Below are 288,358 nucleotides of genomic sequence, written 5' to 3' on the forward strand. Positions count from 1 at the left end.
CATTCATGCTGCAGATTTCAATAATGCTGTTTAGCCTCTGCATCCAAAGCTGGAGTTCTTGTATTTACACAAAATATCCGTGTCTGAGTATCTTCCTCCCCTCTTATGAACTGACACTGATTTTTCATTTGTCACTACTTTACTTGGGGTGGGGGAAATAGTGTAATGACTTCTGAGTTCAAAATAAGACATTCAATTAGATGGGGGAATGGGATTAATTATTTTATAAGCATTTAAAGCAGTGAAAACTTTGGGGTGGGGTAATTAGCCCTATTTTCAAAAAATGTTTGAAACTGAAAAAATTTGAATGCTAAATGTCATCACTTCAGAATTTAAAAATCCTGTATCCCTAGTTGGTTGAAAACCACAAAAATTCCCTTTGTGCTTCTGTGATATACTGTTCTCTGTCTAAAAGACCCACCTTCTGTAAGCTCCAAAAGGAGAGAGCAATGGAATCACTGCCCTAGGTGCCAGAACACGTGAACCCTTCTCTCCCAAGGTAAATCATACGATAAGAATACACAAGCCATTTAAACAAGCTTGCTGGGGCCACTTAGCTTTTAACACTACTAGAGTATTGCTAGTTAGCCAACTTGACCCCAGTCACTGTGGGGTTTTGGTTTTAATCGCCTTCAATTTTGTCTCAATCCAAGTCTTGCCAGTAAAGGAACCTTTGACAAGAAGTGACAAGCGTGTTTTCAGTTGTCTATACTGCCACTTATCTAGTTTAATGTTTGATTAGCCACCTTTTTTTTTCTTTTCTAATTAGGTCTGGATTCTCAAAGGTATTTACATGCCTGAATGAATTTCAATAGGAGTTAGGTGCTGAATACCTTTTGACTATCATGGCCCTTAGTGACTGTGTGCCCTTTTGGGGTTCTAGGTTTGTGTCTTATGCCAGCTTGAACTTGCTCATTTTATAAGTGAAAAGATTTTCCAACTGCTAGCCTGGCAATCCCATATCGGGGCTGTATGAGTCAAGATTTATCGTCTAATACATCACCACCCGCAAGAGGTTGTTCAGGTCACTGCATATAGTGCAGCCAATTGAGCCCATTGCTTTCAGTGGCATTATGCAATGTAACTGAGGTCAGACTCTGGGCCTGTAGTTGAAACTTGGTAAGCAATTCTAAAAGCATAAATGGGGCTAGAATCCAGCCACTTTTAGGGTTGTCGAGGGTGATCAGTGCCTTGCTAAGGTGGCCACACAGACATAAAAAGGGTGTGAGAGGAGGCATTTTAAAAGTCATGGCTGTTAAGGAAGGTGCCATTTTCACATAGCCACTTTTCAGAGCAGATAAATTTCTTTCTATTATGCTAGCCGCTCCAAACTTGCGTATTTTTTAGTGCTTTCTGTTTCTTACTGGTCTGGATGGTTTTATTGGTGAGTGTGAAAAGCAGCCATACTTCATATATAAGCAATAACTTACTATATAGCTTGCCTATAACTCATGGCTGATTGTACCAGGTATTGGTACTCTTTCCACTTTGTTTAAGATATGTGTCTTTTGCCATCTTGGGATTGCTGGTGTGCCAGGCAACTAGCTTCCTTAAAGGAAACATAGGGTAGCTCTACTAAAAACTAGTTCCTTTCAGCTGCTTCAATATTTTTTGTAAACTCTCCTCCCTTAAGTTCTAACAGCATGGTGGGTGTTAGGGGTTAGGTAAAGAGAGGCATTTTCCTATGAGCCAGCAAATGATCCTGGCAAGAGATTCTAACTCAGCTGGTGCCTGCAGTTTCCATGGCAATGCTACCTTTTCTTCCCAGAGCTGTGAACAGAAAGGCAGCCAACAGCTGAGGCGTTAAGACTTTCACAGCCATTTCTGCCAGGGGTCTGTAGGTATATTCTCTTCTACCTAGTACATGCAAGCTGTAGGATGGCTCTTATAGGCTGTTTTAAACTGTTTACAAACTTGGTCTTCGTCCTGTTTAATTGTAGAGTTTGGGCATTTCTATGCTACAGCTACTACAATGGCACAGCTGCAGCACAGTAGAATAGACACTTCCTACATGGAGGGAAGGGTTTTTTCTATGTGTAGATGCAGTTAATCCATTTCTTTAAGATGTGGTAGCTAGGTGGGGGAAAGAACTCGTCTGTCAACTTTCTCTACAGCAGGGGTTAGGTCTACATAACTATAAATTTTTCATAACCTAGAATAACATAGCTAGGTCAAGCTAATTTTTAAGGATCAGGCCTCAGTTGAAGTGACTGTCTGAGTTCTGTCTATGCTGTTCAATTTAGAATCATAGAATATTAGGGTTGGAAGGGACCTCAGAAGGTCATCTAGTCCAGGGGTCCCCAACCCCTGGGCCGCGGACCGGTACCGGTCCGTGGCCTATTAGGGGTCGGTTCGCGGCCTGGTTCCTAGCACATCAAGCGGCGTGTCTCCGGCGGGGCCCCACCCCCTCAGAGCTGTGTGGTGAGGGGGCGGGGCTGCAAGCTCTGGGCTGAGCTCAGCTGCCTCTGCTCAGCGTGGAGCTCCCAACCCCGCCCCCTCACCACGTGGCTCTGAGCGGGACAGAGCTCAGGCCCCGCCGGAGGCATGCTGCAGCTGTCGGGCGAGGTGCTGAGGCTCCGGGTGAGGAGGGAGCTGGGGGTAAGAGGCTGGGGCCAGGGGGGTTGGCTAAGGGGCAGGGAGTCCTGGGGACAGTCAGGACACAGAGAGGGGGCGGAGGTGGGGGGGGCAGTCAGGGGGCAGGGAATGGGGGGGTTGGATTGTGGGTGTTCCGGGGAGGGGGGGGGTCTGTCAGGACTCAGCCGGGGTGATAGGGGTTGGGACAGTCAGGGGACAGGGAGCAGGGTGGGGTCCCAGGGTGGTGGGGGTCTCTGGGGAGTGGTGGGGACAAGGAGCAGGATGGGTCAGGGATTCCGAGGGGGGCGGGCAGTCGGGGGGGCAGGAAGTGGGTGGGGGTCAGATAGGGGCAGGGCTCCCACTAATTCTGCATTATGGTCAGTTGTATAATTATTTCATTATACATTACAATAATAATAGAAATAAAAGTACAAAAATAAATGTAATGGACTTGAATCGTCCCAAAACCATCCCACAGGTCCGCGGAATTTTTTTTTTCTACGAAACCGGTCCCTGGTGCCAACAAGGTTGGGGACTGCTGATCTAGTCCAACCCACTGCTCAAAGCAGGACCAATCCCCAGAGATTTTTACGCCAGTTCCCTAAATGGCCCCCTCAAGGATTATGCTCACAACCCTGGGTTTAGCAGGCCGTGCTCAAACTACTGAGCTATCCCTCCCCCTGAATAAAACTGAGTAAACTTTATTCCATATAAGTATAAAGATTTGGTTTTACTACTTGTATGTTCTTTATTCAGACTTGCTCATGTGCAAAGTCAGAAGCAAGGAAAATTACTACTCTAGCCTTAATTCTAACCAATGATTTGGCTCTAGTCTATATACTGAGCTGATCCTGCATTCCCTGAAGTTCATGGAAATTTTTGTATCATCATTACTGGAAGTAGGTCCCACAGAGGGTTGAACAATTCAAGCTTTTACTGTTATCAGCTTTGGCTTAAGGTCACCCAGGCGTTACCACTGCTGTAGGATCACCCATTGACTAGAGTATTTTATATTTTAAATTCTGTTCCCCTTCCCAATCTTTTATGTTGCTCTTCTAAATAATGTAGGCTCCGCTAGTTAAGATCCTCAAAGGGCTCTAGGCCCCTTACCTGCATTCAGATCAGTGGGCTAGAATTGCTGCCTATGTGCTCTGGTGCCTTAGCCCTTACAACATGCTGAATGCAAACAGCAGGAAGGCACTGACCTAGGCTTTACGTGACAAACTACACAGGAATAATCAACCCTGCAGTGAACCGGAAGTGAAAACTGACGACAGCCAGACCTGCCCCCACGGCCGCTCTGCCCCCAGCCAGGGCCCTGTGCCCCCTACCCGGCCATTTCCCCTGGAAGGGACACCTGAGCAAAGTCCTCAGCTCGCTTCCGCCCTCCCCCAACCAGCTCTGGATTCACTTCACTTCACCCCAACCTCCGAGCCAGGGATCCCCTACTGGCCCTGGCAGTTGCGCTCTCAGGACATGCTCCGAGCTGGCGAGCGCTCGGCGGCGCTGGGCTGGGCCCATTGTCGACACCGACCCCCTAGTGCCCGTGGGCGGCGGCTCCCCGCGCTCCCAGCCAGCCGGGCCGAGCACCGGGCGCAGCACCCAGCACGGGACCGTTGCCAGGGCAGCCCCCAGGCGCGGCCTAGCGATTAACTGGACGCAGCGGGGAGGCCCCTGCCAGCCCCGCCCCCAGAAGCCAGTGTGGGTAGGGGTGGGGCGGGGCTCCCCGTCCTGAGACGGAGAGACGCGCCATCCGCGAGGGGCGGGGCTTTCTCTGGGGCGCCGTCTGGCGGTTCGCTCCTCTCTATGGTTCCTCTTCTAAGCTCTTCCGGGTCAGCTGGTAACCTTGGTAACTGACAACTTCCGATGAGCGGGACCTGAGCGTAGCGCGATGGCGGAGCCGAGACTCGGAGCCGAGCTGGTGAGGGGGGGCCCAGGGACCCTCAGGAACTCCCTTCCCTGCTGGGAGTCTGCTGCCGGGGCCCTCTTTCCTCTGCCCCGCCCACACGCGAGCTCCCTGGAGCGCGGCCGCGGCCCTGCACCCAGCTCCCCGCACAGCCGCGAAGTCCCTTAGCCTTGCTCCGGCAGCAGAGGCCTTGGTCCCCGGGGCGCTGCCGTGCACGGGGCTTTCGGCGCTCAGCGGGCGCGGGGCTGAAATACCAGGTCAAGCCTTCTCTGTGAGGAGGCTTCCTCCGCCCGCGGCGTTAGCCATCGTAGGGCCCCGCTCGGCCTGGCTGCGCCCGGAAATTAGACTCCGTACCAAATCGAAGTGTCTCGGTGCCCTTGTGGAGGAGCCAGCCCAAGGGGTGGGAGGCGCAAAATGAAGGACCCTTACAAGGGGGGATGGGGTGGATCTCTCTGACTGGGAATGCTGGGGAGTGGGGTCGATGGGGACAGGGGTGCAGATGCAACATTAGTACCTGTGTTGTAACAACAGGGCAGCTGCACCCGTACTAATGCTGTAAAAGCAGCAAAGAGCCTGTGGCACCTTATAGACTAACAGATGTATTGCAGCATGAGCTTTCGTGGGTGAATACCCACTTCATCGGATGCAGCATTTACAGATCCAGACTAACACGGCTACCCCTCTGATACAGTACTAATGCTGGTGTAAGCTCTGCTGGAGACACAGGGTGCTGGCATTCTCCCACCATCTTATCTAGATGATTTTCTAATCCAGTGCTGAAAATGGCCCAGATGCACTGTTGCTCTGATGGGGATGGTGACCTAAGCCTTGAGGTAAATGGGATACTGGGAGGAAAAACCAGGAGGAGGATGCAACAGAGGGGGCCTCCTGATTCATACTGAGAAAACAGGGCAATCAGCTAGTTACCTTAGGTACAAAAGGAGCACTTAAAGACGATAAAGTAATTGCAGAGAAATTAAATTAATTCTTTGCTTCAGTCTTCCCAGCTGAGGATGTTGGGGAGATTCCCAAACCTGAACCGTCCTTTGTAGGTGACAAATCTGAGGAATTGTCACAGATTGAAGTGTCATTTGAGGAGGTTTTGGAATTAATTGATAAACTTAACAGTAACAATAACCAGATGGCATTCACCCAAGAGTTCTGGAAGAACTCAAATGTGAAATTGTGGAACTATTAACTATGGTTTGTAACATGTCCTTTTAAATTGGCTTCTGTATCCAAAGACTGGAAGATAGCTAATGTAACACCAACATTTAAAAAGGGCCCTAGAGGTGATCCCGGCAATTACAGACCAGTAGGTCTAACGTCGGTACCGGGCAAATTAGTTGAAACAATAGTAAAGAATAAAATTGTGAGACACATAGAAGAGCATAACTTGTTGGGCAAAAGTCAACATGGTTTCTGTAAAGGCAAATCATGTCTTGCTAATCTATTAGAGTTCTTTGAAGGGGTCAACAAACATGTGGACAAGGGGGATCCAGTGGGCATAGTGTACCCGCGGCATTACCCGAGTGGGGCCCTACGATGGCTAACGCCGCGGATACACTATGCCCACTGGATCCCCCTTGTCCACATGTTTTTCAGAAAGCCTTTGACAGGGTCCCTCACCAAAGGCTCTTATGTAAATTAAGTTATCATGGGATAAGAGAGAAGATCCTTTTATGGGTTGAGAACTGGTTAAAAGACAGGGAACAAAGGGGTAGGAATAAATGGTAAATTTTCAGAATGGAGAGGGGTAACTAGTGGTGTTCCCCAAGGGTCAGTCCTAGGACCAATCCTATTCAATTTATTTATAAATGATCTGGAGAAAGGGGTAAACAGTGACGTGCCAAAGTTTGCAGATGATACTAAACTGCTCAAGATAGTTAAGACTAAAGCAAACTGTGAAGAACTTCAAAAAGATCTCACAAAACTAAGTGATTGGGCAACAAAATGGCAAATGAAATTTAATGTGGATAAATGTAAAGTAATGCACATTGCAAAAAAATCACCCCAACTATACATATAATATGATAGGGCCTAATTTAGCTACAACTAATCAGGAAAGAGATCTTGGAGTCATCCAAGCAGTGTGCAGCAGCAGTCAAAAAAGCAAACAGGATGTTAGGGATCATTAAAAAAGGGCTAGAGAATAAGACGGAGAATATCTTATTGCCCTTATAAATCCATGGTATGCCTACATCTTGAATACTGCATACGGATATGGTCTCCTCATCTCAAAAAAGATATACTGGCATTAGAAAAGGTTCAGAGAAGGGAAACTAAAATGATTAGGGGTTTGGAACGGGTCCCATGTGAAGAGAGATTAAAGAGGCTAAGACTTTTCAGGTTGGAAAAGAGGAGACTAAGGGGGGATATGATAGAGGTATATAAAATCATGAGTGGTGTGGAGAAAGTGAATAAGGAAAAGTTATTTACTTGTTCCCATAATATAAGAGTTAGGGCCACCAAATGAAATTAATGGGCAGCAGGTTTAAAACAAATAAAAGGAAGTTCTTCTTCACACAGCACAGAGTCAACCTGTGGAACTCCTTGCCTGAGGAGGTTGTGAAGGCTAGGACTATAACAGATAAATTATAAATTATAACATATTTTATAAATATCTGTTATAAATTATAACAGATAAACTAGATAAATTCATGGATGTTAAATCCATTGATGGCTATTAGCCAGGATGGTAAAGAATGGTGTCCCTAGCCTCTGTTTGTCAGAGGGTGGAGATGGATGGCAGGAGAGAGATCACTTGATCATTACCTGTTAGGTTCACTCCCTCTGGGGCACCTGGCATTGGTCACTGTCGGTAGACAGCATACTGGACTGGATGGACCTTTGGTCTGACCCAGTATGGCCATTCTTATGTGCATGAACACAAAAAACATGGGAAACAAGCAGGAAGAATTGGAAGTTTTGGCGCTGCTAAAGAACTATGATGTGATTGGAATAACAGATTTGGTGGGTTAGCTCACATGACTGGAGCACTGTCAACTATGGGTATAAACTGTTCAGGAAAGACAGGCAGGGGAGGAAAGGTGAAGGAGCTGCACTGTATGTAAGAGAGTGGTATGATTGCTCAGAGCTCCAGCATGAAACTGGAGAAAAGCTGTTGAGAGTCTTTGGAAGTTTAGATGTTTAGAAGCGAGAGCAATAAGGGTGATGTCGTAGTGGGCATGTGCTATAGACCAAAAGACCAAGAGGATGAGGTAGACGAGGCTTTCTTGGGACAATTAACTGAAGTTTCCAGAACACAGGCCCTGGTTCTCATGGGGGACTTCAGTCACCCTGACATCTCCTGGGAGAGCAATACAGCAGTGCACAGACAATCCAGGAAGTTTTTGGAGAGTGTTGGGGACACTCCTCTTGACCTGCTGCTTACAAACAGGGAAGAATTGGTAGGGGCAGTAGAAGTGGGTGGCAACCTGGGCAGCAGTGACCATGAGATGGTTGAGTTCAGGATCCTGACAAAGGGAAGAAAGGAGAGTAGCAAAATATGGACCCTGGACTTCAGAAAAGCAGACTTTGACTCCCTTAGGGAACTGATGGGCGGGATCCCCGGGAGGCTAATATGAGGGGGAAAGCAGTGCAGGAGAGCTGGCTGTATTTTAAAGAAGCCTTATTGAGGGCGCAGGAACAAACCATCCTGATGTGCAGAAAGAATAGCAAATATGGCAGGTGACCAGCTTGTCTGAACAGTAAAATCTTTGGTGAGCTTAAACACAAAAAGGAAGCTTACAAGAAGTGGAAACTTGGACAGATGACTAGGGAGGAGTATAAAAATATTGCTTGAGCATGCAGGGGTGTAATCAGGAAGGGCAAAACACAACTGGAGTTGCAGTTAGCAAGAGATGTGAAGGGTAACAAGAAGGGTTTCTACAGGTATGTTAGTAACAAGAAAATGGACACAAATCAGACGTCAGTAATGGTAACATACAAAAGCCAGTAGGAGAACACTTCAGTCTCCCTGAACACTCAATAACAGATTTAAAAATAGCCATACTTGAACAAAAAAACTTTACAAAAAAAAAAAAGACTTTAAAGAGAAACTGCTGAGCTACTATTAATTTGCAAACTTAACACCATCAATTTGGGTTTGAATAGGGACGGGGAGTGGCTGGCTGACTACAAAAGCAATTTTTCCTGTCTTGGTATTGACACCTCGTCTTCAATTATTGGAAGTGGACTATATCCACCCTAACTAAATTGGCCTTCAGCATTGGTTCCCCAGTTGTAAGGTAACTCCCTTCTCTTCACGTGCCAATATATATTTTTGCCTGTATCTGTAATTTTCACTCCATGCATCTGAAGAACTGGGTTTTTACCCATGAAAGCTTATGCCCAAATAAATCTGTTAGTCTTTAAGGTGCCACTGGACTCCTCGTTGTTTTTATTAATGATCTGGATGATGGGATAGATTGTATCCTCAGGAAGTTCACGGATGACTCTAAGCTGGGGGGAGAGGTAGATACACTGGAGGGTAGGGATGGGGTCCAGAGTGACCTAGACAAATTGGAGGATTGGGCCAAAAGAAATGTGATGAGGTTCAGCAAGGATAAGTGCAGAGTCCTGTGCTTAGGACGGAAAAATCCCATGCATCGCTACAGGCTGGGGACCGACTGGCTAAGCAGCAGTTCTGCAGAAAAGGACCTGGGGATTACAGTGGATGAGAAGCTGGATATGAGTCAGCACTGTGCCCTTGTTGCCAAGAAGGCTAATGGCATATTGGACTGCATTAGTAGGAATGTTGCCAGCAGATAGAGGGAAGTGATTATTCCCCTCTATTCGGCGCTGGTGAGGCCACATCTGGAGTATTGTGTCCAGTTTTTGGGACCCCCATTACAGAAAGGATGTGGAGAAATTGGAGACAGTCCAGCGAAGGGCAACGAAAATTATCAGGGGGCTGGGGTACATGACTTACGAGGAGAGGCTGAGGGAATTGGGCTTGTTTAGTCTGCAGAAGAGAAGAGTGGGGGGATTTGATAGCAGCCTTCAAATACCTGAAGGGGGGGTTCCAAAGAGGATGGATCTAGGCTGTTCTCAGTGGTGGCAGATGACAGAACAAGGGAGCAATGGTCTCAAGTTGCAGTGGGGGAGCCCTAGGTTGGATATTAGAAAACACTATTTCACTAGGAGGGTGGGGGGCACATAACAATCTTCAAATATGTAAAAGGTTGTTTGAAAGAGGACCGTGATCAGATGTTCTCTATGTCCACCGTGGGTAGGACAAGAAGTAATCGGCTTAGTTTGCAGCAAGTGAGATTTAGGTTAGGTATTAGGAAAAACTTTCTAGCTATAAGCAGAGGTAAGCACTGGAACAGGTCATGTAGGGAGGTTGTGGAATCCCTGTCACTGGAGGTTTTCAATAATAGGTTAGACAAACACCTGTCAGCGATGATCTAGGATTACTTGGTCCTGCCTCAGATCAAGGGGCTCTGGACTAGATGACTTCTTGAGATCCTTTCCAGCCCTATATATTTGTGAAGTCAGTTAACAATTCTGTTAATGATGAGTGATTTAGAACAGAATCCAGCTTGCTCACTCAGGGCTCTTCCAGGCTATTATAAATAAAATGTAGTCACTAAAATGAGCAGATTCTGAATACCCCTGGGGGATATTGGTTGAGTAAGGTGTTGATCAATAGAGTAGTACTTTGCTGTAGCAGTGGGTTTGTAAGGAGTGCATCCATCCCTACTTCCTTTCAGAGGTGGAGTGAACCATTGATGTTAAATGTTATAGACATTTTGGTACCCACAGCTGCAGAGTTTGACTAGTAACTGGGCTCTCAGTGAATTCATCCCAAGATTGATTTTCAGATGAAAATCAATTTAATGTTGAGTCTTTAATCATTTAATTGCTGTGTTTCAGCTTGGCATGACACACCTGGTAAAAGGATTATGCTCTCAGAGCCAGTGTGTGACCTATTTTTATTTAAATCACTTGAGCGTGTCGTTAAGAATTTTTCAGTTTGGCATTACAGTCTGAAACTACTAACACTTTGATCTATGAAAAGTACAATGCTTATTACAAAGCAGCATCAAAACTTAAATGTGCCACTTCACTGCTTGTGCTAGATCTGTTGTCCCACATGTTATTTATTGTCCCCCAAATTTTCTTATCTTTGTGCTACTTTCGTGGACAGTAATATTTACAATGTAATAGACATTCAATCTTACTCTAGGTTTCAACAGGGGCAAGGATATTCTCCTTCATCTGGAGAGTTTTCCTTTGCCTTGACACCCAGCAGGTAGTCTTAACTCCGTCACCCTCTACTGTCAGTACAATCAGCTTATGTTTTAATTTTTGGAGACCTGAAAGAGATTTATGAACTGATTACAACAGAAATTTAATCACCATAATTAGTTTCCTCACTGAATCTAAGACTTTCCCGAAGGTAGAATCTGTCAGCTATGCTCTAGAGAGGTGGAGAAGGTCTTTTAATAGCACCTGACAAGCAGGCTTCATCATGGGAGCTCTGAGGTTTTATCATCTCACCGGGGACACGGAGCTTCAGGAATATTGCTTGTTCTCCACTGAGTTGCTTCCAGTGTAAAAGAGAAGAATGGCCATACTCCAGTCTAAATGGATTCAGCACTTCCAACAAGTATGCTGAAGTCTAGAGATTTAGCAATCTTGGATGAAATTGGATAACATTGTGTGGTATGGCTAATTCTGTGCTGTGACATTATCTGGGGTGTAGTAACATGAAACATAAAAGTGAGATTTAGACATTTTAAGCCTAGACTCCCCAAACCAGTAGAAAATGTACTGTAGGGAATTATCTTGTACAGGGCCCTGGGAAGTGGCAGGACATGGCACAGTAGTAACTTCCTTCACCCACCTTTGTGAGTCTATAAGAAAATGCCTAATAGGAAAGACTGGTGTTTGGATTTTTTTGCATTACTGAAAGTCTGAACTGTGGAAGTGAAAGGAGTTGCTAGTCAATTTAGAGAGAGAGAGGGAGTTTTTCTACTTTTTATATCCATACTTCTGTTTAACTCTTTTCTGAGTGTATGATTAACAATTTGTAGACCTGCCATCCCAAGACAGATGTGATCATATAAAATTTTCACAGCTAGGCACTGGGATGCCAAAGGGAGATTTACAAAAGAGCTGCCCACAATCTCCAGTGTTGTAAGTGGCTAAAATTTGTCCTAGATTAAGGCCTGGTCTACATTTACAAGTTAGGTTGACATAGCTACGGTTAACAGGAGTGTGAAAAATTCACTCCTCTGAGCATCATAGTTAAATGAACCTGACCCCTGCCTGGTGTAGACATGGCTAGGTCAATGGAAGAATTCTGCCATCAACCTAGCTACTGCCAGTTGCTGTGTAAGAAGCATTCCACTGCAGGGAGAGCAGCTCAGACACTACCAGAGAAGGAAGGCCAGCTCACATGAGTGGGGGTGAGGGGGCGGAGACAGGGATGTAGGGGGGGCCCCCATATCCTGGAATACTTATACCAAGGGAGAATGTGGGGCTGACAGGCATCTCTGCATCTATTCTCCCCAAGTCTCCCTTCCCAGTGTCCCTCCTCTGAACCTCCCTATCCCTCTCACCTCCCATCCAGGGGTGAGCTGGAACCGGTTTGCACCGGTTCGCGCGAACCCGTTGTTAAATTTAGAAGCGGTTTTAGAACCGCTTGTTAACTAGCTTCCCTGCGAGGGAAGCTTTGATGGGCTCTGCCTGGGAAGCCTGTAATTCCTCCTCCCGGCCGCCGGGGGGCGCTGCGCTGTGCTGCGAGAGCCATGTGAGCTGCCTCCTGGCCCTGTTGCTGCTCCTGCTCTTTGGACCCTGGCCCTGGGACTCCTGCTGCTGCCTGGTGAGTCCCTGGCTGCGTCCTGCTGCTCCCAGCCCCGCCCCCCGTGTGAGTATCTGCGCCCCTCCCCCGCCTTCCCTGCCGCAGCCACCCCCCTGCCAGCCCCTTCCCTGCCTGCAGCCACCCCCAGCCAGCCTCTGCCCCCAGACACCCCCTGCCAGCCCCTCCCCCAGCCCCTCCCCCGCCTTCCTGCCACAGCCACCCCTGCCCGCACCGCCACCCCAGCCAGCCCCTGCCCCAGCCAGCCCCTGCCCCCAGCCAGCCCCTGCCAGCCCCTGCTGCCCCAGCCAGCCCCTGCTGCCCCAGCCAGCCCCTGCCGCCCCTGCCCGCAGCTGCCCCTGCCCCCAGCCAGCCCCTGCCCCTGCCCCCAGCCAGCCCCTGCCCCAGCTACCCCAGCTACCCCCTGCCCGCAGCCCCCTGCCCGCAGCCCCCAGCCTGCCCCTGCCCCCAGTCACCCCCAGCCAGCCCCTGCCCGCAGCCAGCCCTTGCCACAGCCAGCCTCTGCCTGCAGCCCCTGCCACAGCCACCCCCTGCCTGCAGCCAGCCTCTGCCCACAGCTGCCCGCAGCCACCCCCTGCCCACAGCCACCCGCAGCCCGCCCGTCTGCATCACCTGCCCACAGCCAGCCCGTGTCACTCCCTGCCTCCAGCTAGCCCTGCCCCATGCCCCTATCTGCAGCCAGCCCCACATCCACTGGTGCCCTGCAGTTCCCAGGGCAGTAACCCTGCACACCTGCTTTAATGAGGGGGGAGGGTAGGGAGCAGCTGGGACCCAAACATGTGCACACCCTAGAGTGACCAGACAGCAAGTGTGAAAAATCGGGACGGGGGTGAGGGGTAATAGGAGCCTATATAAGAAAAAGACCCAAAAATTGAGACTGTCCCTGATCACCACCCACACATGTGAAACGGAGCTCATTTCTAGTTCAGCCCCATCTTTTTAAAAAAGAACTTTAGGTAGGGTTAAAATACATCTGTATTTTCCTGGACATGTCAGGCTTTTCGGTTCTTAATCACCTGCTGGGAAAATATGGACGTATGGTAACCCTATTGGTACAAAAAATACATGCTGTTGCACATCCCTTAAATCAGAACTTTTTATAGGGAACCCGTTGTTAAGATTTTGGCAGCTCATCACTGCTCCCATCCCTATTTATTGATCCCTCTCCCCATGATGCAGCCCCAAACCCCTCTCACTCCTCTTCCCCCTAAAATGCCCTTCATTGGAAACAAGCATTTGTGCATCTAATTTTATTTTACAAGAATACTTTATTACGTTTCCCACCCATTCCCCCCCCCCAAAAAAAAAAAAACCTCCAAACACTGATGCACAGATTTTAAGCAATATGCCCTGAGACCATGTCCAGATTTCTGCCCAAGATTGGGCTCAAACTGACACTGGCTGTGTGGGTTAGAGTTAAAAAACTACTGCTTATCTCTTGACCTATCCAGGTGGTGTGAAATTTTGAAGGCTACACATTCGGTTAATTCTTCTGTCCATGTCTGCACAGTGTAATCTATTACAGTGGTTTTCAAACTTTTCTGGCAACCCAGTTGAAGAAAATTGATGCTCGTCACCCTACGGAGCTGGGGATGAGGCGTTTAGGGTGTGGGAGGGGCTCAGAGCTGGGGCAGAGGGTTGAGATGAGGGCTGCGGGGTGGGGCCGGGAATAAGGGGTTCAGGGTGTGGGAGGGGGCTCTGGGATGGGACTAGAAATGAGGGGCTTGGGGTGCAGGAAGGGGCTCTGGTTTTGGGGGGGCTCAGGGCAGGGACAGGAGATTGGGGCACGGGCTTACCTCGGGTGGCTCCCGGTTAGACGTGCAGTTGGGGTGCCAAGCCAGGCTTCCTGCCTGTCCTGGCACCGCGGACCGTGCTGTGCCCCAGAAGTGGCCAGCAGCAGGTCCAGCTCCTAGGCGGAGGCATGCGAATGGCTCCGGGCAGCTCTTGCCCTGGTGCTCGGGGCAGGGGCAGGACACGGAGCCTTGTAGCCGCCCCCAGCCTAGGAGCTGGACCTGCTGCTGGCCCCTTCTGGGGCGCAGCATGATGTCAGAACAGGTAAGAACTAGCCTGCCTTAGCCGGGCAGCACCGCCAATGGGATTTTTAATAGCCCGGTCCGCGGTGCTGACCAGAACCTCTGTGACCCAGTGCCTTACATTCCACGACCCAGTACTGGGTCACGACCCGCCGTTTGAAAACCACTGATCTATTATGCACATGAGCCTTAGAACTGTGTGTTATGCACCAAACTGTAGAAGCAAATTCTTCTTCAAATAATGTTTTAATTTGATTTCTGCCAAAAGGCCGGTGGGTGCCAGGCATTGTATTGGGGGAAGGGTGTGTGATCTCAGCCCTGGTTTAATTCCTATGGCAGCTGTTCTAGGGCTGTTCAAAAAACCTTGCCAGAATGAAGAAGAGGTCAGTGTAGCTGGAAAACTTGTCTCTCTCACCAACAGATGATGGTCCAATAAAAGTTATTACCTCCCCCACCTTGTCACTTTAACATCCTGGGACCAACATGGCTACAACAACACTTCAAATGGTCAGAATGTGTCAACTTTAAGAAAAGCAGGTTTTTTCCAGGGGCTATATCTTGAGAACCGCTTGATCAAATGGTTCTAAAATTCATTCACTGACAGAACCCTGAGACCCTATGAGACACACACAATTTCACAGCAATTAAAGTAACCAGGCAGATTTTAGAGCACTTAGAGTCGAGCTTTAAACAGAAAGCTGGTCTTAACATTAACTGTTGGTGATGCATGAGATGGAATAGAATCTAGCTCAGTTATATTGGCTTGCAGGAGTAAAAAAGCAATCAAACTTAACTTTGATTATTAAAAATGGCAGATCTGATCCTAGATGCACACAGGAAGTAGATCTGCTCAGTGTTTTGAGTGTAGAAACCTACTTTGAGTCAGTTTTGTGTCTAAAGGATGTTTCCCGTTTGTCAATGCCTGCCTTAACTTCCTAAGTGTCTGCCTTAGCTCCATGGTGAGAGTCAGATCTTAAGAACAGCAAAAGGATTTTTGTGATCTTTATATGAATAATTCTCTCCTCTTCGCTGACAACAAATATCTGTCAGGTCTGCTACAAGCAGCACTCTTCTGCTTGAGATTTTGACGTGTTTGGAATCAAACGTCGGTGTCTTGTGTGCATTTCTCTGAAGCATTTACCGTTTGGCACAGTCAGAGGCAGAAGTCTGGGCTAGGTGTTCCTTTAATCTGCTCCAGTGCATTACTATGATCCTAGTGTATATTCTCTCAATGGAGAAAAGATCTCATCTTCACTAATGCTCAGCAATTTCACAATTAGCTTTGCATCAAAAGCAGTGGGAGTGGATGTCTCTAAATGGCCAGGGATGCTAAGAATGTATCCTCCATCTGGCAGCATAGGCGCAGACTTCCCCTCTTTCCCCTGGGAGCTTGACACCTTCTCTGCTCCCACCTCCACTCCACCCCTTCCATGAGGCCCTGTCCCCTTCCCTGCCCCCATTCCAACCCCTTCCCCAAAGTCCGCACCCCAACTCCGCCCCCTCCCTGCCAATATTTCAACTCTTTCCCCAAATCCCTGGCCCGGCCCCACCTCCTTCCCTGATTATGCCATGTTCCCACTCCTCCTGCCCTCCCGAAGCATGCTAAGCGCTGCCAAACAGCTGTTTGGCAGTGGCTGGGTGGGAAGCGCTGGGAGGTAGGTGAAGGAGCAGGGATGTGGCGTGCTCAGGGGAGGAGAAGGAGGTGAGGTGGAGGGTGAAGGGAGTTTGGCTGCCGGTTGGTGCAGAGCACTAACTAATTTTTCCCTGTGGGTGCTCCAGCCCCAGAGCACCCACAGAGTCGGCGCCTATGTTTGCCAGTGCCAAGAATAGAAAAGGGGTTAATAGATCTCCCCACCATATCACAGCAGGGTAGTTTCCATAGCTTACATTTCCTCATCAAGAAAAGGTGGTATGCTAGGGTACAAGAATTAGACCACCCTATTCCAGCACCAGACCCTACCAGTGATGTCTTCAGAACAGCACAGAGAGCCTTTTGAAACACCCTGTTAATCAAATGCCTCTCACAGTTAATATTAGGTTTCAGAGTAGCAGCCATGTTAGTCTGTATCCGCAAAAAAAACAGGAGTACTTGTGGCACCTTAAAGACTAACAAATTTATTTAAGCATGAGCTTTCGTGAGCTACAGCTCACTTCCATTCTATGCATCCGAAGAAGTGAGCTGTAGCTCACGAAAGCTCATGCTTAAATAAATTCCTTAGTGTTTAAGGTGCCACAAGTACTCTAGTTAATATTAGGACTCCTTTCCTTAGGGCCAAATCCTGCAAACCCTTGCTCATGTGAGTAGTTCCAGCGAGTCCCATGGGACTACTCATTACTACACTACTGCAGAGAATCTTCCATTCTCCTTCCCTGAACCACTTCAGACCCACAGTGCTGTAATTAGCTGTGTAGGCAGTTAGTGTTCTTGTGTAATGGACTTCTGCCGTTCCCTCTGATTTTTAAGGAGCTTTTTATATGGTTGCATTTTCAATAAGCAAAATATGCCCATGTTACTCTCACTTCCCAAACCCTAATAAATGTAGGCGTACTAACTATATTGATGTTAGCTAGCAATAAAAACACTTGTACTTATTAAGATCAGAGATTTTTCTTAATCTACACAAATAGCAAATATCTGGATTGAGCTTCCAACAAAAATGACTAGCATCTGGCTGATACAGTAGATTCTGTTTAGCAGAGATACTGCTATTTTTGCTTTGTGCTTTGACATTTGCCAGCTGTCCTTTTGGGGGGGTTTTGTGGGGGAATTCCTTGAAGAAGCCTTGTCATTTTAACACTGTCCTTTTCTATCATTTCAGGCTTCACCATTCCCAATAGCTACAGAACCTCAGAAACTCCGCCCAAGAAAAGGTTTGTTTAAGGATGTGCTTACAATAGTATTACTTAGGTAGGAGAACATAAAAAGATTGCTCTATAATGCGTAAACCTGTCTGAGAAGCACACGTGTCCACTACTAAACTTACTCCCACTTGTGATCCAATCTGTATATGAATCATTTGTTTCCAGAGGTGAAAAGCGAGTATACTCGTTTACTGCACAATGTGGTTTTTAATCACTTCTGTGTATGGCAGTGGTGGCCAAACTTACCAACCCTCTGAAGTTTAAGAGCTGGGGTGTGCCTGCCAGTTGCTTGGGGCTTCAGCCTTGTGGCAGGGTGATGGGGCTAGGGGTTTCTGCAGGGAGGGGGATCTTGAGGCTTCAGCCCCGTGGGAGGCACCTGTCTGGGCTCAGGGCTTCAGCCCTGCTCCTGCTGAAGCCCTGAGCCCCAGCAGGCATTCCACGTGTGCTTGAAGCCCTGAGACCCCCCATCCCTGCTGGGCAGAAGGCAGAGGTGACACAAGGGGTCACATGGCCCCCCAGATTTTTGCCAGGATTTTCTGGCCACACTTGGTCACACAGTGCCACTGGGCTCCCTCCCTGCACAGCAGCTGCTGGAGCTAGCAAGTTGGAAGCTGCGATCATGGGGAGAGGCAGCGGCAAACAGCTGGGAGTTGCAGGGAGAACTGCTGAGGGTAAGAGAGGGGTGTCCCTGGGGGGGGGGGGGGCAAACCTTTAAATTGTGCCCCCGCCCAGCAGGCACCAGTTGTCTCTGGCAGAAGTCCAAGCACCACCACCCTGCAGCAGGGCAGAAGCCCTGAGCATGCACAGCCCCTTCACCCCCCCCCCCTCCCCAGTCTGGTAGACGGAAAATGGGGGTGGGGGGCACTGCAAGCCGCACTTTAACTGTAAAAGAGCCCCAGTTTGGCCACCCCGGTGTATGTTTTATTAGATATATACTTACTGGGCTGTTCTGCAATTTGGTTTTCATTTTCCTCTTGATTAATGTGGGTTTGATCATTATCTATTCTGTAAATTCCTGGATTCTTTAAAGTGATGCTTTACCCTAAAGATGCCATTGTGGAACTCCAGATTCATTAAGCTTAATGATTTTTATATAAAATTTCCTTGGTTTGGAGGTAAAATGTTTGTTTTTGTAACTGCCTTCCTCAAACTCGCTGTGGTATTTAAGTGGGTTTGCACAGATTTAAAAGAAGGCCTAATTTGGCCTGCAGAACCTCTTATTGGTGATGCTATATGAAATGGGAGGGAAAATGCAGCTTGACTCTCAGATCCCTGAGGGTTTGTGGTGCTGCCAGATAGATTATTATTATTTTACTTGCAAACTGAGCAAATTTGGTCTGGAAATGCCCTTAATCACTTTTTAGGGCGTATCACTCATTTAAGACAATTCAGGGAGCACTCAGCTTTGCTTCCAACACAGCTATTGATGTTTGGCATACGTTCTACCTCCCTGTCTGTGGGAAGTCCAGGCTGTAGTTCTAAATGCCCTGTGATGCAGAGAGCCTTAGTGCTAACTGTCATCCTCTCCCTGGACTCTCTATTTAAAGGGTGTAGATACAATGTGAGTACTAAATGGGCACTTATTTGCCATCTTAATGACAGCAGGATAATGTGTCATAACCTCTGGCTTCTAAAGGCAAAGCTCTTCATTTGTTATATTGGAATTCTGCCATGGCTGAGCTCAGGAGTTCAGAGAAGCCATTTTGTTTCTCCTGAGAGGGAGGTCAAACTAAATGAAAGAAGGCTGTTGAGTCCTGTCAGCTGAATTCTAGCAGTGGAACAGGATATGAGGCCATATCCCAAAGCTGCTACAGTGTGGTTACAGAACCCAGATCTTAAGGTTGCTGACCTGTGCATTGAGTCCAAGCCTCTGTACAGCAGATACCAGTTTTCACATAGAGCTGAGAGGGAGAGACTGTTATAGCTGCAGGGTCTCTGTCAAAGTAGTTTAGCCCCAAAATGTCTTTCCCCTGACTTTCCCCTCACCCCTGTTCTGGGGTGAAAATGATGGCTGTATCATCCTGAAATGACTGACCCATGTCTTCCTAGATAGGCTGATCCTCCCACTTGCTGTGTGCTATGTTCCTTTCCTAGTCCTTCATATCCATCCTTTTCTGTGAAGCCTCCTACTCTGATCTCCTCTCCCGTGATGCTCCCACGCCTGAGTTGTTTTGCAATGTCTTGTTGTGTGCATTATGTAATATTTGTATGAATTACATGGGGGTGGGGACATTGTCTTTCTGTTTCTAGAGCACGGTGTACACTTACAGTGCTCTAAAAATAGCAACTGTAGAGGGCCACAGATTTGAAGTGAAGTTTCATAGAATGTCAGGGTTGGAAGGGACCTCAGGAGTTCATCTAGTCAAACCCGCTGCTCAAAGCAGGACCAATCCCCAGACAGATTTTTGCCCCAGATCTCTAAATGGCCCCCTCAAGGATTGAACTCTCAACCCTGCGTTTAGCAGGCCAATGCTCAAACCACTGAGCTATCCCCCCCTTGAACTTTTGCTTCAAGGCCCTTTCCTCTAGTGCTATGATATATTAATCCATTCCTTCATAATTTATAAATTTAACAATCCAAAAAAAAATGTTGCCATCAACCTAACACACCAGTGGAAGTGGGTTGTGGTTGAAGATGGCATGCATTAGCTTAGTTTTTAGCTTAGTTGTTAAATTGAGAGTCAGGTGTCTTGCATCTGTTTGTGTGAATTTATATTAATCATTTGAGGAAACATGAGCTCCAGCAGTTAAGACTTCCTTGATGGGACCACCATTATGGCAGGTGGGATTTTTCTTCTGTGTAACCCCCTGACCATGTGCTATTGAATAATATTTTAGGAAAACCTCTCAAATCTTGAAAAGTCTCCACACTAATTCTATGAACTTTTTTGTTGTTGCTATATTAGAAGACTACTCTCTGTGTTAAACTGAGACCCTATCTCTCAGTCCCAGAAGACCCAACATCATTCAGTCTGCTATATGAACTTAAAGTGGATTTGGAAATGAGCTTTTTAATAATTAAGGGATTTTCTGAAAGCTTAGTGAAAATTCAAATGAGGGATGTCCTTGGAGCAGTGATAGTCAAAGAGACATAGGGGTGACCGTAGGCAGATACTCAGATAGGACTTTACAATAAATTGTTTGGGCAGCAGGTAGGTGGATAGTCGATGTGGTTCTGGTCAGAACACATCTGAAACCAGGGTGGATTTGATTTAAATCAAATTGATTTAAATCATGATTTAAATCACTAGTCAGGAAGACTCGATTTAATCATGGATTTCTACATAAAAGTGCATTCTTGTTGGTTGTTATAACCTTAATACATATTCTTCACAACTCAGAGATAGATATAGGTTTCATTTTTAGAAGGTACACACTATACATTTTAAAGTGATTTATTCTGAAAACATTTCAGATTAGTTTTACAGCTATATCAGAAAATGAATTGTTGTTTGGTTATTTAATTTACCAAAGGTAATTGAAGCAAATATTTATGAAGTCATTGGTAGGTGAACTATCTCCAATGCAACAGGTTAATCATTAATATTTGAGGATTTTCTTGCCATGCTGTATTAGGAAGAGAACATCAACAGACAGACATTTAAATTGTTTTATTTAACTAAAACAACAACGCTATGTATTCTGGATTTTTTTCTTCATCAGCAAACGTATAATATTTTAACAAAACAAGCATATGAATTTTTGAATTTAGTTAAACATTCAAGTTTTTTAAAATCAGGTTTGTTTTTGTTAAAATTGTTTGTTTTTAACTAAAATAGTTAAATGAAATATTAAAAAAAAAATTTAAATTGACTATGCCAGCAGGTCAACATGAGAAACTTAAATCATGGCTTCTGTAGCTAACTCAGTCATCGTCACCTTCATTTTCCTGTTTGTTCATAATCTGGAAAAGCAAGCTTTCCTGCTTTTTCAGGTCCCAAACGATTTCTCAATTTGGAATGAATTAGTCCAAAGGAAGAAAATATTCTTTCTACACCGACAGAAGAAGCTACTGCTGTTAAAAGTGAGATTATCACTTCAACAGTCTCTGAATCCAAGCACTTAAGTGATTTCCACCAGTTCACTGGTGTGACTTTCTTTAAAACATCATCAGCAAACATAGATTTCTGGAATGGTTCACCCTTAGCTCTGAAATTTATTATAGTTGGTATTATGGAGGGATGATTGCTGGATGTCCACATCATAGCCAACTCCTCTTCTTCAGTAGTTAAGGTTTGGCCCTGGTACCAAGTATTGAGAATATTTGGAAGAAAATGAGCTGGAGATAGTGCTTGTCCCATTTGTTTGTTTGTTTTTTAATGCTTGTAATTTAACTCTGTCATTGCATATTTCTCTTTTTAAGATCTCACTCAGTTCCTTCCATATTTCAACAGTGTCATGAATAAAACAGCTATTTTCCTGCATTTTGTTCAAGACTGCAGAAAGAGGCATCAGGGCACTCAGCATGTGTTCAACATTTCTCTTAAACCCAATGTTGAGAACTTTGGCTGTAACAGTGCCATCTATTTTTTCGTGATTTTGTTCACAAACTGTCATCAGATTAGGCCAGATTTTGATATAGTGCTCATAACAGTCCACTACTGAGTTCTATCTCACGTCTTGTGGGAGAGTTAGCTTGGTTCCTCCCACTTTTTTCAGAGCAGCTGCTGCAAAGTGGTTCTTACGGAAGTATTTTTAAATTTCAACATTAGCCTTTATTTCTGGAACACTGAAGTCTTTGGCTAGGAGGTGCATCAAATGAGCACTGCAACTGTATGTTATTGGCTTGGGACTCTCTTCTAAATAATTTCTTCTCATCTTGGATACATTTGCAGCATTGTCTGTGACCAAGCTGCGTACTAGACATTTGATTTTTTTTTCACAGTTTGTTATAGCTTTTTCTACTGCTACTTCTTGTAAGTATTCTGCTGTGTGTGCATTGCCTGATGTATCAATTGTTTCTGTAAGGAAGACATTCCCTTCTTCTGTTGTCGCACAAGCACATACAACAGGATCATTGTGGACATTGCTCCACCCATCAAGACTCAGGTTAATAATTTAATCCTCTAGACCTTTTGCACACTGCTCAATTTCTCTTTCATACATTTTATCCAGCAATTTGCCTGCGACATCTGCTCTGTTGGGTGGACTGTATCCTGGTCTTAATGACTGAACCATGTTAATGAAGTGTGGGTTCTCAGTCATAAGGAAAGGAGAGTTTGTTGCATAAACAAGCCGGGAAATTTTTTCATCAATTACCTCTTTTTGTAATCTGCTGGTTCTTATCACAAACATATCTATGGTTGTTTCTGGGTGATGGAGATTTTTTTCTTTTTGCTACAGGTGATATACTGTGGCTATGTGACATACATGATGTGACTGAAACACTATAATTGGCAGATAACTCTGAAACTATAGAAAATTATGGTGATCTTGAAGGTGGATAGTCTTCAGAATCCTTTATGTTGAGGATGGAGTCTCCTAAACAAAATAAGCCAATGCAGTTATTTAATTATTATTACCATATTGCTCATTTAGTGTTACTCATTGCATTCACTGACACTCAGTACTACTTTAAAGGTGAAATTGTAAAAGGAAGATCTGCCTATTTCAGCTATTTATTTTTTATCACAACTGTATCTAAAATGATAGTACCATAGAGTAACAACTATATTTTTTGCTCAAACATGAGAAGTCAAGAATAGTCCAGAAGGAAGACAGGCAGTCCTTAAGAAAGAAGTATAAAATAAAAAAGTTTACCAACATGAAGATCCTGCATGTTCAGACATGTTCCTTTCATCATCTTCAACGCAGCTTCCTCCTGAGAAGAAACACGTCTCATGATGTTTCATTCAGGCAACCAGGCCTTGCATTTCTTTGTTGCACTGTTTGCATTTTGTACGCATACCTGTCTTACCCACAGGTAGAGGAACTTCATTAAAATATTTCCAAACTGGGTCCTTTTCACGTCCTGCTGCCATTATAGGTTTCCCCCTCTAGTGAGAGAATGGTATGGGAGATCTCAAATCAATGAAGGCTACACTCAGAAAGACCTCAAGACTTCTGAAATATGCTGTTCAAACAGTTTCATTTTTGTTTCTACTGCCTGTCCCTCACTTCTCACATTTATCTCCAGACTTCTTCTTCTTGTCCAGATCTATTCCGCCCCCAACAATCTTCTATTCATTGAACTTTTTGAAACTTTGCACTTTTAGAGAGAGGTAAAGGGATTGACTTCGTGTACACAAATTTGCAGAGGGACAATAGGGTTGAGATCTGTTATTTCTCACCTCTATATATTATTTATTTATTTAAAATATTTTTGCTGTTAACAAGCATGTTATCTCTGCAGACACTAATCCACAGTTTGAGAACTGTAAAACTAAGCGTCTCTGATGGTATCTTCTAGACTGATCACTGAGTCGCATTGGGTAGATAGAACGATTAACCTAAATAATCTATACAGAAGCCCTTGGAACCCCATAAAACTGGGTCCCTAATCCATGAATTATTGGAACTAATTTACAAAACTTTTCTTAAACATTACATGAATATATTGTCTCATACTATAGAATTAGAATTTATAATCCCTATTCCATGATGAGATACATTATAGCTCAAAGATATCTTAATAGGTTTTTCCTCAAAAACCATTTTATTAATTTTTTTTATTTAAATCGGATTTTTTTTTGATTTCTTTTTTTAAATCATTGATTATTATCCACCCTGCCTGAAACATTGTGTTCAGTTCTGGGCACCACATTGTTAGGAAGAACTTGAGAAATGAGAGGAAATTTACTTTTGTTGCTCATCTCTGATTGGAGGGCTGGATTAATGGATTTGGTAGGAAAGACTCGAGACCAACATACGTGTAGCTTGGCTAAGTGACAACTAACAAGGAACAGGAACATTCTCCTTTCGTTTGGTTCTCCTTTCCACACAAATGTAACTCTGTCTTCAGCAGTTATGCAGAATGGATGCTGCAGGGAGAGGAGAATCAGGCCTGTGCCTCTTTTTTTCATCATGGCAGTGACCCTTGCGCTAAAGGTGGGCATCCTCTCTGCAATACCTGGCATGGCTCAGGTAGTGTTTGAGGGGAAAGCTTTGGAAGGCTCCATGTTTGCCAGATACTGTTTGCCTGCATTGCTTTTAGTGTGGTGAGCAAAAGCTTATTTGATCAGCCTGTTTGTTAATCTCTGGAAAATGAGGGCAAGAGCAAGATTTGTAATGGGAAGTGACATAACTGTGTGTGTGTGTGTGTGTGTGTGTGTGTGTGTGTGTGATGGTAAGGATGGAAAGGGAGAGTGGCATATGGTGTGTACTTTTACAGAGAGGAGTTGGGGGAGGGGGAGCAGAGCAATATTCCTTTTCAGTGATTCATTCTAGTACTTTACTAGAGTCTCTTGATGAGGCTCCTGCATTAACCAAGAAGCCTATTCTAATTCAGCTGAAGAGTTGATGATTTAAATTAGGGGACTAAAGACATCTGCATAAGCTTTGCTCTATAAAGAGGTGTGTTTGCGCTTGTTTTAAAGGAGCACTGTCAAGATACTGAAGCCTGAAAAGGTAACATTATCTTGTGTCAGTTTCCCTTGTTTTAGATTTTAAAATACAATCAAATCAACATCAGTACAAGCAGAGCTACAAATTGATGGAGACCAGTTAGTTGATTAATTGCAGACCCAGCCCTGCAAGCTGCTCTAGCTGAGTGAACTTCTGTGCCCACATGGGGCCTCCCTGACTTCAGTAGGGCTCAGGTATCCACCTGCACACAGATGCTTGCAGGATCAGGGCCTGGAATTTCAGCTGTTGTTCAGCACTTGTTATACTGGTGCCCTGATTTTGGTTTAGCACCTCTGGGCTTTACAGTAGTACAGTGCGCATCGGAAAGTTTTCTCTCGGTTGGCCAGATATGGTAATCACGTAACTAGATTTATCACGTGGTGGTAGCTGAGATGTTGCATCCTGGGCACATCACCTCAGTGAACGTGAATTCTTTTGTATTATGGGGAAAGGATTTTGCAAGCATGAGGAGTGACCTTACTTTCTACTCTGTTGCCCTAAGCTAGCCCTCCTGTAGTAGGTATTTTCATTCAAGTCATCTAGTCCAGCCCCCTGCACTGAAGTAAGACTGAGGGCTTGTCTATACTTATGGCTAAATCTGCACTCCTGTGATTGGTGCAGTGATGTCAATTTAGCGGGTCTGGTGAAGACACCCTAAGTTGATGGCAGAGCACTCTCCTGTCGACATCTGTACTCCACCTCCCTGAGAGGCAGAAGATAAGTCATCAGGAGAGCATCTCCCGTTGACAGATCAACTTACACTGGTGTCTACACCGCACTAAGTCAGGGGTTCTCAAACTGAGGGTCAAGACCCCTTAGGGGGTCATGAGGTTATTACATAGGGGGTCGCGAGCTGTCAACCTCCACCCCAAACCCCACTTTGCCCTCCAGCATTTATAATGGTGTTAAATATATAAAAAGTGATTTTAATTCATAAGGCAGGTCGCACTCAGAGGCTTGCTGTGTGAAAGGGGTCACCAGTAAAAAAGTTTGAGAGCCACTGATCTAAGTTACTTACGGCTTTAGTGTAGACCAACCCTAAGTATTAGTGTTTGTCAAATCTGTTCTTAAAAACCTTAAGTGACAGAGATTCCACAACCTCCCTAGGTAATTTGTTCTAGTGCTTAACTACCCTTATAATCAGGAAGTTTTTCTTAATGTCTAACCTAAATCTCCCTTGCTGGAATTTAATCCCATTACTTGTCCTGTCCTCAGTGGTAAGGAGAACAATTTATCACCCTCCTCTTTATAACAACCTTTTACATACTTCAAAACTGTTGTCATGCTCCTCTTGCTCTTCTCTTCTCCAGACTAAACACACCTGATTTTTTTTCAATCTTTCCTTTTATGTCATGTTTGCTAGACCTTTAATCATTTTTGTTGCTCTCCTCTGAATTTTCTCCAATTTGTAGACATCTGTCCCTCCCAGTCCTTCCCCCCGCCCCCCCACTTAAGGCTGCTGCTCCTCAGGTATGATGCGGTTTCAGGGAAAGGCACTGTAGGAAACGCTGCACTTTTTTTAACGAGGCACTAGTATCTGAGCAGAACTTGGCTGAGCAAATCTGCTTCTCCAAAAGAGCAGAGGCTGGGAGTGGGTTTCAGAGCACAATCCCCTCTCCTCTGCCTGCACAGTAATGATTGCTGGCTGCATCCATTTGGGACTAAAGATCCACAAAGGAAGAACTGAAATAATGTCTTCTCTGAGTAGACTTTTATATACCAATATATGCAATCTGACTATCAATGCCTTCTAAAAGCAATATTGCCTGATGGGCAGAGCACTCAACTTTGACTCAGGAAACCTGGGTTCTAGTTCCATCTGTGCCACTGTCTTGCTATGGCACCTTTGGCGAGTCCTTTCCCTTCTGTGCCTCAGTTTCCCCCATCTGTAAAAAGGGGATCTCCCCCTTTTAGATCTACTTATGAAAAGTTCAACATAAGAGCTAAGTAATATTATTTATTATGCTGAGTTGAGATCCTATGATTGCTTTTGTTTGTGCTGGGTAGAAGACTGTTATTAAACTTCCGTTCCTGACTGTGGATCATATTTGTGAAACAATTTAAAAGCTGGTTATAAACTAGCTATTTCTACACACAGTGTGCAAGTGACCTGGTCCTAGATCAGTGGTTTTCAAACATTTTTTCTGGCGACCCTGTTGAAGAAAATGGTTGATGCCCACGACACAACGAAGCTGGGGATGAGGCGTTTGGGGTGTGGGAGGGGCTCTGGGCTGAGGCAGAGGGTTAGGGTGCAAGGGTGAGGGCTGCAGCCAGGAATGAGGGGTTCAGGATGTGGGAGGGGGCTCTGGGATGGGGCGGGGGTTGGGATGCGGGAGGGGGTCAGGGTTCTGGCCTGGGGGTGCTGGATCTGGGGTGGGGCTGGGGATGAGGGGTTTGGTGTGCAGGAAGGGGCTCTGGGTTTGGGGCGGGGCTGAGGGCTAGGACAGGGGATTGGGGCGCAGGCTGACCTTGAGTGGCTCCCACTCAGCGGCGGTGCTAAGGCAGGCTTCCTGCCTGTCCTGCCACTGCAGACCATGCTGCGCCTTGGAAGCAGCCAACAGCATGTTCGGCTCCTAGACAGAGGTGCGCAAGTGGCTGTGCACTGCGCTTGCCTGCAGCCACTGCTTCCCTACCCCCGCTCCCATTGGCCAGGGAGTGCGGAGCTGGTGCTTGGGGCGGGGGCATTGCATGGAACCCCGTGGCCCCCTGCCTAGGAATCTGTTGCTGGCTGCTTCCAGGCACAGCACGATGTTGGAACAGGTAGGGACTAGCCTGCCTTAGGCAGGCAGCACCACCGATGGGACTTTTAACAGCCCAGTCAGCGGTGCTGGCCAGAGCCGCCGTGACCCAGTGCCTTATGTTCCACAACCCAGTACTGGGTTGCGACAGGCAGTTTGAAAACCACTGTCCTAGATAAGGCTCCACAGAATACTGTTACTACAGATCTTTAGAATCCCGAGACTTCCTCCTGGTGTTTTTGCAATGGCTTCCTCATTTTGATGCAAAGTTGAAAGTTTGCTCCTGTCTTTGCAAACTTGTGCTACAAGACAGGAGCAGTAAGGAACTTGGAACCAACATCTTCCAACCTGCTTTTAGGTTCCTTTCACAAAAGATTTACCCTGTGCTGAAAGAATTGTGGTTTGAATTATCTGCCTGTCAAGGCTAACCTGTCACGTGGTTCTTCAATAGCTGAAGACTTGAAGGTTGAGATTAAAGGGTATCCCTTTTACAGACAGTTCAATCTAAAAAGGAAATGATGAGATCATTCTGTGAGTGTATAAATAAATGGTCTGGAGCAGGTTGCCGGGTTGGGAGGTGTGATGCAGGAATCAGGTTAGAAATCTCTAAATCTCACCTTAAAGAGACTGGTGGGAAGTGAACACCAGAGAACAGTGTTCTGTGGCAACCATTATTCAGGAACTGACATGTTAGTAGTTAAAACCATTCATTATTTTGTCCTTTATTCCCCATGGGGAGAGTTGCTCTGAAAATCAGTTCCCTTTGTTGCCACATCAAGATCTATAACTCTGTGTTATTTATTTTTCCCAAGCAAATGGTGATAGAATAAAGGGAGCTCTGCTCCTCGAATCAGGATGGAGTTAATATCAGCCTGCTGAGAGGGGATTTTAATCTCCCTACTGCATTTTAAATTAATCAGATATTTTCTGAAATGCTTTACTAGTTTTGAATTGAAATTGACTGTCTCCCATTTTTCCAATTTCCTTTCCTCAAGCACTCCAATCAAATCATTTTACAGTAACCGATAATACTATATAGGAGAAGGCACTTTTCCCAGTGTGTATTGTTGGTTTTACGGAACATAACTCCAATTTATTTCCTTTTGTCATGGAAAAAGGTTATTTAGAAAATGAAGTTTGGCCTCTCCTGTTAGTCTAGTCACGGCTGATAGGTTTGTGGACTAACTTTAAATACATTTTGAATCATACAACAATGTTTGACCCAGGCTTTGGCTCATATATATCAATAGCATTTTACAGTAGGGTAGAAAAGCTTTAAACGGGAACCTGAATATGTTTCTGAATGCAGTAGATAGAGTATACGTCCAGTAACGTTAGTGAATATTGAGCATACACTTCTGTTGGATTACGAAGAAGCAGGTTGTTGGATAGATACCCTCCTTAGAATCATAGAATATCAAGGTTGGAAGGGACCTCAGGAGGTCATCTAGTCCAACCCTTGCTCAAAGCAGGAACAATTCCCAACTAAATCATCCCAGTCAGGGCTTTGTCAAGCCTGACCTTAAAAACCTCTAAGGAAGGAGACCACCTCCCTGGGTAACCCCTTCCAGTGCTTCACCACCCTCCTAATGAAAAAGTTTTTCCTAATATCCAACCTAAACCTCCCCCACTGCAACTTGAGACCATTACTCCTTGTTCTGTCATCTGATACCACTGAGAACAGTCTAGATCCATCCTCTTTGGAACCCCCTTTCAGGTAGTTAAAAGCAGCTATCAAATCCCCCCTCATTCTTTTCTTCTGCAGACTAAACAATCCCAGTTCCCTCAGCCTCTCCTCATAAGTCATGTGCTCCAGCCCCCTAATAATTTGTGTTGCCCTCCGCTGGACTCTTTCCAATTTTTCCACATCCTTCTTGTAGTGTGGGGCCCAAAACTGGACACACTACTCCAGATGAGGCTTCACCAATGTCGAATAGAGGGGAATGATCATGTCCCTCGATCTGCTGGCAATGCCCCTACTTATACAGCCCAAAATGCCACTTATATAGCCCAGAATGCTGTATTTTGGGCTGTGCTTACTCAAAATGGACTCCTGTAGATCATTTTCTAAGTGACGATCTTCTCTTATGAATTTCAAGGAAGCATTGGATATAAAAGCTGAAAGTGTTCCCCCAATTCTTAGCCCTTCTGTTATTTTATGGAAGTGTTGTCTAGTGGTTAGAACAGGGGATTTGGTTCTGTTCCTAATTCTGCTTCTGATTTACTGTATCCTTGGGCAAATCACTTCACCTCTCATTTTCCCCATCTACAGAACAGGTCTAATATTTAGTTACCACACAAAAATGAAGTAGGGTTGCACTAATGCTAGCAAAGCACTTTGATACTGTAGATTAAGGATGCTATATAATGTTCTAAGTATTATAATCTAGAACTAAGTCTTGTATAATTGCTGCTAAAAGAGTAGCATATGGTGTGCAGGGTGGAGGCAAGTTGCATGGACATAGCAACGTTGGGGAGTTTCAATCTGATACGATGCAATAAAATCTATCTAGCTCGGCATTTATACCATGCTCATCACAGCAGGGAATCACAATTTAGGCCTCTCTCAACATCCCTTTTTCACAAGGACTCCAATAAAAAAAAATCCAGCACTCAAAAATGTAGAGAGAGAAATAACTATATTAACGCTTTAGATTCAGGAAATTGGTAACTCCTGGATTTTACTTAGCATCCTTAACTAACATTACGATGTTTCCAAACACCACAGGTAGGGACCTGGACATTCACTAAGTCCCCAGTTCAGCAAAACACTAAGCATAGGCTAAACTTTGCTGAATGGCTTTGCTCTGAATTGGGGCCTTATTTTATTTATATGCCTTGGGTATTGGTTTGTTTCTTTAGAATAAATGGTGTCTGGATCTTTCAGGTCCTGCAAATCATTATCATTAGATAAATTTTGCTTCTGTTCTATACAGCTTACATGGCAGCTAATCAAAACACCTCATTGGGTCACTAGTGCTGGAACTGAAGTTCTTTCTGTCTTAATGTATTCTCCATCACTGAGACGAAGCAAGTTACTGCACTATGTTTAAAACAAGCGATGAAACAGGTTTATCAGAGATAAACACACTAGGATCCAGTGTCCTACGTGTAAGTAATAACACCGAATAGTAGGAACTAGCTGTTGCGGATAAATTTAATGGGGATATAGGAAGCATGTAATGTAAAAATGTCTTAAAACTGTAGTTTAAATCTACTTGTACACTAATTGGTACTATAACTGTCCCTATGTATAGCTTAAAACTGTTACTTATTCAGCATGCAGAGATATGATTCACATGTGGATGACCTCTATAAAGTTTTCGCAGCTAATTCTAACATGTCAAAATATAGTTTGCTTTTTAGACTCGGGTGTTGAAATCTTCTCAAGCAATTTATGTTGTTTTTGTCCAGCTAAATTGCCTGTGTCAGCATTTAACACACAGCAATATTGATAGTCCATTATTTTTTGGACAGGCATAGAGCTGGTCTTTGAAGGGGAGGAAATAGTTAGTGATTAAAAATGTATATTTTTAGAAACGATACTTGCAGATTTGACCAGCAACGGCACATGCCCCACCTTCTCTAGTATTGCTCCTTCATGATAGCTAGGGAAGTACGCTTACAGATAAGTAATGCAACTCAAAATACACACTTTGTCTCACAGCTTTTAGTTAATAAAATAGCTTTAGCTTTTGCAGAAATTGACAAGTCTGAAGTTTATGATCTGTCCCTGGGATGCATCTGACTTTCTCTCCAGGTACTCCCCATGCTGGCAGATCAACAGATGGGAATCTCTTCTGCTCCTGAAAACATGCTAAAGGATCAAACACACTGAATATCACTAATGGTTTAGTACCCTGATAAGTTGACTTTGTGCATTGTAGAGCTGGTCATTTCTGAACTCCTAATACTTTCAAATTAATACAAATCCGTTCTTTGAGTCAAATTCAAAGGTGCCTTTGAAGTTCTAAGAGCGAAACTCTGCCTGAAAAATCCAGATTAAAACCACCACCCTGAATTAAATTAATTAATGCTTTTAAAGTGTGCTAAATAGAAAAGAACTTAGAAGAAATATCAGAAAGAAATGCCACTGCAAAACACAGTATCTTGGTCTAAGGAATAGGGGAACTCAGGAGACCTGGGTTCTATTTCTGGTTCTGCCACTGGCCTGCTGGGTAACGTTGGACAAGTCACATTACTGCTTGGTGCCTCAGTTTCCCAGTCAGTAAAATGGGGATAATGATACTGACCTTTTGAAATGCACTTTGATATCTGGTGATGAAAAGTGCTCTATAAGAGCTCACTAATTATCATTATCCAAATTATTATCCAACTTTTTGTGAGGTACAAACTGAAATAAGATTTTGGCCCATCTGGACCTAATAATCCTGGAGGGGGAAATAATTTAAAATATAAGTAAATGCTTCATGTATAATATATATGAAATATGCTTTTAACCTTCTTACTGAAATTGTGCACTTTGATTCCACATCTGGTGTAAATGTTACAGTGTGGAATAGAGATTTAAATTAGTTTTTTTCCCCTGGTAGAATATTTCTTATCTAGAGTATTTTCATTGCATTTTCCTGACTACAGTAAATCTGTAGGTTTTATCATAGATTTAAATGCAGAAGAAGTCATGGTTATAACATAAATCACTCAAAAGTCAAGGAATGTCAAAATGAAGGTTCAATGTGCCAGTACACCTCTGCGTTCTTGTGCGAGTACGTTAAAATCTGTAATTACATGATCAAGCACTATCTCTCAAATAATACAACAAAAATTTTTTTTTCTGCTGAGGTTGGTGTTGCCTAGTGATTTCAGCACAGGACTGGAAATCAGGAAGTTCAGAGTTGTAATCCCGACTGCAGCTGTTGGCAACTCACTTAGCCACTCTGCTTCAGTTTCCCAACTTGTAAAAATGAAGATCTGTATCTACATCGCAGGTCTGTTATGAGGTATATTTAGGTAATGATTGAGGCTTCCCACTTTTACAACTTTAGATAAACATTGAATCTCAGATAACATTTTATCATATAATCAAAGAGTGTAAGGTAGTATATAAGCAGCAGGTGGCAGAGTTAAGGATGGTTTCCTGGCTTTTAATTGTGTGCAACTTTGCTATTGCTGAATTCATAAAAGGTTTTATTCATTTATGCAATTTCCTAGGTTGTTTTGTTTTATTTGTTTTTTGTTTCAGAAATGAGAAAAGTGAGGGGGCACAAAGAGGGAGCCTTAGTTTCCCAGGCTTTCAAGCTCCTTGAAAAATCCTTAATCCCAACCAAATTCCTTTGTGTAATTTACAAACCCTACCAGCTTTACATCTACTTTTATGTGCGCCATTTAAAAGTAAATAGGGGCGGCTCCAGGCCCCAGCACGACAAGCGCGTGCTTGGGGCGCAATGCCGCGGGGGGCGCTCTGCTGGTCACCGGGAGGGCGGCAGGCGGCTCCGGTGGACCTCCCGCAGGCGTGCCTGCGGAGGGTCCGCTGGTCCCGCAGCTTCGGTGGAGCATCCGCAGGCGTGCCTGTGGGAGGTCCACCGGAGCCGCGGGACCAGCGGACCCTCTGCAGGCACGTCTGTGGGAGGTCCACCGGAGCCGCGGGACCGGCGACCGGCAAAGCGCCCCCCGCGGCGTGCCGCCGTGCTTGGGGCGGCGAAATCGCTAGAGCCATCCCTGAAAGTAAACAATATTTCCCAATCTGCATTCTCAAGCCTGCATTTTCAAACATTCACAACTTTATTTTAATTACATACAAAGCTAAACAAAAAGCCCTATGTTGAGAGAACATTAACTTTGCAAACTCAGAAGTTAGGAAATGCCAGTATTAAGATTGCACAGCAACTGTAGTTCACTACTCTTGTACATATGCATTATGCTAGAGTCTTCAATGACATGCACATATTCAGTTTTTTGGCCATGTCCCCAACCTCTATCAGTGCACAGAAACGAGAGTGCTCGCTGACTGGGTAATTATTCAATATTTTATCCTCAGTGTATGGCCTAAGCCTTATTTACCTTATACTATCCAAATCCTGTGTTGATTTCAAAATTATTAATTTCCTCATGGGCTTTTCTATGGAGCTCATCACTGAGGTGTCTGAGAGCTTTACAAACATTAAATAATTTATCTGCACAACACCGCTGTTAGGTAGAGTGGTGTTATCTTCAGTTTACAAAGGGGTTCTGTGGTACAGAGAGATGAAGGGCAAAATTGTCAAGTGTCCTCTAATTTGGATGCTCAATTTAAGATGCCTACGGTCTTATTTTTCAGAGAACTTAGTATTTTTATAGCGCTTTATATGTTCACAGCAGAGCTCTCTTGCCCAGCAGCACATAACACTTCTGGAGCAGAGTCACGGATAGTATCCTCTTCTCTAGGGTAGCACTGGACTGTCTTAAAAGAAACCACCCTTTCTCTTCCTGCAGTTTCCTGCATCATTCCATGTATGCCTTCCAATTTCTGCAACCGATGAGGCAGGGTCCTGTAAACAGCTTTATTCACTGCACAGTCCTGATTCATTTGCCTGAACCCCATCTATCTTGTACACTGAATGGGGCAGATGTCCTGTGGAGGGGAGGGTGTGTGTGTGTGGGGAGGGGGGAGTATGTAATCATGCAATTAAAGACTGTATCATAATGCATACACACAAGAGGGAGGAAAAAAGTTTGCATAGGCAAAAGTTCAGCCTGAGACAGACATGTGACATGGAATATTTAAGCTGGAATGCTTCAAGTTCGGCAGAGTGATAAACAACTGAAAACTGGGTTTTATAATGGAAAGTGTTAGACACCTTAAACTATAGGCATTGCTGCCAGACCTGACTGTTACACATTCTTTTTTTTACATTTAGAAAAGCAAGTATTTTCTGGGGATTGTTAACTGGGGATTGTTTACTGGGGATTGTTAACATATCAGGTGTGAAGTTTCAAAGAAGTCATTACTGAATTACCATACCTCTTCCTTCTCAGTATTTTCTTCAATACTTCTTTTATCATAACTGGAAAATGGCTTAAACTCGGTCCACCACACAAAAAAGACCTTTCAGCAGAGACCAGGCACAGAAGAATTCAGGCCAAAGGATGCATCTTTCCGAAAGGGAACAGAGAACTAGACTGGAAACTTCTGCAACAGTGATCAAATCCAGTACGATGAATAACAAGCCAGTTATGCACGTTACAATAGTAATATCTATTCAGGGTTATAAGTGTTTCTTTTAAGAGGGAGATATTCCCCTTCATGGGCTCTGGGGTTTACATGGTAATCATCTATTGATATTAATGTCCAAAACTGCACCACTTAGATCTTAATGCTGATCTCATTGCACAGCCTATGCTGCTTCCATTATCGCACAAAGCTGCTCTTTTCACAGTAAGTGTCTCACTGTAAGGTGATAGTGAAGACTGCCAGCTTTGAACAGGCAAGGTGTCTCCCCTTGCTGGTGGGGTTCCAAATGATGATGTTAATTTCAAACCACTCTTCAAGGAGGATTTTATGGCTAATGAGTTTTGGAATCAGTATTGCAAAAATAATCCTGAAAAGGAACATGTGGCTTCTTGGGAGAGTGCTTAGCTGTCCAGTTCCATCTCCCTACCTGTGATTTACAGACCATGCAGATTTTATTCCCTACAGATTTGTCCTCTTTTTTCACTTTCCCATTTTCTTTGTCAAAAAATACTACGCTTTTTCTCACATTGTCTCCCATAATCAATGGGTCATCAAACATGCTAACTGTTGACTCAAGTTCCCTTCTCCACCTCCATCCTGGATCCTCTCCAATCTGCCTATCACTCTTTCTACTCTGTTGAAACTGCTCTCACCTAAATTTCTTATAACTTCTTCCTGGCCACATCACAGGGCCTCTTCTCTATCCTCGTTCTTGACCTCTCTGCTGCTTCAGCACTACTGATCATACCTTCCTTCTTGCTAGCTTGTTCTGCTTTGACTTCTGTGCTGCTTTCCTTTCCTGGTTCTCCCCCTGCATAGCTACACCTTTAGTGCCTTTATAGTATAGGCGCTGTTCTCCTCTTCCACTTTCCATAGGGAGGACACAGGTCTGTCATTGGCCCCCTTTCTTCTCCTTCTTTGGGAAATCGCATCTCACAACTCCAGCTACCATCTTTATGCCAATGACTCAGAAAGCTCCCCTTCACTCTTCACCTATCTCACTCTAGCCAGACCTGAATATCGTCTTATTTCTCCGACATCTCCTCGTGAATGTCACATCAACAACTTAAACTAAACATGGTGTGATGTTGCACTCCATATGTTTTATGGAAATATGCTAATGAGTGTGAATATAATGTAATTGGAATATGCTTTATGCAAAAGGTCTCTTGTAAGGTATCATTACAAAGCTTATAATCCACTGAGTGTGTTCATCCTATTTGTATGAATGTATCATTCTTGTATCCGAAACTAGGAATATGAAGTATAACTCTGGAGGTCCTGTTGTAATTATGCAAAGTATGGGCTATTAATGGTGGTTTGGAAGCTTGATGGCTCCCATTGACTAGGACAATTGGTTGTAAATGGTCCGTTTACTTGCAAATCTTCCTGGATGCCTGCAGGCCGGCCTGTGGGTAATGAAGAATGAGGTCTCACAGGACATGTGACCATGTCACATAATACTGGAATCCATCTTAAACCTGGTGCTTTTCCCTTGAGGTGGGGCAGGGACCCAGAGAGACAAAAGAGTCCCGCCTTGTGCCAAAGCTATAAAAGGGAGTGGAACAGAACAAAGGGAGCTGCAGTCATGAGAAAACCTCTAGTTTCCACCTAAAATGTCTGTTAACAAGGACTGTACCAGGGGAAAGGATTTGGGCCCAGACTAGGAAGGAGTCTAGTCTGTGAAAGAAGCTTATTGGAACATCTCTGAGGGTGAGATTTTACCTGTATTCAGTTTCTTAATGTATTAGGCTTAGACTTGTGTGTGTTTGCTTTATTTTGCTTGGTGACTTACTTTGTTCTGTCTGTTATCACTTGAAATCACTTAAATCCTACTTTTTATACTTAATAAAATCACTTTTGTTTATTAATTAACCCAGTGTAAGTGATTAATACCTGGAGGAGCAAACAGCTGTGCATATCTCTCTATCAGTGTTATAGAGGGCAGACAATTTATGAGTTTACTCTGTATGAAGCTTATACAGGGTAAACTCATACATTATCCTCCCTCAATAACACTGATAGAGAAATATGCACAGCTGTTTGCTCCCCTGGGTATTAAATGGATTTATTTTGGGTTAGGATCCCATTGGGAACTGGGTGTCTGGGTGCTGGAGATAGGTGACCTGCTGAGCAGTTTTTGGTTAAAGTCTGAAGCTTTGGGGGTGTGGCCCAGACATGGGTCTGTGTTGCAGCAGGCTAGCATGTCTGGCTCAACAAGGCAGGGTTCTGGAGTCCCAAGCTGGCAGGGAAAACTGTCTCAGAGGTAAATTCAACACATCAGGTGACAGTCCCAAGGAGGTCCCTGTGACTGAACTTGTCACACATGGCCATACTGAACTCCTTATTTTTTCCTCCAAATCTCTCCCCATTCCTCTTTCTCTAACACTACTGACGACAACACCACCATCCTCCTGTCACTGAATCCCACAACCTGAAAGCCATGTTTGACTGCTCCCTCCCTCACATCCAGACTGTGTCTAAATCCTGCCATTTTTGCTTCACAGCATCTCTAATAGCTGACTTTTCCCCTCTGTTCAGACAGTCAAAGTTTTCTTCTAAGCCCTATTAAACCTTCCACATGGATAACTGCAGCCTCCTCCTCTCCGGTCTCCCTAACACCCAGTTAGCCCCCACTTCATTCCATTCAAAACACAGCTGCCAAGATCATCCTCCTTGCTCAGTGCTCTGGCAATGTCAACCGACTCTTAAACTATCTTTTCTAACTTCACCACCACCACATCAAGCTTCTTGTTCTTACTGTCAGTACCCAGTGTAACTGCACCCCTTCTTGCTTACCTGACTGTCTGTCTTTTTTTTTTTTTGGTATCTCTATTCAGACCTCCACTTTGCCAGTGATGCTGACCTTGTTGCCCCATTCATCCATTTCTCCCATAGCCACCTTCTGTCTCTTGTACTCTACCCCCATGCATGGAATACTCTGAGTTAATGCACCAGGCCACTTACTCTCTGATCATTCAAAATCCTCCTCAAGACCCTTTTCTGCTGGGAACCCTACAATAAATGAGCCAGCTAATAATTGATGTGTTGGAGGGCAATTGGGGTAATTTATGCAAGTAAATCCAAAAATAATGATGCGACCATTGCAGAGGTGTTAACAGACCATTCTACCTTGAATGGTCCTTTACAGTATGTGCCAACTACGTATGCTACACAATCTGTTCCACCTTGCATTTTGCTGTAATACTGCAAGATCCTTTCCCAGACCTAAAGAAGAGCTCTGTGTAGCTCAAAAGTCTGTGTCTCGCCAACAAAAGTTGATCCAATAAAAGTTATAATAATATATTATATAACAAAAGTCTGCCTTGTCTCTCTAATATCCTGGGACCAACATGGCTACAAATACACAGCATCCAACCACCTCCTGTCCATTCTACATGCATATTTCATCTCCTTCCCTCCACCTTTGTCCAGTTATTTTGTCTTTAAGAGCCTAAGCTCTTTGGGATAGGTACTGTGTCTTTTTATGTCTCAGAAAACACGTAGCATAGTATAGGTACTATCACAGTCTAAGGCTATGGCTACACTAGAGTGTATGGCTTCACCGCTGTAAACTCTCTGTGTAGCTGCTCTCTTATAAAGTTCTCCAGCCCCCATGAGCAGTGGTAGCTGTGTCAGTGGAAAAAGTTCTCCCACTGACTTAACACTGTTCACACTGGTGCTTAAATCGGCAGGGCTGGCTCCAGACCCCAGCGCGCCAAGCGCGCTCTTGGGGCGGCATGCCGTGGGGGGTGCTCCACCGGAGCCGCGGGACCAACGGACCCTCTGCAGGCACGTCTGCGGGAGGTCCACCAGAGCCGCGGGACCGGCGACCCCCAGAGCGCCCCCCGCGGCATGCCGCTGTGCTTGGGGCGGTGAAATTGCTAGAGCCGCCCCTGTAAATCGGCATAAATTATGTTACTCAAGGGGTGGTTAGTTCAGACCCCTGAACAACATAACTTATGTCGACTTAAACTGTAGTGTAGCCATAGCCTAAGGAAATAATTAATAAAAAAGACATAAGTAAGATATACTCTGATGCTTAGTTACATTAAAAGTACCATCACCTTGTGTTTATTCTTAATGAAGTAAATGGAAACTGAGTACTCAGCAGTGACCCCTCTTCTCTGTCCAATTTAGGAGCACCATTGACCAAAAGGGAAGCCCAACGGGAGCTCCACCCATTTCTTGGCTAGCAAGATGGTGAGCATGAGACAGGATCTGAGGATAGAATGCTTTAAATAGGAGGAGAAGTTTTCAAGGCTGAGCTCAGGATTTAGAGGACCCTCAAGAATGGTGGGAGCTAACTGTCATGGTAAAGATAGTTCTCCTTCCAGATTAACTTGACATTTAAAAAGAAAATACCAATGTTTGTTTTAGATTCTTACCGGTAAGACTCAAGTTCTTGTTTCTGTGTTAAGAATGCAGCTCCCTGCACTGCAGTTTTTGTTGTTGATCTTATTGGTTCATGCAGGGAAACACAGAATTATGAGCTCAGGTTCTGGCAGGAAAGTAAAAGAGCAAATAATTTTCAGATTTTTTATTTTAAGATGCATGTGTTTGTAATTTAGTTTTACCCATGTTAATGTTTTTGGATCTGAAACAGTATTTTGTATTGTAATAAACAGGGAAGTGCATGTGTGCCACTGCCTTTTGTTGAATGATATCAGAACTTGTCCAGCCCTATGCTGCTAACATCTAGTGGAGATTCTTCAGTAACTCCAGTGGTTCTATTTTCACTGAGTTTTAATGTTGTGAATTTCCAAATGGCTGTGGCAACTATGAAGGCCTAGGTAGCCAAAGGTTACAGGAGAGTCTCATCTTATGCGGGGATTCCGTTCTGCGGTTAGCGTGTAAAGCGAAAACTGCATATAGTCAAAATTACATTGAGTTGAATGGTGGGAGGAAACGCCTGCACTACAGGCATATTATTAAAATTATTTTTCTCTTTTCTTTTAGTTTTTGCCAACCGCGTAAAGCTGAAATCGCGCATGTTAAATGTGCATAAGATGCGACAGACCTGTATTTATTTTCAGATACTCCCTATTCACCTTTAATGGGTGAAATTTAAGCGGTATTTATTGCCAAAATGTTCCTTTTAAAATAATGAATGGAGCTATTTGCAAATTACAAATAACATTTTTACTTGGAGTAAATCAGAGTTGTAATTGTCTTAAATGAGACACAGACTATTTAATTTTGGGCTAATATCTTGTTAGTTATGCAAAGTAGCCTAACAATAGAAATTCTGCAAATTTGCATTTTCCCCTTTAGCTTACTGAAGGAGTCTGAAGATACAATTTTACAGTAACAGAAAGCTCTTGTATTTAACTTTGGCTCATTTTCCACTAGGGGGAGATGTAGAGTCAGGAATGTTTGCTTTTTGTTTAAAACTGTTTTTTATTATTATTTTTTAGTTTCATTCCAGTTTTCTGTGTAAAGTGAAGCTATTAATATATGATAGTGAGATCACAGCTCTGAATTATGGCTTTCTTACCAGCATCAAAATTGTATATGACAAATTTTATTAACCCCAGCTGACTGTAAATGACTAAACACCATACAGGTTTATTGTTTGATTTAAAGCTGCTTTGGCTTCAGTTTGCAAAATAGAAAGAAGGGGAAAGTGAACAAAGAGAGGATGGCTACAGCTCGAGGAGCAGAAAGGTTTAAAAGAGATTTCTCGTCTTTTCATGTGTATGCATTTGTATATGCATTGTGTGTGTAATTTTATATGCGAATATACTCAGTGTGTGGTGTGCAATATCTAAAATTTCCTGTTTAGTGTTTTTATATTTTGAGGTATTTTTCTGATAGCATTAATAAGTTTCTGAAGACAGTGTGCCCTTGATTATGGTGTCCTCAACCCCCAAAGATGGGTCTGTGTATATCATGGGCTGTGTTTCTGTATTGGTTTTCTTTTAAAGCTTTTACTATATTGTTATAGTCTGAATATAAACCTTTGGGAGAGAAGCAGAATCTGTGTTAAATCCATCTGCTTACCTGCCCAGCAAGGGATTCCCAAAACATTCACCACGTGCAAAACAGTAGTTTGTTTCTAAATCTAAAAATCTCAGTATTAGAATTCAAAAATGTTTTCTATCCACCATCTGTACTTTACTGATGAGAAAGCAATCCACTGGATGTTTTGAGGAGTTCATTGTATCTCTTTGATTTTGTGCCTTATTATTTTGTTATGTTAAAGTTCTTTAAAAGATCCTTGTTACCATTATTACCACTACTATTTTAAAATTGTATTTTAATTCACTGTGCTGGCAGATTTGGAAGCTGAAGCAAGAAGGAGAAATGCACAGATGTTTGCAACCCTCTTTCCCGTCAGTATTTAAATAAATATGACAATGAAAGCAAGGGGCTTGAATCTGGAATGTTACCACAGTCCTGCCCAGTAGCTAATTGTCCGCAAACTACATGACAACTCTGAAAAAAATGTAAGCTCCAGTTGTCTTGCTCCAGTAGATTAAGAAATTACAATCATTGCTATAAAGTGTTGGAGCATCTCTCGAATTTCAGAATACTTATGGAATTACTGCCACATTCCAAACTTAGTTTTAAAATAATATTAATGTTTTAAATGAAAATGTATAGGATTTCTTTCCCCACCGTGTTTGATCCCTGGAGGGGGTATCTGTCTAAATAGAAACTTGCTTCTTTTAAATTGGTCAATATGACACAAACACTGGATTATGGCATCCCTTTTTTATTAGTGACATGTAATATGTCAACATCACCACTGCATGAGTTCCTCCCCCCCCCTTTGTGGACAGTGTCAACAAAGACACCACAAGCTTAATGGGCCACAATGACTGAACTCCTGTGCCATCCCTGAGCTGGTCCATCCACCCAACTCTGGTGATGGTCAGATCAAGGTACAGCACTTACCTTTTTGACAGAGCCTTCCCATACCATCAATGCTCCAATTCATTTAAAAATCCCTACACAAAATCTGCCCCAAAGGAGCAGAGAGAGAAAACCACCTCTTTGTTCAGGTTTTTGTTGTCATTAATTTTGTGCAGCACTTGGCTACCATGGTGACAAGTGCTATATAAAAGCCTCAGATAACTCTGTCTAAGGTCAGCTTGGATTCTTGTTCACAAGTGGCGTTAATTGTAACCCCCTGCAATAAAGTCTGGACCAAATAGATCGTGGAGACTGAATTCTCCTTTCTCTGCACATATTCGCTGCAGAACTGGTTTGAGACATATTGATGCAAGGCAGTGTGTGAAAAGCTTTCACTGCCACTGTCCATTGTGTAAATCCCCAATAGCTACACTGAGGTCTTCAGGCTCAAGAAATGTCAGGCCAGCACCTTCCACCAGCACTAATTTTTGCCAACTTTGATTTTTAATTTTTGCCCCTTAGGGTAATTTGACTTCTGTTATTACTTTGATATCTCAGCATACCCTCCATGGACTCCTGTTGATATCACAATGTTCTCTCCATGCACATGCCCATACACTGGCATGAGTTCATTGTAAAGTCAGTTGGCAGCTAGGATTTTAAAATAATTAAAAAAAAAAAACTCTGACAAAAGAACTATTCAGTACATTCAGGGTGCAATCTTGGTCCCACTGAAGTGGCAAAACTCCCATTGACTTCAATTGACAAATCCATCCTTATTATAATCCCATTAATTTAAAAAAAACATAGTTACAAGAGGGATAGACTTGGTCAATTATGTCAATTTCTCTTAATTTTAAAAACACCTAAAAGCCCAAGCTCCTAGGGATTGATTGCATGGTACATTTTAAAATGTAGCCTTTTTAGTTAGGTTTCAGAGTAGCAGCCGTGTTAGTCTGTATCCGCAAAAAAAACAGGAGTACTTGTGGCACCTTAAAGACTAACAAATTTATTTTAGCATGAGCTTTCGTGAGCTAAAGAATCCGAAGAAGTGAGCTTTAGCTCACGAAAGCTCATGCTAAAATAAATTTGTTAGTCTTTAAGGTGCCACAAGTACTCCTGTTTTTTTTGCAGATACAGACTAACACGGCTGCTACTCTGAAACCTGTCATTATGCAAGGCACTGCATTTAGCCGTATGGAGTGGAAATCCATCAACTTCATGAAAAAACTTGTACAGATACAGACTGACTTGCATCCGAAGAAGTGAGCTTTAGCTCATGAAAGCTCATGCTAAAATAAATTTGTTAGTCTTTAAGGTGCCACAAGTACTCCTGTCCTTTTTAGTTAGAACTTGGCAAAAAAGCAATTGAATCCATTTCCAAATTCAGTGTTTCCTATTCTCTCTAATAGTACAACTGATCCATCTTTTTCAATTATTTTTTCTCTTGCTAAAAAAAATATTTGGTACCCAATGTTAGCTCATCTGGATTTGTCCAAGGTCTCTAATGGAGTTGCCAAGTTTCATTCCACTACAGAAATGCTATTAGAGACCGTACAGTAAGTAATGTACAGAGGGCTTTAATTTCAAGGCAGAATCACACGCACAAACCCACCCTTAAATGAGAGGATTCAAAAAATTAATGGAGAGGTTTTATTTCTGAATTCCTTATGCTGATTGGCCTAGTTTATTGCAATAAGTAGTTAAATCAGCAGCTGAGAGAAACTCAGGTACAGTCCCCTGTTGATGATGGCTGGAAGTGAGTGTGCAAAGACTGCTGCTTATTATAAGTAAATTGGATAGCTTCACTGTTATCTTGTCCTCCTTCTCATTTATTTTCAAAGGCTGTGCTTCTTCATATGTCTAGATTGTAAGCTTTAGGGAAAGGATGATCTTTTTATTATGTGTGTACCATGCCCAGCACAATCGAGTTCTGATTAGGACCTCTGGGTACTACTGCATACAAATAATGCATTAATAAGAAATCCTGATTCTGAAATGAAGTTCTTCTCCTCTGTTTGTACCGTCTCTCTCTCTCTCCCCAGTGTCCATGTTCTGGGATTTTTTGAGATTTTGGGTTTTGGTCCCCATCTTTTAACGTGTCCTCTGTGTGGTGGTTCTCTCTTCCTCTTTACCCCATCTCCTTGTGACTCGTTTGCTTGCCTCTTGTCATGATTGGTGGCCTTCCTCCCAGTTTCACCTCAATCCACTAAAGCTTGGCTTTCAAAGCTCATTTGGGGGGAAGGTGAAATGGAGCAGGGCTCAAAGTATCTGAAATATACAGAGGTGCTAGGAGAGATGAGCATACTGAATGGGGCATGACTCTGCCCCAGTTCAGTTCTTCATCCAGTGAGTCCAGTAGCTGAGAGCCTGAGTGCAGGAAGCATCTGTGAATCTCTTCTCCACCCCAAGAGGAATGTCTGGCCATCCATTGATCAAAGCTCTGAGCTGGAACAATGCTAAGGTCCCCCCACTCGGCTGGCACAACTGAGAAAATCTGGGAGCAAGTGAAAAGTCAATTTGAAGGCCTGTGTACTCTAGCCATGTTCACAGTTTAAAGGCAGGTTTTTTTGGCACCTGGCATCCTCTTCTTCTACAGAATGATGTTGCTTGCTTATATATACACACCTGCCCCTGGAAATTTCCACTGCTTGCATCCGAAGAAGTGGGTATTCACCCACGAAAGCTCATGCTGCAAAACATCTGTTAGTCTATAAGATGCCACAGGATTCTTTGCTGCTTCTACAGAACCAGACTAACACGGCTACCCCTCTGATACTACAGAATGATTGCCTCTCTTGGAATCATTTCTCCTGATATCTCATTCCCTGTATTTCGAGCCTTTCAAGATATTTCTAACACTCCAGTGGCTTCGTAAGCCTTTAATTAAAATTGAAGAGTGCTGTTTAATGGCTTGTATATACATATGCTGCAATTACACAATATGAAGAATCACAAATAAATTAATTTCATGTGGATGTTTTCACAGAAGGTATGAATTCTGAGTTTCAGTCCTTGGAGAAAAATCTCTAATAGGGCAAGCAAAATGAAGAGAGATGACAGTGCTGCAGAGACGCACAGTCCTGGATATCTTATACTGTTCTGTCTGTGTCTTCCATTACAATTAGTTCCTTAAAGGGTCACTGTCAGAAAAATCACATAGGTGGAAGTGGGCTGTGCAATCAGTCACTGGCCACCAGAAAAACAGTGAGTCTGGGCGGATTCTCCTTTGGATTCCATCAAACCACATCGGAGAATCTCGCATCTGCGTTGACTGAGGTATTTAAGCATAAGTTGAGGCCAAAATTGCTGCCTGATTCGCTGAATGAGACTTGTATTTGTAATCTCATAAGAGAGAAGCCCAGAAGATTAGGGTGAAAGTCACAGAGCAGTCTCCCTCCTTAACACAGAGGTAAAAATTCAGGCCAACTCTGACCTGGGTCTTGGACAAACTGCTTCACAGAGAACAGTCTGTTTTATGTCTGGCTGGAATGGTGTAGAACCCGTGTGAGCAGCTTGATAAATGTACTCCGCTGAACCTGGCAAGGGCCCAGCCACATTCAATAGTCTCTCTCAGTGCTGAGAAGACCATGAGATCAAGTCAAGTGAGAGTATATGTTTCAGTCTCTAATTAGGATGGGATTCCAGATACGTAGTATGCCATGTAGAGGTCTCCAATGTGCTGCTATAATAAATAGTTCCTGATCTTTTTTCAAATTCATTAGAGGGTTGAGGCATGGTGCCCTCATTCATCTCTTCTCTTTGACCTCTCACTGCAACCCCCATGGGTTGGTCTGGTCAAACCCTGCTATTTAGGCTATTACAAAGTCTCTGTATGTGTAGATGACACACTGCTGTTGCTTGGCAGCCCAGCTCACTCTAGTTCAGATGTTCTGTGGGTAATCATCAATATAGAAAATGCCTGGCTATTGAACCAGTAGTCCTTGAGGCAGAGAAAAAAACAATTGCTGTATGCCTTTTCTTTGTAGTTAGGGACACTGAAACAGCTAGGATTCATATCCTTTCCTCTTGTATCTGTAAATTATCTCCCTTCCCTTCAGAAATTGCACACTGACCCCTGGCAATGGAAAGATCTCTATTAGCTGTGAAAATGAATATAGTCAAGATGGTTACTCTTCCTTGTTTTATCTATCGTACTACCATACTCTTTATCAAAATATCTTTTTTGAGAAGATTAGCTCTCTTATCTGTTTGGAAAGGTGAGAAACCTAACTTAAAGTGGTCTGTCTTTTGTGGCCTTGGAGAGATGGGAGGACTAAAACGCTCTAATTTTAAACTACATTACTAGGCTTTCTTGCTCAGTGCAGTACAACACTGGCAAAGTATATTACAGTTTTGACTATGGCTATTACAGTTTTGACTATTGATGATCCATATCAGGCTAATATGTATTGGGATTTAGAACTGGGTAGTGGCCAATTTACTACACCTTTTGTGATTTACAATATCTTAGTTTATAACCTTGCCAACAATGTCCTATAAGGAGAAGGTTTTGTTGGACTATTGCAGCGTAAGTAACTTACACATGAAGGACATTATAGAACTGTAGGCATCCTACATAACTGAAGAGGATTGCAAAGTGACAGCTCTACCCTGCCAGACCTCCTGATGAATCAACAGCTTTGACCAAATCAAGAACTATTTAAGCAACAACTTGTAGTGACCCAAAGGAGGAAAAAAAAGGAAACACTTCAAAACTTAGGCTCATCTAATCTGGGACCACAAATGCTAAAATGCCTTAAACATAATTAAGGATATGATTTAACACGGAGGTCACGGAAATAATAAATTCCATGACTTTACCGGATCTCCGTGACTTCTTTGGCTTCAGCTGGCAGTGGCTGTGCGCCCGCATGGCTGTGACCAGGGCTGGAGCTGGGGCTGTGCATAGCTGCGCTGGAGCCAGGGCTGTGTGCCCATGGCTGGGGCTGGAACTGGGGCTGTGCTCCCCTGCAGCTGGGGCTTGGGCTGTCAGTTCCCCCATGCCCCATGACAGGACTTGGGCTTTCAGTTCCCCCCCTCCCACCATGGGGCTCCAGCTGTCATTCTCCCCCTTCATCTCCAGCCCTCCCCCCGTTTATTTTTAGTAAAAGTTACAGACAGGTCATGGGCTCCCATGAATTGTTGTTTATTCCCCACAACTTGTTCGTGACTTTTACTAAAAATAACAGTGACAAAATCTTAATCTTAAACATAATTATAGGGTCATTGCCTAGTGCCACAACAGGGTAGAGTTAAGGTTGTTTGGGTGCCCCACTGTGCATTTCCACACCTTAACATATTTTGATTTCTTTTAAGTCTAACTCTGAATTTCCTGGGCTTAAAATTCTAGTTTTTTGCAGTAATTAAATCATCCCTGTAGTGTGTGTTATCATAGAATATCAGGGTTGGAAGGGACCTCAAGAGGTCATCTAGTCCAACCCCCTACCCAGACAGATTTTTACTCAAGTTATTGATGTGTGCTGTTCTTAACTGTACTGCCATTTTAACATAAATTTGTCTAGAAATGTAGTGTGAAAAGCAAATTGGCTTTTAAAATTTTTTTCCATTTCAGTTATTCAAAGTGGTGTTTGTAGCACAGCTGGAGAAACTTGTCAGCTAAAATTGGTGGGAAGAGGGGAGAGATTGTGTTTTTTCAGTTGTTTTTAACCTGCATTCTTTAAGTACTCTCTGCTTCTCACATGTTGTAGCAGTGAGCTGTGAGAGACCGCCACAGTGATAGTATAGAATGCATGTTTCCTATTCTCTGCAAATCATAAAGTTAAAAGTAAATTAGTAAATTACATTAGTAAAGTTAAAAGTTTCTAAAAGATGATAATACTTGGATCTCTTGCCATGACTCCCTCTGGATTTCTGAAATCTGCTGGATTTCCTCTTTCTCCTAGCTGATCTTGACCTGTGCTGAAAGCTGGTAGCAGTTGCTATGGAAATTTAAAGTGGTATTCCTATCTGTCTGTGCTGTCATTATGAAAGCGAAGTGCACACCTCTATTTGACAGTTGTATAGATGGGTCTGCATTCCACGAGGTAGGGACAGGGAGGAATGTGTTCTAGTGCTCCATCATCCTTTCTGCTGCTGCAACAATCTTTGCCTTGCTTTGCTGCTACTCGTCTGTCATTATATTGACTTGCAAACATTTAGCTTTTTTGCCAGTTGCTATGGTTACTTCTGGGCTGCCAGCATCTGCACTGCAGAAATGAGAAACAAATAATATATTTCAAGTCTTAAAGAAATGCACAGGAATGGGTTAAACTTTTAAACCCAACATGAGCATTACCAGCCAAGCAATACCCATTTGTGACTTGCCATGACTGCTGCAGGCTCCTTACAATTGATGTACTAGAGCATATTTCTCTTTCTTCTTCACTACATCAAAGAGATTTTTCATCAGTGGCTTCACCATATCCCACAAAGGTGTGACATTTTGTAATCTTGCACAGTTTCAAAGAACTGAATTTGACTTCTTTAAATTATTAACAGCTTCCTTAGTATGTCCATTCCCCAAGCTCTTTCTGTCTGTGGAAGCCCAAAACCGAACAAACCATTGTTGGCATTAGACCAGCGTTTCTCAAACTGGGGTCCACGAGGGTATTCGAAGTGGGCCCCACTGATCAACTCCTCCCCCCTTCCCTCCTTCATCTCCTCCCCCTCCCTCCCAGCACCTCCTGCAGGCCGGGGAACAGCTGGGGGAAGTGGTGCAATGGGGGCAGGGCCTGGAGCTGAGCAGAGTTTGGGGGTCTGTGAAAATTTTTTGAATCAAAGTGGGGGTCCTTGGATTGCTAAAGTTTGAGAACCTTTGCATTAGACTACAATGTATGCAAAGGCAAGGTGTTGGTATTGTTTGCTCCAGCAAGCTGCACTGGAAGGAGCAGATGTTTCACGTCTTATGAAGTGCTATTGTTCGGATTTTCAGTGAAAGAGGCTTATTTAGGCTATTTATTGAACAGTATGTTCTATCTATCCGTTTGGAACTCCTTTTGCTTTCTAACGCTGAAGGGCAGACTTCCGGCTTTGAGTCAAGAGACTAATAGTGCTCCCTGGTGCAGTTCTAGTTTAGGTTGTCTTGCATGTGGAGACTTTCCTTACCAAAGAGAAATTTTTCTGGCCTGATGTGTGTAGGGTGACCAGATAAGTGTGAAAAATTGGGACCCCTTTTTTTTTTTTTTTTGAGAGGGGGGAGGAGGGAGCATAGTTGCGTGTATAAGACACAGCCTCTAAAATCAGGATGGTCCCATTAATATTGGGGCATCTGGTTACCCTACATGTGTGAGTGTTTTCTGCTGGATTATTTCTCAATGTTGTGTGTGTTCTGCTAATGTTTTCCACACAGTGCCAGAGCTGCCAATCTTGGAGAGAAGGAACTGGCTGATACACCTGCACTACATCCGCAAAGATTATGATGCATGTAAGGTAAGAGCTGGTCAGTGGGAAATGGTTTACTTGTTTCATTGTTTAGTTCCTAAGCCAGATCTGTATTTTCTATAGGAAGTCTTAGTTGTAGTAAATGCGTTTGGCTAGGGTCTCAGCTGGTGTTAATATGTGTCGCTCTATTGACATCAATGGAGCTACAACAATGTATAGTACTTTATAGTATAGTACTTTATAGTAATTTATAGTATAGTATCTAGACCTCTGGTTAGCATTTCTAGGTATAAAACCTAAGGGGTATTTGCCGAATTAGTCGTCTTAGGTAGAGAGTAGTATGGGTCCCAACTACATTCTTTCCTGAATTGACAGAGAGAAAATATAGGTAAAGCAAATGTGAAAACTACTTTGTTTGTCTATATTTTGCCTTGTTTACAAATCTGTACAGTTTTAAGTTCTTCTTCAAGTGCTTGCATAGGTGCATTCACAGTAAGTATGGGCACGCCTTATGCACCAGTGCCAGAGAGTTTTCCCTAGCAGTAACCATAGGGATGGCCCCATCCCTGGCCAAACTCCTTCTTACCGTTAGTGGTCAAGTAATTGGTGCTCTTTGTGAACTACTACTTGATCTAACTAGTGTTTCTCAAAAGTCTTTGGACTTCTTTTCTTTTCTTCCTTTATAATTTTAAGTTTATTTCATTTGATCTGGCACTACTTTTGGGATTTTTCCAGATGGCGGGTCCCTGGGATTCAAACCTCGCCTAGAATTCAAGAAGTTTACCCCTGTTAATGACCCTCACTCCTACTGCCTCAAGTATTTGGGTGATGGCCACATCAGAGATGGGTGCTTTATCTTTCATGGCTTAAAGACTAGAATAAGACACTAAAGCCACCTTGTTCATCTAAAGGAAGCTCTTTGAAGTGCTCTCCTGGTCATATCAGCTGAAAGAGGTCTCAGAAGATCCCCATCTCTGGGTCCGTCCTTTTCAAGGCCTAGAGAATCAGAGTTCTAGCCTCAAAAGTCCAAGCAGAAGTCTGTATTCAGCTTCTTGATGTCTAGGGTGCAGGACTCTTCCACAGATGGTCAGTCAGGTACCAAAGGTAGAGGGTGCCCTGTGCCTTGCTACTCCCTGGTACTGGGTCACTCAGAGTGCCTTCTCAGGGACCATCAAGTCAGGATACTTTGGTGACAGAACAGTCTTCCCTGATCACTACAGATCAGAAGCTCATGTTGGTATCAACTATGATGGAGGCTTACATCACAGCTAGAGACTTACTATGCCTGTTGGTGCTGCCATTGCCTTTGCTTCAGAGCAAAGACCTTGTGCAGTACCAATGCAGCCTTCTAGAATAGATCATCGTACCATGTCATTCATCCATAGCACTGTCTGCCCCGGTCTTGATTCTGCCCCCTAGTGTGGGACTGGCTCTGGATTCCGTACACCACATATTATCAGCCGCCAGGAAGCCATCCATGCTGCCACTGGTACCATGTTCCTGACATAGGTCCTGATTAAGATTGCCAAAGACCCCTCCAGGCACCACGCCACCCTGTTCTCCAAGTCATCATCAAACTCTGAAGTCAACTCTCAGGTGTCCTGGTACCCAAAGTCTAAAGCTTACTCTGGTAATTGCTATCATTATTGTGGCTTTGAGAAGAGATTGTCCAAAAATTGGGACGCTTGGGCCAGACAAGCCTGGGGCCTGGTATTGTACCAGGGCGTGTGTGTGGCCTTAATAGTTGCCTTGGGGGAAAACACCTCTTCATCACCTAGCGAGGTTCTGGTATGGGAGGCATCATCCCCAGTACTGGATGACTAAAGTATGTCAGGAGTTACTCAGGAGGATGGCAGCCTCTCTGGAACTTGTAGAGGAGAATACACACAAACTCATTGACATTCTCCATCTTTCTGCGGCAGGGAAAGTAGCCCTGCCTATGAACAATGCCATCATGCAGCCAGCTGAAACAATATGGCAGACCTCTTCCTCCATTCCTCTGGTGGCCAAATGAATGGATCAGAAATACCAGGCTCCATCCCTGGAGTTTGAATATTTCTATCTACATCCTAGCTGTGGCCACAGTGAATGAGAGAAGTTGTCAGGGCCAGGCTAAGACTACCTCCAGGACAAAAAAGACTAAAAAAGCTTGATCTCTTTGGCAGAAAAATTATTCTATGCCAAATCTACAACTCTGGATTGCCAACTATCATTTTGGTTGTGCTATGATTTGTCCAACTGGGAAGCCATATCCCACTTTGTCACCAAGCTGCCTGAAGATTCAAGGGTGCAGTTTGAATTGGTCATGGTCAGGATTTTTTATTCCCAACACTTTCTCATTCTCAAAGCCAAAGGCAGTCTCATATCAGCCCTAAATCTTTGGAACCTGAACAGGTATGTCAAGAAGACGTTCTGGATGGTTTCCCTGGCCATGATTATCGTTTCTCTAGGTCCAGGAGACTGGTATGCTACCCTTATAGTATACCTTTTTCAACATCTGCCAGGGCATTTCTGCCTCTCTCCAGGTTTCATACTCTGCAGGTCCTATGTATGTTCCTCAAGGAGCATTCCCGGACCACTGTAAAGGATTGCCTCAGGATTCTAGGTCATGAGGCGGCATGTATATACGTCACCCCGCACACCAGACTTCAGACCGCTGCAAGCATGGCTCAGCTCGGTCTATCATCCTCAGATTCACCACTTGAGACAAGCTGGTTTGTGTTTCAGACACCATGTTATCTTCTCTGAACTGGTGGCTGAGCCAACCCAACATGTGCAAAGGAGTTCCCTTCGCTCCCATCAATGACTATGGTAACAGACACCTTAGCCATGGGGTGGGGAGCACATCTGTGATAAATGAAGCGAGGGGATAGCTCCCTTTTATGGACACGCAGCCAGCCAATTAACTACAAAATCCCTGTTAATCCCTGAGTCAGAATCCCTGTAAAGGGTTAAAAAAGCCCATAGGTAAAAGAAAGGGAGTGGGCACCTGTCCAAAAGAGCCAATGGGAGGGCTAGAACTTTTAAAATTGGGGAAAAAATTTCCCTTTGTCTGTCTGTGGTTGTCCTGGAGAGGAGAGACAGAGCAGCATTGCTGTAAAACGCTTTAAGCCAGGTATGGAAAGCCATCAGATCATACCTAAAAACTCCTCATTTGAAACCCCAGATATGTAAGTAGATCAAGAAATGTCTAGGAAGACGCAATTAGGTTTCTCTCTTTTATTTCTTTATGGCTTGTGGACTCCTCTGTGGTAACCCCAGGTGCTTTTGTTTTGCTTGTAACCTTTAAGCTGGACCTCAAGAAAACCATTTTTGATGCTTAATTATTATATTCTTTTTAAATCTAGCAAGAGCCTAAGTTCCAGATGTATTTTTTTTTCTTTTTGTTGTTAATAAAATTTACCTTTTTTAAGAACAGGATTGGGTTTTTGTGTCCTAAGAGGTTTGTGCGTATGTTGTTTAACTAGCTGGTGGCAACAGCTGGTTTCTTTTTCTTTCTCAGCTCTTCCCTGAAGAGGGTGTATGAAAGGGCTTGAGGGTACCTCACAGGAAGGAATTCCAAAGTGAGCCTTCCTGGATTCTCAAAGGGGTTCTGCATTTGGGCAGTGGCCGCATCTACCCATCCAAAGTCAGAGAGAAGCTGTAACCCTGGGAGTTTAATACAAGCCTGGAGTGGCCAGCATTAATTGTGCCAGAGTGGGGAATTAGGCTTGACAGCATCCAAGCCCCATCCAGGCCCAGGGGTTGTGGACTGCCCACTAAGCCAGGCTCCATATAAATGTTTTAGAGTTGCAAGTGATACTTTATGCATGTTAATAGTTCCAGTCTCACATCCAAGGCAAGACTGTCCAGATTCTCACCGATAACACCACAGTAATGTTTTATGAGAACAAGCAAGGTTGCGCCAGATCCAACAGCCTTTGCCAAGAGGCAGTCAAGTTATGGAACTTGTTTATTTGGAACTCAGTCACTGTCAAGGCAAAGCACCTACTACGGGTTCAAAATCGCCTGGTGCATTGTCTGTGCAGATCCTTCAATTTGGACCACAAACGTCTCTCAACACAAATGTTCTGGTTTGGGTGTTTCACGTAGGGGGCTTTCTGTCTGTGGGACTATTTATGACTCGGTCAAACAGGAGGTGTTCCCATTTCTCTTTCAAGGCAAGTCACAGACGTGAGTCAGTATTGAAACCTTTCCTGTTTCCAAGGGACGAGGACCTCCTCTATGTGTTCTCACTAGTGCTCCGATTCCCAGGGTCTTCATCAAACTCAAGCAAGATTACAGCAGAATGATCCTTATTTCTCTAGCTTGTCCAAGACAGGCTTGGTATTCAGACCGCCACAAACTGTCCTCTCAGGAACCCTTACCGTTGCCAGTGACCAGAGACCTCCTAATGCAGAACCATGCATCCATGCTGCACCTGAATCCTCTAGTACTGCACCTCACAGCATGGTTCATCAGTGGTTGAGGAAGTGAATTGGTCAGTGGCTGTCCAGAATGTTCTTCTGAATAGCAGAAAACCTTCCCCCAGAGCTGCCTACCTAAGTGGAAATATTTCTCCATTTGGGGAGCCTCCCATAATGTGTGTCCAACTCAGGCCAGCATTCAGACAATCCGACACCGTTTTTTGCAAATTAGAGTTCAGTCTAGCATTCAGCTCTGTTAGGGTACATCTGGTGGCCATTTCAGCTTTCCATCCTCTGATAAATGGCAAGACTGTCTTAACTCATCCCATCACTACCAGATTCTTGAATGTTCTGAAGAGATTATTCCCACCGGTCTGAAAACCAATACCTTCCTGGGATTTGAATTTGGTGTTGTCTGCACTTATGGAACCTCTCCAAGTCTTTTTTGCACCTGTCAGCAAAGGTATCATTTTTAGTGGCCATCACTTCTGTCAGGAGGTAGGTGAACTGAATGAATTGGTCACTGATTTACCATATACTGTTTCTACAAGGTCCATCTTAGATCACACCCTCAGTTCCTCTCCAAGGTGATCTATGAATTCCACATGAACCAATTTATGTACCTGCCAGTTTTCTTTCCAAAGCTGCATGCGCACAGGGTGAAAGAAGGCTCACCACTCTCAATGTATGTCGCTTGTTGGCTTTTTACCTGCATAGGAAAAGCCCTTTCAGGCCTCTTCCCAGCTATTTGTGCCATACACAGAACATATGAGGTGCCATCCAGTCACAACTCAGAGACTTTCCAAATGGATCACCAGCTGCATCGCGATGGCTTATGCTGCTAAAGGAGTAATGCTTCCTGATAGACTCACAGCGCACTCAACTAGAGCACATGCAACCTCAGCAGCATTTCTGGCACATGTCCCAATCGTGGACATCAGTACAGCCACAACATGGTCCTCAGATCATGCTTTCACCAGACATTATGCGCTCTCTGCCGCTTCAAGGTAAGATGCAAATGTAGCAAGATGGTCCTACAATCTCTCCTCCAATGAGGCTCTGAGCTCTACCTCATGAGGTGTACCATGCATCTACAGTGTAATTGACATATGCAAGCACTGGAATAAGAAAGTTACTTACTTTCTGGTAACTGTTCTTCAAAATGTGTTGCTTATGTCCATTACATGACCCCTCTCCTTCCCTGATGCATCAGAGTCTACTAACTGGTTCCAGTGTGAAGGAGCTGAAGGTGGAGCAACTCTGCCCTTTATATCTTGCTCATAACACAAAGAGCTAGATAGTCAGCAGGGCCACCCCTACATGTACCACTAAGGAAGACTCTCTGGCACCGGTGCACAAGGCATATACACACCTGTAGTGTAACTGACATGCAACACATCTTGAAGAACAGTTACTCTTAACTGTGGGGTTTTTTTCCCCAGTTGATTCTCCTTACTGCCTTTTAAAATGAAACGTTGAGAACAAAGTCAGAAGGATTGGTCAGGGCTACGGCCTATGAAAGGATATCCCTTTCTCTCTTGCTCATGAATGTGCTCATGTGCACACACTTGTGGGTACACGATCACAAAGCAGACTCCAGAAAGAAGTATATGAAGGTCTAGCATCTTAAAGAATGAGGGAATGAGTGGATCAGCCCCTCCCATTGTCACGGCCCCGGTGATCTAGTCCACTGCAGAGCATGAGGTTTAAATAGTGTTTGGGTTATTCCTTAAAAATCCATTATTGTGCAGATGTTTATTGAATGAACAGTTGCCCTGTCAAGGCTTAGCTAAGAAGTGAGTCTGATCTGTAAACTCTGATGGCAACAGTCATTTCTTTATCAGCTCTCGGAGAGAGGCATCCTCCTTTGCATTAGTTCTTGATTTTCATAACTTTGACCTGAATTCTGCCTGACTTTTTGCCCCGACTTCTGTCTATTAAAGAGTTTTTTAAATCCCCATATTTACCAATGATGCGAAGCATCAATGCAGAATGACTTGGTCTGCCACCCACACCTTCCAGAAATGAAAGGGTTAACTTGATTAGTACTTTTACACTTCCACTCCCTCCAATTTTGTTTTGGTGTTTCTGAGGGTTTTTTGGTAAATTTTACTGCTTGTTGAAATAAGAGACTGATAGTACTGGCTGTGAAATTCTGATGCCTTGGAAGCCGGCCAGATGCAAGACAAACTTCTGTACGCAGCCCTAGGCTGCGACACCCTCTGCTATTCCTATACAGTCAGTAGCATAGGCATTGGTGCCAGACTGTGTTCACTAGTTTTGTGATGCAGATACACACTTACCCGAGAGTAAACAGAGATTGTCAAAGACTTCACTTTGAAATCCAGTTCTTCATTGTGTGCATCTTCATAGATTATTTTTCAGCTTCAAATCCAGTTTCTTCCCCCTTCATCCATTTTTAAAATCCCCTCCATTTTCTGTTACACACAAGGAAGGAATAATTAAAATAACCACATGTTTTTAATTAATTAAATTCACCCTGTTTGGTCTTCTACCAAGATTCCTAAATTTTGTCAGCAAGTTAAGGAAAATTGGGGAGGAAAAACTGGGATTATAGTTCATTGTCTTTGGCACAAGCACTTTTGCTACGTGATTTTTCAGGGCTTAAAGAATTAATCAAATGTCTCTAAAAGAGAGCTATTTGTTGCCCTCTCTTGCTCTAAGAGACTGATACCGTGTGGATGGAAAAATGTGCTTCCCATAATCAATAAGAGGGTGTCACCCAGGGCTTTCTGAACCCAAAGCAGTGATAACTTAACTGTTTCTCTTCAGGAATAAATCCATGGGACACAGCTCCTCCATCTGATAAATGATTGGTACAAATGAGTGCTTTTACCTAAAACTACTGTTTTATTAGCTTTCAAGCGCATATACACTCTCATGCTGTAGCAGTAGGTTTTAGAGCATTCCAAAACTTTATAGTTACCCAGAGTTTGAGATGGTTTTGAGTAATCAACAGTCAGGTTTCTAGGGGCCCTCCTTCTGTCCAGCTGCTGGGGAGTTTAGGTGTCAGCTCCTTGCCCAAAGAACAGCTCCCTCGGGCTGTTCCGAGGTGTTTACTTTTACTTTTTTTATAGCTAACTTTTACAAATCACATAACTTATAGTAACCCCTAGTGGGTTACCAGTTTTTCTAGTTTTAGCAAATTGCTTATTATTTTTATTAATAAAAAAATCCTAATATTTCTAGCCAAAATAAACTTGTATATTAGAGGCACCCAAATACAAGATCACTATTCGTTTACCTTTTTTTATTTTATGGTTTAACGTTTTCCCCTCCTCCCATTTTAATTAGCAAAACTGCAAACGTGCAGCTATTTGTCCTTGTCTCTTAGCTAGGAATAATTTGTAGGACTCTGTGTGGTGTTTGGTTTTCAGCTAGCAGTGGCTGGACACGCAAAATGGCTGGCTACAATTATATTAAGTTCTGGTGTTACAATGAGGTATTTAGAAATGCGTGAGAGATCTTCTTATGAACATCTAATACTAATCTAATCTGTAAATGCAAAATTGCAGATTTGTGGGAGGAGTCTGTTAGCTAAAAGATCAGCAGATACAAATCCAAGCGGAAGGGCAGCCTGGGGTTTCTTTTCTCTTGTATTGTCTTGCTCTCTCACCCCGGGTTTTCTTTCGCGTTGGATCTTAGCATATGCATCTTCCATCCACACATGCTAAAGTGAGTGTGTCCTCATTTTCGACCTCACAAAACATGTCACAGTGATAAGGTTTCACTGTAATAACCTCCCCACTCACACTCCCTCAGACTCCTTATAAGCTAGATTTTAGGTCAATTTCCCCCCTTATTTTCAGTCCCTTCGTTCAGCTCCTTGCTTGAGGTGGGGGTTGCTGGTGCTGATAACATTGCTGGCAGGAGTATCAGAGCAGCACCAACTTACTGCTAGAGTGGAAAGAGATAAAGTCCCCTTTCCACCTCTCCCACTCCAATCTGCTCTACTCCTAAGGAGCCAGTTTGTGGATGAGGGAGAAACCTCAGAGCCCTTCTTCTGTGAAAGATCAGTGCAATCAATTCTTAGGCCTGGTCTACACTAGGAGCTTATGTTGAATTTAGCAGCGTTAATTCGAATTAACCCTGCACCCGTCCACACAACGAAGCTATTTAGTTCGACATAGAGGTCTGTTTAGTTCGAGTTCTGTACTCCTCCCCAACGAGGGGAGTAGCGCTAAATTTGACATGGCCATGTCGAATTAGGCTAGGTGTGGATGGAATTCGACGCTAATAGCTCCGGGAGCTATCCCACAGTGCACCACTCTGTTGACGCTCTGGACAGCAGTCCGAGCTCGGATGCTCTGACCAGCCACACAGGAAAAGCCCCGGGAAAATTTTAATTCCTTTTCCTGTCTGGCCAGTTTGAATCTCATTTCCTGCTTGGACATCGTGGCGAGCTCAGCAGCACTGGCAGCGATGCAGAGCTCTCCAGCAGAGGAGTCCATGCAATCTCAGAATAGAAAGAGGGCCCCAGCATGGACTGACCGGGAAGTCTTGGATCTGATCGCTGTGTGGGGCGATGAGTCTGTGCTTTCGGAGCTGCGCTCCAAAAAACAGAATGCAAAGACCTACAAGAAGGTCTCCAAAGCCATGGCAGACAGAGGATACAGCCGGGATACAACGCAGTGCCGCGTGAAAATCAAGGACCTGAGACAAGGCTACCAAAAAATCAAAGCGGCAAACGGACGCTCCGGATCCCAGCCCCAGACATGCCGCTTCTACGAGGGACTGCATGCCATTCTCGGTGGGTCTGCCACCACTGCCCCACCAGTGTGCGTGGACTCTGACGATGGGATAGTGTCGACTGCCGGTTCCTCTGCGATGTTCGCGGACGGGGAAGATGAGGAAGAAGATGAGGAGGACGAGGCAGTCGACAGCGCTTACAACACTGATTTCCCCGACAGCCAGGATCTCTTCATCACCCTCACGGAGATCCCCTACCAACCCTCCCCGGCCGTTAACCCGGACCCTGAATCAGGGGAAGGATCAGTTGGTAAGTGCTTTAAACATGTAAACATTTATTTTTAATGGAACAGGAATCTGAACTATGTGAAAAGAAGGTCAATATATATGGGGATAGAACAGAAATCCTCTTGGGAGATCTCCATGAAGCTCTCCTGGAGGTAATCGAAAAGCCTCCGCAGGAGGTTCCTGGGGAGAGCTGCCTTATTGGGTGCTCCGTGGTAGGACACTTTTCCGCGCCAGGCTATCATCAGGTACTCTGGGAGCATTGCCTCTATGAGCATGGCAGCATAGGCCCCTGGTTTGTGCTGGCTTTCACGCAGCATGCGCTCTCTATCTCTGTCAGTGATCCTCCTCAGGGTGATCTTGCTCGGCGACTCCTGCATTGAATTAGGGGAATTAGGGTAATGTTAGTATTGGGAATGCTTCACTGTTCCTTTGCATAACAATAAGCGTCGGTTTACAGCCACGTGGTGGAGGCTGCAGAGGGGCAGCATACAGGGATCTTTCCCGGGGACAGCCGCGAGGGGGTGGAACAGGGGCAGAGTTCATGCTTTCCGGATTGCCTGCAGCAGGAGGGCACTGCTATACATTAAGTTTTAAGCAGCCAAAAGTCTACGGCTTACCATGCCTGCCTGCTCCACAGATTCTGCTGTCCTGCCCCGCTTGTCTGATCTCCAGTGCAAGACCCCAGGCAATGAATGCGAAGGCCGAAAATTCGAACTTGTCCTGAGTGCGCATGAGATAGGTGCTGTGCATGGTCTTGTTCACAGAGACAGACTAGACTATGTTCATTGTTCGCAAAAATGTATCTTTGTAAGGAATTCACTCCCTTTTTCCCATCACACAGCTGCGACTGTCTCCCGACCTGCCCCAGCATCCCCCTCACAGAGGCTGGCGCAGATTAGGCGGCGAAAGAAAAGGACACGGGACGAGATGTTCTCAGAACTTATGGGCTGCTCCCGAGCCGAGGTGGCCCAGTAGACCCAGTGGAGGGAGAACATGTCGCAGTACCAGCACTCACACAGTGAACAGGAGGACAGGTGGCGGCAGGAACACCAGCAGGCGACTCAAACGCTGCTTGGACTAATGAGGGAGCAAACAGACATGCTCCGGTGCCTTGTGGATGTTCTGCAGGACCGCAGGCAGGAGGACAGAGCCCCCCTGCAGTGTATCTGCAACCACCCTCCCCCGCCACAAAGTCCCATACCCCCCTCACCCAAAGTAACAAGAAGGAGGGGCGCCAGGGGCCGTGAAAACTGTCACTCCACCCCTGCAGAGTGCTCAATTACCAAAAAGCTCTCATTACCTAAATTTTGAGAAGTCCTTCCCTTCCTGACTCACCCAAGCCACAATCCCAGTTTCATCCCCTAACTGTCTAGTTGATTATTAAAAATACTTTGCTGTTAATTACTGTTTCCGTCATGTTCTTGTACAGAAGACTGTGTTTGAAGGGGGGAGGAAGGGGGTTGGTAATTGCATAGGACAGTCACCTTTACCAGGGTACAGACACGGGGGCAGGATCACCAGCAGGTCACACACACAGTGCAGTCAGTAGGCACCCTGGTCGGTCTGGGAGGTGGTTTTCATGTTCTGTGTGGGTGGGGGGTACGTGACTTTGTGGCAGGGGAGGGCGGTTACAGATCTTACGCTGCGGTCCTTGTCCTGGACCACAGAGCCACGCAGCAGGGCAATCTGTAACCGTCCTCCCCCGCCACAAGGTCACATAGCCCCCGCACACAGAGTCCTGAAAAGGAGGGATGGCAGGCTCCGTTGAAACAACCAGTCCGGCACTGCAGACCGCTCTAGGAGCAGGAGCTTGTCATTCCTCGAGTTTAGAAGCGGTCTTTACATCACTACACACCCTACCCAGCACAGTCTGCGTCCCAGTTTCAACCCTTTAACGCGAAGTCATTAATAGAGAAAACGTTGTTAATTAACAATGTTCCATGTATTTTATTTTTAAACGTGTGTTGGAAGGGGGGAAACGGGGTGAACGGGGTATGTAACTGCAGAGGATAGTCAACAGTAACTGGGTAAAGAAACAGGGGCAGGTTCAGCTTCTCTGTAAAGAAACTGAACAGTCACAGGTCACGCTGCTCACTGAGGAACCTAGCTTTCAAAGCCTCCCGGATGCACAGCGCTTCCCGCTGGGCTCTTCTAATCGCACGGCTGTCTGGCTGAGCGTAATCAGCAGCCAGGCGATTTGCCTCAACCTCCCATCCCGCCATAAAGGTCTCCCCCTTGCTCTCACAGAGATTGTGGAGCACACAGCAAGCTGCAATAACAATGGGGATATTGGTTTCGCTGAGATCCGAGCAAGTCAGTAAGCTTCTCCATCTCCCCTTGAGATGTCCAAAAGCACACTCCACCACCATTCTGCACTTGCTCAGCCGGTAGTTGAAGAGTTCCTTGTCACTGTCCAAGGCGCCTGTATAGGGCTTCATAAGCCAGGGCATTAGCGGGTAGGCTGGGTCCCCGAGGATCACTATAGGCATCTGCACATCCCCAACAGTTATTTTGTGGTCTGGGAAGAAACTACCTTCCTGCAGGCGTCTAAACAGACCAGAGTTCCTGAAAACACGCGCGTCATGAACCTTGCCCGGCCACCCGACGTTGATGTTGGTAAAGCGTCCCCTATGGTCCACCAGTGCTTGCAGCACCATTGAAAAGTAGCCCTTTCTGTTAATATACTGGCTGGCCTGGTGGTCCGGTCCCAGGATAGGGATGTGAGTTCCATCTATAGCCCCACCGCAGTTTAGGAATCCCATTGCGGCGAAGCCATCTATGATGACCTGGACATTTCCCAGGGTCACTACCTTTGAGAGCAGTAGCTCAACGATTGTGTGGGCTACTTGCATCACAGCAACCCCCACGGTACATTTGCCCACGCCAAAGTGGTTCGCTACTGACCGGTAGCTGTCTGGCGTTGCAAGTTTCCAGAGGGCTATGGCCACTTGCTTCTGCACAGTCAGGGCTGCTTGCATCTGGGTGTCCTTGCGCTTCAGGGCAGTGGACAGCAACTCTCAGCGTTCAAGGAAAGTGCCCTTACGCATGCAAAAGTTTCGCAGCCACTGTGATTCATCCGAGACCTGCAGCACTATGCGGTCCCACCAGTCCGTGCTTGTTTCCCGGGCCCAGAATCACCGTTCCAGAGCATGAACATGACCCATTGCCACCATGATGTCCACGGCGCGGGGTCCCGTGCTTTGTGAGAGGTCTGTGCCACTCTCACACTTCATGTCCTCACCGCGCTGCCGGAGCCTCCTCGCCCGATTTCTCAGCATCTGACTGTGGAAGAGGTGGACGATAAGGTGCGAGGAGTTGACAACGGCCATAAGTGCAGCGATGATCGCAGCGGGCTCCATGCTCGCAGTGCTGTGGCGTCCGCACTGTCACTGACCAGAAAATGCGCGAACAGATTGCCCGCCGGCGCTTTCAGGGAGGGAGGGCGGGAGTGACGGTTGAATGATGACAGTTACCCAAAACCACCCTCGACACATTTTTTCCCCCAGCAGGCATTGGCGGCTCGCCCCAGAATTCCAATGGGCAGTGGGGACTGCGGGAACTGTGGGAGAGCTGCCCACAGTGCACCGCTTCCAATGTCGATGCTTGCCCCGTTAGTGTGGACTCACAAAGTCGAATTACTGTCCTTAGTGTGGATACACATGTTCGACTTTGTAAGGTCGATTCCACAAATTCGAGTTAAGTTAAATCGAACTACTCTGGTAGTGTAGACATACCCTTAGTCATACTCCTTTATCCTCTCAAAGGTCTAATCTGGTTTTTGAAACGTTTTCATTCTGTTACATGACCAGAGTATAGTAGAATGAAATCTTCAGATCCGCTGGCACTATGGAGTATCTCCAGCCTGATCCCAGATCGTCAGACACATGAACATAGCCAGTAAGAGTTTGACACTTTTATCAGTTCCTTCCTCCCCTTACTCCAAGAAGTATCACTTGTTCATTCTGCTTTTGTTGATTCAGTTGCAGCTGCTCCAATTTTATTCATTTCTTCACAAAGCGCCTCGAGTGGAGGCCTCTGTTAGCAGGGGATGTTTTTATAGATTCCATGTGGGATTTTCTCTGGGGAATATCTAATTATCTTTGGCAATAGAAATGAAGGGAGCAATAGTAAAAGTGCCACAGTTCTCCCAGTGCAGTCCCCCCACATAGACGGTAAAGGGGTTCTACTGAAACTTTCCCTGATAGAAAGCTTCTGTCTTGGATTTTTTCTCCCCATTCTTCTGTTGTATGGTTACCATCTTTATCGTGAACAACCTTCCCTCACACCCAGAAGGGTGATCAAAAATATTCCTTTAAAAAAAATCACACATCCATGCGCGCTGGCTACAGTTTCTCAGGTCCAGTCCTGTTGCTGCAAAAGTGCTGTGTGATGGAAATAAACATTCTTTGAAAGCTGAGCTCTGCAAATTACAAGTATTGAGAATTTAGGTATGGTTCTTGATAACACCATTGTTAAAATTTTGAAAGTCTAAAACATTAATAGAACTGGAGTTTATCCCCAGGAATTTGCTACAGCTGATGGGTGAAGTGGAAACATTTATTTCAGAAGTCATTTTACAGGGCAGCTCAGAGCACAAACTCTGATTGATGAATATTATTGTTGTTATATTGCATGCAGAAGTTACCTAGTGTCACCTTTGCCAGATCCATAAGTGGAAGGAAATCAGCAAGAGCAGCGCAGTAAGGCACTGTATGGTGTTTGTTTTCAAATTCAGTTTGTTAAATTCAGGGTAAATTAAAGATTGAAGATATTGTGCCTTTGTGTTATGAGCACTGGTATAGTTAATCACAGTACGTAGAAAACATGCTTTCCAACTAGATTGGGGTGGATATTTAGCCAGCCTGAAATAAACATCACCTTAAATATACAGTTTCTCTTTACTGAAATACTGATATCTGAAGGATTTTTATAGGGTTTTTTGTAAACTACTATATTATTGGATTGCCTATTTCTTTAATATAAGGGAATAATGTTCAGCTGTCCAACAGATGCTCTGGTGACAAGGAATTCTGTTTGATATAATTTTCACTTCATTGTTTCAGATTGCTATCAAAGAGCAACTCCACGAGACTCAGGGAATGTGTGAATATGCAGTCTATGTTCAAGGTATGCCAGATGAAGACTATGAAAATAATCTGTCATCCTGAGTTACTTCTGGTTTGAAATGCAATTCCCTGTTTTAAAAAACCAACAACCCACAAATATAAATACCATATGGGAACTCTAGCAGGACTTAATGAAAATGTGTTTGAGTGAATAGACATGCAATAACTTCTGAAATGTTTCTACTTGCCTGGTTTAATTTTGAAAGCCAGGGTTATCACTTTAATGAACAGATGAGGATTGGTGGTTCTTGTGAGTACATGGGTTTTTCTTGGTGACCTGATATCTTCAGATCTTCCTGGAACTGCTGATGCTTGGCTCTGGTTATAATTGGCCCTCTACATTTGACTGTGTCATGTGAAATGTGTTTTTTGTTAAAGCCATGTTCTCTAAGGTAACTGTTTGGTTATGGTTTCCTTTAAGGATGCATTAATGTTCAGTATGCAGTGGCTGCTGTGTTTGCTTACACAGAACATAATCAGTGCCAATTCATTGCCTTGGAATGTTATGAGAATGAAAAGCATTATCTCAAACCACCCTCGATTCTTTAGAGTACCACAATCTGTTCTAGAGATGAAATGAAAGAGATTTATTTTGTAAAGGAACATGGCCCTGAAGGCTGAAGTTCCCTGTGTCATGTTGGCAGAATGCAGGCGGGGGGATGATCTGAAGGTCATCAGTGGGCATCAGTGCCGCAGTTTAAATTGCAGTACACTGGAGCATTTCAGGGGCTAAGAGAATTTCAGACTTTCTGTTACTGAAGACTTAGGGCTCCCTCCCCTCTAAAGTGGTTTTCAGCCTCGAAGCAAACACAGTCCTGTGTGCACCCTAGCTCAGTCAGCACTGGCACCTCAGCCCGCTCAAATGAGATATGTTGCTGTAATAGAGGGAGCAACTGAATGGAAACTGTTACAGTTCATCTGTCCTCCCTGTACAGTCGAGGCCTGCCAGTGATGCAGCTTGTCTTCCCTACAGGGTAATGGACTAATTTGTCTTGTGTGTGTTGCTTTGCAGCCTTGATACTTCGTTTAGAAGGGAAGATTCAAGAATCCCTAGAACTTTTTCAGACATGTTCCATTCTAAATCCTCAGAGTGCTGACAACCTCAAACAAGTGGCACGATCATTGTGAGTGTAATTTTATTCTTACACTTTGAATTGTCTCACAGTACATGGGAAGCTTTGTTTTTGTTCCAGATGCAAAGCTAATACCATTTAGATCCCAAGTATGTTTCCTCACCATTGGCACTTGGATTGGTTTCCATAGACAAGAACTCCCTATTAAATTAGGATCTCTAGCACAGTGTATCTGTCTAGTTGTAATCATTGATGCTCTTTCATGACTTTTTTCTTCGTTGTATTTTTAATGCTTGGGGAAAAGTAATACTGATGATTAGATCAAGAGCTGTTAATGCAGGTATGTACTGTGCAGGTTTGTACCACCAAGCCCTGCCTGTGTGCATGTGATTGTGTTGGGCACCTGTCTCTTTGGGAGTTAGGCGCCTTTCTCCCTGAGTCAAGGGAGTATTGCAGAGGCAGTGCATTCATGCCAATGAAGAGAGCACTCACTTCTCTCATCAGTGATGTCTCCATGGCTAGTTGGCAGCCGGTTTCAAGTGGAGTGCCCCAAGGGTTGGTCCTGGGGCCGGTTTTGTTCAATATCTTCATCAATGATCTGGAGGATGGCGTGGACTGCACTCTCAGCAAGTTTGCAGATGACACTAAACTGGGAAGAGTGGTTGATACGCTGGAGGGTAGGGATAGGATACAGAGGGACTTAGACAAATTAGAGGACTGGGCCAAAAGAAACCTGATGAGGTTCAACAAGGACTTGCTTGCTAGAGATCACCATTGACTCACTAGAAAGAGATCGTCTTCCTACACTTAGGATGGAAGAATCCCATTCACTGTTACAGACTAGGGACCGAATGGCTAGGAAGCAGTTCTGCAGAAAAGGACCTAGGGGTTACAGTGGACGAGAAGCTGGATATGAGTCAACAGTGTGCCCTTGTTGCCAAGAAGGCTAATGGCATTTTGGGCTGTATAAGTAGGGGCATTGCCAGCAGATCGAGGGATGTGATCATTCTCCTCTATTAGACATTGGTGAGGCCTCTTCTGGAGTACTGTGTCCAGTTTTGGGCCCCACACTACAAGAAGGATGTAGATAAATTGGAAAGAGTCCAGCGGAGGGCAACAAAAATGATTAGGGGGCTGGAGCACATGACTTATGAGGAGAGTCTGAGGGAACTGGGATTGTTTAGTCTGCAGAAGAGAAGAATGAGGGGGGATTTGATAGCTGCTTTCAGCTACCTGAAAGGGAGTTCCAAAGAGGATGGATCTAGATGTTCTCAGTGGTACCTGATGACAGAACAAGGAGTAATGGGTCTCAAGTTGCAGTGGGGAAGGTTTAGGTTGGATATTAGGAAAAACTTTTTCACTCAGAGAGTGGTGAAGCACTGGAATGGGTTACCTAGAGAGGTGGTGGAATCTCCTTCCTTAGAGGTTTTTCAGGTCAGGCTTGACAAAGCTCTGGCTGGGATAATTTAGTTGGGAACTGGTCCTGCTTTGAGCAGGGGGTTGGACTAGATGACTTCCTGAGGTCCCTTCCAACCCTGATATTCTATGATCCTCTGGCTTGCTAGAGATCACCATTGGCTCACTAGAAAGAGATCCTCTTCCTACTTAGATTGTAGATCTCTTAGGACAGAGATATGTCATTGGTAGACTGCAAAGCAGTATGCAGACCTTTGGGGTATGTAAATAATATCATTCTCCTTGGCTGGTAGGTTGGTGACTGCACAGTGTGGCCTCATGCTTAAAGGGCAGAGAAAAGTAAAAATTGAAATTCTTTCACAGGTTTCTGTTGGGGAAACACAAAGCAGCTATTGAAGTATACAATGAAGCAGCTAAACTCAACCAGAAGGATTGGGTAAGTACAGAGCCTTTTGCCCATATGTAGCTCATTATAATCTTTCTTGGGGCACAGTCAAACATAGACCCATGCAACATGTTAGTATTCTGCAGGAAATCAGCCTTCCTGTCAAACCCTGCATAGTCATGTACAGTACACACTGAGCTAGATTACTTCAAGGGTGGATATGGAAAGCACCTGTCCAGCCCAGAAACCCTCCAGTACCACTGACATAGAATCATAGAATATCAGGGTTGGAAGGGACCTCAGGAGGTCATCTAGTCCAATCCCCTGCTCAAAGCAGGACCAATCCCCAGGCAGATTTTTGCCCCCGATTCCTAAATGGCCCCTTCATGGGTTGAACTGACAACCCTGGGTTTAGCAGGCCAGTGCTCAAACCACTGAGCTATCCCTCCCTATCCTGGGTAATTGGGTAACTTGTTCCACTGGTACTCAAAGTAGTCCAAACCGCCCCCAAATAACCAGTGGGCTGCACTGAGTATTGTCTGTCTTTGCAAAATTCAGGTCCACTGTTACAGGACTAGTAATAAATAAAACCCTCCCAAGTAGGAGAAGAGCTGAAAGAAGAGATCTGCAAAGAGCAATGAGTGTAAAGTGAGCTGGCGGGAGATGAGGAAAGAGACAGATCCTTGAGAACAGCCTCCGAGGGAAGTGCTGTGTTTCTGCACATGAGCTGTCATGCTGCAAGCCATTGATCATATGCATGCATAAAACAAAGTGTATTGGGCCTGATTCCCAGAGGCTCAAGCACCTGCAGCTCCCATTGACTTTATCTGTGCCTTTAGGTGCTCAGCACTTCTATAAATTAGGCCCAATATGTGTGGGTATTTGGTACCACTTTCTCTTCTTCCACCCACTCTGTGCTGAACAGCGAGTACAACTTTTTCCTGGAGCTGTGCAAATGATGGATGTTTCAGGACGCTGGCAATTCTGAAAAATCTAAAAATAGTTTCAGGTCAAACCAAAATGAAAGTGGGTTTTTTAAATTTTTGATAAATCAAAGAGTGTTTTAAAAAAAGAAAATGAATAATTTTAGGTTGAACAAGATGTTTCATTTTGACAAAATAGCAATGTTTCAGCATAAACAAAACATTTGGACCTATTTTAAACCTTTTGGATTGTTTTAAAATAAAAATAAAGAAAATTTCTATATGCAAGTTGTTTCCAACTGAAAAATCAAAACGTTTTGATTTTTTTTTTAATTTTTGTTTGTTTTTTTCCCCCCACCAAAACAATTTGGCAAAACCAACAGTAATTTGGGAAACATTTAGGGGTCTTTGAATCTGCATTTTTACCTGGAAAATGTTTTGGCCAAAAATTGTCACCCAGCTCTGCTTTTATCAAATGGATTGGCTTTCAAACCTGTTCTTTCCTAAGGATAGTTTTGCACTGCAGTTGGGAGATGTGATTGCAGCATGTGTAGACACAGCCCAGCTGTCTTTGATCTAGCTTGCTCGAGTAACAATAGCAGTGACGCCATGGCAGTAGGGACAGCATCTGCATCCTAGGCAGGTGGCACAAGCCCATGCTGCTGCAGCTTCACTGCTGTTGTTCCTCGAGCTAGCTTTGATCTAGCTAAATTAAAGCTAGTTTGAGTATGTCTCCAAGTGCTGCAAATATACCTCCTGATTGCAGTGTAGACCTACCCTAAGAAAACAAACTATCTGTGGCATGTGCTGGGCATGGCTTTAAACCTATAGTTTACTACCCCATCTGGCAGCATCAACAGGTATCTCAATAACACGCTCAGTGCTGGAGTCAGAGTTGATACTTTCACTTTCCTTGTATGGAAGCACCCTACCAACTCAACCCAGCCTTGAGCTGCGCTTTGTGTCTTTACCGTTCTTCACAACTGGAAGGGTTGTGCATAGGAGAGGGCCGTTCTGTTGTGATAGGAGGGTAAAATATTCCACAGATTAGCAGGGAGAATGCAGAGATCTACCTAGGGAATGTAGAGAATTTCTACACTGGTAAAGTGGGGTACGTTTTTAGCAGAAGAAGAAGGGAAACTTATGGGGGTGCTCTGCTGCTTGGCATTGCTCCTCACATCCCCCAGAATGGGAAAAGACAGGATGTAGCTTGTCTGTTAACAAATTCTTAGCCGTGAACTGGATTGGTGTAAATGTGCCACCAGCATAGTTAGGATGCTGAAAGGATCCCAGCCTCTTTGGTACGGACCTGTATTTTGGTCAGTTAGGCCCACTTTCAAATTGTGTTTATCATAGACTAGGGATGTTTTGAGAGGGTCTCTTGGTATAATAGAGGTCACATGTGATGGATTCATATCTCCCCACTGGGAATCCAGTGCAGTCTCAGCCAAGTATAGATCCCTTTGCACAGGCCTTCCCTCTTTTGTCCTCACTGCTCTCTTGCTGTCACCTCCCCTGGGATGTACTCTTCTTTATGCTGAGAGTCAAGACATATAGATTATCAAAATAGCTGAAGTGTAGCAAGTTCTTTGAACTACAAAGTCCATGGAGGTTCCCATCCAAACCAATAACCGTTACTAGTCTTTTTCTGATTATCCAATGTCAAGTTCACCCTTATGCAGCTTTTTCCTTTATACGTAGGAGATCTGCCACAACCTGGGCGTGTGCTACATGTACCTGAAACATTTCAACAAGGTAACTCGAGTGCTTGTCTTGTCCAAACAACATCACTGAGAGCCTGTCTACATGGTGTGGCAATGCGCACCAGATGGGTGTGAATTCTAATGCGTACCAACGTGTTGTGCACTAGCTAGTCCGTGTAGACGCTGCTGGTGTGCACTAAAACTTCTCACATTAGGGAAGTTTTAGTGTGCACCAGCAGGGTCTACACAGGCCAGATAGTGTGCAACAGAATTCACATGCTGTAGAATTCACACTCCTCTGGTGCGCATTACCCCACCATATAGACAAGCCTTAAGACATCACTAGAGACCTGATTCTCTTTTCAGTAGTTCTACTAATAAAGGGATCACGTACAGTCAGGCTGGTTTCTTAGCTGTTTCAAATGTTTGATCTGTTGTGATAATGGGGTCTACAAATTTACCCTAATTGTGAGTTCAACTATAAAAAGTGAGTGAAAGTAAAATGTTGATGGAAACAAAATAAATGTTGATGGGAAAAGGTACAAAATGGAGAGACAAATCTAAATTAGTGCAAACAAAACGACCTGTTGACATACCTCAAGGATTGTTGAGATCATGCCTAGTAAACAAGAGAAGTGTGGGACTGGAAATCCGTGAACCAAAATAGGTTTGTTGGAAATTAGGCCTAATTGGTGGACAAAATAATGATGGGATAATCTGCCCATCACTTGACTTTTGGGGTTCTCAAAAAGACTTTGAGAGATGAAAATAAGCAGAGGGGCTACCACAACGCTGATTGACAGGCAGGAAAGGAGCAAGCTTCACTATCATGGCTGCCATCCCCACCATCTCCGGGGACCCCAGACTTTCTTCATCCTAATACTGAGAAATGGCCTGACCAGACCGAGCCAGAAAGAGGGACCCGGATGACACTGCCACTTCCATTGGCTTGGCTAAATCTCGAACGCTAACTGGGATGTGAGACTTCATCTGCCCCACACCCTTTCTTGCGTGTTCTTTTCCTGACCCACCTTATTTCTTCTCTTTCCTATCTTTCTCTTGCTTTATGTCTAATAAGAGTATGGCTCAGCTGACCAAAATGGAATATTTTGCAAAACTGCTCTAAATCTGTGACCACAAAGAGGCAGGTAAAAGCAATGCCCTAAATAGCCTGATGCTGGTGCAAGTTTGCCAACTCTCTCAGTGGCTGATAAGACTGTGTGCTGGGCCTGTGTTTTTCCAGCAGAGAGGTTGTAAGTGAGAATCAACACCAGAGACAGAAATTGCATTTCCTATCTTTGATGTTCTTTTCTTTCCCCTTCTATGTGTGTGTCTTGTTTTGCCTTCTAGGAAACAGGATCAGACTTTAATGACAGCTCCATCCCATCTCAATTAACTTGTCTTTTCCCCCAAAGGACAGTTATTACCTTCTTTAATACCATCTAGGAGACTTTCAAACAAAGGAGAGTTTTCTTCTAAAGACTCTCTACAGCTAAAGGGAAAAGGAACAAGAGATGTTAAAATGAAAGCCTCACTTAATTCTTTTCATTTCTAATGCTTTAGGTGTTTTTCCCTCCTTCTTATATCTGTACTGAAAGGTTACAAAGAATTTTTAATGGTGTGTTTACCGTGGCACTAAGCAGGCTGAGGTCTCTGTATATCAAACCCAAACCTTGTTTAAAACTGTTTAATGTTGCACAGTTAGGGTATGGGTACGTCTACACTACCCGCCGGATCGGCGGGTAGTGATCGATCTATCGGGGATTGATTTATCGCGTCTAGTGTAGATGTGATAAAATCAATCCTTGATTGCTCTGCCATCGACTCCGGAACTCCACCATGGCGAGAGGCGGAAGCGGAGTCGACGGAGGAGTGGCAGCGGTCGTCTTGCCGCTGTCCTCACGGCCATGTAAATCGACCTAAGATACGCCAACTTCAGCTACGCTATTCGCGTAGCTGAAGTTGCGTATCTTAGGTTGACACCCCACCCCCCACAGTGTAGACCTAGCCTATGTCTACACTGTGAAATTAGGTTGAATTTATAGAAGTCAATTTTTTAGAAATTGATTTTATACAGTCGATTGTGTAAGTCCCCACTTAAGACCATTAAGACCATTAACTCGGCGGAGTGCGTCCACATTACCGAGGCTGGCATCGACTTCCGGAGCATTGCACTGTGGTAGCTATCCCACAGTTTCTGCAGTCTCCCCACCCATTGGAATTGTGGGTTGAGATCCCAATGCCTGATGAGTCAAAAACATTGTCGCGGATGGTTCTGGGTACATGTGGTCAGGCACCCTCCCGCCCCCACCCCGGTGAAAGCAATGGCAAACAATCATTTCTCACCTTTTTTCCTGGGTTACCCGTGCAGACGCAATACCACGGCAAGCATGGAGCCCGCTCAGCTCACCGTCACTGTACATCTCCTGGGTGCTGGCAGACGTGGTACTGCATTGCTACACAGCAGCAGCTCATTGCCTTTTGGCAGCAAACGGTGCATTACGATTGGTAGCCATCGTCGTCGTACTCCTGGGTGCTCTTTTAGCCAACCTCGGTGAGGTCAGTCGGGGCATCTGGGTAGACATGGGTGCTCCTGGCAGACCTCAGTGAGGTCTGTCAGGGGTGCCTGGACATAAATGGGAGTGACTCCAGGTAATTCTCTTTTTAAGTTTCGTCTCCTGGAGATTCAGTCCTGCCTGCAGTCGTACTGCACCGTCTTCTGACAACCAGCCAGGAGCCAGCGATGGCTAGCAATCGTACTGCACCGTCCTCTGGCAAGCAGCCAGGAGACGACGATGGCTAGCAATTGTAGTGCACCATCTTCTGGCGAACAGTCAGGAGACAACGATGCCTAGCAGTCATACTGCAACGTCTGCTGCCAGCCTAAGATGTATGAGAGAGATGGAGTGGATCAAAACAAGAAAGAGACCAGATTTGTTGTGTATTCATTTGCTCCCCCCTTCCCTCACTCCCTCCGTGAAATCAACGGCTGACAGTTGTTTCGGTGAGGTCTGTCAGGAGCACCTTGAAAAGTTTAATGGAGATTCAGTCCTGCCTGGAATAGTGGGGGGGGATAGCTCAGTGGTTTGAGCATTGGCCTGCTAAACCCAGGGTTTTGAGTTCAATCCTCAAGGGGGCCATTCTGTGTGACAGTTGTGTGTGTTTTTCCTTGATGCAAACCCATCCCCTTTGTTGATTTTAATTCCCTGTAAGCCAGCCCTGTAAGCCATGTCATCAGTCGCCCCTCCCTCAGCACTGCTGTGAGTCCCTGTTATAGCCTCTGTCCTTCATGCCCTTGGAGATTTTTTTCAAATGTTTGGGCATTTCGTCTTTTGAAACGGAGTTCTGATAGCATGGATTCACCTCCCCATACAATGATCAGATCCCATTCCTCCAGATCAGTCCATGCTGGAGCTCTTTTGCGATTCTGGGACTCCATCATGGTCACCTCTGCTGATGAGATCTGCACTCACCTGCAGATTGCCACGCTGGCCAAACAGGAAATGAGATTCAAAAGTTGGCGGGCCTTTTCCTGTCTACCTGGCCAGTGCATCTGAGTTGAGAGCGCTGTCCAGAGCGGTCACAATGGAGCACTCTGGAATAGCTCCCGGAGGCCAATACCATTGAATTACAACCACACTACCCCAAATTCAAGTCAAGGAAAGTGTGGGCCCCTTGCTGAATGAGGGAGGGAACCTAGTGACAGAGGATGTGGAGAAAGCTAGTGTACTCAATGCTTTTTTTGCCTCTGTCTTCACAGACAAGGTCAGCTCCCAGACAGCTGCACTCTGCAGCATGGTATGGGGAGGAGGTGACTAGCTCTCTGTGGAGAAAGAAGTAGTTCGGGACTATTTAGAAAAGCTGGATGAGCACAAGTCCATGGGGCCGGATGCACTGCATCCGAGGGTGCTAAAGGAGTTGGCCGATGAGATTGCAGAGCCATTGGCCATTATCTTTGAAAAATCATGGCGATCAGGGGAGGTCCCGGATGACTGGAAAAAAGCTAATGTAGTGCCCATCTTTAAAAAAGGGAAGAAGGAAGATCCAGGGAACTACAGGCCAGTCAGTCTCACCTCAGTCCCTGGAAAAATCATGGAACAGGTCCTCAAGGAATCAATTCTGAACCACTTAAAGGAAGGGAAAGTGATCAGGAACAGTCAGCATGGATTCACCAAGGGCAAGTCATGCCTGACTAACCTAATTGCCTTCTATGAGGAGATAACCGGCTCTGTGGGGAAAGCAGTGGATGTGCTATTTCTGGACTTTAGCAAAGCTTTTGATACAGTCTCCCACAGTATTCTTGCCAGCAAGTTAAAGAAGTCTGGGCTGGATGAATGGACGGTAAGGTGGATAGAAAACTGGCTAGATGGTCGGGCTCAATGGCTAGTGATCAATGGTTCAATGTCTAGTTGGCAGCCAGTATCAAGTGGAGTGCCCCAAGGATCGGTGCTGGGGCCGGTTTTGTTCAATATCTTCATTAACAATCTGGAGGATGGTGTGGACTGCACCCTTAGCAAGTTTGCAGATGACACTAAACTGGGAGGAGTGGTTGATACGCTGGAGGGTAGGGATAGGATACAGAGGGACCTAGACAAACTAGAGGATTGGGCCAAAAGAAATCTGATGAGGTTCAACAAGGACAAGTGCAGAGTCCTGCATTTAGGACGGAAGAATCCCATGCACTGATATAGACTAGGGACCGAATGGCTGGGCAGCAGTTCTGCAGAAAAGGACCTAGGGGTTACAGTGGACGAAAAGCTGAATATGAGTCAACAGTGTGCCCTTGTTGCCAAGAAGGCTAATGGCATTTCGGGTTGTATCAGTAGGGGCATTTCCAGCAGATCGAGGGATGTGATCATTCCCCTCTACTCAGCACTGGTGAGGCCTCATTTGGAGTACTGTGTCCAGTTTTGGGCCCCACACCACAAGAAGGATGTGGATAAATTGGAGAGAGTCCAGCGGAGGGCAACAAAAATGATTAGGGGGCTGGAGCACATGACTTACGAGGAGAGGCTGAGGGAACTGAGATTGTTTAGCCTGCAGAAGAGAAGAATGAGGGGGGATTTGATAGCTGCTCTCAACTACCTGAAAGGGGGTTCCAAAGAGGATGGATCTAGACTGTTCTCAGTGGTAGAAGATGACAGAACAAGGAGTAATGGTTTTAAGTTGCAGAGGGGGAGGTTTAGGTTGGACATTAGGAAAAACTTTTTCACTAGTAGGGTGGTGAAGCACTGGAATGGGTTACCTAGGGAGGTGGTGGAATCTCCTTCCTTAGAGGTTTTTAAGGTCAGGCTTGACAAAGCCCTGGCTGGGATGATTTAGTTGGGAATTGGTCCTGCTTTGAGCAGGGGGTTAGACTAGATGACCGCCTGAGGTCCCTTCCAACCCTGAGATTCTATGATTCTATGAAATTCGACCCAGCAAGGTCGATTTCAGCACTAATCCCCTCATCAGGGGAGGAGTACAGAAATCGATTTAAAGAACCCTTTAAGTTGAAAAAAACGGCTTCATCATATGGACGGGTGCAGGGTTATATCAATGTAACACTGCTAAATTCGACCTAAACTCGTAGTGTAGACCAGGGCTTAGAGTATATTTACACTGCAGTTAAACACTCACAGCTGGCCCAGGCTGCGGAGCTGTAAAATTGCAGTGTGGACATTTAGTCTTGGGCTGAAGCCTGAGCTCTGGGACCCTGCGAGTGGGGAGGATGTTTAATTGCAGTGTAGACATACTCTGAAGGTCATGTTAACACTTTTGATTCTTTGGGCCTGTTTATTCCATCTACATTAATACAACAGAGCTCTCTGTTTATAAACTCACAAGCGCAGCTACATCAATAAAATTCTGGCATTCAACCCTTTACAAATCAGCCACTAATGAGTCCCTAACTAACAGATGTATCCCCCTGGCAATGTGCAGAGTGAAGTGAGGTTCGGAGATGGCCGAAAGGGGATGGTGGAAGCCTCCCAGACCCTGTCTAAACTAGACTTCTTGGTCATGCTGTAACTCAAGATTGACACTTCACTCAAGTTAAGCAACAGGACTATAACTGCCAATGTGGACAGTTCCTAAATGTTCCTAACTTCCTAAATGTTTGTGGTTCCTAACTTCCTAAATGTTTGTGGTTCACTCTAGGCTAAGCCATAGAATAAACTTAATTTCCTGTTTAAAAGCAACGTGGGGTGTTTATATTTGCCATTGCAGTTGTGGGAATTAATTTGAGTAAACTGGCAACCAGTGAACTTGGGTTACAAAGCGACCAAGAACTGTAGTCTAGACAGGGTCCGATGGGCCTTGTCTGAACTAGGATTTTCCAGAGAGTATTTCCATTTTTCAAACAAGTCTTCTAGCCATTCTGAGATGACCCCTAGAGTTTGCCTGTCTAGCTGGATAACAAACCACACTCTGACATGAGGGGATGCGCCTCCTGTCTTGGAGCCTTTTACAAAGATGTAGATGAGTTTCTAGCCTCTTCGAGGTGGTTATAACCTGTGGGATGTACCTTCCTGAAGGTGGGAAAGGTGTAAGGCCCAAATCCTGGTCCCAGCATACGGTCCAAGCAGCTGGGCTTAGTGGTGGGAAGGCTGAGGAAGGGCTCTGGGGCTGAGGGCAGGATTTGGAGATTCCATGTTGGAGGTACCAAGGGGTCTTGTACACTGCAGAGCAGCTGGGCTCGAGGGGCTCACCTCTTTTCCCTGCCTCCATGGCATGGGCTTGCTAGTGGTGTGGAAGCTACTCATACAGGAAGCCTGGAGCAGAAGTCATAGAGCAGCCCCATTGCTATGGAGTGGATGGATGGGGGTGGATGCATTGGCAGTGCTTCTGGTGCTTAGCAACTAATAAAAGAACACCTAGGAAATTTGAAATTGGACTCTCAATCCCCTTGCACTCCCTCCAAACATGTCATTTCATGCTATTCACCTAGATGTCACTGCATGGCTTCACCTGATGAGAACTGAGCTGCTGGTGTTGATTTTGTGAGGTGTCCATTTTAGATGGAAAACACAGCATTTCAAGGGAACGAATGGTTCCCAATTTGATCTTCCCACTCCCCGCCTCTAAAAATGTAAAAATTCCCTTACCAATCAATCCCTGGCAGAGATCAAATATTGTCTGCTGCCTCAGATGGGAGCTGTATTCATCTTAAAATCCGTATTGAATTACACAGTCTAAGTGCACCATCAAGCAGGGTGGTGGACTCATTGTATCTGTTACAGTCAGTTGTAGTTATGTCAGTTTAAAACTGCTTCTATTAAGAATACTGCAATCCTTGTGTTGAGCTCGTACTTACAGCCCTGCACAGATACAAAATTTGTATCTGCATCCGATCCTCAATCTGCAAACATGGTCCGCGGATATCCGCATCCACACGTGTGCAAGGCTCTACTCATACTCCTTCCCCTATCATTGCAAAGCAACAGCGAGATGTTTAGAAGGTAGGTCCATATCTGGGACCTGCCATCTGTGATGATGTCCCTTCATTTATTTGGCTTATGGGGAAAATATATGTATATGAGACACCTTTTTCTTTCAAAAGTAATCTCAAATTTGGGACCTGTTATGCTATAAAGTGTCCCATTAGTCTGACAGCCTTCCCTCTGGGGAGCGCATACTTCTTACATAACATCACATGGACCTATAAAATATAATGAAGCCCATGGAGACTGCTGGCTGTTTAACATTTGCTGGTAATGAATATCCGGTACTGCATAAATCCTTTTCTGTCTTTTACCTTGTCAGCATCTCTTCTTTTAACGTGCCATGTGCTAGAAAGCTGCAAACTTTTATTGCCCTCCTACTGGCTCAGCTTGGGAGGAAGAGGAAGATGTTATAATAACAAGAGTTTGGAAGTGTTCCCCATTGGAGAGGATTTACATGTGCCTGGCTAGAGCTGATGAATTCTTTCTGCATTTACATGGCAATCCTGGCTCATTGCTTGCATGAGCATTTTGCAGAAAAGTGAACTGTAAATGCATATGTTAAGGTAACAAACTTAGCAGCCCCCAAGGGATCTCGGATACTGTACAGGAACAAACAGGCATCTGTATCTCTCTTGGCAGATCAATATGTTTTGCTTTGGCTTGAAGTGCTCAGCTTTGAAGTGCTCTCCCTAAAAACTCCTGACTCCTGTTGCAGAGCTTTATTAAACAACCACCTCATAGGCTGGGCTTTTATAATAAAATTCTTCAAGCTTGGCTGGAACCTTTGATCTCTTTTCTCTCCATGTAGTAACACGAGGGTTGGTGCTCACAGCTGACAGCTTTTGGGTCATTGCTTCACTGTGAACTCTGCAACCACATTGATTTTACTCTCTCTCTCTCTTCTGTGTGTGGTTTTGTGTGTAGGCAAAAGACCAGCTGAATGATGCCTTGCAGCTCAACAGGCATGATCTGACATACATGATGCTGGGAAAAATTCACCTGCTGCAAGGGGAGACCGACAAAGCCATCGAAGTCTATAAGAAAGCAGTGGAGTAAGAATTTCATCTCCCACCTCTTAGGAGAATTTTGATTGGTGAATTCAGGAATGTGTCTTATTTTTTAAAATGACAGTGCTCCTGGGCAGATCTGGAGTTTCTCAGCTTTGTACCATCGCTGATCTTGGCTGCAGTAGTCTTACTCCAGCTGACAATGTGTCAGGGACCTCTTTGAAGCCCTTGCCAAGAGAAGAGTGGAAGACACATGAATGGAGGTGCTGGCAGCAAATGTATACAGAATCCACTTCTCAAATCCCATGATTCATGTGCTAAAGCCTGAAACACAGAGCTGAATGATTGCTGCTCACAACTGTCCCCACTTTACTGTTGTCAAGAGCAGTGAGCAATCAACAGCCATTTTGAACTTACTGGATTGTTATATACTTCACTGGGTGAATTTTTGGTGCATGAAAGTGAGGGTCTAAAAGTGAGGCTTGAGCCAGGCTGGTGCTGTGAGTTTTCCAGCCCAGTCCCTCAATCCTGATCTGCATTGTCCCACACCAGCTAAATTAGCAGTGGTTTTGCATAGAGGACAAATATCCAGGAAAGACTACTGGCAATTATTGCTGCTCATTGGAACTGTGCACACAGCTAGTCTGAGCTAAAGCATCCTATTAGTTTTGTTACCCCATCCTCTCCTGTTTCTCATCCCCCTGTCAGTGGTGGTGTAATTTATTATTTGTATTATCATAACCAAACAGAGAACACAAAGACCTTACAACCGAAGTATGCCTCGCCTATTGGAGATTCCAAACTCTGTCCTTGCTTTATCCTTGTACAGCACTTTGCACAATGAGATTTCAACCTGGTTGAGACCTATAGGTGTTAGCACAATGCACCTTCCAAACTGGGGTTTGGAACTTAACTCTCTGTATAAGCAGCTAGTTCATTAGTATGTGGTGTCCCCAACCTGCTCTTTCTTTCTCTGCTGCTCATTATTCATTATATTTAGTATTTGCTTGAAAGGCCTTGAAAATGGGGAGGCTTTTTAAAGAGCCTACAAAACTGTACAGATGAGGGCTTGGGAATCACAAACTGCAACTGAAAACACGTGACACGTTCATTGTAAGTGTCCATTTTGGGTGAGTCAGTGTTGTTCTCAGTTCAGCTGAATGGGATAGTGTATGTTACCCATCAACCACAAAGCTATCGCCTGCATTCTGCCTTGGGAAAGGTGATCTGTCTCCAGCTCTGACACTGACTCACTGAGAGATCTTAAACAAGTAATTTAATCTCCTGCACTTCAGTTTACCCACGTAAAATACTACCTACTTCCCAGAGGGGCATGAGGAGTGATTCATTTTTGTAAAACATTTTGAGGTGTTCAGATATAACATGTGCCCTAAACACCATGTGGAGGTGGTGAGGGTGATATTATTAGTTGGTTTTATTAGCAGTAGTAAGAGGGATCTTTCTTACATTGAGTGGAGTCTCAGGGATTCCATACTTCACCTTGTATTAGCACTGCCAAGACGTTGTAAAACTTTGGGTTTTGTATTTCAGGTTTTCTCCAGAAAACACAGAGCTGCTTACGACCCTGGGTTTACTCTATTTGCAGGTACTAAACACTGTTGCTACTATGTGGACCTAATTATATTTTAAATGGCCTGGCAGTTGCATCTGGAGTAAATTTCTATTCATCTCCATGTGAGTTTGACGTATTTCTCAAAAGGCCACATCAGACAAGATGTAGCTTGCTCCTCTGTCTCTTCTTTTCTCATTTGGCTCCTGAAGGGGAGTAACTTGATTTCCTGGTTCTGAGCCAGGAATTCTGTTTGGCTACTGCCCTAATTGTAGGAGTACTTGTGGCACCTTAAAGACTAACAAATTTATTTTAGCATGAGCTTTCGTGAGCTACAGCTCACTTCTTCGGATGCATAGAATGGAACACACAGACGGGATATTTATACATACAGAGAACATGAAAAGGTGGAAGTATGCATACCAACAGGCAGAGTCTAATCAATTGAGATGAGCTATCATTAGCAGGAGGAAAAAAACTTTTTGAAGTGATAATTAAGATGGCCCATAGAAGGAGTGAGGAGAACTTAACATAGGGAAATAGATTCAATTGGTGTAATGACCCAACCATTCCCAGTCTTTGTTTAAGCCACAGTTAATAGTATCTAGTTTGCATATTAAATCAAGTTCAGCAGTTTCTCTTTGGAGTCTGTTTTTGAAGTTTTTTTGTTGCAAAATTGCCACCTTCAAGTCTGTCACTGAGTGGTTAGAGAGGTTGAAGTGTTCTCCCACTGGTTTTTGAATGTTATGATTCCTGATGTCAGATTTGTGTCCATTTATTCTTTTGCGTAGAGATTGTCCGGTTTGGCCAATGTACCTGGCAGAGGGGCATTGCTGGCACATGATGGCATATATCACGTTGGTAGATGTGCAGGTGTACGAGCCCTTGATGGCGTGTCTGATGTGATTAGGTCCTATGATGGTGTCACTTGAATGGATATGTGGACAGAGCTGGCATCGGGCTTTGTTGCAAGGATAGGTTCCTGGGTTAGTGTTTATGTTGTATGGTGTGCGGTTGCTGGTGAGTATTTGCTTCAGGTTGGGAGGCTGTCTATAAGCGAGGACTGGCCTGTCTCCCAAGATCTGTGAGAGTGAGGGATCATCTTTAAGGATAGGTTGTAAATCTTTGATGATGCGCTGGAGAGGTTTTAGTTGGGGGCTGTAGGTGATGGCTAGTGGTGTTCTGTTATTTTCTTTTTTAGGCCTGTCCTGTAGTAGGTGGCTTCTGGGTACTCTTCTGGCTCTGTCAATCTGTTTTTTCACTTCAGCAGGTGGGTATTGTAGGTTTAAGAATGCTTGATAGAGATCTTGTAGGTGTTTATCTCTGTCTGAGGGATTGGAGCAAATACGGTTGTATCGTAGAGCTTGGCTGTAGACAATGGATCGTGTGGTGTGTCCGGGATGGAAGCTGGAGGCATGTAAGTAAATATAGCGGTCAGTGGGTTTCCGGTATAGGGTGGTATTTATGTGACCATTGTTTATTAGCACAGTAGTGTCTAGGAAATGGACCGCTTGTTTGGATTGGTCTAGGCTGAGGTTGATGGTGGGATGGAAATTGTTAAAATCTCGGTGGAATTCCTCGAGGGCTTCTTTTCCATGAGTCCAGATGATGAAGATGTCATCAATGTAGCGCAAGTAGAGTAGGGGCGTTAGGGAACGAGAGTTAAGGAAGCGTTGTTCTAAGTCAGCCATAAAGATGTTGGCATACTGAGGGGCCATGCGGGTACCCATAGCAGTGCCACTGACTTGAAGATATATATTGTCCCCAAATGTGAAATAGTTGTGGGTGAGGACAAAATCACAAAGTTCAGCCACCAGATTAGCCGTGATATTATCAGGGATACTGTTCCTGATGGCTTGTAGTCCATCTTTGTGTGGAATGTTAGTGTAGAGGGCTTCCACATCCATAGTGGCCAGAATGGTGTTTTCTGGAAGATCACTGATGGATTGTAGTTTCCTCAGGAAGTCAGTGGTGTCTCGAAGATAGTGTTAAGTTCTCCTCACACCTTCTATGGGCCATCTTAATTATCACTTCAAAAAGTTTTTTTCCTCCTGCTAACGATAGCTCATCTCAATTGATTAGACTCTGCCTGTTGGTATGCATACTTCCACCTTTTCATGTTCTCTGTATGTATAAATATCCCGTCTGTGTGTTCCATTCTATGCATCTGAAGAAGTGAGCTGCAGCTCACAAAAGCTCATGCTAAAATAAATTTGTTAGTCTTTAAGGTGCCACAAGTACTCCTGGTTTTTTTTGCGGATACAGACTAACACGGCTGCTACTCTGAAACCTGCCCTAATTGTGTTACTCATTCTCCCAAGTACAATAAAACTTGACTAGTCATTACCTTGTTTCTGGGGATGGAGCTTAGCGAGTTATTCTCCTAGAAGAGCAGCCATGAAATTGTTTAACTCTAATGCACCTTGGAGAAAATTGGAATTGATTTAAATAACACGAGCACGTTTATCACTGGGGACTTGGGTCATGAGCAAAAGATCATCTGTCTCCCAAACTACCTCCTCACTGCAGTATTTGGTACAGCTGTCATCCTTTGCTCAAGGGGGCTGCAGGCCAAGATTGAAGGACATCAGTAAAGCTGTGGAGGGAGCAGGAGAGGCAGAGCAAAGTATGGTGCTTGGGCAGAGTAGCATGGGCAGAAACTTGCACAACTGTCCACACTGTGACTTCCCTTGTTTGTGGTGTGTCACATCCCTGGACTCCAAAATTCACTCCAAATACCTTGCCAGTCTTGATTGTCTCCATGAGTCACAGCAAGGTTAGATAACTTCTGTCAATAGGCACGGGGCAGTTCTGGGGGAGGAGGAAGGTAATGGAGTTTGAATAATGGGTTGAATTGATATCTTAATTATACCAGTGTAATTCCTTATCATCTCCATTGAATCCAGTGGGACTTAAGCATGTGATCAGGGTTAGCCTGACTACTGTATGGGCCTGTAATGCTGCTGAGCACTCAATTCCCATTGACTTCAGTAGTTGAGGGCAGTCTAAGCAGATAGACTTTGGGACATTTCTTACTTGGGGAAGGGCGCTGTGGAAAGCACGGGGAGGGAGGAAAAGTGGTCAGGGAATCTGTGCTGTGGCTTATGGTGCTCAGTCCCTGCTCCTTTGTAGAAAAAAAACTCTCCAATTCGTTCTTATTCCCCAACACAACTATATAGAAATCTATGTTCTGGGCTAGACACTCTGCATCAGGTTGAGTTGTGTTCCCTCTGTTATCAGAGGAATCCATTTTGTTCCAGCTGGTTGTGGATTGTGAAGTAAGAGCACTGCACACGTGAGAGTGTAACTGCAACAGAATAAAGCTAACTCTTCTGAATCCCTTACTTTAAGTGATAACCAAAAACACTGTTTGTTATCTCCACGTTTAACCCTTCTGAGCCTGCATTTCTGACACTCCTTTGTCTTTTCCCAGCTTGGGGTTTATCAGAAGGCATTTGAACATCTTGGAAATGCACTTACATATGATCCCACCAATTATAAGGTACCATAAAGAATATATACAAGCCAATTTAGTGATGGCATTAGGCCATTCTTGTGTAAAATATCCCCAGTACCAGAGCATGGGCTGAAAAGGGGGCCATGCTCCCGAAAAGCTTGTTCCAAAACACATATCTGTGACCTCCATCTGATGAGGATAGAGGGTGTTATCTATGGGGCCTATTTGCTTTTAATGGAAAGTTTCATACATTTTCCATAGAAGAATTTTAAACAAATGGAAATTGCTTTTCTCTAACCTATTACTTCAAACTGTTGCAATTCATCACGAGAGCTGTGCACCACGTTCCTGGGAATTCACTGTACCTCTGCAACTTTCTGGAGCAGAACACAGACACAAGTGAATAAGGATGGTGTAGTGGAACATCATTCCTTTGCTAGTCTGCAAAGATCATAATTCTCACATGGTCTCTCTCTCTCTCAGCTATAGTGGTGGGTAACTTTGGTCTAGCTAGTTGAGGATGGGATCTGAATAATGGGGATAATGTAAATCATTTTGAGATCTATGGATGGCAAAGCAATGAATAAATACAAACCAAGTATTATTATTATGAAGACTACATTACTTTTCCAGACTTTACGCCAGCTCACTGTGAAGTGTTACAAATAATTTATTGGACAAATGTAGTTTAGTTTAAACTAAGTTAATTTTGGTGCAGTATCTTTGATTTTCTTTTTAATCACATATGTTCAGTAGTTTGCTGTCACCCTCATCCAGTAGTGTGAACTGTCCAAGGTTTGATGTACATGCCTTGGAGTTAAGGAATGTTTTCATCTCCCCTTAAGTTGCCCTGGGAAGGTTTCTGTTCCAGTTTGTCATATAAAAGAAACAATTAGTATCTGGACCTTTTCAGAGCCCAGACTTCTGGAAGCTGTTATTGTGAATCACTGGAAGAGTATTAGCTAGTCAGGATGCAGAGTTTATTAGCCACATTGAACAGGAAAGAGAATGTGGGAAGCGTGGGACCCTTCCCAATGCCTTGCCCTCTCCTAGCCAGGATGTAGATTTCCCAGTTGTTCTCAATTCTCTAGCAGAGAGTTCCCCAAAGAGAATCTTCACTCAAACCATTGGCCTTGTTTTTAGTTTAATAACTTTGTAACATTTTCTCCTCACCGTGTTTGGGGAAGCTCAGTGTCTCAACCACTCACTGTCGAGCTCTTTTGAAGGCTATCTTGGCAGCTGGCAGTATGATGCAGACTCACGGTGATTTTGATGTAGCCCTCACCAAGTACAGGGTAATAGCCTACACCATGCCTGAAAGCCCCCCATTATGGAACAACATTGGAATGTGCTTCTTCGGCAAGAAAAAATACGTGGCAGTAAGTGCCTGGTTCCCTTCCATTTCTAACTATATTTAATTTGATTTGTGTAAGAACAAATATAAAACAAGGATCCTCCCTCTGTGGTGGAGACTGGAGAAAGTCTTGACCACTCAGGGCATGTTACTAGCAGTGTTGTTCCTCTTTGCAGGCTATTAGTTGCTTGAAGCGAGCCAACTACTTAGCTCCTTTTGACTGGAAGATTCTGTACAATTTGGGGCTAGTCCACCTGACAATGCAGCAGTATGCATCTGCTTTCCACTTTCTCAGCGCCGCTGTCAACTTCCAGCCCCGGATGGGAGAGCTCTACATGCTCCTGGCAGGTAAATGACCCTTCCCTTCTGCCCTCTCCCCTTACTCCTACCCCACAGAGCTGTATGAATATCGTCTTTGGGAAATACTGGATTTTAAGGTGGGAAAGCAAGAGGTGATGCAAGTTGTTATCTGAGACTGGATAACTCAGCACTCTGGTATTCAAAAGTTTTTCATCACCAGGTCATGGGCTGGTTTGAAATCAGATCAGCAGTGACCAAAAGTCAATGCCTTGTCGCTCGCCGAAATACAGTTTTTGCTATAGACTAGTGTGTAGTCCCCCCAAACCACCATGACTGGTCCCAGCTTTTGTGGGAGGACCATTGTGGGGTGATGCAGAGAAGCTTGCACTGGTGCTGCTCTTGCAATGACTTCTGTGCTTAGAGCACTGGGGTTTCTGTGGTATCCTCAGTCTGGCACTCCTCACCAGCACTAAATCCAAGGTTAGAAAAACTAGAAACCAGGCATTGCAAGTCCACTGGTAAGGGGATTGTGTACATTCAAGAGGGGGATTCACCTTGTTCTGTCTACTCTGGCAGAGGCGCTGGGAGATTAAACAACCTGGGTAACCTCAGAGGTGGATTTACAGTAAAACACAGGGTGCCCTGGCATGGGCCCCCCAACAACAGAGGGCCCAAGGGTCGAGCAGCTGCGGGGGCAAAAGCTTGGTCCTGCTGGCTCCTGGGCTCCTGCTGCAGGTTCCGCACCCACCAGCAGCCAGGCTCTCCCGTCCCCCGCCTCCTCCCCTGAGCGTGCCGCTTCCCCCACCACCAAACAGCTGTTTGCCAGCGCTCAGGTTGCTCTGGGAGGGAGGAGGAAGAGCGGGGCCGCAGCGCACTCAGGGGAGGAGTTGGGGGCAGGGTCTTGGGGAAGGGGATGGAATCGGGGCAGGGCGGAGCAAAGGTGTGGCCCCCGCATTCACCCTACACATACCCCCCCAACCCCCTGCTGTTAGCTGCTTGGGGTAAGGGGCTGGAAGCATCCCCACAACCCCAGCCCCCTGCCCTGACTCCTGCACCCCCTACCCCAGCACCCTGCCCTCCCTGACTCCTGCATCGCCACACATACCCAGCCCCCCATGACCTGACTCCTGCACCCCCCTACATCCCCACCCTGAGCACCAAACGGGAGCTCCTGCACCTCCCCCCCACATTCCCACCTGCACCCCTTTGCACCAAATGGGAGCTGCCCCAGGTAAGCGCTCCACACCCTAACCTCTTGCCCCAGCTCTGAGCCCCCTCCTGCATCCTAATTCCCTCCCAGACCCTGCACCCCAGCCCTGACTCCTGCACCCCTCTCACACACACCCAGCCCCCCCACATCCCGTGCCCTGACTCTTGCACCCCCACATTCCCACTGAGCACCAAACAGGAGCTCCTGCACCCTCCCCGCCACATTCCCACCTGCACCCCTCGCACCAAATGGGAGCTGCCCCAGGTAAACGCTCCACACCCCAACCCCGAGCTCCCTCCTGCATCCTAACTCCTGGCCAGACCTGAGCCCCCTCCTGCACTCCAGCCCGCTCCTGCACCCTCAACTTTGACTCCTGCACCACCCTCACACACTCCCTGCCCTCCCTGACTCCTGCAGCCCCCTGCCCACCCTGACTCCTGCACACACCCCCACCTGCACCCCTCACACCAAACGGGACCTGCCCCAGGTAAGCGCTCCTGTCATAGGTTTATTCCCCACTTTGAACTTTAGTGTTCACAAGAATGGGGACCTGCATGGACTCCTCTAAACTAAAATCCTAGTTTAGATCTGGTTCTTGCTGCCACCAGTCAAGTTTTAAGTGTCTGACACACTCCCTGTTCCCCCAAAACTTTCCCTGGGGAACACAGATTCAAACTTGAATCTCAACACAAAGGGAAACAACCAATTTCCCCTCTCCTAGTGCTTAGGAGAGATACCTGGATTCAAATTCCTTGAATCAAGACAAAGAGGAATTCACTTTTCCCCCCTCCCCTTCCCCTGAAAATCCAAACAAGGGAAGAAATCAATCAAGTTCTAAAAAGAAAAGATTTTATTAAAAGAAAGAAGGAAAGTACATTATCTCTGTAATACCAGGATGGAAAAATTTACAGGGTCTAACTTATAAAAACTGGAGAAACTTCCCCTCCCTCCTCAGAATAATCAAAGTAACAGCAAACAGAAATAAAGATATTCCTTCAGCAAACACACAATTGCAAATGTAGAAATCAAATTATAAGACTAGTCCACCTTTCTAATACTCACTAGACTGAATAGAAGAAAATACTTCAGGAAACTTGGAGAACTTGAAGAATATGTCTGGCCTCTCTTAGATCCAAAGAGAGAACGGCAATCCAAACAAAGGACACAGACAAAGCCTTCCCTCCACAGAGATTTGAAATTATCCTGTCCCTTGATTGGTCCTCTGGTCAGGTGTTCATCAGGTTACTGAGCTTGTTAACCCTTTACAGGTAAAAGAGACTTTAACCCTTAACTATCTGTTTATGACAGCTCCACACCCCAACTCCCTGCCCCAGCCCTGTGCCCCCTCCCGCACCCTAACTCGTGGTCAGACCATGTACCCCAATGGGTTTTTTTTACATTTTTTAAAAATAAAACACTCTTATCCAAAGTGCTTTATAATAGTTAGCTAACGGTACAAACAGTATTTGGAAAAATCATTAGGTGGTCCGCCGAGACCCTCAGTGATTTTCAAGCCGTCTGTGGAAAAATAAGTTAGACTACAAGAACAATCAAGGTACCTCACTTTATTTTCATTTACTTGCTATTACTTATAGGAGGAGGATGAAGAAAAAAAGAATGAAAAACAGGGGCGGGGAGAGATAAGAGAGAATGTTCTTTTTCTTGGCTGGGTCTCAAAAATGAAGCTGAGCACAGGGCCCCACTAATTCTAAATCTGCCACTGGGTAACCTGTATAGAAGCCCTGACTTTGAGCAGGTTGCGTAATTGCAGGATGCCTAAAATCCAGACAGATAGTTAATGTCTCTCTTCTTTCTGGGACTGGGACTCAACTTCTGGTCTCATGCACTTTAAGATCAGAAGGAACCATCATGATCATCTAGTCTGACTTCCTGCACATTGCAGGCCACAGAACCTCACACCCCTCCCCCACACACACTCCTGAAATAGACCCATAACCTCTGGCTGAGTTACTGAAGTCCTCAAATAATAGTTTAAAGACTTCAGGTTACAGAGAATTCACCATTTTCTTTCCATTTACTTACTTTACTGCAGTTGGCTGGGTGTGGAGGTGTTCATAGTGGTATTGGTTTCTGCATATAAGCAAGGCATGCTGTGGAGTGGGCATAGCTAACTACAGAAATCTTGATTGACAGGTTTAATAGGAATGTTTGTCCCATGCTTTCAGCTAGCTAAACAGTTTAAAATCAGTTCCTGTGGAGGTGCCATTGCTGTTCCTGATTCTGATGCAGGGGCTCCAAGAGCAGCGGAATAAAGCATTGACATTCAGAACTATCCTTTGCAAATAGGCTCTATGCCTGGGAAAGCAGAAAAATCCATTTCTGAGGAGTGCATTGGAGGCTTTGCATTGCTAGTGAGCTTATTTGTGTTCCTGTGTTTCTTTGAACAGTGGCTCTGACAAACCTCGAAGATGTTGAGAATGCTAAACGATCCTATGAGCAAGCTGTAGCGCTGGACCAGTAAGTCTTAATCCTAATGGTCGTTTGGGCAAGCAGCTTCTCTCCCCCCCACGGTTCATCTGTTTCCCTTTTTGTCCCTCAGGTCTCTTTCGATCGTAAGTTCTTCAGGGCAGGGGCCAGCTCTCATTAGGTCTACGTACAGCACCTACTGCAATGGAGCCCTGATCTTGGTTGGGGCCTCTAGGCATTATGTTAATACTGATAATAGGGCTATAAGGAGAGCCATTATTAATAGTAAACATTTAATCTGTAATGGCCACAAGGTGAACCACACAGCATCAGTCTTTTAGTCTCCTCTCTCAAGAGCTGGATGGCAGTGGTGAAGGTAGTTTTCCTCTGTGGAGCCTTAGAAATTATAGAAGTCCCAAAGCCTATAAAAAGAACAGAGTTTTAAACATGTTTGATATTTTAGTGCACTTGTGCGCTGCAAAGTGACTGTGGAAACGGCCCCTCACTCAGCACATAACATTACTCCTGTTAGCCCTACACAGCACTGGGAGAGACAGCTGGAGTCTCTTCCCAATCATGCATCAGCAGAATTGTTAACTGTGGTCAAATCATGTGGACAAATCCTGCCCTCAGTTTCCACTACAACCATGCAATCTCATTGAAGAAATGGGGCCTGCATAATGTTACTTGTGAAGAGGTGTAGGGAGGAAAATCTCAGGCTGACCTAGGGAACCCGATGAGAATTTGCAAGGCTGTTTGAAAGCTCATAAACTGAGCACATTTAGACGTGAGTTATTGAGAGACAAGATACACAGTTCCCCACTGTGCTCTTTTTACTGAGTTGCTTTTCAGAGTCGAACTGCACCTTTGCCAATAACATGGCATAGGTAACTTGGGAACACTACACAATATACCTACAATAAGGGAGCACGCTGCATATCTGAAACAAGCATTCAAACCAAATTCACTGCCCACCAAGTCCTTTATCTTTCTTCCAGCTTTCAGAATCTAAGCCCCTCTGTGTTTTGTCAGGGGATCAGATGAGTTAAGGAGCACATTCTGGCTGCTTGGTAGTGTGTTTTTTTGTGGGTAGATCAAAGAATTCAGCTTTACAAACGCTGCCTAACTACCTGGCACTCTCATGATGCCGCAGCCATGTAGAATTAGCAGAAAAACAAAACCGCATAAAAGCTGAAATTAAAGCCAACGGCCATTAATTGCTGGGAGACAAACTCAAGCTGTTTAAGCCTTGGTTCTCTGTGTTTTGTTCAGTTGACATCCCTTGTACTCTCTCCAGTTATCCCATTCCCACGGATATTCTCTTCTGGCATATCTCACGCCGTTTGTCTGGGGAGATGACTACAGTTTCTGTTTCCATCTCCATAAATAATTTTTATAGCAGCAGCAGCAGCATGATATTTGCCCTGGGTGCCAGACTGAGGTCTGGAAAGAAAAGGAGCTTGTGAGTGTCTTTATAAAAGATATCTCCTCTTTCTGGCAGTGGCTAATATACAGGTCTCCTTTCTCCCATTGCTTCCTTAAATAATGATTGTCTTACCTGTCCACTTCCTTCTCTGCTCTTTGGGGACAGCTCATCTAAATCAGCTCTCGCCTACTCCCACCCCAGTGTTTTTTGCTTAAAGGTTGTTCTCCATGGTGTATCTGTTTCCTGGGCTCTGACAGAGGCAGTGAGGTTTTTAGATGTGGGATCAGTTCTTAAGAAATAGCTTCTGTGTTGACAGAAATTAATAAGCTAGGGCTTTAAACGCAATCAGATCACTTTTTTAACAGTTTCCTTGGTTACGGCATTGTTGCATTGCTTACTCGTGACCCACAGTCATGGCCTAAATTTCTGCTGAGCTGCGCAGCTGCCCATTATACGACATGCTGGCGCTCAGGGCTGCGGCAGGGAGAGATGCCTCTCCTCAAGCCCCAGACCTGCTGTGGAGCCCCTCCCCCTTCTCTGACCCAGCCAAGCCCCAGACCTGCCGCGGCCGGGGGACATATGCCCCGACCCAGCCCAGCCCCAGACCTGCCGCGCCAGGGGGGAAGGCGTCCCGGCCGGGGGACAGGCGCTCCAGCCTGGCCCCGGACCTGCCACGGCCGGGGGAGAGGTGCCCCTCCCCCAGTCCTGACCCGGCCTGGATCTGCCTCTCCTCCCGAGCCCAGGTGCTGCTGCGGGGAGACAGAGCCGGGGTGACGAGTCCTCCCTCTCCACTGTAGCCCCGGGGAGCCCTAGTGCACCCCAAACCCCTCATCCCCAGCCCCACCCCAGAGCCCATGCTCTCAGCCCCACACCTCTGCCCCAGCGCTGAGCCCCTCATCCCCGGCCCCACCCCAGAGCCCACAACCCCAGCCAGAGCCCTCACACACCCCAACCCATACCCTGCACTCCAACCCTCTGCCCCCACCCTGAGCCCCCTCCCACACTCTGAACCCCTTGGCCCCATCCCACCACATGAATTTTGTTATGTGCACCAATAGGAAGGTGATGTGTCACATAACAAAATTTATTCTGCACATGGGTTGGAAAAATTAGAGGGAACACTGGTCATGGTCTGCATACAGTCTGATTTGCTGCTTATCAATGTCTGCAAAGCTTCAGTCTTCAGCACTCGAACCTTTCACAAAGAGCATGGCCTCTGTCTTGTAGGAGAGAGTAAAGGTGCTGGTCTCCTTGGCCAGCACCAACAGCCTCTTTTCACACCGGGACTGGGTGTCAGCCCCCTCATGCAACTTTATTGATGAACGTTCAGAAGCACTGCCCACTTGCTCTGCATGTGTTGCAATAGATGCAGATGCTTCATCCTTGCTCTTACATGCAAGGTCATCCTCCCTGGGGGAGAAGTACAACTATAAATTGTGCCTTTAATCCACTCACTTATTAGTCTCCCTCCCCTTGGAAAGTGATTCTGATTCTATAGAGGGCCTGGCCAAACACAGCCCATGGCCCTCTACCTCTCAGCCTGCAAGTCAGAATGAACTGCAAGCATCAGGCCACTTGGATCAAGACAGAGCATTGCCTGCTGGGACCTGTTGTCTCAGTGGATCACCTGTTTGTATCCACGAGGAGGCAGACACACTTTGCTCTGTTGTCTACAAAGATTGTGCCGAGTTCAGACTCCTAGTGAGTTGTCAATGCAGGCAAAATGTGGGACTCTCGGTTAGAATGTAAGCCATGTTAGCTATTCAAGGAAGAAAGGGGACCTGGCCACTGATGTCCATAAACCAACAGAGAGCAGAGGGAGTCAACTGTTTCGCTCGTTTAGCTTGCCCACACAACTGGCGCTGTCAGAGCACTGCAGGGACTGCCAGAGGGAAAGCTACTGCGTGGGGTTACTGTGCGTTAACTAAGATCCTGGAAGTTTTGGAGAATGAGAATTCTGGGAGCCAAACTGCGTTTCTGAAATACACTCAGCATTGCATCCCGAGTGGTAGGACCGCACCGCACAGCACTCTGACATCGGGCAATGCCACAGTGACGGTGCCTCTTTGTGCACACGCATTAAGACAGTCCTCAGTTACAGGACCACCAACTGTTTCTCTTAGACTGTATACACATAAAGGAGCAAAGTTAATCTTTGACACATTTTTAACATTGTCCTTGTATGGAACTTCTTACAGACTTTTTGGGTGGAAGGGAAGGAAGATGGGGGAAAAAAGGATGTGAGAGCTTTGTTCAGCATCCTGAGGCTCTGCTGGCTTGTCAAACACTGTCAGTGGCATGTGTCAGTTCCAGAACCTGGAACCGTGTGGCCTCATGCCACCAGCTTGTCTTGTCCCACAGTTGTGAGGAGAGAGCCCTTCTGCAAATCTTCAGAGCAGCGGAAGCCTTATATGAATCAGAGCAGGGCTCTCCCAGCACAGTGTAAAGACCCCCTGAACCACTGTGCACTTTAAGATTTGCGGGTGCTCAGATGAGGGGTCCATAGGATGCTTCCTACCTCCTCCTGTTGACAAGCAGCCTGACTTCGCAGCTGCCAATTCACCCAGCTCCCCCAGGGGCAGGGGATGGGAGACAAGGAGGAAATTTGTACAAAGGTGTCGCACAGTGCAGCTCAAAGTACCACTTACAGGCACTTACTCCAACTGCAGATCTGCTAAGGAATGCAACAGTGGGGCTCCCCTCCAGTGGTCCTTGGACAGTCCTTGGGTACAAAGATACTTGGCCACCCAGGTTTAGCTTGGAGACAGAGACTTTAGCAAGAGGCTAAGCAGTCGGAGGAGCCATTAACATTGAAACCAGGTTTGCGTGGAATACTTCACTCCCTCAGTGCACAAAGTTCACTGAGCACAAATTTCCTCACCAAACGGAGTGCCTGCTGCCATTTTGGAGCAAGTTGTATACAACTGTGCACACAAACCCAGTTTGTGTTCATGGCTTCCCTGTCAGCCAGGCTTCCCCAGCTGCCTCCATAGCTACACACCTGCCAAGAAGCAGAGAAGCTCATCCTGCCCCGGTGTTCTCTAGGAGCTCTGCAGCAAACCCGCACTTAGCCAGAACACACTCATGCACACCGTCTCATTGGGGCCATTCCTGCACCCCACTGTAAGTGACAGCCCCAACCGTTTTGCCTGTAGAGCTGGTCCCAAATGTTGCACAGTTTTTTTGTGGGTGAGGAAAGTGTATTATTTTTCCTACTTCAGAATTGCTGAACCAAATGTGCTCGGTCTTTCAAAAACAACTTGCTTTCCAGCAGAGATCAAGCATGGAACATGTCAGCCTGAAAGGTTAGGAGCAGCAGAAACCAGTGGCTTCAACTAGAAACAGCTGAACAACTGGCTCATCCATTGCACTGCGGGTGTGCTGACCCCTGCGATTTCCCCAAATGCGGGAAACTCGACTGCATAATTTGTGGTAGTGGGGGACTGCGTTCACACTCAAAAAAACTTAACGGTAACACTAGAGCAATCTCACTGCATTGCTCTGAGCACTTGCTTCCCAGGAAGGTTGCCATGGTTACATGCGGAGCACCTGGAGGCTGTTTGGTTTAGTAGTCTGTGTAGCGTGGGATCTCCAGCTTTGCCGGATGTAGCCAGCTCAGCACAGTGCTAGTATCAGGATAGGTTCTCACCTGAGATTTAAGAATGTTACTCTTGGCAGTGTATGTTACTGATCCTGTGGTATATCTGCTCCAGGTGCAATCCCCTGGTCAATCTGAATTACGCTGTGCTGCTCTACAACCAGGGGGATAAGAAGGGAGCACTATGCCAATACCACGAGATGGAGAAGAAAGTCAATGCCCTGAAGGAGAACAGCACTCTCGACTTTGATCCTGAGGTACGTTAATAAGAACAGCCAGCTGGAAGCAAATAGCTGGTGATCCTGTTCTGTAAGAGGACTTGTCCGCATGGTGGGGTATGGGGATGGGGGGATTTCTGGAGTGCACTGATGTGTGGTCTTAGTAGACCCTGCTGGGGCACACTGAAGGGTCCCTAAAGGTTCTGAAGTGCACCCTAGCTGGGTCAGAACCATTAGGGAACCTTCACTGTGCCTCAGGAGGGTCTGCATGGCCCAATTAATGTGAATCTTTCAGTGCTCTTTGGAAACCACGCCTCTGTACAGCATGTTAACCCACCACATAAACAAGCCCTGAGTGGTATCCAGTGAGCAGGAAGGTCTCTCTGCCTTTTGGGACCAGAGTCAAGTTAATAGAGAATGGGTCAGTTATCTAGACACACCTAGCTGGACCAGGTGCCCAGTGAAAGCTACTTGCTTCATCTCTGTTATTAAAATAGGCTTTTCAATCTGTGAACAAAAAGTCAGGATTCTTTCGGAAGCAAGTGGATTGTCAGAGCTGTGCTTCTCTACAGCACTGTGGCTGCGCTAGCCAGTTACGTGTAACTCTGTGCAGTGTATTGTGATACTGGAATCTGAGCTCGTAGCTCTTGGTAAGAAACAAAATGCAGTGTCTCCTTCCATCTCCCATCCTCTGAGTGCGTGAGATTTGGGGAAGAAGTCAGTGACCTCATCTGAAACCTTCACAATCAGCTCCTCCTCACCTAGGTTTCTCAGGGCTGAGTGTCAAGCTGTAGTGTATTGCACAGCCTGCCTTTCTTGAAAAAGAATGCACTTTCAGCGAGGTGCACCACTTCCGCCGCCTATGACCAGTGAGTTGCCATTTCCTGATGGGAAACCCTTACACTGTGTGCCACGTTCCCTCCAAGCTGGTCACAGCCCTTGCTGTAAGCCCAGCTCTAGAGTGAAGCTGCTGCTAAAACCCACAGTTGGAAGCTGAGGCATAGTGGTCCCCGCTTGAACAGGTGCTGCTGCCCTGGCTCCTGCCGAAAGTGTTCCTGATGGTGATTTTCTTTCTTTCTTTCTTTCTGTTGCATGAGCAGATGGTGGATGTGGCTCAGAAGGTGGGAGCTGCCCTGCAGGCGGGGGAGAGTCTGGTCTGGACTAAACCCGTCAAAGATTCCAAATCAAAGCAGCGAGCCGCTACTTCTAGCAAACCCTCTAGCACTCAGCAACCTCTGGGCTCTAACCAAGCCCTGGGTCAGGCCATGTCTTCAGCAGCTGGGTATGGGAAGACTATGCAGCTTTCTACAGGTAGGTCTCTTTTGCATCTCTGTATGGCATGAGAGGAGAGGGTGTTGGGATTAGAGGAAGTATTCACTGCCAAGTGGGCATATCTGTCCCACTCCCTGTACCCTGGGATATGGAGTATATTTAGCAAGACACTTACATGTCTCACATGTAGGCACAAGAACTTGGCATGTGACAAGCCCAACTCCATGAGTTAAGTGTGTGTGGAACAAAAGTGTTCTCCCTGTGGAGTATGAGCATTGCGTTATAGCGTAGTGCTCCTATGAGGTTGCTGAAATCGAACAGTTTCTCTTCCTGTCCCAGCCATGCTGGTGAGTGTGTTACCATGAAATCAGTTTCCTCCCTTGGCTCTGGGATGGAGGTGATGTCAACAGTGGAATCCCTTGTCTTCATTCATTAGAAAACAAATGGCTGAGATTGGAGGAGGCAGGCTCCTGGTAGAGGGGAGAAGATGGAGGGGGGCCATCCTCTCATTCACAAAACAAACACTGGGCTGTTCCAGGTAACTCAAGCAGCAGCCAGACCCCTCCCTTTTAGTGAGTTCCATCCTACTGCAGATAGAAAATGGAATAAAATCATCATCAGTCAATGGGCAATAGCGAGACAGACTACTCCTTGTTGAGCAGGGGGTTGGACTAGATGACCTCCTGAGGTCCCTTCCAACCCTGAGATTCTATGAAGCTGTTGGGGCGCGTTGTGTTAATGTGGATGGAACAGATGGTCCTGTAACAGAATACACTCACCTCTCACAAGCACCCCTGGTCGAGTGTGTGTGCACCTGCAGTGTCCTCAATTTCCTCTGCTCACAGTGCCCCCTGTTGGCCACTGCACTTCTCAGGCAAGTCTTTGGTGACTCAGCCCTCTGGCCAAGTCACACTCTGTCCATGTGTGCAACAAACAAACCCCTCCCGGGGTACACAATCCAAAATGTTCCCAGTGTCCTGCAGCCCTCCCTGGGTGCAGTCTTCTAAAACAGTCCAGCAGGGCCCATCGTGGTACGCTCAGTTGGTGTGTCGTCCTCTGCAGCCCTGCCTGGGCTCAGTCTTTAACCAGTCCAGCAGGGCCCATCACAGTATCCTTGCTTGGTCCGGCTAGGTTGCAAGGCTCCTACTCTGGAACTAAGCAGTGCCCCAAGGGCTTCTTCCCTGGGGACTCTTTGCCCGTACTTGAGTCCTCAGTGACCCCAGCTTCCTCCTGAGCCACCCACCCACCAGTTTGCTGACCACAGCTCCCTGCTGAGTCAGTCCCAGTGCAGCCCGCTTCCATGGGGTGCCCCAGTTCTAATTCCCTCCCTTCCCAGTCCCCCACACTGCTCTGGGTCCCAACCCAGGGAACCTTTTAAGTATAGCAGCTTCATGCTGCGTCTCTTTAGTAATTAATGCTCTATATTTCCCTGGCCCACTTTCCCATGGCCCATCTTAGTTGAGTCCCAGCAACCAGCTCCTTCTTCTCCCCCTAGGGTGACCAGATGTCCCGATTTTATAGAGCCAGTCCCATTTTTTGGGTCTTTTTCTTATATAGGCTCCAATTACCCCCCCACCCCCGTCCCGATTTTTTCACGTTTGCTGTCTGGTCACCCTGTCTCCCCCAGTCCCTGTCAGCGGACTGATCTATCCAGCCCACTGCCATTCCAGGCAGCTTGGAGGACCTTTCTATTGCTCTTTTCTGGGGGCAGGCCCACAAAGCCTCCAACAGGGGGCCTCAGGGCCCAGTCCGCCTGTCACAGGTCCCAAAAAGTCAAAGGTGTGAACTTGACTCTGAAACTAACATGAAACAGCGTTAAACATGGTTCAGTGTTTAACACACAGAGACCTCAGCCTGCCCAGTACCATGGCAAACACACCATTGAATGCCTTTGTAACCTTTCAGTAAAGATACAGAAAAAGAAGGAAAAACAGTTATAGCCTTTGAAATGTAAAGCATTAAACAAGGCTTTCATTTTAACAACAGCCCTTTCCCTTTAGCTGGAGAGCATTTTTAGAAGAGTTATTAACATGGTAATAACTGTCCTTTGGAGAGAAAAGAGAAGTTAGTTGAGCTGGGCTGGAGCTGCTGTTGTTGTTAAAGTCTGACCCCATTTCCTAAGAAGACAAAATAGGACAAAGTCCGACAAAAGGGGAGAGAAAAGAGCAGCACAGATAAAAATGCAGCTTCTGTCTCTAGTGTTGACTTTCACTTGCAAACTCACTGCTGGAAAAACACAGGCCCAGCACATGGTCCCGTCAGCCACTCTGATACCTGGCAAACTTGTACCAGCCTCGGGCTCTTCAGGGTATTGCTCTTCATTTCCTCTCTGGGCATAGGCTCACAGCAGTATTGCAGAATATGCAGTCTTGGCCAGCTAGGCCAAACTCTTGTTTGACAGAAGGGAAAAGGAGAGGGATAGGAAAGAGAAGAAATAACATGAAGAAGGAAGAGAACACACAAGAGGTGACATGTAACATTTAGGGGTGGAGGGGGATGTGACCACTCCATGCATTGCCTCTGGCCTTTCCTACTCCCCCCATGCCTCCCACACTCACTCTAATCCAGCACCACTTTGCCCTCACTCCCCTTACAGCTCCTTCCCCACTTACTGTAGAAATGGTGCTTGTTAAGAACAGAAGATGCAGAGCTGGAAATTAATGAATGTGTCGGATACTAGGCCTAACTGATGGACACAATAATGTGGGGCTGGGCTGGGGTATTCCACCCACCACTCCCTTTCTGAGTCCTTAAAAGAAGTATTTTGTGGGAGAAGTATGAAGGAACAAAAAGAAGCAGGGAAGAACAATCAGAGGCTACTGGAGGAAGCTCCATCATGGGACCCCAGGCCTTCTTCATCCTGCTCCTGAGAGGTGTCCAGACGAGGCCAGAGAGAGGGACCCAGACAATATCACCACCTCTGCCAGCTCCAGCTGAATCCCAGCCACCACCAAGGATGAGAGGACTTTACCAACAGTAGTAATAACAAGAGCTTCAGCTCACCTCAACTAACTTCTGCTCTGTTCCCGAAAAGGACAGTTGTTGCCATCTGTGATACCATCAAAGAGACTGTCAAACCAAGCCTTGTTTAACACGGGTCAGTGTTGGACAGTGACTGGGCTGTGTTAATGCCTTTAGCCCACATAATCCATCCAAATTCATACAACATGCCTAGGTCACTGCACAGGCACGGCCTTTTGCTTTAACAATTAGATGCTGTTTCCTGTGGCATAAAGAGGAGTGTATGGGACTCTGGCTGTAACCCTGTGTTGTCTCATCAGGTGCTGGAGCATCGGCTCCCCTTGCAAAGCCCCCGTCGATGCCTCTGGAACCTGAACCGGGCTCAGAAACAGGCCCCGAAGAGACCACACCCCTTACAGAGCCCCAAGAACGGAGAAAAGAGAAGCGCAAAAGCAGGCCGACCACAGAATAGAACAGCAGCACTGGATGGGCTGGGCAGGCGTGAGGCCTGCTGGGCTGTTGGGAGCAAAATCTTCACTGCTACCCCTTAACTCAAGCAGTGAGGAAGGCAGCTGCCCCCAGCATGGCCTGCAGTGACTTCACCATACTGTGAGCTTAGGCAAAATGCAGCTGGATGCTGATACAGTGACATTAGCACCTGGCCTCATCCTTGTCTCAGTGATTCTTTGCTCCATGGCACCCAGAAGAGGTTCTGATAAGCTGCCCACTAGTGCTGCTGTAGGACTGCATGAGGTAACTGAGGTGCAATCTCCTTCCTTGAGGGCGGGGCTGCTGTAGCATTGGACATAGGTGCTGAATCACTGAGATGGGCTGAGTCAGCAGGATGGTTTAGCAAGGGCCAACTACAGTGACTGCACAGCTTTTAAAGCAGTAGCTTGGACCAGCTCTCTAGTTAGAGCCCAGAGACCATCATGTCCCTTTAGCAAGTGAGCCTTTTCGCTGGCTCAGAGGAAGCTCTACCAGCCCCCTGTAGTAAGGTCAGTGGAAGAACTGGAGGAGGGGAGAAGCTAGAAAAATTAACAGGAGAAGTGAGTGGAAGCCAAATCAGTCCAAGGAGTGAAACAACCCTGAACGCAGGCCTGGAGGAGGGGCACCAGTTCAGGCTATGCTCATTGATGATAACGTGAGAGGCTACTCTGCATTGCTCAGAGGGAGACGTGTGCAACCTGCATGCCTGTTTACCAAAGCCCAGCCTCTGTCGGGGTTGTCCAAAAACCTGGGGAAAGCATTTCCAGCCCCCTTTCCTCAGGCAGCTAGCTCACATTGGGAGAGGAGCTCCCTCCCTCAGAGCTGTTCGCAGTGCTGTCAGTCCTGCAAGGTAGAGGTGACAGGGACTGGGAGGGAGCAAACTTCTCTGTAATAGACTCACCCTTCAGCCAGTAGCAAATGAAAGGAGATTGGACTTTCATCCACAGTGTAAGTCTCTTGCTGGCAGAGCAGAGTTACGGCAGGCAGGGGGCACTTTGATAACCCACTAACACGCTGCCTCAGTTTGGTGGGAGTTTTAAAGAGCGTGGAGTAATATACCTTCAATGTCCAGCTCTCCTGTTTGTTCTGGTGGTGACAGGCTGGAACCAATTCCATTCCCACAGTCACTAAGTGACAAGGGATGGGCTGACAGAGCCAAACAGAATTGGAAAGAGTGGCTGCTTTCATTTCTGCCTTTTCCAGCATCCCTGGGGAACTTACACCTGTAGAGAGTTCTCTTCCTGAAACGTGGACTCACGGCCTCAGGAAAGCTGGGAGGTAGCAGGCACGAGGCTGTGTTGGAACTGAGAATTAGCCTGTTTCCTTAGGGTTACTTACCTTCTGATCCCCTTCCTCCCTCCTGTTGACACTAACTGGGTCTAATTTTATTAAAGCCATTGAGGTTGGACAACCTGGGTAGTGACCGTCTCTACAGTTCCATCAATTCCAACCCTTTCCAGACTCAACTGCAGCCTACAAGGGAAAACTGGCACCTTGTTTGTTTTTTAAACTTCAGTCCATTCAGCCCCACATGTGCTGGGAGGGGAAGATTATTACCACTAAAGAAATGGTGGTAACCCAAAGCACCTGTGCACTGGGGCTGTCTTGTTCTCCAGAAGTGATGGAGAGGAGGGGACCATATTAAGGGCTTCTCAAATACAGCCCTTTGTGGTAATCACTAGTGCTCAAGAAAGTAGCATAGTTAGCCTGAGCCAGGGCTGTTGCTGGGACAACCTGACTGAGAAAGATGATTTGGCAACGACAATGTGCTCCTTCCCCACACGGGTAAGAGCAGAGTCTAGGCTTTGCATTTCATAACTTGCTGCTAATTATACCAGTTCAGTCATTTAAAGTTTCCTTTTGCTAAGATAGTTCTCACCTTTTGAACAACGTAGCTATTGTCAACTTTACCCCAGCCTGGCAGGGGAGATTTTTTTTCAGCAGCTGCCGCTAGGCTAAGCACCTCACACCTGAATGGAGCCATCTGAGGCTGTTTTCCTTCTGAGTTAAGAGACTAGTTAAACTAAAGGTTAGGCCAGTTTCTCTGCCCTTCACCCACTAACAGTTTGTATCTCCTAGCTGCCCTGCCCTCAGTTCCACAGAACACTCCAGCCAAAAAAAGCTGTGTTTTCAACATAAAACAGAACCACTGCCATCTACATAAAATGTCAGGATCGTGTAGCCCTTGTCCGTCTTGCCCCACAGTGATTGCGATCAGTCTAATCACAGCTCAAGCCCCTAACACACCTTAGGCCACTGAATTAATAACTTGTGCAAGGAACCCTTGATAGGAACCTACAGTGTGTTTCACAGGTTTTCTGTACCTACAGCTTCCACTGCTGTCAGTGTATCAGGTGCTCAGACCTCTGAAAGGCCTAGCCTAGGCATCATTTACAAGTCCTATTCTAGCTGTATTATGGGATAACGACCTTCAAATTGCATCAGTGTTATTTTGCATAATCAACAGTAACTAATCAGAGTGTACAAGAGAGGGCAATTAAGGTTACCGGATCCTTAGTTTAGTCACCAAATGCCTGGTGCAACATGGGCCAGGTTCTGGGAATAACCACAGCCCCCTGTTGTACATTCCAATTAGCTACTATTGTGCAAAATGACACTAATGCAATTTTAAGGTTATTAAAGCGCAGTCAGGAAACAAAGTTAATGTATTTTGGGGGTTTAACTGACATGGCTGATGAGATCTTGTCTATTAAACACACTAAATGACCAGCAACCGTTCACAATTTTTGGTTTGTAACCAAAGTGCCCTGTTTAAACTAGGTTTGACTTCTTCACAACCCATTTAACCGGTGTTGCAGTTATTTTGTATTACAGCAGCTGCTAGAGGCATCCCTGTGGATCAAGGCCCCCCGGGGCTAGGTGCTATACAAAACAGAGTTCTTTCCCTGGAGAGCTTACAATTTAAGTATACAAGACAAACGGTAGGTGAAATGGGAAGCAACTTACTAGAATGATCAATTATGATTTAGGTATCATGTTAGGTGCAGTTTTATATTGAAATAGTCATGCTGAATGTTACTGTCATTTCCATGGGGTGCATGTGAGAGGATTGATTTTTACTGGAAGAGCACAAAGCTGGGCAAGGACTGCTCTTCACTTCTAAAGTATGGAGAGAATTTTTTTTTTTTAATAAACACAATTTGCTTCAGCATCAGCAGCCCCCCTTCAAACCTCTCTGTGCAGTTTCTTCAGCATTTAGGTGCAACACAGTTAAAAGTGGGCAGAGGAAGACTTATAAGCAAAACAAAGTTGCTTTAATCCCTCTTGTTTAGGTACTGCTTTGTACCTTACATTAAAACCCCTTTCAGACTAGGGAGGGGACAGCCACTTGTTTTTGTACATAAAATAGGTGACCAGACCATGGAATGGTGACTGCCTATACCCATGGGAAGGTGATCCACTGAAACAGGAAGACTGAGGCTTCTCCCCCTGCCCCAAATACTAGTCTCCATGGAGTGAACTGTTGGTTGAACTGTTAATCTTACTCTGAACAGTGGCTGTGGAAGCAGAGGAAGGAAAGGGGTGGGGAAAGGACTGTGAGGGCTGTTTCTAGCAGGTTATGAAATACATTTGCTACACTTAATTGATTCAAGCAGCAGCTGTCCTACTGACAATTTCACAATGTGGTGTGGCTCATGAGCCACAAACCTTGATCTTCAGAACAGAGGAGATACTTGATGAGCTACAACCTACTTGCCCTGTCCCCAGAAGAGTGTAGCCCCTTTTTTAGGCTCCTGGATGCTAAGATCATCTGATACTTTTACAACAGGGATTTCATGTTTACAGAGTACACACATGGATGGTATATTGAGAGGTGTTTTAAATAACCTTTGGAGAGAGGATCAAACAGAGCATTCGCCTTCTGTGGACTCAGAATGTGGGACCTTTTCACTCATCTTAAGTCTAGAGAGCAACGAGGGAATTTAAATTTGGGGAGCATTTTTAAATGTGTAAATATAGACTGTAGCTGATGAGGATAAATGGAACTGGAGCTCAGCATGTGGTTTTGCCTACCATGGATTCACAGTAGTACTCTCTACATTTGACCTGGTTGATGGAGAGTGAGGAAGACTGGTAATGAAAGAAAGGTGTGTAGGGATTTTTCAGTGGAATTTCTGCTGTTTTCGTTCCCCTTTCCCTTAAACAAGCGGCTGGCCTAAAACATAATATTGAAGTGACAGTTTTCCATCAATAGGTATGTAAGAGGGAAACACCAGCAGGTCAGAAAGAGCTGAGAGTTTGATTTCTAGAGCCATGGGTGCCCCGGCTTCTTTTGAGCACATCCACACCAGACCTGCTTACACTGTCCCATCTAGCTTCCGAGTAGGCAAAAGACAGGCATGCTAAGCCACCTCACAAGAACACATGCTAGAATAAGTGGAGCCCTGCAAATTTATATCCACTGATGAGGATATCCATGGACCATGTTTGCGGATACAAATTTTGTGTCCACATCGGCCTCTAGTAATAGGCTCTAAGGGAAGGGACATGCAGCAAAGGCTGTCATTTCAGCCCAGAGTAGCCTAGAATTGAGTCTCACACATGCTGTTCCAAGCTAGGAAGATGGGTTTGCACTTAGAGCCCTTTCTATGAAGACGGACAACGTGGTAAGCTGATTGGAAAAAAAGCTTTACTAAAATAGTGTGACAAACTCTCTACAGAAATGCACTACAAAAATCAAAGCAGAGCATATAAAAAGTACTTCACATCCCAGAATGTTTACAATAGAAAAGATTAATTTTACCTCAAGGAAGATTCCCCCATGCGTTCTCCCCTCCCCCAAGTCAAACTGCACAGAAACAATTTCCTGTGGCAGTGCTTCACAGATATTGTACAGTGGAAAAAAGGTAGGCTCAGACACTAGTTCAGGGATCGGCAACCTTTGGCGGGCCGGGACGTTTTGTTTACTTGCAGCGTCCACAGGTTCAGCTGATCACAGCTCCCACCGGCTGCAGTTTGCCATTCCAGGCCAATGGGGGCTGCAGGAGTGGGCGGCCAGCACATCCCTCGGCCCACGCCGCTTCCCGCAGCCCCCATTGGCCTGGAAGGTGAACTGCGGCCAGTGAGAGCTGTGATCAGCCGAACCTGCGGACACTGCAGGTAAACGAACTGTCCCGGTCTGCCACTGGATTTCCCTGATGAGCTGCATGCCAAAGCTTGCCGATCCCTGCACTAGTTTGTTTTGTCAAACAGCAGCTTTCCTGAGATGTTCTTAAGGAAGCTTTTTGGCTCTTGCATTTTAACAAGATCATTCACCCCTAGGTGCCATGGCTTGTTCTTCAGATACCATTCCTGATGCAGGATGACACCAGATTACGTTTTTAAAATCACAGCTGGTTTCATATATGCCTTTCCCATTGCTGGTTCTGAAATAGCTGATGCTGTATACAATGGCCAACCTGTGTGTGTTCCTTTTTCTCAGGGAAACCCAACAGACAGAAGTCTGACATCCCACAATTCCCTGAGATTTCAGTCTGGTCAAGGGTTATATCCCACTTGAGCTATTATGCAAGAAACTTCATTAGAACATAAAACTGAGTGACTGGGCAACAAAATGGCAGATGAAATTCAGTGTTGAGAAATGGAAAGTAAAACACAATCCCAATTATACATATAAAATGATGGGGTCTAAATTAGCTGTTACCACTCAAGAAAGATCTTGGAGTCATTGTAGATCATTCTCTGAAAACATCCATTCAATGTGCAGCAACAGTCAAAAAGGCGAACAGAATGTTGGGAATCATTAAGAACGGGATAGATAATAAGAGAAAATATTATATTGCCTCTATATAAATCTTGAATACTGTGTGCAGATGTGGTTGCCCCAACTCAAAAAAGATGTATTGGAATTGGAAAAGGTTCAGAAAAGGGCAACAAAAATTATTAGGGGTAGGGAATGGCTTCCATATGAGGAGAGATTAGTAAGACTGGGATTTTTCAGCTTGGAAAAGAGATGACTAAAGGGGGATATGTGAGAAGTCTATAAAATCATGATAGGTGTGGAGAAAGTAAATAAGGAAGTGTTATTTGCTCCTCATAACACAAGAACTAGGGGTCACCAAATGAAATTAATAGGCAGCAGGTTTTAAACAAAAGGAAGCATTTTTTTGCATAACACACAGTCAAACTGTGGAACTCCTTGCCAGAGGATGTTGTGAACAACAGGGTTAAAAAAAGAAAGATAAATTCATGGCGAATAGGTCCATCAATGGCTATTTGCCAGGATGGGCCTGGCTGCAACACCATGCTTTGAGCGTCCCTAGCCTCAGTTCACCAGAAGCTGGGAGTGGACAACAGGGAATGGATCACTCAATAATTGCCTGTTCTGTTCATTCCCTTTGAAGCACCTGGCACTGGCCACTGTCAGAAGACACATTACTGGGCTAGATGGACTTTTGGTCTGACCCAGGATGGCCATTCTTATGTAGTTTGATTACATTTTGAGAACATTCCTGTTATAAACCCAATGTAGACAGCACCAGGTCCACATATGCATTTAGGCTTGGAAAGATTAGTCTTTACATGTCAGTAATCCGTGATCTCACTGTACACACACAAACCCATGAAAAAGTAATTCCAGCTATGATGATCAAAATGTAGATAGCCCAAGTAAAACCAATGCTGCTTGAGAATTACTTAGAGTTCCACCTTAATGTGTACAAAACGTATTGTATTGCTTGCATTAGTGCTATTTAGGTAACTAACTTTTTGAATCTTAATATTAATAATTTTGTCATTAAATTATTACTGACCCCCAATAATTTCCCACAACCATGAACATTTAAATTAATAATCTAAAAAAAGCTTTAGAATCAGTATCTAACTATAAAAAAATCAAATTCAGCCAAGCCCCTCTGTGTGTGTATATTCTATTAAGAAAAGAGAGAAGGCAGCAAGAAGTGACTACATGGTACGTGACTAAAGTGAAATCCCTGCAAGTTGCGTGGGCCCTTTTTAAAGACACCATAATAGAGGCCCAACTTCAATGTATACCCCAAATTAAGAAAAACAGTAAAAGAACTAAAAAAGAGCCACCGTGGCTTAACAACCATGTAAAAGAAGCAGTGAGAGATAAAGACTTCCTTTAAAAAGTGGAAGTCAAATCCTAGTGAGGCAAATAGAATGAGCACAAACACTGCCAACTTAAGTGCAAGAGTGTAATAAGAAAAGCCAAAGAGGAGTTTGAAGAACGGCTAGCCAAAAACTCCAAAGGTAATAACAAAATGTTTTTTAAGTACATCAGAAGCAGGAAGCCTGCTAAACAACCAGTGGGGCCCCTTGACGATGAAAATACAAAAGGAGCGCTTAAAGATGATAAAGTCATTGCGGAGAAACTGAATGGATTCTTTGCTTCAGTCTTCACGGCTGAGGATGTTAGGGAGATTCCCAAACCTGAGCTGGCTTTTGTAGGTGACAAATCTGAGGAACTGTCACAAATTGAAGTGTCACTAGAAGAGGTTTTGGAATTAATTGATAAACTCAACATTAACAAGTCACCGGGACCAGATGGCATTCACCCAAGAGTTCTGAAAGAACTCAAATGTGAAGTTGCGGAACTATTAACTAAGGTTTGTAACCTGTCCTTTAAATCGGCTTCGGTACCCAATGACTGGAAGTTAGCTAATGTAACGCCAATATTTAAAAAGGGCTCTAGGGGTGATCCTGGCAATTACAGACCGGTAAGTCTAACGTTGGTACCAGGCAAATTAGTTGAAACAATAGTAAAGAATAAAATTGTCAGACACATAGAAAAACAAACTCTTGAGCAATAGACAACATGGTTTCTGTAAAGGGAAATCGTGTCTTACTAATCTATTAGAATTCTTTGAAGGGGTCAACAAACATGTGGACAAGGGGGATCCGGTGGACATAGTGTACTTAGATTTCCAGAAAGCCTTTGACAAGGTCCCTCACCAAAGGCTCTTACGTAAATTAAGCTGTCCTGGGATAAAAGGAAAGGTCCTTTCATGGATTGAGAACTGGTTAAAGGACAGGGAACAAAGGGTAGGAATTAATGGTAAATTCTCAGAATGGAGAGGGGTAACTAGTGGTGTTCCCCAAGGGTCAGTCCTGGGACCAATCCTATTCAATTTATTCATAAATGATCTGGAGAAAGGGGTAAACAGTGAGGTGGCAAAGTTTGCAGATGATACTAAACTACTCAAGATAGTTAAGACCAAAGCAGATTGTGAAGAACTTCAAAAAGATCTCACAAAACTAAGTGATTGGGCAACAAAATGGCAAATGAAATTTAATGTGGATAAATGTAAAGTAATGCACATTGGAAAAAATAACCCCAACTATACATACAACATGATGGGGGCTAATTTAGCTACAACGAGTCAGGAAAAAGATCTTGGAGTTATCGTGGATAGTTCTCTGAAGATGTCCACGCAGTGTGCAGAGGCGGTCAAAAAAGCAAACAGGATGTTAGGAATCATTAAAAAGGGGATAGAGAATAAGACTGAGAATATATTATTGCCCTTATATAAATCCATGGTACGCCCACATCTCGAATACTGTGTACAGATGTGGTCTCCTCACCTCAAAAAAGATATTCTAGCACTAGAAAAGGTTCAGAAAAGAGCAACTAAAATGATTAGGGGTTTAGAGAGGGTCCCATATGAGGAAAGAGGCTAGGACTCTTCAGTTTGGAAAAGAGAAGACTAAGGGGGGATATGATAGAGGTATATAGAATCGTGGGTGATGTTGAGAAAGTGGATAAGGAAAAGTTATTTACTTATTCCCATGATACAAGAACTGGGGGTCACCGGGTGGAATTGATGGGCAGCAGGTTTAGAACAAATAAGGGGAAGTTCTTCTTCACGCAGCGCACAGTCAACTTGTGGAACTCCTTGCCTGAGGAGGTTGTGAAGGCTAGGACTATAACAATGTTTAAAAGGGGACTGGATAAATTCATGGTGGCTAAGTCCATAAATGGCTATTAGCCAGGATGGGTAAGAATGGTGTCCCTAGCCTCTGTTCGTCAGAGGATGGAGATGGATGGCAGGAGAGAGATCACTTGATCATTGCCTGTTAGGTTCACTCCCTCAGGGGCACCTGGCATTGGCCACTGTTGGTAGACAGATACTGGACTAGATGGACCTTTGGTCTGACCCAGTACGGCCTTTCTTATGTTCTTAAGTGATCCAACTCCATTCATATATCCAGTTTAGACTTCCCAACCTCACTCAGAGCTGGAAGGGGGCTTGTCTCATCTATTTAGTAATCTCTCTGCTGTATTCTCACATCTGTCATTCAAATACAGTACTTTGTTGTAGCCTCTGCTTTAGATGGCTGGTGAAAGACAAAGGGTTGTAAACAGTAAGTCTCATCCAGTGCAAAGGAAAATAAAGGCAGTGGACTGCTTTGAGAAGCGTCCGTTCCTCTGGCTTGCTCAGCCATTTCTTCTTGCTGATAACTGCTTGGTGCAGTATCCAGGCTGAGTACAGCTGCTGCATGGGTGCTTTTCAGTAGACTATGTTCTAACAGCACTGTATTATATTAGCTAGTGAGTAGATACCTAGATTCTAAAAACACAAGCACCACCACTACTGCCCTCCTCCAATAGCTTGGTTTTGGGCCAGAAGTACTTGACAGCGCCACTTTAAAATAATTTGCTCTATGCATGTATACCAGCACCTATGCCAGATATCTCAAGATTAATGCAAAAAACCAATGGGATATCTACAAATGAATAGTGTTCTTTTCCCAGCTAAGCAATAAGCTCTGAGAAAAAAATATGCAGAAATTGGTACAGATTACTAATGTAATCAGACTGGGTTATGCTATGCTTTTGCCATTCTCTCAAGAGTCTGTTCCCAATTGCCACTTCACCATATTTCAGAAAATGATTGGAAAACTGTGTGGCACATAATTACTCAGTTGTTCCTGAAAGTTCAACACATAATTAAAACATGTAACTCAAGGCAGAGCACAGCCATTACCAATGGATTTCACAGTCTAACATAGGACATGCCTTTTATTTTGCCTATAATCCCTTGTATTTGTGTTGCAAAAGCCAGAAGCAGCAGCCTATACCTTAAAATTCTTAAAATAACTTTCTTCAGAGAGAGAGAGAGAGAAAGAAAAAGACAAACCCACACGCTGCAGGTTGCACCACATCAAGTTTCTGCAGATACACAGAACTGGCATCTCCACAACTGCAACTGAATGAAATCAGCAGACTAGGATCCATCAGCTGATGCAGTCTCTACTGAGAGGTGCTTAAAGCCCAGGTAAATGATAGGACAGTTTCAGGACCTGCTTTCCCTCCCCGCATCCCCACCCCTTCCTTTTAAAAGACAGGCCTACCAAGTGAAGAGTGGACCTAGCCAGCTTTCCCACATTGCACAGGGAAAGAGCTGAGACACAGGAAGAAAAGTAAGTAGTTTAGTGACACTTCTGGGCATCTTCATGTGGCAAGAAAACAGCCCTGGAATTTAAATGGCTAGAATCAGCTCTGTCCTTGAAGGGCAGGGATCATGGCACCAAGGACACTGTGAAGCAACTTCAAGGGCTATCTACCCTGCACTGATCCACAAGGTATTTTTGCCAGACTTTAAACAATTTAAAGCGAGGTTTAAATGATGGATTGTTTTGATCAAATTCAGGAAAGGATAAGGGTAAATATTGCAGCTGTATAGCTAAGCAAGTTCTGTGCTGGATACTGATAGAAATGAACATATATGAAATGCAGCTGCCCTTAACCAGCAACTAAATGCCACAGGCCTGCTGGCTTAGTGCTATGCTGGTGAGCTCAAGTATTGTGTCAGCAGCCGTTGGAATGTAAGACACTGCCTAGCCTACAGAACAGCTGGGAAGTCCTGCTCAGGAGCCTAACGCTAATCAAGGTTTGGATCACCTACCTATGTGGGTTTCATAGCATGATTCATAGCAATATAGAGAAGAGAGAGAAATGCAGGTGAGAACAGTTTCAAAGTTATTTTTATAGCATATTTGGTACTCATGCTACTCTAGCCTTCCCTTCACAAAAGTGAAACAAGTACTGGATTTTTTTTTCAGCCCATTTGGCTAACCAATTCATTCACATGCCCACAGTTGGGGGGATTATTTTTTTTAATGCTCAGAGAAAACCAGCTTTTAACTCTGATTCATTTTCCAGCTCCGAACTTCAAAGCAATGAGAGAACTTTGATGAGTATAATTTAGAGCTGGCAACAATGACATTGCAGCTCGGATAACTGAAACAACAGCGCTTGGAATAGCTAGAGTAATTTTTCCACTTCTATTACTCAACAAAAGCAGTTCAAAATACCAAGCAGTGGTGATGAGCTGGCACTACTGCTATCAGATATAGGAAGGAGACCCTCAGACATACAGTGTCCTACAAGTGTATGAGAAATGTTCTGGGTGAAACTCATGTTTTGAGTATTCCATTGTTTGGCCTGGAAAAGCACATTTGAGTTAAGTGGAGCTAGTTTGGGGCACAGAAAGCATGGAGTGAAGAACTGCAGGATGCTGCCTTCCAGTTTCAGCTGGTTATTGTGTGGGCTCTTTCAACAGGTAGCCAGGAAGATAGTGGCAACATTTATCAACCATTACATAGACATGCCAGTCATACCGAGTTTTCAATCAACACTGAAGTAGAGTTGTATTTTGCTTCTGTGCAAGCGTAGGCTTACAGTTTCAGCTAATTCTCAAAGGGAAGCAGGCAACACAGAAAGCCTTAGTACAATGCTCTTGAGACAAGTGGTACCAAGAGAAAAATGATACTCTAAACAATGTTTAATTTTAAAAAAAGCTAAGCTAAATATATGCTACAAGGCAATTTTCTTGTGGTGCTGACAGTAAGATGTGCATGCTCTGTTTCTGTGATGTACGAGGTTGCCTAAAGCAGTGGAATTATATGCACGTAGGCAATTCATAATAAATAAACTGTGCTACACACACCAAACATACTTCCAATCTCAACTGGAAGTCTTCTTCCTAGCATTTCTCATTAGTACCTGGAGAGGATTTCTAGCATGTGAAGGACAGGTCAGTTCAGCTACCTTAAAACCAGTAATGACTTACCTATCCAGAGACCACCCAAAAGAACAAAACCCCTCCAAATCAAAGATATGCAGGTCCAAGAAAATTATGCAACAGCACTAGCATAAAAATAAATCAAGTCGTCTTCAGCAATAGCCTATCCATAAACTGGAGGATGAGGCTGGCATGAGCATACACCACAAAGGAAAGAATGGTGAGCCTCACTAGCTGAAACACAGGGCGATTTCTGTGCACATTTAGATTTGAGGCTCATTTTAAGGTAAACAAGCACCTAAGCTATCTCCCAAAGGACAGGTCTTCAGTATCTTACTCTGCCCTACCCAGAAATTAAAAAGGAGCTTGCAGGTGATACCCAGCTGCACAGATACCCCAAACAATTTACAGAGCTTCCACTGAAGCTCTGTGCATATAGGGAATATGTACAGTACGTATCACATTTCAGCACTGTTTACTCTGGCTCCCTCCTACGCTTGGGGTGCTGAGGTTGAGAGGTAATTTTGTCAATAAGTGATATGATCACAATACTGAGCAAGTGGAAGGGTTGCTCTTGCCATGTAGCAATATGCTGCTAGGAGATAATGCAAGAGCCTTTTATTTTTGCTTTATCAGAAGCAAGATGGGGCTGAGGACTGCTGTGTACTCCCTGGGATTCATAAGCATGAAATTCTGTCTGGCTGCCTTGCTTTCAAGCACTATAGACACAACTGGCTTAAATTAACAATCAGCAACTCTGTTCCAAACAGGGATTTTGGTATCAGTTTCCCTCCTCCCGACATGCTTAAGACAAAGACAAAAAGCCAGTCTCTGAATTAAAATCCTACAACTTTACATTAACATGAGAAACACTCTCAAGTCACTGCCAAGTGGCTGGAATGTATTCTTTGGCTCTTCTCAGGTAATATCCAGAGACTGTTTAGTATCCCAAATTCCACCCCTCACCATACTGTCTGAAATCCCCTTGAGAACACCACATTTCCTCAGACACTATATTCTTGGAGAAAAAGGTGTCTCGTTTCCATAGGCTACTGAGGGTATAGTTCTGAATATAGGAGTCCTTCAGCTGAAATAGCATCTCCAAGTCCCACGGTCCGGATGGGATCTTTACACACCAAAACAGGGGTGAAATGGAATGAGATTCCCTCTCTGTGCCATTGTGCCACTGGATCACCTGGATTTAAAGAGATTTTGGAGGGTGCCTCCGTATGGGAGGTCACAAACTCCAAGGGAGCTTTAAGAAAGACTCTGTCAGTATCAATGGTTTCAGTTGCACAAGCCTGTGTCCCTGCCACTCTGGCTCCAGCAGCCACAGCTGCTATCTGGTTGCCCCAATACCCATCCACTGTAGCCAGAATGTGATAGGCCAGTGTGTGGAAGTGGATGCGGGTAAGATCAGATGCCTTGTCCATGGTCCTTCCATGCTTCTTCAGGATCCAGAAAAGGATGTCACTGACAATGCCCACATCTGGAACTCCATTCCAGGAACCAAGGGAGGCATGAGGACCAGAGGCTGACTGGGTGAGGAACAGCAGCTCCTGTTCATTTAGCCCAACAGAGTTCACCAGGGGGAAGACCTGCTAACAGAAACAGAGTGAATGACAGTTTTTCTTCAGACTTAGAGGTAGAATCAGATTTCCCAGCTTCCTAATTTTAAAAATATTATATTGTCACAGTACATTCTTAGATATTGTGCATAACGGAGTGGGGGTGGGGGACTCCTAGCCCTTAGTGCCACAGATTGCGTGCACATGGGGAGGAAATAAATTTGGTTTCTTGGGAAGGTTGAAGCATATTGCTCTGCACAAGCACCCTATCCAACTGATTTATACTAAGGCAATAGAAGAAGCCAGGCATTCTACTTTCCAACTGAATACATGTGGAGAAAAAGAAGGGGAAAGGTTCCAGTGACAACCGAGGCTGCGGAGGGGACAGAAATCATGTCCAAACTGGGCTGAGTTAGCTTTGCCTTTATCTAAGAGGAGCAAAATCAGAATACAACTAAAAAACATCCACCCAAGACTCTACTCACTTCTACTACATGAATACAAAAAAAATCTAATTCACTCCTCTTAATACAGCTGTGCAGCAGTTTGGAAGAGATGGATCAATCTGCCAAGGCCCAAATGTGGGACACAACCTCTGACAAAGATCCAAAATAAGGGACACAAAATTATTATTCATGCAAGAAACGTAACATGCTGTGGAATTCGTTCGTTCAGCACAGAACTTTCTGTAGCCTCCATTTTGTCATTTTATTTCCAATGAAAGTAACAGAATACGAAATCCATATGAAACATAGGTAGGTTTGGCAGAATTCAGTTTTTTCCCTATAATTTTGACAGATGTTTATTTTTAAGCTTTTTTAGATATTTATCTCTTTAAATGTTCACAATTGTTCAAAATTATGGGTTTTAAACATTTATTTTTACCTTCAGTGATTTAAATTTTCACAATTGTAGAAAATTATGGGGAGGGAGGGGGGCTCAGACATTTATTTAATGACAGCAGATGTTGAGATTCAAAAAAGTTAAAGCTTTATAACCATTAAAACACAAATTGTCAACATCGCCTGTCCAAATATACAAAGTAAACAGCCTTAAATCAAACTAATAATTTCTCAAGCAGCATTTTTCTTACTTTGCCTGTCTGTAAATTTTGATGATCATTGATGGAAGTATGTTGGCTTGTGCATGCATAGTCAAATTTATGTTTATTGACATTTAAAAATAAAAATCTAATCCTTCCAGGCCAAAACATATGCAACTTGGGGACTAAAAGGAGTGACATCCCTTTAAATGAGGGAGCATTGAGTGGTATGTATGCAAAAACATCTGAAAGAAGCTTCAGAAGCCTAAGTATTTTTTTTTAAAACCAACTCCAGTTCAAATCATGGTTCTATCAGAAAGCTATAGGGCTGCTAAATCTGAAACAACTGTCTGAGATTACTCAGGTCAAATCATCTGAATCTACAGAGAGTTCTTGGGTCCATTTGAATGATAACGGCTTGGGTCATTTCCCTACTGCAGTTGCAAAGGAGGTTGATGACTGTGTGCAACAAGGCAGTAGAATCCAAGGGTATGGCTACACTGGCGATTTGCAGCGCTGGAAAGCCTCCACCAGCGCTGCAATTAGTAAGTGGCCACACCTGCAGGGCACTTCCAGCGCTGCAACTCCCTGGCTGCAGCGCTGGCCGTACACCTCACTCAGCATGGGGAATAAGGATTCCAGCGCTGGTGCTGCAGCGCTGGTCATCAAGTGTGGCCACACACCAGCGCTGTGATTGGCCTCCAGGGTATAAGGTGTATCCCAGAATGCTTTTATAAATTACTCTCTTTGTTTTGTTATGCAGCCTCTCTTTGTTTTGTTGTGAACGAGCTCCGGAGCTCCGAACAAACAGAGCTCCTGTTTGCTGTGATCATCTGTACCTGGCTGTGAACGATCAAATGAGAGGCAGGGGAAACAGCGTTGGATGCAGGGTTCGCAAACATTTTGTGATTTTTCCAATCTCTCTCTTCCCCGCTCCCTGTCACAGAGTCCGTGTTGGAGGCAGGCTGTTTGCAATTAAGAGTTAAGACTAAGGGGTCAGAAACATGTTCTGATTTTTCAATGCAGGAAGCTAAACACACAGTGTTGGCTCCAAAAATCCCCTCTCTCTTTCCCCCCGCTCCCTGTCACACTAGACCCCACTCCACCCCCCTCTTTTGAAAAGCACGTTGTGGCCACTTGAATGCTGGGATAGCTGCCCATAATGCATCACTCCCAACAGCGCTGCAAATGCTGCAAATGTGGCCACACACCAGCGCTGGTAGCTGTGAGTGTGGCCACACACCAGCGCTGGCCCTGCACAGCTGGATGACCAGCGCTGCAAACCGTAAGTGTAGCCATACCCCAAGTGTTTGCCTACAGTAAATCATGCAACTTCAGCTGCTGAGTACATTCATTTTTGCACACATCACCTAACGCTGACCTCAGATCATTTAGGAAAACAGAGTGTTGATTGGCTGAGAACATCGGTTGATATCCTCTCAGTAGGATATTCCATTAAGGCATTTCCAAGACAGATATTCCCTTTATACTAAAGAAAACACTGTCTACTACCAATTATGAAAACATAGATCGTTACACTTCTCATGTTAATACACTGTTGAGTGGGTGTGGGAACCTCAGCAGAGCAGTGACCTCAGCCGGAATACAATGGCTCTGCAGACTTTATACCTAAGATACTCATTGCTCTCAGAAGAGGCAACCCCCATCCTAAATTTCCATTTACGATCACCCACCAGTCAGTCTGTGTGCTGCACCAGTGATGGATACTGACAGAGTGAAGTGGGCATGTCCTGTCATTTTGGTTACCTGATTCATAATCTTGCTCATGAGATCCTGGTCAGTCATACTGGCCAATTCCAGGTGTATGGGGATATCAGTGGGGATATCAGAGATGGAAGTCACAGCCTGCAGAAGGGAAGGGAAGGCAAGACATCTTTAAGAAACAGAATGAATAAAAGCTTTTGGGCTCAGATATAGGCACTCTAGCCTGCTCATGTCTGGATGCAGTCAGATTTCTATTTCTAAATGATCTAGCTGGCAAAAGGACTATGTTGCTCAGAAGAAGAAATAGGAGCAGCCTCTAGCTTTCTCATGCTCAGAGCACAACAGCATCAGACCATAATCTAGATCAAATCCTGCAGTCGTCTAACTGCCCAATGCAGAAGACTTTCCAGACATGAAGCAGCCCCAAATGCTCGTTCCTGAAGCACGAGAACACATTGAATCAGGAGGCAGTCAGCTGTAAGATAAACGAAGAGCAACTTCCACACAAGAGAGGCTCAGTGCAGCTTCTGCTTCAAGCAGGAAAGAATCCCTTTTGGATTACCTGACACAGCTACTGCCTACTGAATACAGGGGTCTCAGTTGCAGCTTTGACTATGCTAACATGGGATGAAACACAGTGCATTCAGACACTGGATGAGGCTCCAATAACTAGATAAATCCACCACAGTCTAGCCACCAGTGTGGCAGCTTCTTCTATGAAGACTCCACTGGCTCCAACAAACAGTAATGTCAATGTTAGAGGATCTCAACCAACCCATAAGACTAGATCTCATGATGTTAGCTGTACAGTTTCAGAGTACAAGCCTTTGGCCCACAATAGGAGGAAGGCAAATCGAGCAAAGACATCCTATAACTGCATGCTGAATTCTCAGAAGTCAACACCCTGTGCTACAGTGTTTACTGAGGCTGGAATTAAGGAGATAGTACAGTGCTCAGGTTCTTACCTCCAGAAGTCTCTTCTCACGCACTTCCCTGCTCTGCCCTTCCATCATGTGAAGCCCTGAGAGCACTACAAGGTCTGGCTGAAACTCATCCAGGCTGGACACAAACACCTCCAGCATGTTCATGGCTCCATTTGATAGGTCATGGGAGAAGATAAAGCGGTTGGCATTGGGAGCTCTCAACTGTCCCCATTCTTCACCTAGGAAGAAATCCCCCAATCAACAGTAAAACAATTAAGCCAAATAACTAGAGGATAGTTTCTGGATCCTCGCTGGAATCCCAGCATCAATCATAGCTGTCATGGCTCCCTAGAGGCCTAGCTAGGCAGAGTTTGACCACCTGATCAATACTTGACACTTCAGCTGTGTGTCATATTTAAGCCTGAATATATACAAAATGGTTCCACCCATCCCCACTGGGTGCCTCTGGACACCGAGGTAAAGGGAAAAAAATAGGTAAATTTGTGTTAGAGTCTAACAGGGACACAGATTATAAAAACCACAGTCTAATTGGTCAGCTGTTCACTAACTCCCAGCTGTCTACAGATATAACCTCAACACTGGAGTACACAAAAAAATCCATACACCAGCTATGATAAATGGGTTGTGGCGGGGTGGGGCTGGGGGGGACAGCCTGAAGGGGATGGGGAATGTAGGGATAGAGCCGGGTGGAAGGACAAAAAGCATTACTTGTATTGCTACCTGCAATTTGAAGGGAGGAAAGATCACAAGACTAAAAGTTGCCCAAGCATTTATGAGGTAATCAGGGAGAGAACCTCCAGACCTGAGAGCCAGTGAGTGAGTTTGTTTGCTCAGATCTTACAGACTGATGGAGGATGAAATCAGTGTCTGGTTAGGATGTTTTCATGCCGACATCTAGCCAACAACACTGGATTTAACTCAAGTTGCCCATCAGAAAAATGTTATAAAGAGCTTCACAATGCAGTATGTTAAGGTCTATGGAGGACACAACATCCATAGCTCAACTGGTTCACACAAGGGAACTATAAAGCAGTGCATTTCACACCAAAGCAGCATCTAGGGAAGACAAAGGTGCCCATCATCCACATGGAATGTGTACTTCATACATGCTTCCTGGAACAGAGGAAGAACAAGATCTACACAAAGCAAGCAGCGTGTTTTCCATTGGCTATGAGACAGACATGTCAACTGTGGTTAGCTGGCCCATATCGAGAGTTCTAGAGGAAGAAAACTGAGGAAGAAAGCTCTCAGTTCATACAAACAGGATGCAATAAAAAGGGAAGTACTAGAGAGTTTAATTAGCATAGGCTTTTGTAAGTGTTGGGGTCATTCTGGAGCCTGCTGCTATGATAGAGTAAACTGTTTAACCACACATGCATTTCAGATACCTATGAAAGTCCTGCTCAGTTTCTGTTTGGAAAAGACAGCTTTCACTCGTTGTCCTGTTCATTGCCACTATGCAAAAGAAAGCCAAGTAGTCTTAGCCCTTGGGTTACAGGTAGCCACATGCAGAAAGAGTTCAGACTATATGGTTCCCTCTTTTTGAACTCAGGGAAGGCTGTCAGTCTATTTTAATGTTAACATAGAAGTCCAGGTGTTTTGTAAATATACCCATAGACATTGCTTAGGATACACACTTCTAATCAAACCTTCTAAGCTAATACTGTTTTAGGGCAATGGTGAGACTATTTACATTCCTCAGCTTACAGCACACAGAGATACATAGCTCTGAGTGAAATCTGATAGGACAGCAATATTACAGCATTGGAGCAGGATACAGCATTTATAGGGACCACAGTTCAAAGGAAAAGAGAATTTCAAAATAGTTTAAGATGATTGTTCACCTAGCAGGCTACTGCAGCTCACAGAACAGATGGAGCTACCAGATTAGCTCCGACACTGACAGCTGCTAATACTGATAACTTACACAGTCCTTAAGTTTACTGACATGCAGAAAGCTTAAAAATACATTATAAAACCAGAAACACCTTCGAGCTTTGAATAAGGTATCTATCACCTTGACACTTCACCAACACAGTACATAGGTTTGGGTTTTTTAAATCTCTGACAGTTTGGGAAAAACCAGGACAATTGTCTCACCTGTAAATTGGTGCCCTACAACAGACTTCTGCTAAGTCAGATCTACTACTGGGAAGCCGAAGCCACTTCAACTTGAGAGGCATGTTTATGCCGTATATTTTTCATTACAGCTAAATCTAACAGGCTATGGTACACCATCAGTTCCTGACAATATTTCCAAAGCTAAAGACAATCTAAAAGACAAGTAAAGAAGCTCTGGATTGGTGATCTCCTCTCTCAGAAGACCCATTCACATAGCTAGATGTCCAGTTCTATGCAAGTGGCCACCACCTACCAATACAGACCTACTACTGGGACATACAAAGAGCTAGAAAGGGAGGAAAACATAATGAGAACAGGCAAATTTAATAACTAGGTGCAGTCAAGGATTCTTGGCATAGCCCCTTCATCCAGAAAGATACTAAAATAATTTACAGACTACAGTGGGATCACCGATCACTGATGCAAAAACATTGGGAATGGAACATGGCAGCTATTCTTTATCAGCGAAAATACACAACAGGTTTTAGGAAGGAAAGTGAAGAATAGCTTCTTCAACTGAAACCATAGGTGGAAGTTTAAGAGGCAAGATGTAATTCTCCCAGTTTAGGATCTGATCAGCATATTTATCAGATGATACAGAGACCACAAAGGGTCAATAGTTTGGTTTTACACTGCATTCCGAAGATGGCACTCTCTAGGAACACAGTGCCCAAGTCATGACTCTGGGGCATCTGGTTCAGGGGCACAGTGCCACTTAGTGAATCGTCAATGCCCCTTATTGCCATGGCCAGGTTTTCCTCAGAGGTCTCCCAAATGACTAAATACAATCCTCTAATTTATGGGGGATCACCATGCAACGGGAAAGGTACTGTTACTGCAGTGGTTTTCATGCTCTATGTGAACTATTTAATAAGGAAACCATCTTAGGGATTGTCTCTTCTGAACAATTCCACACATCCTTATAGCAGATGTAGAACCTGACTGTATGAAAAGATAAAATTAAGACAGTATGAAAAGATAAGATGACTCGCCTGCTTTGATGCAATGAATATGGCTGGTTGGTTCCATTCCCACCATTTCCTCTCTCAATGTACAGTAGGACTTTTAGTATGGGACCATTTTTCCTTGCCTTCTCTACTCTAGCTCATTTTACAGTTTGGGTCTCTCCTCTTGTCACCACCACTCCAATTCTGGAATCTGTATATCTGGGGTTGAATTTACACCAGAAAGAAATCCCAAAGATTAATGAAATAGCTACACGGAGTTTTGGCAGGGTTTTTTTTTAAGTTGTTGATGGGTCAAACAAACCTCTGGAAATCCTTGATTAGGGCTGCAGTGGAAAATATTTGGCAATGAACTAGACCTAATCAGTCTTTTACCCCTTTAAATGTCCAATGTACTGCAATATTCAAAGTACCTGCTTGATACTCCAAGATGAGGTGGAATTCATCAGTTTCCTGCATAGATTCTGGTGGGACAATTACATTATCATCAAGTAGTTCATGGAGTGTAGGACCAACTGGACCACAAAGAAGGATCTAGAAACAAAACACAATCTAAACAAGGATGCAGTGGCATGTCCTCTATGAGCAAAATCTGTAAGCATCTTCTCTGTACTCGTGTTAAGTAGCACTCTTCATATTTTTCTGAAGGTAACAAAGTCACTCTGACTGCTCCCAGATTGACTCACCTGTTTGCTTAGCAGTAATGGTGGGGGGCAGGAGGGGCATGTATGCAGACAGTGCACAATACTTTCTCAAGGCTTGTTTTTTAATTTTTTATTTATTTTTTTAAAGATTTGAATCATGGCTACCAGTTTAATTAAAGTGAGGGGCTGATGATCAACTGCTGTACAAGTTTTTCAAGACTATTCCAATAATGCACATCTGTTCCTACTCGCAGCACCCTTCATATTCCAATACAGTTTAAGAAAGAGGGTGGGGGAGGGGCACTCTTCAAAGACTGCTAAACTGTGCAATAACTGTAACATGAAAAAATGCCTATTAGAAATATCTTCTAAAATTGAAGTGTTTCTTTAGATGAGACTTGAAACCATGGTGAATTGCTAGTACATTCACCCAGTGACTTGATTTGCTTATCAATATAGCTAAATTTCTATATGAAACAAACAATATTGCCTAGAATGAATATCTGTATTTTGTATTGTATGGAAACCCCAACTTCAGGCATCACAGGATTAAAACAGGAAGTGTAGCAGTTGCTCCACAGTACCATACTGAGAGCCATCAAATACACCCATGGGTGAATTTGTTTCAAAACAAACAAACAATCTGGCTACCACTAACTGCACCATAAAGAGTTCTCGAATTTCACAGACCTATCCTACAGGACAGCAGAAATTAAAGGAGGACCAAGACCACCCAATCATGCATATTTGGTCTATTAAAGACCATGTCAATACATAATCAGTGGTGATAGAAAGACTAACTCATGGGATACAGCAAAAAGAATATTATTAAGACAAAATATAGTGGATATAGAGAACCTTACAAACCAGATACATTTCCTCTTTGTGTAGCGTAACAAGCAGTTGTGCTGGGTCAGACTCAGCTTCCACTAAGGAACATAATCTAGTGGTGTGATCTCCAGAATATACATACGAGTGGTTTGGAGCCTGATTACAAACAATTAAATAAAACCAAGTTTTTGAGACACTTACCTTCAGGTTTGGATTTGTTGCAAGTTTCTGACCGATTAGGGCAGCATTTCCTCCCACATAGAGCTGTAAGAGATAAAGCATATGTGTGTAATATTAATAGTTTTATAGATGGAGTTCTACATATCTGCAATAACTTTGTCGGAACAAATGAAATTAACAATGTGCTTTGCTGGGACTGCGTCAGAATAATTCCATAGTTCTCTGTCCAAGACTGTTTCCTCCAATTTAACAATTTTTGTCCCAGGATGTTGTTATTTAGCCAATATTAGCCTTCTGACAGCCCACTCAATCATACATTTCAATTTGTTCACCTCCTAAGCTTTCCCAAATGCTGTCCATTTAATTTGTTATTTTTATGGGGGGAGGTTATGTTTTATCCTTATTAGTGAGCTGTGCAAACAATCATTTTATGATATAAAAAAGATTTATCAAGCTCACAAATGAGAGAGAATCTGACACACATAATAAGCCAAGCTGATGCCAGAATTCCAAGTAATTGAAAAATAAAGCAAGATTTACTGAGCTATTGTGATTAACTGTTTCTGTTGATACCATTTTGCTAGATATGGAGCTCCTTCAGGTAAATTCATTGCCACTGGCATCACAAGACAAAAGTTGTGAAATTCATAATCCAGTCACTGTGAACATGTACAAGACCAAACCCACAAAGCAGCTAAACCACAATATGAACTTGTTTTAGATCACAGAATGATAGAATATTAGGGTTGGAAGAGATCTCAGAAGGTCATCTAGTCCAACTCCCTGCTCAAAGCAGGTCCAACACCAACTAAATCATCCCAGGCAGGGCTTTGTCAAGCCGGGCCTCAAAAACCCCTAAGGAAGGAGATTCCACCACCTCCCTAGGTAAACCATTCCAGTGCTTCACCACCCTCCTAGTGAAAAAGTGTTCCCTAATATCCAACCTAGACCTCCCCCACTGCAGTTTGAGACCATTGCTTCTTGTTCTGTCATCTGCCACCACTGAGAACAGCTGAACTTCATCCTCTTTGGAACCCCCCTTCAGATAGTTGAAGGCTGCTATCAAATCCCCCTTCACTCTTCTCTTCTGCAGACTAAGTTGATCTTCAACTCCTCCCCACCTTGCAGTGTAGAAATCAGGGAATTGTTCAAAAGCTATAGGAATTATGAGAACTAGTTTTAAGAGAAAAATAGGTGGAAAGCCAGAGACCAGAGGAAAATGAGATAAAGAAGACTGGAATGTCTAGAGGGTCACTTGAAAGTCCAGTGAACCCAACAACTCACACAAAAGCCACAACTCAACTCCCTCCACACAAATGGGCCCTATGGAGACATAAACAGCTTGGCTTCTGCTTGGACTCCATCTGAACATTCCCCGAGCATGCTACCTGTGCTCGATAGGCCCTATATACAGAGAACAAAGCCTGTAAAGCTTCTTGAGATGAGCAAATCCAAAATGGTACTCTGGATTTCATAGCTCAGCTAGACCCAAACAATATGGACTACCCATGGTATCACAACAGTGTTCAAACAATGGTTGGGAAAGACTGGAGAATGTAATCCTTTTGACAGGGATAAATGACTGGAGTTAACAATTTAAAGGAGTGACAGAAATGAAAAACAGAAGGGAAAGAGGGAGTGATGACAAAGGAAAACTCCAGTTACAAATCAAACCCTGGGCATGAAGGTCAAGGTGCAAAACATGCAACAGAAAGACAAAATTGCAAAAAAGTCAGAAGACCATGGAAACGTAGAGTAAGAAGTCAGCTACAGAGGAATTCAAAGCTGTCCCTGGCTCAGAAGAGCATTTGGAAAACTCTACATAAATAATCTGCAGAAATTATCTACCTTAACACGAAGTGCCAAATGGACACATGGCAAAAAACTCCAGAAGGCCCAATGTACATAGAGCAGATGAACCAACTAGGAGACGGGTGTTTTAGAAAAATTGCCTATTCTCTTTAGCTCTCTCTAATGCAAGAGAGTTGTGCATTTCCAAGCCTTATATCGTGCAGCTTCTGAAATTTATGGAAATGTTTTCAGTTCTTTATTCTTGGATCCACCCCCTCACCACCTGCACCATTTAAAAAAGTTAGAGCCTTCTTTGTTGGTATCAGCCCTGCCCCTCTGTCATAAAACAGACATTTCATTTGTTGCCTACGTTATATTCAACAGCATTCTCGTAAATGCCATTTAAACTATCAGAGCCAAAGTATATGCTATGCAGATTTTGGCAGGTTGGGATGTGCAGAAGGAAGAGACAATTCAACATTCTGCGATTTAGGATCCTACCAGATAGGCGGAGTTAGAGGAAAATTACAGTTTCAAAGAAAGAATCTGTCATTAGCAGAGTGTTTAGATTCTTAGCAGCTTCATATAAAGTGATCAAGTTTTTCTAAAGTTAATACAGTAAAGCAGCAGTGTAAATTTTTATTTCCAGAATCTCTTGCAAGATCATTCTGAAGTATGAAAAGGGACATGAAAGCTGCTATACAGTTTATCCATGTACAAAGGATAAGCCTTTTCAGTCTAGCCCTAAAATAGAGAACACACCTGTGCCCCAGGGTACTCTGAGGCTGCTCGTGCAATGTGATCGAAGGTCTCCGCATCACTGAAGAAGCGCTCAGCAGCTGCCCCCTTCTGCATGAAATGAATGAAGGCTTCTTTCAGGTCCTTTCTGGAATTCAAGATAGCATGATCTTTCCCATCCCCAGGATCAAGACCAAGTGCCTGCAACAGCTTCACACCGGAGACGATTACATCTACACAGGCATTGACTCTGGAGAAAGAGGACAGAAAGGAAAAGTGAGCTGGGAACAGAGAAAGAGAGACTTGGAGGGACGTCGAAAAGTTTTGGGAGAAAGTTGCTGTGTTTTGGCTTATTGAAATTGTTAGCACTCCGATTCCAGAGAATTTTACAAGCAGCTTCAAGAAATGCATCAAGCATTGCTTTAACTGACAAATGCTTTTGATCCATTTTTATTCAACTAAAAGACTGTGGACTAGGGAGAGATTTCCAACTTTTATTCAATCCTCACACAGGCATGAAACACAAATTTGCACAATAGCAGTGCTTATTACCTGCCAGGGTGGATAAAAATCAATGATTTTTTTTAATCGGATTTTTTTTTATTTAAAATCGGATTTTTTTGATAAAATCCTTTTGGAAGAAAAACCTTATCTAAAGATAAGTTTAATTAAGATATCTTTGAGCTATAATGTATCTTATCATGGAATAGGGATTATAAATTCTAATTCTATAGTATGAGATAATATATTCATGTAATGTTTAAGAAAAGATTTGTAAATGAGTTCCAGTAGTTCATGGATTAGGGACAGATTATTTAGGTTAATCTATCTACCCAATTTGACTCAGTGCTCAGTCTAAAAGATACCATCAGAGATGCTTAGCTTTGCAGTTCTCAAACTGTGGATTTGTGTCTCCAGAGGTAACATGCTTGTTAACAGCAAAAATATTTTTAAAATAAATAAATAATATATAGAGGTGAGAAATAACAGATCTCAACCCTATTGTCCCTCTGCAAATTTGTGTACACAGGGTCAATTCCTTACCTCTCTCTAAAAGTACAAAGTTTCAAAAAGTTCAATGAATAGAAGATTGTTGGAGGCGGAATAGATCTGGACAAGGAGAAGAAGTCTGGAGATAAATGTGAGAAGGGAGGGACATTTGCTTGTTTTGTTAAAATATTATATGTTTGCTGTTGAAGAAAAAAATCCAGAATACTTAACATTGTTGTAGTTAAATAAAACAATTTAAATGTCTGTCTGGTGATGTTCTCCTCCTAATACAGCATGGCAAGAAAATCCTCCAAATATTAATAATTAACCTGTTGAACTGGAGATAGTTCACCTCCCAGTGACTTCATAAATATCTGCTTCAATTACCTTTGGTAAATGAAATAACCAAACAATCATTCATTTTCTGATATAGCTGTAAAACTAATCTGAAAAGTTTTCAAAATAAATCACTGCTTAAAAATGTATACTGTGTACCTTCCAAAAATGAAACCTACATCTATCTCTGAGTTGTGAAGAATATGTACTCAGGTTATAACAACCAACAAGAATGCACTTTTATGTAGAAAACCATAATTAAATCGAGTCTTCCTGACTAGTGATTTAAATCATGATTTAAATCAATTTGGTTTAAATCAAATCCCCCTGCTAATGGATGCGGGGTGGGAAAAGAAACAAGACTGGACTGGAACTGGGTTCTGCCTGATAAAGACTTACCCTCATTATCACATTCCGGTGTAGAATAAAGGAATGTTTCTTATTTCTCAGTAGTTTTGAGGACACTGGTCTTCCATTCTGACCCAAGTTTTACCATTTTATATTTGTTCACCGTTCCAACCCCCAGAGAAGTCAGTCAGCTCTCTGCTACAAGTGAGAAAATCTATTTGGGACATGAAGATCCTAATGGTGCATAGGGATGGACAAGCATACGTATGCAAAATGTCTGACATATAAGCATGGAGCAGGCACTTGTTTATAGCCCCAGAGAATTCTGCCGTTCTAAAAGGCACTCTGATACCGAAGTGATGATAATGCAAGAGCCTGAACAGAATCAGTAACGGTGCTTATACTTGTAATACATCTGTAAGGGGGACTAGATGGCTCAGGAGATCAGCAGTGACACTCAGAGCCTTTCAACTACAGGCCACTGATTCAAACCCACATCAGCTCAGTAGCCGGTGTGGCTTTAACCCAGTTCCCCATTACTTCCGCCCTCTTCCCCCAAACACACAAAATTTGCAACCTTGTAGTCAATCTCCAGAGAGGCTAAGGAGATGGGCCCACTAAGTCATGATTCATTTACAGAAGACAGCATGGGGAAGCTTGCATTGATACTGTTCATACTGCACCTGTTCGGTGAATATACAGGACTTCACACAAGCAAGGAAAAAGGGAGAAGAGACAGAGACTCCATGAAGTCCAGCAGGGATTTTGTTATTGCTGCTAATTTTACACTGAAGGCGTTCTGATACGATGGTGATGAGCAGCAGTATAAAGCCCTAACATAGCTAGCTGGAATACATGCAGCACCTTTCACTAGCACTGAAATTCACACACCTAACTGAAGAGAAAATTCGTTAAAGCATATTTATGGTTTGGAAAATTCCTCTGCCAATATTACATGTATGTTTAAGTGCAAGAGGTTTCAAACGTTTGTCAATAAACTTAATATAATAAGGAACTGGTTTTTGTTTTACTTTTGAGGTTTAAACACGTGTGCAATTTAAAGATGCTAATAACAAAACTGAAAGTTTTTCTCAGCTCAAACTGTCTGACCGCCACAGTTAAGCCAGTGTCAAAGAACACTAGTGAATATTGCTAGTAGTTGGATCCATTTGTAAGGAGCTAGGAGAGCATCCTCAGCTGGAAGATTTGAAGATCATTTGTACAACACACAGATAATACCATTCCAAGCTCCTGGAGGTACCGTATCTTCCTCTCTCCTTGAATGAAACAGGAGCCAGTATTATAATATTTAGCTATTTGCAAGAAGTTTTTGGGACAAATTCAGAGTTGGATGTAAGGAAGCCTAAACTGCTGTAGCATCTTCCAGCCCTTCACCATATAAATTACATCAACAGATTCCATGAGATTCACACCAACTTACCAATGTGTAATTTACAGCCCCTTACATATAACCTCTGGATTTGACCCAATGAGTCCAAGTTAGTGTAACCTACGTGCCAAGAGGCCAGAAGAGGGAGGTATAACAGGAAAATCATCTAACACAGGGGAGGGCAAACTTTTTGGCCTGAGGGCCGCATTGGGTTTCATAAATTGTATGGAGGGCTGGTTAGGGGAGGGGGTTGTGGCCCTCCCTCCCAGGACTCCTGACCCATCCAACCCCCCCATTCCCTCCACACACACCCGCTGCCTGTCCCCTGACTTCCCCCAGACCCCCACCGCCACCCCATCCAACCCCTCCTCTCATTCCTGACGCCCCCCCAAGACCCCTGCCCCATCCAACCACCCCTTCTCCCTGTCCCCTGACTGCCCCCGAAACCCCTGCCCCTGACTGCCCCCCTCCTTCCTGACTGCCCCCCCGGGACCTCTGCCCTCATTCAACCCCGTTACCCCCCGACCCCATCCACACCACCACCCCAAACTCCCCTGCCCTCTATACAACCTCCCCTGCCCCCTGGACCCTTACCACGCTGCCTGGAGCACCAGTGTCTGGCGGCGCTACAGCCGCGCCGCCCAGCTGTAGCCAGGCCACGCCACCACCGTACAGCACAGAGACCGGGTCAGGCTGGGCTCTGCAGCTGTGCTGACCCAGGAGTTCACAGCTCCGCCACCCAGAGCATTGCGCCGGCAGCGGAGCAAGTGAGCTGAGATGGTGGGGGAACAGCAGGGATGGGGCGGAGGGTGGCCTCCTGGGCCAGGAGCTCGGGGGCCAGGCAGGATGGTCCCGCAGGCCGGCTGTGGCCCGCAGGCCATAGTTTTCCCACCTCTGATCTAACAGGAGGAGAATGTAAGACTCACCTCTGAATTGGGCCCTTTTGTTGCTACAGAAAGATGTTGAGCAGGCAAAAATGTTTCCTTTCCAAATACATCCCACATTTAGAACATGGATAGATAGGGCTAGTGACAATGGTATTCATATTTCAGTGTCTTGCCTAAATTTGAAGGGAATGGAAACCAGTCTGAGGTCTGGTCTATACTAGAAAATTAGTTAAGCATAACTATGACTCTCAGGGGTGTGAAAAATCCCCGCCTTGAGCGGTGTCGCTAAGGGCATGTCTTTACTAAGCGCTGCCGTGGCAGCGCTTTAACATGGCTGTGTAGTTGCAGCACCAGCGGTGGGAGAGAGCTCTCTCAGCACTGTAAAAAACTGACCACCACAAGGGGAGTAGCTACCAGCACTGGCGCACTGTGTATACTGGCACTTTACAGCACTGAAACTTGCAGCACTTGGGGGTGGTTTTTTTCACACCCCTGAGTGAGAAAGTTGCAGCGCTGTTAAGTGCCAATGTAAACAAGGCCTAAGCCCTGTGTAGAGAGCACTAGGTCAACAGAAGAATTCCCTCCCATTGGCATAGAAAGTGTCAACACTGAAGCACTACAGCAGTGCAGCTGTGCTGTTGTAGCATTTTAAGTGTAGACAACCATAAGATTAGTAGTTACAAATCTGTCACTCTTGGTGAGCCAGTGCTTGGTACCACCAAAGATTAATACCCAAATTCAAGGATTGTTGCCGCTCTGGGATTTGTTTTTCATTGTTTTCTATAGGGTGGGGAAGGTGACAGAGAGAAATCCATATGCACCTGTCACACATTTCAAGGGTATGGATGGGGTGAAAGGGAACTGGAGAAGTACCATTAAACTGATTATTAACTGAAAGTCATGCAAATACAATCTCCACCCTAAAATTAAACAATTTGCTTCCCATTCCCCAAGGTCTCTCTCTTGAACTTTTGGTTCCATTGACTCTTCTACCAGCCCTGCAACCTTAGGTTTCTTTTTGTTTCACTCTTTCCCATTTGTTTGAGGTTCTCCTGCCCCCATTGCCCAACTTCATCTCAAAGACCTGGAAAAATACAGGAAACAAAAAACTACACACAACACAGTGCCCACTTCTCCAGGCCAGGATGCAGCTGCCAGCATGATCCATGTTATACCTTTGGCTGGCCAAGATGGGTTGTTGGGCTGAGGGAACACACTCTCTTCTCCTAGGATGGTTCCAGCCCTTGAGAAGAGCCTTGCATAGATCACTGGTGTATTTTAAGGAATGCTTATGTGAACATTTTTATTCATTGTGTTTGGGGTCAGCATTTCTCAGATACCAAGAAAGGATACAATTACTGGGGCAAGTCAAGCAATTACTATACTATCATCTCTCTGAACACAGCTTTCAGTCACATCACTTCCCCATACCAGGAATTCCAGCCATCCACACAGCTAGTGCAGCACATCCAGTTTACACTATGTTCTTACATGGCCCTAATTACCTGAGCTCCTACACTTGCACTTTCAGTCAAGAATGAGAAGGATAAAAGTGGTAAGCAGACTCACTAAGCACTGCTCCATGTCGGTGACCTCTCTTGCCTGATTTGCACTGCCCACAAGTGAATGCAGCAAGACACAAACTAAAGGATACTAAAGGCCTGGCGAGTTCTCAGAGTATGAGCTGCAATACTTCGTGAAATATCAGAAACTCCTCTGTATCCTGCAATGAGCTTATAGACTATAGAAGCAACAATCCACACACACAATAGGAGGAGAATGAAGAAACAGTAAGATCAACCAACATTTCTACCTCAAAGCCACCATAGCAAAGGTCAGCAGCCCGGTGTTTTAATATACCATTAACAATGCAATGATGACATGAACCAGTTACAATGTTTGAAGTGAGAGCTGCTCCTATAATAATCTTCCAGCTATCTTCCTTCTGCCTCCCACCCCATTTCTCTACCACACCTTCCATGCAGTTAATGTACTGCCTTAACGTTAATGTCAACTATTTGACTATTTTTTAGGAAAAATCTGCATCCGTTGTGAAAAGTTTCACTCTGATACAATTTCAAATGACCAAGACATACCCTGCCCAACTGTTTTAACACCAACCACAAAATAATAATTTAGGGTTGAAAAGAAATTACTTCACACCTGAGGATTAGTCAACTAGCTACGGTATAATTGTGCTGTCATGCCCTGAAATGTAAAGGAAGTAGAATCAAGTATTGATTTAGTTGCACCTTCATCAGTCAGTCCGGTGGGGCATACCAATCCCACCTATTGATTTCTGGAAGGAATGAATGCGAGCCTGTGGGCTCAATCAGCCTCATCACCCTGCTGCTACACCTGCAGTAGGTATCAAGCCTGGAGGGAGGAGTTAAAAGAGCTGAACAACCCAGCTCACCTGGGGGCTGATGAGAAGGAGAGCAGGTTGCTGGCTCTCAGTGATAGAAAGCTGGTAACAATCATGGAGATGAGTTGGACTGCTAGTGTAGAGCCTCCTGGAAGGTAGGCAGGCTGGCCAGCCAGCAACAGGGAGCCCAAGACAGTTGGAAAGGAAAGTGAGTCTGCCAAAGAGTTCTCTGTACGGGGGTGTCTGTAGGTAGCAGCAAGGGCCCTATGGAGCCAGGGACTGCCCTTCCAGGGGAGTAAAAACTCTCCTGCAGCAGAACCACCTAGGTGGAATAAGTACTAAGAAGCTCTGCAGTGAGCTTGTGGAAGAAGCTTAGAATGGAGCTGATACACTGGGAGCCCTGGAAAAGGCTCTGACAAAGGCCCAAGATAGGAAGTGACCCAGGGAGGCAGCAAAGGATCTATGTTGTCAGGCTTGGACTGCTTATTTAAGGGTCCCTAGACTGGAATCTGGGGAGTGGGAGGACCTGGGATCTTCTATCGGCCCTCTGAGGAAGGTGGAGCAGAAAAACACTAACAAGGGGTACGGACTACTAAAACTCTGTTTTGTATATGGGGTATGAACTAGTAAGTCCACAGATAGATTTAAAAGGCCCAAAACAAGGTGATTGGACTACCATTTGCTGGAATACTGGTTTACCCCAGAAGAGGTGGGACTATATATGACCAGGCCAAAGGGCTGAGTCACATGACAGCCACTTTGGCCACTAGTGGTTAGCTTCTTCAACAGGGGGTGCCCAAGGAGGAGAGTATGCTATGCCATACCCAACCACAAGGGGGTTCACTGTCTGGTGAGTCACATGCATACAGTCAGCTTTTAACCCGATATTTAAACTAGGGCTGTTGATTAATAGCAGTTAACTCATGTGATTAATTCAAAAAGTAATCATGATTCACTGCAGTTTTAACTGTACTGTTAAACAACAGAATACCAATTGAAATGTATTAAATATTTTTGGATTTTCTAGGTTTTCAAATATACTGACTTCAATTACAACACAGAATACAGTGTACACTGCTCACAATATTTTTATTACAAATATTTGCACTGTAAAAATAAGTTTTCAATTCCCCTCATAAGTACTGTAGTGCAATCTCTTTATTGTGAAAGTGCAACTTACAAATGTAGAAATTTGTTACATAACTGCACTCAAAAACAAAACTATACAAAACTTTAGAGCCTACAAGTCCACTCAGTCCCACTTCTCATTCAGCCAATTGCTCAAACAAGTTTGTTTACATTTATGGGTGATAAGGCTACCCAATTCATTTACAATGTCACGAGAAAGTGAGAACAGGCCTTTGCATGTGACTTTTGTAGCTGGCATTGCTATGTATTTATATGCCAGATATGCTAGACATTCATATGCCCCTTCATGCTTCAGCCACCATTCCAGAGGACATGCTTCCATGCTGATGATGCTCATTTAATTAAATTTGTGACTGAACTCCCTGGGGGAGAATTGTATGTATGTCTCTGGCTTTTTTACCTGCATTCTGCCATATATTTCATGTTATAATTGTCTCAGATGATGACTCAGCATATGTTCATTTTAAGAACACTTTAGCTGCAGATTTAACAAAATGCAAAGAAGGTGAGACTTCTAAATATAGCTACAGCACTGGACCCAAGATTTAAGAATCTGAAGTGCCTTCCAAAATCTGAGAGGGATGAGGTGTAGAGCATGCTTTCAGAAGTCATAAAAGAACAACACACTGACACGGAAACTACAGAACCCAAACCACCAAAATGAAAATCAACCTTCTGTTGGTGGCATCTGACTCAGATGATGGAAAATAAACATGCGTTGGTCTGCACTGCTTTGGATTGTTATTGAGCAGAACCCTTCATCAGTATGGACACATGTCCTCTAGAATAGTGGTTGAAGTATGAAGGGACACATGAATCTTGAGAGCATCTGGCATGTAAATATCTTGCCATGCTGGCTACAACAGTGCCATGAGAATGCCTGTTCTCAATTCCAGGTAACATTGTGAACAAGAAGCGGGCCACATTATCTCTAAAGTTTTATATTTTATTTTTGATTGCAGTTTTTTTGTACATAATTCTACATTTGTAAGTTCAACTTTCACGATAGAGATTGCACTACAATACTTGTATTAAGTGAATTGAAAAATACTATTGTTTACAGTGCAAATATTTGTAATAAAAATAAATATAACATGAGCACTGTACACTTTGTATTGTTATAATTGAAATCAATATAGTTAAATGTAGAAAACATCCAAATATTTAAATAAATGGTATTCTATTATTAACAGCCCAATTAATCAAGACTGGGGCTGTCACGTGATTAAAAAATAATTTAAACATAACTTAATACCTCTACGCTTGTATTATACCCTTGCTTTTCTTTATTAGCGGGGAGTCTTCTTGCATCTTCATCCATTTCCTTTTGCTTTCTCCCTCCATCCCTTATTTTCCTTGTTCCTGCTCTACATCAAGTTCTCTACCTCCAGCTCTGAATTTCTTTCCTTTCCACTCCCACAAAATCCCCCTCAGTGCTTTACCTTGTCATCCTATTCCCCACATGCTCCTTACTCTCTGCTCTCACCAATTACCTCCAGGGAATGAGCCAATAGCTCCCCAACCAGCCATTCAGCCCACTAATATGTCCAAGTTTTGTACTCACTTTCAGCGAGAAGGGTTTTCAACCCCAATAAATATGATCTTATCTAATAGTCTCTCAGTGACTTCTATAACCCTTTTACAGGAAAGTAAACTGATGGCTCATCTATGAACACTATATCCAAGATAGACTCTCAAATAGGATCAAAAATAGAAAAGCCATGAAGCTTTCTGCACAAGTGGTCTCTAAATGAAGAAAGACACTAGTCTGTACAGTCTTAGCCTCCCACACAGCTCTGCCAACACACCTGACCAAGGCTACGTCTTCACTACCCGCCGTATCGACGGGTAGCAATCGATTTCTCGGGGATCAATATATCACGTCTCATCTAGACGCCATATATCGATCCCCGAATGAGCTCCTGTCAACTCCGGAACTCCACCAACCCGAACGGCGGTAGCGAAGTCGACATGGGGAGCCGCGGACGTCGATCCCACGCCGTGAGGATGGTAAGTAATTCGGTCTAAGATACTTTGACTTCAGCTACGTTATTCACGTAGCTGAAGTTGCGTATCTTAGATCGATTCCCCCCGTAGTGTAGACCAGCCCCAAGAGTTACAGCTTCCTTGTCTATTCCCTCTCAGACCTCTTGTGCAGAGATTAATACTGATGTCAATTTGTGAGATCAGGATGAAATCAAATAACTTCCACTTCAGACAAATAAATTAAATACAGCTCTCCAAAAAGCCCTGCATAATCAGGAGAACCCTGATTATAAATGCAATACACTATGACTTTCACATTTCCTTTTAACACAGTGCTCACCAGGGATGGGCACTGCTTCCCAATGTCACTTCTAGCTTTATTTCCTACTTTTACCATGCATTTTGAGAGAACCCCTTAACAGCTCTGTATTCCTACAGCGCTGCGGGAAGCGGTGATAGAGAAATACGCCCAACACGTTGACAAAGCACAAACCAGGACAAGACACAGCAGGCCTGGGTTTGTCTCACAGCGGCTGCCTGGTCTCTGGGCTGGCTGCCCCCGAGAGTCCAGCCAAAGGTCTCTGCCCCGATAGGCAAAGCCCGCCCTGCACCCCGGCTTCTTGCAAGAGCGTCTCTGCCTCGGCGCTAGGCCTGATCGCTGCCCTGCCGCCAAGAGCACTCGGTGCGTGATGACTCCGGCAGGGCCCAGCCCCAGGGACCGGAGCCCAGCTCAGGACTCCGCCCGGGAAGGGACTCACCCCAGGACCCCGCGCCGCCCCGCGTGACTCACCCCACGGCCACTCTGCTCCACGGCCGGGCGGGCCGGGTGATAAGCGCCTCCCAGGCCGCCGCCATACTGCTCTCGGCCGGCTCGGCCCACAGGCGGCCGGCCAGGTAGCGCAGCGCCGCGCCGGGCAGCTCGGGCTCCCGCACGAAGAGGTAGCCCGCGGCCAGGGCCAGCAGGGCCACGCACATCGACCGCGGCCACATGGCGCGGCCCCGAGCCCGGCCCGCCCGCCCGCCGAGAGCCGGGGGCTCTAGCTGTCCGGCTCGGGGCAGGCGGGTCTGGCCCCAGCCCAGCTGCCCGCGCTCTCCTCAGGGGTCTCCTGCCTTCTCGTTCAGGCGACTCTGCCTGGGACCCGCCACGTCCTAGGAGCAGGAATCAATTGACGGTCAGCGGCGCCTCCCTACGCTATCTCCGTAACGCCCCTCCGGCACGCGCCCCGACCTGCCTTAAACAGGTTGAGGAATAGCGACCAGCTCTATAGGAACAGCGCAACCCGTCCCACCGGTATCTGCGTAACTTCCGACTTATACTAGACGGGCTCCGGCTGCGCAGCCGCGCACCCAGAATACGGCAGTGGCCGCGGAGTACGGCAACCAGCATGCATGTACCAACAGGGGAATAGGGAGAGGGGGAACAAGAATGTACCACGGGGGGGAAGGGAGTATAAGACCACATCCTTTGGAGATGAGGGACAGTCCAGGAGGTGCACGTAGATCAGGCCTCTCGTAGCAGCCTGTCTCTGTGCCCCTAGGGCTGGATAAGGGGCAGGTGACCGCCAGGAGTGCCAGGCTCAGGTTGCTGTGCCAGCCAGTCAATGAGATATAAGAGTGAAGCAAAGTGAGACGACTCAAGCCCAGCTTGAGTATTGTGAACCTTGCGTATTTGTGTAATTGTGAAAGTGTACTTGTGTTTTAAGATTTGAAGAGTATATGTACTGACTAATAAAGGACATATTTAATGAGATGCCAGAGATATCTACTGAACCACTATTTACGCTGTGCTTCAATTTGGGAGGACAAAGGTGAGAAAAGCAACCTTTTGAACTGAAGGACTAAGGTTAATATTCTAAGGCTGTCACTTACTGTAACACTAATACTGATCCACCCAACATTGGTGCAAAGTTCAGTTTCCTGATGTTAGCACATTTCAGTTATTCTTAAAATTAAAAAGTTTCTATAAGCTTAGAGAAAAAATTGTATTTACTTATATGTGGCATGACTAAATACAGGTTTACAGATCCTAGCGTGTAAATTTATCTTATATGACAGGGATAAATCACACATGCAAATCATGCATCAAAGTCATGAAATGGGATACAAATGCAATAAAAAATAAGGTACTCAAAAGTTTAACAAATGGTGAGGGTGTCCCGAAGACACTCCTTGCCTAGGGTGCCATTTGGTCAGAGGCAAACACCCACAAGATCTTTATCAAGCATTCTTAAAACTACTATTCCCACCTGGGGAAGTGAGGAAACACTTTTTAAAGTGCTTGTACAAATAAGCCCTGCTTTGGGTCCCATATGAGGAGAGATTAAAGAGGCTAGGACTTTTCAGCTTGGAAAAGATGAGACTAAGGGGGGATATGACAGAGGTATATAAAATCATGAGTGATGTGAAGAAAGTGAATAAGAAAAAGTTATTTACTTGTTCCCGTAATATAAGAACTAGAGGCCACCAAATGAAATTAATGGGCAACAGGTTTAAAATGAAGGAAGTTCTTCACACAGCACACAGTCAACTTGTGGAACTCCTTGCCCGAGGAGGTTGTGAAGGCTAGGACTATAACAGGTGTTTAAAAGAGAACTGGATAAATTCATGGAGGTTAAGTCCATTAATGGCTATTAGCCAGGATGGGTAAAGAATGGTGTCCATAGCCTCTGTTTGTCAGAGGGTGGTGATGGACGGCAGAACAGAGATCACTTGATCATTACCTGTTAGGTTCACTCCCTCTGGGGCACCTGGCATTGGCCACTGTTGATAGACAGGATACTGGGCTGGATGGTCCTTTGGTCTGACCCAGTACGGCCATTCTTATGTTCTTAGATTGACAGAGCGAGACGGGTACCCAGAAGTCACCTACTACAGGACAGGTCCAACAAAGAAAATAACAGAACACCACTGTCCATCACATACAGCCCCCAGCTAAAACCTCTCCAGCACATCATCAACAATCTACAACCTAGCCTGGAAAACGATCCCGCACTCTCACAGACCTTGGGAGGCAGACCAGTCCTCACTTACAGACAACACCCCCAACCTGAAGCAGATACGAGCAACTACACACCACAGAAACACTAACCCAGGAACCAAGCCCTGTAACAAATGTTGTTGCCTACTCTGTCCCCATATCTACTCTAGTGACCATCAGAGGACCCAACCACATCAGCCACACCATCAGGGACTCATTCATCTGCACATCTATTAATGTGATATATGCAATGCCCCTCTGCCATGTACATTGGCCAAACCGGACAGTCTCTACGTAAAAGAATAAATGGACACCAGGAATGGTAACATACAAAAGCTAGTAGGAGAACACTTCAATCTCCCTGGACATTCTATAACAGATTTAAAAGTAGCCATACTTGAACAAAAAAACGTCAAAAACAGACTTCAAAGAGAAACTGCAGAACTAAAATTAATTTGCAACTTTAACACCATTATTTGGGCTTGAATAGAGACTGGGAATGGCTGGTTCACTACAAAAGCAACTTTCCCTCTCCTTGTATTGACACCTTCTCATCAATTATTGGGAGTGGACTACATCCACCCTGATTGAATTGGCTCTGTCAACACTGGTAAAGTAACTCCCTTCTCTTCATGTGCCAGTATAATGATGCCTGCATCTGTAATTTTCACTCCATGCATCCGAAGAAGTGGGTTTTTTACCCATGAAAGCTTATGCCCAAATAAATCTGTTAGTCTTTAAGGTGCCACTGGACTCCTCATTGTTTTTGTGGATACAGACTAACACGGCTACCCCCGATATTTGGTCTAGAGCCAGTCTTGTGTGTCCTTGTGTAATGTCTCATGGGCATCAGGCCACAATGCCTCAAACCAGATTGAGCCCTTTCCCCTCCCCACCCCCCCAAACCACTCATCCCCGGGATAACCAACCCCACACCTGCAAAGATCATGAGTCTGACCCCCAAAAGTCATGAGACTGGCTTAAAAATTAGATTTAAGAATAATTTGTGTGTTTTTACCGAGAAGTGGCTGTTGTAACAAAGGGCAAAATTCACAAGTCATGTCAGAAATTATGGGAAAAGTAAAAAAACATGGAATAGCTTGATACTTGTGATGACAAATTGCAAGTGGGTGACTGTCAGTGGCTGGGTAAAAGCAGCAAAGAGTCCTGAGGCACCTTATAGACTAACAGATGTTTTGGAGCATGAGCTTTCGTGGCTGGGTAGTGTGTGGAAGAGAGGAAGTTATACCTAGGCTTGGAAAGACTCGTTTTTTACTGGTAAATGTAGGTGAAACCCTTCTGCCAATCAGTGTTCACAGCAACAAAGGCTGGGTTCAGTATCTAGCGGTTCCTTTTCAACAATACAACACAAAACAAGCTTGAGCCTCCACCCAGTGACCTGGGACAATTACGCACCACCCTCTGGGTGCCTCTCAGAGGCAATACTTCACCTCTCGCAAGCACAGAGGCTGAGTGTAGCAAAAAAAATATATAATAATACAAGGAGGGAAGTAACCCAGCTTTAATTTGTGGAAACACCGCAACCAGGGCTCATAAACATAAACCATGAGCAAAGGACCCACCCCTCAGGAAGTCCAGCAACCCAAAAGTCACTTTAATGTTCCCATCCCTTCTCTGCACCCCACTCACAGTTGTTGTCCTTGGACAGTGCAGACCCAGAGTTCAGAGGTGCATCTGCAAAGTTCACCTCCCATCTGGGTGGAGGGAGGGGTAAGGAGGCACCTTACTCGCTCCGTTGCTTGGGTACTCACTTGCTGCCGCCCCTCACTGTGGGGCACTGCTCTGTAGGGTGACCAGGTGTCCAGTTTTCAACTGGAAGACCTAGTCGAAAAGGGATCCTGGTGGCTCCAGTCTGCACCGCTGACCAGGCTATTGACTGGTTGGTGGCATTGCACAGCAGGGCTGGCAGCCTCCCTGCTAGCCTATGCACACCACAGCTCTTAGGAAGCAACCGGCATGTCCCCTCCTCCAGCTCCTACACGTAGAGGCAGCCAGGGGGCTCCGCATGCTGCCTCTGCCCCCGCAGCTCCCATTGTCCAGGAACCACGGCCAATGGGAGGTGTGGGAGTGGCATCTGCAGATGGGGCAGTGTGCAGAGACGCCTGGCCGTGCCTTCATGTAGGAGCCGGAGGGGGGACATGCCAGCTGCTTCCGAGAGCTGCTTGAGGTAAGCACTGCCCGGAGCCTGCACTCCTGATCCCCTCCCGGGCCCCGTCCCTGGCCCTCTGAACCCCTCAATCCCAGCCTGGAGCACTCTCCTTCACCCCAATCGCTCATTCCCAGCCCCACCCTGGAGCCCGCACCCCCATGCCCCAACCCCCTCCCTCTGTCCCAGCCCTGATACCCGTCCCACACTCTGAACCCCTCAGCCTCCAGCCCAGAGCCCCCTCCTGCACCCCAAACCCCTCATCCCCAGCCTCACCCCAGAGCCCACACCTCCTCTAGCATCCCAACCCACTGCCTCAGCCTGGAGCCTCCTCTTACACTCTGAACTCATTTCTGGCCCCACCCCAGAGCCCACACCCCCAGCTGGAGCCTTCACCCTCTCCCACACCCCAGCCCCCTGAGCCAGCCAGGTGAAAATGAGCAAGTGAGTGAGGGTGGGGAGGCAAGCAACAGAGGGAAGGGGGACGGAGTGAGCAGGGGGTGGGGCCTCAGAGAGGAGGCAGTGCATGGGCAGGACCTCAGAGGAGGGGCAGGGTGAAGCAGGGAAGGGGGCAGCACAAGGGTGTTCAGTTTTGTGCAAGTAGAAAGTTGGCAACCCTACTGCCCTGGCCCTCTCCACTAGCCACTCTATTCACCAATTGCTACACCCTCCACCCGCCACACTGCTGGCCACTTGCTGCACCTCTCTGCCAACCACCCTGCTAACTGCTTACCAAGTTGTCTTCAGGGCCCACCACTCAACACAGCTCTCAGTGATTTCAGCTCTTAGTGCAGGAGCCTCACTGCTAGTACACACTGGACAATCTCTTGTATCAGAGACACTGTCCCAAAGAGATTTAATACTTAGACCTAAGGATCAGTGATTTTAGCTCTGTAGTATGTAACAAAACTCTAAATTAGCTCTATTATGAGACAGCACATAAAGAAAAGGTTAAATGCTGTATGCAGCCTTTAGAAAACAACCATACCACCAAACACAAATACCTGTTTCTACTCACTGGGCTTTGGAACTCATATGCCCTGCCTAGCGAATGCCATTTAGTTGTGAGTGAGTCCCTCAATTGGGAAATGCCAAGTACAGTTCTGCTGCCCTTGATTCACACAACAAGGATAACAACCCATATAACCAGGAGACACCAGCTCAAAGTGACCATTTGGACAAGCAAGCCCATCATGCTGAGTGCCTAGGCAGGATGGGTGTGCCCATGCAAACGAGATCAGCTCCTGAGGTCCTCTTCCACTAGATGTCATCCACTAGCTCATCACTAGATGTCAGGGGAGAGCTCATTCAGACTGTGCTTACATAGGTAAACACCAATTTCACTGTATACACACAAACCAATGAAAATATATTTCCATTGATAATCAAAATTTATAGATAGGCAAAGTAAGAAAAATGCTGCTTGGGATCTTAGAGTTGTATTTATGGATATTTCCTTTGTATGTTTTGACATGATGCTAACAATTTGTATTTTAACAGTTATGAAGCTTTAAATTTTTTGAATCTTGTCTATTGTCATTAAGTAATTATATGAACCCCTCATAATTTCCCACAATTGTGAAAATTTAAATCAATAAAAATCCTTAAAACCCTTAATTTTACATGCCTCTTCTATGGCAGTAGCACATCTCCCCTCCCTCTCTCCTTCTTCTGCCCACGCATGACAATGTCAGCAAGATTGGGGATGGAAGACATGGAGGGAAACTTGAGAGTACAAGTTATTATAATTTACTAGTTGCTGAAAGCCTGTGTAATTCATTATGGGTGTAATTTGTAAAGTCATCTGTGTACAAAAGCTGAAAATGGGGGCTCTTGTTTTCCATATGCTGTGTTGTCGTGAGCAGTGTTGCTGTTTGCACACATTCCCCATAGTTTGTGCATGAAGCTGGCCCTGGTTGGCGGCACAACCACTGCACAACTGTTACTCCCACCTTCTGTGATCAGTGGTCACATTCCAAGTGCCACAAACCCTTTGGATTCCAGCATTCCCACAGATGATTGAACCCTGGTCCTGTTCTAAACAAAAAAAGCCCTCAGCCATGCTTGTAGCTGTTTCCTTTGCTTCACACTGACTCAAGTTTGTCTCGTTGCAGCATCTGGTCTTCAGCACCAATCAGTTGCTGGTATGCATGTTCCCTCAGTGATAAGTGTACATTGTGTGGAGGCATCAGCATCAAAAGAGTTCATATAAGATGGAGAGGGTCCTCTGATTCAACCAGTTGTATCCTGCTATATGAGTATAACAGAAATACCTGCTAAAACCATTCAGTGCAATCAGGTTTCAACCTGGGGGAGCATGTTTATTTATAGCCCTGCCATAGAACATCATAATTAGACATGCCCATAAGACAGTTGCAACTCATTACATTGGTACAGTTCTGGGATTCCATTGTTAGCACTGTTTCACCTGAGACTTGGGTTACAGGCAGATTCATAGAATCATAGAATATCAGGGTTAGAAGGAACCTCAGGAGGTCATCTAGTCCAACCCCCTGCTCAAAGCAGGACCAAAACCAACTAAATTATCCCACCCAAAGCTTTGTCAAGCGGGGCCTTAAAAACCTCTAAAGGATGGAGATTCCACCAGCTCCCTAGGTAACCTGTTTGAGCATTTCACCACCCTCCTAGTGAAACAGTGTTTCCTAATATCCAATCTAGACCTCCCCCACTGCAACTTGAGACCACTGCTCCTTGTTCTGTCATCTGTCACTACTGAGAACAGCCTAGCTCCATCGTCTTTGGAACCACCCTTCAGGTAATTGAAGGCTGCTATTAAATCCCCCTTCACTCTTCTTTTCTCCAGACTAAATAACCCCAGTTCCCTCAGCCTCTCCTCATAAGTCATGTGCCCCAGCCCCCTAATCATTTTCATTTTTGAATGATTTGTTTACGAATCATTGCCTACATTATGACATTAGATAGGTAGGTAGCCACAATCCCAATTTGGGGAGATTATTTTTTAAATCTGATGCTGCTGAAATTTGCTGGATTGTCAGCCCTGGAAACTAAAGTCTTCTCTTTCCCCACAGAACAAGTACCACACAGGCAACTTTCCAACCATGTTCTGCAGGAACCACCTCTAGGGACAACTGGAGTTCAGTCACTATGGCCCATTCCATCACTGGACTCTAATGATACTACCAGTTAGAGATAACTGAACAACTACTTTTATGATATTGACTCCTGCCTGCAAAAATACAAAACAAAAACAAAACTACAACACACTTGCCCCTGCAAAGCCTTTTCACTTAAGGACCCAAAGAGGCATCAATTGGTAATTACTTCTAGCCAGAACAGAGCTGAGATTGATTCAAACTGCCAAATGAGAGGTGAAACAGTCAGTTTAGAAGTGAAAGTCTGTCCCTTATTTCCAATCCCCTGAGCCATCTGGCTTCCCATGTATTTTTGTATTGGGTGGGGGTGTATAAATGGGGGTTGGATTAATAAAGAGCTGTGGCTCAGGCCCAAGAAGAGATAAAATGTTAATAAAAACCTTGTTTACTTCTACAAACATTACAAAGTTGGGGTTCAACATTGTGTGACATGTTAGCAATAGCTTACCCCTATTGTAAGAACCACCATTAATAACTTTTTCTTAAACATGCAGAAAGAAGGGGGTAGGGGGAGAGTTAATGCACATGAAACTTAAAAAGTTAAATAAAAACTCAATTTCAACAATTTCCCCTAGTCTCTTCTGTGTAGTTATTCTTTTATAATGAAAACCCTTTCACTGACAGTTTTTGATGGTATTAACTGTTCTCATTGGGGGAGGAAATAAAAGAGTGGAAGCCAGTTTAGATGGTCTTGAGTTATTGAAGGCAGCTGAGCTTGTTCCAACAAGCTCACACAAAATGGGAGAAAAGATTATAGTAGGGACAGACAACAGATGCATTTTCCTCTTTGCTTGCACACTAGCTGTGGGAAATTACAGGCACAGCACATGGTTCTTAGCCACTCAGAACTGGCACACTTTTACCAGTGTTGAGCGTTTAAAGGCCTGTCTTTGAGCTTGCCTTTCTGATCACAGGCTCGCAGAAGGTTTGCAAAAGGTGGCCAAGTAAGTACCGGGTACAGCTAAGGGAACGAGCCGCTTTGGAGATGTTTGCAATTCCCTGATCCCGAAACTGTCCATGGTATAGGAAACCTCAGCTCTTCAGTCCTAGTCTGCTTAGTACTGAAGTGGTACAAAGAGTGCTGCGGGGAGAGGTGAGCCCTGATCTCATTTCCACCTTTCATTCCCCATTTTGTACCCTACATTCCTCTCATTTTACTGCTTCTTTTGTTTTATGCACACTTGGCTTTATGCCTTTTATCATGCTGGTCCCATACACCTGAAGCTACATCCCACTTGTCTACCTAACACCCGTTCTGCTCCATCAAACCAATCCTTTCACACCTATTTCCTACCTTCTCCTCTTCTCCAGTAACCTTTCTACAGCCTTCCCTTTGAGTCCATGCCTTGTTTAATTTGGGTTGTAAATGCTTTGGGGCAGGGACCATGTCTTGGTTCCTGTTTATGAAATGCTGTGTGAATTTCTGGCACTTTTTATGTGATGTTTCATAATAGCCAGTGGCTATGGAGTAGAATTTGTCTGTTAGCCAGTGGTATCTGTCTTAGATAATAGAATATGTCACAGGAGTAGGAGCTTTTGGGTAGGATGCTAACAAACATTCAGAAAGAAACAGTTTGCGTGGAACTGTGCAGAAGAACAGGTAAACACCGATTAAAACAGGAGCTTTGTGTGTTCTCAGAAACTGGGCAAGGTTCCCCACCTTCGCTCTGCCAATGTACCTCAATCCTGAAGTGCAGCACCCCCTGCTAGTCTGCTCCATAAGACACACAGTGCTGCTAATGCGTCTCACTCTTGATCTGCAGTACTCCCTGCTATTCCAATCCTACCAACTGTACTAAATTGTGCCAAGTTGTTTGGTTTTGGCCTCAAAACTCATTTTCACTTGTCTCCTAACAAGACACCGAGTGACTTTCATCCAAGCACTGTCAGTAACAGAGAAAAGGAAGAACATGTGAACACCCAGCCTCCTGCTAAATTCTCTAATTATATAGTGATGTGTTAATAACAAACACTTTCAAGTCTTGGCAATTGCCAAATGCATGTCAGCACTGTAGTCTATCAAAAGTAGGATCACACAGGAAAGGTGTGTCTGGTTTTAAATCACTTCATTAAGTAGCTTAACAGTCTGGACCCAGAATTTAAATTCCAAATAGACATCTGATGTAAAGCCCTGAAATGTCAATTGTTTAAATGTTCTACAGAATCTGGGATCATCATGTTAGATGCATGTGCTTTTGCAGAAGTGAACAACTCTGAGCAACACTCCCTCACTCCCTTTAACTTTAAATGCTGCTGGTTTTAGAAGACGAATCATTTAAAATAGGGGCGTCATTTCAGAAAAATTCTTGGGTGGGGGGGCAATGTTGTGCTGGCATATAGAATATCATATGGGATTATATTATATCCTGCAAAGTCTGGGGTAGGGAAGGCAGGGAGGCTAGTAAATATCAGAAGTAGAAGATATCACAGAGCACATGGACCTATGAAAAGTCTGAGGGGAGGCATCTGCCCCATAGCAAATGCTGCTGCTAATTTAAGTCCTGTTCTTTTAAGAACTCTGCAGTGCTGGTGTGATGGCTGTCAGCATAGCTGAAATGCAAGGACTGAACGGGGGACCTTTAGAGCTGAAATCATGAGCAGCTATAGCTTAGCTAAAGGGCTGCCCTCTGTAGGTGGGGCTGTAACAGACTCACATCCTCTGTGGATCAGGCAGTGAAGGGAACACAACAAACGCTGCAGCTGAAGCAAGCATGAATTCGAGATGACGATGAAAAACCCTTAGCAATCAGAATTAATGCCAGTGACAGGACCTTACTTTATGGAGCAAAGGGTTAAGATCAACAAAGCTAAAAGAATTCAAAGTCTCATCAGAAGAGGGAGGTAAGGAAATTGTAACCGTAATCTCAAGAAAGGTGTGGAGAAGTTTGAGAATCAAGGTAAATTGGCTCCATCTCCAGTCCTGTCATGTTTGGCCAGGGCCAGCTCTCATAGGCGGCAGGTTATATACATCTGCGGTGCCCGGGCTCCAGGAATATTCAGGGCTGGGTGCCCTGCTCCAGCAATATTTGGAGCTGGGTCTCTCCCCCGGCCCTGCCTGGATCGGGCCCTGGCCCCCGCCTGCCACCCCTCCCCCTGCGTCTCCCCCTGCACCGTGCCGCGTCCCTGCCTGACAGAAATCAGCGTGAGCCTCTCCCCTGCCTGCTTCCGCTGTCAGAGATCGGCTCCCAGCAGAACGGCTGTCTGCTGCCCGAGGGTCCTAGTGCCTGCCCTCCATTAATGGCAAGGCAGGCTGCCCTTACCCTGCCCTTCCGCCCTAGCCCTGAGCCTCCCCAACGCCCCAAACCCTCATCCCCAGCCAGAGCCCTCATCCCCCCGCACCCTGATCCTCATCCCCAGCAAGAGCCCTCATCCTCCTGCACCCTAATCCTCAGCCCCAGACAGAGCCCTCATCCCCCCGCACTCTAATCCTCTGCCTCAGCCCTGAGTCCTCATTCCCCTGCGCCCTAATCCTCTGCCTCAGCCCTGAGCCCTCATCCTCCCGCGCCCTAATCCTCAACCCCAGCCAGAGCCCTCATCCCCCCGCACCCTAATCCTCAGCCCCAGCCAGAGCCCTCATCCCCCCACACCCTAATCCTCTGCCTCAGCCCTGAGCCCTCATCCCCCTGCACCCTGATCCTCATCCCCAGCCAGAGCCCTCATCCCCCCGCACCCTGATCCTCATCTCCAGCCAGAGCCCTCATCCCCCGCACCCTAATCCTCATCCCCAGCCAGAGCCCACATCCCCCCGCACCCTAATCCTCATCCCTAGCTAGAGCCCTCATCCCCCCGCACCCTAATCCTCAGCCCCAACCCTGAGCCCCCCCACATCATGAATCCCTCATCCTCAGCCCCATAGCCCTCACCCCACACCCCAGTCCTCTGCCCTGAGCCCCCTCCTGCATCATGAACCCCTCATCCTCAGCCCCACAGCCCTCACCCCTGCACTCCCTCCTATCCCCAAACTCCCTCCCAGAGGGTGCACCCCCCCTTCCCACACACCCCTTCCCACCTCCAAACTCCCTCCCAGAGCCTGCACCCCTCACCCCTTCCTGTGCCCCCACCCCCAGCCCAGAGCCTGCACCCAAACTCCGTCCCAAAGCCTGCACCCCTCACCCCTGCCTGCACACCCACCCCCTGCCCCAGCCCAGAGCCTGCACCCAGCACTCAAACTCCACCCCAAAGCCTGCACCCTGCACCCCTCCTGCACCCTAATCCCCAGCCCAGGATCTGCACCCCAGACCTCCCCCCACCAAGCCCCCTCCCAGAGCCTTAGGCAGGTGGGGCGGAGTTTGGGGGGCGGAGTTGGGGGGCGGGTTCTGGGCACCACCAAAATTTCTACAAACTTGCCACCCATGCCGGCTCTACCATTTTTGCCGCCCCAAGCAAAAAAAAAAGCCACTCGGACTGCTGCCGCCTGAACTGCCGAAGCAAAAAAAGAAAAAAAAAAACCTCCCAGACTGTGCCACCCCAAGAATGGACAGAATGCTGCCCCTTAGCATGTGCCGCCCCAGGCATGTGCTTCCGCTGCTGGTGCCTGGAGTCGGCCCTGTATTTGGCTCCAAACTAGTGCAGCCCCCATCAGATGGACTAGATGAAGGACGCTGCTTCCCTTTCAAGCCATCTGAAAAAAAAAAATCCATGGAAAAGATTAGTAAGGCCCAGAGCCTCAAAGGCAATCAGACACCTAACTCCCTGTGACTCCAATGGGAGTTCTCCCTCCAAGGACTTGCCCCTGCCATTCACTCCTTGCGCGCCCCCATCGCTCGCTAGATTGTCTCCACCTCCCTCTCCCCTCCCCACCTGGGCTCCCCCTGCTCCAGGGCTGCGATGGGAGCTGCTGCAGCCTGACAAGGAGCCTGCCTGCAGGTAGGAGGTGGCCCCATCTGAGCAAGGTCTGGCGCAGGTTGATGACCCAGTGCCTACTCCTGCCCTGCGGTAACTGGACTTTTGGTGTCCAGTCAGTACATCTGACTGGATACTTCCTCTTCCCCTTTTCAACCTGAATTTCCTGTCAAAAACTAGGTACCTGGCAACCCTAAATGGCACCTGGACAGAGAAGCCAAAAAATGGGCTGTCCAGGTAATACCCGGACAGGTGGCAACCCTAAGTTAGACACCTAAATATCTTTGGAGATCTTGACCCAGAGTCTACAACCAACATGCTCAGGGGAAAATAAGTAGAAGGGAAAGAACAGAACAGGACAAGAAACAAGGTAAAGACTCATTAGAAAGAAGGGAGGGGGAGGGAACTGTAATTTATGACAGAACATCAGCCCCAATTAAGGCGGAAGAGGGTGGAATAAGCATTGGGGGGAAGGGTATGTGTGTGGGAGCCCAATCAGAATTTTGCTAAGAAGAGAACCCAGGTTACCTGCCCAGCTGACCCAAATTTGAATGGTGTTGTAAATCCATGCACCAGGCCCCAAGGCCACTTGTTCAAATTTGTCATCCCAGCAGGGAAGGGGCTCTGCTGTTATTCCACCCAGCTCCAGTTAGGACCCCTCCCCCCAACACACACACATTGTGTCCCTACGAATATGGAAAAGCTGGAGTGGGGGATGGCCTGAGGATCTGCTGCTCTTCAGGTCTTTCCACTTGCAGAGGGGAAGCTGCATAAGGGCATGCTGAATTTACTCTGTCACTGCGCTTGTGTAGCCTTAATGCCCCTCTCGCTGCACAACTGTTCAGTGTCTGGCTTGAACATCCAAACTGGATACTAGCCTTAGGACTGGGGTGGGCAATTCTGGCCTCCTGTCCTAGGCCCATTCCAGGGGCATACGGGAGTTGTCATGGGTAGGGAGAGAATTGCCCTGCTGGAGGAGAAACATAGGGCTACTGACATGAGCCCCATGCTGCTCTGCTCCTCACAGATCCCGCAACAGAGGGCATTCCTGGGATGTGCCCTTGCCCTGCAAGGAGCCCCACTGCCACCTTTGCCTCCTTCTCTGCGCCTCTGAGGCAACCGAGCACAGAAACTGTGCCAGGGACTGAAACAACAGCAACTGGAAACAGTAACAACCAGGTCCCAGGGCCTGCTTCCAGCACACAGACAGGAGCTTCTGACTGACATAATTTGACTTTTGCAATATTTTTTGTCAGGCACCTTTCAACACACTCACTGAAAAATAAAATAGGATTTTGCCATGAGCCTATGCAGTGTTCAGCTGACAGATGGCTGTTTCAGAAACTTCACTGGGGAGATCCCCAAAACTATTGGTATATTCCATAGTCCATATTTCAAACTACTCAAAGACATCATGGTTAATATATATTAACTGACGCTATTCACAGAAACTGGTGTGTAACAAAGATTTCTTCCTAATGTCTATTTACTACAGGTTGAATAGATTCATCTTTCGGTAGTACAGCTGTCTCTGGCATTTGTCACCTAGATGAGCAACAGCATGTAGTGGCAGAGAATTTGGTAGTAGTATAAGGGGAATCAATGGCAGTAATTGTGGCTGCATGTGAAAACAGATCTTAATATGTCAGTGAAAGGCGTCTCCAGACAGATGACTGCTTTCTCACACAAGTAACCTGCAAAGAACTAGATAACTGCATTTCTCCTTGAGAAGAATAGAGAGTGATACTGAAGAAAAAATATCAGAGAACTCCAAAACAGAGAGGAAGAAACCAAAAGTAATCAGGCCATGGAGGAACTGAAAAATAAAGTACAGGGAAAATACCTTCCTTAGTCTCAGAGAGCAAAATTAACCCCAGTGTAAAGGACTAGCACAAAACCTGATATATCACTGAAGCCCCTCTTAAGCACTATTTTGAATACTTCAGTGATACATAGGCTTTATGCAGGTTCTCTGAACAGGGATGAATTTGAGTCTGCTTTTGTTATTTCAAAATACCGGTAAAGATTTCCACACACTTAATATTTTCCATTGCCTTTCCTTTGCTGAGGGCATGAGAAGGTGGTGTCCTGTACACAACTCAAGGATCATGCATATTCCACACTACCTGAAGCAGCGGCACAGATTGAAAAAGCGCCCAGTAGCTGTCATCCAGACTAAAGTGGGTGAACCCATTCAGAGCCAAATGCTGCCAAAAAGGTATTAACCTGTGGAAGGCAGCCACACAATTAAATCCTCTGACCAAAAATGAGAAACACCAGAAGACGAACACTATGAGCAGTAGGAAGAGAGAACAGGAGGAATAGCTGCAAAAATACAAAGACTGACTCCAGACTGTACAAGGAGTAAGATGTGCAACACTGCTAGGCAGCATGTACTCCAAGTCTGAAAAACATGGATGATAATTCACCCTAAATCAGCCCTCCCATTAACAGTGTAGCCTGTAGTTTGGAGGGCTTTGTTCCAGAAATGACAAGAGACAAAAGAAGGCTATTATTATCCTTGGCATCCCTGGGGTTCTGAGGAAATTTTGTTGCTTTCCTCTCCATTAAGAGATAATGCCCCAGTAAAGAGCTTGAGCTAAGAGACTACATGGAAGCAAACCTCCACTTCAAGTGGGAAGCCAGACCATGGGAAATACTATGGAAGGTTAATAACCATGAAGCACTTAAATGCCTGTAGAACACTGGAAAACAGGCAAAGACAACCTAAGAGCTCTGGAGATGAGTGAAACACGAGCTGAAAAGCTCCACCAGGACACCAGCGACTTCCTAATGATGGAAGTGGCTAGCAGGTGTCAAAGAATATGAAAGAATATACAAAAGGTGCCAAAATAAGAGCCACATCTATTGCACCATCCTGTAAGCTCAGAGCTAAGAGACATAAAGCTGCGATGTGTGAGCTGGCTGGGGTAACTGCGTCAATGAGGCTTTGCAAGTGCACTAAAGAATTCCAACCAGCCTGCCTATTGATGCACCCATACCAACCCTATATGTTAGACCAATGGTTCCCAAACTTGTTCTGCTGCTTGTGCAGGGAAAGCCCCTGGTGGGCCGGGCTGGTTTGTTTACCTGCCACATCTGCAGGTTCGGCCGATCACGGCTCCCAGTGGCCGTGGTTCGCTGCTCCAGGCCAATGGGAGCTGCTGGAAGCGGCGGCCAGTACGTCCCTCGGCCCGCGCCACTTCCAGCAGCTCCCATTGGCCTGGAGCAGCAAACTGAGCCACTGGGAGCTGCAATTGGCCGAATCTGCAGATTACTATGGTAACAGCGATACCTCCAGTAACCAGGCCCAGCTTGGCTGTATCCAAAATTATCAATTTGCTTTTCTCAAGGCAAGTGTTGTGACAATAGTCAGTTTCCCCTTAACCATTAGAAGAGGTCAGTCAAGGGCTGATGGCCCACCTTGGACAGTAATCTTCCCTTCGAGGCAATCTAACCTCTCCTTTTACAGCTACATGGACAAACATCCCAAGAAGGGGGGCATCTGGGCCCAACACATAACTTCCCCAGGAGATCTATGTCACATGCATCTTACAAACTCAGAGGGAGCGCAGGTGACGTTGCAGAGGTCTATGTCCTTATGCAAAATCTTCAGGCTAAGGCATTACACGCTCTGCTGTTACAGTGACCCTCATGTCACATCTAATATTGTTTCGCTGTTTCGTTCACAGGACAGAGGACTCACCCGGTGAAGATGACAAAGACAAAGACAAAAAGACAAACTGGACTTATGAGAAGACAGTAGACAGTGTCTATGTTAGAACATGAATGCACTGATTATGATGGAATGTGTGACTGTGGCTGAAGTATGTGAGGTTCAGGGATCATTCTGGGATCAGGGGATCCCCAGACTTCCTGTCTCTGAAGCTAAGTTGCTTCAAGGTACAGTTCTCAATATCACAAAGTGAGCCACATAACTGAGTTATACGATGGGTTGCTCTTCTGAGTCTTTACTGTTTTAGTTAACATTATTTGATACAGAGTGGCAGCTAAAGGTCCTGACAAGATCAGGAACACATTGTGTTAGGTGCTATACAAACAGTCCCTGTTCTGAAGAGCTTACAGTCAAAATAGACAAGATGGATAATGAGTAGGAGGGGAAACAGAAGCCTGGAGAGGTGATGAGATTTGCCCAAGGCCACATGGCAAGTCAGCAAAGGGGTGGGAATAGACCCCAAGTTTCCTCCTTCCCAGTCCAGTGTCTTAACCAATGGATCACACTGCTTTTCATAATGGTGCTCTACATAGGTGCAGGGTCCACTTGACAGATCCAATTGCAAAATCAGCACCTTGGAGTTTCCAGGACCTGTGTTTTTTCTTGAAGAGCCTGGGGAGGATGTGAATTCCAGTAAAAGCAGCAAAGAGTCCTGTGGCACCTTACAGACTAACAGAAGTTTTGGAGCATGAGCTTTCGTGGGTGAATACCCACTTCTTCGGATGCTCATGCTCCAAAACTTCTGTTAGTCTACAAGGTGCCACAGGACTCTTTGCTGCTTTTACAGATCCAGACTAACACGGCTACCCCTCTGATACTGAATTCCAGTGTATCATTCCCTGCAATCTCGCATGTGAGTAAAACCTTTATTTTTAAATGTATTTTTATTTGATTTTAGGTATAGGGAAGAAATAATAGTAATAAAACCAATAATACAATAATATTAATACTAATACCTAGCTCATATATAACTTTGTTTTAATCCAAAAATCTCAGAGCACTTTACAAAGGAGTTCAGTATCATTATCCCCATTTTTATAGAATAATAGTAATGTAGGCCCAGAAAGGACCTTGAGAGGGCATCAAGTCTAGCCCCTGGGCTTAGGCAGGACCAAGAAAACCTAGACCATCCCTGACAGGTGTTTGTCTAACCTGTTCTTTAATACCTCCAGTGATGGGATTCCACAAACCCCTGAGAAAGATGGAGAAACTGAGGCACAGGAAGACGAAGTGACTTGCCACAGGTCACCCAGCAGGCCAGTGGCAGAGCTAGGAATAGAACCCAGGTCTCCTGAGTCTCAGTCTTGTGCTCTACCCACTAGGCATGTGCCATAAAAAGAAAGCATAGCACAGCAAGGGAAAAAAAGAACAGAAATCATGATACTGTATGTAGCCACCAAGCCATGACAGTACTTGTTATCAAATTTAGACCCACAAGATTAAACAGAAATTTCAACATCATGGGCCTATTTTATAATAGAACCCTAGGAACACAATACAACAGGGCCTGAAAATTGGATCACAATATCCTGATAAGGATCAGAAGGGTAGCCGTGTTAGTCTGGATCTGTAAAAGCAGCAAAGAGTCCTGTGGCACCTTATAGACTAACAGACGTTTTGGAGCATGAGCTTTCGTGGGTGAATACCCACTTCGTCGGATGCACGTAGTGGAAATTTCCAGGGGCAGGTATATATATATCTGTATAGTCATTAGGTATCCTGATAGTCATTTTCATTGGTGTGGAAGTTATGGATGATTTAAAAGTTACAAAGCCTAGATTAACAATAAAGAAAGAGAGCACACAACAATGCGGCAACAATTCAGAATGGGTAGTGTGATGGGGTGTATACCCCACACTAGCAGAGAAACAGTTAACTGGAGCCAGGAGCAATTAGTGCACCCAGTTGCATCTGGAGGGTGGGACAGGCCCAATTTAGAATAAGGCCCATGTGGGGAGGACCTGGGTGACTGAGTCCCAGGTGCGTGTGTGGGGGACTAATAAAGGACTTCAGGGCAGAAGAAAAGAGGCAGGAGTTCAAGGGGGATAATAGGTCTTGGGATCTTCTCCTGAGAAGGGAGCTCTGACAAAGGGGCCAGGAGAGAGAGACAGAGACACACACACACACACACACACAGAGCCTGGGGACAGGCAGACAAGAAGCTGGACCCTGGAGATAAAGCTCTGGGAAGTGTTGCTCTGTGCAAGATCAGGGAAGAATGCTACAGAGCCAGGGAAGGGGCTAGGGCCCGGATCCACAAAGGTGAGTAGGCATTTCAATGCTGAGCATCACAACACCTGACTCCGAGGCCCCTAGAAAATCACTGGAATGCACAAACCCTAAGTTAGGTGCTTCGGCTTCCTGTACAGTGCCTGGGGAGAGACAGGCACCTGAGAGCAGGATCCAGAAAAGCCAGTATGCTCGGTGGGGAGTCCCCTTAAACAGCCACTGATGCTGCTGAGAGCAGTGTGTGCTAAGCTCAGCGAAGGAAGCAGGGGCCTGGGGCGGCCAATAGAAGGGGGCGGCACTCTGTCCATTATTGGGGCGGCACATTGAGGTCTTCAGTGGCACTTCAGCAGTGGGCCCTTCACTCCGTCTCTTCCTCTTTGGCGGCACTTCGACAGCAGCTCAATCCGGCTTTTCTTTTCTTTTCTTTTTTTTTCCTTCACCGCTTGGGGCGGCAAAAGAGCTGGAGAGAGGTGCTGAAATCCAGGCTGCACCTATCTCTGCTTGCGATCCACAGCCAGGAGCCTCTCTCCAGGAATCACAGGGCCTAGACACCTGGCAAGAACGGCTTAGGCTTCTGCCTAACCTCACACAAAACAAGCCGCGAGGGAGGCAGAGGTCTCCTTTGTGACCTTTAGCCCAGTGATTAGGGCACTCTCCTGGAGAGGGCCCTGTTCAAATCCCTTCTCATCAGGCCAAGGGGGAACTGAACTGGGGGGAACTGAACCCACATTCTGGGTGAACACCCTAATCGCTAAACTAAAGGTTATAAGGGAGGCCTTGGCACCAGCTCCAGCTCTTTTATGTGACATTAGGTGGACTCAAGAATGGATCATGCTGGGGATCAGGCCAGGATAGGTGTCCTGAGGCAGCCAGGCATGTGACCCTCGCAGAGGCGGGATCTGAGGCACAGCAGAAACTGTTACGCAGGTTGGCGTATGTTTTCACAATGAATGAATGAGTTTGTGTGCCTCAGTTTTTGGGTCCAACCTGAGGCACTTTAAAGGGAGCTGTATCTCAGAACACACATACTCAGCCTTTTCTGAGCAGCAGGCCCCTTTGAGGCACCTCAGGCTGGGCTCTCCAAAACGGAGGCACCGAGAATCACTCTTCACAACTGAAACTTTAGGCGGGGGAGTCCTAACTATTTGCAACATAAACTGACCTCTTCTGAGGTAACAATTTTCAGAAGATCAAGGGGAAGCATTTCCATAATTCAGGGTACAGGAACCAAATGCTCTGGAAAGCCCAGAATTTGGACACTTTGAGCCCTCCCTTAGCTTTCCATAGTTGCTAGTGAAGAACTTTTTTTACTGGAAATATTGCCAGTTTAGAGTCCCAGAGTCTTTTATGATCTTAATCTCAGTCTTAACCTGGCTCAGTCACTGCTCAGGACCGGTAAGGCAAGCCCTAAAAGAGTAATAGATTGATATATTTTACGGCTAGAAGAGAGCATAGTGACCACCTAGTCTGACCTGGAGCCCCTTCCCCAGTGATTCCTGCATCCACCCATAACTTCTGTTTGAGCTAGAGTGTGTCTTTTAGAAAGACAGCCAATCTCGATTTAAAGACTTCATGTGATGAAGAATCCACCACATGCCTCGTTAAGGTGTCCCAATGGTAAACTGCTCTCACACTGTTAAAAGTTTGCCCTGTATTTCTGGTCTGAATTTGTCTAGTTTCAACTTCCAACCATTGGATTTTTTATACCTTTTTCTGCTAGATTAAAGAGCTGTTTACTATCAGAAATCTCTTTCTCATGCAGATTGTGATCAAATCACCTCTCAACCTCCTCTTGGATAAGCTAAATAGACTGAATTTTTTTAGTCTCTCACTATAAGGTAAGTTTTTCCAGACCTCAAATTGCATGTGTAGTTCTTTTCTGAAACTTTTCAATATGTCAACAATTGGACAAGTCCCACATGGATTCCATCCTTCCTTCTACAGAAGACATCGATTAATATAAAATATCCAATTTAACCTCTAGGGCAGTGATCAGTTCTTTGAGGGACTGGCCTTCCTCCTTTCCTGCACCTCCTAAGGAATACAATGGTGCCAGTGCCCTCCACCCCAGGAGTTAATGGACTGGAGTAGTTAGCCCAGCCCTTCAGGGTTGGCCTTACTTTCCCCATTTCCTTTGTGATCTCTTACTGGTAGGACAGAGAGGAGATCTGACACCCTCAGAAGAAACATGTTGAAATGGTTTTTCCACAGGGAATTGGGGAAAATGGTGGTCCCCAGTGCTGGAATCGCTCTGCTGCACAGCTGCAGCTGTTGGTGCCAGGCTCTGGCCTCCAGTGAAGCCTTGGGTAACACCATTTATGCTTCTCTGAATTGCTGCAACTGTTCATAGAAAGAGAGGGGACAGGACATGTTGCGGGAAATGAGGCCTGAGATTGAGAGGAGGGATTCAGCTGCCTGCAGGAGTTGAAAGGCCACTGGATTTGGCCCAGAGTTTTGGGATATAGTGCTTGGGAGTCACCTGCTACCTTTTCCCTTCAATGGGAGCTGCAGGAGCTCAGCGCCTGTGAAAGAAACTAAGGCCTGGTCTACACTAGGCGTTTAAATTGGTTTTAGGAGCGTAAAACCGATTTAACGCCAAAACCGTCCACACTAGGAGGCACCTTATATCGATTTTAATGGCTCTTTAAACCGGTTTCTGTACTCCTCCCTAACGAGAGGAGTAACGCTAGTATCGGTATTAACATATCGGATTAGGGTTAGTGTGGACGCTGATCGATGGTATTGGCCTCCGGGAGCTATCCCACAGTGCACCAGTGACCGCTCTGGACCGCAATCTGAACTCGGATGCAGTGGTCAGGTAAACAGGAAAAGCCCCGCGAACTTTTGAATATTTCCTGTTTGCCCAGCGTGGAGCTCCGATCAGCACGGGTGGTGATGCAGTCCGAAATCAAAATAAAAAAAGAGCTCCCGCATGGACCATGCAGATGTGATCGCTGTAAGGGCAGGCAAATCCGTTCTATCAGCGCTCCGTTACAGAAGATGAAATTCAGAATCCTTTTTTAAAAATCTCCAGACAGACGCCATAGCAGGGACTCAGCGCACTGCAGCGTGACAAGCGTAACGGAAAGCCAAAGAATCAAATGGATGCTCATGGACTGGAGGACTGAAGCTATCCCACAGTTCCTGCAGCGTCCGAAAAGTATTTGCATTCTTGGCTGAGCTCCAAATGCTTCTAGGGTCAAACACAGTGTCCGCGGGTCAGGGCATAGCTTGGCACTCTACTCACCCACCCCACCCACCCCAGAAGCGAAAGGTAAAACAATCCTCTGACTCTTTTACATGTCACCCTATCTTTACTGAATGCTGCAGATAGACGCGATAGTGCAGCACTCAACACCAACATCCTTGCTCCCCCCCCCCCCCGCCATGGGTGGCTGATGGTACAATATGATGGAAATCCATCCTCATCATCAGCCTCAGCTGATGGTACAATAAGCTGGAAATCCATCCTCATCATCAGCCTATTGGCCCTAATTTTTTCTGGTGGATGGATGGTGCAATATGGCTGGTAACCATCCTCATCATAGCAACAGGGGGCTGAGCTCCATCAGCCCCACCCTTCATGTGTAAAGAAAAGATTCAGTTGCCCCTGGACTAGCAGTGGGATGCTGGGCTTCTCTCCTACACACTGCTTAATGTCCTGTCTGGACTATCATAGCAGCTGGAGGCTGCCTTCCACTCATTTCTCACTAACAAGTCAGTGTGTCTTATTCCTGCATTCTTTATTAATTCATCACACAAGTGGGGGGACAATGCTACGGTAGCCAAGAAAGGCTGGGGGAAGAACGGAATCAACAGGTGGGGTTGTTACAGGAGCACCCCCTGTGAATAGCATACAGATCATAATTTCTGCAGGATCTGACACAGAGCAGCTGTGCTCTCTGGTTCTATGATACGGTGGTTCTCTAGTACACTTGCCTATATTAGGCAGCACTGATTCTATTTTTAGATACCAAAAAGGAGGGATTGACTCAGGGAGTCATTCCCAATTTTTGCGCCCCTGGCTGATCGGCCAGGGGCACTTATGACAGCAGCTAATGGTACAAAACGATGGAAGGTGCAATATGGCTAGTAACCAATCTTGGCTTTTGCGCCCCTGGCTGATTGGCCAGGGGCACTAGCAGCAAATGGTACAAAAGGACTGGTAGCCATGATCATCCTCAGTTCCAATTTATGGAAGGGTTTGGATGGTGCAATATGGCTAGTAACCATCTCTGCTGTCATGCAAAAGCAAAAGCATGCTTCTGTGTAGCGCTGCTGAATCGCCTCTGTGAGCGGCATCTAGTACACATACGGTGAGAGTCACAAACGGCAAAACAAGCTCCATGATTGCCATGCTATGGCATCTGCCAGGGCAATCCAGGGGAAAAAGGCACAAAATGCTTGTCTGCCGTTGCTTTCCCAGACGAAGGAGTGACTGACGACATTTACCCAGAACCACCCGCGACAATGATTTTTGCCCCATCAGGCACTGGGATCTCAACCCGGAAGTTCCAAGGGGCGGGGGAGGCTGCGGGAACTATGGGATAGCTAGGGAATAGCTACCCACAGTGCAACGCTCCAGAAATCGACGCTAGCCACGGACCATGGACGCACACCACCGATTTAATGTGCTTAGTATGGCCGCGCTCCACCCGATTTTATAAATTCTGTTTTACAAAACCAGTTTATGCAAATTCGGAATAATCCCGTAGTGTAGACGTACCCTAAGCCACAGTCCGTGGAGCGAAGGAAATCTGACTTGTGATGGGCGGGGGGAATAAGGAGGGATGGAAATTGCAGATCTGGCAGATGAGGGAATTCTCATAAAGTCACAAACGAGCAGAAAAGGCAGCACTGTGTGTGTGCACACAAGCGCACGCTGGTTGTGGATCTTGTATGTAGTTGTGCCCTGAGGGCTGCAGAAGCTGGAGTGTGGCCAGAATGCACTAGAGGGCGCTGTGCGCTTTCCATTCTGTTTCCTCCCTGCTTCACAGCATGGCAAATCCTATTTTTTCTGCCAGTTTTATTGCAATAGCACATATTCCATGGATTAGGGACAATATGTTGGATAAAACAGATAATAACAGGCAGAAAATAGGAGTGGAAGATTCACCTTGAAGCCCAGTGATTCCAGAATTTAGCGGGAAAAAATAAAATGCTAGAAACCTTAGATCTGTCCAGCCCAAAGGGAAGAGTGGGCAGAAAAACAATGTGGTTTCAAACCATGATTGTTAGTGAATTTTGTTATAATTCCATCAGCTAGTTATCTAGACACTGCCAGCCACAGTCACAGTCTGAATGGGAGAGAGGTCTAATGCCTCTGAAGTTTGTGTTCTCCTCCCATTTCTGTGGAAACATCTTTTGGATCTTTAGGGGTTTGGATGCATCATAAACCACCTTGGGGAAAGTGGCCCTGCAGCTCTTCTGGGGCACTGCCTAGCTCCCCCATCCAGGAAGGGATCCCGGGGAAAACACATGTCTCCAGAGTGCATTTTGGCATCATGACAGTTGCGAGGTGCCCGTCTGGCCCCGAAGCAATGCCTAATTTATTAGTTTTAAAAATAATAAAGAGATGAGATTTGTGATACCTCTTCCTACCCTGGTTTAATCCTCCCATTCCCCCATCTTTCCCAGGGCCTGGGCCCATCCCACTGTGAACACACTGTACACCACAGGGTAACATTTTTAATTTCCTGGGGGGAGCACATCTCATGCCAACTGACAGGCTTTTTTGTTCTGCATCAGGCCTTTTATTAACCCCCTGCTAGATCGTGCGCTCTCTCTGCCTACCTACACCCGCTGCGTTAGTGATGAGAGTGTTTGTAACAGCAGGCCTGCCTTTGGAGATTATGGAGTCCTGCGGGCAGTGAGCAGTGGGTTTGCTGGCCTGTGTACACACAGATTGCTAGCTGGAGCTTTGGCTCCATCTGCCCTCTCTGCTGGGAAAGGGGCGGGGGGGCGGGGGGACCTTTCATTCTTCCTCCAGTTCCAGCAGTTTCATTTCAAATCCCACCAGAGCTTCCCCAAATCTCCTCACTTGCAGATTTGGTGTCACACCTGTGAGGTTGGCTGGATCCTGGTGGAGGGGTGGATGCTGAGAGGCATATGGGAGGTGATGTGTTGCTGAGGGATGATGAGAGAGTTAGCTAATGCAAGGACATCTGCCATGTTCCTAAGCGCTCTGCTATCCTTCGCCTTCTAGTAACCGACATCATTTATCTTGCATCTCAAGCAAAACCCGAGCATTTCTAATCAATAACCTCATCCATTTCCCCTCACGTATTTAGTGCCTTAGTTCCATAAAATGTTTGTCTTACACAGAAACAAAGAATTTATGGGGAAGACCTAGGACTGCTGGGTAGTTGTTGAGGCTGGGTTATTCAGACAAATGGATCTGGGACACACATGCACACACACACCTCCATGTTTCCCTCCCACAACACTGCAATTTCCAAATATCATCCTACCAAAACATTTAAGATACCTGCCCCGCAATAATTATCCTCCAGGCCAATACAGCACCTCTTAATCTGAGATCAATACCATCATCTGACAGCCACGATTAATTAAACTAAATACCACACTCAGCACTTTGATTCATATCATCCTAGAACAGCCTTCTCTGTATTATAATCCATACATGGGTCTAATAATGTCCTCAAGTGAAAGGGAGGGAAAGATTGACACATCAAAAACAACTTCATTAAAAATCTGAATGATATAGGAAATCTCAGTCTAAGACAAGTGGTAAACAGATGAGCCAGATCCTTCTCTACTGCTTATATGGCTCACACCATGAGCAAAATCCTACATCCAGTGAGTAAGAGTAGCAGAATTAGGCCTACAATGATTATTCTGATCTCTAGCCAGCCGCTGAGGCTGTATTTTATCTCACATTTTGTTCTCATTTTTGCCAGTGAAGTTGGTTTAAAATTGGAGATGGGCCTGAACCAGAATTCTGAATCCAAATCCTCTTCCCCTGAGCTATGGGGGAATTCACATGGAGATCTGAGTTTCCCAGCTCAGTGCTGTCTCTGTGACAGACCGAGGCACACCATCAAATAATAACAACAGCAACAGCAAAGCTTTTTACTTCTAGAGTACTTTTAACTGGGCACTTCAAAGAGCTTTATAATAAGCTCTGATTTTACAGGTGGGGAAACTGAGGCAGATAGTGCTGTTGTGCCAGATGATACAGTGAGTCAGTGGCAAAGGCAGAAATAAAACCCAGGAGTTGGATCCCTCCTCCATTCTGCTGCCTTCCTCAAACTGGGCAAAGTCTCAGATGTAGATCTGGGTCTGGATCCAAAAGCTGTGATCTGAGCCCAGCTCTAGTTTAACCTCAAAGCGGTCAGCCAGTCACACATGCTGCTTATGTGTATGGTTAGAAAGAGCCTCTCTGAGAAACCCTGGTTTCAAATTCTTTTTAAACTGTGCCCTGCACTCATCCTCATATAGTTGTTCCTTCTCAGATGTGATTTAGAGTCGTTTGCACTTGCTCCCATGGAATTTCAAATGACATGCCTGGGAACTGGGGTGCAGTGGTTTGTGGGAAGCTCCTGGTGTCAGCATGGAGCCTGTGACTCAGCAAATCTACTTCAACAGAAGTGCTGGGAACCTCACTGTATGTAGCATGGCTACACTACAGAGACTGTACTGGCATAGCTGGCATAAACCCATAGTATAGCTACCCGCAACCCCAGTGGAGGGGGGTTTTCTATCGGAGTAGGACCACCACCTCCTGGTAGGCTCACCTACACTACAGACCCTACAGTGGTCCAGCTACAGCACTGGCTGCTGTAGCACCATAGCATAGACACTTGCTACGGTGATGATGGGTTATTCTGTCGCTCTCATTAGGGCCAGTTCTAGGCACCAGCCCTCCAAACGTGTGCTTGGGGCTGCACTTTCCAAGGGGCGGCACTCCGGCTCCTTTTTTTTTTTTTTGTGCTTGGGGCGCAAAAAGCCAGGAGCCAGCCCTGAGCAGAGGTGAGCTGTGGCAGTGGGGGGCATGGGGAGGGCCGCAGGAAGTAACCCTGTGGGGAGGGCAGAGGTACCGCTCCCCCTCCAGCTCACCTCCACTCCACTGCTGCCTGATCCCCCGAGCGAGCCGCTGCTCCGCTTCTCCCCCCTCCCTCCCAGGCTTGCCGCAAAACAGCTGATTTGCGTTGCAAGCCTGGGAGGGACGGGGGAGAAGCAGAGCCGGGGATTTGGGGAAGGGGTTGGAATGGGGCGGGGAAGGGGCGGAGTTGCCCTTCTCTACCAAATCCTCTTGCATGCCACGGAACAGCAGGGAGTGGGAGGCACTGATCAGCGGGGCTGGTGGCTAGGATGACCAGATGTCCTGATTTTATAGGGACCATCCTGATATTCGGGGCTTTTTCTTATATAGGTGCCTATTACCCTCCACCCCCTGTCCCAGTTTTTCACACTTTCTATCTGGTCACCCTACCACCGGTGGGTGGGAAGCATGGGGAGGGAGAGGGAGGCACTGATTAGTGTGGACTGCCGGCAGGCAGCAGACACTGATGGGGGAGTGGGGCAGCTGATAGAGGGGCTGTCGGTGGGTGCTCAGCACCCACTATTTTTTCCCCAAAGGTGCTGCGCCTATGGTCGCTCCATAGCTAGGTCAACAGAATAATTTTTCTGTCAACTTAGGGGTTCTACACTGGGGTTTAGGTTTGCTTACCTATGTCTCCAGCTGTGTGAATTTCTCACTTCCTTGAACAACATAGCCAGGTCAACCTCAGTTTTGGGGTAGGCCAGGCCTCAGTGACAGTAGCTACATTAACGGACATATTTGTTTGTCAACATAGCTGCATCTATACTGCATCAGATGTCAGTCAGGGGTGTGGGTTTTTTCACACCCCTAGCTGATGTAGCTATGTTGACCTAACTATGTAGCTATGTAGCTAGATTTGATGTAGCTATGTAGATCAGGCATGAGAGTCCTGATCCACAAGACTTAGAATGGCAGATCTAACCATCCCTAAGTGCTCTGATAGGTTTAACATCTCATTTCTCCAGTGTAGCCATCTGGGAGATCCATAAAGCATGCAGCATCTTCCAAATTATACATGTGTTTCCTTTCTGCCCTTGTAGGACAAATCACCATGTATAGTCATTGAAGGGAAAAACTCAAGCTTCTAGGTCAACTCCAGATCCATGTTTCCTCATTAGAAAGAGGCTATGCTTTCCTAAAGAGCACACAAACAGGAATGTGCCCCTGATGCTGCCAAGGAGTGACATGCTAGACTAGGGCTGGCTAGTAACATTTACACTACGGTGTCCATAATGGTTGGAGAAAACAACAGAGATGTGCCAGGGCTCAGAGCCTTATTCTCAGTTACAACAGCTTCAGGGAGCTTCAAAACCTGAGGCATTCAAAACTTGAACTTAACAAAGAGTGAAAAAATGTGTGCATGTCCGTTTGAATTTGAAAGTGCATTCCAATTCAACCGCATTAGTAGTGCTTTCAGGTTTGCTTTCTGCAGACTTTCTAGCAATCAACCTCTACCAGCATGAATACTTGCAACAAGCAAAGGTGAAAGCTTGAATGTTTGTCAAAAGCACATTTAATGTGGCATATCTGATGCCACATCTAATAAGGGAAGAGAAATGATAGCATGTGATGTATGTAAGTGATCTGATGAGTATGAACATTCCTGCTAGTAGAGAATTGTTCCCTGTACAAATTTGCAAATTATTTTGTGCTCAGCTGAGAATTTTGCAAATCAACTGACAGAGAAGAAAAACAGTGAATTCTGCAAAATAAATTATTTATTGTGAATTCTCTTCCTCACTCAATTTAAACCCCCTGCTCGCACCCTCATGTTGGAACACAGGATGGATCCCTTGTTGTTACTTGCACTTGTTGTTAAGTGTCAGTTCATAAATAGCAAATCCTGTGTTTGCCATCAGGCTGATTCTCGGTACGAATGAGCCAAAAAATACAGATTTCTATCCCTCCTTCCTGAGAAACCTGAGGTTGTGGATGAAGCATAGTTTGACCAGACAGCAAATGTGAAAAATCAGGATGGGGGTGGGGGGTAATAAGAGCCTATATAAGAAAAAGATCCAAAAATCGGGACTGTCCCTATAAAATAGGGACATCTGGTCACCCTAATGGAGCAATATAACACAGTGTGTTTCTGGATTAAAACTGCTAGCCTTAGGTTTGTTGCACAACTGAGTAACAAAGGCCACTGTGCTTTCATTAGCCACACAGTGCAATTCCCCCTCCCACACGCACACAGTGAAAGGAACTGCTGGTGAGGTTTTACTGCCAGTATAAAATGAAAATTATATACAAAATAAAGAGGAGAAAATTCTTATCTCTTCAGTGTACTATTGTTCAGGGTATGACATCACTGGGAGCCAATCAGCAAGCACCGCTTATGCCTGGACTTCTAATAAAAGCCACTTGGTCAGAATAATTTACAGTAATAATTTATTCACCTTCCATGGAATGATACTGCCCAGTCCTCGCCCTGCCACAGAGAAAGCTGAGCACCTCACATTGGATGACTGCATCGCCAGGCTTGCATCCAACTAGAGATTTTATTATCAATAATAATTGTTTGTATTGCTGTAGCACTTCGAAGCCCGAGTGATGAATCAGGACCTTGTTGTGCTAGGTGCTGTACAAACACAGAATAATGTCAATCTCTGTAGCAGTGGGAACTGGTATAGAGTGGTGGTATTGGAAAGGCAGCGTAACAGAGCCAGCTGATGAACTATGGGGTTCACTGCCACCCCAAAACTCAGTCAAGGATCATTGGGGTTTCAGAACCGCTTGGTGAACCTGAGCTGTGGTGGGTGAGCACCTCACTCTCCTTGGGCATGCAGGGAGGGGCAATTGGGTTTTTTGGTGGGAACCAGGAAAAATTCAACACTTTCAACTGAGATTCACTTTGAATTTAGCGGGATGTCTGAATGCAGAAAAAGTGTGTGACCCCGAACTGCAGAGACACTCGGCAGCGCCTGTGACCCAAGTGTGTGCAGCGTGGCTTGCTGGGCTGCAGCTGCACTGAACAGAGAGAATACTAATGCACAAAGTAGTCCTGAGTGTCCTCGATTAGTCAGGTAGCTGCATTAGTCTCAGAGCATCCCCTTGGAGCCTCCTTCAAACCTGTAATGTTCTCCTGAATGATCCTAAGGCTGTTAGATGTGGCAACCAGTCTGCTCTTCCCAGCCAGGCACAATAGCCCTGCAAGCAAATGTGCAGCCTTCTGCACACTCAGGGCAAACGTGTAGGGGCAATTCAGGAGTGGGTAAAAGCGAGACGCAGAGCCTTGGGGATTCCTCCGTTTGCTACACCAAGCGGTTGCTTTGAGCTGCAGACTCAGGTCCATGGTAATTTGGAGAGGAAAACTCACTGGAAGTGCAGCGGCAGCCCACATATTGTGTTGCTCTAAAGCCATTTGGGACTCCCATTCAATGTCTCTATGAAGAAGATTTGCCATCTGCAAATTCCTTGTCCTGGTGTCTGTGATTTGAAACTCTTGAGGCATATTCTGTGGGCTCGAGTGTGCTCCAAGGCTCATTGCACCTGACAGACTGGCACCAAATACCTCCCTGAGACCTGGAGAGCACAGGGGGAAGTAGGCCACTGCTGCAGCACACTTTAATTGAGTGACCAGATAGCATGTGTGAAAAGTTGGGCTGGGGTGGGGGTAATAGATGCCTATATAAGATAAAGATACTAAGATAAAGCCCCAAATATTGGGAGTGTGCCTATAAAATCGGGACATCTGGTCATCCTAGCTCCAAGCAATGGTCAATCTTTCCCTGTCCTTTTGGAGAGATGCACTTTGGAGAGCAGCACTTGAATAGATCTTAAAAATCCAAATAATTCTTTATTGCAGCCAGATCCCTCCAGCAGCAGGGTTTGTCTCCCCTACAGCCTGCAGCAGTGCAACCCCTTGAAAAGAACACATGGTTGTATTGGCCATTCCCCGTGCTTCTCTCCAACCTGTAGCCCAGCCAGTGTGCCTGTGGACGCCAAATGCAATACTATACACTCATACCCCCTTTCAATACACTTGCCACATGTTAATGACTTGACTTGCACAAACTCCTCCAGCAGGTATTACACCCATTCCACAGAGGGAAGAAGGAAACTGAAATGTATAGGCTCAGATTTTCAAAGTGACCTCTTATTTTTGGCGCCTTTAATTTTTGGGGCCAAGTTGAGATGGTCTGAGCCTGTTTTTTTTAGAGATGCTGGTCTCCCAGGGGCTTCATTTGGATTTGTGCTCTGCACCTCTGAAAGGCAGGCGCTAGCTGCCTCAAGTTGGACATCCAAAATCAGTAAGTAATTTGTTTTAGGTCACATGAGAAGTTAGTGGCAGACCCAGGAATAGAATCCCAGCGTCCGGAATTCCCACGTTGACTGCTAGAAAACAATTCCAGTATTGTCACTGATCTGTTGAAAGTGCTCGTGAATACATTTTTCCAAAACACAGTTGGGTTAAAAATGTTTGTTTTTTAGTGGAAGGAGTTTGGCACAGCACAGACGCATGAGTCAGTTACGAGGGCAGCAACCAACGGGAATGCAGGGATTTTTATGTGTTCCAATGACTGACACCAGTGTTAGTAGCTAATCAGAATGCAGGGATTTGTATAATATGGCACAGTTAGTGAAAACTGCCAAATTGTCACGTGTCCATAATTGGACATCTTTCCTCTCTGATTGGCCAAGACAATGCTGTTTTAGCATAATGGGCCACCATAGGGACTAATCACTTTTGCTCTTTTGAAATTCAAAACAAACTAATTCAATGAGCTAAGTTAATTTGCTTTCGAAATCCTTTTGCAAACACACCCAGCTAGGCTTTCTGCTGGACATTTCTTAAGTAATTTTAGCCCCTCAACTTAATGTGCTGCATTGATCCCAGCGAGCAGAACAACCCCACAGGATAAATAATCTGTCTCTCAACAATTCCTTAATGAAGTATTTAGCCAACAGTCCATAAAGCTCTGAAGGAGTCTAGTGTAGCAGTCTGATAGGAGTCCACCCGGGCTATAATCGTGCTGCAATGAAAAATTATTCTTTTAGGGCTGGATTCTGGCCTTCGTACAAGTGTACGGAGGGGCAAGAGGAACGTACACAAAGCCACGCTGAGACAGAACAGCTGCCAGAGCTTCCCTTAGGGTTATGTTGTTCATTCCACCCCTAACTATGGGCTGTGCCTGACCTCCTTCATGGGTTCCACTCTGCATTGTTACCTTCCATATGATAGGAACTGAGGGCCTGATTCTGACAGGTACTGAACACCCTAATTGCAAACAACTTCAGCAGGAGTTCCTGGTGCTCAGCACCTTTCAGGATCAGATTGTTGGGCTGAGACCTGAGATCTCTGTTCAGTGTCTAGTCAATCCTTGTCACTCAGGCAAACACCCATGGGGCCATGTCAAATTTCAGGGTAACTAACCATGCCTTGTTCCCCCCTCCACGGTCCCTTGAGGTCATCCACAAAAGGGTTCAGGCTCCCAACCATCACCTTTCTTGGGTGGAGACCTGCATCTCTCCCTCCTGACCAGCTCTCTGCCTTACTCTGTGATATCCCCTGCGAGCCAGCCTGCCTATAGGTGATCACCTGTGGGTTACTTTCTCACCAACAGCTACAATCAGCGTATGGCCAGAAGTTACTAGGAACCATCAGCTCTTTCTAAGCAACCACCTTTATTCTTCGGGTAAAAGCATTATGGAGAAAACATAAAAAACAATACAGTTCTTATGTGCATGCTAGAAGCTCACCGGAGCTCACCCCTCAGTCTTATGGGGCCCCACTAGGCCAAAGTCTTTCCAACCCTTCTGCAAGGGTTGGGGGCCCTGCTTAGGGAGAAGGTGCTGTCCATTTGCCTCGGGGTCTTGTCTCTGATCCAGCAGTTTAAATCCAGCCTTTTTATATCAAAAGCTCTTTCTTTGTCTGTTGGTCTCTGGAAAAAACAGTTTGAACCATTCTATGGAAACCCCACCCACCTCTCCCCGGGGAGTGGTACCTCTTTGGAGGTGTTTATAACCCAAGTGGTTCACCTTAATCATCAACACACACACCCCCCTCTCCCTCTTTTAGTTCCTTGAGGAGTGTGGTGACCCTCCCTGCCTTGGCGTTACGTATGCTCCCTGGCCCACAGTCAGACATGCATTTAATACAACAAGGGCCCCAACGATATCACCTGGGATTGAAATATCTGTGACTAGCCGCATCCCAGAGTCCTTGCACCGCTTTTACTTAGTTCTTGCTCAGGGAAAAAAAAAAGTCCATGAGAGTGTCATCAGGTGGCCACCTCCTGGGTTCTCTCTTGTGGCATTAGGTCAGCTGTGTGAGCAGCTCCTGCCTCAGTTTCCCTGAGGATAGCTCAGTGGTTTGAGCATTGGCCTGCTAAATTCAGGGTTGTGAGTTCAATCCTTGAGGGAGCCATTTAGGGATCTGGGGCAAAAATCTGTCTGAGGATTAGTCCTGCTTTGAGCAGAGGGTTGGACTAGATGACCTCCTGAGGTCCCTTCTAACCCTGATATTCTATGATACAAGGGGCTTTTTCAATAACTCAAGAACTCTTTTGTCCATTCACAGTCCATTCAGGTTCTAGTTTATTAAATTAACAAAACAGTAAAAATAAAGTCCTCAAGTCCCCCATCAAACCCATCCATTTCCCTCCTCAGCAGGTCCCCCCTGGCCTTTCCTGCCTGAATCTGCCTCCCCAAGTCCAAGGTTTCTCTGCTGGAGCCTCTCTCCTCCCCTCTGTCCTCCTTAAGAACTCTCTTCCTCTGCAGCTACTAGCTGCCCTTTCTGGGGGAATCAGACAATCCCTGGTCAGCTGTGCCTCCTTCGTAATCAGGGTTGGGGGACACCAGGCCTCTAGTCCTTAAGGGACAAGCCATTCCTTTACAGGGAGTTTTGCCTGAGTGAGGACTGATCATGGCTGTCAGGCAACCAAGAGAGATGCCTGCTTCCTCCTCAACACCCTCCATGTCTAGTTGTGTTACTCTGACAGGTGCTAGTTCAGACTTTAAGTCAATCAAGGTGAAATCCTGGCTCTGTTGAAGTCAATGGGAGTTTTGCTATTGAAACAGTTAAGTGGAGTCAGGATTTCATGCCAGGCATTTTAGTCCAGACTCCTTAGCTGGTTGGACTACATCTGTGCCCATAAGCAATGTTCTGACTAAAGCAGTGCCCTGGGGTGGAAGAGGAAGACACAAGAAATAGATGGGGCAGGAACTTGGGAGGGAGGATGGCTGAGGTATTCCATCTCTGTTGTTACCTGCAGGACCCCTTTAAGAGTTGTGTATTGATTTACTTGAAACTACATCCCTGGCCTCACATGAGTGCAATCAGAGGAAATGGCAGGCCAGCTTCGAGGAGTTCATCGCACATTTTGCAAGAATTGCTTGTCATATTTGAAGATAAAATGAGAGGATAACCTACTCGCACACAGAGACTGAGGCTGAAGGCTGTTAGAGTACACAGAAATCAGTGTCAGAGCATGGGGGTGATATGATGAAATTCTATAATAGGAATGAGAATAAAACTGTGCTTGATAGACTTAATGCTCTTGTAAATGGAGCCATGTTGAAAGTATCAGAATTGCTGGTGCAGTTAAGAGGCAGAATCTGGAGACACTGGGCCAATTTATCCTTCATGTCACTCCATTATTTATTGGCCAGTAGCTGTCAGGCAAACTTTGGAGCACTCAGTCCCATGGAACCAATTCACCTTAGCTCTGTCTAGGGATGATGTGTCAGAATTAACTCCTTATACCCCAGGACAATATTGTGATGTGTGTGTCAGTTGACTAAGGAACAAAATCTTTATGTTGATGAGCTCTAGTGGCTGTACTGGAATTTTTCCAGGTTGATGGAGAGAAGGCAGCACTTAGGTATGGTTCAAAATTGACATTAATCTCTCAGCCCCTACCAGGGGCTAACACCTGAAGACTAAGAGAAGATTACAGTTGTCACATTTGTATTTTTGAGGAATTAAAACAGGGTGGGGATCAAGGAAGTCTTGAGTTCTAATCTTGGCGCTAGCTCAGTGTACCAGTAAGCAGAGATAGAAAACACATGTATTTATCAGTCACTCTGACAGCAAACTGAAGATAGTTTTGCCCTAGTTGAGTTTTTTGCATCAAGTGCATATCTGTGATGCTTAGGTTTCTGGTTCATTCTCCCTCTGGAGTTCTGATGACAGGAAGAATCAGTCACTGGGCACTCTCTGCTGATCAGGGTAATTAGGCACAGCTGTCTGAATTGCTGGTTCTGTTTGTGGTTCCTCTGTAACAGCACTAGACCCATCCACATCCCTGGTAACTCCAGGGGCCACATCCTCGGGACCAGCCATTTGGGGCCTCATGCAGCCCAAGGAGAGAGCCACTTTGTGGTTTCCTGTCCCTGGTTCCTGTACAGTCCTGAGGAGCAACCTTGAGCTGCCTCAGGGCTGCTATAAGCTGCTCCACCTGCAACAGGCCCCAAGACAGGTTCCAACAGCCAAGGATCTCTGGAGCGCACCAGGAATTGTTAGTGTACACCAGTGCCCCAGACACACTCCTTCCTCCAGCCAGACCCAGTGCCAGTGATGCCGGCTCTATGCTGTAGCCTATAGGTGTAGGTATTTACTAGGTAAGGCATGGGTATAAGCTAAGGCAGTAATGCTTGTAAGACAATAGCTTAGGCCTGGTCTACACTAAGGGGGGGGTCGAACTAGGGTACGCAAGTTCAGCTACGCGAATAGCGTAGCTGAACTCCAAGTACCCTAGTTCAACTGACTTACCCGTCCAGACGCGGCGGGGTCGAACTCCGCGGCTCCAAGGTTGACTCCGCCACCGCCGTTCGCGGTGGTGGAGTTCCGGAGTCGACGGGAGCGCGCGGGGAGTTCGAACTATCGCGTCTTGATTAGACGCAATAGTTTGAACTCCGAGAAGTCGAACTCACCGCGTCGACCCGGACGATGAGTATAGACCTACCCTTAGTTAAACTAATCAAGGCTTAAGGCTCCAAAAGCCTGAGCATAAGCAGCTAACCAGGAGTCACTCTAGACCCTAAGAGCTCACAAGACAGATTGCTGTAATGACTAAACTGCTGACAGTGACCATAAGATGCTAGTTGATATCAGCTTTGGATATTTATAACTTAGAAACATCTGCAGATGTCTGACCACAGAGTGCCATGGTAGCTAATTGACATCTGTGCTAATAAGTTTGCGGTAAACAGCCTCGTAACCTATGGGAGAAAGACACCCTGATATAAGAGGGTGAGGAAGTTCAAATAAGAACAAGGCATGAAACCCCTACTGAATATGCATAGTGGCATCAGCGCAACACATTATAAAAGTTGTATCCCAGCCTGTGTGCTTTGGGAGATGTAACATTTGGGAAATGCCAGGAAGGTGATTTCTGGTGATGGTGATGAGGAAGATGAGGAGGAGGAGGAGGAGGAGGAAGAGGAAGAGGAAGATAATGACTGACACTTCAGATTGTACTGTGAGGGACAGTGTGAGTATATGGATGCTCAGATCTCATCTTGTATTATCTCTATCTACCTTGCTAGTTTGGAGTGTTAGTAACTTTGCTGACTGTGTTCATAAAACTATTCCAGACACAGAAGGTTTTTTCCTAAGGGTGAATGTTGGAACTGTGCACATTGGGGTTCCCACTGGACAGTTGTTCTAACAATACTAGGCCTGATCTTGGGACAAGCACCTACCAAACCTCAGAGTATTAATGAGGATTTCTTAAGTAATCAACATAATTAATACACAATCAATAGATCAGGCAGCAACGTCATTAGGGATTCACCTACACTTGAGAAATTCCCCAGGAAGGAAGCTAAGCCGAATGTAAGGCTGGAGTGGCATAGAGCAGCCTTAGCAGGGGCTGGGTGCTAAGTGTGGAATGGTAAATGGTGAACTATCACTTCTTGGCTGTGTGAGGAATTGCAAACATCTCATTTGTCTTGAATGCACCTGTCTTGTAGGGCCAAAGAGTCTGTCATTGGTCTTGCTCAATGGCAGAGGTCCAACTTTTCCCACTGTGATGGAGTGTATAAACTCTTGAATGTGCTGTTGCAGGAAGGAATTAGAATAGAACTAGAGGGAACCTGAGTATTCTAGCTGAACCCAAGTGCAGCTGAGGATATGAAAAGACCTGTCTCTCAGTAGTGGGGTGCTCTGGGTAGAGCAGATTTCAGAGCGGTAGCCGGGTTAGTCTGTATCAGCAAAAACAACGAGGAGTCCTTGTGGCACCTTAGGCCTGGTCTACACTAGGAGTTTATGTCGAATTTAGCAGCGTTAATTCAATTTAACTGTGCAACCGTCCACACCAGGAAGCTAATTAGTTCGACCTAGAGGGCTCTTTAGTTCGAATTCGGTACTCCACCCCGACGAGGGGAGTAGCGCTAAATTCGACATGGCTATGTCGAGTTAGCCTATGTGTGGACGGAAATCGACCTTAGTAGCTCCGGGAGCTATCCCACAGTGCACCACTGTGTTGACGCTCTGGACAGCAGTCTGAGCTCAGATGTTCTGATCAGCCATACAGGAAAAGCCCCGGGAAAATTTGAATTCCTTTTCCTGTCTGGCCATTTTGAATCTCAGTTCCTGGTTGGACATCGGGGCGAGCTCAGCAGCACCGGCAGCGATGCAGAGCTCTCCAGCAGAGGAGTCCATGCAATCTCAGAGTAGAAAGAGGGCCCCAGCATGGACTGACCGGGAAGTCTTGGATCTGATCGCTGTGTGGGGCGATGAGTCTGTGCTTTCGGAGCTGCGCTCCAAAAAACGGAATGCAAAGACCTACGAGAAGGTCTCCAAAGCCATGGCACTCAGAGGATACAGCCGGGATGCAACGCAGTGCCGTGTGAAAATCAAGGACCTGAGACAAGGCTACCAAAAAATCAAAGCGGCAAACGGACGCTCCGGAGCCCAGCCCCAGACATGCCGCTTCTACGAGGCACTGCATGCCATTCTCGGTGGGTCTGCCACCACTGCCCCACCAGTGACCGTGGACTCTGAGGATGGGATAGTGTCGACGGGCAGTTTCTCGGCGATGTTTGCGGATGGGGAAGATGAGGAAGGGTTTCTAGAGGACGAGGCAGGTGACAGCGCTTACAATACTGCTTTCCCCGACAGCCAGGATCTCTTCATCAGCCTCACAGAGATCCCCTACCAACCCTCCCCGGCCGTTAACCCGGACTCTGAATCAGGGGAAGGATCAGTCGGTAAGTGCTATAAACATGTAAACATTTATTTTTTTAAAAACAGGAATAAAAACTATATGAAAAGAAGGTCAATACATATAGGGATCGAACAGAAATCCTCTTGGGACAGTTCCACGAAGCTCTCGTAGAGGTACTCGAAAAGCCTCCGCAGGAGGTTCCTGGGGAGAGGTGCCTTATTGGGTGCTCCGTGGAAGCACACTCTTCCGTGCCAGGCCATCCTGAGGTACAGTGGGAGCATTGCCTCGACCAGCATGGCAGCATAGGGCCCTGGTCTGTGCAGGGATTCACGCAGCATGCGCTCTCTGTCTCTCCTAGTGACCCGCCTCAGGGTGATCTCACTCGGCGACTGCTGCATCTAATTAGGGGAATTACTGTAATGTTACTATTGTGAATGCTTGACTTTTCCTTTGCATAACAATGACCGTCATTTAACAGCCACGTGGTGGAGGCTGCAGAGGGAAAGCATACAGGGATCTTTCCCGGGGACAGCCACGAGGGGCTGGAACAGGGTCAGACTTTATGCTTTCCAGATTGCCTGCAGCAGGAGGGCACTGCTATCCATTAACTGTTAAGCAGCCTAAAGTTTGCGGCTTACCAGGCCTGGCTGCTACACAGATTCTGCTGTCCTGCCCCGCTTGTCCGATCTCCAGTGCAAGACCCCAGGCAATGAAAGCGAATGCCGAAAATTTGAACTTGTCCTGAGAGCACATGAGATAGGTGCCCTGTATGGTCTTGTTCACAGAAACTGAGTAGACTGTGTTCAGTGTTCGCAAACATGTATCTTTGAAAGGAAATCACTTCCTTTTTCCCATCACACAGCTGCGGCTCTTTCCCGAACTGCCCCGGGAGTTCACAGAGGCTGGCGCAGATTAGGCGGCGAAAGAAAAAGACTCGGGACGAGATGTTCGCTGAACTGATGGCCTGCTCCAGAGCCGAGGCGGCCCAGCAGAGCCAGTGGAGGGAGACCCTCTCTCAGCAGCAGCGCTCACACAGCAAACGGGAGGACAGGTGGTGGCAGGAAGACCAGCAGGCGACTCAAATGCTGCTTGGACTAATGAGGGAGCAAACGGACACGCTCCGGCGCCTTGTGGATGTTCTGCAGGACCGCAGGCAGGAGCAGAGAGCCCCCCTGAACTGTATCTGCAACCGCCCTCCCCCGCCACAAAGTCCTGTCCCCCCCTCACCCAAAATCACAAGAAGGAGGGGCGCTAGGGGCCGTGAAAACTGTCACTCCACCCCAGCAGAGCGCTCATGTACCAAACAGCTCTCATTCCCTAAAGTATGAGAATTGCTTCCCTTCCTGGCTCACCCAATCCAAAATCCCAGTTTCATCCCCCAACTGTGTAGTTGAGTATTAAAAATAGTTTGCTGTTCATTACTGTTTCCGTCATGTTTCTTTGCAGAAGACTTTGTGTGAAGGGGAGATAGGGGTTTGTTAATTGCATAGGACAGCCACCATTACCAGGGTACAGACATGGGGGCAGGATCAACAGCAGGTCACACACAGAGTGCAGTCACTAGGCACCCGGGTAACTCTGGGAGGTGTATGCTGCCCCAGGGTCCGAGCGCCTGGCATCCACAAATGGCAAGGCAGGCTGCCCTTACCATGCCCTTCCACCCTAGCCATGAACCTCTCCGATGCCCTGAGCCCCAGCCAGAGCCATCATCCCCCTACACCTACTCACCCTTCCCACACACCCCTCACCCCTTCCTGCAAACCCACCCCTTCCTGCACACCCTCCTGTAACCATCCTCCCCCCAGAGACCGCTGTAGGAGCAGGAGCCTGTCAGTCCTCGAGTGTAGAAGTGGTCTGTACATCACTGCACACCGTACCCACCACAGTCTGTGTCCCTGTTTGAACCCTTTAACGCGAATTCGTTAGTAAAGAAAACTTTGGTTAATTAAAAATGTTCCAATAACTTTATTTTTAAACGTCTGTTGGAAGGGGGGAAACCTGGTAAACGGGGTATGTAACCGCTGAAAAAAGTCAATAGTAACTGAAACAGGGGCAGGTTCAGTTTCTCTGTAAAGAGACTGGACAGTCATAGGTTACCCTGCTCTCTGAGGAACCTAGCTTTCAAAGCCTCCCGGATGCACAGTGCTTCCTGCTGGGCTCTTCTAATCGCACGCCTGTCTGGCTGAGCGTAATCAGCAGCCAGACGATTTGCCTCAACCTCCCATCCCGCCATAAAGGTCTCCCCCTTGCTCTCACAGAGATTGTGGAGCACACAGCAAGCTGCATTAACAATGGGGATATTGGTTTTGCTGAGATCTGAGCGAGTCAGTAAGGTCCTCCATCTCCCCTTGAGACGTCCGAAAGCACACTCCACCACCATTCTGCACTTGCTCAGCCGGTAGTTGAAGAGCTCCTTGTCACTGTCCAGGGCGCCTGTATAGGGCTTCATGAGCCAGGGCATTAGCGGGTAGGCTGGGTCCCCGAGGATCACTGTAGGCATCTCCACATCCCCAACACTTATTTTGTGGTCCGGGAAGAAACTACCTTCCTGCAGGAGTCTAAACAGACAAGAGTTCCTGAAAACACGCGCGTCATGAACCTTGCCCGGCCACCCGACGTAGATGTTGGTAAAACGTCCCCTATGGTCCACCAGTGCTTGCAGCACCATTGAAAAGTAGCCCTTTCGGTTAATATACTGGCTGGCCTGGTGGGCCGGTCCCAGGATAGGGATGTGAGTGCCATCTATAGCCCCACCGCAGTTTGGGAATCCCATCGCGATGAAGCCATCTATGACGACCTGGACGTTTCCCAGGGTCACTACCTTTGAGAGCAGTAGGTCAACGATTGCGTGGGCTACTTGCATCACAGCAACCCCCACGGTAGATTTGCCCACGCCAAAGTGGTTCGCTACTGACCGGTAGCTGTCTGGCGTTGCAAGTTTCCAGAGGGCTATGGCCACTCGCTTCTGCACACTCAGGGCTGCTCGCATCCGGGTGTCCTGGCGCTTCAGGGCAGGGGCCAGCAAGTCACACAGTTCAAGGAAAGTGCCCTTACGCATCCTGAAGTTTCGCAGCCACTGTGATTCATCCCAGACCTGCAGCACTATGCGGTCCCACCAGTCCGTGCTTGTTTCCCGGGCCCAGAATCGCCGTCCCATAGCATGAACGTGACCCATTGCCACCATGATCTCCGTGGCGCAGGATCCCGTGCTTTGTGAGAGGTCTGTGCCACTCTCACACTTCATGTCCTCACCACGCTGCCGGAGCCTCCTCTCCCGATTTCTCAGCAGCTGACTGTGGAAGAGGTGGACGATAAGGTGCGAGGAGTTGACAACGGCCATAAGTGCAGCGATGATCGCAGCGGGCTCCATGCTCGCAGTGCTGTGGCGTCCATGCTGTCACTGACCAGAAAAGTGCGCTAACAGATTTCCCGCCGGCGCTTTCAGGGACGGAGGGCGGGAGTGACGGTTGAATGACGACAGTTACCCAAAACCACCCTCGACACATTTTTCCCCCAGCAGGCATTGGGGGCTCTACCCAGCATTCCAATGGGAAGCGGGGACTGCGGGAACTGTGGGATAGCTGCCCAGAATGCACCGCTTCCAATGTCGACGCTTGCCCCATTAGTGTGGACTCACAAAGTCGAATTAGTGTCCTTAGTGTGGATACACAAATTCGACTTCATAAGGTCGAATCCACAAATTCGACCTAAGTTAAATCGAACTACTCTTGTAGTGTAGACATACCCTTAGAGACTAACAAATTTATTTGGGCATAAGCTTTCGGGGGCTAAAACCCACTTCATTAGATGCATGGAGTGGAAAATACAGTAGGAAGATAATATAACAGTACATGAAAAGATGGGAGTTGCCTTACCAAGTGGGGGATCAGTTCTATTGAGACAATTCAGTTAAAGTGGGCTATTATCAACAGGACAAAAAATCACTTTTGTAGTGGTAATCAGAGTGGCTCATTTCAAACAAACAGTAGGGGGAAATTAGCATGGGGAAATTAGTTTTTAGTTTTTGTGTGACACATCCACTCCCAGTCTCTATTCAGGCCTAATTTCATGGTGCCCAGTTTGCAAATTAATTACAGTTCTGCAGTTTCTCATTGGAGTCCGTTTTTGAAGCTTTTTTGTTGAAGAATTGCCACTTTTAAGTCTGTTATTGAGTGTCCGGAGAGGTTGAAGTGTTCTCCTACTGGTTTTTGAATATTATAATTCTTGATGTCTGATTTGTGTCCATTTATTCTTTTGCGTAGAGACCATCCAGTTTGGCCAATGTACATGGCAGAGGCGCATTGCTGGCACATGATGGCATATATCACTGTCATAAACAGATAGTTAAGGGTTAAGGTCTCTTTTACCTGTAAAGGGTTAACAAACTCAGTAACCTGATGAACACCTGACCAGAGGACCAATCAAGGGACAAGATAATTTCAAATCTCTGTGGAGGGAAGTCATTGGTAGATGTGCAGGTGAACAAGTTCCTGATGACATGGCTGATATGGTTAGGTCCTATGATGGTGTCCCTTGAATAGATATGTGGACAGAGTTGGCAATGGGATTTGTTGCAGGGATAGGTTCCTGGGTTAGTGTTTTTGTTGTGTGGTGTGTAGTTGCTGGTGAATATTTGCTTCAGGTTGTGGGGCTGTCTGTAAGCGAGGACAGGCCTGTATCCCAAGGTCTGTGAGAGTGAGGGATCATCCTTCAGGATTGGTTGTAGATCCTTGATGATGCACTGGAGAGGTTTTAGTTGGGGGCTGAAGGTGACAGCTAGCAGGACACTTACACTGAGAAGCTGAGCAGCAGGGATTGCCCCTGCATGGAGTGAAAGAACTTGTGTAAGTCTGAGCCCGAAAATGCTCCTATACCCAGTGGAGGGAAGGAGCCTCCTGCAAGAATGGATGTTAAGGTCTGCTGAACTTTTTCAGAAGCTTCAATTTCCACAACCTTTGCAATTTTGCTGCATCTGTCACATTCATAGACTGTCTAGTGACTTAAACCACTCCCATGGCTCACTAGAATTATCTGGACATGCAAATGAACCAAGCAGGAATAAGACATTTTCTCGTGCTGTGACTTTTCTTATTCTCCCCACATGGCAAAATCACCCCTTTTATTGCCTTTCCTTCATTACAGCCTTTTAGACTTGGGAGTTAGTGTCACATACACGTCCTGTGCTGTTGAACTCTGAGTTGTTTGCCATGCTGTAATTTATCTCTTTTGCCTTCAGAGGAAGAACTCAAGTTCCCATGCTGCCACATCTTGTCCTTTCATGGCCCTCTGATCCAGAGACAGATTAGGGATTTTGGGGCTGTGGGCCAGAGCTAGTGGGAGCTCCTCCCCACCCGTTCTGCCTGCAGTCCCCCTGTCTCCCCGTTGCGCCTGCCAGGGGGTGGGGTGGGGCACGGGGCGGAGACTTGCCATGGTCCCCGGCAGGAGCGCCAGGTAGGCAGGTGGGGAGAGTGGGGCAAGCCCCTATGCCCTGTCCCATTCTCATGCAAGAGAGCCAGGTGGGCAGAGCACATTGGGGCACATGGGTGCCCATTTTTCTGGGGCCTCCTCATTGGCCGGGGCCACTGGGCACAGGCCATGTTGGCCCAGTGGCTAATCCACCACTGCTCTGATCACTGCTTGGCTTCTCATACATTCAGAATTAAGGTTCACCAGTAAGGTTTTCTCCAGAGTCAGATCTGACTCTAAGTGCCATTTCTGGGAAAGTACTTTATCTAAGATTCTGGTGACATGTTTGTTTCCTACAGGCTCCCACTCAGCCTCTCCAGACTCACAATTAACTGGCAATTTAGATGAACTCATAAATGTTTCTGTTGTTTCCACAGGTTTCTCTGGTAGTAATGTGCTTTCTCTTGTGAATTAGGTACCTCTAGAAATAAAGAATATAGGCCATACATTCAGGATGGGGGACTCTGTCCTTGGAAGCAGAATCTCTGAAAAAGAATTGAGAGTAAAAAAGGATAATCAGTTGAACATGAGCTCCCAGTATGATGCTGTGACCAAAAACATTAATGCAATTCATGGATACATAAACAGGGGATCTCAAGTAGGAGTAGAGAAATTATATTACCTCTGTGTTTGGCACTGGTGGAACCGCTGCTGGAATACTGTGTCCAGTTCTGGTGTCCTTAATTCAAGTAGATTGTTGATAAATTGGAGAGGGTTCAAGAGAAGAGCCACAAGAATAATGAAAGAATTAGAAGATATGATAGACTCAAGGAGCTTAGCAAAGAGAAGGTTAAGGGGTGACTTGATTGCAGTCTATAAGCACCCACATGGGGAACAAATACTGGATAATGGGCTTTTCAATCTAGCAGGCAAAGATATAACAGATTCCAGTGGCTGAAAGTTGAAACTAGACAAAGTCAGACTGGAAATAAGGTGTAAATTTTTAACAGAGAGTGTAATTAAACACTGGAACAACTGACCAAGGGGTGTGGTGGATTTTCCATCACTGGCAAGTTTTTTTGGTAGTTTTTCTAAAAGATCTGCTCTAGTTCAAACATAAATTAATTCAGGGCAATTCTATGGCCTGGGCAACACAAGAGGTCAGAAGAGATGATCCCTTCAGCCTTAGAATGTATGAAAATGGGCAGAATCCAACAACACAACTCCTGGCCCAGCCAGATGCTGAAGTGCCTTGAAGGAACCTGCTGCAACCACACCCTGCTTTTAGCAGTGTTCAAGACAGAGCATAGGAAATATAGCTCCGGCACACCAACAACCTCTGAGGAAAACAAAATTATTATTCTGCCTCATCCCTCAACCCCACGCCCCACAACGAGGCACCACTGCAATGTACAGTTACTGTTGAGCGCTGCACAGTTAGACAAGCTTCGAAATTGTATCCAGTCAGATCTTTGCAGTTTAAAATTCCTCTCTCTTCTTAGTGCTAATGATGCAGTGTGTACTTCCACTGCCATAGAAAACAAAAACAGGATATTGAAATTAGCTGCCAGCAGCCAACACATTCCCATTCCCAACACCCCCGGATCTGAGACAACATTACAGGCAATGCCCATACTGTGCTGGATGTGGAGCTGCTATGTACTAATCTAGACATACTGCACTGTAACCATGGGGTGAATACTGGGGGGGTGACCTGGTCAAGGAGACAGTCACTGTATAGCTATACCATGGTGTTGTGCTTTCCTCTATGAATATATTGGTTTAATTTAGTAGGGGGGTCTCTTGAAAAAACAAACAGGAGGGCAACACAACAGCTATAGATAAGTGGCCTCCCAAGAAACACTTGGGAACAATTCCAAGAACTTAGCAACGAAGATCCTTCTTCCAGGCTCCAGCCCAGAGTTACATGGCTGCTTGCCAAGGCTGGGAGCCCAAAGATCAAAGGGACACTAAGCAGTTAAAAAGACTCTGTAGAAAGACAGAAGAGGAATGGTCAGTGAGTGTGGGGAGATGGACACAGACACAGACTGCCTTAGACTGGTTCTGTGTCTGAAGCAGTTGGAGCCTTCTCTGGCTCCTCGGGGGATTGTGAATCTTAGAGGGAGACGGGCAGGCATGCATGGAGATGGTTTGTTGTTTTAAGATCTCAGTAAATAATACTTTGCTTTAAGGAGGCTGCTTGATATCTGGATACCATGGTCATTTCTCCTGGAGGGAACAGAACAGCAGAGTCTGAGCCTAAGTTGGACCTTCTGCAGTGACCACTGGTTAGCACCAGGGGAGGGAACTGCAGCCCAAGGCCCAGTCTGTGGGGAGAGAATCACATGATTTCACCCCAAGAGAGATGATAGCTTGAGGCCTGAGACCTGAGGTGTAGGTAGCCTGGGAACTCTGACAAACCCATCCTCACTAAGGACCCAGGCCCCTCCTGTTTACAGACAACTGCCACTTAATGGCACACAAGGCTGACATTTTAGGTTTATTCCCCCCGCCCCCACCACCACCACACACACACTATAGTCAGAGCACTATCTGATGCCAGGGACTGAACGTTACATCTGCATTTTGTTACATGTCCATTCCAGTGTCTCTTTGGAAGAGAGGAAAAGCCCATGGGAGTGAACATACAAAGATTGCCCAGAAACCATTGGCCAACACAAGATCACTGTCTTCAATCTTCAAACCTGAATGAGGACAACCAAATCCAGCTCTTAGCCAATCATGATGGCATGTATGTGATTTGAGCCTGCACCTGTTAAAGTGCCCTTGTTGGAGAGCTTTGCACACAATCCATAGCAAGGAGCTGTTCAGTTTTCAAGTTTCCAGCACTCGAGATGGAGCTATGCCAAATCCTGCAACCAAGCATGGCCTATACTTTGAAGGAATTAGGATCCAGTTGATCTGGATCTGAACTCCAGTACTCCACATGCACAAAGGAAATGACTTCCATTTTTCTTTGTTTTAATATCTTCCCATGTTGTAATAGCAATAATGACCTCCCAGTCAGACATTTCCGGACATTTAATGACAATCTATGATAAGGTTTCTTCGCTTCACCTCAGATCCTCCAACCGGTCCTAAACTGCCAGGAAATGTCTGACCCCAAAATTATTACTGGTGAGCACAGAAGCACTAATGTTACCTCAGGTTTAGCAAGGTAAAGGCTTTCAGTGTTATTCCTTTTACTGCCTGAATTCTGCACTAACTGGGTTCACAAATACGTATTTATACAAGCAGAAAATGTCATTATTCTGTCCAATTATAATCCCAAATTAAAAAAATTAATTGAAGCATGGTTTGAATAAGCAAGATATTGAATTGAGCAGGTTTTGCCTAAGTAAATATTTTCCACTTCGAAACCTAATCTATTCATTTAATAATCTAAAGCTCAGTTTTATTAATTTATTCCCCCCCATCCCTTTTTTTGGTTTGCAGGAAAAAAAAAGTCTATTCCATTAGGAGCTGTCACTGGTTTAAGAGGATTTTACTCCACATTTTATAGTTTGACTCAAAGAAAATTTATTCTTGCAATAGGTTTAACGATTCTTAGCTAAAGTCAGCTGCAATAAAAAAAAGCTTTGGCTTTTGTCAGACTTGCACATTCTTGGCTGCCAGCAATGATTAATCTTTCCCCTCCTCAAATTCAGCTCATTACTTAGGTTTGACTTAGGAGTGCCTATTCCCTCTAGAGTTTAAGTCAGGCTTTCTTGCAAGGCTCCACCGATGTGCTGCAGGTGTGACCATGGGTCCCAGTTGTCCTCCCTTCTTTCCAGGCTGCCTTTGCACCTTAACACCAATCTGCAGCACCCTCCATTAGAAACATCCAAAATGGATTAAGCTAATTTGAAAGAAATGCACTTTCATTCCAGAATAAGATTGTCCAGACATGGAATTATTCAGGAAGTTATTCTGGTATAGCTGTTCTTGAATAGCTATTCCGGAATATCTCCATGTGTAGACAAACCCTAGAAGGCCTAGGGCTCTTCTGGAGAGAGAAGCCTGGCCAGCGGGAAGGATAGTCCAGTCATTATAGAAAGAGGAAGACTGGTGCAGAGAACACAGGTGGCCTAATGGTTATGATGCTAAGCTGCAATTAGGAAGATCTGGATTTAAGTCTTTGCTATCCTACAGCCTGCCTGTGTGATTGTGAGCTAGGTGCCCCAGTGCTGGTTTTGGCACCACTGCAATGCACAGAACTCTCCTGCACTCTGTAAACACATAAGGTACTGAAGCTTTCAAAGTAAAAGCTCCCTCAGCATCTGTATTCCTGCCTCTGAGCATGTGCATAGCTGCCTCCCTGTAGGTGTTCAGGTGCACATTTCCTGCTGAAGCCCCAAGGCAATTCACAAAGCAGTGGAAGGTAAGTGTTCAGCCACCTAAGTCATATATGGGGCCTGATCCAACAGGTGCGCTCAGAGGCCACCAGCAGAATGGGTCCTGTTCAAACAGGGGTGCCACTTACAACTTTTAGCCTAGTGGTTAGAACACTCACCTGCAACATGGGAGAGCCAAGTTCAGTTCCCCCCTGCTCTGGGGGGATCTGAACAGGGGTCTCCTACCTCCCCTGTGAGTGCTCTGAAGGCTGAGCTAGGGGATACATTGGTGGGGAGTGGGGACTTAGTCTCTTCTATTGGAGCTGTTCCACTGTGGATAACTAAGGAAAGCATGACTGGAGCAGGGGAACTGGACCTGGGGCTGCCCATCTCCCAGGTGGGTGCTCTAACCAACAGACTACAGCAGTTCCCATTCATGGATAGCTAAGCAGAGACAGGCACATCCCTGCACCTGGACTAAGGTTCCTACCTGTCATCAGCATCTCCCATTGGCTGGCTTAGGCAGCTCCCTGCCTAGCGTGCTACCTTTAGTGAATCGCATTCAAAGGCACAGATCTCTCCCCATTCGTGGTATAGGGAGCCTGGGTGCCTCACTCCAGCTTTGTGGATCACGGAGTTGTTCCTGTGATTTTCTAGCTGCCTAAAAGTTAGGCGCCGTGATGCTCAGCGCTGCAAAGCAGAAGTCCCTTCATGGATGCCACCCTTAGGGTACGTCCATACTTACCACCGGGTCGAGGGGTAGCGTTCGACTTCTCGGAGTTCGAACTATCGCATCTAATCTAGACGCGATAGTTCGAACTCCGAACGCGCTCCCGTCGACTCCAGAACTCCACCACCGCGAACGGCGGTGGCGGAGTCGACGGGGGAGCTGCGGACTTTGATCCCGCAGTGTCTGGACAGGTAAGAAGTTCGAACTAAGGTAGTTCAACTTCAGCTACGCTATTCGCGTAGCTGAAGTCATGTACCTTAGTTCGACCCCCCCACCCTAGTGTAGACCAGGCCTTAGTCTCTCTGTGCCTCAGTCCCCATCTATAAAATGGGGATAACAAAGCTGCCCTATCTCACAAGGGTGTTGTGCAGCACTCAGGGCTTGGCTACACTTACAAGTTGCAGCGCTGGTGGAGGCTTTCCAGCGCTGCAATTACACCCCGTCCACACTTGCAGGGCACAACCAGCGCTGCAACTCCCTGGTTGCAGCGCTGGCTGAAAACCCATCCCGGCAGGGGTATAAGGAGTGCAGCGCTGGTGATCCAGCGCTGCTCAGCAGGTGTGGACACTCACCAGCGCTTTACCTGTCCTCCAGGGAATAAGGAGCTATCCCAGAATTCCTGTTCAGCCACTCTGCTCATCAGTTTGCACTCTACTGCTCTTGCCTCAGGTGACCAGCCCTTTAAATGCCCCGGGAATTTTAAAAATCTCCTTCCTGTTTGCTGCAGCCAGGTGTGGAGTGCAATCAGTTAATCTTTCCAGGTGACCATGCCTCCACGTGGCAAACGAGCCCCAGCATGGAGCAATGGCGAGCTGTTGGACCTCATCAGTGTTTGGGGGGAGGAATCAGTGCAGGCACAGCTGCGCTCCGGCCGTAGGAATTACGATATCTTTGAGCAGATATCAAGGTCCATGCTGGATAGGGGCCATGATCGGGATGCACTGCAATGCAGGGTGAAAGTTAAGGAGCTGCGGACTGCCTATTACAAAGCCCGCGAGGGTAATCGCCGATCCGGAGCTGCCCCCACGACCTGCCGTTTTTACAGGGAGATGGACGAGATACTTGGGGGTGACCCCACTGCCAATCCCAGGATAACGATGGACACTTCTGAGCAGGCTGGGGGACAGGAGGAGGAGGCGGAGGCGGCGGCGGCGGCGGGGGGAGGAAACCACGAGTGAAGCTACTGGGATGGGGGAAGACACCCCAGAGTGGGCATGCAGCCAGGAGCTCTTCTCAAGCCAGGAGGAAAGTACCCAATCGCAGCAGCCAGCAGTTGCAGAAGGACAAGCAGAGGAGCGGGTTAATGGTAAGCGGCTTTTATTTTCTGGGTGGAAATGTTTCTGGAGAGGAAGGGGGGTTATGGCTGCATGCATGCCAGCCTCTAGATGTGGAATAGCCCGTTGATGTGGTCTATCACGTCGCGGTAATCTGCTTCAGTTATCTCAGCAAAAGTTTCAGCCAGAGCGTGGGCAATATGCCTGCGCAGGTTTATAGGGAGAGCCACTGTGTTTCTTGTCCCAGTCACGCTGACGCGTCCGCGCCACTGTTCCGCGAGTGGGGGGGGAATCATTTCTGAACACAGGGAAGCCGCGTAGGGTCCCGGGCGGAATCCACATTGCTGTAAAAGAGCCTCCCGCTGTCCCCTAGTGACTCGCAGCAGGGAGATATCTTGCAGGATTAACTCCTGTGAAAAATGTTGGGAGACTCTTTAGTGAAGAGATAGGTAGATAGTGAAGATCACCCCTGCAGCTGCATCTTCACTCAACCCCTCTATCACTCCAGATTACCCGAAGCAACCAGCCCCCCTCTATCAATCAAGCCCCACTTCTCCTTCTATAAGCACCCCTCACTCACCATTTCGTGGCTTCTGTCGTGTTATGCGTGTGGGAAAAGAATGTTAAAGTGCGAACTCCCTCAGTGTAACAATTCATGTCTGGAGATAGTGGATACAATGCTGCCCCTGTTAAATGTTTCATTTCTACAGTGACCTTGACTCCTGGAGTGGGCAGATGTTCCACAGCACAGAGGCTACAAAATTTGAGAAGAAATCCCCGAAAGAGCAAAGAGGACATGCTGAAGACTGTTCTTCATCACTCTGCTGCAGAGAGAAAGGAACTGAAGGAGTGGCGAGAGAAGGAAAGCATGATCCGCCAGAGACATTGGCGTAGAAACGCTGTGGCAAAGAAGAGAAGCACAAACCAGCTGCTAGAGATCCTGTCGAGCCAAGCGGACTCTCTCAAGGCAATCGTAGCCATGCAGGCAGAGCAGTCCCGTGCTGCCCCACAGCCCCCCCCGTCCCAAAGCTTTTTTCCTTGTGCCCCAATGTCAGCTCAAACCGCCTTTCCCCAGCATTCAGCTTCTTACCACCACCAGCTGCCTCCAACACCTGTACGTTCACCAACCAGCCCTGATACCTACCACCCTTACCCTCTGCACTCAACCCCCATAACCATGCAGTATATGCACCCTGAAGTGCAGGAATCGTTAAACAGCACTCCAGACAGGACATATGCAAACTTGTGACTGTACAGTTCACCAACCCACACCCCTTCCCTCTTGTGTTCATGAAATGTTGTGTGTCTGTCTGTCTGTCAAGGAATTTTTTTTCTTTACAATAAAACAATTCTTGGCTTTGAAAACAGTCTTTATTATAGCAGATAGTGAAAGATACCTTAGCCCAGTAAAGAAAGAGGCACTGCAAATCATTTTAGGGATAATAGAATAACAGTGTAAACAGTGCAATTCACTCCCATGCAAGTCAGCAAACATTACTGTTGGCTTTCAGCCTCAAATTCTTCCCTCAAGGCATCCCTAATCCTTGAAGCCCTGTGCTGGGCCTCTCTATTAGCCCTGCTCTCTGGCTGTGCATATTCAGCCTCCAGGACTTGAACCTCGGTGGTCCATGCCTCACTGAATGTTTCACCCTTCCCTTCACAAATATTATGGAGGGTACAGCAAGCGGATATAACCGCGGGATGCTGCTTTCCCCAAGTCTAGCTTCCCATACAAGCAACGCCAGCGTGCCTTTAAACGGCCAAAGCACACTCCACAGTCATTCGGCACCGGCTCAGCCTGTAGTTGAACCGGTCCTTGCTCCTGTCAAGCTTCCCTGTATAGGGTTTCATGAGCCAAGGCAGTAACGGGTAAGCGGGGTCTCCAAGGATCACAATGGGCATTTCGACGTCCCCTACTGTGATCTTCCTGTCTGGGAAAAAAGTCCCTGCCTGCATCTTCCTGAACAGGCCACTGTTCCAAAAGATGCGTGCATCATGCACCTTTCCAGGCCAGCCTGTGTAAATGTCAATGAAACGCCCATGGTGATCCACAAGCGCCTGGAGAAATACCCCTTATGATTAACGTACTCTGATGCCAGGTGGGGGGGGGGCAGAATAGGAATATGTGTCCCATCTATCGCCCCTCCACAGTTAGGGAAACCCATTTGTGCAAAGCCATCCACAATGTCCTGCACGTTCCCCAGAGTCACGGTCTTTCTTAGCAGGATGTGATTAATTGCCTTGCAAACTTGCATCAACACGATTCCAACGGTCGACTTTCCCACTCCAAACTGGTTCCCGACCGACCGGTAGCTGTCTGGATTTGCCAGCTTCCAGATTGCAATAGCCACCCGCTTTTCCACCGTCAGGGCAGCTCTCAATCTTGTGTCCTTGCGCCGCAGAGTGGGGGCGAGCTCAGCACACAGTCCCATGAAAGTGGCTTTTCTCATACGAAAGTTCTGCAGCCACTGCTCGTCATCCCAGACTTCCATGACGATGTGATCCCACCACTCAGTGCTTGTTTCCCGAGCCCAAAAGCGGCGTTCAACGGTGCTGAGTATTTCTGTGAATGCCACAAGCACTTTGGTGTCACACGCGGCAGGAGAATCGATATCGATATCATCGTCAGACTCCTCGCTGTCACTTTGGAGCTGAAGGAATAGCTCGACTGCCAAACGTGTTGTGCTGGCGACACTCATCAGCACAGTCCTCAGCAGCTCGGGCTCCATTTCCCACAGAAATCGCGATTCACACACAGAGTAAAACAGAAAGACACTCACAATGGCGCCAAACGTTGCCGGAAAGACAGAATGCTGGGATGTGAAGCGATGCACCACGGGGCGTTGGAACAGGAAGCGGAATGACCCACACACTTCCTTCCCCTTCCCACAATACTCAGCGCCAAAACGGCGCCAAAACGGGACGAGGTGTTCTGTGGGATAGCTGCCCACAATGCACCTCTCAATACAGCGCTGGAAAGTGCTGCAAGTGTGGCCACACTGCAGCGCTGGTAGCTGTCAGTGTGGCCACACTCCAGCGCTGGCCCCTACACAGCTGCATGACCAGCGCTGTAACTCCCAGCGCTGCAACTTGTAAGTGTAGCCATACCCTCAGATGCTAAGGCAACAAGAGCTAGTCACAGAGTGGCTGGCCCCTTTTAGGGGAGTCAAGGGCCAGTCTACCCAGGAAGGACTTCTTCAAGGAGAACAAGCCCACCTGCAAGTAATTCACTGCCTAGGTGGCTGGTTGGCAGCTAATTGACTAATGAGCACCTGGACAAGAAAAGGCTACCAGAGCTCAGCTGAAGGAAGAGGTGCTAAGGAGAGGAGCTCCAAGGAAAACAGAGCAGAAGAAGTCTCAGGGAAATGAATGTAGGGCAGGACCTCCCCAGATAGTAGCAGGAGGCCCAGACTGCCTGAAGGGGACTCTGCATCAGCCAGCATAAGGAGAGAGAGAGCACTATAAGGAGCTTCTCTGTGAAAAGGGCCTGAAAGTAGGAACTGGCCCAGGGAAACAGCAGCAAGTCTGAGGGCGTAGGGTAGAGGGAGGGCCGGGTTTTCCTACTGACCCCAAAGGAAGGGAATGTAAAAGCCCCCTGAGGCAAGGGGGGACAAGGACTATCAAATGCAGGGTGGGGCTGAGATCACTAGATTTCTGCTTTGTTAGACACTTTGCTTCCCTGAAAAGGGTGAGGACTAGAAGTGGCTGGGCTGTAAGGCTGAGTCTGAGAAGGGGAAAATCACTGCAGGCTTGGAGGTGCTGTCAATAGGAGGCACCGGCGTCGAAGAGGCTGCAAAGAGGGGGTGTGCTGGCTGGCGTGTGACCTCCTTGACTTTAGCTAGACAGCATGTCAGTGCTTTACAGTGTGTGGATTTGTGGTGTGGCCAAACAGCTGTGATGTGAAACTCATGTTTTAATTCATGGCCAATTCTGATAAACAAATGCAGCCCTTTAATGACTTTTATAGATTAAAGAAAAAACATGGGAGGGAAACTGAGGTACTCAACCTGCTTTCCAAGCGAGACCTTTGGCATTACAAAGACACACACTTTTTATGAGCACTTTGATTCACATTAGAAGTGAATTAGTTAGCTATGAATCTGCTGCTTTCACACTCTCTCTCTCTTAACACCTGTATCCTTTCAGCTTGGAGGATTGTAAAACACTCTGCATAAAGAGATCATTTCACCCATGTCTTAAAAGCAGCCACTTCTGGCGTGGAACTTGGCAGCTGTTTAGCAGTACCACACAACAGTTTGTAAGAGGGGAAGCGAAAGTAGAATAGGAAATGTACAAGACACCTGAGCTAGCATCTGTATGTTTTCAGAAAGGGTTTGTTAATAAGCACAAGGGGTCAGGGCCATTGTTTTACATCTTCTCAGATGCCTGCTCCATGCTAGAAAATATCCCTGTGCTGACAATGGCTGTCAGTAATAGGAACTGCTAAGCTGGTGCTAACACTGCCTCGCTCCAAGCACAGGGAAAGACAAGCTGCGTTCAGGGACAGTTGAGAAAACAAGATTAAGTGCCAGGCTGGTCTGAGCAGGTTTAATGAGCAGTCCTAAAACAACAAGCCCATGTGAGCACAAGGAGAAGGCACCAGTGCTTTTTGGAAGGGAAACGTGAAGTTTCTAAGTGCTTATGATAAATCATAAATTCATTCCCACAAGAAACTCTTTGAGCACCTAAGCCAGCTCCAGGCGGCGGGTTCCTGCTCATGGATTGCAAAGCTTAGATAGGCACACCCCCCTGCAGTCCAGACTTACCCACCGATTCTGGGAAAGGGCTGGGGCTTAGTACACACCGCTCTGCTCGGCACCTCCCATTGGCTAGTTTAGGCGGCTCCCTGCGTTGCCTGCTGGCTTTTATAGCTTGCAGCCTAAGGTAGCATTCTCTTCCCATACCTTGTATGGGGAACCTAGGTGCCTAACTTGGTTTTGTGGATCACAGTGTTTGTTCCTGTGACTTTTCTCAATGCCTAAAAGCTGGGCGCCATGATGCTCATTGTTGCAGCATCTAGATCCCTTTCTGGATCTGCATGGGTGTCCATGAGCTAATGCACTTTGATAAGAGACATGCAGTGTGCACTGGTGTCATAGGGTGGCTGGCACCTAGAAATGAAACAGCTTTAATGTGCCAAATAGATACTCCCAGACTGGCCAACTAAGACAGCAGGGCAGCTCCTGGGACCATGAAGAGACAGGTGGTCAGTAAGGAAAGGGGAGATAGAGCAGCAAGAAATTCCCTTGGAGATGCTGCCCAGGGAGGCCATGGGAACCTACTGGTGAAAGCCCCCAGGCAGAAAGCCCTGGGTGGCAGTGCTCAGTTAAAAGAGCACGGAAGAATCATGCAGCTGGCTCTGAAGCAGGCGGGACTGAGAGAGGCAAAGGGGCAAATCCCCTGGGAGCTGTAACCAGGGGTGAGCTGAGGACCTGTCTGGAGTTTTTACCTATGTTTGGAAAATAAAACTGCCCAGAAAGAGAGACTGGGTGTGGCAGCAGGTCCTTCATGGGCTGGGGACAAGCAAGCGCCTTACAACTGCTTTGTGCAATGGGTCATGGAAGGGGTAAAATATAGTGATATAGCATGGACTTCACACACAGTACATGGCTACTGTCAAAGGGGGTTGGTTAGGGCTTAGCAGCCCTGACAGTGTCCCTTAAATCTCAGGAAAGTCTTGACTGTGAGCAGTGCCTTATCACCCATTGATGTCAGCAGGAGTTGGGACTCAGGACAAATGTGGAGGGGAAGCATATAGTGTCCGTGCTCATGCTGTCTATCAGTCTGATCTGATACCCATTCCTCTTTTCATCCATCTAGCCCTCCTTCCTATAACTACTTAGCCCTCCTCACCGTAATTGCCGGGTGCCTCCTATTTCTTAAGGGATGCCTGTGTTTTCTCTCTCTTCCTTCTCCTTTTGTTTTTCTCATGAACGAATTAATGAGAATACTCTCAGGGAGGAGGAGGGGGAGGGGACACTCACAGTTGTGTTTTATATATTGCTCAGAGAGTGGCAAGATCAATGGCCAGTCTCATTTCCTCCAGCAACGAGTTCCATATTCTTGGTCTGGCTCCCATGGAAGTTCTGTCACAGGTGGTCACAAGCCTACTGGCCAACAGCATCATTGTGCCAGTGGAAGGCAGCTGTCAGGGGTGGTCCTAGTAGCCAAGACCAATTCCATTTGCCTGCTCTGGGGAAGTTTCCATGGCTGTCAATCTCCCAGTGTTCTCTAGCACTGAATTGACCAACTGGGTCCTGAAGACTCCGCTATGTACTTTCCTCATTCGTGCCCATTCCAAGTGCGTGTCAACTTTACTCCCAGACAAGACCTGGGAAGAACATGGCCCCATCTGCTGCTCCTCCATCGTTCCTCATCAGCCAAGTAAACAATTTACAAGGGGTTTATATACAGCATGGTTTGTTTAGGATATTGTCTGCATGTCAGCCTCAACATCTCCTCATCCTGCAGGGCAGCGGGAACTCTACGCTGACGTCTGCATGTCTGTGACTGATCTAGTTGGAGCAGGCAAAGGGTGCAGCAAGGAACAGCTGGGACCCAGCAGCTTGTCAAAGGAGTTGGGATCATTTTGGCTGAGCCTTGGGCAGCACAGTTGAGGTGAGGGGGGGCAGTGCATGTGGATAGCATGTGCCGAATGGAAGTGTCTAAGAGAGGAAGGAGTTGTGTACACCCACGAATTAGCTGGGAGCCTGATGGATTTAGAGGATCACGCCAGGGTCACACGCACACACCATAGCTGGAGAGGAGCTCCTCTGTGTTGAGATGAAGAGGAAAGTTGGCTTGTGACACTGCGCCCTTTGCTGGACATGGTTATATGGGAGAATGGAACAAATCTGAATGGAACGTCATTAACTGTACACCACGTGGGTGCTACTAGAAGTGGTACAGGAATCTCCAACATCTGCGGCTGCATTTGAGAGTAGCAGTGACTACTTGGGCATTATCGGAACTTGTTCTGAATCTCTCTGCCAATAGCCCATTTAGGAAAATAAGGCAGTTAAATCAAAAACTCCTGCATCCCAGGAGGTTAAGGTTCTAAAATGCCCATTCTACATGCAGTCCATTCACAGCTACTAATTCAGTAACCAAGGGGCAATTTTCCACTGTGCCATGTCATCTCTTACAGTTATATGCCACCAAATCAGAATAACTTGACACCACTTTGCACCTCCCACACTGGTGTAAAGGAGGCCATGGTCACATGGCGATGGAGAGTAGGGTTGGGGGGAGATTGCTTTTGGGCCCCACCCTAAACAATGATGTCAATCTGTCTGAAACCAATCGTGTATTATTATGCAATTCCTTTTCTCACTGCCCCCCCAGCCAACAAACAGTTTGAAGTTTGAATCTAAAAATCCTGATTTTAAAAAGGAAGAGATTCCAGAATTGCACTTCTAATCTATAGCTGAGTGATCTAGCTTCCAGAAGAAGCAAATAGATGGACAAAGCCAAACATCATCAGAAACCAGATCCGACCACGTTTTCTATCTACAGCATCACACTTTCCAAATATTTTATTCAGTGTGGTCACCAGCAGCGATTCCAGAGATAATCCACTGTCTCCTGTTACAATTTCCTCCACAACTGGGGCTCAGCACTACTGTGCCCTTATTCATTTGCTTCAATATCATCATCCTTAAAGAAAGCTCAGCAATTTCTTCCTCCCTCTTGTGTCTGCACTTCTCTCTTAATGCATGGGATGGCCCCAGAGTGACCTGAGAAGAATTTTGGAGGGCTGCATTCCGGACATTTCTGTGGATTTTTAAAATATTCAATTAAAAACATATTTTCCATTGAGGGAGAGTGGCTATTTGACTGCGGTCCAGCAGGAGCCTAGCTTTACAACGGGCTCTCACTGTAAATATTTAAACAAAAAATAATCTTGTCTAGCTAAATTAAATCTGGTTTAAGTCACATGTGGAAATGAATCTGGTAGTTTCAGCCTAGCCCCTTGTGGCTGTTTGTTCTCTTCATCGCAGAAACCACCAAATAGTTTGTCACAGTTGGCAGTCTGTGCTCCAGCAAGAGCAGTAGGGGCTGAGGTGCATTGGCTGAGCTGTAGGAGGCCCAGGAGTGCAATAGCAGGATGGCTGCAGGCCACCATGGATGTGCATTGGCAGACTTGCATGGTGCTGAGGGCTGGCATATTGAGGGGAGTTGCGTGTCAGGAATGGAGGGAGTGGGGGGTGGGGCAGGGCTGGAATAGCCAGGAGAGGTGGGGAATGAAGTGTATCAGCCAAGCGACATGCTCACCAGAGCTGAAATAGCAGGGGGACTGCAGGTCAGGAATGGGACACTGGTGGAAAGTCACTCCAATATGGTGACAAAAATATATTTCAAACAATGAAGTTTTTGCATGATCAATAATAATCTGTGATAGGCAGCTGCACCCAAATATCAGGACTGTCCCTATAAAAGTGGGACACCCGGTCACACTAATTCTGCCCTGGGAAAGCAGCTGCATCGCTGAATCCATTTGCAGAAGGGCAGCGGCAGTGGCAAATGGATTCAGCGATGCAGCTGCTTTCCCAGGTGTCCCACTTTTATAGAGACAGTCGTGATATTTGGGGCTTTGTCTTATACAGGCTCCTATTACCCCCCACCCCGTCCTGATTTTTCACACGTGCTATCTGGTCACCCTGGGCGGAGCAACCACTGCAAAGGAGCTGTTGTAGTCTGATGATGCAGCCAGTGGGGCAAAGTTTAAGTAACATTATGGGCAGTAAGACCTGATTCTCTGCTTCCTTGCCTCTTGTGTTATCATCTGCCTCTGAACAAAGTGAGTGTGAGACTCTACCGCAGCAGAGTGGCATGTTCCGTGCCCACTTGGCACAGGTGTAAATGACAATACCTGGAGCAAGGAAATAGAAAATCAAGCCCAGTGCGAGATCTGGTGTAGATTTTATCCAGAAGATGGTAGGGAATGAGTTAAACCTCTCCCTCTGCCTCCCTTCCTCTGTGGGGCTTGGCTAAAGTTACTACATATTTGACCTTTGGTTGGCGGCATCCAGTGTGCCTCACCTCCTTACTCTGCATTTGGGCTGAGGGAAGCCCTGTTGTATGCACAGCTGGCCTTTAAAGAGGCAGGATATTCTTTCCAGCGATGTCTGTGTTGTACAGTAAAGCTCGCCATGCAGCTGTCCAAGCCCCTCCTAGCCCCACAATGTCCTTTACTGCTGTAGCTGACCGTATGGCCTTATCTTCAATCACCACAGCAGGAAACTGGTGACTGCACCAGCCTGAAAAATCTAATAGTTCACTGAAGTTTTCAGGCTGCTGGTTAAGACATTGCCAGCAGCCTGAAATTTTTGAATGAACTCATCACAGCATCTGCTGTGAGAGGGAGGGGCGAAGGGTCAGTGATGGGAAGCTCAGTATGAGCTGGTGCCAGAAGTGAAGGAAAGTCAGAAGAAGACCCCCTCCACAATCAGTCTGCCTTCAGTGCCCTGGATGGAGATAGGTGGGAAGAGGATGAGCCAACATCTCACTGACTGAGTCCCCTCCACCACAAAGAGGGACTTGGAGCTCAACTCTCAGTCTGCCAGCACTTCCTTGACAGAGAGGGTGCCCCTCGTACCCAAAAAGCTCATAATCAGCATGCGGCTGGGGGTGGAGGGATGAGGGGGGGAGAGCAGGCACAGGCCAAGGGGAAAATCCCAGAAGGTACATTAATGAAAAACAACTGGGTTTGAAAAATGATGCCGTTGGGTCAAAGCAGTGCCGTGGATTACAACAGGGCAATCCCCAGCCTACGGTGTCAGGCAAGAGAGCCCCAGAGCAGGAGTAGTTCGGCCTTCTGGCCATGTTTTACTGTTCTTGCCTTTCAGAGCTCAGCCAGTGTGTGTGTTATGGGGTCATAGCTGAGATGGTAACCTATTGGTGGGGAGCAGTGTGGTGAATGGTTGGAGCACACAACTGAGAGTCAAGCCATTTCCTTTCCAGGCTCTGCAACCGCTTCCCAGCTAGGAATTATGAGTTAGCATTGGTAACATGCCTGGAAGATGGAAAGCGCAATGTAATTGATAGGGATGATGATTAATAACAATGTAGGTAGCAAAGGCTGATTAATGATTTGCAAATCCACTTTAGGAGCCCGTAAATTCCCTGAATCTTATGAATATACACTTAGTATATTGGGATTATTGTGCGCAAATCCTGCTCTCTCACACTGAGCCATGCGTGTGTATGTTTCAGCAGTGGCATGCCGGGCCTAGCTCCAGAGGTGTGTACTCTACATGCATACAAACTGCTTTGTGTTTGGATGTATAAGAAGCTGTAGTGATTCCCATTTGGGTTTGACCTTTTGTTCAATATTAAGCCTCACTGTGACGCACTGAGATGAACACTGCAGTGAGTGCAATTCCTCACAATGAAATATCTCTCCAGTGGGTAATTCCAGCCTCATCTGAGCTATTTTTTCCTCCACTGAATCATTTATTCCTGGTGTCAGAAAACTGCTGAACGACTCTCCCCACCAGCTCTTGGTGCTCAGAGCCTCATTGATTCCTCAACTCTTATGCCTGCAAATCTGCTACCGCAGCAACCTCCTTCCACCTAGATTTTTTCCTGGGGGATGTTGGGAGAAGGGGAGGATCCCAGGAAGGGGAGAGCTTCTCTAACAAGTCCATTCACAATCAAGGGGAGATGTGGTTTATTTAAGCTTCCTGATCCCCAGTCCATGTCTTTCTGTTCGGAGGCTTTTCACACTAGTCCTGATGCTGTGAAATACCTTCTCAGTACATTAGAGAGGCAACATGGGTGAGGTAATTTATTAGCCTAACTTCTGCTGGTGAAAGAGACAAGCTTTCGAGATTACACAAAGTTGTTCTTCAGGTCTGGGAAAGGTACTCTGAGTGTCATCACAGCTAAATAAAAGGTGGAATAGACTGTTTAGCATAAGGAGTTAATGTTGTAAGAGACCATTCAAGGTGAAGTGGGCAGCTAACACCTCTGCAGTCATAGGACAATGGAGGGTTAGTGGGTTATAGATTGTTGTAGTTAGCCATAAATCCAGAGTCTTCCATGATTTTTGATGTCTAAAATTATGAATTTAAGCTCCTAGGCTTGTCTTATGAAGGTGTTGTGTAGATTTCCTTTGAGGATAAAGATTGAGAGGTCAGATGTGGAGTGATCATTTTGTGAAAAAGTGTTCACCCCTGGGTGATACGTGTTTTTGCTTCTTGTCATTTTTCTGTGTGAGTTATTTGAGAGTGTAGTGATTGTCTGGTTTCACCAACAAAGATGCTATTGGGACATTTAGGGCACTGGATGAGATACCTATCACAGCATGTGGTCTATGTGTAGGACCCCTGGATCTTGAAAGGTGTGTTGTGGGGGATATTGATCATTGTAGCAATGGAGATATGTCTGAAGGTTTTGCATCTGTTGTTCTGGCAGGGTCTGGTGTCGCTTTGAGTTGCGGGTCCTGGTGTGTGGGGAGCTTGCTTCTGAGGATGAGCTTGGCAAGGTTGGAGGGTGGAGTTGAAGAAGAGGCCAGGAGAGGGTCTTTCAGGATGTGGTCCCCATTGATTATGGGTTGTAATTGTTTAATGATACCCCATGGGTTTCAATGTTGGGTGGTAGGTGACAACAAAGAAAGTGAAGTCAGAGGGTTTTTCCATATTGAAGCAGGGTCTGTCGGGTATTTGGGTGGCCCATTCCATGATGCAATCTACTTCTGTCATGGAGTGATCTTGTTTGGTGAAGGTGGTTTTAAGTGTGTTAATGTGCATATCCCAGACTTTCTCCTCAGAGCATATTCTGTGATATCTGCGTACCTGGCTGTAGATAACAGATTTCTTGGTGTGTTTGGGGTGGCTACTGGATCTGTGAAGAGAAGTGTGGTGATCCATGGGTTTCTTTGCATATAACTGCCTGTAGGGTTCCATTGTGGAAGCTGATTGTGGTGTCCAGGAAGCTGATGCTGGTGCAGGAGTGTTCCAGAGAGAGTTTGATGGATGGATGGTGGTTGTTGAAGTTGTGATGGAAGTCTGAGGGAGTTTAGGTTGCCTGTACAGAGGATGAAAATGTCATAGATGTATCTGAGGTATATAATTGGTTTTGTGCTGTATTTGTCCAGAAATTCTGCCTCAAGATGGCCCATGAAGAGGTTGGTATATTGAGGAACTATCTTGGTGCCCAGGCCTGTTCCCATGGTTTGCCCAAAGTCTTTGTTGTTGAATATAAAGTTGTTGCGTATGAGGATGAAATGGATGAGTTTGGCGATGTGTTTGGGGTGGATCTCTGAGGGTTGGCCATTGTCTTATAGATATTTGAGGCAGGCAGAGGTGCTATCTTCATGAGGGATGTTGGTATACAGGGAGATTAGATGTATGGTGGCAAGGATGGTGTTCTGATGGAGGTTGTTAATCTTGTGTAGTTTCTGGAGGAAGTTAGTTGTGTCCTGGAGGAAACTGGCCCTCTGTATGGTGAGTGGTTTGAGGAAGGCTTCTATGAGTCCTGATACCCCTCCACTAAAGAGTGCTGTGGCCAGATATGATGAGTCTGCCTTGGTTTCCTTATTTGTGTATCTTGAGACACATGTAGAAGGTTCCTGGGATGGATTTGTGGGGAATGAGATTGTAGAGTTTCTCTTAAAGTTGTTTGGGGAAGGATTTGATGATATCCTTAAATCTCTTTCATCATGTAAACTCCTTATGCTAAACAATCTGTTCCACCTTGTAACACACTGAGTTCCTTTCCCAGACCTCAAGAAGAGCTCTGTGTAAGCTTGTCTCTCTCACCAACAGAAGTTGTTCTGATAAGAGATTTCTTCACCCATCCTGCCTCTCTAATATCTTGATATACCAACACTGCAAACTACAGTGGAAGATGTTGAATTTTCTCAGTACATGGCTCTCATTGTGGGCTTGGAGACGGGGCTTGTCAGAGCTTCTCTGTAAAGCATGTTATGCTGGAAGGTCATATTTTCAGGAATAGTATCAGAGGGGTAGCCATATTAGTCTGGATCTGTAAAAGCAGCAAAGAGTCCTGTGGCACTTATTTGCACCGTGGTGTCTAGGAAGTGGACCTCCCGTGTAGATTGGTCCAGGCTGAGGTTGATGGTGGGGTGGAAGCTGTTGAATGTCTAGCCAACTACAAAAGCAGTTTCTCCTCCCTTGGTGTTCACACCTCAACTGCTAGAACAGGGCCTCATCCTCCCTGATTGAACTAACCTCGTTATCTCTAGCCTGATTCTTGCTTGCATATTTATACCTGCCTCTGGAAATTTCCACTACATGCATCCGACGAAGTGGGTATTCACCCACGAAAGCTCATGCTCCAATACGTCTGTTAGTCTATAAGGTGCCATAGGACTCTTTGCTGCATTTTCAGGAATATGAATCATATTCCTCAGTCCCAGGCTAATAGGCCCAGTTTTAGGCATCATGCAGAAACTGATACAGTTCAAGGAAGGCAAGGGCAATTACTCAGACAGGAGTGGTATCTCTGGGTATAAATAGGCAGAGATGCATTAGCACAGTGAATCTGGTTCCCAGGCACAGGGTTACACAGAAGGCCAGGTGTTTGTGTGGGGGAGAGGGGGCACGTTGCACTCCTCCCTCTGGAGCACTAAGCAGCATTGTCTGTGAGGATCAGGCTGTGTGTGTGTATCATACACAATGGAATTCCTGGGATTGCAAAGAGCCCTGGCCTTTCCTGGCTTCTAGTCTCTCGCTTAACAGGCTAACTCCATTGCTCACAGCAGGGATGAATCTGAGCCACTCTGCTCAGGGGCAGAGAGAGCAGCTCTTTTCTATGGAAGTGAGTAAATGTAATCGCTCACACACCCTGCATGCAGGAATGAGAGCATGGGGACCTCTGGACTTGCCATGGTCAATCTGGTTTAGGCACTTTGTCTGGCCCCCATCACCATAGTACCTCCCCCTCTTTAATGCATTTACCTTCCCAGTACCCCAGGTGATAGGGCAGTGCTACTATCCCCATTATACATGTGGGAGAAATGATACATGTGGGAGAAATGAGAAATTAGATGACTTGCTAAAGGTCACACAGGAAGTCTCTGGTAGAGCAAGGAACTGAACTCACATCTCCTGAATCCCAGCCTAGTACCATATCCAATGGACCATCCTTCCAACCGGTCAGGAGCCTGCCTGGGGCTCTCAAATAAGAGTGACGTGACCCTGGTACATTAATTTGCTCCTCTGGAACCATAAGTTGTTCTTTCCTAATTCTCCATTGGACGCTGGGATTCCACCATCCTTTCCCCTCATGCAGCATTGCTTTCATTTCACAGAATAACACACCCAGGTTAGTGAAATCCTCCTTGGCGTTGGTCAGTGCAGTGCAGTTCCAGAACAACTGCACAATGAGTCCTGTCTCCTAAACCCTAGTGCAACTTCCATGGTACTTACCTCTCTGCACCCTCTTGGTGTCATTATCCAGTAAACTGCAGGAACTTGTCATTAGTTATGGGGTGTTTGGATAAAGCAAGAGCTGAACTGCCACCCAAACAGGAATCTGAACCCCAGACATTTCTGAAGTTCAGTGCAGCTGGGCTAACTTTGCTTCTCATCACTCTGCCTTCCCTGGATGTCACAGAGGCAGGGCTGGGGAGGAGAAGGTGCTGGTGAGCTCTGAGGCCCAACTGGCAGCAGGAATTTAAATGCCCCAAATCACCTCTTCTGCTGAGATTCCCAGCTGTGGTTTACAGATACAGAGCCACTTGAGGTTTACTCAGCACTAGATTTACTTTGTATTTAAAGAAGGCTTTTGTAATCTCCTGCGGATACCCCCTTTGGATTCCTGACCGGGATTTTGGAACAACCACAGAAGATCTTACCCTCTGGAGAATCCAGCTATTCTCCCCTGTCTTGCACCTTGTCACTTACACATGTGTGATATGAGAGTCCACCAGTCTTTGGGAGGTTAGTCAGGGCTGTCTGGGTGCCCATGCAGTGCCAATATGATCAGAGAAGGTCACAGTCAGGCACTTCACTACTGAGTCTCGGGGCTTTGATTTAAAAAGTTCCCAGCAGCCTGGCCCTGGACATGAAGGCTGACTTGATTTCCATGCCCAGGAACATAGTGTTCCCATTATTTCTGTTCTTAACCATACTTTTCCAGTTTATTATCTACAGTGTGCTCACAATGTGATCCTGCTTTTTCCCAGCACCTCTTCTGTCCTGGCTCAACCTCTTCCACCCGTTTCTTGAGTGTTTGAAGACAAACACCAAAGGATGTGTGAAAAGGGCAATCTCCTTAGCTGGATCAGCTGCCCCCACATTGTGGGACATCCAAATGCACCTGTGCCTCATCGTGACACAGGACATGGGCTCTACCTGTTCAAAGATGGTTATGCAATGCTATGGACATCGTAGTGGCATGGTACTCAATGGGTTAAGACAAATGCAAGAACAATAGCAAGTGCAAAAATGTACCGGCTAGTGATTGTGGGAGAGATGGGGCTAAAATTAGAAAGCTGATGCATATCAGAAGCTATGGAGGCTGCTCAGCTTTGGCAGATACTTAAGTCACTGTTTATTGCAGTGCTGCATGGGAACAGAAAAGATCAATATTTATTAGTCACAGAAAGCATAATTTTGCATGAAAAGCATTGATCGGCCTGCCATCTGAAACAACGGCCTTATATCTTCTTTGTTATTTGGTCTGGATTCCCTTTAAATTAGAGTACTGCCCTCTTGACAGACAAAGACGGAAAAGGAAAGCAGGACTCAGGAAAACATACAGTGAGGATATGCTCTAGGGGGGACCAACAACCTGCCTGAGGTTAGAGTGGCTGTATTGCTGTTGGCAATGGGAATTGGAAGAAGAGTCCTGGCAAGGAGCTGAGGTGGCACATTTATGACTCACTCCACTCTTGTGTTTGGAAATAAGGGACAAAGTTCTGGGATCAGGTCAGGCTCCCAGCCTATAACAAGGAAGTGTACACTAGTGGTTAGTGCAGAAACCTGGTCTCTTGAGTTCCACTCCTGTCTCTGCTTCTAACTCACCTGTGCACGTCACTTTCATAGCATATGCACAACGCTGGATTTGAACATAAATGAATCACCATTTTGGTCACCAGTGCGTTTTGTATATTAAGTTTTCATTTTTGTAGGTCCAACAACAAAACAGAAAACCCACACGAGGCTCCCCCTTGTGCCTGTGCAGAAGCAGTGAAACTGCCATTTCCAGACCCATGCTGGCATCACTGAAGACGCTGGTGCACAAATAAAGGTGGTTTTGCAGGAGGCTGAATCAGGACTTCTGGGTTCTATTTCGAGGCCTGCCACTGACTCACTGTGACATTTGGAACAAGCCACAAGGTAACCTTTGTAGGCTACACTTTCAAGAGGCCTCAGTACCCACAGTCAGGGCCAGATTCCAAAAGAACCCCATTCCCATTTAGGCAACAAGCTGTGTCCTGCTTATCAAAAGAGCTGAGCATGTTGGGCACTGAGGGTATGTCTACACTACAAAATTAGGTCGAATTTATAGAAGTCGATTTTTTAGGAAACGATTTTATACAGTCGATTGTGTGTGTCCCCACTAAGCCCATAAAGTCAGCGAAGTGTGTCCACAGTACTGTGGCTAGCGTCGACTTTTGGAGCGTTGCACTGTGGGTAGCTAACCCACAGTTCCCGCAGTCTTCGTTGCCCATTGGAATTCTGGGTTAAGCTCCCAATGCCTGATGGGGCAAAAACACTGTTGCGGGTGGTTTTGGGTACATGTCGTCAGTTGCCCCTCCCTCTGTGAAAGCAATGGCAGACAATCATTACACGCCTTTTTTTCCATGTGGGCACCATACTGCTTTCAGCAGACGGTGCAGTAGGACTGCTAACTGTCATCATCAAACGACCGCTTCCGCTGCCACTCTGCTCTCCCGCTCTCCTAGTACCATGAATCCACTTCGCAGGTCCTCTCGTCATTCTGAATAAATATCTATTCTTGTGGCATCCGCTGCAACTCTGCTCTCCTGCTCTTGTCTCGCCATACCATGGCAAGCGTGCAGCCCGCTCAGCTCAGCTAAGGGACACCACCGCTGTTGTATCCTGGTGCTGCTGGCAGCAGACGGTGCAATAGGTCGGCAAAACTGGCCATCCAACCACCGCTTCCGCTGCCACTCTGCTCTCCTGGTGCTATGAATCCACCTCACAGGTCCTCTACATGACCGTTGTCATCCACCGCTTCTGCTGCAACTCTGCTCTCCTGCTCTTGTCTCGCCATACCACAGCAAGCGTGCAGCCTGCTCAGCTCAGCTCAGCTAACGGACACCGCTGCCATTGTATCCTGGCAGCAGACAGTGCAGTAGGTCTGCAAAACTGGTCTTCCAACCACCGCTTCTGCTGCCACTCTGCTCTCCTGCTCTTGTCTCAATCAATAACAAATTTCTCCATGTTGGCTGTCATGGGCTCCCGCTTCTGCTGCAACTCTGCTTTCCTGCTCTTATGAATCCACCTTGTAGGTCCTCTCGTCGTTCTCTATAAATATCTATTCTCGTGGCATCTCTCTATAAATATCTATTCCGTCATCCACTGCTTCCACTGTAACTCTGCTCTCCTGCTCTCCTGCAAATGCCATACCACGGCAAGCATGGAGCCTGCTCAGATCACCGCGGCAGTTATGAGCATTGTAAACACCTCATGCATTATCGTGCAGAACCAGAACCTGCAAAAGCAGGTGAAGAGGTGACGGCAGCGAGGGGATGAGAGAGATGAGGACATGGACACAGACTTCTCTCAAAGTACGGGCCCCGGCAGTTTAGACATCCTGGTGGAAATGGGGCTGGTTGATACAGTGGAAAGCCGATTCTGGGCCCGGGAAACAAGCACAGACTGGTGGGACCGCATAGTGTTGCAGGTCTAGGATGATTCCCAGTGGCTGCGAAACTTTCACATGTGTAAGGGCACTTTCATGGAACTTTGTGACTTGCTTTCCCCTGCCCTGAAGCACCAGAATACCAAGATGAGAGCAGACCTCACAGTTCACAAGCGAGTGGCAATAGCCCTCTGGAAGCTTGCAACACTAGACAGCTACCGGTCAATTGGGAATCAATTTGGAGTGGGCAAATCTACTGTGGGGGCTGCTGTGATGCAAGTAGCCAATGCAATCACTGAGCTGCTGCTATCAAGGGTAGTGACTCTGGGAAATGTGCAGGTCATAGTGGATGGCTTTGCTGCAATGGGATTCCCTAGCTGTGGTGGGGTGATAGACGGAACGCATATCCCTATCTTGGGACCGGACCATCTTGGCAGCCAGTACATAAACGAAACGGGTAGTTTTCAATGGTGCTGCAAGCACTGGTGCATCACAAGGGATGTTTCACCAACATCAACATGAGATGGCCGGGAAAGGTACATGACGCTCACATCTTCAGGAACTCTGGTCTGTCTGAACAGCTGCAGCAAATTTTCCAGACCAGAAAATAACCGTTGGGGATGTTGAAATGCCTATAGTTATCCTTGGGGACCCAGCCTACCCCTTAATGCCATGGCGAATGAATCCATACACAGGCACCCTGGACAGTAGTCAGGAGCTGTTCAACTGTAGGTTTAGCAAGTGCAGAATGGTGGTAGAATGTGCATTTGGACATTTAAAAGCGCGCTGGCGCAGTTTACTGACTCACTTAGACCTCAGGAAAACCAATATTCCCATTGTTATTACTGCTTGCTGTGTGCTCCACAATATCTGTGAGAGTAAGGAGAAGATGTTTATAGAGGGGTGGGAGATTGAGGCAAATCGCCTGGCTGCTGATTATGTGCAGCCCGACACCAGGGCGGTTAGAAGAGCACAGCAGGGTGCGCTGTGCATCAGGGAAGCTTTGAAACCCAGTTTCACGACTGGCCAGGCTACAGTGTGAAAGTTTTGTTTGTTTCTCCTTGATGAAAACCCGCCCCCCTAATTCATTCTACTTCCCTGTAAGCCAGCTGAGACCTCCCCACTTCGATCACCACTTGCAGAGGCAATAAAGTCATTGTTGTTTCAAATTCATTCATTCTTTATTAAGTCATCATACAAATAGGGAGATAACTGCCAAGGTAGCCCAGGAGGGTTGCGGGAGGAGGGAAGCACCGGGTTGGATGGTGGAGGAGGGAAGGAGGGCAGTACAGGGCCACACTGCACTTCAAAACTTATTGAATGCCAACCTTCTGTTGCTTGGGCAGTCCTCTGGGGTGGAGTGGTTGGGTGCCCAGAGCCCCCTGCGTTCTTGGTGTCTGGGTGAGGAGGATATGGAACTTGGGGAGGAGGGCAGTCAGTTACACAGGGGCTTCAGCGACAGTCTGTGCTCCTGCTGCCTTTCCTGCAGCTCAACCAAATGCTGGAGTATATCAGTTTGATCCTCCAGTAGCCTCAGCATTGCATCCTGCCTCCTCTCATCACGCTGCCACCACCTATCATCTTGCTCCAGCCATCTATCCTCTTGCGCGTCCCTCCTGTCCTCAAGTTCATTTTGTGCTTTCCTGGACTCTGACATTGTCTGCCTCCACGCATTTTGCTGTGCTCTTTCAGTGCGGGAGGACTGCATGAGCTCAGAGAACATTTCATTGTGAGTGCATTTTTTTCGCCTTCTTATCTGTGCTAGCCTCTGGGACGGAGATGATAGGGGGAGCGTTGAAACATTTGCAGCTGTGGGAGGAAAAAAAGGGAGAGTAGTATTTAAAAAGACACATTTTTTATAGAACAATGGGTAGACTTTTTCACGGTGAACCAAGCTGTTAACATTACATATCACATGTGCTTTTGGTACAAGGTCACATTTTGCCTCTGAATGTCCCCTTAATAATATTCCCCTATTTCAACCAGGTGACCATGAATGATATCACTCTCCGAATGCATTCCAGTAGCTGTACTGGCCATGAATGGATCCCAAGTCTTCAGGGAAAATTAATCATTAAACACGCTTGCTTTTAAACCATGTATTATATTTACAAAAGTACACTCACCAGAGGTGCCTTCTCCGTCTTCAAGGTCCGGGAGCCTGCCTTGGAAGAGTTGGGAGGATATTGTCTCCAGGGCGATAAACAGTTCCTGGCTGTCAGGGAGAACGTTTTCTCCACTTGCCTGCTGTGCGCTACCCTCCTCCTCCTCCTCCTCATCTTCCTCATCCCCCAAATCCTCATCCCTGTTGCGTGCGACTTCCCCCTTGCAGGAGTCCACGAACAAGGGTGGGATAGTGGTGGGGGCACCCCCTAGAATTGCATGCAGCTTATCATAGAAGCGGTGATGTCTGGGGGTCTGACCTGGAGCGGCCGTTTGCTTCTTTGGTTTTTTTGGTAGGCTTGCCTGAGATCCTTAAGTTTCACGTGGCACTGCTGAGGGTCCCTTTTATAGCCTCTGTCCTTCACAATGGAGCATTCTGGGATAGCTCCCGGAGGCCAATACCATCAAATTGCATCCACACGACCCCAAATTTGACCTGGCAATGTCGATTTCAGCGCTAATCCCCTCGTTGGGGAGGAGTACAGAAATTGATTTTAAGAGCCCTTTAAGTTGACAAAAATGGCTTCGTTGTGTGGACAGGTGCAGGGTTAAATCAATCTAATGCTGCTAAATTCGACCTAAACTCGTAGTGTGGACCAGGGCTGAGATTTCTTGGAACAAAAGGAGTTGCCAGTTCTGAAACCCCAGCCCTGACTGTGGGTGCTGAGCCCTTGGAAATCTGGCCCTAAATGTCTGATTTTTCTGTCTGTGAAATGAAGATGATAATACTATCCAGCAGTGAGATTGAATAGATGTGTCTGGAAAGTTGAGTGGTTCTGCCTGGTTATCTGAACAATGAATTTGGTGTCCTTTCATTCAAACAGGAGTGAAATTCTGCACAGGTTATGAAACAAAATTTTTGAAATGCCATCTTTTCTCGCCCTAATGGAACTGCCCATTGTCACCTAAAACACTAAAGGCACTCAAGAAAAGTCTGGCACACTTAGATGATGCATTGGGGAAAACACCTGGGAGCCTGAGTCCTATGTATATTACTACCACCACGGCAGAGGAATTATGGGTCTCATTTTTGCTAGTGTCGATACAGTCTAAGTGGCTGGACGCACGCTCCCCATGAGGGCTGAACTGTGCCAGAACTCCTGAGACGTCAGCCCCCTAAAGCCAAACACAAAGGGTGTAAAGAGGAGGAAAGTCACTCCCAGGCCAGATTAAGCCCCAGCCCAGCTCTGTGGCTCCCAGGAATAAGTCAGGCAAAGGACATGTTCTGGTAACACTTAGGGTGACCAGACAGCAAATGTGAAAAATCAGGACGGGGGTGGGGATAATAGGAGCCTATATAAGAAAAAGACCCAAAAAACGGGACTGTCCCTATAAAATTGGGACATCTGGTCACCCTAGTAACACTTCTCACTCCAGAGCAGTCTGAAGTGGACCATTTAGCAATAATCTGGTTTATATATGGCTAATTCTTCCATGAGTCCTACATCAACTGTCTAGGAGACTGAGGAGCATGGTCTAGGAGATTGAGCCCAGCACAGGGATTTTAGGAGTTACTATTAACTTGCTGAGTAACTTTTGGACAAATCTCTTCTCCACTCTGCCTCAGTTTCCCACTCTGGAAAAGGGGGAGAGTAACTGACCCGCTCCACGGGCTGTTGTGAGGATTTATTTGTGTCTGTAAAGCATTTTGACATAATGTCATCCTGGCATTGCTGCTTCTGGCTGCTGTTGCCAACTATTCTGCATCATTCTCTAGACTCATTCTAAGAAATGCAAGTGTTCAAGTCTCTCCTTGTACGTTTTCCCTCAGAGACTGAAGCGAAAGGATATTTCAGGGTGGGCTGTCTAATTACATCACCACCTGGCAAAGAGGTACAGTGAGATGTGAGGAGAACACACAACTTTGCTGCATGGAGTCTTGTTGAGAGAGCTATAAATTTTGAATTAGGATATAAAAACTGCCTGAGCTGAACAGACCAATATTCCATCTAACCGGTATCCTGTCTCCAAGAGCGGCCCATGCCGGATGCCTCAGAGGAAGGCATAAAACCCCCATAATACACCTAATTGTGCAATACTATCCTATGGGGGGAGATTTTGAGCTGACCCAGCTGGTGAGCAGTTCTTGCCCCGAAGCAGAAGAATCAATAGCCGTTATGATATTCATCTTAGCTAGTGTCACTGTGGATGCTGTTCTTACTCACATAAATGTCCAATCCTGTTGAGAAACTTACTAATGCTATTTGTTCTATTGCTCTTTCGATAGTCTGTTGTGGAGCTGGTATTCTCATTCTCAGGGGCATGTGCGCAGGCCACATCCTAGGTAAACTGCTGCTGTTTGCTGTCAGACCCAGAAAGGGGTTTAATTCCCACTCTCCTTCCTCCTATTGATTAGTGATTAAGTCCCACATGTTCCCTCTATAGAGAGGCCAGGATGTGAAGGAGGGGGATTGGTGGGCTTTGCTGGGTACACTGATTTTCTGCTGGGGCAAGATGTGGCACACAAGGGGTTAAGTTCCTTTGACTCTTTGTTATATCCAGAGCCTTACAACACTCCTTAAAGAGATGGAAACAGGCGATCTGATTCCTTGTTGGCAGGCTGTGATCCCCTCACCCCCTACAACTGCTTGGGGTCATGGCTTATGTTTAGAAAGCAATTCCACTGTCTGGCAACACCCTGGTCTTGGTACCCCTTTGCTTGACAGGTGTTCCAGCTAAACCCTGCTGTCTGCTGGGCTGCAAGGGAGAGACACCTCAGCCCTTCAGCCAGCATCAGCAATCTGACAGCAAAGGCCTCTTGTGACACATCCTGCCCTTGAGCTGGGCTGCCCATGCCAGGGCTGGACTCAGTAGCTGGTGGTTTGATGGGTGGGCTCATTGCACTGTCATGCAGGAGGCACGGGTGTTGTGGAAACTCCAAGGGACCTCTGCAAAGGGAACAGGTTTGATTCTACAGTTGGGTGAGGGAAAACGTCCTGTTCAAGGAGCCCTGTCAGCATCCCTCACAGAGGAGGCTGCTCTCGCTTATCCTCCCCACCACCCACTTCTGTTCCTGGGCACACAGGCCTGAAAGGATTCAGTGAGGGCAGCGGATGGAAATTAGAGCTAAAAGTGGCTTGTCAGGGGTCTAGTTGGTGAAGGTCTGCACTGCCAAGTGGGCGACCTGGATTCTGCTCTCTGCGTGGGTCACTTGCTCTCCATCAGGGAGTGCTGCGAGCAGGGAACTCAGCCCCTGGGTGAAGATGGCGGGTGCCTCAGAGTCCACCACAAGCAGGGAGCACTCAGGCCAATGTCATGGTAAGGTGACAAACTTCAACGATAGTCTCATCTGTTCCTCAAGAGTCCTGAGCTGGGAGCAGCCTGGAGCATGGGAGAGGGTAGAGAAAAAGGGGAAGGTACAGGAAACAGAACCCAGGAGCGGTGGAGTTGTGCTTGCCTGCTAGCAAAAACAGCAGAGCAGAATTGAGGGAGGAGAGCATGTCTCAGCAGGGGTACCAGGCAGGGAGCTGACTGAGTCCACGCTAATTAGACCATTAAATCTGGCAAAGGCATAGACACTTGCACAGCATGGCTCAGAGAAATGAGCATCCACTGATAACTCCCCAATAATAAATGTCTCCAGGAATTGTTCTGTTCAGCCAGTACTGGCTATTGTTGGTTATGTTCCTGGCCAGATTCTCCTCTCACCTCCGGGCAAAGCTCACTGATGCTCATGGAGATGCACAGGTGTAACTGGCTCTGTAACTCAATTCACATGCCTCACATTCCTTCCACATGTTCCCTTTGTTTCTTTCTCCTATTAAGGGCTTCATGCCTTCTCTTGTACAGTGCTTCCACACACTCTCATGTACTATGGAATAGCTGCCCACTTCCCCGGCAGCAAGTAACCATCTCTCCTGCTTAAATCCCATGTTTCCCATGGAGAATTCCAATATTGCATGCAGCAGGCCTCAGAAAATCATGAGATTTGCTTAAAAATGATGAGAGTTTTAAAGATAATATTTTTAGATTCTTTTTATTTGCCTTCAAGTTTGAAATCTAGGGGGTGTTACCATCTCAGACCTTTCCCTGCAACCATGAGAGCTAGCAACAAACTTTTTTATTAACACAAGTTGAGAGTCTCACCTGACCACATCACTCCAGGAGCTGGGGCTTTAATAAGAACACCAAGTATCACAAGATTCACAATAAAATCTCAAGAACTGGCAATATTGTAATTCCAGGGGAGATCTGCCTGGGGGTGGCACCATTACAGATTCTTAGCATGAACTGTTACTTTTGTCTGTCAGGGTTTGGTTGTTGCTCAAGTTACAAAATTTGCATCCAGGTTTTGAATACTCCAAACTGCTGGGGTGTTCAGAGCTCAGGTTAGTTTCAGGCTACTATAAAGCTAGGGGCCTGGTCAGATGACAGATTCAGATCCAGATCTCTGGGTTCAGAGTGCAAACATCCACAAAGTCCAGTGGTGTTTCAATGCAGGCAGGTACTCTGGAGCGATCTCTAGCTGGCAACTCTCCAGGGCAGAGGCTGTATCTGTCTGCATGTCTGTACAAGAACTAAATAGGCTACTCCTGGGGGGCATTCTGCACCAAAAAAATTAAAATTCCGTGTACAATATTTTAAAATTCCACAAAATTCTGCAAATTTTATTTGTCAAAATAACACTACACAATCACATCAGTTTCAAATATTTTGGTAATTTATTTCAAAATACTTGTCAGCAAGTATGTCTGTAACAAAAATCCCCCCAGGAGTAGAGAATTAAAGAAACCCTTATGACAACCCAGTTCCTGTTTCTCTGCCCCCTTCCCTCTCAAAGCCCAGCCAGGGCGCCAGATACCCACAATACCCCCCCCCCCCCAGCCCAACTGCAGTGCCCCCCCCAACCCCATCCCTCTCCAGAGCCCTGTCGTGGGGCCCCCATGGCCAAGAAACCTGAACCCCCTCCCCCCCCGAGCCCAGCTGCAGGTCCCATTGCCCAGATACCTGCACCCCCTACCCCAAAAGCCCAGACATTCACTCCTCCCACCCCACAGAGTCCAGCCATGCCCCCCCAGTCCAAACACACACTCCCCTCCCCTCCAGAGCCCGCAATCCAGGGGGAGAAACAGCCTGATGCTTGGTCAAGGGCTTGTGTGGAGTTTCCTGCACGCCCTGTCTCCTTCCCTCAGGGCATGCGGGGAACTGCAACTACCGGGAACCCTCTAGCTCCCTCATTTCCCCACCCCCAGCAGTGTCTTCTATTTGTGAGCTCAGTCCGGCGGCCCCTAGTGGCGGCCAGCTGCACTGAAGCCCATTTCTGTGGGGGAAAGGACATTCTGTGCGCACAGCATTAATTTCTGCAAAATTCTGCATTGCGCAGTGGCACAGAATTCCCCCAGGAGTAATAGGCTTATGGCATGGCTACACTGCAGTTTAAAGCCTGCAGTAGCCCAGATTTACAGACCTGAGCTTGCAGGACTTGCGCTGCAGCGCTAAAAACAGCCATGTAGGCATTCGAGCTCAGGCTCTGAACCCAGGGAAGAAGAGGGAGGGTTCAGAACCCAAGCCACAACATCTGCATAGCTGTTCTTGGTGCTGTAGTGTGTTTTAAACTGCATTAGAGACATATCATAGAATAGCAGGGTTGGAAGGGACTTAGAAGGTCATTTAGTCCAACCCCCTGCTCAAATCAGGACTAATCCCCAGGCAACTTTTTGCCCCAGATCCCTAAATGGCCCCCTCAAGGATTGAGCTCACAACCCTGGGTTTAGCAGGCCAATGCTTAAACCACTGAACTATCCCTCCCCACCTCAATGGGTGAGAGTGTCACCCCTGCTCTGGGCCCTTTATGCTGGGCAAAGGGTCTGGAGTGACATAAAGGGACTTTAAAAGCCCTGGATCTGGCTCAGGGAGAACGCATGTAGCCCCCCAGAGATTCTGACCTACCCTGCTATAACGTAGACAGCCTCCTGGTTGACTGGATTACATGGGAATCACTTTGGACTTGGGAGCAGCCTAGAAGTGGGAGGGTGGCTTGACATAACCGTAGTCTACACTTCCCAGTAGGTGCAGCATAGACCCTCACCTCACCCAGTAACTCCATAACCAAAGCATCGGAACATCACTGGAACTGAATTGCAGCAGCCACGGAGCGTGACTTTTCCCCTAAGAACAAGTATTCTTGTCTTTAGTGTTGCTAGTTTAAAAGTATGCAGTGCAATCCTTGGCTGAAGCCATCATACCTGGGAATACTCCAGCCTTCCTGAATTCTAATGAATGAGCCTGGTTTCTGAGAACAGCTACTGTGTTTGCATGACCAGCTAGTCCTTTGTGAATGGCATTTACAATCATTCTTCAATGAAGAGCAATTTCTTTTTGCATTTCTTTTGGAGCTAACATTTTGTCAGTCAGGTACTGCTTTAATTAGTGTGGCTTTCTCACTGAGGTACATGCTCCCACTTGCAGCAACCAGCACGTCTTACAAATTGGAAAAATTAATTAATCAAAAGGCCACCACCAACCTGAAAAATCATATTTCTGCCTGAAAAGCATGGTACCATTGCATCGAACCCCTATGTGACTAATACTGAAAGAATTCATATATATTTTCCATTTGTTTCCCCTTGTTCGTTGGACAGCATTTTGGAAATAGTCTGTTTCACTGTTTCCCCTGTATAATTGGCTAGACCGCAATCCTACAACCATTAATACAAGTGAGTAGTCACGTTGCATAGATTCCCAAGAGTGCATAGGCATTTGTGGGACCCAAGCCTTTGAGAATCAGTTTTTTTCCCTTGCTAAAAGAAACCTTGTAAAAAATCAACAGAGGAGTAGAAAAACCCTTAAATTTTTGTAAAGCATTTTTATTTCAAATTTTGCTGCTGGGTGTGGAATTTTAAAAACATTAGTCAGTTTTAAAAAAATCAAGATTCTAGTGTCCCTTTTTTAGCCATATTGGAAAATATCGATGTGACGTTATTGATATAAATTGGGACCATATAGAACATGGGTTGCAACCAAGGTCCTGCAGTGGCACCAAATCTTAGATAAAGGGGGTCATCTAAGGTGTCTAAGACCAGATTATGGGTTGCTGATTATAATTATGCTGTCTATATGTCTGTATCATTTGTAGTTAAAGTTATAAGTATTGGCTCTGTAATGTCTATAGTTTGTATTCTGCTCTGCCTCTGGGAAATGTCCCAGACAAGCTGATGTTAGCCCGGCATAGCTGGATTGATGGCCCATTAAAGGGCCATCGGCTACACAATTGACCCATGGAGAGAAGGCAGACACGCCTTGTGACTCAGCAAAGTATGCAGGGACTGGCCCATGTGACTCTAGGCTCCATTTTGCTGTAAAATTCCACAGTGAAGACAAAGGGATTCTTACACCTGGAAAAGTCTATATAAGCCTAATGCCTCATCTCCATCTTGTCTTCAATCCTGCTTCTGACCTCTGGAGGGACTTTGCCACAAACTGAAGCTCTACACCAGGGACTGAGGACCCATCCCAGCGGGGGATGTTCCAGAGACTTAATCTAAACCTGCAGTTTACTCCAGCACTGCTGCAAGCCTGAACTAAGAACTTTGCCATTACTGTATGTAATTGATTGCTTCTAACCAATTCTACCTCTCTTCTCTACCTTTTTCCCTTTGTAAATAAACCTTTAGATTTTAGATTCTAAAGGATTGGCAACAGCGTGATTTGTGGGTAAGATCTGATGTGTATATTGACCTGGGTCTGGGGCTTGGTCCTTTGGGATCGAGGGAACCTTTTTCTTTTATTGGGGTGTTGGTTTTCATAACCATTTATCCCCAGGACGAGTGCACTGGTGGTGATACTGGGAGACTGGAGTGTCTAAGGAAATTGCTTGTGTGACTTGTGGTAAGCCAGTGGGGTGAGACCAAAGTCCTTTTTGTCTGGCTGGTTTGGTTTGCCTTAGAGGTGGAAAAACCCCAGCCTAGGGCTGTGACTGCCCTGTTTGAGCAATTGGTCCTGATTTGGCACTCTCAGTTGGGTCCCGCCAGAATCGCTCCGTCACAGTGGCGTAGTCGGCAGGATCCACAGAACCAGGTCAATTAAGCTTTGGGTCAGAACCCCACGCTATTCAAAATTTAAATGTGGGATTGAGAGTTTGGTTGGTTAAAGATCAGTGACCATGAGACTGAAAGCATCAGGAAAAGCAAGGAAACTGCAAGCCTTGAGAGACAGCCTGCAGTTTGATTATGCGCAAGAACTGGAAAAAATTCGAATGGAAGAGAAGCAAGTCTTGGCCCAGCTGGAGAAAGAGGCGGCTGAGAGAAAGAGAGAGGCAGCTGAGAGAAAGAGAGAGGCTGCTGAGAGAGAAAAAGAGCTGCTGGCTGCTGAGGAGGAGACTCGCAAGGTGCAGCAGGAGACTCACAAGATGCAACAAGAAACTGCTAGACTCCAGCTCCAAGTCAAAAAAGCAAGGGAAGAACGGCAGAAACTGTATCCTCTTGAAAATCCAGTTTATAACTGTGTTGATATATGGGGTTACTCTGGGCAGTTTTCTGTGTTTAACCAGTTTTGCTATGGCTGGGGAGATGGGAGTTCTAACCTGGGGAGAAATATCTGTTTGTCTGTGCAAGAAAGCAGTTTGTCTGGGAATGAAGTTTCTGAATGTCTGTCTAATGTCTCAGAAGTGAATCTGGAGTTAGATCAAGAGCAAAAAGATCTCATTGGGGAGGAAAATGTTTCTCAGGTTAAATCCCTAACTGAGAAGGGAGAGGGTAAATTTGTAATGGGTAATGGATTGTTGGCTAGTGCAGCTTGTAGAAGTAAACCTGAAATGGGTAACTGTGATTTGCTAAAAGTAGCTCAGTGTAGTGAAAAGAGCAGCAGCTTATCTGTTGGAAGAGGCAATGTGCCTGAAAGGGAAAGTTTGAAGGAGCCTAGGCAGCCTTGTGAGCTAATGGCTTTGTCTAATCAGCAGTTTGGGAAGGGAGGGATAGTGGAAGATGAGTGTCCATATCCCTTACCTGTTTCCTGTGTGGAGAAATGTGACAGTGGAGGGAATGTGCCTGTGTCTGTCAGGAGTATTGACTTGCCTATAAAGGAAGCTACCCCAGTCTCCAAGCAGTTGTCTGTGAACAGCCCTGTGTGCTGGGACAAGGGAAGTAAAATCCCAAGCTGTGTGTCTGGTAAAGGAGAATGTGTCTCCGGCTCTTCTGTGTCTGTGGAGCGGACAGAAGGTGCCTGTCAGCCTGTAATGGTTGAGGGTGATTCAGTTGTCTCGAAGTTGGTTGTAAATACAGCTAAAGCCCAGGAAGGGAATGGTCCTGAGTTTGTGTCTGCTGGGGGGAATGGCACTGTGACTAGGTTGCATCCAGTTAGTGTCATAGCAAAATCCCAGAGACCAGACAGTTCTGGTGCTTGTAGTTTGCCAGTTGCTAATGTGTGGATGGAAAAGGGTGCAGCAACTCTGTCTGATCAGGGTGATACCCCAGCCAGGGCACAAGGAGAGCATAAAGGTGATTTAATTGTGTTACCGACTGACAGTTTGACAACTTGTAGCAAGAAGGAAAAGATTCCTGAACTTGTTCATGGCCAAGGGAAGGAGACTGCTTCGGACCTGTTATCTAGAAAGTCTGTAGGTGTGCCTAAAAGGGGATTGTGTAGAAATCCGCCTGTGGGGCCTGAAGTGAGTCTAAGTGTAAGTGAGACCCAGAAAGTGGCTGTGGTTGCTCAGGGAAGTGTTCCTGTAGAGCAAGCCCTAGGTGGAGAGGGGAAGGGCAGAATTTCTGTGAGGGGTGAATTGCTGCTTAGAGAAGCGCCTAGGGAAAGGAATTCTCATGGTAGCCTGTGCAAGCAGTTTACTGCAACTGAAGGGTGTAGAAGTGATTTAATCAAGGAAGTTTCAGTTCCTAACAGCCAGAAATTTTCTGTTGTGAATGGATCCACTGACTTTCCTTTTGAGAGATCCAGTGTGGGCAGCTTTGAAAAGGTCTCAGGTGAAGTAGAAGCTGTTAAGGAAGTTGAGCAGCCCTATAACCACCTGGCTGTGTGTAGCCAGCTTGTTGGTGGGGAGACAATGCTGTTGGGACAGGAATGTCTCCATGCTGAATCTGTAAGTAAGCAGTCTGTGCTTCAGGATCTGAGGACAGATTCAGTTACTGGTTTTTCAAAGCAAAACAGTTTTATGGCTGAATGCTTGAGGAGACAGGGGAGAGCAAGCCAGCTCTCACCCTCAGACTCTTTGGATTTGTGTGGTATCTCTGTAAGACAAAGTCCAGCCGTGGAATCCATAGCAGCTAAGAAGTTAAAAGCTAGTGTCTGTGTTGATGCGAATTACTTGGCTGGCAGGGAGAAGACAGAATTGCTAATAGCTGTTAGCACAGAGGGCCCGCCCCATCAGCCAGTAAATTCTGTTAAGCAAGAGAAATCAGGGTTTAATCCAAAAGGAAAGAGAAGACTGAATTTTGCAAAGGGAAGCCACAGGTTAACCTTAAAATGCCCAAACTCCAATGGTATGGAGCCAAGGGTGTGGCATGACAAACATGATTGTAAATGGACACTTGCAATGAATTTGTTGTTATTGCTAATGCTAATTTTTGTAACTAATGTGTTGCTATGGCCAAGAGCTGTAACAATGTACGATGTGCCTAATCTTTTGGAAAATCCCTTAAACATGTTGAAAGGAATACATGAAAACACACTTTATGTTAAAGGGCCTTGCTATACTGATGTTTCACAGTTAATGCATGCAAACAGTGTTGGAACTTTTCACAGGGGAAAATACATTCCAGACCTGATGTGCTGTATGAGAGGGGAAACTGAGGCACACTACCATATTGCTTTCATGGCTAAATGCCAAGATTCCTGTTCTATGAACAACATCAATATCTACATTGGTGTAATGTTAATTGGGTTCCAAACATTGGCCAAAGCTGGTATGGATAAAGTAGCTGTTTTCTTTAGCTCTTGGCAAGATCACATGAAACATACAGGAACCATGCTGCAAAAGCTAACCAAGTTATACCTTAAGTCTGTAAAGAGATCCATTCATGTTATTGAACATGACTTTGATAAACCATTTCGGTTATACACTGGTACGGCCTCTAGCCCAACACTAGCTGTAGTGAGACAGACCCAAGGAAAGGGGGCTCTTGGGATGCAGTCAGCGATGTTTTGTCATCCCTTCCTGCATCAATTTTGCGTTGGGGGTGTGACGTTATTGATATAAATTGGGACCATATAGAACATGGGTTGCAACCAAGGTCCTGCAGTGGCACCAAATCTTAGATAAAGGGGGTCATCTAAGGTGTCTAAGACCAGATTATGGGTTGCTGATTATAATTATGCTGTCTATATGTCTGTATCATTTGTAGTTAAAGTTATAAGTATTGGCTCTGTAATGTCTATAGTTTGTATTCTGCTCTGCCTCTGGGAAATGTCCCAGACAAGCTGATGTTAGCCCGGCATAGCTGGATTGATGGCCCATTAAAGGGCCATCGGCTACACAATTGACCCATGGAGAGAAGGCAGACACGCCTTGTGACTCAGCAAAGTATGCAGGGACTGGCCCATGTGACTCTAGGCTCCATTTTGCTGTAAAATTCCACAGTGAAGACAAAGGGATTCTTACACCTGGAAAAGTCTATATAAGCCTAATGCCTCATCTCCATCTTGTCTTCAATCCTGCTTCTGACCTCTGGAGGGACTTTGCCACAAACTGAAGCTCTACACCAGGGACTGAGGACCCATCCCAGCGGGGGATGTTCCAGAGACTTAATCTAAACCTGCAGTTTACTCCAGCACTGCTGCAAGCCTGAACTAAGAACTTTGCCATTACTGTATGTAATTGATTGCTTCTAACCAATTCTACCTCTCTTCTCTACCTTTTTCCCTTTGTAAATAAACCTTTAGATTTTAGATTCTAAAGGATTGGCAACAGCGTGATTTGTGGGTAAGATCTGATGTGTATATTGACCTGGGTCTGGGGCTTGGTCCTTTGGGATCGAGGGAACCTTTTTCTTTTATTGGGGTGTTGGTTTTCATAACCATTTATCCCCAGGACGAGTGCACTGGTGGTGATACTGGGAGACTGGAGTGTCTAAGGAAATTGCTTGTGTGACTTGTGGTAAGCCAGTGGGGTGAGACCAAAGTCCTTTTTGTCTGGCTGGTTTGGTTTGCCTTAGAGGTGGAAAAACCCCAGCCTAGGGCTGTGACTGCCCTGTTTGAGCAATTGGTCCTGATTTGGCACTCTCAGTTGGGTCCCGCCAGAATCGTTCCGTCACAATCGATCCTGCACTTTTTACTTGGGCAAAATTCTCCCTGGGATCTGGAACGTGAGGCAGTAGAATAGCCAGCGGGTGGGGAGGCACTACAATGTTTTGGGGACCAGCTATCTAGGAACATCATGGTTTGCGGTGTGTCTGGATGCTAGCCGTGACCTAAGGGTGGCATGATGTTTTTACGGGGAGGGGCAGGGAAGCAGAGGGAAGGTTGAGGGTTGTAGGAGGAGTTGTTTATTAGCCAGTGTGAATGACAGCTCTTTCCAAAGTGAGTCGCTTCCTTCACATTCAGCTTCAGGTGTGATTTAAATCTAAATAAATTGGACCTATTTAATTTGGTTTCTGAAAATATCAGAAACTCGCCACCGCCACCACCTATGATGTGGTGTAATTAGGGATTCCACTTTGAACAAATTGGCCATGTTGCATCATTGTCATGGTTACAAAGTTGGATGCACCTCCAACCCCTCTCTGAGTGCACCCCCATAGGAGACAGGCCTGGTGTGGTTAGCGCTCCTGGGGTGGAATTAGGTGACTCTTTGTGACACACAGTGCTGGCTATAACACCATGCTCACTTAGGTAATTTTGTAATAGAGAAGATTACAGGCTCAGCTGGACTCAACCTGTTAGGTGAGGATTCTTGACACTTGTGGGCAATGACTGGACTAATGAGGTAATTACACCTCTACCTCGACATAACGCTGTCCTTGGGAGCCAAAAAATCTTGCTGTGTTATAGGTGAAACTGTGTTATATTGAACTTGCTTTGATCCACCAGAGTGCACCCCCCCCCCCCCGGAGCACTGCTTTACCATGTTATATCCAAATTCATGTTATATCGGGTGGCGTTATATTGAGGTAGCAGTGTGTTTCAATAACAGAGCTATATGATTGGCAGGAACAGGAAGTAAGGAAGAGTGAGCTGGGTGTGGTAGAGAAAGCTGGGTGGAAGGTTTATCTGCGGAAAGGAAATGCACTTGTAGGTCATGAAGAAGAGACTATGTAAATGGGCTAGGCATTGCATCACACTGGGTAGCTTAGGGAGCACCCTGTGACACTTCCACCCCTAGACTGGGACCTGGGTTGCAGCATCCTGTGGGTCAACCATGCTTAGCTAGCTGGTGTGACTGGGTTTAGTGTTTGCTGGCCTTTCCTTTGGGAGTCTGTAACCAATGGTGAATAGAGTTGGGATGCTGACCAGGGCTGGTGCAAGGATATTTTGCGCCCTAGGCAAAACTCCCACTTTGCGCCCCCTACCCCCACCCACAGAGCATCGCTTATTATAAACTGTCAGAATGAACACAGTGGAGTCACACCTTACGCGGGGGTTAGGTTCTATGGTCAGCGCATAAGAGGAAAATTGCATATAGGGAAAATTACCATAAAGTACAGTACACACAGTATGCACTGTATACACTAGAACAGGGGTCCTCACCCTATGGCACGTGTGCCAAAGGTGGCACGTGAGCCGATTTTTTTAATGGCAGGATGCGGGTTTTGGCCACCGCTGAGCCCACTGCCGGCCTGGGGTTCCGTTCACTCAGCCGAAAGTGGGCTGAGTGGGGCCGGCAGCAGGCTGAGCGGGCTGGCGGCCAGGACCCTAGACCAGGAGCGGGCTGAACTGCTCAGTCTGGGGTTCCATCCGCCGGCTTCTGCCAGCCGGGGTCCCAGCCGCCGGCCCCGCTCAGCCCATGAATGGAACTGCAGGATGGCGGACGGAAGCCTGGGTGAATGGAACCCCAAACCGTTCACCCAGGGCAGCAGGAGGCTGAGCGGGGCCAGCGGCCGGGACCCCGGCTGGCAGAGGGCTGAGCGGGGCTAGTGGCTGGGACGCTGGCTGGCAGGAGCCAGCGGACGGAACCCCAGACCGGCAGTGGGCTCAGCGGCAGCTGGTACCTGCGGCCTGCCATTAAAAAAAAATCGGCTCATGTGCAGGGGTGAGCTGGAGCCGGTTTGCACCGGTTCGCAGGAACCGGTTGTTAAATTTAGAAGCGGTTTTAGAACCGCTTGTTAACTGGCTTCCCTGCCAGAGAAGCTTTGATGGGCTCCGGCCGGGAAGCATGTAATTCCTCCTCCCAGCCACTGGGGGGCGCTGCGCTGCAGGAGCCATGTGGGCTGCCTCCTGGCCCTGTTGCTGCTGCTGCTCCTTGGACCACTGGCCCTGTGGCTCCTGCTGCTGCCTGGTGGGTCCCCGGCTGCGTCCTGCTGCTCGGGCTGCTCCCAGCCGCTCTCCCCATGTGAGTACCTGCCCCCCCTGGCCCCAGCCACCCGCAGCCACCCGCAGCCACAGCCAGCCCCTGCCCACAGCTCCTGCCCGCAGCCACCCCCTGCAGCCAGCCCCTGTCTGCACCACCTGCCCACAGCCACCTGCAGCCACAGCCAGCCCCTGCCCGCAGCCAGCCCCTGCCCGCAGCTCCTGCCCGCAGCCACCCCCTGCAGCCAGCCCCTGTCTGCACCACCTGCCCACAGCCAGCCTCTGTTGCAGCCAGCTAGCCCTGCCCCACGCCCCTGTCTGCAGCCAGCCCCATGTCCACTGGTGCCCTGCAGTTCTCAGGGCAGTAACCCTGCACACCTGCTTCAATGAGGGGGGGCAGGGAGCAGCTGGGACCCCACATGTGCACACCCTAGGGTGACCAGACAGCAAGTGTGAAAAATCGAGACAAGGGATGCGGGGTAATAGGAGCCTATATAAGAAAAAGACCCAAAAATTGAGACTATCCCTATAAAATTGGGACATCTGGTCACCCTAGCACACCCCAAGGGAGTGGCGGGGACCCACACATGTGAAACAGAGCTCATTTCTAGTTCAGGCCCATCTTTTTAAAAAAGAACTTTAGGTAGGGTTAACATACATCTGTATTTTCCCAGAGATGTCAGGCTTTTAGGTTCTTAAATCGCTGTCTGGGCGGGATTTTTAAAATTTAAAAATTCCTCCCGAGAAAATACGGACGTATGGTAACTCTGTTGGTATAAAAAATACGTACTGTGGCATGTCCCTTAAATCAGAACTTTTTATCGGGAACCGGTTGTTAAGATTTTAGCAGCTCATCACTGCTCACGTGCCACCTGTGCTGTAGATTGAGGACCCCTGTTCTAGTATATACTGTGTGTACTGTAGTTTATTGTAATTTTCACTATACGCGATTTTCCTCTTATGCTCTGACCTTAGAATCTAACCCCCGCATAAGATGTGACTCCACTGTAGCGTAAAAAATTTTTTTGGGGCACCGCTTTTTGACGCCCCTAAATCTTGGTGCCCTAGGCGGCCGCCTAGTTTGCCTAGTGGTTACCCCGGCCCTGATGCTGGCAGACCAGGTGTTAGCTGGTCTCACCTGAGCACTGACAAATATGTAGCTGGAATCAGTCTCAGCTGTGTGCAGTATTGTTAAAATAGGGATTGGAATTATAAGAATGTATTTAGACTTTATTGAATGCTTGTGAGTTGCTGCAGCATTAATCTCATAACATCTGTATCCATATTGTAAGGTAACATTTGAATGCTTGTATTGTCAGCCTCTTTATAAATTGTGACTGTGTAAATCACAAGCCAGGAAAGAGAAAGGGTCTTGTAACACTGCCTGAAGTAACTTGAGCAAGAATACCTCCGTCAGGGAACATAATACTGCATTCATAATACAGTTAGGAGCCAGGGCACAAACCCCAATTTGGTTGCGAAATCTCTACTTAGATTTCACCAACCAATTATCAGTATGCTTGGTTAAAAGGCTAATCTGTATGTTAGCAACAGAATGCTTAACCCTTCTTTAACTATGCCATGGAGATTGGCTGTAACTAGAGCCATGAGCCAACATAAATTGCTTCCGTCAATGTTTTATTGGACTACGTCAAAGTAAAATCGATGAAGAGTTAACAAAAATAAACCAACTGATTTGCTAGACCAGACTAAGTCATAAACAGATTAGTGCGCTGTGGAGGGCCGGTCCTGCTAGCATATGTGAGCAGGTCTGGCTTCTGGGGTGATTTCCCTTCCATCAGGCTAATGGAGGTGAAGGAATTCATAAAGAGGCAGTCAGTGCTTAGCCATAAGGGGATCTGGGTTCATAATGTCTCCAGTTTTGCTATTGCCCTTAATGTCACAAGGTATCAATGATCTACTTACAGTTAATATAGAGGCAAGCTAGCATATGATTATTGTGTTGTAGGTTTGCTGGAACTTCGTTAATTGACAATAAATTCAGACTAATTAATTTCTAAAATGTAGCTTATTTTCAGTGGCTTTTTTGGGCATGCTTTACAGGTGCATGTGTGAAAGCGATTTCCTTCACCATCTTGTAACAAAAAAGCTGAGCTGGCTATGTGCACTTTGCAAGAAAAATAGCTGCTCCCTGGAAGAGAAATTACACAGTGAGGTTTAGCCCCCAAATGAATTCAAATATCTGCAATATAAATCTCAGGGAAAAAACAGGGTTTGTAATGGAAATCTTCCCTCACCTTAAATTACAGTGATGCACATGTGAACATGAAATTCATCCTGCAGTATCCAGGCAGCTCCCCACACTGGCCATGTGTCCCCACAAATAAAACGAATAGCACAGAGTACCTGCAAAATGACCTTTCTTCTAACAGCTCCAGTGCTTTTGTGCTGTAAGAGGCAGGATAAGATACATGAAGTGACAGATTGCTACCGACAGTGTAAGGCTATTTCAGCTGCATTTCTCTACAGCCACAAGGATATATCCAAGGGTTTGTTAGGAGAACAACAGTGCTTGCCAATAACCGGGTGGTCTAAGCCCTAGAGATAGGCTGATCATAATATATTTGCTATTTTGGTGGAATTACTATCTATAAAATCAATAGATATACGTGTGTATAAATGTGTAGGTTATGTATTTATGTGTATGTACATCATAGGCAGGGTTGAAAGCACTGCCTTTATTAAGGATGTCCAACAATTCCCATTTTAAGATCTTTGGTCAGTTGCTTAATTTTGCCAAATTTTAACTGTTTGGGCTGAATTTTCCCATGCTAGGTGTCTGCCTCAGGCTGAAAATTTCCAGAAAGTTTCTGTGGAAATGGCTCAGATGTTTCTGAGGATAAGGCTAGGGGCAAACACATTGTTTTGCCATTTAAAAAAAATTGGTAACTTTTTCTTTGCAAAGCTGTGGTGCCCCCAGGCTGTGGAATAGGGATTTGAAATTTGGCACAGCGGTGGCCTTTATGTGAGGGTTGTGCATTTGGCTATTCCTGCTGCACCCAGGCAGTGTGGTGGAAGAAGGCACCTGACTCAAATGCAAAGGGGGCAAGAGCTGGACAGGGGAAAGAATAGATCAGGTCAAGGACCCTGATGAGACAGGGACAAAGAGAGAAGAGAAAATGGGTCTAGGAGCTAGGGGGTTGGGGTGAGAGACTGATTCTTGTTGGGCAAGGAGACTGGGAGCCGGAGAAGACTGGGCCTGGGAAACAGAAGGTGGGGAAAATGGGATGGAGGTGACAGATCTGACAAGGAGCTGAGGTATGTGGGAAAGACTGGGACTGAGGTAAGGAAATGGAGTGAGTGGGAAGAATGAGATTAGATGAGGACCCTGGAGAGGGAGCCTGGGACTTGGGAATATGCAGGGGTGGGGAAGAGGGAGTCGGGGGGGAGGGACACCTGGAGACCAGGGGGATGGGAGAAACAGATTAGACAAAGAATTGGAAGGGATGAGAAGTGTGAAGAGTGGAGACTGGCATTGGGTAGACAAAGAGAATATGACTGGGACAAGGAGCCAGGAATGGGGAAGAGACAAGACTGGGACAGGAACTGTTGGCAGAGATGGGGAAGAAGGGTCCTGTTTGTGGGCCATAGGAAGAAGGGTCTATACCCAATACAGCTCACTCTGGTTCAGAGCGTGGAATGGAACTCAAGAATCCTTAGTCTCCCCATTCCTCTGCCATGACCAATGTCTCATTCCAGCCTACTATTGCTATCAGCACCAATGGCAGAGGTCTGTGCAGTGGATTTAAAGGTTCCAACCCTGCTGATGAACCATGTGGGTGTCAATATAATGCCACATGATGGAATTTCTGATTTTTTTTTCAGTTTTCTTTTTTTAAAAACCTAGGCAATCGCACGTGTGTGTGTGTGTGCACGCACCCTCCTCCCCACACCTATATTAAAAGAACATTCAGGTTGCAAAGTCAAGCACTCAAAAATTAGAAAATGACAAAATTAAGGATGATGGGGATGGGGGGAAACTGACTGGTTGAAGAGAAAATTTAGCTATATTCGTTGCTGTTGCATGAACACTGTATACAAATGATGTTAGCAGCTAATTTGGATATTTGAAAATAATTGCCATTATAACCATAGATTTGTTGTTTTTAATGCTGAGGAAGGTTGGCATGGACAGCCATGGTGAATGGAGCCCTCTGTTTATCTAGGCAGCATCAGGACAAGATTCTCACACACATTACCCTGCCAGCTTGCCTTAACCCCGAGATGGGGTGGGGACACTTACTCTGGGGTAGCAAATGTAGTTTGGTCTCCATGGCCCATGCAGTTAGATCATAGATTATTAGGGTTAGAAGGGACCTCAGGAGATCATCTAGTCCAACCCCCTGCTCAAAGCAGGACCAATCCCCAAATCCTTAAATGGCCCCCTCAAGGACTGAACTCACAACCCTGGGTTTAGCAGGCCAATGCTCAAACCACAGTTCTTGGCCTCTCTGCTGAGTCATCCAATGGGTGCAAAAAGTGGTGTTGAGTTTGTGATGGGAAGTGCTAGAAATGAGACCCACCAAACTCATCTCACATAGAGGCCTCTAAAAATCCATTCGATGAGAAATACTTTCAACCTCTACTGAGCGGAGCTATATTCAAACTGGCAACCTAGTGGTGAAAGGCTCTGTAATCTATTAGCAATGGCCTGAGACATCCAGTCCCCCAGTAAATGCTAACTTAACAGGAAGGCCTACATCAGGGGTCAGCAACCTTTCAGAAGTGGTGTGCCGAGTCTTCATTTATTCACCCTCAGTTAAGGTTTCGCGTGCCGGTAATACATTTTAATGTTTTTAGAAGGTCTCTTTCTATAAGTCTATAATATGTAACTAAACTATTGTTGTCTGTAAAGTAAATAAGGTTTTTAAAATGTTTAAGAAGCTTCACTTAAAATTAAATTAAAATGCAGAGCCCCTAGACTGGTGGCCAGGACCCGGGCAGTGTGAGTGCCGCTGAAAATCAGTTTGCGTGCCGCCTTCGGCACGCGTGCCATAGGTTGCCTACCCCTGGCCTACATACATAAAGTATGAATGGGGATGAAGAGATAGACACTGAATATACAATAGATAGATTATGTCTATACATTTTATATGTAGTATTAAAGGAGAATTAAAATTGCAAAAGTTAGAAAATCCAAATTAAGCTGAATGAGGCAACCTTAACTCTGCCCTCTTGCATAGGTGCAACTACAAAAAAGTTGGAGGGATGGGGAAGGGATGAGTGGAGTAATTTCTTTAACCCCAAAGTTGCAGGGACAAGGTGCAGGCTTCACAAATGTGCTTGTTTCCTCCCTCTACCCCCTCATACCATAAGTGTGCATGTGCCAATGTCTGTGCATACATGCAGGGCTCTGTGTCCCTCTGTCTTCTCTCTCTCCTGTCTCCCACCAGGAGGAAGTCCTGCTGTATCTGGGTTTCCTCCTCCCCCTGCATGCAGCGCTACCTGTTGTCACTTTGGTTCCTGTGATGTCAGTTGAATCCAGCCTAGGGTAAATTACAAACATTTATAGCCCAGTACAAAAGCAGTGTGGAGTGTCCAGACCAGCTTGAACAAACATGTTCACTGCCTTGAGTTAGCTGGCAATCAATTAACTTGAGGTAAAAGTCCCTAATGTAGACACAGCCTTAGGTAACATAAGTAAAATTTTATGTTTGGAGTAAAATTTTCAAGAAGTGTCACTTTGAAGTCTCCATAAATGAAACGGTTTGGGCAATTGCCATCAAACTTCCAAAATCAAAACATTTCTACTGTGCACTGAACATAAATCACAGCCATACTTTTCCTGTGTAACATTGTAAGGGGCAATGATTATGGGGGTTATAATAGAGCCTGGGTTACATCCTAACAGTGGCGCAGTTGCTGAGCAATTTATAGCCAGTGATGTTTTTTCTAATGGTCTGTAACTCAGAAACTGCTCAGCAATTTTCTCTAAACTTGAAAAAATAAATGTAAAAAATCCTTTTCCTTTAGAAAAAGCCTGGATATATTCAGACCAAATCAATTTTGCCAACCAAAATTTTGGGGCTAAGGGTGCTAAATATGTGGCTTATAATGGAATCTGGCAGCAACCTTTACTACGGAGAGACTATTGTTTCTTCATAATTCAGCTTCCTATAAGGAAACCCACACACACAAACCTCCCTCTGTTGACATTTGCCGCTGCAGAGATTTATTTTTGTAATAAGTTCTTTGCAGCAAGACTTAATAAAAAACAAAGGGGAAAGTTTATTAATTATATTTTTTACAGCTAATGAAACATAATATTCAATTGAAATAATTTCAGGCATCTACTGTGATAGCATGATCCATTTTCAATAATAAATGGTTTGTGCTTTCCCCTGTTGGCCTGCTGGATCAATCTGTTATAATGACAAATCTGCCCCTTTCCCCATATTTTGGTTCAAAAGGATATGAAACCGTCTCCTGCTCTGCCCACAAAGAAGAGGCTGGAGCCAAATTGCTAGCTTTTTAATACTCAAGAAGTCCCAAATAAATCAGTGCTCTTTGTTTAATGTTCTGGTGAAACTGGTGCTCATGAAATAGTGCACCAGTATCAGGGTGAGAAAAGGGAGGGAGGTGTGCTATTCACATACTGCTCTGCCTATGCACCACAGTCCTGGCCTAGGCCACCCCATACTGCCCCATCCCTGGCAATCCCAGCACCACTCTTCCAGTGCACTTCTCCAGCACCTCCTGCTATTGCAGCCCTGAAGCCTCTTCTAAGCAAAGAATGTCAGCTTGTACTGAAATGCCATGCAGGAATGAGACTCGTCAAACTCACTTCAGCTTGCTTTCAAACCCTCTTCAGCAGAGGTGACAGGTCAGTGAATTAGATGCCCCTGTAATAACTCAGCTAGTCACTGATGTAGCTCATGTTCAGTATCTGATGTAAATGGTGGATGTAAGCCATCTCTTACACTCTGACATTTGTTGCCCATGAGGGCCAGGAAGTTCCTCCTTTAATATTGCTCTGATACTTTGCTATACTGCTGCCTCCTTCCTGCCAGAGTTGGGGCCTGTACATCATATACTGGCCCTGACACTTGAACCAAAATCAGAATCTGTTTGCAGTATAGGGCCTATGTCACACACTTGAGTGATTCTGATTCTATCCGCTTGGGGGCAGTTGCTTACAACCTGCTACACTGCCATAGTTTATTGCAAACAGTCCATTGCACTTCACATATGACTGAAGTGCAGCCTCCTCTAGGGTAGAACATATTTTTAACATCACACAACAAAGCTACAGAACAGTTTAGGACAGGAAGTGAGAAGAAATCTGTATCAGAATTGTAACCATGCAGATATTTTATTATACAGAATGAACATATATCCCTGCTAAATGCAAATACACATCCTATGTGACATTCACTCTCATTTTTACTTTATAAACTATCAGTACAGTTGGTGGTTTTTCCCCATGGAGTTCACTGCAAATAAACTGTGACAGGTGAAGTTATTAGCTCTAATGGCTATGGACACCTCAAGACAACAGTCCTTCATGCATAAGAGGTTGTTTGGAAATTCTAAAAGAGGTGTTTATACAATGGCATGCCACAGGGATCGGTGTTCAGTCTGATTTTATGTAATATCTTCATTAATGACCTAGGTGAGGGAGTAAAGAGCATATTAATGGCATTTGCAGATGACACTATATTAGGAGGTGAAGACAGAAATAATGCAAAGGTAGGTTAGAAACAAGTAACGCAATGGGAGGTTAGAAACAGAAACAGGCCTGGAAATAAGGAGATCTGCATCCTATCTGCTGCTGGCTTTCTGATTGGGTCAACACCAATCTTTATTCTGACAAAAAAGGGGTGGATCCTAATGCTGAACATGACCATTGGGCATATTGAAACATGGTTTATTTTTTCAAGCTAGATGTGCTCTTTGTGGCCCCAAACCAGGGCCGCCCAGAGGGGGTGGGGGCAAGTGGGGCAATTTGCCCCAGGCCCCGGGCTCCGCAGGGGCCCCCAAGAGAAGACCCGATCCCAGCCAGACCTGATCCCGTTTCCGCCTCGCTCCCGGAGCCTCAGCGCATCCAGGGCTGTCCCTGAACAGCGGTGCAGCTTGGCTCCGGCGGGGCCTGAGCTCCACCCTGCTCAGAGCCGCGTGATGAGGGGGCGGGGCTGCGAGCTCCGGGCTGAGTGGAGGAAGCTCGCAGCCCCACCCCTTTACCCCCGGACTCTGAGCGGGGCGGAGCTCAGGCCCCGCCGGAGCCACGCTGCACCGCTGTTCAGGGACTGCCCTGAGGCTCCGGGTGAGGGGGGAGCCGGGGGTAAGAAGCTGGGGCTGGGGGGGTTGCTAAGGGGCAGGGAGTCTCGGGGACAGTCAGGGCACAGGGAGGGGGCAGAGGTTGGGGGGGCAGTCAGGGGACAGGGAACGGGGGGGGGTTGGATCATGGGTGTTCTGGGGGTCTGTCAGGACTCAGCCGGGGGGGGAGAGGGGTCGGGGCGGTCAGGGGACAGGGAGCAGGGGTGGGGTCCCGGGGTGGTGGTGGTGTCTCTAGGGGATGGTGAGGGGACAAGGAGAAGGATGGGTCGGGGATTCTGAGGGGGGTGGGCAGTTGGGGTGCAGGAAGTGGGTGGGGGTCAGATAGGGGGCAGGGCCAGGCTGTTTGGCAGGCACAGCCTTCCCTACCCTGAAGCTCATTCAGCAGTTTGAGGCTTGCAGAAGAGCCAAGCTGTTAGCTTTTCCATTAGGGCTACCATCCCTTTCACTTCTCAAATGCCAAGTTATAGTCTATATTTAATTTCAGTGCCATAGGGAGATTCATGTCAGGGGAGGGTAGCTTCATTTAAAATTAGCCACTGGGGGAGGGATCACATGAGAAGAGCAATATCCTTCCCAACCCTACGAAGGGAGACCCCCCCCTCCCCTACATTCCCTGCGGCTCCAGAGGGGTTAATTCAGTGGTTCTCAAACTTTTGTCCTGGTGACCCCTTTCACATAGCAAACCTCTGAGTGCAACCCCCCCCCTTATAAATTGAAAACACTTTTTTTATATATCATAGAATCATAGAATTCAAGATCAGAAGGGACCATTATGATCATCTAGTCTGACCTCCTGCAAGATGCAGGCCACATAAGCCGATCCACCCACTCCTTAAGCAAGCGACCCCTGCCCCATGCTTCGGAGGAAGGCGAAAAACCTCCAGGGCCTCTGCCAATCTACCCTGGAGGAAAATTCCTTCCCGACCCCAAATATGGCGGTCAGCTGAACCCCGAGCATGCAGGCAAGACTCTCCAGCCAGACCCTCTGGAAAAAGGTTAACAATATCCTATCATTGACCCATTGTACTAATTACCAGTGTGGCACTTTATTGACCTATTGACTAAGCCAGTTATCCTATCATACCATCCCCTCCATAAACTTATCTAGCTTAATCTTAAAGTCATGGAGGTCCTTCGCCCCCACTGTTTCCTTTGGTAGGCTGTTCCAGAATTGCACTCCTCTGATGGTTAGAAACCTTCGTCTAATTTCAAGCCTAAATTTCCTGACTGACAATTTATATCCGTTTGTCCTCGTGTCCACATTAGCACTGAGCTGAAATAATTCTTCTCCTTCCCTGGTATTTATCCCTCTGATATATTTAAAGAGTGCAATCATATCTCCTCTTATCCTTCTTTTGGTTAAGGAAAACAAACCGAGCTCCTCAAGTCTCCTTTCATACGACAGGCTTTCCATTCCTCGAATCATTCTAGTGGCCCTTCTTTGTACCCGTTCCAGTTTGAATTCATCCTTCTTAAACATGGGAGACCAAAACTGCACACAATACTCCAAATGAGGTCTTACCATCGCCTTATATAACGGGACTAGCACCTCCTTATCCCTACTAGAAATACCTCGCCTAATGCATCCCAAGACCGCATTAGCTTTTTTAACGGCCACATCACATTGCCTACTCATAGTCATCCTACGATCAACCAGGACTCCTAGGTCCTTCTCCTCCTCCGTTACTTCCAACTGGTGCGTCCCCAGCTTATAACTAAAGTTCTTGTTAGTCATCCCTAAATGCATAACCTTACACTTCTCACTATTGAATTTCATCCTGTTGCTAATACTCCAGTTTACAAGATCATCCAAATCTCCCTGGAGGATATCCCGATCCTTTTCCGAATTTGCAATACCTCCCAACTTGGTGTCATCCGCAAACTTTATCAGCCCACTCCTACTCTTGGTTCCCAGGTCAGCGATAAATAGATTGAATAAAATCGGACCCAAAACCGAACCTTGAGGAACTCCACTGGTAACCCCCCTCCAACCGGACAGTTCCCCCTTCAATACGACCCTCTGCAGTCTCCCCTTTAACCAGCTCCTTATCCACCTCTGGATTTTCATTTTGATCCCCATCTTTTCCAATTTAACCAGTAATTCCTCATGCGGTACCGTATCAAATGTCTTACTGAAATCAAGATATATTAGATCCACCGCATTTCCCTTGTCTAAAAAATCTGTTACTTTCTCAAAGAAGGAGATCAGGTTGGTTTGGCACGATCTACCTTTCGTAAATCCATGCTGTAATTTGTTACTTCAACTTGAAGTAACCCCAGGCATCATCTGCCTTTAGATCCCTAAATATGTTAGTCCAATCCACTTCCCTAACTAGTCGCCTTAATTTAGTAAAGTTAGCCCTTTTGAAATTGTATACCTTAGTCTCAGATGCAATTTTGATTATCCTCCCATTTATTTTGAAACTAATTAGCTCATGATCACTCGAGCCAAGGTTGTCCCCTACAACTATTTCCTCAACAAGGTCCTCGTTACTCACCAAAATCAGATCTAAAATGGCATCCCCCCTCGTCGGTTCAGCAACTACTTGATGAAGGAATTCATCAGCTATCACGTCTAGGAAAAGCTGAGCCCTATTATTATTACTAGCATTTGTTTCCCAATCTATATCCGGGAAGTTAAAATCCCCCATGATCAAACAGTTCCTATTAGTATTTACCTCCTTAAAAACATTAAAGAGCTCTCTATCCATATCCAGGCTAGATCCCGGCGTCTATAGCACACCCCAATTACTATCCCAGGGGAGGCTCTAGTAGTTTTCTTCCCCAATGTGACCATTGCCCAAACAGACTCCGTATTATCCATTGCATTGCTAGTTATTTCGTTACATTTCACCTCATTATTGACATACAATGCTACTCCCCCACCTTTACCTTTGCATCGGTCTTTCCTAAACAGCACATACCCTTCCATACCTGTACTCCAGTCATGGCTACCGTTCCACCATGTTTCGGTTATTCCTACGATATCCGGTTTCAATTCCCGGACCAGGAGCTCCAGTTCCTCCATTTTGTTACCTAAGCTTCTCGCATTGGTGAACAAACATCCTAATTTTTGCTGTTTGGCTCCTCTCACCCTTTTCACCCAACTTGGTAGGGACACAGTACTACCAGTATGACCTGTTGATCTAGTATCCGTCCCCCCCCTCTTCCTTACACCTAACCGTCCCCCTCTGGCTATATCTGTTGTTCTCCTGTTGTTCTCACTCCCAATATTTAACACTATTATAAATGCTGGAGGCAAAGTGGGGTTTGAGGTGGAGGCTGACAGCTCGCAACCCCCAGTAATAACCCCGTGACCCCCTGAAGGGTCCTGACCCCCAGTTTGAGAACCCCTGGGTTAATTAAATTTTAGCACCCTGTGTCCATTCACATGCATGTGCTATTTTCAGCATTTCAATTTTCACAACATAGGCTCATCCCAGATTCTGGACCAAGCTCAAATGCTCAGTGGAGTATATACATAAGCTATACTAAAGACAAACCCACAGTAACCGTCTCCAGTTTGTGAAGGATCTCATGGAGCCAGTCTCTAGGAAACAGATAAATGCATGGAGGTTAAATCCATTAATGGCTATTAGCCAGGATGGGTAAGGAATGGTGTCCCTAGCCTCTGTTTGTCAGAGAGTTGAGATGGATGGCAGGAGAGAGATCACTTGACCATTACCTGTTAGGTTCACTCCCTCTGGGGCACTTGGCATTGGCCATTGTCGGTAGACAGGATACTGGGCTGGATGGACCTTTGGTTTGACCCAGTATGGCTGTTCTTATGTTCTAACCTAAATGAACCCAAAGTTATGGAGACAGATGAGAGTCAAGGAAGCCAGCAGAGTATCAGAAACCTGGAAAAATCTCTGCCTGGATGGGCTCAGGCGTTTGGTCACAAGCTGAGGTGGTTCAAAAGTTTTGGATTTTTTTTAAGCAGAATTTTTTTATTGTTTCTTTAAACCATCAAACACAGCAAGCAGCAAATATTTGGCCACACACTTCTGAAACCCCAAACCATATTCAGGTTTTGGCAGACTAATTTCAGCTTTTCAATTAAAAAAAACCACAACAAATTTTGAAGGAAAGCAGACATTAGCCGTGATTTTTTTCTGCTTTTTAAAACCCCCTAGTTTTTGCACCAAAAAAAGTTTTGATGGAAAATATTTGTCCAACACTTTTAATGAGCTTTAGTGCCTTTTAGCATTAGCTGATGCTGAGAACCAGTGATACCTTGTAAAGAAGTTTTCTCAAAACTAGGTTTGTGCTGAGATGCGGAAGGTTTATTTGTCCCAGGGCCACCCGTGAGGGGGAGCAAGTGGGGCAATTTGCCCTGGGCCCCGCAGGGGCCCCCACGAGCATATAGTATTGCAATTTTTTTTATGGAAGGGGCCCCTGAAATTGCTTTGCCCAAGGCCCCCTGAATCCTCTGGGCGGCCCTGTCCCAAACATGCAAATGTGTAAGCACGCAAGTAAATTTGCTCAGGTGAGTAATCCCAGTAGAGTGTCCTTGTTCTCCCCTGTTGGTGTGTCTGAAGCCATCTGTTGTCTCTTGTAGCATTTTGGGGCAGGGATGTCTTTTTGGTGTGTGTGTGAACAGCATATAGCACACTGAGGTCTTGGTCCATATCTGAGACTCCTAGGCTTTATGGTAATATTGCTGCTGCTGCTGCTGCAATAACAATGAGCTGTGATAGTCGTGGGAGCCAATGCTGAGATGGCATGGAGGAGGGGACAATAGGGTGTTTGTCTTGCTCATCCCCCGCCTCCCCCCCTACAAACTAGAATGCTTTCTAGAACCTCTTTTGTCCAAAGATCTCAAATAGACTTTCCCAGCATTACTCCGATGAGCTGACCAATCCTCCTGAGAGGCTGAGAACTGTTCTCAGCCTCTCAGGAGAATTGGTTGGCTCATCTGAGAACTGTTCTCAGCCTATCAGCTGTTGGGTGGGGGAGGGCTGGGCTGGGCTGTGTTCTGTTTTTGGATAGGATGTAGCTCATTGTACCTAGCACATACTTACTGCTATATGTATTTTTGGATCACCCCAATCTTAGAGGGGCAAGCAGAGGGCTAGTTAATCCTGTGAGTATGCGCTCACTAGTGTGAGTGACGGCTCCACGTGCAATCTTATCCTTAATGTTTGCCCAGCAGCAGTCAGCAGTAGAGGCAGGGATGGAAGCCAGAGGCCTTCACCCCCTGCTTCACCCACTAGCAAATGCTTCCTCGCCCTCCTCACCCCGGAAACCCCTCCGCAGAACCACCCATGCATGAATGGCTTTGTCCTTTGGAGGTGGGATGGGCACCACCGTAGTGAATGGCCAGGCACATTTTTGGGGTTGTGTGTTGACTGAAAACTTGGCTGTGCTGAGCCGGGGAGAACAAAGGATTGTTGTTCAGCCGCCAGGAATTGGCGTCTCACTGCCTGTCTGCATACATAGATCTGTAGATTTAGGCTGGGCTGTGTGGAATGGCCGTGGGGCAGCAGCCTGTTTGTATTAGCAGCCATGGCTCTCCCCTGTGATAAACGCATCCCTTGTTACTGGTCCATGCTGACGCTACCCTGGCTTCTCAGGCCCTGTGTAGTGACCTACTTGTCCACTTTGCCTCTGGGCTCTTGCTATTGCTGAAGCATGTTTTTTTTAATAGCGACTCCTACAGAACTGGCTTCTTCACAAGTGACTCACCCCTGGGACTGGTTGTCTCCTAGGAGACAGGTAGGGGTGAAAGTGTGAAGATCACAGTGGGGTAACAGGTTGGGGGGCAGGGCTGTCTGGAGTGAGCCCCACCGCCAGCCCATCAGGAACGCTAATTAATTTCCAGCCAGCACCTTCCGCCTCCCCCCCGCCCCTCCGGTGACTTCCCAGGCAAAGTGCCTCCCTGCTCCCAGTCCTTCACCTGGCCCCAGGACCCAGCAAAGGGAGCCAAACAGGGCAAGTGTGCATATCCTAGGGGGAAGAATGGACCCGAGCTGGGAGGGGAGCTACCAGCAGAAGGGGCATACTGGGAGAGCAGGAAAGTAATCTGCTTAGGGAGGGGGCTGCAGGTGGAGCACTCAGCAGGAGGTTGCCGGAGAGACAAGTGGTGGCTGAGGCCCGGCTCTGTTGGGAGGAGAGAGAAAGGCCAGGAGATTGGGGGGCGGGGGAGAGGAAGAAGGGGAAGATTAAGCATGTTTTATTCTTCATAAATTTCAGCTCCTTGGCATGGTGCGGGAAGGGCAGATTAGCGCCTCAGCACTGCAAGGTTTAATGAGGCTGTTAGTTAATAAAAGCAGATGGGAGGCATTCCCACTGTGTAACTGGCTGTCAGTTGAGGGATCAGCTAATGGGATTTTTTTTTTAAGTCATACGTCGTAATGCTGAGTCCCAATCTGGGGCTGAGCACCACAGGCACCTGGCTGATCCAGAGGGACATGCTCCCTTGGCACTCTAGCCCAGCTTGAGCAGTCATTTTGCTTCTTTAAAGTATCTGATTTTATTTGACCTCTGAAAATATCTCTGGGGTTCTGCTGCTGTGCCTGCAGCTGCGGACACAGGGCACTCAATGATCTGAGCAGAAGTCCATCAAATTGTTCTGTATCTCAGATCTGGGGAGATGGAACCAACCACTCGTCCTCCCACTATTTTCATCTAGTTTTTGGAGGGCTTAAGCACATCAGAGGGATCTGATGGCTCAAGATGGAGGCCTGTCTCTCCCCACCCTAGGAGGAGCAGGGGAGCTGTGCTCTTCAGAGGGTTGGGTTTGAGATGTCCATACCAGGGTAATTCCCCTTTAGGACATTGCCCCTTTTGCCGAGGAAGAACTGTTGTCCAATGGAATGTGCATCTGCATGGTGCCTTTGCCAGCAGTTTTCTGCAATATAAATAGGGTTGCCAACTTTCTAATCACAAAAAAACTGAACTCCCTTGCCCTGCCCCATCTCCGAGGCCCCACCCCTGCTCACTCCATCCCCCCCCCATTGCTCACTCTCCCCCACCCTCACTTACTTTCACCGGGGTGGGGCAGAGGGTTGGGGTGTAGGCGGAGGTGATGGCTCTGACTGGGGGTGCAGGCTCTGGGGTGGGAGAGAAATGAGGGGTTCAGGGTGCAGGAGGGGGCTCTGGTCTGGGGCAGAGGGGTCCGGAGTGTGAAAGGGGGCTCAGGATTGGGGCAGGGGATTAGGTGTGGAAGGGGGTCCAGGCTGTGGCTGGGGGTGTGGGCTCTGGGGTGGGGCTGGAGATGTGGTGTTTGGGGTGCTGAAGGAGTTTCAGGGCTGGGGCAGGGGGTGGGTGAGTGGGGTGCGGGCTCCAGGAGGGAGTTTGGGTGCAGGACGGGGCTCAGGGCTGGGTCAGGGGACTGGGGGGTGGTCTCTGGGAGAGAGTTTGGATGCAGGAGGAGGTTCTGACCTGCAGGAAGGGGTTTGGGGTGCAGGGTCCAGCTGGGCAGTGCTGACCTCAGGTGGCTCCTGGAAGTGGCTGGCATGTGTGGCTCCTAGGTGGAGGGGCCAGGGGGCTCTGTGCACTGCCTGTGCCCGCAAGAGCACCTCCACCCCCACAAGCTCCCACTGGCTGTGGTTCCCAGCCAGTAGGAGCTGTGGAGCCAGCGCTCAGCATGGGGGCAGTGAGCAGAGCCCCCATAGCCACCCCTGCACCTAGTCTGGACATGCCAGCCACTTCTGGGAGCCACGCAGAGCCTGCCTTAGCCCCGCTGTGCTGCTGACTGGACTTTTAGCAGCCCGGTCAGCTGTGTTGATCAGAGGCCTCAGGGTCTCTTTTTGGCCGGGTGTTCCAGTTGAAAACCGGACACCTGGCAACCCTAACCATCAGTGTGGTGCCTTTGGCCCTTTCCACAACAATAATTGTATAAAAAAAATCACAGGGGCAAGGTGGGGTCAAAATAACAGTGTTTATAAATTTACCCAGCATGCAAGGCCTAGTTACATACACACCACTGCTCTGGCTGACTTCTAAAACTGAATACAGTGATCACCACTAAAGGGCTCACTGATTATCTAAAGGGGTATTACTCAGTTCCTGTACACTACATTCAGGGAATCAGGGCTGACAAGACACTTTGAATCCTGAGGCCTGTTGTGTTCTGGCCACCCCATCTCAATAAAGAAATATTAGAATTGGAAAAGGTACAAAGAAGGGCAATGAAAGTGAATGGGGTATGGAGCAGCTTCTATATGAGGAGAGATTTAAACTACTTGACTGTTTTGAAAAGGAGTTGGTAGAGGTCTATAGAATTATAAAGGGTGTGGAGAAAGCGAATAGGGAAGTGTTATTTATCACTTCATATAACCCAAGAACTAGGGGTCACCCAATGAAATTAATATGCAGCATGTTTAAAACAAACATAAGGAAGTATTTCTTCATACAACACACAGTCAATCTGTGGAACTCATTGCCCTGGGATGTTGTGAAGGCCAAAAGTATAACGGGGTTCAAAAAAGAATTAGACAAGTTCATGGAGGATAGATCCATTAATGGCTATTAGCCAAGACGGTCAGGGACACAACCTCAAGCTCTGGGTGTCCCTAAACTTCTGACTGCCAGAAGCTGGAACTGAATGACAGAGGATGGATCACTCAAAATTGCCCAGTTCTGTTCATTCCCTCTGAGGTCTCTGTCACCAGCCACTGTCAGAAGACAGGATACTGGGCTAGATGGAACATTGATCTGATGCAGTATAGCCATTCTTATATTCTTGCGTGGGTGGATGTGGTAGCTGACTGGAGAATTTGATTGGACTCTTTCAAAAATCTGTAGAGTCTTCCTTGAGTGAACTATTGGAGACTGCAACTTTGCATGTTTCCTTTTTTTGGTACTGAGGATTACATGGTGTCTTTATAAAGACACTGTTTTCCCTAATGATTTTCAGACAAGGCTGTAAAAATTCTTCTTGTCATATTAGAGGAGGTTAACCCTGAGGGGCATGCTTGTATGTAAAATATTTTTCTCAACTTGGAATATCTTTTTGTGGAAGACTACATTGGGTGCTTCTTCTGCAGATACCACACCTTCGGCAAGACCTCCATCCCTTTGAGAATGTTACCATGATGCTCTCAAATCTGGGAGGTTCCTTTATAGCCAAATGTTGTTCTGACTGGATTTTTATAAAAAATAAGATACAGTGAACAGTTGTTTTGTTTGGTAACACTTCAGTTTACCTGCATATTATATTTTCCGGTGTTTCCTCTCCCGCTGGCTTGAAGACAGGCCTGCAAGAGTCATATCAAATCCTGGAAACAAGGGCAACCAGTTTGGAGAATAAACCAAATACTGCTGTTGTATGGGTGAAATCCCGCTGGCCTCAGTAGGTAGCACTAGTGTCCCTAGGATGGGCTCAGTGGTGTGATTAGCCACTGACTGGAACATTTCTGTTTTTAACAGAGGGACGGATTCTCAGTTAGACTCATGTAAATCTGGAGTCAATTCAGTGGGGTTATTCTGGAATTAAACCAGTGTAACTGTGACCAGAGTCTCATCCAGAATTTTTGCCCCCTTTGTTGTGTCCTCCAATGCTGCAGCTCAGAAAAGCAGAGGCAACCAGAATGCCCTGAAACCAGCTGTGCATTCCTGTTGCTCTCATGTAGTAACCTTATCTGATCAGCCTATCTGGGCAGAAGCAGGATTTTCTTAAAGGCACAGACGCATTCCAGGTCCCATTTCCTGGTTTATCCCAAGCTTCTCCATCAGCTGTAGTTTCTGTCCTAAAGAGGAGATGCCCCAGCTACTCTCTACAGATCTGCACCCTTATTGGGTGGGTGGGTGTGCTATGGAGGGACATCTGAGCTGAAGAGCTTGGGACGCATGGATTCTCTGCATCCTACTCTATCATCCTTGCTGCCTTTGTGTAGCGCAGCTTCAGCTATTCCTTGCTGCAATGAAATGTGGCTTGCAAAGCAGCTTTCTCACTGAGAGAAAAGCTGCCAGGCTCCTGGTAGACCAGCACTCCTGAAACTCCTCAGGCTTCCTCCTCTGTCAATGTCAAGTGTAAGAATTGCAGTGGTGCTCAGGCTCTCTTCCCCCTGTGCCTCCCACACTGTACCTTGGCCTGATGTTCTGGCTCCCTGGTTCCCCTTAGCACTGTCACAGATGGACCAAGGCTACCTTTCCATAGCAAATTCCCCCTGCTCCCCCTAATCCATTGATCCAGCTCCTTTCTCAGGACATACAAGATGTCTCACTCCTCCATCTCCCTTCAGTTGCACACACCTCGCTGAATGTCATGGAGGGCCTGCTGACTTCCAGGCCCGCATCTCTCGTGGTCCAAAAGTGCCTCATTCTCTGCAAGAGGCCATCCCTGCCTATAATTCTGTTCCATCACCATCCATGGGGGAGACCAGTGGTTGATGCCCATCACCAGCTGCCTTCTCATCTCTCCTTTCAAGCTTCCCTTGGGAATATCCCAGAATTCCTTGACATTGTTTTGTGATGTCCTCCCTGATTTCCCTCCTCTGGGCTCTGGCAGCTCATTGTGTTCAGCTGTCTCTCCTAGTGCCACTGCCTCCCCTGGACCTTCTCTGCTTGCCCATCCTATCAGTAGATTTTCTTGCTGTCTCACTGGAGGTTTTGCTTGCTGCCTCTGCTCCCTATTTTGATACCTTTCCCCTTGTACTTCATACCTATGGGGAGGACATACTTTGGGTGTTTACCAGTAAAGCAACCTGTCAGGTAGCCAAAAAGCATGCACTGGCTCTACCCAAAGATCCAGACCTAATTCTCACTAAAAATGAAAACTCCACAAAGCCCATCAGTACTGGGCTGAAGCCCATTAGACAGAAGAATAAAATGAGGCACAGAGGCAAAGTGACTTGGCTAAGATCATACAGTGAGACATTGGCAAAGCTAGGAGTAGAATCAAATGTAAACCGCACTCCCTCCGCAGGGCCTGCCATAGACCGAAAGTTCCCACTAGCAAGACTTCATGAACATAAAATTCCTTCTTGGAGACTGATAATATCCCTCCTGTCACTCAGTACATGGGCTATTCCTGCGCGCAGGCTTTCGTTCAGGGAGCTGTCTGTAGCTCACCACACCCGCCTCCTTCACTAAATCTCAGCCCCCTCTTTACTTTGCCATCCCAGCATTACTCAGCACACTTGACAAGCCTTCCCCGAGCCTGGCCTTGCTGAATGGCTGGCCTCGCTGAGTTTCAGGGCATCTTATGCCACAATCACCCAGGGAAGGTAGGAATCTACTTTGAGTTTGGTTCTTGCTCTTACATTTTTAAGGCTAGAGTCCATTTCTGTTTGGCTGTCTTGGCTGCATTGTCTGGGTTGTGAGTTGTTCTAGCTGTGGTGACTTTTGCTCTCAACACTAATAATAAGAAGAAAGCACTCAGGCATGGCTGGCTCCCAGTAACCATACACAAATATGCAAGGTCTAGCTACACACATCCAGCTGCTCTTGTGTTTTAGAAGCCATCAGAAACCCACAAAAGATTGTGAGGGTCACTGGTAGGGTCACAATGTATTTTAAGGTTATACTGCTCTATTCCTATACACAAGGTAAATTTCCTTTATCAGAATAATCAAACACCTCTGCTTGCGAGGGCTGAGACCAATCATTCAGTGGTTCAGAAATGCATCACTTAGCCTTCTGGGAGAACCTAAAACAAGGTTCCCTCAAAGAAAAAGCCAGTCATATTCCACCTAGGGCCAGAAAGGGAATCTGCTTTATTTCCATCAGATGCTTAGACAAATAAAATTCTAGCATTTGGCTCCATGAGGGAGGGGCAGAGAGTTGAATGCAGCCCCCAGTTATGTCGCATGAGTTAATTATACAACCCACCATTCCTTACTGCACTTAGTCTGGCACAAGCGTATGTTCTGGCTCCCCTCGTGGTAGCTCTTTAGAGCAGCAGCCAAAGACCGGCTCCATTTCAGTTATGATTTGTTAATGTTCCCTCTGGCTTTATTCCTAGCAGACATGTGATGTCTTGGCATTGTGAAGGGAAGCTGATATTGAACATATGGCTTACTGTAGAGCACTAATCTTCCCAGAACTCTTGCACTTTGAGGCAAAGCCAGATTGTAGGATAGAAGGTTGGCATGTCTGTCAAGTGTCTCTTTAAAGTATACTTGATAGTGTGGAAAGCCATTGCACCCGTTTAGGAAAATTAAACCTTTGCATGTGAAGTGCACTTGAGGTTGTCAAGTTATTCCTAGCTATAACGCTGTGTAGCCCTTTAAGGGTTTCACACGCCCTTTTTATAATCAGTAATGCTATGTTTTTGGGCCTCTCTCGTAGGGTTCAGTGACTGGCAGATAAGCCCCCACTCCCTCTAGAGAATGGCTTCTAAGGATTAGAGTTATAGGGACACTGGTTGGGTCATCTATATAAAGCTTTGGTTATGGATGCAGCGGAAAATGTGAAGGATTTGCTTGAAAGGTAGGATTAGTATGGCTTAGTTGATAGTGTGCTGGCCTAGCACTCAGGGGATATAGGTTCTAGGCTTGACTCTGCTGCTGGGTGAACTTAGGCAAGTCATGTCATCAGTCTGTGCCTCTTTTTCTCCAGCTATAAAAGGGGGGCAGTGATGGCGCTCTGTCTTGTAAAGCATTCTGCATTGTGTGGATGAAAAATGCTATATATGAACAAGGTATTATTTATATTAAAGTCCTCAAGCTGAATTACATTGTCCCTAAATAAAGACCCTACAATATCTGACTTTATTACATGACAGGCCTGCAGGGACACTGGAATTGTTTAGGAAGCCACAATACTTTTATTATAGAGCTTTCACCTTTTTCCTCTCCTTCATACCTGCAGGCCCCATACTGTTATATGGGAATTTGAGATGTTCAGTGTATCTATTCTGATGGACGAGATCATGTTTCTTATTGTTGTCTGTTTGCTATAGATCTGTTCTATTTATATCTAGGCCCTGCTGGTTTCTCCATAATGTTCTGTTAATGATTATGATCCCATATATTGCACCTTTCATCCAAGTAGACTGAAAAGCACTTCATAAACCATATATGCAGTATGCTGGAATCACCTTGCCTGTCACTAAAGTGCAGCCACCTCTGGGGTGTGGCACAGCAGCTGTTTAACACCACAGAGGAAAACTACTCAGCAGGTGAGGATAGGAAATGAAGATTACTGTGCCTGGTTGAAACTACAGGGGAATTCAGATAAGCTGCACATGACTGACACTTCCTGGAGATACCCAGGGCTGTGAGGCACCTTGCTACCACCTGCCCTTAGTTTGAGAAAGCAGTGTCTGTGCCAGCCGGGGGTCAGCTCCATGAATCCACTGGCCATGGGCAACACAAGCCCTCCCTTCTAGGCCTCACAGGTCCCACTCTCTGTACAGATTAGTGATAGGCCTACCCCAACCTCCGAGCACCTCCCTGGCATTTCCAATCCCATGTCCACTGGGGACTCCCAGCATTCACAGAGTCGCTGCTTCGAAAGAAGCAACACACTCCAGCTAACCATTTTGTCATGAGCAGGACATGGGCAGTCTGACCTAGTGGTCAAAGCAGGAGTCGGGAGTCAGGCCAGGTCACATAACAGGAAGTCAGAGTCCAAGACAGGCAAGAGGGCAAAGCGAAAGTCGAGCGTCAGGAGGCAGGCAGGGTTAGGTTAGCAGGAGATCAGAGGCAGGAGACAAACTTGGGAGCAGAACCATGGATTGATAACTAGAGTCAGGGTGGGTCAGGATATCGGGAAATCAAGCCAAAGAAACAGGAACCACAAGGCACATGGTCCAGAGCAGGGTGGATCTCAGTTGCATGGACAGGTTCCTGTTCCTGTGCTGGGTTTATATAGGAGCTGTCTGTGGACCCCCCAGCTTCCTGCCAATCAGGTTCCAGGACCAGAGTCCTCTGAAGTTTCAGCTTCTGCTCTAGCTACTGTTAGCAGGTGGCAGGTTGGAGATTTCTAGATCCTGAGCCCTGTGGATGCAGGTTCACCACCGTGCCACATGACACACAGCACATGAGTGTGTTTGTGATGTAGCACTCCATATTTATAGAAATATGCTTATAAGTGTAAATATAATGTAACTAGAATATGCTTTATGCAAAAGGTCCCTTGTAAAGTATCATTGCAAAGCTTGGTAAGGTGATAGGGAATAGCCAGCATGGATTTGTAAAGAACAAATCATGTCAAACCAATCTGATAGCTTTCTTTGATAGGATAATGAGTCTTGTGGATAAAGGAGAAGCGGTGGATGTAGTATACCTAGACTTTAGTAAGGCATTTGATACGGTCTCGCATGATATTCTTATCTATAAACTAGGCAAATACAATTTAGATGGGGCTACTATAAGGTGGGTGCATAACTGGCTGGATAACCATACTCAGAGAGTAGTTATTAATGGTTCCCAATCCCGCTGGAAAGGTATAACAAGTGGGGTTCCGCTGGGGTCTGTTTTGGGACTGGCTTTGTTCAATATCTTCATCAATGACTTAGATATTGGCATAGAAAGTACGTTTATTAAGTTTACAGATGATACCAAACTGGGAGGGACTGCAACTTTGGAGGACAGGGTCATAATTCAAAATGATCTGGACAAATTGGAGAAATGGTCTGAGGTAAACAGGATGAAGTTTAACAAAGACAAATGCAAAGTGCTCCACTTAGGAAGGAAATATCAGTTTCACACATACAGAATGAGAAGAGATTGTCTAGGAAGGAGTATGGCAGAAAGGGATCTAGGGGTTATAGTGGACCACAAGCTAAATATGAGTCAACAGTGTGATGCTGTTGCAAAAAAAGCAAACATGATTCTGGGATGCATTAACAGGTGTGTTGTGAGCAAGACACGAGAAGTCATTCTTCCGCTCTACTCTGCGCTGGTTAGGCCTCAACTGGAGTATTGTGTCCAGTTCTGGGCACCGCGTTTCAAGAAAGATGTGGAGAAATTGGAGAGGGTCCAGAGAAGAGCAACAAGAATGATTAAAGGTCTTGAGAACATGACCTATGAAGGAAGGCTAAAAGAATTGGGTTTGTTTAGTTTGCAAAAGAGAAGACTGAGAGGGGACATGATAGCAGTTTTCAGGTATCTAAAAGGGTGTCATCAGGAGGAGGGAGAAAACTTAGCCTCTAAGGATAGAACAAGAAGCAACGGGCTTAAACTGCAGCAAGGGAGGTTTAAGTTGGACATTAGGAGAAAGTTCCTAACTGTCAGAGTGGTTAAACACTGGAATAAATTGCCTAGGGAGGTTGTGGAATCTCCATCTCTGGAGATATTTAGGAGTAGGTTAGATAAATGGTCTAGACAGTATTTGGTCCTGCCATGAGGGCAGGGGACTGGACTCAATGACCTCTCGAGGTCCCTTCCAGTCCTAGAACTATGAATCTATGAATCCTATTTGTATAGATGTATCATTCTTGTATCTGAAGCTAGAAATATGAAGTACTCTGAAGTCCTATTGTAACTGTGCAAAGTATGGACCATTAATGGTGGCTTGGAATCTTGATGGCTCCCATTAACTAGGACAATTGGTTGTAAATGGCTCTGTTTACTTTTAAGCCTTCCTGTATATGTGTGGGTGCCAGCCAATGGGTAATGAAGTCTCACAGGACATGTGAACATGTCACATGATACTGAAATCCATCTTAAACCACGTACTTTTCTATTTAGAAGGAAGGGTGGGAACCCAGAGAGAGACAAAGGATTCCTGCCTTGTGCCAAAGCTATAAAAGGGGATGGAATAGAACAAAGGAGGCTGCAGTCATGAGAAAATCCCTAGTTACCACCTGAGCTGGAACTAACAAGAACTATACCAGGGGAAAGGACTGAGCCCAGACTAAGAAGGAATCTAGTCTGTGAAAAAAGCTTATTGGAACATCTCTGAGGGTGAGATTTACCTGTATTCGGTTTCTTAAATGTATTAGGCTTAGACTTGTGTGTTTTGTTTTATTTTGCTTGGTAACTTACTTTGTTCTGTCTGTTATTACTTGAAACCACTTAAATCCTACTTATTATTCTTAATAACATTTTTATTAATTAACTCAGAGAAAGTGATTAATACCTGGGGAGAACAAACAGCTGTGTATATCTCTCTATCAGTGTTATAGAGGGCAGACAATTTATGAGTTTACCCTGTATAAGCTTTATACAGAGTAAAACGGATTTATTTGGGGTTTGGATCCCATTGGGAGCTGGGTGTCTGGATGCTGGAGATAAGTGACTTGCTGAGCAGTTTTTGGTTAAAGTCTGCAGCTTTGGGGGCGTGGACCAGACCTGGGTCTGTGTTGCAGCAGACTAGCATGTCTGGCTCAACAAGGCAGGGTTCTGGAGTCCCAAGCTGGCAGTAGAAAATGGGCTTAGAGGTAATTCTAGCACATCAGTTGACAGTCCCAAGTGGGTTTCTGTGACTAAACTGTCACAATGTTTACAGTGAAAACAAGAAAAAGTTTACTGAACAAAGCCCAGAGATTCATGTGATAACCAGTAGAAGTATTGTGAACAAATAGCTACATATAAAATCATGACACACATTTCGTGTCTTATAGAGCAATGATCACCCAAGGTCCTTCCAGCGTTTTACAGCCAGGCGAGGCTGTGACCTTCCATTCCTGGGACAAGTTATGCTGTCAGCTTGCAAAGATTATGATGCCCAGTGGGCCACTGGCTTTCAGTGGAGACCTCACATGCTGCCCTTTTGTGAACTATTCTGCGTATGTCTGACTCAGGGGATTCCTCTAAAACTCTATGCGCCCCCTCTGGCAGCTGGCACTTAGTCCCTTCATCACAATAACTCTCAATGACTTGCCCAGGTCTTGGTGGGAAAAGTCTTTGAAGAGGATTCCCTACTGTCTCCCAAGAGCATCTACAGATGCTGAGGCTTCCATGCCAGGGCTGCTTCTTTCTGGGATTTACTTTCCTCCAGACTTTGAAGCCCACTCTCCTCTCTGGGCCCAGGTCTCTGGGCTAGTACATCTCTCTCTCTCTCTGGCATCTGCTCGAAACAAAATGATTTCTGCTGTATTTTCTTTTACTCTGCAATGACCTAATTAGTTAATTTTGCATTACAGCTTCTTTCAAAGTCATTTGTCAGAGCTCATCAAAGCTTCCTGACCCTGTGGGGAGGTGGATTATTAGCCTTTCTAAGGTCAAGGCTAGGGGAGTTGTTTCCTTCACTTTGAGGACTAGCACCGCTTACAAATTAATCTTTTTGCCTCCTCATTCAAGATCAAAACCATGGCCAGCTGGAAGAGCATTAGTGTAATGCTCATTCAAGTACCATCCATGCTGCTAATGCAACGAAGCGACAGGCATCGTCTTCCCCAGCAATCAGCCCCCTCCGCTCTCGGGATGGACTGCAGGCAGTCCCATGCAGATGTGCAAGCTGGCGGGGTAGGACATGAAGTAAGGGGCCTTCCAGGCCCCTGTATTGGTGCTGGACACAATCAGGCTCCTGCACTCATGAGAAAATGGAAAATAAAGTCCAGATTGTGCCCAGCCCCTATGCAGAAGCTGACATCCCTTGGACAGTCAGGACAGTGATGCTGCCTCCTTCACGTGAACCATGCCCAACCCCTTGTACTGGCCAGTGGAACCCAAAGGGCAAGGGCCACATCCTGGCAAAGGGTGGAGCCATGCATCTCCTGTGCTCCCTGGCAACCCTGGGTCAGTCAGGCATATTGCCTCTGGGAGCTGCTGTTGGAGCAGTGCACCTCTGCACCACCTACAAGGCCAGGATCTGCTTTGAAGGCTCTACATACATCCCTAAAGGGTGACCCGTGTGAACAGGAGAGCACCAGGGGAGTGGGGGATGACAATGACTGTTACTTCAGTAGCACCAAAGTGCTCACAAACTAGAGGCAAATCCTGCTTTCTCCTCATCCACCTTCGAAACACAACCAGCCCTGAGGTGCAGCATAGCAGCTGTTTAACACACCATTGGTAGAAGGGGGCTATAAAGGGAAGGTATTCTATCACCCCTCCACCCCCTATTTCTGAGGGCTGAGAAGAAAGTTGGGCCATCACTTTGGGGCAGTGGGCAGAATGCCATCACTGTGTGCTGTTGCTGCCAGCACTGAGCACGCAGCAAACATTCAGAAAAGGAAGCAAAGCAGAACTCGTCCACTTAAAGCTGCAGGGGAATTGAAGGATCAGAAATAATTAACCAAGATGGAACTCAGCCAGAACACGGGCTAACCCTTTACCCTTGCAAAAAGCGGCATGGGAACTTTAAGGAGTGCAAGTGGCCAGGCCCTCGAATTTAGATCTCCTCTGAAGTCTGGCTAGAGTAAGTCCACGTTTCAATGTAGGTAGCACTATACACCCCCCTTGAGCCTGTGTGTTTATTTTCCCTAAGCTGACAGGATATGCCATTTCCCCCACTATATTATTCTTGTTTGATGTTGACCATGGCTCTGTCATGTGCCAAAAAAAGTCCTCTTCCAGCCAAGCTCCTAACACATTGACAGGAAAGGACATAAGAGTGGCCAGGCTGGGACAGACCAATGGTCCATATAGCCCAGTGTCTTGTCTTCCGACCATGGCCGGTGCCAGATGCCCCAGAGGGACTGAACAGAACAGGGCAATTTACTGAGTGATCCATCCCCTGTCATCCAGCCCCAGCTTCTGGCAGTCCGAGGTTTAGTGACACCCAGACCATGGGGCTGCAGCCCTGGCCATCTTGGCTAATAGCCGTTGATGGAGCTATTCTCCAGGAATTGATCTAATTATTTTTTAAACCCATGTATATTTCTGGCCTTCACAACATCCCCTGGCATCCACAGGTTGACTTTGTGTTGTGTGACAGAGTGCTTCCTTTTGTTTTTTTAAAACCTGCTGCATATTAATTTCATCAGGTGACCCCTGGTTCTTGTGTTTATGTGAAATAACACTTTTTCTCCACACCGTTCATGATTTTATAGACCTCTATCATATCCCCCCTGTGATGCTGGCAGACCAGGTGTCAGCTCATGCCAAAGGTCCAGGGCCTCACTGAACACTGAAAAATGCATAGCTGGAAACCAGTCTGGCTCACATGAGGGTTAGTATAGTTAAAATAGATATTAGTGTCATAAGACTTTATGGAATACTTGTGGGATGCTGCATGCTCATCATCCTACTTTATAATATCTGCATCCCATCCTATAAAGTTATATTGAGTGTTTGGTGAGTTAGGTGCAGAAGTTAACAATGCAAACAGGAAAAGAAGCATTAATTAAGATGAAGTTCTTGGCCTGCACACAAGATGGCCCATTCAAGGCAGATGAGGCATTGTGTGGTATCAAAAGGCAGAGACCTTGTTGACTGCATTCCTAACACTCTACAGGAAGGGGAAATCTGCACATGAACTCATCCCATCAGCTTGGATTCTGGGCTAAAGGGAATGATAATCCTTGACAAGCAGAAACAGGGATTGTTGTACTGTCTGGACTAAGAGGGGTAAAGATTCCTAAACATAAGCCAGAGAGCCCCATGCTGCTTGGCATGGATCAGCCCTAAAGGACATATAGAGCTGTCCATTAGAGAAGCTTATATTACCTTTTTAAATCTAAGACTGTAGCTCATTTGTGTGTGTGTGTGTATGTTTCCTGTTTTAACCTTGTAAATAACTCTCTTTTTAGTTAATACATTTTTAGTTAGTTTGTTACAGGATTGGCTACAGGTGTCTTTGCATTGAGATCTAAGTACAATTGACTTGGGGTAAGTGACTGGACCTTTGGGACTGGGAATACCCTAAATATTGTGTGTATGTGTGTGTGACCATCTATCACATAGTCCAGCTTGCTTGGGTAGCAAGATAGACTGGAATGCCCAAGTGGTAAGACTGTTATAGTGCTTTAGGAGTTTGCACTTGTTACTGGGTTGGTGAAATATAAATACAGCACATACAACCAGTTTGGGGTGTCTGCCCTGCTTTTTGACAATCTGGCATGAGGTTGACTCTTTTCTAAGATGAACAGTCCTAGGCTTTTTAATCTGTCCTCATATGGAAGCTGTTCTATACCCCTAATAATTTTTGTTGCCCTTCTCTGAACTTTTTCCAGTTCTAATATATCTTTTTGAGATGGGGTGACCAGAACTACATGCAAAATTCAAGGTGTGGGTGTACCATGGATTCATATAGTGTCATTATGATATTTTCTGTCTTATTTTCGATCCCTTTCTTAATGGCTCCTAACATTGTTCGCTTTTTTGACTGTTGCAGCACACTCAATAGATGTTTTCAGAGAACTATCCACTCTTTCTCCAAGATTTTTTTCTTCAGTGTTAACAGCTAATTTAGACCCCATCATTTTGTCTGTATAGTTGAGATTGTTTTCCAATGTGCATTTCTTTGCATTTATCAACATGGAATTTCATCTACCATTTTATTGCCCAGTCACCCAGTTTTGTGAGATCCTTTTGTAACTCTTTGTAGTCAGGTTTGGACTTAACTATCTTGAGTGACTTTATATTGTCTGCAAACTTTGTCACCTCACTGTTTATGCCCTTTTCCAGATCATCTGTGAGTATGTTGAATAGGACTGGTCCCCGTACAGATCCTTGGGGGACTCTGCTATTTACCTCTCTCCATTGTGAAAACTGACTGTTCATTTCTATTCTTTGTTTCCTATCTTTTTAACCAGTTACCAATCCATGAAAGGACCTTCTCTCTTATCCCATGACTGCTTACTTTCCTTAAGAGCCTTTGGTGTGGAACCTTGTCAAAAGCTTTCTGAAAGTCCAAGTACACTATAATCACTGGATTCCCCTTGTCTCCATGCTTGTTGACACCTTCAAAGAATTCTAATAGATTGGTGAGGCATGATTTCTCTTTTCAAAAGCCGTGTTCATCTATCTTCATCTATGTGTCTGATAATTCTGTTCTTTACTATAGTTTCAATCAATTTGCCTGAAGTTAGGCTTGCTGGCCTGTAATTGCCAGGATCACCTCAGGAGCCCTTTCTAAAAATTGATGTTACATTACATATCTGCCAGTCATCTGGTACAGAGACTGATTTAAGCTATAGTTAGTAGCTCTGCAATTTCATATTTGAGTTCCCTCAGAACTCTTGGGTGAATCCAATCTGGTCCTGGGGAATTATTACTGTTTAATTTAACAATTTGTTCAACTTTGCTACTTCAGACTTTCTCCCTCCTTGATGAAAGCACCTGCTGGAATACTCTAATGATGCTAGATGGCAAAGATCATTGATTTTAAAGAGCAATAAGTCTAAAAATCTAAGAATCATTCCAAAGCTTTGGGCTATGTTCAGCTATTGACATCTGTGGAGTGTCTTATTCTTATGCGAGAGCTTAATTTGATCCATTAAATCATGGAGTATCTGGATGAACCAGAACCTGGGTGTTGTTGCACTTTGTGTGTTTAGAGTTCCAAATGCAAAGTTTTGCTGCCTCCCATGCTGACAAAATAGGTGTGTCTTTAAAATAACACCTTAGCGTGTCTCACTCCTTATGCAGCATGCAAATTAAGAACAAGGGGGCCAAATGCACTGAGACTAGGGCACAGATGTACAAAATATCCCACAAATGCATGTGTGCCCTATGTTCCCTCTCCATTCCAGGGGTGCTGTGCTGTGCTTACTTGTGCTATCTGGCATGTCAAAAGGGGACATGGCCAGAGCAAGAAAGCATGGCTAATTACCAATGCTGGGTGCAGATTACACACAGCAAGACACAAGGCATGGTTAAATGCCAACACATCAGAGGTGCCAGAACAAGGGCGCTCAGGGGGGTCATACCCCACCCACTTTTAGAAAGTGGAAAGGCCTGGCCCATCCTCTTTTCACCACAGCGGACCCTGTCCCCTTCCCCACCTCTTCCCCGCAAGGTTCCACCCTCAAGCCAGCCCAGCAGCTGGTGGAACCCGGCCTGTTGTGGAAGCTGCATGGACCCTCCACCTGCCCGCAGTGCGAGGGGGCTGAAAGCAGCCCCCAGCCTGTGTCCCCGCCCGGCCCAGGGCAGGTGAAGGGTCCACAACTCCGCACTGGCTCACCACAGCTGCCTGCGTGGCTCTCCCTGTCCTGGCTCTGGCCAGGGGCAGGGCCTCAGAGCCGCAGCCTGGCCATGATAAGAGCCGCACAGGCAGCCGTGGGGAGCCAGGGGGTGGGGACACGGGCCGAGGCTGGTCTCCTCAGGCCCTTCCACTGCAGCTCCCGACAGCTGTCTGTGTGGCTCTTATCATGGCCCTGCTGAGACTCTGTCCCACTGCCTGGGTCCCTCCACCTGCCCTGGGTGGGGACACGGGCAGGGGGCTGCTTTTGGCCCCCAACCTGAGTGGGGGGGAGGCAGGGTCCCCAGCCCCACTCCAGCTTCTGGCTTGACCAGGGGTGGGGCCTCTGGGGGAAGAGAAGGGGCAAGGCGAGGCACTGGGGAGAGAAGGCGGGGCCTCAGGGGATGTGGGTCCCCCACTTTTGGGAAGGTTGTGACGCCCTAGCTTCACATTCACACACATACAGGTGCATACATCCCCCCCAACACACACACACAGGCTGTATATAAAGTAAAGCAGCCTTGCATACAGATCGGCATGTGGCACTGTGGCTGTGGGGAATGCAGTAGCATAGGGTCCATGAACAAGCAATGAGCAGTGAGTATTCTGAGTGGCAGACATGTAGGATCACACTCAATAAGGAGGACAAAAGGCAGGAATGTACAGTGAGGGTCCGGGAGAAGGTAAGATGGGTCCCAGGAATGCAGCAGGGGAAGCAAGAAAAGTGTTTGATCTCACTGGACCGAATCCCCTTGGGCATCGGCAGGGACTTGTCCCACTCTGAGGAAGGAGTGTGCTGCACCCTGGGCAATATCACTGAGATATTAGCATAGGGCCTGTTAGCACAGCCACACTTGCTGGGGTAAAGGAGAGACTGAGATGCCATCTGCCCTATGGAGTCATTGCCACAATTCCTTGCGGTACATGCACTCACTTGGACTGGCCCAAGCAGAAAATACAGGTCTCCTTAGGCAGTGTTGTCTTGACTCTCATTGGGGGGTTGGCAATTGAACCACTGGAACAACTGTACTAATCATTAGAACATGACCAAGAGCTGTAGGGAGTTCTCCATCACTGACTATCAAGACTGGATGTTTTTCTAAGAGAGCTCCTCTAAGCATTATTTTGAAGAAGTGGCCTGTGTCACACAGGAGGTCAGACTAGATAGTCACAGTGGTCCCTTCGGGCCTTGGAAGCTATGAATGTAAAACTCCATCACATGCTATACGTGTGCCAGTTTTGCTGCTGTAGCTATGTGGCAAACAGCCATGTGCCTCCTTCATCAACTGAGCCCCCGCTTCACTTCCCCCCCCCCAACAGCTTTTTGTGCACAGTCCTTTGTGAACTCCTCAGTGGGGCACCTCTGGGTGCCCAGTGTTTGCGGTTGGGTCCGGGCACCAGCTGGTATATCCATTCACTTAGCAGGTCTGTTTCTGCACTGCTTGGAAGAGTGGGCCCTCTGGAAGGGAAAGGGGGACAGAAGGGCAGAGGAATGATGGAAGAAGGAGAGAGGGCAAAAGGAAAGGAGAGAGAAGCAGAGATAGGGAATGGAGCAAAAGCGGGTAGGGGTGGTGAATGGCTGGGAGAAATAGAGATGGAGGGCAGAAAGGGCTGCCTTGCCTTGTGTACTTGCCATACCCAGGGGTGATTCTGCTTTACCACTGAGTTCTCCCTTCTATCTGCTTGTTTCCTAATTGCTGGTCTTGTAAAGTGTTTGATTTATGGCTCTGTTCATCAGTTCTGTCCCTCGGGTATAACATGCTTTCCCTTCCAAGTTGGGAAGTGAATAGCGAATTAACAGCCTAGCCTTGCCTTAGGTTCAATAAGGCGCTGAGCGTTTAGGGATCTTTATTGTTTTACATGTGCCAAGTCTAACTGCTTAATTTTTACTTTTAATTCATTGAGTTTATGCAGCGGCTCCTTCTCCTGAGCAGCAGCTGCATCATGGATGCTCGGTCATCAAGGCAGCCGTTGCAGTGTCCCGCTAGAGGAGCCTCCAAGGAACAGTGTCATTATTAGTTTGCACAGAGAATTCAATCTATTTCCTTGCAGAGGGTTGGAAGCTAATGTTCTGTGTAATGCACATTTGTCTGGGGACAGTTGGGTCCCTTACCTCCTCCAACTGCAGAACAGGGGTGAACATCAATCTACTGAGCAAAAATCATCCTGACAAAAGCTGGAGACAGAACTAGTAAAGTGCAAAGGTGCCACCATGAGGAGCACAGTATCTGTAACTAAGTCAGCACTTAACTACTGGAACAGATTACCAAGGGCTGGGGTGGATTCTCTGTCACTTGGGAGACCTTCAAACAAGAATATGTCAATCGTTCTAAAAGGTACTCAAGTTCCATGGCAAGTCCGGTTGCAGGAATCATTGAGTGAAATTCTCTGACCTGTGCTATGTAGGAGGTCAGGTGAAATGGTCAGAAAGGTACCTATGACCTAAACCAATGATAGTCTGACCTCAGTGGGTTAGGAGCCAAATTAGCAACAACATTACCCACAACATTACCCAAAAGAGCTACAGTAGCGTGAATTCATGGTTTCATTTACTATATTTATATTATTCTCACAGAAAAATGACATAGTAAAAGCATCCTGATTGATTAATAACTTAGATTTGATTCTAAACCAATCACACAGTGTTTGAATATCATGTGCTGCAAAGAGCTGCAGGAAACACATGAAAGAGCCACTTGGGGCTTGTGAGCCTCAGTCTGAGTATCACTGATCTAAACGCATCAAATTATTGGTTTTCAGGGAAACCTGATGGGCTGGAATTTCCAAAGGAGCTATAGGGAATTAGGCACAGGCTGAAATTCACTGGGCTCTGAGTGCCTAACTACAGTTAGACTGTCCCAAAAATCCCTGCCTTTGATCCCACAAAGTTATATAGTGAGCAGGAGACTTCTGGTATATGGGTGAGCCCCTAATTTATCATTGGACTGTATGCTGGGTGAATCCTTAAAAACAGAAGTGCTGGAACACACTTCCAGAACTATTCCTCATTGGTCTGGAAGTACCAGAATGCCCCCAAAAGTGCCAAAATGGCCTTCTGGAGTCTTCTGGCACAACTCAAACCCTGGGAGAGCAGGGTCTGAGCACATCACTGGGGGTTCTGCTAGCTGCACCTAGCTGCAAACAAAGCTCTTCAATGGCCTGACCAGCTTATTCTCTGCACCCCCAGCTCGCATGAAGCAAGGAAGGATCTGTCCACCTCAGCCACCCAAGGGGGATGGAAGAAGGCCATGGTGGGGGGGATGGCAGAAGAGTAAATAAAGGATATATTGTGGGAATGAGGAGCACACTAGTGTAAGAGCAGCAATGGGGGACAATCATGCCTTGGGCCATTGACTTTTGGCACCCTAAATGACAGTGTGTGGGGGAAGGAATCCCTAAATCCTGGCCTAAGTGGATGATAAAGGTCCAGATGAGAAACAAACCTCAAACCAGCCCTGAGAGGAAAGAACATATTTATTCTTCTGAAGACGTACAAACCACATTAGCCCTAAGGGAGTTGTTCAGCAGAAATGTTATTTTCAGAGGTCCTAGGTCCAAGCGTCCAGGACTCTGGCAGCTGCTAGAGGATGGTGTCTCCAGGAGGGTTTCAGCTTTCTTGACCATGGGACGCTGTTCCAGAAGGACTACTATGCAGAGATGGGGTCCACCTATCGAGGAAGGGGAAGAGCATATTTAGATACAGACTGGCTAACTTAGCAAGGAGGGCTTCAAATTAGGTTTGATGGGGCAGATGACAAAAGCCCACAGGTCAGTCCAAAACATGGAGACCTGGGAGAAGGGTTGATTCTGGAGGGAGTATGTGCCATTATAACAAAGATAAGGGAGAGGCAAAAGAGAACAAAGTGGGGAAATCAAATCAGTATCTTAGATATCTGTATACTAATGCGAGAAGTATGGGGAATAAGCAGGAACAACTTGAAATGGTAGTTAATAAACACAACTATGACATAGTTGGCATCACAGAGACCTGGTGGGATAATAGACATGACTGGAATATTAGTATAGAAGGACACAGCTTACTCAGGAAGGACAGGCAGGAAAAAAGGGAAAAGGCATTGCTTTATATATAAAAAATGCATACACTTGGACCAAGATTGAGATGGAAATAGGAGACAGACATTGAAAGTCTCTGGGTATGAATAAAAGGGGTAAAAAACAAGGATGATCACAGGTGCTGACTCTGGGGGTGTTCTGGGGGCTGGAGCATCCATGGAAAAAAAATAGTGGGTGCTCAGCATGTGATAACCAGTAGAAGTATTGCTCAGCACCCATCAGGCATCAGCTGTTCAGCTGTGGGCAGGGGGTGCTCAGGGAAGGGGGCAGGGGCTGGCCTCAGGGGAAGGGGTGGGAAGAGGAAGAATAAGGGTGGGGCTTTGAGGGCAGGGCCTCGGGGCAGAGTAAAGGTGGAGTACCCACCCAGAAAAATTCAAGTCTGTGAGGGTGATGTTATGGTAGGGGTCTACTACAGACCATCTAACCAGGAAGAAGAGGTGGATGAGGCTTTTTTAAAACAGCTTACAAAATCATCCAAAGCACAGGAGTTGGTGGTGATGTGGGACTTCAACTACTCAGACATCTGTTGGGAAAATAACACAACAGGGCACAGATTATCCAACAAGTTCTTGGGATGTATTGGAGACAATTTTTTATTTCAGAAGGTGGAGAAAGCTACTAAGGGAGAGAGGCTGTTCTAGATTTCATTTTGACTAATAGGGAGGAACTAGTTGAGAATTTGAAGTGGAAGGCAGCTTAGGTGAAAGTGATCATGAAATGATAGAGTTCCTGATTCTAAGGAATGGTAGGAGGGAAAACAGCACAATAAAGACAATGGATTTCAAGAAGGCAGACTTTAGCAAACTCAGGGAGTTGGTAGGTAAGATCCCATGGGAAGCAAGCAGGGCCAGATTTCCAATTAGGCACAGTAGGCATGTGCCTAGGGGCACGGGTGTTCTAGGGGCACCTTACCTCTCTAAAACTGTGTACAACATGAAGGTCAACTGTAGGCCGGGTGAGGCACTGAAGATGCAGTGCCTAGGGGTGCATAAAGTGTAAATCCAGCCCTGGATGCAAATCTAAGGGGAAAAACAGTTCAAGAGAGTTGGCAATTTTTTAAAGAGACATTAGTAAGGACACAAGACCATATGATCCCACTGCATAGGAAGTATGGCAAGAGATCACCCTGGCTTAACCAGGAGATCTTCAATGACCCGAAACTCAAAAAAGAGTCCTGCAAAAAGTGGAAAATAGGTGAAATTACAAAGGACGAATATAAATAAATAACAAGTATGTAGGAACAAAATTAGAAAGGCCAATGCATAAAATGAGATCAAACTAGCAAGAGACATAAAGGGTAATGAGAAAACATTCTATACATACATTAGAAGCAAAAGGAAGACCAAGGACAGGGTAAGTCCTTTACTCAATGGGGGGAGGAGGGAACAATAACAGAAAATGTGGAAATGGCAGAAGTGCTAAATGACTTTTTTGTTTCACTTTTCACCAAAAAGGTGAGTAGCGATTGGGCATCTAACATAGTGAATGCCAGTGACAATGAGTAGTATCAGAGGCTAAATAGGTGTAACCTTTCTGCCAGGTGGAGCCATCAGCAACCAGGGCTGGGTTCAATATCGAGTAGTTCCTTTCCATTGATGCAACACAGAACCAGCTCCAACCCCCACCCAGTAATCTGGGAAATTTACACACCACACCCTGGGCACCTCTGAGAGGCAATACTTCCCCACTCACAAGCACAGAGTCTGAGTGTACAAAAGAAACTTTTAATAAAAGGAAGGAAATAACTGGGTGTTAATCTGAGAAAACACCGCAAACAGCATTCATAAACATAAACCATGAGTAAAAGGCCTGGTCTACACTACGCGTATAAACCGGTTTTAGGAGCATAAAACCAATTTAATGCTGCACCCGTCCACACCAAGAGGCCCTTTATATTGCTATAAAGGGCTCTTTAAACCGGTTTCTGTACTCCTCCCTAACGAGAGGAGTAGTGCTAGTATCGGAATTGCCATATCGGATTAGGGTTAGTGTGGCCGCAAATCGATGGTATTGGCCTCCGGGAGCTATCCCACAGTGCACCACTGACCGCTCTGGACCGCAATCTGAACTCGGATGCAGTGGTCAGGTAGACAGGAAAAGCCCCGCGAACTTTTGAATATTTCCTGTTTGCCCAGCGTGGAGCTCCGATCAGCACGGGTGGCGATGCAGTCCGAAATCAAAATAAAAAAAGAGCTCCAGCATGGACCATGCGGATGTGATCGCAGTAAGGGCAGGCAAATCCGTTCTATCAGCGCTCCGTTATAGAAGACGAAATTCAGAATCATTTTTAAAAATTCTCCAGACAGATGCCATAGCAGGGACTCAGCGCACTGCAGCGTGACAAGCGTAACGGAAAGCCAAAGAATCAAATGGACGCTCATGGACTGGAGGACTCAAGCTATCCCACAGTTCCTGCAGTCTCCGAAAAGCATTTGCATTCTTGGCTGAGCTCCAAGTGCCTATAGGGTCAAACAAACAGTGTCCATGGTGGTTCAGGGCATAGCTCGGCAATGTACACCCCCCCACCCACCCCAGAAGTAAAAGGGAAAAAATCCTCTCATGACTATTTAACATGTCACCCTATCTTTACTGAATGCTGCAGATAGACGCAATGCTGCAGCAGTCAACACCAACATCCTTGCTCCCACCTCCCCCGCTATGGGTGGCTGATGGTGCAATATGACTGGTATCCGTCCTCATCATCATGAGCTTTTTGGCACGTGGTGCAGTGCAAAAGGACTGGTAACCATGCCGACTAGCATCTGTCAGGTCCCCCAATATCATGTGCACCTAATTTTTCATGGTAGATGGTGCAGTATGGTTGATAACCGTCTTCATCATAGCAACAGGGGGCTGAGCTTCATCAGCCCCCACCCTTCATGTGTAAAGAAAAGATTCAATTGCCCCTGGACTAGCAGCAGGATGCTGGGCTCCTCTCCTCCACACTCCTTAATGTCCTGTCTGGACTATCATAGCAGCTGGAGGCTGCCTTCCACTCATTTATCACTAACAAGTCACTGTGTCTTATTCCTGCATTCTTTATTACTTCATCACACAAGTGGGGGGACACTGCTATGGTAGCCCAGGAAGGCTGTGGGAAGAACGGAATCAACAGGTGGGGTTGTTGCAGGAGCACCCCCTGTGAATAGCATACAGCTCATCATTCCTGCAGGATCTGACACAGAGCAGCTGTACTCTCTGGTTCTATGATACAGTGGTTCTCTAGTACACTTGCCCATATTCTAGGCAGGACTGATTCTGTTTTTTGATACCATAAAGGAGGGATTGACTCAGGGAGTCATTCCCAATTTTGGCTTTTGCGCCCCTGGCTAAGAGCAGCCAGGGGTACTTATGACAGCAACAGATGGTGCAGTGCAAAAGGACTGGTAACCATGATCATCTTTTTACCAATTTATGGATTGGTAGATGGTACAGTATGGTTGGTAACCATCTCTGCTGTCATGCAAAAGCAAAAGCATGCTGCTGTGTAGCGCTGCTGAATCGCCTCTGTCAGCGGCATCTAGCACACATACGGTGACAGTCACAAAAGGCAAAACAGGCTCCATGATTGCCATGCTATGGCATCTGCCAGGGCAATCCAGGGAAAAAAGCCGCGAAATGCTTGTCTGCCGTTGCTTTCCCGGAGGAAGGAGTGACTGACGACATTTACCCAGAACCACCCGCGACAATGATTTTTGCCCCATCAGGCACTGGGATCTCAACCCAGAAATAAGGCTGCGGGAACTGTGGGATAGCTAGGGAATAGCTACCCACAGTGCAACGCTCCAGAAATCGACGCTAGCCTCGGACCGCGGACGCACACCACCGAATTAATGTGCTTAGTGTGGCCGCGCGCACTCGATTTTATAAAATCTGTTTTACAAAACCGGTTTATGCAAATTCGGAATAGTCCCGTAGTGTAGACGTACCCACAGACTCACTCCCAAGTAGGTTTGACACTGTCCTTTTCCCCTCAGATTCTTAAGTCCAGCAACCCAAAAGTCCCTTTCACATGCCTGACCCTTCTCTGCAGTCCTCCCTCAGTTGCTGTCCTTGGTCAGTGCAGCCCCGGAGTTCAGAGGTTTATCTACAGAGTTCACCTACCCTCTGGGTGGGGTAAAGAGGTACCTTACTCGCTCCACTGCTTGGGCACTTGCTTGCTGCCCCTCTCTGCCAGCCACTTCCACTGGCCACCTGCTCACTGTGGATGTCCACCAGCCACCCTGCTTGCCGCTCATGGCACCTCTCCACCACACCAGACACTCGTTCACCAACTGTCAGTTGCCTTCTGCTGCCACCTGCCTCTCTGCCATGACTTCTGCACATCAATCACTTAGTAATTTTCAGCTCTTTGCAGACTGGGCAGAAACACCATCCCACCTCAAGTGATATCAGCTTTCAGTGATTTTCAGCTCTTAGCAGAGAGAGTAAAAATACAGTCCCCCCACAACTGACTTCAGCTCTGATCAAGCATTTAACATAACAAAGAAGCTGCTAAAGAAGTCTATTTAGCTCTATTGTTTGAACAGTAGGGAGAAACAGATTAAATCACTCTAGCCAAGACCCTTAATGAAGGTATATAGCCTCCTGATTTAGAATTCTATACTTTCTTAAAGGGCTCTGGCATTCAAGCCCCTGGCTTAATGACATCCTTTCAGCTGAAGGTGACCTCCCTCATTTGGGACAGGCTAAGCACAGTCCTGCTTCCCTGTATTCCCATAATAATTACAACATTTTGGTAACAGCATTTCACTACCCCTGCATTCAGTACCAAAGCTATTTATACCCAACACCAGCCATAATTGATTACTTTGACACTGTTCTATGTGCTGAATATCTAAGCAGAGCAGGAGCAAACTGTATTTACATAAAAACACCCAATTCTTTCCCCCTCCCAGCTGCGCAAACCTCCCCTGTCCTTAGCTAGAGGACTCCTCCATTGGGCTGCCACTGAGTGTGATGGCATGTCCCTGTCTCTCTCTCTCTCTCTCTCTCACACACACACACACACACACACACCCCCGCCAGTCCCCCATCCATGAAAGGCTTTTCCTGTGGCTGCTGTGGGAAGGTCTAAACTGAGCATGCTCTGAGCATCATGTAAAAGGGAACAAAGAGAATGAGTGACTTTCTGCCTTGGGCCAGGATTTCTTCAATGCAAACACATGACTTGCTGATCGGCACCAGTGGCATGACATATGTCTTACTGATGGTTTTAATAACTAAACTTTCCCTCTTAATATGTTTGAATGTGTTTGTTTAATCCCTATCTTCCCGCTGTGAATAGGGTTGCCAGGCACCCAGTTTTTGACCAGAACACCCGGTGAAAAAGGGACCTTGGTGGCTCCATCTGACACCGCTGACCAGGCTGTTAAAAGTCTGGTTGGTGGCACAGCAGGGGCCTGGGGCTAAGGTGCTCCGCGAGGCTCCCAGAATTGGCTGCCAGGTCCCTGCAGCCCCTAACTGCGTGGGTGGCCAGGGAGGCTCCACATGCTGCCCCTGCCCTGAGAGCCAGCTCCGCAGCTCCCATTGGCCGGGAACCATGACCAATGGGAGCTGTGGAGGTGGCACCTGTGGGTGCGATGGCAGCGCGCAGAGCCTTCCTGGCTGCCCATGCATCTAGGGGCTGCAGGGACATGGTGGCCACTTCTTGGGAGCCACCGTAAGCGCCGCTGGGAGCCCACACTCCAAACCTGCTTCTGCTCCCTAGCTCCCTGCCCCAACCTGGTGAAAGTGAGTGAGGGTGGGACGAGCGATGGAGGGAGGGGGCAGGGCCTTGGGGAAGGGGTGTGGCAGGGGTGGGGCCTCAGGGAAGGGGGGGTAGGGTGTTCAGTTTTGTGCGATTTGAAAGTTGGCAACCCTAACTGTGAAGTGCTGACCTTATTTTTCCAGGAGATTGATATTATATACATTTTGCCATTGATAATGTCCATTCTCTGAGAAGAGGCATTTCTGGGTTATGCACCATGCTTAATCTCAACCAGGCAGAGTTGAAACACCTAGGTATATGTCTGAGGAGTGTGCTTAACACATCCCGGGGCTGTCCATATAGGCCCATGTCTCTTGTCATGGCAGACTTGTCCTGAGCAGCCACTCTGTTAAATGCACATGGATCAGGTGTCACCTTTCCTGAACCTCTCCCAATGGCATGACATGGCCTGAGGCACAGTCTCCATGAGCCTTTGAGTGGGATGGAGTCTGGTGGAGTGAGGTAGCCAGGTACCATATCCAGCTGGGGTCACAATCTGGCCCTTAATGTCAGCATAGTGCTTTGAAATTTTGGAGGGAAGATGCAAAATATTATGATTAAATAATTATGTAAAGAATTGCAAAATAATGTAAAGTATTATGATTAAATGAGCTGTCAGCATTCTCTCCTTCCAAATACCTTAATGAGCCTACAACAGGACAACATCTCTTGAAATGCAAGGCACATGCATTTGACTTCTGAGACCCTTGCAGCACAAGCAACAATACTACATTAATGTGCATTTGGGAACTTTTGGTGCATGCCAGCAGGGTCCACATGGGCTAGTTAGTGCATAACACACTGGTGCTCATCAGAACTTACACCCCTCTGAAGTATATTTGGATCTAAATGCCTCACAGTCTGGGATGCAAGAGCACAATGAAAGGAGATCAGAAGAGCACTCTGCACACATTCTGCCTTCCAGTTCATTAATTAGGAATTACTAAACGAATCTAAACACCCATACAAAGGCCAGGCATTATCACTTACTGATAAAAAGCTTTTTAAGGGCAAAATGCTGTGGGAGGAAGGGGGGATTGAAGCAGTAGCATCCATGCAGGGGGTCTGTAATATTTCCTGAGGTGCATGGCTAGCAGGATGGCTCAGACAGAATGCACGCAGGGGGTTCAAGGGTTAGGCCATACCTTGAAGCTGGCTAACCATGCCACCATGGGGCTGCTAGCAGGGCCCCATCAAAGCTCAAGAGAGCAGTAGCTTGGAATCCTGACTTCGTATTTGGAGAGGAGGCAGAAGAAACTCCCTGCACCCTCCTCTCTCATCCCCGTGTACCCACACTTGAGAGGGTGGCCAGTAGTCACTGTCTCTAGTTTGTGCAGTACTTTCCCCATCACAATCCTTGTACCACCTTGCCCAGCAATGGAGGTGTCTGTGGGAGCCAGCTGTTATAATTCCACCACCGAACTGAAGGAAGGGTTGGGGTAATTTACCTTCCTAAGACAGTCCCCCACCTCCCTATTACATGGGTTCCTCAAATCTGTTCCAATGTTGGACTCTCGGGCTATCAATCCCTTGCAGCCTCACAGGAACAGACCAAATGGTGAATGATTGCTACGGCCAACTGTTCATCTAAGCACTGAAGAAGAGAGAATGTTATAAGAGAACATTTAAGTGTTTGTTCTGTAACTATAAAAATGTTTGCTAAGACTGGCAGTCAGGGAAGAAGCATTACCGAGTCTGAAATACTAGTTCATCTCCTCCCCAACAGAAGAAGCCTGGAGGCACCAGACAAACTATTGAGGAACATCTGTGAACAAAGGCCTTTTCTTTCCCCAACTCCCATAAAGAGGGTACGTGCACAAGCCCTTGTCTCATCACAGCTTGAGCTCTGAGAAGCGGGATAAAAATCCCTGTAAAAAAAAATTATCACTATGCTGCTTGAAATTTGAAAAGGGCAAAATTTCTAAGCATAAGCAAGGGATCCCCAAGCTTTTTGGCTTGGGTTAGCCCTACAGAACACATAGAGCTTGCATATTATAGCAGTTACTATTATCTTCTGGAACCTAAGACTGTAACTTGTTTGTGTGTGTGTGTTACCTGCTTTATCCTTGTAAAAAGTTCTCATTTCTTTTTCTTGGTGAGTTAGTATTGTCTTTGGTTTGAAATCTGCGGTGCAATTGACCTGGGTAAGAAAGTCCTTTGGGACTGGGAATAACCTGAATATTGTTGAGATTTTTTTGGTGTAAGGGACCCTCTATGACAGAGGCAGAGGAGAGCTCCAGGGGACTGTCTGTGACTCCATGGTAAGGCTGTTATAATGTCTGAGGAGTTTACACTTGTTATGTGGTTGGTGAAATCTACAGAACACACAATCAATTTGGGATTTGAGCCCTGTTCTTTGGCAGTCTGCCCTGAGGCTGGCGCTCATGCTCGTGAGCTACTCTGGACAGCTTGACCCTCTCCGTAGCTGGAATGTTATGGAGGAGGAAAGCTCTATGAAGTGCTTCCCACTTTCTACTGACCTAACTTCTGCCTCGGTCAGTGATGTGCACCAGCTGATCTCTGCTAGGTATTGGGAGAGCAGGATGGTGTTGTTCTTGGCATCAGCCATAAGAGAGATGTGCAGCTGGGTATCATCTGTGCACTACTGGCATTTAACTGGGTGCTGTCTAATCAGCCCCACCTGTGGCTTCATATAGATGCTGAAGAGGAGGAGAGACAAGATTGGGCATTGTAGGCTCCCCACAGGGGAGGATTCTTGGAACAGAGGAATAGGTTCTCAACACTATCGTCCTCCCCCCACAAGCTGAGCATTGTGTGACACTCCCAGTATATTTAGTGGGCTTCATTCAGTGTTACACTGAGGCTCCTTTACATCACCTGGCAGAATGAAAGTGACCTAAAATGAACAAAACTGTGACCCTGAGAATAGCCCCTCTGCAGGTCCCTTCCTGGCCAGGGTAGCACTGGTGTCAGGGTTGATCTGGGATGCATAAGGGGAATGGCTGCACTATGCTTTCTGCTTTGAAGGGCCCAGTGGGCTATGGGAAGGGGAATGTAAGTGAAGGCAGCCCTACGGCTGCTGTAACTTACGTCAGGGACCAGGCAGGGCTCTGCACACCCCCAGAATATAGGGAGCATGAAGATTGCTTACATTTAATTTAAAACACCCCTCTCCCTGTCCCAGGTACTGGACTATTGAACTGAAAAATCAGACTGTGATAAACGAAGGGGGGGAAGTAGCTCCCTTTTAAGGACACCCAGCCAGAGAGTTAATTCCATGGGGAATTAGCCTTGACATGGTGGCAAAGCAGTGGGATCATTTCGAACCAGAGGCACAGACGTCAGGATTTTACAAGGACACATTTTTCCTTTTGAAAGCCTGCAAAGCCAGGGAGGTTTTCTTTCTTTCTTTTCTCTCTTTCTTTTCTTTGCTGCCTGAGGGGGAACAGGCACGCAAAGTGTTCAGCCTGCAAAGCCAGGGAATCCAACAAGCAGTTTATTTTTCCCCCTAGCTTTGTGGCAACGAAATAGCTAGGCTAGACACCCCCATCACCTGATCGCTTCCAGTGGGACCAAGCCCAAGTCTAAAACCCAGCGAGGAACTAATGTCTCCAGCATCAAGGAGACAGTTCCAGGCAGAGCAGGAAGCAGGTGAAAGCCTCAAGGGAGCTTGGATGGTGGCATGGAATGATCCACCACCTCTCAAAGGAGGACTCTTATAGAAGGAAACCCTTTCTGGTGGACACAAGGAGGACTGGCATCCTCAGAGAGAAGTTGGTTGTTCCAACTAAGTATAGGGAAAAGCTCTTGAGCTTAGCCCATGATCACCCTAGTGGCCATGCTGGGGTGAACAGGACCAAAGACCATTTGGGGAAGTCCTTCCACTGGGAGGGAATGGGCAAGGATGTTTCTACCTATGCTGGGTCTTGTGAGGTGTGCCAGAGGGTGGGATAGCCCCAAGATCAGGTCAAGGCCCCTCTCTAGCCACTCCCCATCACTGAGGTTCCATTTCAGCATGTAGCTGTGGATATTCTGGGTCCTTTCCCTAAGAAGCAGTGATGAGCTGCCAAAATATTAACAACCAGTTCCCTCCTCCTCACCCCATGAGGGGGTCATGCCCCACCAGGGACTCCTGCCCCATCCAAACCCCCCATGTTCCTTGACAGCCCCCCCCGGGACCCGTGCCCTATCCACCCCCCTTCCCTGTCCCCTGACTGCCCCTTGCCACCCCATCCAACCCCTTCTCTCATTCCTGATGGCACCCTGGGACACCTACACTCCATCCAACCACCCCTTCTCTCTGTCCCTTAACTGTCCCTGGAATCCCTACCTCTAACTGCCCCCCACCGCCCCATCCAACCCCTGCTCCTGTCTGACTGCCCCCCCGGGACCCTTGCCCCCCGTTCAATCCCCCTGTTCCCTGCCCTCTGACCGCTCTGACACTAATCCACCCCCCCAACTCCCCTGCCCTCTTCCAACACCCGCTCCCTGCCCCTTACCGTGCTGCGTGGAGGTGGGGGCCCAGCTGGGCTGGGGCTGGGACCAGAGCCACCTGGCCGTCGGTGCCGACCCGGGGGCCGGGCAGGAGCCGCGCCACCGGGCCAGACCCGGGGGCTGGGGCAGGAGCCGCGCCGCCGGGCTGGACCCGGGGCCGGGGCAGGAGCTGCGCCGCCCGCCGGACCCAGGGCCTGACCTGGGGGCCGGGCAGGAGCCACGCCACGCTGCCCGGCGAGGTCACAGCTGGACCCGGGGGGCAGGAGCCGCGCCACCTGGCCCCAGGGTATGGGCCGCAATCTGGCCGGGCGGCGCGGCGCCTGGAGCCCTCCTCCTGCTGGCGCCCCCACCCCCTGGCCCCAGCTCACCTGGTGGAAGCCTTCTCAGCCCTCCCAGGCTTCCCGCGCGAACAGCTGATTCGCGGGAAGCTGGGGAGGGGGAGGAGAAGCAGGAGGAGCTTCAGAAGAGGAGGCAGAGGCAGAGTAAGGTGAGCTGGGGCCGGGGGAAGGGTAGAGAGCTGCTAGAGCTTTTGTTAAATTTAAAAGCCCTTTTGGAACTAGTTGTCCCTCCAGGAACAACCGGTTCTAAACGGGCTTCTAAATTTAACAACCGGTTCTCGCGAACCGGTGCAAACCGGCTGCAGCTCACCACTGCTAAGAAGACACCCAGAGAAAAGCTGTACATACTGACCTTCATGGATTTTGCCACCCGATGGCCAGAAGGAGTAGTTCCAAGCAACAACAGCACTAAAAAAGTGTGAGCCAGGCATAAGCAGACATTTTTGCCATGGTAGGCTGGCCCTCTGACATCCTTACAGATTCAAGAACTAACTTCCTGGCAGGGACCATGAAATGTCTTTGGGAAGCTCATGGGCTGAACCACTTGGTTGCCACCCCTTACCACCATCAAACAAATGGCCTAGTGGAGAAGTTTAATGGGACTTTGGGGCCCATGATACATAAATTAATGAATGAGCACTCCAATGATTAGGACCTAGTGTTGCAGCAGTTGCTCTTTGCCTACATCCCAGTTTGGGGTTTTCACCCTTTGAACTTGTTTGAACTAGTTAAGGGGCCATTACAGTTGGTGAAGCAGCAATAGGAGGGGGTTACATCTTCTCCAGGAACTAACATTTTGGACTTTGTAACCAATCTGCAAAACACCCTCAAAGACTCTCTAGCCCTTGCTCAAGAAAACCTACAGGATGCTCAACAAGAGCCAAAGGCCTGGTATGATAAACATGCCAGAGAGCGTTCCTTCAGAGTAGGTGACCAAGTCATAGTCCTGAAAGTGCTTCAGGCCAATAAAATGGAAGTGTCATGGGAGGGGCCATTTATGGTCTGAGAGCACCTGGGAGCAGTTAATTACCTCATAGCATTCCCTAAAACCTAAAGTATACCATGTTAATTCTCTAAAGCCCTTTTACTCCCAAGAAATCAAGGTTCTCCAGTTTACAGCCCAAGAGAGAGACGACGTTGAGTGGCCTTAAGGAGTCTATTATGAAAAGCAACGGTGGCATAGAAGAGGTGAGCCTTTCCATAATCCTTGGGTGTAAGCAGCAATAGCAAATCCAGGAGCTGTGCACCAGCTTCGCGCCAATATTTTCAGCCACCCCAGGATGCACAGAACAGTGATACCACTCCATTGACACAGGTGATGCTCACCCAATTAGAGCCCAAGATGGCTCCTCAAGCCAAAACCACGATAGAAAGGGAGATCAAGGACATTTTACAGATGGGTGTAATCTGCCCCTCTGAGAGCACATGGGCCTGGTTCCCAAACCAGATGGGGAAATCCACTTCTGCATGGACTACAGTAAGCTAAATGCTGTAACTCGCCCAGAGAACTATCCAATGCCACGCACAGTTGAGCTATTGGAGAAACTGGGACATGCCCAATTCATCTCCACCTTAGACTTAACTAAGTCTAGGTACTGGCAACTGCCGCTAGATGACCCAGCCAAGGAAAGATCAATCTTCATCACCTATGTAGGGCTGTATAAATTTAATGTGCTCCCTTTTGGACTGTGAAATACACTCACCACCTTCCAGAGAGGTAGATAACCTTCTGGCTGGAGTTGGGGAATTTGCAGTCGCCTACCTTGACGATATGGCCATATTCTCAGATTCATGGGCAGAACACCTGGAACACCTCCAAGCTGTCTTCCAGCTCATAAGGGAGGCAGGATTAACCATTAAGGCCAAGAAATGTTAAATAGGCCTAAACAGGGTAACATACCTTGGACACCAGGTGGGTCAAGGAACTATCAACCCCCTTCAGGCTAAAGTAAATGCTATCCAAAATTGGCCTGTTTCTAAGTCAAAAAAGCAGGTCCAATCCTTCTTCGGCTTGGCTGAATATTACCAACAATTTGTACCACACTACAGCCAAATTGCCTCCCCACAGACCAACCTAACCAGGAAAAAACAGCCAAATGCAGTTCATTGGTCTGAGAAGTGTCAGAAAGCCTTTAAACAGCTTAAGGCAGCCCTTACGTCTGACCCTGTACTAAGGGCCCCAGCCTTCAACCAACCTTTCGTTGTAACCACAGATGTGTCCGAGCATGGGGTAGGAGTAGTTTTAATGCAGGAAGGACCAGATCAACAATTGCATCCTGTCATGTTCCCAGGAGCGGCCCCAGAGTTTCTGGCGCCCTAGGCAAAATTTGGGGGGCGGCATTTTGTGCACTTCCCATGGGGCGCGCAGGAGCTTCCAGTTCCGCTCCCATCACGCCACCGAAGAAGGACCCTCCGCCGAAATGCCGCAGGCGACAGCAGCAGTCATTGAGCTGCTCAATTGCCTGCCGCCGTTTTCCGTGGCATGTCAGCAGAAGGTCCTTCTTCGATGGCGCGATGGGAGTGGAACTGGAAGCTCCCGTGCACCCCATGGGGAGCGCACAAAATGCCGCCCCCCGAATCCTGGCGCCTTAGGTGACCGCCTAGGGTCGCCTAATAGAAGCACCGGCCCTGCGTGTTCCTCAGCAAAAAACTTTCTAAGAGGGAAAGCCACTGGTCAGTCTCAGAAAAAGAATGTTACACCATTGTGTATGCTCTGGAGAAGTTATGCCCATACATTTGGGGATGGCATTTCCACCTGCTGACTGACCATACTGCACTGAAGTGGCTTTACACAGACAAAGAGACTGACAAAAAACTTCTTCGGTGAAGTTTAGCTGTACAAGACTTTGATTTTGTGATACAACACATTTCAGGAGCCTCTAACAAAGTGGCTGATGCATTCTCCCGGGAAGGTTTTCCAGAATCAGCTGGGTAAAAATGTCCCTATATTCTAAGTCGTTGTAGTCCTTAAAATGTGGAAAATACTGTTTAGTTCTTCATGTAATTATTAGTAAAATTAGAAGTTCATGTATCTTATTAACTCTGTTTCCTAAACCTCCAGGAAGAAATCCAAGCTGGTGGGGACCCAATCTGGACCAGGCTGGCCAGCACTGGCAGTGATTTGGGGGGCATGTGATAAATGAAGGGGGACACCCAGCCAGCCAGTTAGCTATAAAATCCCTCCTAGTAGCTGTTCTCTACTTGCTTTACCTGTAAAGTTAAAAGTCTCACTGCTATGCATAGGTAAAAGGAAGTGAGAGGGCACCTGACCAAAAGAGCCAATGGGAAGGCTAGAACGTTTTAAAATTGAGAAAAAACTTCCCTTTTGTCTGTCTGTGGTTGTTCTCCGGGAGAGATGGACAGAACAAAGTTATATTGTAAGCAGCTTGGGCCAGGTATGAAAATCCATGAGTATCATACCTAGAAACTACTCATTTGAAGCCCCACATATGTAACTAGATCAGGAAATGTCCAGGAAAACCTGATTAGGTTTATCTCTTATTTCTTTATGGCTTTTGGATTCCTCTGTGCTAACCCAGGTGCTTTTGTTTTGCTTGTAGCCTTTAATCTGGACCTCAAGAAAGCTATTCTTGATGCTTAATCCTTGTAGTTGTTTTTTTTAAATCTAACAAATGCCCAAGTTCCCAGATGTATTTTTGTATTAATAAAATTTACCTTTTTAAGAACAGAATTGGATTTGTGTGTCTTCAGAGGTTTGTGCACACGTTGTTTAATTAACTGGTGGCAACAGCTGATTTCCCTTTTTTTTCCCCTTTCTCAGCTCTTCCCCATAGGGGAGGGGGGTGAAAGGGCTTGAGGGTACCCCACAGGAAAGAATTCCCAAGTGCGCCTTCCTGGTTTCTCAAAGGGGTTCTGCACTTGGGTGGTGGCAGCATCTACCCATCCAAGGTCAGAGAGAAGCTGTAACCTTGGGAGTTTAATACAAGCCTGGAGTGGCCAGTATTAATTTTTAGAATCCTTGTGAGCCCCACCTTCTGCACTCGAAGTGCCAGAGTGGGGAATTAGCCTTGACACAGGCCCAGTGCATTTTCCATGAACAAAGTACAAACATCTCCAGTAAAATGCTGGAACTGTATTTGTTTTGCCTGTTTACCCTGTAGTGCTACCTTACAGCTTGGTTGTGGTAATGGGAGAGAACTGTTGTTTAAATAGGAAAACAAATTAACAGATCCCAAAGTCCCTCACCCTCTTTTCAGCAGGGCACCAGGGGCGGCTCTAGACCCCAGCGCGCCAAGCAGGCGCGTGGGGCGGCCCTTTCCCGGGGGGGCGGCATTTGGCTCCGGTTGAGCTCCCGCAGGCATGCCGGCGGCAGGTCCACCGGAGCCCGGGACGAGCGGACCTGCCGCAGGCATGACTGCGGCGGGTCCCCTCTTCCCGCGGCTCCGGTTGAGCTCCCGCAGTCATGCCTGCGGCAGGTCCGCTCGTCCCGGGCTCCGGTGGATCTGCCGCTGGCATGCCGGCGGGAGCTCAACCGGAGCCGCGGGAAGAGGGGACCCGCCGCGGGACCGGGGAAGGGCGGCGCAGCGCACCGCGCTGCTTGGGGCAGCCTGATTTCTAGAGCCGCCCCTGCAGGGCACACATGTGTTCCGGGGAGAAGTTGGTGGGAGCCCCTTGCTGAAATATCAATAGCCTATCGCTGCCTGGATCTCTGCTCCGTGAGCTGTGCTTTGAAGCCCCCAGATTGCTTCAAGTCAAGAGTGAACATTTATTAACTTACTAACTCTCCTCCTTTTCCCCACAAAGTGCTGTAACTGGCTCTGCTGCCTCATAGAGAAGATGTGCTATTGTGCTCTAATTGGAAAGTAAGGGAAAGTTACCCTGTTAGCTGGGGTGAGCGGGCTATGGGGGAAGGAATCAACATAAACCAGTTAATATAGAGTGGTTCCTTACCATGGTAACTGCAATTCATTGAGAGCATCACCTCTGCAGATTCACTCTTGTGCAGAGCAGTACAAATATCTGATTTTTTAGTTTGCTGATTTGTTCCGAAAAATTTGGCGGGGGTTTGTTTTGGGGTGCCCAAAAGAAAATTTTTCCAAAATTTTGGTGAACAAACAAACAAAAAATCCTTTTGGGTCAAACAAAAACTTTTGTTTCATTTTAGGGCATTTTCAAAAGTGTAGATATTTACATTAATTTTCCTTTAAAAAATTGTAAACAAAAAGTAATTTCAAATGGAAAGATTTAAATTTCATTTTGAAAACAGTGAACAAAACGTTACAATTATTTGTTTTAGGCTTTTTTCCCAGCTGAAATAATTCAGTGAAATCCAGCCTAATCTGCAAAATGTTTTGGTTGAGCTGAATCTGCATTTTTCAGCAGAAAAATTTCAGCTGAAACATTTCACTCACTATTTGTCCCTCTAAGGAGACCAGGAATTAACAAAGAACACTCCGTTGCCAAGAGGGTAAATCAAGAACACACCTCCTCTTATTCCAAGCACCCCAGGCCCAAGGGGCGAGTAAATGAAAATCCTGAAAGGTCTGACATGAGGTTAGCGATTATCCTCGCTCTATGGTCACCCCACACCAGGATTCGAACCCTTGGAGCATGATTAGCTTGAGAAACCCCCAATGGAAAATACAGCCATAACTGCAAAAGAGAGGGCCAAATACCAACAAAGAACAAATCTGTATGCATGGGAAGAACTGTTTCCCCTTCTCTTACTACAGCCATGTCACTTAGGCACTCTAGTGCAGAGATCTGAAGTTCTGTTAATAGCAGGTGGAGGTGGGATTGTTTTTTTCCCTCAGTTTCTTTGTTCAGTGTTTAGGTAGCGGGTGGCTGGAAGGATTGCCTGTCTGGCTACATTAAGGAAGCCCTCAGCTAAACAAAAGCTTAAGTGTTCTTTCAGGGAAGGAGGGATTTGTTTGCTTATGGGTTTTTTTATGAATTGTGCAATTTATTTTAATTAGCTCCTCTCTCTTTATGTAGGTCTCATTTAGCCAGAGAACAAAATTCTGAAAGGAGGATTTAAAGAGCGAGTGAGAGAAAAGAACACTCATTCAGGTTGGGATTATACATTTATTCACTCATTTTATCACCCAAGGGAAGGAAAAGAGAAGGACACGCCCTATACCGAGTTTAAGATAAATGTGAGGGGTGCTTTTTACTGTTCTGTCCCTCTGGAATCTGAGTTCACCCCAGAGAATGAAATAAAATGAGGCAAGCTTTAGTTACTATAGCTCTGTCATGAATTGTACGACATCATGGGGGTGTACAGAGTTTATAAAGTATCAGAGGGGTAGCCGTGTTAGTCTGGATCTGTAAAAGCAGCAAAGAGTCCTGTGGCACCTTATAGACTAGCAGACGTATTGGAGCATGAGCTTTCATGGGTGAATACCCACTTTGTCGGATGCATGTAGTGGAAATTTCCAGAGGCAGGTGTATATATATGCAAGCAAGAATCAGGCTAGAGATAACGAGGTTAGTTCAATCAGGGAGGATGAGGCCCTCTTCTAGCAGTTGAGGTGTGAACACCAAGGGAGGAGAAACTGCTTTTGTAGTTGGCTAGCCATTCACAGTCTTTGTTTAATCCTGAGCTGATGGTGTCAAATTTGCAGATGAACTGAAGCTCAGCAGTTTCTCTTTGAAGTCTGGTCCTGAAGTTTATAAAATCATCTAGTCAGGTGTTCATTGAGGATGCTCTTCATCTGGGTGTGGCTGGATCTATGAGCCTTTGAGGGCAAACAGTGATGAGGCTGATGTCTGGGGTTTGGGTGTCTGCTAGGAGGAGACAGGGACAAAATGACTGAGGTCTGACCAGAATGGGAGAATGCTTCTGAGGAGCCCCATATTCTCCTCCAAACAAGGGGTCCAGTCTAGAGGTAACCAACATTGTTGGTCTGGTGATCAGTTGAGGTAGGCACATGGTGGATGGAAGGTGTCATTGACTAGGACATAGGTGGTCATGCCTATACAGGAGTTGGTAACTAGGAACTGGAGCCTAGAGTCAGAGGCCAGAACCAAGGGTCACAGCCAGTGTCATAAACAGATAGTTAAGGGTTAAAGTCTCTTTTACCTGTAAAGGGTTAACAAGCTCAGTAACCTGATGAACACCTGACCAAAGGACTAATCAAGGGACAAGATAATTTCAAATCTCTGTGGAGGGAAGTCTTTGTCTGTGTCCTTTGTTTGGATTGCCGTTCTCTCTTTGGATTTAAGAGAGGCCAGACATATTCTTCAAGTTCTCCAAGGTTTCCTGAAGTATTTTCTTCTATTCAGTATAGTGAGTATTAGAAGGCGGTTTAGTCTTATAATTGATTTCTACATTTGCAATTGTGTGTTTGCTGAAGAAATATCTTTATTTCTGTTTGCTGTTACTTTGATTATTCTGAGGAGGAGGGAGGGGCAGTCTCTCCAGTTTTTATAAGTTAGACCCTGTAAATTTTTCCATCCTGGTATTACAGAGATAGTGTACTTTCTTTCTTTCTTTTAATAAAATCTTTTCTTTTTAGAACTTGCTTGATTTCTTCCCTTGTTTGGATTTTCAGGGGAAGGGGAGGGGGAAAAGTGAATCCCTCTTTGTTTGATTCAAGGAGTTTGAATCAAGGTATCTCTCCCAAGGACGAGGAAGGAGGTGGGGGGGAATGGATTATTTCCCTTTGTGTTAAGATCCAAGGAAGTTGGGATCTGTGTTCCCCAGGGAAAGTTTGGGGGAACAGGGAGTGTACTAGACACTGGAATGTCTAGTTGGTGGCAGCTTTACCAGATCTAAACTAGGATTTAGTTTAGAGGAGTCCATGCAGGTCCCCATCTTGTGAACGCTAAAGTTCAGAGTGGGGAATAAACCTATGACAGCCGGTGTCAGGAGCCAGGAATTGGTGTCGAGGGTCAGAACTGGGTTACCTGGAGTGAGGAAAGGCTGGGAGCTATGGGCGAATCATAGAATCATAGAATCATAGAATTCAAGATCAGAAGGGCCATTATGATCATCTAGTCTGACCTCCTGCAAGATGCAGGCCACATAAGCCGATCCACCCACTCCTTAAGCAAGCGACCCCTGCCCCATGCTTCGGAGGAAGGCGAAAAACCTCCAGGGCCACTGCCAATCTACCCTGGAGGAAAATTCCTTCCCCACCCCAAATATGGCGTTCAGCTGAACCCCGAGCATGCGGGCAAGACTCTCCAGCCAGACCCTCTGGAAAAAGGCTAACAATATCCTATCATTGACCCATTGTACTAATTACCAGTGTGGCACTTAATTGACCTATTGACTAAGCCCGTTATCCTATCATACCATCTCCTCCATAAACTTATCTAGCTTAATCTTAAAGTCATGGAGGTCCTTCGCCCCGACTGTTTCCTTCGGTAGGCTGTTCCAGAATTGCACTCCTCTGATGGTTAGAAACCTTCGTCTAATTTCAAGCCTAAATTTCCTGACTGACAATTTATATCCGTTTGTCCTCGTGTCCACATTAGCACTGAGCTGAAATAATTCCTCTCCTTCCCTGGTATTTATCCCTCTGATATATTTAAAGAGTGCAATCATATCTCCTCTTATCCTTCTTTTGGTTAAGGAAAACAAACCGAGCTCCTCAAGTCTCCTTTCATACGACAGGCTTTCCATTCCTCGGATCATTCTAGTGGCCCTTCTTTGTACCCGTTCCAGTTTGAATTCATCCTTCTTAAACATGGGAGACCAAAACTGCACACAATACTCCAAATGAGGTCTTACCAATGCCTTATATAACGGGACTAGCACCTCCTTATCCCTACTAGAAATACCTCGCCTAATGCATCCCAAGACCGCATTAGCTTTTTTAACGGCCACATCACATTGCCTACTCATAGTCATCCTACGATCAACCAGGACTCCTAGGTCCTTCTCCTCCTCCGTTACTTCCAACTGGTGCGTCCCCAGCTTATAACTAAAGTTCTTGTTAGTCATCCCTAAATGCATAACCTTACACTTCTCACTATTGAATTTCATCCTGTTACTAATACTCCAGTTTACAAGGTCATCCAAATCTCCCTGGAGGATATCCCGATCCTTTTCCAAATTTGCAATACCTCCCAACTTGGTGTCATCCGCAAACTTTATCAGCCCACTCCTACTCTTGGTTCCCAGGTCAGCGATAAATAGATTGAATAAAATTGGACCCAAAACCGAACCTTGAGGAACTCCACTGGTAACCCCCCTCCAACCCGACAGTTCCCCCTTCAATACGACCCTCTGCAGTCTCCCCTTTAACCAGCTCCTTATCCACCTCTGGATTTTCATTTCGATCCCCATCTTTTCCAATTTAACCAGTAATTCCTCGTGTGGTACCGTATCAAACGCCTTACTGAAATCAAGATATATTAGATCCACCGCATTTCCCTTATCTAAAAAATCTGTTACTTTCTCAAAGAAGGAGATCAGGTTGGTTTGGCACGATCTACCTTTCCTAAATCCATGCTGTAATTTGTCCCAGTTGCCATCGGCCTCAAGCTCCGTAACCACTCTCTCCTTTAAAATGCTTTGAGCAGTCACTGAACAGTCTGCTGACTCTTCCAAGCAATCAGGCACTGTGGCCAACCAGGCAGCTTGGAGACTGGCTGCCTGGAGACCAGCTCTGTTGCAGGCCCTGATTCATGACTGGAGGTTTCTTTGGGCCCTTGGATGAGAGGTGTTCTCTGCAGGGACGTTGAAGTCTCTTAGTGCAGTGAGATCTGGGGACCACATCACTATATCAATGAGCATCTCTATCTGCTCTCCTGGGAAGCCTCCACTGTCTGGAAGTTAGTAGGATTTCTAGGTTGAATTGTCAGCTGCTTTGTAAATGAGAATTCTCTTCCTTCCACTCTTCTGCACTTGAGGCTGGACTGAGGTCAGATGGTTCCTCTGCCTCCATCGTTCTGGGGGTTTGGTGGATGGGGTAGGTGACTGGGATGGGGTAGCTTGCAATCTGTCCTCTCACTAGGTGCTGATAACACAGACCAGAGGGAGGAAGCCCATCATCTCATGATGCGGGAAGGCCTTGTGGACCATGGCTCTTGCATTGACAAACATGACTTGAGACCTGGGTTACAGCTGAGAGTGGTGCTCATCTGAGGGGCAGCTGCAGGCCCAGCTCCCTGGGGTGGAGGTAGATTGTAGTGTCTTTCTGTTGAGGTGTGGGCTGACCTCAGACATCCATCTGTCCCATTAGCACTGGGGCTGTGGGGGCAGGGTAGTGAGCAGCCACCTTTGAACCGGATGCATTGGAGAACCAAAAACCAAAGGAGTGGCAAAGCTGCTCCACATTATGGGTCCTTTGTACCAAGCTGTAGGAGAGGGTGGAGCAGGGGTAGTTGTGGCTCTGCTCCTGAGCGCCAAAGAGTGGGCTGAGGGGCAGGTGGCCTTTCCCTCCTCCCTTTTCTCACTTCTGTCCTTTCTCACCACCCTTCTTCCTCTCCACTCTCCCTCTCTCACCTCAGCTTTTGGGGGAGAAAGTGCCTCTCTGCCTGTGCACAGACTCTGGTGGGGGATGCTCAGCTGCTGCAGCCCGGGAGCTGGGAGGAACAAGGAAGGTGGTGGGACTGGGACTGGGGAGTTGGACCCTATAAAGTCCATCTCCCTGCTGGTATCAGGATCTTTTGCCCTCCAAGCTGGAAAGCAATTGGTGGTGGCAGCAGCTGGGAAGCAGGGACAGGAAGCTGGGGAATAACCAGCTACAGATCAGGGTAGGGTTTGCCTATTGTATACGACTATGAGGAAGGAGCCCTCCTGGTACAAAAAATTAAAAACCTCTCCATCAAAGCAGTATAAAGCACACCCGGCTGCTACAAGACCTCCAGTCCATATCTTAAGGCCGGCAGTGTTGCCTGCAGACTGTTGCCCTCCTAGCTGAGCTCTGTGACTTCTGTCTCCACTTATTCTTCCTCAGGGCACCTCCCTGCTGTCTGACCGAGCTCAGGGTCACCCTCCCCATCCCCCACTTGAATTCTCTTTCTTCCTTCCAGCTCCTGAAACAAAGGTACTGATGGAATTTATACCTGTGGATGAAGGAGTGTGAAACTGTCCGGATTTTGTGAGAGCTTCATTAGCTTTTATTGCTTTTCAGTCCTCAGGTTCCAAACCTTCCTTCGGCTTGTAAAAATTGCCCACTGAGTGCAGATTCTGCCCTTATCCCATCTGCTGGCTCCTTTGATTATGTTATTTATATAATTTAGTTTATCTTGTCTTTTATTGTACTGGAACAGCAAGGGATTTTTATTTCATCAGTTTCTATTTAGCTTGTCAATGTAGCACACGATTTTCAACCTCTCCCTCCCTTTGCACATGAGCACAAAGGCTAGTCCAGAGAACAAAGCAGTTGACAGTTTTAAAAAGGCACATTTCTCTTAAGCTGCCCTTTAATGACTTCATAAACTGACCAGACACCCTGATTTAGATGGGACAGTCCTGATTTTATTCTACCACTCAACTGACCCTTATAATTTCATTAAAAAATGGTTAAAGGGAGTGCAAACGACAGTTTAGAGCAGAGGATTGAGAGCCAGGATTCCCTAGTTCTTTTTCCAACTCTTAACATTGGCCTGACCACTCCACACCTCACCAGTCTGTAAAATGGATATAATATTTGCCTATGTCATTGAGATCTTGTGAGAGCTACTTACTTTATTTAGACTGTAAATGCTTTGAGGCAGAGACCATCTTTTTGTTCTGTGTTTGTATAGCACCTAGCACGATGTGGTCCTGGCCATTAGCAAGGCTCTTAGATGCTACCACAATACAAAGAAATAATGATGATAATTCATGTTTGTAAAATGCTTTGAGAGCCTCAAACAAAAGGTATTGTAGACAGGCAAAGTATAACAAGTTTTGACCCCACAATTCATATATGGTCCTTAAAAATTATCTTGTGGATTTTAAATAGCTGTTTCCTTTAATGGCCATTCCGTTGCCAAGGCAACAGTTCTCACTTATTTTTGTGTTTAGGGCTCTCAAAAAAGTGTACTCCCCGTGCTGGGGCAACACTTACCCAACACTATTGCTGAAAGAGTTATACTACTATGAATAGATGCTCCTGCTTTACAGATGAAGAAGTTCGCACAAGCTTTAGATGCCACGTAAGTTGAAGCTGCTGTTAAACAAAAGCAGGCATGTTAATTTCAGCTCCATTCATTTCCTTCATTCACATATTTCAGACCTCCATGTCTGCTAAAAGGATAAACCATGGAAGGGAACAAGTATCTTGAAACTTCCAACAGGGTAGTAAAGGCAAAGAAAGCACCAAAAAAAAGTTAGAGTTTAAAAACTGATTAAAAACTTTCACCTGCCTTTGACTGTGTGGCGGGGCAACAACTCACTGGCACAGCGCCTCCTGCAGGTCATCCAGGGAATTAGCTCTTCCAGCCTGGAGTGCCCTCTGCAGGCTGGTGTCTCGCCTGCCGCTGGCCCCCGTGTCCGTACCGGACCCCGGTGCCCTTCTGTGCCAGGGTCCTGCCTCAGGGAAACCCCAATCCCCTATCCCCACCTCGCCTCAGTGATTACTGCCAGTCATCATCTAGCCCCCACTCCCTAGGGCAGACTGCAGTCTGTAATGGCCACTCATCATCAGCCAGGGGAGTTGGGCCAGCTGCCTCTGCCTATATCTGGGCTACCCCCTGCAGCCCTCGTACCATTTTGTGAGCCCTTACTTCGGCCTGCAGCCTGGGGCTTTGCTAGGCTGGAGCTCCCCAGCTCCCTCAGCCCTTCCCCAACACTGCTTCACCCTAGATACCTTTCTCAGCTTCCCAGGCAGCCAGGTCCTTCTCTCTCTAGGAAGCTAGAGAGAGTGTTTTTTAATTCCTTCTGGCCTACCGCCCTCTTATAAGGGCCATGTGGGCCCTGATTGCACTGGCTGCAGCTGTGGCTGCTTTCACAGCTTTTCCCCTGCCACAGCCCTCTCCCAGGGCTGTTTTAAGCCCTTCAGGGCAGGAGTGGGATGACCACCCCGCTACAGACTGGTATACAACTTTGATATGTTTGCAGTTAGGAAACATACTCGGAGTGGCACAGCTAAATACCAGGTGGAACAATTGTTTAGCATAAGAAGTTAACACATATTTCAAGGGACCATTCAAGGCGAAGTGGCCTGTTAATACCCCTCCAATCACAGAGAGAAAGGAAGGGGTCGGGGGAAAGGCAGCGGTGGGGGCAGGGCTTGTTAAAAGGTTATAGATAGCTGTAATAAGCCATAAATCTAGTGTCTCTGTTCAGTCCATGATTTTGAGTGTCTCACAAAATTATGAATTTAAGCTCCGAGGCTCATCTTTTGAAGATGGAGTGCAAGTATCCTTTGAGGAAGAGGACAGAGAGGTCAGATGTGGAGTGATCATTTTGTGAAAAGTGTTCACCCACAAGCGATACGGTGTTTTTGTTTCTTACCATTTTTCTGTCAGAGTTCATTTGAGAGTGTAGTGATTGTCTAGTTTCACCCATGTCATTGTCATTGGGGTATTTAATGCACTGGATGAGGTACATACGTTGCGGTGGACCCATGGATCTTGAAAGGTGTGTTGTGGCAGCCGGTATTACTCATAACAGTGGAGATATGTCTGCAGTTTCTGTATCTGTTTTCTCTCCTCCATTCCTCCTCTCCCCCCTTCCCCCCCACGGAGTGTTAATGGGCCTCTTCACTTTAGAATCATAGAAGATTAGGGTTGGAAGAGACCTCGGGAGGTCAGCTAGTCCAATTCCCGGCTCAAAGCAGGACCAACACCAACGAAATCATCCCAGCCAAGGCTTTGTCAAGCCGGGCCTTAAAAACCTCTAAGGATGGAGATTCCACCACCTCCCTAGGTAACCCATTCCAGTGCTTCACCACCCTCCTAGTGAAATAGTGTTTCCTAATATCCAATCTAGACCTCCCGCACTGCAAATTGAGACCACTGCTTCTGAGAATATTCTTCTATCATCTGCCACCACTGAGAACAGCCAAGCTCCATCCTCTTTGGAACTCCCCTTCAGGTAGTTGAAGGCTGCTATCAAATCCCCCTTTACTCTTCTCTTCTCCAGACTAAATAAGCCCAGTTCCCTCAGGCTCTCCTCGTAAATCATGTGCCACAGACCCCTAATCATTTTAGTTGCCCTCCGCTGGATTCTCTCCAATTTGTCCACATCCCTTCTATAGTTGGGGGACCAAAACTGGACGCAATACTCCAGGTGTGGCCTCACCAGTGTCAAGTAGAGGGGAATAATCACTTCCCTCTATCTGCTGGCAATGCTCCTACTAATACAGCCCAATATGCCTTTGGCTTTTTTGGCAATGAGGGCACACTGCTGACTCATATCCAGCTCCTTGCCCACTGTAATCCCCAGTCCTTTTCTGCAGACTGCTGCCTGTAGCAGTGCATGGGATTCTTCCTTCCTAAGTGCAGGACTCTGCATTATCCTTGTTGAACCTCATCAGATTTCTTTTAGCCCAATTCTCCAATTTGTCTAGGTCACTCTGGACTTATCCCTACCCTCCAGCATATCTACCTCTCCCCCCAGATTAGTGTCATCTGTGAACTTGCAGAGAGTGCAATTAATCCCATCATCCAGATCATTAATAAAGATGTTGAACAAAACCGGCCCCAGGACCAACCCCTGGGGCACTCCAGCTGCTAACTAGACATCAAGCCGTTGATCACTACCCATTGAGCCTGACAATCTAGCCAGCTTTCTTTCCACCTTATAGTCCATTCATCCAATCCATACTTTTTTAACTTGCTGACAAGAATACTGTGGGAGACCATATCAAAAGCTTTGCTAAAGTCAAGATATATCATATCCACCTGTAGTGAGGCGGCCTGGCTCCCGACGGCCCCTGAGAGAGAGGAACCAGAACAGCCACCTCAGTGGGCGGAGCCACCTCAGTGGGCGGAGCCACCGCCGCCTGTTCCCGCCCCCCGGAAGTCAAGGGGCGGGACAGGAAGTATAAAAGCCCGGCCTCAACCCTCAGTTGGAGCCCAGCGGCCGGAGAGGACGGACGCTCCTGTTCAGGCTCCTGACTGGCCGAGCCTGCCCAGAGCCAGGTACCCTGACGCGGACGGACCAAGCCTCCCTCAAGCAAGGTACCCGGACGCGGACGGACCGAGCCTCCCTCGAGCCAGGTACCCCGAGGTGGACTGGCCGAGCCTGCCCCGAGCCCGGTACCCCGAGGAGCTGCCCGAGCGTTCCTGTGACCCAAGTCCAGAGGAGCAGCCCGACTTAGACCGCTTTCAGCACACCGAGGAGCCCATGGTATGGGACCCCGCTGCCGAGCCCAGCGACGAGCAGGTACCCGAGGAGGGGGAGATGGAATGCAGCCCGGGGGTAGCCGAACCCTGTCCGGCTGAGGGCACTGACGTGCCCATGTCAGTGTGTTGCGGCCAGGATCCCCACTGACTGCAGCGGATCCACGCCGCTGTTAGGGCCCCGGGCTGGGACACAGTGGAGTGGGTGGGCCTGTGTCCCCCCTGCCACCCCACTCACGGGTGGCAGCCTCCCCCTCCTACCAGCGTTCAGGCAGAGAAGCCTGCACTTACCTGGGCTTCCTGAACTGCTGCCACAGCTCAGTTCCTGCTATAAGGACCTGAGCCTTGAGCTATTGTTTGTTGCCCCGCCCTGACTGAGGGCCTGGGCCTCCTGAGACTGATGCCGCTGCTTAGCTCCTGCTACAAGGACCTGAGCCTTGAACTATAGTTTATTGCCCCACCCTGGGGCTTACTGACTTGCTGCTCTGCTCCTGCTACAAGGACCTGAGCCTTGAACTATAGTTTATTGCCCCACCCTGGGGCTTACTGACTTGCTGCTCTGCTCCTGCTACAAGGACCTGAGCCTTGGACTATTGTGTGTTGCCCCACCCTGACCTAGGGCTGGGCTTACTGACTCTTGTGGCTCAGCTCCTGAGACAAGGACCTGAGCCCCTGGGACTATTGTTTGTTGCCCCACCCTGACCTAGGGCTGGGGATTACTGAACTATTATTATTGCTCAGCCCCTGATGCAAGGACCTGAGCCCTGAACTGTTATTGCTCAGCTCCTGACGCAAGGACCTGAGCCCTGAACTGTTATTGCTCAGCTCCTGACGCAAGGACCTGAGCCCTGAACTGTTATTGCTCAGCTCCTGACGCAAGGACCTGAGCCCTGAACTGTTATTGCTCAGCTCCTGATGCAAGGACCTGAGCCCTGAACTATTATTGTTGCTCAGCTCCTGCTGTAAGGAGCTGAGCCTAGAACGGCTGTGTTTGGTGCCCCGCCCTGATTAAGGGCCGGGGCTTAGCTTGTTAACTTTGTGTTACTACTCAGCTTGCAGGGGATCTGAGCTCCCTGGATTCTTGGGTGCTGCCCCGCCCTGAGCTAGGGCTTGGGGCTTACTGCCTCTGTAACTGCTCAGCTCCGGCTGCCAGGACCGGAGCCTAGACCTAGTGTCTGCTGTCCCGCCCTGACTGAGGGCTGGGACTCATAGCAGGAACTGTGTGCCTTCTGTTCTGCCCCTGCTTGAGGGGCAGAACCCCAAAAACCTTCAGAACCCGGAGACTGATAGGGGCCGTGTAGTGAGGCGGCCTGGCTCCCGACGGCCCCTGAGAGGGCACGGCCCCAACCTCGGACTATTACACCACCGCTTTCCCCAAATCCACAGAGCCAGTTATCTCATCATAGTAGGCAATCAGGTTGGTCAGGCATGACTTGCCCTTGGTGAATCCATGTTGACTGTTCCTGATCACCTTCCTCTCCTCCAAGTGCTTCAAAATGGATACCTTGAGGACCTGCTCCATGATTTTGTCAGGGACTGAAGGGAGGCTGACTGGTCTGTAGTTCCCCGGCTTCTCTTTCTTCCCTTTTTTAAATATGGGCACTATATTTGCCTTTTTCCAGTCATCTGGGACCTCCCCTGATCACCATGAGTTTTCAAAGATAACAGCCAATGGCTCTGCAATAACATCTGCCAACTCCTATAGCACCCTCAGATGCAGTGCATCCGGCCCCATGGACTTGTGCTCGTCCAGCTTTTCTAAATAGTCCTTAACCTGTTCTTTCACCATTGAGGGCTGCTCACCTCCTCACCGTACTGTGTTGCCCAGTACAGCAGTCTGGGAGCTGACCTTGTCTGTGAAGACCAAGGCAAAAAAAGCATTGAGTACTTCAGCTTTTTCCACATCATCTCTCACTATGTTGCCTCCCCCATTCAGTAAGGGTCATACACTTTCTCCGACCTTCTTGTTGCTAACATACCTGTAGAAAACCTTCTTGTTACCCTTCACATCCCTTGCTAGCTGCAACTCTAATTGTGCTTTGGCCTTCCTGATTACACCCCTGCATGCTCTAGCAATATTTTTATATTCCTCCCTAGTCATCTGTCCAAATTTCCACTTCTTGTAAGCTTCCTTTTTGAGTTTAAGCTCACCGAAGATTTACTGTTAAGCCAAGCTGGTTGCCTGCCATATTTGCTATTCTTTCTGCACTTCCATATGGTTTGTTCCTTCTTTAAAATACAGACAGCTCTCCTGCAGTCCTTGCCCCCTCATATTAGCTTCTCAGGGGATCCTTCCCATCAGTTCCTTAAGAGAGTCAAAGTCTGCTTTTCTGAAGTCCAGGGTCCTTATTTTGCTACTCTCCTTTCTTCCTTTTGTGCGGATCCTGAACTCAACCATCTCATGGTCACTGCTGCCTAGGTTGCCACCCACTTCTACTTCCCCTACCAATTCTTCCCTGTTTATAAGCAGCAGATCAAGAGGAGCACGGCCCCCAGTTGGTTCCTCCAGCACTAGTACCAGGAAGTTGTCCCCAACACTTTCCAAAAACTTCCTGGATTGTCTGTGCCCTGCTGTATTGCTCTCCCAGCAGATGTCAGGGTGACTGAAGTCCTCCAGGACCAGGACCTCCAGTACCAGGGCCTGTGACCTGGAAATTTCAGTTAGTTGTCCAAAGAAAGCCTCATCTACCTTAACCTTCTGATCCGGTGGTCTATAGCACATGCCCAACACAACATCACCCTTGTTGCTCTTGCCTCTAAACTTAACTCAAAGACTCTCAACAGGCTTTTCTCCAGTTTCAAACTGGAGCTGAGCAATCATGCTGCTCTTTTACGTACAATGACCTTGAATGGTCCCTTGAAATATGTGATAATTAGTTATGCTAAACAATCTGTTCTACCTGGTATTTAGCTGTAACACGCTGAATACATTTCCCAGTCTTGAAGAAGTTTAAGCTTGAAAACTTGTCTCTCACCAACAGAGGTTGGTCCAATAAAAGGTATTACTTCACCCACCTTGTCTCTCTCATATCCTGGCAACAACATGGCTACAACAACACTGCATGTCTCATTATTGTTATAGCTAATGCTCATTGATGTCAGTTAGTAAATGAAGTGTATCCTTCAGAACAGGAGAGGGAGACAGTAGGGGAGAAGAGCAAAGAACTACTACATGGTGGAGAGCTGGTAGTGACCCACTCACTGCTTAGCTGCTGTGAAAATGTGTTTACTGTTTCTTTAAATCCCTGGCAGGCCAAATCATGTGCTGCCACACAGCAGCTCAGCTCAGCAGTGTCTCGATCAAGCCTTTTAAAATCCTTGCTTTTGGCCTCTCAGCTGCTTAAATCACAGAAACAGCTTCCTCAGCTTCAGTGGAAGCATTAGAGAGGAAAAGCGAAGCTCAGCTGGCCAATAGAATAGGAGCAGAGCGGAAAGGACAGTCAAGTTAATAGAACGAAGCCCAGGCACCTGGCTGCCAGCATCACACCAACAATTACCCTACACATGACTACAGTTGCATCTGGTAAGTTTTCAGAAGTCAAAATGTGTCTCAGTGCCGCCAAGGAATGAAAAGGGGGCGATTTCAGCCTCGGAACAAAGGATGACGACCTCCTCTGAATCACCTCCAACAACATTCTTGACTTGCCATTGCAGATATAAACAGTGGTCCCACTTCCCATCCTCCTGTCTCCAACATGTCCCATACCAGATGCTTCAGATGAAGGTGCAAGATACCATAATTGTTGACTTAGGGTATCACCTACCCACGGGGGAAGTTTCTTCCTAGCCCCTTTGTTCTGAGGTTGCCTTAAGCCTCATGTTTCTCGGCATTGTATCTCTTCCAAATGTTTGGTTGTGGTGGTGGTTTTTCAATCCTAACTAATGTAACTGTTTAGTTCCTTGGGAAATAGTCACTTGTTTTTTATTAATAATATTTTATTATTTGTTTGTATTGCTGTAGCACCTAGGAGCCCTAATGCAGAGGATAAAATTAACAATCCTGAGAACAGAGGAAGCCACCAACTCAGTGTATAGAATCATAGAATCATAGAATTCAAGATCAGAAGGGACCATTATGATGATCTAGTCTGACCTCCTGCTAGATGCAGGCCACATAAGCCGATCCACCCACTCCTTTAGCAAGCGACCCCTGCCCCATGCTTCGGAGGAAGGCGAAAAACCTCCAGGGCCACTGCCAATCTTCCCTGGAGGAAAATTCCTTCCCGACCCCAAATATGGTGGTCAGCTGAACCCCTCTGGAAAAAGGTTATATCCTATCATTGACCCATTGTACTATTTACCAGTGTGGCACTTAATTGACCTATTGACTAAGCCCGTTATCCTATCATACCATCTCCTCCATAAACTTATCTAGCTTAATCTTAAAGTCATGGAGGTCCTTCACCCCCACTGTTTCCCTCGGTAGGCTGTTCCAGTATTGCACTCCCCTGATGGTTAGAAACCTTCGTCTAATTTCAAGCCTGAATTTCCTGACTGACAATTTATATCCGTTTGTCCTCGTGTCCACATTAGCACTGAGCTGAAATAATTCCTCTCCTTCCCTGGTATTTATCCCTCTGATATATTTAAAGAGTGCAATCATATCTCCTCTTATCCTTCTTTTGGTTAAGGAAAACAAACCGAGCTCCTCAAGTCTCCTTTCATACGACAGGCTTTCCATTCCTCGGATCATTCTAGTGGCCCTTCTTTGTACCCGTTCCAGTTTGAATTCATCCTTCTTAAACATGGGAGACCAAAACTGCACACAATACTCCAAATGAGATCTCACCAACACCTTATATAACGGGACTAGCACCTCCTTATCCCTACTAGAAATACCTCGCCTAATGCATCCCAAGACCGCATTAGCTTTTTTAACGACCACATCACATTGCCTACTCATAGTCATCCTACGATCAACCAGGACTCCTAGGTCCTTCTCCTCCTCCGTTACTTCCAACTGGTGCGTCCCCAGCTTATAACTAAAGTTCTTGTTAGTCATCCCTAAATGCATAACCTTACACTTCTCACTATTGAATTTCATCCTGTTACTAATACTCCAGTTTACAAGGTCATCCAAATCTCCCTGGAGGATATCCCGTTCCTTTTCCGAATTGGCAATACCTCCCAACTTGGTGTCATCCGCAAACTTTATCAGCCCACTCCTACTCTTGGTTCCCAGGTCAGCAATAAATAGATTGAATAAAATCGGACCCAAAACCGAACCTTGAGGAACTCCACTGGTAACCCCCCTCCAACCTGACAGTTCCCCCTTCAATACTACCCTCTGAAGTCTCCCCTTTAACCAGCTCCTTATCCACCTCTGGATTTTCATTTCGATCCCCATCTTTTCCAATTTAACCAGTAATTCTTCATGCGGTACCGTATCAAACGCCTTACTGAAATCCAGATATATTAGATCTACCGCATTTCCCTTGTCTAAAAAATCTGTTACTTTCTCAAAGAAGGAGATCAGGTTGGTTTGGCACGATCTACCTTTCGTAAATCCATGCTGTAATCTATCCCAGTTGCCATCGGCCTCATGCTCCGGAACCACTCTCTCTTTTAAGATTTTTTCCATGACTTTGCATATTACAGATGTTAAACTAACAGGCCTGTAGTTACCCGGGTCACTTTTTTTCCCCTTCTTGAATATAGGAACTACATTAGCTAATCTCCAGTCAAACGGTACAACCCCCGAATTTAGAGACGTATTAAAAATTATCGCTAATGGGCTAGCAATATCACTCGCCAATTCCCTTAATATTCTAGGATGAAGATTATCCGGGCCCCCCGATTTACTTCCGTTAAGTTGTTCAAGTTTGGCTTCTACCTCAGATACCGTAATGTCTACCCCCATATCTTCATTCCCATCGGTCCCTCTATCACTATTCCTTAGCCCTTCATTAGCCTCATTAAAGACCGAGGCAAAATATTCGTTCAGATATTGTGCCATTCCAAGATTATCCCTAATCTCCACTCCGTTTAAAGTTTTAAACGGTCCCACTTCTTCTTTCTTGGTTTTCTTCCTATTTATATGGCTAAAAAACCGTTTGCTATTGGTTTTAATCCCCTTCGCTAGGTCCATCTCCACCCGTCGCTTTGCCTTTCTCACTGCTTCCCTACACCCTCTGACCTCAATAAGGTAGGTTTCTTTGCTGATCCCTCCCATTTTCCACTCCTGGTACGCTTTCTGTTTTTTCTTAATGACCCCTCTAAGACGCTTGCTCATCCAGCTCGGTCTAAAACTGCTACCTACGAGCCGTTTTCCCCTTCTCGGGATACATGCCTCTGACAACTCTTGCAACTTCAACCTGAAGTAACCCCAGGCGTCATCTGCCTTTAGATCCCTAAATATGTTAGTCCAGTCCACTTCCCTAACTAGTCGCCTTAATTTAGTAAAGTTAGCCCTTTTGAAATCGTAAACCCTAGTCTCAGATGCACTATTGATTATCCTCCCATTTATTTTGAAATGAATTAGCTCATGATCACTCGAGCCAAGGTTGTCCCCTACAACAATTTCCTCAACAAGGTCCTCGTTACTCACCAAAATCAAATCTAAAATGGCATCCCCCCTCGTCGGTTCAGCAACCACTTGATGAAGGAATTCATTAGCTATCACGTCTAGGAAAAGCTGAGCCCTATTATTACTAGCATTTGTTTCCCAATCTATATCCGGGAAGTTAAAGTCCCCCATGATCAAGCAGTTCCTATTAGTATTTACCTCCTTAAAAACATTAAAGAGCTCTCTATCTGTTTCCAAGCTAGATCCCGGCGGTCTATAGCACACCCCAATCACTATCCCGGGTGAGGCTCTGGTAGTTTTTTCCCCCAATGTGACCATTGCCCAGACAGACTCTGTATTATCCATTGCATTGCTAGTTATCTCATTACATTTCACCTCATTATTGATATACAATGCTACTCCCCCACCTTTACCTTTGCATCGGTCTTTCCTAAACAGCACATACCCTTCCATACCTGTACTCCAGTCATGGCTACCGTTCCACCATGTTTCGGTTATTCCTACGATATCCGGTTTCAATTCTCGGACCAGGAGCTCCAGTTCCTCCATTTTGTTACCTAAGCTTCTTGCATTGGTGAACAAACATCCTAACTTTTCCTGTTGGGCTCCTCTCACTCTTTTCACCCAACTCGGTAGGGACACAGTACTTCCAGTATGACTTGTAGATCTAGTATCCGTCCCCCCCCTCTTCCTTACACCTAACCATCCCCGTCTGGCTATATCTGATGTTATCTTGTTGTTCTCACTCCCAATGTATAAATTTGGCATGGAGAGCACCAGGACCTCTCCCAACCGTCTCCCCCCAGTGTCTAGTTTAAAGCTCTTTTAATCAGATGAGCCAGCCTCCCTCCTAGAAGTCTACTTCCTTCCCTACTTAGGTGGAGCCCATCCCGTGAGAACAGTTGTCTGTCCCCAAAAGATTCCCAGTGCCCATACATCCCAAAGCCCGCCTTGTAACACCACTCCCTCAGCCAACTATTAATCGTCATGATCCTGTCACCCCTTTGGCGCCCTTCCCTAGGGACAGGTAGGATCCCACTGAAGATCACCTGAGCCTCAATTTCCTTGAGCGTCTTACCCAACCTAGCATAGTCTCCCTTGATCCTTTCTAGCGAGAATCTAGCAGTGTCATTCGTTCCCACATGAAGGATGACCAAAGGGTTCTTACCTGCTCCTCTTAGGATCCTTTTCAACCTCAGGTCCACATCCCGTATTTTAGCACCCGGTAGACAGCACACCCTTCTGTTCTCTGGATCGGCCCTGGTCACAGGCCTGTCCAACCTTCGCAGTATGGAATCCCCAATCACGTAGACCTGCCTTCGCCTGGGGACAGTGCGGTCCTCTAACCTATCCTCCGTCCCCCCTGGTTGCAAGCTCCTTCCATTCCTATCATCCCTTGTGGTTCCCCTTAAGCCATCCTGCATCCTCCCTGGGCCCAAACTTGGTGCTACTTCCATAGACTCCTCCCCTTTTTCTATGGGACTGGCCGCTCGTCTCTTTTTTCTTGGCCTCCCACCGTCAGCGACCATCTGCTTTACCCCTTCCTCATTCTCCAAACCTTCAAACCTGTTCCTTAACTCAATTTCCCCCTCACTGGCTCTCCTTTTCCTTGGCCTGCTTCTCACGGTCACATGCTTCCACCGCCCATCTTCCTCATCTGATGGTCCCCCCTCAGTGGCCTCAGCCCCTGCTCCCCCCTGTGCCCCTGGGCGTTCCCCCTCAGTTACTGCTTGCCATTGCTCCATCAGCTGCTCGAACCCCCTTCTATTCTCTATCAGGGTTTCTACCTGCAGCTCTAGGCCCTGGATCTTTTCCTCCAGCAGCTCTATTAGGCGGCACTTCATGCATACATAGTACTGTTCTGGGTCCCCCGCTAGGACCAGGTACATACCACAGCTGCTGCATGCTCTCATCCTCAGTGTGTCCTCTGCTGCTTGGCTCATGGCTGCTGGCTGCTGCTGTCTTGGCCTCGCTTGGTGTTCTTACCTGGGGAGCACAGGGGACACGGTGCCGCCCCCTTCCACCTCCCCCTCCGAACTCCCACTCAAAACTCCCCTGTTAGCCGCCATGTTGGCCGGCTCCTGGGCCGCTGCGATCAGCTGTGCCGCTGCCTGGCTGGGCGGCCGCTTTTATAGGCCCCCTCCTCCGCCTAGCTCCGCCCCCTAATCAGGGCTCAGCAGTATGACCCCTGGTTCTGCCAGCTTTCTAATGGCACAAAACCGAAGCCCCCTGCCATGCCCCGAGGCCCCGCCTCTGCCCCGCCCCTTCTCTGAGGGCCAAGCCCCTACGTGCTCCATCCCCGCTCCATCCATTACTCGCTGTCTCCTACCCTTACTTTCACCAGGCTGGGGCAGGGGTTGGGGTGAGGGAGGTGGGTGAGGGCTCCAGCTGGGGGTGCAGGCTCTGGAGTGGGGCTAGGGATGAGAGGTTTGGGGTGCAAGAGAGGGCTCCAGTCTGGGGGCAGAAATGAGGAGTTCATAGTGCCAGAGGGGGCTCCAGGCTGTGAAAGGGGGTTGGGGTGGATGAGGGCTCCGGCTAGGGGAGTGGGCTCTTGGGTGGGGCCAGGGATGAGGAGTTTGGGGTGCAGGAGGGGGCTGGGGTAGAGGTTTGAGGGGTGCAGACTCTTGGAGGGAATTTGGGTGCGGGAAGAGACTCTGGGCTGGGACAGGGGGTTGGAGTGTGGGAGAGAGTATTTGGGGTGTGGGGTCCCAGCAGCACTTACTACAGCTCCCAGGAAGCGGCTGCCAGGTCCCTGCAGTCGCTAGAAGCATGGGCGGCCAGGGAGGCTCCACGCGGTGCATGCTGTCCTCGCACCTGCAGGTGCCTCCCCAGCAGCTTCCTGGCCAATGGGAGCCATGGAGCCAGCCCTCAGGGCAGGGGCAGCACAAAGAGTCTCCCAGGCCGCCCATGCGTTTAGGGGCTGCAGGGACCCAGTGCCCACTTCTGGGAGATGCGCAGATCTAGGGCAGGTAGGGAGCCTGCCTTAGCCCCAGGCCCCCACTGTGCCACCTACTGGACTTTTAACGGCCTGCTCAGGAGTGCCAAGCAGAACCACCAGGGTCCCTTTTCAACTGGGTGTTCCGGTCAAAAACTGGATGCCTGGCACCTGGAAAATCCTGATCTAATGAGGGTTTTCCCCACCCCCTCCCTGATTGAATCCCAAAACTACTGGAATTAGAGTTAAAGGGACAAAGTTGCAAATAGATAGAGTTTATCAGGCACCAAGCGTGTCTGCAAGGGACAGCCACGTCACTATGTGCTGACATAAGTGTAAAGACGTGCAGGGCGGCTGCCTTGGGAAAGTAAGATCTTACTCAAATGTGGAAAATGTCATTTTCCCAGGATTTTTCTTTCCATTCATAGCTGTAGAAAATTGTATTTAATCTAGCAAGAACCCTGATCTCTCAGCAGTTTATCTGATATGTTACTTTATCCCTAGGGACTGCAAATTTCAGAGCTTCCTCAGGGTTTTTAAACATGAAGGCTTGTTCAAAAACTCAAGTGCAGAAAAACCTAATTTCAGAGAGTCTTAAGGCCCTTTTTATACTAAACAAATACAGGTATGCAATCAGAAGGGGAATACTATTTGTTATATTAATTATATGATATGAGGTTAGCTTCAGTGGTGATCACATGTAACTAATAGGGAACAGCTTCTGTGATACTTTTATTACTTTGATGGCGCTGATTGAGAGCAGGCTACGCTTTCCTTATAGTCTACAGATTAGGTACTAATTAAAGGGTCTGCTGTGAAACATCATGAATATTCTTTGCATGCAGATAAATGCCGAACATGCTCAATATCCTTTTACTTTCTATGGTTCTTAGACCTAACTAAACCCCAATTCATTAAAGCACTTAAGTATGTGCTTAAACCCCTTTGAAGTCAATCGGATTTAAACATATATTTCAAGTTTCCTTTTACAGGACCATAGACTGCTAGTTAGGAATAAGCTTAAGATCCTACTTTCAGTGAAGGACTCAAAGACATGATTAATGACTAACAAACCCCATTTACAATATTTCAGTGACACCACTCTGATTTTGCCAGTTAATTTTATTTAATGTTAAATACAACAAGCAAATTTCATAGTGCTTGAAAAGCTCCTTCTCCAAGAAATACAATAAAGAGGATAAACAGAGAAGATAATGCTCTCTATCTGTTGCTACATTATGTTATTGATGCCAATCAGTGAGGAATCATTACAGGAGTATTTCTGTACAGTTGTAATAATACTGGTTCTGTGATAGCTTTAATGACTGGACCTTTGTTCTGTCTTCCAGCTGTGACTGTTGAATAACCAGTCTGCTTACTTTGCAGGGTGTTTTATGGAGTTTAAGTGCATTTAAGAACATTGTTAAAATTAGAAATGTCATTTAAGTATTCATTTGGCAGCAGATAGCTTTCCAGTGGTACACCTATGGAGTGTGCCCTAGGAAGCATCATTATACACAGAAGAGCCTATTTGGACAACAGTTCCTTGGATACAGACATTAAGCAACCGGCAACCTCCCACTTTATCTCTTTTGCATTCTTTAAAATTCTGTATGTGAAATATTAAGGTCATTAGCCACCAGTAAAACTCTTCCAAAGATGGATATTGCCTTAATTCAGGAAACACCTCTGCATATCTCTGAATATAGTTCATTGAAAAAAGACCGGGTATGACAAGTATTTGTTGCATCCTACATTGCTCAGAGAGGAGTAGCTATACTAGTACATAAAAATGTACCCTTTAGTATGATGGATTAAGGTCTATATCAGGGTGGCTTGCTCCATGGGCTGGAGAGCCTGGGGCTAAGGGCTTGTCTTACTACTAGAGGGGAAGGGATCGCTCAGTGGTTTGAGCATTGGCCTGCTAAACCCAGGGTTGTAAATTCAATCCTTGAGGGGGCCATTTAGGGATTTAGTTGGGAATTGGTCCTGCTTTGAGCAGGGGGTTGGACTAGATGACCTCCTGAGGTCCCTTCCAACCCTGATATTCTACAGTGACAGGAGAGCTTCTCCTGTCAGCATAGTCAGTACTGGTTTATAATGGTGCCAATGGCACTGTGCCAACATTCAGAAGGGGCCCCAGCACCCAGACCGTGGCCCTGTGCCCCATCCTGAGGCATCACCCCCACTCGGCCTCTTTCCCCCTCCCAAAGGCCCTGCTCATTCCTCTCCATCCCCTCACCTGACCTGCCACTCACTTGCTCCTCTCTGCCCACCCCTCCACACACTCACCACCTGCAGCTTGCTCCTTTCTGCCCCTCCACCTACATGAGCAGCTGGCGAGGCCTTGGGGGGACGAGACCAAGCATGGTGGAGTGCAGGGCAGGGCCTTAGGGTAAGCCCATTAGGCAGATTAGAGGGCTGTAGGGCCCTGGGCCAGAGCAAGTGGGGGCCCTTCCCCACCCCTTCCACTTGCAGTCCCCCCACACCCAGCAGGAGTGTGAGGTGGGTGGAGTGGATCAGGGCATGGGGGTGCTCATTTTTACATAGAATCATAGAATTCAAGATCAGAAGGGACCATTATGATCATCTAGTCTGACCTCCTGCAAGATGCAGGCCACATAAGCCGATCCACCCACTCCTGAACTAATTCTCTCCCTTGACTCTGCTGTTGAATGCTCCAAATCATGATTTAAAGACTTCAAGTAGCAGATAATCCACCAGCAAGTGACCCCTGCCCCATGCTTCGGAGGAAGGTGAAAAACCTCCAGGGCCACTGCCAATCTACCCTGGAGGAAAATTCCTTCCCAACCCCAAATATGGCGATCAGCTGAACCCCGAGCATGTGGGCAAGACTCTC

The 288,358-nt window shown here is 46.4% G+C and overlaps 2 protein-coding genes and 1 pseudogene across 5 annotated transcripts; 2 read left to right on the plus strand and 1 right to left on the minus strand.

The window, feature by feature from the left end:
- Positions 1-4,266: 4,266 nt before the first annotated feature.
- On the plus strand, positions 4,267-99,073 carry BBS4 (Bardet-Biedl syndrome 4). Of its 2 annotated transcripts, XM_039491429.1 has the most exons (16): positions 4,267-4,495; positions 17,164-17,215; positions 48,888-48,967; positions 63,387-63,450; positions 64,462-64,573; positions 66,302-66,374; positions 68,948-69,001; positions 77,298-77,425; positions 78,932-78,986; positions 82,384-82,452; positions 83,634-83,786; positions 83,938-84,109; positions 87,680-87,749; positions 92,838-92,979; positions 94,041-94,251; positions 97,494-99,073. In XM_039491429.1, the coding sequence occupies exons 1-16, from the start codon at positions 4,466-4,468 to the stop codon at positions 97,643-97,645; spliced, it is 1,617 nt and encodes a 538-aa protein (XP_039347363.1). In that variant the 5' UTR covers positions 4,267-4,465; the 3' UTR covers positions 97,646-99,073. The 2 variants fall into 2 exon arrangements, with proteins under 2 accessions (XP_039347363.1, XP_039347364.1); XM_039491430.1 differs by lacking the exon at positions 68,948-69,001 and having other exon boundaries at positions 4,272-4,495.
- Positions 92,444-92,584, plus strand: LOC120374167 (annotated as a pseudogene).
- A 10,193-nt stretch (positions 99,074-109,266) lies between the features above and the next one.
- Positions 109,267-132,993, minus strand: ADPGK (ADP dependent glucokinase). Of its 3 annotated transcripts, none has more exons than XM_039491542.1 (7): positions 132,461-132,993; positions 122,244-122,469; positions 119,712-119,774; positions 118,449-118,569; positions 114,971-115,167; positions 114,048-114,146; positions 109,267-111,271 (listed from the first exon to the last, which is right to left on the minus strand). In XM_039491542.1, the coding sequence occupies exons 1-7, from the start codon at positions 132,658-132,660 to the stop codon at positions 110,720-110,722; spliced, it is 1,458 nt and encodes a 485-aa protein (XP_039347476.1). In that variant the 5' UTR covers positions 132,661-132,993; the 3' UTR covers positions 109,267-110,719. The 3 variants fall into 3 exon arrangements, with proteins under 3 accessions (XP_039347476.1, XP_039347477.1, XP_039347478.1); XM_039491543.1 differs by having other exon boundaries at positions 109,267-111,268; positions 132,461-132,992; XM_039491544.1 differs by lacking the exon at positions 132,461-132,993 and having other exon boundaries at positions 122,244-122,475.
- Between the last annotated feature and the right edge of the window lie 155,365 nt (positions 132,994-288,358).

Source organism: Mauremys reevesii, linkage group 10 (genome assembly GCF_016161935.1).
Source record: "Mauremys reevesii isolate NIE-2019 linkage group 10, ASM1616193v1, whole genome shotgun sequence".
NCBI lineage: Eukaryota > Metazoa > Chordata > Testudines > Geoemydidae > Mauremys > Mauremys reevesii.

Excerpts from the sequence above, each read along its gene's own strand:
- BBS4 (XM_039491429.1), top strand. The coding sequence starts at position 4,466 with ATGGCGGAGCCGAGACTCGGAGCCGAGCTG. Across the intron at positions 48,968-63,386 it reads AAGATTATGATGCATGTAAG|ATTGCTATCAAAGAGCAACT; the intron begins GTAAGAGCTGGT and ends TCATTGTTTCAG. Across the intron at positions 82,453-83,633 it reads ATGATCCCACCAATTATAAG|GCTATCTTGGCAGCTGGCAG; the intron begins GTACCATAAAGA and ends GCTCTTTTGAAG.
- ADPGK (XM_039491542.1), bottom strand. The coding sequence starts at position 132,660 with ATGTGGCCGCGGTCGATGTGCGTGGCCCTGCTGGCCCTGGCCGCGGGC. Across the intron at positions 122,470-132,460 it reads TGGAGCAGAGTGGCCGTGGG|AGTCAATGCCTGTGTAGATG; the intron begins GTGAGTCACGCG and ends CTCTTTCTCCAG. Across the intron at positions 111,272-114,047 it reads TGAGCAAGATTATGAATCAG|CAGGTCTTCCCCCTGGTGAA; the intron begins GTAACCAAAATG and ends TGTTTCTGTTAG.